Raw genomic sequence first — 287829 nt, forward strand, 5'->3', positions numbered from 1 at the left:
CAAGGCAAAAGGGCAAACCAAGACAATGCAAAGCAAGGCAAATGTGCAAAGCAAGGCAAGGTAAGGCAAGGCAAAAGGTCAAAGCAAGGCAATGCAAAAGGATAAAGCAATGCAAGACAAGGCAAGGCAAGGCAAATGGCAGAGCAAGGCAAGGCAAGGCAAAAGGGCAAAGCAACGCAAGGCAAAAGGGCAAAGGAAGGCAAGGCAAAAGGACAAAGCAAGGAAAGGTAAGGCAAAAGGTCAGAGCAAGGCAAGGCAAGGCAAGGTAAAAGAGCAAAGCAAGGGAAGGAAAGTCAAGGCAAAAGGGCACAGCAGGGCAACGCAAGGCAAGGCATAAGGGCAAAGCAAGGCAAGGCAAGTCAAGACAAAAGGGCAAAGCAAGGCAAGGCAAGCTAAAAGTGCAAAGCAACGCAAGGCAATGCAAGGAAAAACTGCAAAGCAAGGCAAGGCAAGTCAAGACAAAAGGGCAAAGCAAGTCAAGGCAAGACAAGCTAAAAGGGCAAAGCAAGGTAATGCAAAAGGGCAAAGCAAGGCAAGGCAAGGCAAAAGTGCAAAGCAAGGCAAGGCAATGCAAGGCAAAAGGGTGAAGCAAGGCAAGGCAAGCCAAGGAAAAGGCTAAAGCAAGGCAAAGCAAGACAAAAGGGCAAAGGAAGCCATGGCAAGGCAAGGTAAAAGTGCAAAGCTTGCAAGGTAAGGCAAGGCAAAAAGGCAAAGCAAGGCAGGGCAAGAGAAGGGGAGGGAAAAGTGCAAAGCAAGGCAAGGCAAGGCAAAAGGGCAAAGCAAGGCAAGTCAAAAGGGCAAAGCAAGGCAAGGCAAAAAGGCAAAGCAAGGCAAGGCAAGGCAAGGTAAAAGGGCAAAGCAAGGCAAGGCAAGGCAAAAGGTCACTCCAAGGCAATGCAAAAGTGCAAGGCAAGGCAAAAGGGCAGGGCAAGGCAAGATGGCAAAGGAAGGCAAGGCAATGCAAGACAATAGGGAAAGGAAGGCAAGGCAAGGCAAAAGGGCAAAGCCGTGAAAGGCAAGGCAAGGCAAAAGGTCAAAGCAAGGCAATTGAAAAGGGCAAAGCAATGCAAGGCAAAAGGGCAAAGGAAGGCAAGGCAAAAGGACAAAGCAAGGAAAGGCAAGGCAAAAGGTCAGAGCAAGGCAAGGCAAGGCAAGGTAAAAGGGCAAAGCAAGGGAAGGAAAGTCAAGGCAAAAGGGCACAGCAGGGCAACGCAAGGCAAGGCAAAAGGGCAAAGCAAGGCAAAGCAAGTCAAGGCAAGAGGGAAAGCAAGGCAAGGCAAAATGGCAAAGAAGAGGCAAGGTAAGGCAAAAGGGCAAAGCAAGACAAGGCAATGCAAGGCAAAAGTGCAAGGCAAAACTGCAAAGCAAGGCAAGGTGAGGCAAGGTAAGGCAAAAGGGCAAAGCAAGACAAGGCAATGCAAGGCAAAAGTGCAAGGCAAAACTGCAAAGCAAGGCAAGGTAAGGCAAGACAATAGGCAAAGTAAGGCAATGCAAGGCAAGGCAAAAGGGCAAAGTAAGGCAAGGCAAGTCAAAATCGCAAAGCAAGGCAAGGCAAGGCAATGCAATACGGCAAAGCAAGGCAAGGCAAAAGGACAAAGCAAGGCATGGTAAACGGGCAAAGCAAGGCAAGGCAAAAGGGCAAAGCAGGGGAAGGTAAGGCAAGGCAAAAGGGCAAAGCAATGCAAGGCAATGCAAAGGGCAAAGCAAGGCAAGGCAAAGTGGCAAAGCAAGGCAAGGTAAGGCAAGACAAAAGGGCAAGGCAAGGCAAGGCAAGGCAAAAAGGTAAAGCAAGGAAAGGCAAAATGGCAAAGCAAGTTAAGGCAAGGCAAGGCAAAAGGGCAAAGCAAGGCTAGGCAAGGCAAGGCAAGGCAAAAGGGCGAAGCAAGGCAAGGCAATGCAAGGAAATAGGGGAAAGCAAGGCAACGCAAGTCAAGACAACAGGGCAAAGCAAGGCAAGGCAAGGCAAGCTAGAAGGGCAAAGCAAGGCAATGCAAAAGGGCAAAGCAAGGCAAGGTATGGCAAGGCAAAAGGGCAAAGTAAGGCAAGGAAAGGCAAGGCAAAAGGGCAAAGCAAGGCAAGGCAAAAGGGCAAAGCAAGGCAAGGCAAAAGGGCAAAGGAAGGCAAGGAAGGGCAAGGCAAAAGGGTAAGGGAAGGCAAAAAGGCAAAGTAAGGCAAAGTAAGTCAAGGTCAAGGGGCAAAGCAAGGCAAGTTAAGGCAGCCTTTCAGGGACTCTGTCTCCACACGCTGGGTTAAGTCTGCAGCTATCCTGGACATTGACAGTCGTGCCAACACACTGAACTATGCCAAAATAGCAAAAATGCTTACAGGAACGACACTTGCTCTCACACAAGCACACAAGTGTTTGCCTTCCTCTCTGTATCAGCAACAAGCTTGCGAAGAGGTGCTCTGCGGTTCTTACTTGGTATGGCGTTTACTCTCTCGTTTCTCTGGTAGAGGGATTGTTAAGCGTCTTTCCTTGCTCCACTGTGAAGCATTCGTTATGGGAGAGAAGTACCATGGCGCAGCGTTCAGTTCTCCCTACGTCTGTCTCTGATCCTTTGCTAGCAGAGCTCTCTTGCATCTGTCCTCATGAGAAACGCGTGACTGTGCAACTAGATAGACGCGGAACCTTTCCAACAAACAGCACGCTGGGTACGCTCACTCAAGCTTAAACATGAATGCAGCCCGCATCAAAGCACACGCATGTGGACAGGGAAGCATTTACAAGCGCAACTGCATCCACGCACAGCATCGTCCAAGAATAGGCACATATCTGCAGGTACCCTGGAAATGGGTGTTCTCGACTGATGTCTTTAGCCTCAATCATGAAAGTGCACTTCACGTACTTCTTTCCATAAAGAGATGTGAGAGGAGGTGCTTGCGGAAGTGTGCGTGTGTGTGGCCACACTTTTGCTTAGATATCAGTGTGTGGAAAGCTATGTGCTCTTCTGTCGTGGCGTATGCATGCATGTGGTGGTGGGTGCACATACGTGAATGCTTGTGGAAAGGCTTCTGCGCATTTTACGGTGAGGAATCCCATGTGTGCACATGGACAGAGAGAAGGGATAGCAGCTAGTTTCCAACACTGACGAAGGCAGAAGGCATACTTTATGACGCTTTTTGCCTATATGCCATTGTCTGGACACGCACACTCCATCGTTTACCAAAACAGAGGCAGACGCGTTTTAACAGGTAGCTTTGGATGCACACAGGCTGTCGCTGTTTGTAAGCGACAACAAAATGGCGTGTGCATGCACATAGCAAAGCGCTCCACTTCGCCTCTGTGTGAACACGCCAATTCATACGCAGACGTCTATACGCTCACAGGCACACAAACTTCCATCAATGCACTCACATCACCACCAGCTTTTGAAGATAGGCTCTACCGGTCTCAGAACTTCTCAGGCACACTTCTGAAAGCCGGACACTCAGGATTCTGTATATCTACAACTACTTGCACCCATGTGCGAGATTATTAACTTACCTGGACGGACTTGTGCTTTTGCATCTTTCTTCTGCTCACAGAGTGTTCCACTCTGTATCACGGGTAGGTGTGTCAACATCCACTGTGCTGTTCTTCCTGTGTATGGCACATTTTGTGTATTTTCTCTTGCAGATCGAAAGTTTAGCAGTTTTCTTTGTACTACTAGGTGTGCCAAGAGGAACAGTTTGCATAGGAAAACTTGCAGTCTGTCTTCATCAGTGTTGGAGCCTGCTGCTCACCATTTTCTTTGTCCACATGCACACATAGGATTCCTCACCGAAACACCAGCAGAAGTGCTTCCACAAGCACACAGATATGCGCAAAATCTACCACCTGCAGGAATACGCAGCTTCAGAAAGGCACCTACCTTTTAAAAACAGCAATATTTCTAAATGGGTCATTTAGCCAAAGAAGAGCGCAGCCTGACATCAGACAAAAGTCATATCTGAAAGAACTTGGGCTACTTCCTGCCAGCAAGGAAAAGCTTCCATCCTCAGTACCTCTTCTTCCTCTTTACTTCTGCTTTAGACCGCACTCTCTTCGCTATTCTGTCCTTTACAGTCCCCTAGAATGTGCCTGGCTCCCCTCCCTTCCAAGCCCTCTCATCAGCACTTCTGGGACATGGTTGGAAGGAGCTCTGCACGCACACAGTACATGTTGGCCTCCACACACAGAGTTCTTATAATGCTCCCAGCAGAGAGAATACTGCAGCAGCGTGGAGCAGTTCCGATATTCATGCATGTGTGACCAGCATAGCTGAAGTGCGGAAAGGATCAGGATGCTGTGAATGGCGTGTCCATGCATTCTCTTCTTGGAGTAAGGAAGGCTATTGAAGACAGCCATACAAGGGCTCTTAGCCTGCCCTATGTTTTGCGCTTCTTGATCTGAGGTTAGGAGTTGCATTGGGTAGGGAGTGGTGTGTGCATATGTGCACTGGACAGGTCTGTGTGACTATGGGATTTTGTGTAGGAAATTCTATGTGTATAATAGTGTATGATCACAACTGTGCATGTGTATTCAAGAACTGTATTCAGCTTGATTTATGATTGCAAGTATGGAATGAGTGTGTATGAAACTGTATAAGCATACGGGAATAAGTATAGTATGTACAGGCATGAGCGTCATGGTGTGTGTCTTTCAAGACCATTACAGGGCTTGAAAGAGACCAATAGGGCCTGACAGAGCATGACAGAGCCTGACACAGCTTGACATAACCTTACAGGTCTCAACAGAACCTGACAGAGCCTGACAGGGCCCAACAAAGCTTGAAAGAGCCCAATACTGCCCAATGGAACCTGACAGAGCTCAGCAATACCCAACAGAGCCTGACCAAATCCAGCAGCATGCATGTGCAATGATGATAGTACATAGACATCCATGCATGAGCTTTCAAGTGTGAACGTCTTTCCTTTTTCCCCTCATCCCCAAACATGGTTTTCCAGCTAATTCTTTCCCTCTCACAGACCAGCTGCAGAAAGTGTTTTCAACAGGTTCAGAGCAGACATTCACTTCTCTGGAGACCTGGAATCCTGGGGTTTTGAAAGGAACAGGTGAGGGAGATGTTGTTGCTTAAATGGGGGTCCATTCCCCATGTGCATCAAACCAGTTTTAGCAACGGAGATGAGCTATATTTAATTTCAGAGTCGCGCGAGTCACGATTGAGCAGTCATGACTGTTCATTTACACAGAGGCACAGCCAACACACACAGTGTCAAGCCAACAGACACAGTTCATCAACAGACATCATTGAGCTCAAGACCAGTGCAGATGCACATACGCGACAAAAGTAACAGCCAGATAAATCATGACAGAGACCGAAAGACCATTACAGGGCTTGAAAGAGACCAATAGGGCCTGACAGAGCATGACAGGGCCTGACACAGCTTGACATAGCCTTACAGGTCTCAACAGAACCTGACAGAGCCTGACAGAGCCCAACAAAGCTTGAAAGAGCCCAATACTGCCCAATGGAGCCTGACAGAGCTTGGCAATACCCAACAGAGCCTGACAAAATCCAGCAGAACTCTTCAAATCCTGACATGGCCTGTCAAAGCCTGAGAGATCCTGAGAAAGGCTGACAGACTCCAACAAAGCCTGAATAAGGGCAAGAAAACCTGACAAGTCCTGACAAAGCCTGACAGGGCATGACAGGGATCAAAAGAGCCTGACAAAACCTGACAGAGGCAGACAGAGTCTGACAAGGCCTGACAGAGCATGACAGGGCTTTACAGAGCCTGAAAAAGCCTGCTAGGGCAGAAAGAGCCCAAAGGTGCTTGACAGAGCCCAACAGAGTCTGACAGAGCCTGAGAGAGACCCACAGACCTTGACAAAGACACACAGAGACCGACAGGGCCTGAAAGAGCCTGACAAAACCTGACAGGGATTGACAGAGTCCTACAGAGACCGACAGAGCCCGACAAATCCTGACATGGCCTGACAGACCCCGATAGACCCCAAGAAAGCCCAAGAGAGCCCGCCAGATTGCAAGTATGCAATGGATGTGTATGACACTTGAGGAGATTGAAGTTAGCTATTTCACGGTCTTTGCTGCCATCTAGCGTCGTTTTCAGGAGTTGCGGTCTCTTTCCGCCATGTTTCTGAGGTTCTTTTCATGTGTTGGCTGATCGATCTCTCCACGTTGGCAATTCTCCTCAAAAGCACAACTACTACACACCTAAGTTACTAATTAGTTTCTTACGTAAAATAAATTTATTAATTTCTAGTAAAACATAAGCTAAGCACCCTGCTTCTATACAACTTCATCTTCTGTCTCCAATTTGTCATGCTGGAGGACCTAATATTTGAAAAATATCTCTTCGTTTTGCAGGTGGTTAGAAAGCATTTTTCATGTCATTAGTTAGTAATGGGTAAGTCCTCTCTAGCTTAATCACAGTTTACATAAATTTAGCTGTCTTCCCTAGCCCTCCTTACTCCAAGAAGAGAATGCATGGACAAGACACTGATGAGGGCAGATGGCGTAATTTCCTGTGCTTTCTTTCTCTTGCCGTATACCTGGTTGTACAAAGAAAACCGCTAAGCCTGTGATCGGAAAGAGAAATACAAGAGGACACGCCACATAGAGAAATCGAACAGTAGAGCTGCTGCTGTTCACAACCTTGTTTCTGATGAATGCTTAATGCAAACACGTTGGTGCTGTTGTGAGACTGAACATGTCCGTCTGGATTTATGATTGAACACACTGCTGCAAGTGGTTGTACATCCATTCAGACCTTGTGTGCGAGGTTTTCAGGAGTGTGTCTGTAGGCACGTCTGCCTATATGCCACTGTCTGAACACGCACACTCCATTGTTTACGAAAACAGAGGCAGATGCGTTTTAACACGTAGCTTTGGATGCACACAGGTTGTTGCTGTTTAGAAGGGACAACAAAATGGCGTGTGCACGCATGTAGCAAAGTGGTCCACTTTGCCTTTGTGTGAACATGCCAATTCATGCGCAGACGTCTATACACCCACAAGCACACGAACTTGCATCTATGCACTTACATAACCACCAGCTTTTGAAGACCGGCTCTACCGGTCTCAGAACTTTTCAGGCATACCTCGGAAAGCTGCGCACTCATGATTCTGTATATCTACAACCGCTTGCACCCATGTGCGATGTCACTGACTTACCCAGATGGACTTGTGCTTTTCCTTTTGCTTTTGCTCACAGTATGTTCCACTCCATATCGCGTGTAGACATGTCAACATATACACTGTGCTGTTCTACCTGTGTATGGCATGTTTTGTTGATTTTCTCTTGCAAAAGGTCGGACTGTGCAACCAAGCATATGTAGTACTTTTTCAAACAGCAGCACAGTTTTGCCCTCACACCAGCATAAGGAGCAACAGAGCATGGAATGTGGCTGTGCTTCCCCTCCCTTCCAATCTGTCCTATCAGCACTTCTGGGATAGGGTTGGAAGGAGCCCTGCACACTTACAGTACATGTTCTCCCACACAGACAGAGCCCTGATATGCGTCCCAGTACAGAGAATAGTGCATCAACGTGGAGCAATTCCAGTACAAACACGAGTGTGTGACCAGCCTGGCTGGATTGTGGCAAAGTTCAGAATGCTGAGAATCTCTTGTCTGTGCTGTCTCTACTTGGATTAAAGAGGGCTAGAGAACAGAGCCATAGAATGGGATAATAGCCTATGTTATTTCTTATGCTTAGGGTAGGAGTTGCTATGGATAGGTTTTGGTTTATTGTTCATGTGCATGCATGTGCACACTAGACAGGTCTGGTGGGGCCATGGGATTTTATGGCTGTGTCTGTATGTGTAGGAAATGGTATGTGTATAGTGGTGTGTGATCACAACTGTGTGTGTTCAGTCTGATCTATGAGTGTAAATATGGAAAGAGTGCTTATGAAACCTTGTGAGTCTACAGGTGTATGTATGTCTGTGTGCATCATGATGTGTAACCAACAGTGTACATGCACAATGATGTAAGTACATAGACATCCACACATGAGTTTTCATGTGCATCCATCTTTTTCCCCTCAATCCCCAATCATGGTTTCACAGTTACTCTCTTCCTTTTGCAGACCTGCTGCAGGAAGTCAAATGCTGGGGTCCTCTTCCCATCTGTAGGGAGATTCCAGGACTTAGAGAAACAGAAGTGAGGGAATGAGGGAGGGAGCAACGCAGGTGACCAGTATTAAATCCCTTTCTGTGAGTAACTGAAAGTCTTGCTTTTGTGATAATTGTGCCTGTCTTACAGGTGTGGAGGGTGTTTTGCTGACATCCAAATATGCACCCTGGTGAAACAAAGGTGTGAACTTAATAGCAAGGTCAATATTCTTAAGTATTTTTGTTTGTTTGTTTGTTTGTTTGTTTGTTTAACAGCACTGGGGTAGCAAAGGGTATTACCTTCCATAAGTGCTGCAAAGACTGGACACTTTTGCATTGCTTATTTTCACACAATTATTACATGTTTATTACATTTTTTTAACATGCAATACATCTATACTAAGAAGTAATTCCACAATCCTAGGGTAAGACTGAAGTTAGCTCTTTCACGGTCTTTGCTGCCTTCTAGCGCCTGTTTACAATGCATGCAAGTCTGCTTCAGCGGGGCTTCTGAAGGTCTTTTCATGTGTCCACTGATCGACCTCTCCACCTTGGCCGCTCCTCTAGGGAGTGCAACTAGTACACACTTACATAAGTAATTGATTTGTTTCTTACTTACAATACATCTATTAATTTCTAGTCAAGTATCAGCTCAGCACCCCTCTTCTAGAGAACTTAATCTTCTGTCTCCAGTTTGCCATGCAGGAAGATCTAAAACTTGAAAAATATCCCCTCGTTTTGGAGGTGGTCAGAAAGAATTTACAGTGTCATTGGTTAATTATGGCTAAGTCCTTTGTAACTTAATCACAGTCTACATAATTTAGCAACTTCACTGGGACAGAGTTCCCTGTTCTGGACATAGCCTTGGTCCTGTCTTGCCAAGGATGAGCACTTAACATCCAGGAACGAAAACTCTCCACACAAAAGCTGAAGACAAGACCCAGTCATCTGGCTTCTCAGTATCTGCTTTCCTTTCTGCGTGTTGCTGTGGTTATCTCTTTCATGCTCAGAGTCAGAAGGAATCCAGAGGTTGGAGCTTCTGTTTCTTTTATGCCCAACCACAATACTTCTTTCCCGATGAGAAGCAATGCACTCTGTTTGGGGTGGAGTGCAGGCAACTTTCCCATGTAACGTTTATTTGTCCCGTAAAAATCAGCCCCACGTTCTCTTACGTGCAGTTGGACTTGTGCAGTTAAGATTTTGACCACGAGGTGACACCGCTAGCTGCTAAATGGAACTTCTAGAAAGCGCATGACTGCCGCTCTGTCTGTGTCACATCGCCGATCTGCCCCCAGCTCCTCCACAGCGTAAAAAGGGGCTTTCAGCCCTGGCTCAGCAGGCATCCACCGCCTCATGGATATTCAGCACCCCACTGAGATGCTCTGAAAGCTGAGTCCTAGATGCAGTGCCCCCCCTCCCTCCCAGCAACTCCCCCAGCAGTTGTGCCTGGTTATACATTAACCCCCAAGGTTGTGAAACCCTCTGCTCCCCCTTGCCTAACATAAGCTTTCCCAGCAAAGAGGAGGGTGTTTGCTCACTTGCCGGCTATATACTACTGGTTAATCAAAACAGCCCCCCTGACCCTTTAACCTAAAGTGAATGTGCGAGGTTTTTCCTCCATCTGTCTGTAAACTTTCTCCTCTTCTTCAGCATGCTCTGCTCTAATTCTCCAAACCCACTTCCCTCCAAGCAAAACCAAGTGTCTGCATCAGTACCCTTAGTTCCACAGTGCCCGACAGAACCGGTGAGAGTCCAACAAAGCACGATGGTGGCTGACAAAGGTGGAGAGAGGCCCACGTTGCCCGAGAGGGCCTGACAGAGCCGGACAAAGCCCAGCAGAGACCAAAAGGGCTTGGCAGAGCCTAACAAAGCCAGACAGGGTGAGACAAGGATAGACAGATCCTGACAGTCATGCTTTCTTCCCTTTTTCAGGCTTTGTCGGGCTCTGTCAGGATTTCTTGGGCTCTGTAAGACAATGTCAGGATGTGTATGGCTCTGTAAGGTTTTGTCGAGCTCTGTCAGGCTTTGTCAGATCCTGTGAGACTGTGTCAAGCTCTGTCAGACTTTCTCAGGTTCTGCTGGGCTCTGTCAAACTTTGTCGAGATCTGTCAGGCTTTATCAGGCTCTGTCTTGCCGTGGCGGGCTCTCTCAGTTTCTGGTAGGCTCTATTAGGCCCTGTGAGACTGTGTCTGTCTCTGTCAGGCTTTCTCAGGTTCTCTTGGGCTCTGTCAAGCTTTGTTGGCCTTTGTTGTGCTCTGTCATGCCCTGGCAAACTCTGTAGGGCTCTGTCAGGATTTGTCTGGCTCTGTTGGGCCCTGTTGAGTTTTGTCAGGCACTGTCAGGCTCAGTCAGGCTCTGTCAATACCTGTTGGGCTGTGGTGGGCTTTTGGGGGCTTATTTGGGCTCTGTTGGGCTTTCTCAGGCTTATTCTGTCCCTGTCGGGTTCTGTGGGCTTTGACGAGCCTTGTCAGACACTGTTGCACTCTGTTGCATGTGGCAGGCCCTGTCATACTCTGTCAAGACCTGTTGGGTTCTGTCAATATTTGTCGAGCTCTGTTGGGCTTGGTCAAGATTTCTCAGGCTTTGTCAGGACCTGGCTGGCTCTGTCAGGTTCTGTTTGGCTCTTCTGGGCTTTGTTGGTCTCTTTTGATCTCTGTCGGGTTCTGTCAGGTTTGTTGGTCTCTGTCGGGCTTTCTTGCTCTTATTCTGTCGGGATTTGTTGGGCTCTGTTCGGTATTCTTGAGCTCTGTCAGGGTTCATTGAGTGCTGTTGGGCTCTTTTAATCTTTGTTGGGTTCTGTCAGGATCTGTAAGGCTCTGTCAAGCTGTGTCAGGCCATGTCATTCTCTCTTTATGATTTGTTGAGCTCTTTCAGTCTCTGTCGTGCTTTGTCAGCCTCTGTCAAACCCTTGCCAGACTCTATAGTTACCTGTCAGGCACTGTCAGGATTTGTCAGGCCCTGTCGAATCCTCTTGGCCTCTGTCAGGCCCCTTTGGGCTCTCTTGGGCCATATGAGCCTGTGTCGGGCTCTGTCAGGCCTTCTCAGGTTCTGTTGGGCTCTGTCAAGCTTTGCTGAGGCCTGTCAGGCTCTGTCACGCCCTCGTGGGCTCTGTCAAGCCATAGCAGGCTCTCTCAGTTTTTGGTGGGCTCTGTTAGGCCCTGTCGTGTTCTGTCAGGCCTATCGGGATCTTTCAGGCCTTGTTATGCTCTTTCAGGTTCTGTCATTCTTTGGCATGCTTTATCTGGCTCTGTTGGGCCTTGTCAAGCTTTGTCGGGCATTGTCAAGCTTAGCTGGGCTCTGTCAATTCCTGTCAAGTTCTGTTGAGTGCTTTCAAGCTCTGGCAGGCCCTATCGTGCTCTGTCAGGCTCTGGTGGGCTCTGTCAAGCTTTGTCAAGCTCTGTTGCACTCTGTCAGGCTCTGTCAGTCCCTGGCTGGTTCTGATGTGCTTTGTTGGGCCCTGTCGTACTCTGTCAAACTGTCACATTCTGTTGGTTTCGTCTGCCTCTGTATGGCTTTGTGGAGATCTGTCGGTCTGTTTTGGGCTCTGTCAGGATTTGTCTGGCTCTCTCAGGCCCTGTTGAGCTTTGTCAGGCACTGTTGGGCTTTTTCAGGCTCTGTCCTGCTCTGTCAGTCCTTGTTGGGTCCTATTAAGTACTGTCAGGCTTTTATGAGCCATGTTGGTATCTGTCTATCTGTGTCAGGCTCTGTAGGGCTTTGTCAGGTTTGTTGAAAATTGTCAAGCTTTGGCAATCCCTGTCAGGATTGCTGGGCTCTGTCAGATTTTGTTAGGCTCCGTCTGGCTCGGTCAGGCTTTGTCTGACTCTGTACAGCTCGCTCAGGACCTGCCGTGCTCTGTCAGGCTCTGTTTGGTTATGTGGGACTCTGTCTGACTTTGTCGTGCTCTGTCAGACCCTGTCATGCTCTGTTGGGTTCTGCTCCCAAGGAACAACTGACAGCGTAAGACGAAACAGCCTTAAGTCGTTCCAGGGGAGGTTTAGGTTGGATTTTGGGAAGAATTTATTTTCAGAAAAGGTTGTCAGACATTGGAACAGGCTGCCCAGGGCAGTGGCGAAGTCACCATCCCTGGAGGGGTTTAACAGGGTGCGGAGATGAAGTTCTTAGGGACATGGGTTAGTGCCAGAGTTGGGTAACAGTTGACTCAATGATCTTGAGGGTCTTTTCTAACCAAAATGATTCTGTGATTCTATGATTTCTTTCACAGGGTGTGCTGGGTTGGTTAGAGCAAAATAACCAATCCCAAAAGCTAGTTAGACTGTTGTGACATATCAGGCAAATACTCATTGCCTCACCTTTTCACTATCTGCAACAAGAGCCACCTTCAGAACCTTGAACAGACGTGCCAGGACAGATATCTGGGCTAAGTTACTGTGAAAATGCTTCTGGAGACCAGAGCCTGCTTTGGGGTGTGCCAGCAGTGCCTTACTGGTAGCAAATAAGGGGCAAACCCATCCTAAATCTCCATCCCTACACTGCAAATTTACTTGAAGGGGATCAGAGAGAGCAGGCCCATGGAAATCTGCCAGAGGATGGCAAGAAACAGACCTCTGATGCTGGCAAGCAAGAAATGTGGATTAAAGCCAGGACGACTTGACCCCAAGGCAGGAAGTGACAAGGTATAATTGTGTCCCCGGGAGCAACAGGGAGAATCCCAGGAAGTGGGGTGTAAATTATCTTGTTTCCTCTGCTGGGGTCTGGCCAAGGATTAACACCCCTGTATGCTTAGAAGAGGTCCTGTGGTGCTTTTAATATTTGCAAGGGCCCACATACTGCTGCTGTCTCGTGCAAATGCACTGAAAGAGCACTTCTAAACAAGCATCATGAACGAACCCCAGCCCAGGCTGTGCAGGAAAAAATAATGGCCAGCCCTCCAGCCGTTACTGAGGGTCTCTTTGTAATTTATGGTGACCTAGGGGAATGCTTCATGAGGAATTGCGATCTCCTCCCTGTGTTTAAGGTTACAGGCTGCAAGCCATTTTTAGAACTGGCCAGAAGCTTATCCTGTGCCAGCACAGGAAGAACACGTTCTGGCAAAACTGAAGCCTTGGTCGTGGTCTCTGCTACAGGTATATTAGCTGCTCCTGATGAGCAAATGGAGGGAGTTTCCTTGCAGGATTATTTTTAGCACAACCCTGGAGTTGCTACCACTGAGTTAGCCCTTGCATTTCTAACTTCACCACCTTGCAGATGAATTCATCATGGGGGATGCAGGGGGACACAGTTACCTTTTGCTATTCTGACACACCTAGGATTCACCATCAAAACCAGAGCAGTGGCACTTTCCTTGCTCCCCTCCCAAGACACTAGCCTCACTGTTTATGCCCTACCTGCCACCCCCATCAGAGGTCTATCCTTTGAACGATGATGTTTTAAAAAGTTATTATCTTAGATGGAAAGGTTGACCTGATATAACCATACGACAAGGAAGACCCCTTCCTGATGCTCCGGTATTCACTGCAGCTAAACCCTACCAGAAAGTATTCACTTCAGGGGGCCCCACATGGTCAGCCTGGGACTGTAAGAGATTTTGCTGTGTGTGCAAGTCACTGAGCCCAAATTCACAAATGTTGTCAGGAAGGACGAAGGAGTTAGAGGTTGAGAGAAAGAAGTCCTTATTAACAGAGTGTCTTGGGGTGTGCTAAGTGCACAGAGACAGAAAACTTCTCCTTTGCCAGATAGGTCCTGGAAAGCAATCATATGGCTGATGTGAAAGTAACATGACAATGCAAAGACTTGAGGCACAGCAGATGCAGCAAGGCCACTGAATTGGGGTGCACAGCAGTCACAGGGTAAAAAAGATGGTGAACAGGTGCTGGTGTGACAGGTTTTGTGACATGCAGAAAAACTCTTGCACCCTAATCCCAAAATGCAGGATGGGTATAATAGAATCATAGAATGTCCTGAGTTAGAAGGCACCCACAAGGATTATCAAGTCCAAATCCTGTCCCTGCATAGAACAACACCCAAATTCACACCATGTATCTGAGGCTATGCCCTGGTTTTGTTAAAAACCAAGTTTCTCTTTTCGTGAATTTGCCTGTCAGCTAAAGCCTTCATATTAGCTGCATTTTCTTGGAGAACCAGATACAAGTTTTGGTAAACATAGCAATGGAATGCAAAGTTATTGATAACAAGTGGATACAGTGCTTGTAAGAGGGGAAACAAGGAACAGGTGACCAAAAAACTGACCAACGAAGTATAATATCCCATTCACATGAATAGTTCATACAAAAGTGAGAGATCACAAGGATCTCGTCCTGTTTTTCCCTTTTTTCCCTTTTGTATATGGCCAACATTAGGAGAGGATCTTGCTAGTTATCCCTGTAAACCAAGGCCTAGTGAGAGACTGAATCCAGCTCTGGTTGGCTGCAGAGTCCAATCCAGGACTTTGGGTGCCAGCTCTGCAGTTGCTGAAACTTTCAAGATCGGTTTTGTATACTTTGTATTATTTTCTCTATTCTTATTAGTAGGATTAGTAAAACATTTTTAATTTTCTCAACTCTCTTCTTTCTGTCCTTCTTTTCCTCCTGATCGCCTGTCCTTAGTGAGAAGAGGGGAGGGGGTAAGAGGAGGATAATAATACATCTGCCACGGTTTTATCATCATCCCACAATCAAAACCCTCAACAGGGTATTTTCCAGTCTCTTTTTGAGACAAATAATGGGCACCCAATGTGGGGCTGAGAAAGGGTTGAAGTTTGGCCAGAGAAAGGTGTAAATTTGGAGATCTTTTGCTTAGCTACCGCTCTGATATACCTTTCAATTTTCTTGGCACAGTGCCAACTTATAGAGTTGTGATACTTGCACGTCTGTTTGCTTTGGACATTATTTAGTGGTATTAAGGCAAAGTGAATTACATTGATTTAAAGATGTTATGGCATAAGTTGTATCAGTTATTTTCCACATTGTGCTCTGTGATACCATATCCATGTTAGGCCTTCTTTCTGAATTGAAGTATTCATTATATAACAACAAGAAACTGGACAATGGTTATGATGATACCGTGTGGTTTGGCACTGGTTTATTTCATTATACTGAAGGTGCTAATGAATTTCTACTCGTTTCTGCTTTACCTTGAAAAGCCTCCGGGAGAGATAAGAAAGCAAAATGGCTATGTGTTTGCTAATTGGTCAAGCGAATCTTTAGAAAGGCTGACTAACAATACATTCATTTTTTCGCTAGGATTGTTTGCAGATGTTTTAGAGAGCTTTGAATATCCTTGGAGCTTTGATAGAACTGTGATGGTGTTATCTGGTTTGCTGAATGTGTGTCAGTTTGTGTTACTGTTAAGAGAAATGAGGTTCAATAGGAGGTTTGCATCTCTTTTTAGTCCTGAGATTTGTGATGCGTCTTCAGAAGCTTTAGCAAAAAGCACTCCTAGCTGCTCAAGAAAAAGCAAAACAGCGGAAGCTGCCACTGCACCCCCCAACTGCAGCTTCACAGGCTGAAGCCACAGCTCCTCCGCAGAGCTCCTCTGCCAAGGTCACTGCAGATAATGTAACAGAAGGCGTTTCCAATCTCAAAAGAGAGGACAGAGGCAGCCCACAAAAAGAGGTTCACTGTGGTTCTTCCTAAGTGAGGAGGGAGAAAACATGAATAAGTGGCATGGAAGACCTACCTCAGAACTTCGGGAACAAGTACGTGAGATAAAAGGAAAAACTCCTAGGAAACTGGCTGCTCCAGTTTACAAAAGGGGCAGAAGAGATTCTGATGCTCTTGAAGGAACCTCTAATTCACACCCAGAGACTGTGCAAAACAGAAATTAGAGGTGTCCTGCCTCCAACCAGGTGGAGGAAAGGGATAACAGAGTATATTGGACTGTACAAATACGATGGCCTGGTACAACACACCCCCAGGAGTACAAAGCTTTAGTGGACACTAGCGCTCAATTCCTTCTATTTATAAAGGAACGCAATCCATCAATATTGTTGGAGTGACTGGGGGATCCCAGGAACTGACTGTTGCAGAGGCTGAAATGAGGCTAACTGGAAAAAACTGGCAAAAGCATCCCATTGTGACTGGTCCAGATGCTCCGTGCATTCTTGGCATAGACTACCTCAGGAGAGGGTATTTTAAGGACCCAAAAGGGTATAGGTGGGCATTTGGTATAGCAGCTGTGGACACTGAAAAAACTGAACACGTCTGATTTGCCTGGTCCTTCAGATGACCCTTCTGTTGTAGGACTGCTGATGGTTGATGATCAGCAGGTGCCAATTTCTACCATGACAGTGCATCGCCGGCAATATTGCACCAATCAAGACTCTCTGATTCTTATCCAGAAGTTGATCTGTCAATTGGAAAGCCGGGGTGTGATCAGTAAGACTTGCTCACCTTTTAACAGCCCAATTTGGCCAGTGTGTAAGTCTAGTGATGAGTGGAGACTAACTGTAGACTATTGTGGCCTGAATGAAGTTACGCCACCACTGAGTGCTGCTGTGCCTGACATGCTAGAACTGCAATTTGAACTGGAGTCAAAGGCAGCTAAGTGGTATGCTACAATTGACATTGCTAATGCATTTTTCTCTATTTCTCTATTTTTCTCTATTTCTTTAGCAGTAGAATGCAGGCCGCAGTTTGCTTTCACCTGGAGAGGCATCCAGTACACGTGGAATCGCTTGCCCCAGGGGTGGAAGCACAGTCCTACCATCTGCCATGGACTGATCCAAACCACGCTGGAGCAAGGTAAAGCTCCAGAATACTTGCAATATATTGACGACATCATCGTATGGGGTGACACAGCAAAAGAAGTCTTCGAAAAAGGTGAGAGTATAATTCAGATTCTTTTGGATGCCGGTTTTGCCAAAAAACTAAGCAAGGTCAAGGGACCTGTACGAGAGATCCAGTTTTTAGGAATAAAATGGCAAGATGGCCGTCGTCAGATCCCAATGGATGTGATCAACAAAGTTTCAGCTATGTCTCCACCTACTAATAAAAAGGAGACACAGACTTTCTTTGATGTTGTAGGTTTTTGGAGAATGCATATTCCTGACTACAGCCAGATTGTGAGCCCTCTCTATTGAGTGACTAGTAAAAAGAACTAATCTAAATGGTGCCCGGAACAATGACAAGCCTTTGAACAAATTAAGTGTGAGATAACTCATGTGGTGGCCCTTGGACCAGTTCAGACTGGACTAGATGTTAAAAATGTGCTCTACACCGCAGCTGGAGATAATGGACTTACCTGGAGCCTCTGGCAGAAAGCATCAGGAGAAACCTGAGGTCGACCCTTAGGTTTTTGGAGTCGAGGATACAAAGGATCTGAGGCCAACTATACTCCAACTGAAAAAGATATACTAGCAGCATATGAAGGAGTCTGAGCTGCTTCAGAAGTGATCGGTACTGAATGAAGCACAGCTCCTCCTAGCACCTAGACTGTCAGTGCTGAGCTGGATGTTCAAATTGATGGTTCCCTCTACTCATCATGCAACTGATGTTATGTGGAGTAAATGGATTGCATTAATCACGCAATGAGCTCAAATTGGAAGTCCCAATCACCCAGGAATCTTAGAAGTGATTACAGACTGGCCAGAAAGCAAAGACTATGGGATGTCTTCAGATGAGGAGGAAGTAACATGTGCTGAAGAAGCACCACTGTATAATACACTTTCAGAGACTGATAAGCAGTATACACTGTTCACAGATAGATCCTGTTGTCTTGTAGGAAAACATCAAAGGTGGAAAGCTGCTGTGTGGAGTCCCACATGACAAGTTACAGAAGCCACTGAAGTACAAGGTGAATCTAGTCAATTTGCAGAAGTGAAAGCCATCCAGCTGGCTTTGGACATTGCTGAATGAGAAATTTATCTCTTTACTGACTCATGGATGGTAGCAAATGCCTTGTGGGGGTGGCTACAGCAATGGAAGAAAAGCAACTGGCAGCGCAGAGGTAAACCCATTTGGGCTGCCACACTGTGGCAAGACATTTCTGCTTGGCTAGAGAGCCTGCCTGTAAAGGTTCATCATGTAGATGCTCATGTGCCTAAAAGTCGAACTACTGAGGAACATTGAAACAACCAACAAGCGGATCAAGCTGCTAAGATTAAAGTAGCTGAGGTGGACTTGGACTGGCAACATAAAGGTGAAGTTGTCCTAGCTCACTGGGCCCGTGATGCTTCAGGGCATCAAGACAGAGATGCAACATATAAATGGGCTCATGATCGAGGAGTGGACTTAACTACGGACACTATTTCACAGGTTATTCATGAATGTGAAACTTGCACTGAAATCAAACAAGCTAAACAGTTAAAGCCTGTATGGTATGGGTGGCGATGTTAAAGTAGAAGTATGGAGAAGCTTGACAGATTGATTATATTACACTTCCACAAACACGTCAAGGTAAGCGTTATGTATTGGTGGAAACAACCACTGGATGGTTGGAAACATATGCCGTACCTCATGCTACAGCCCGAAATACTATCTTGGGCCTTGGAAAGCAAGTCCTTTGGCGACACGGTACACCAGAAAGAATTGAATCAGACAACGGTACTCATTTCAAAAACAATATTACAGACAATTGGGCCAAAGAACATGGTATTGAGTGGGTATATCATATTCCATATCATGCACCAGCCTCTGAGAAAATTCAAAGGTTCAAAGGTACAAAGGTTTGTTAAAAACTATACTGAAGGCATTAGGTGGTGGAACCTCTAAAAACCTGGGATTCACATTTAGCAAAAACCACTTGTTTGGTCAACACTAGGGGATCAAGCAATCAAGACGGGCCTGTCCAATCAGAAATTCTTCATACTGTAGAAGGAGATAGAAGTCCCTGTAGTACACAAGAAAAACATGTTAGGAAAGGCAGTCTGGGCTACTCCTGCCTCAGGCAAAGGCAAGCCCATTCGTGGGATTGTTTTTGCCCAGGGACCTGGCAGCACCTGGTGGGTGATGCTTAAGGATGGAGAAGTCTGGTGTGTACCTCAAGGGGATTTGATTCTAGGTGAAAATACTCAATACTGAACTGCATGATGTGAATTGCCATACTAACAGTGCTTAATAAGTGTCTTTCAGACCAAGACAGTGATGATGAAACCAGAGCTAGCTTCCTTGAGAGGTGCCTGACAACTTCTTTGAATTTGATGTCTTTAATCCACAAACAGTGGTCATGAGATGCACCAAATGTACAATTTTTCCTGCCCTGGGAGACTGTTGTAACAAAATGAACTTAATGAGTTTTTCAAAGGATGGTCCACTGATAAGATACTCTTGTGTATATATGTACATATGTGTATATATACATATATATATAGTAGTGATTAATTAGATTGTATTGATAAGGTTTAAGTATACCATGAATGGCATATTATAAGGGGTGGAACATCAAGTTTTTTTTAAAACCCAAGTTTCTCTTTTCGCGAATTTGCCTGTCAGCTAAAGCCTTCATATTAGCTGCATTTTCTTGGAGAACCAGATACAAGTTTTGGTAAACATAGCAATGGAATGCAAAGTTATTGATAACGAATGGATACAGTGCTTGTAAGAGGGGAAACAAGGAACAGGTGACCAAGAAACTGACCAACGAAGTATAATATCCCATTCACATGAATAGTTCATACAAAAGTGAGAGATCACAAGGATCTCGTCCTGTTTTTCCCTTTTTTCCCTTTTGCATATGGCCAACATTAGGAGAGGACCTTGTTAGTCGTTCCTGTAAACTGAGGCCTAGTGAGAGACTGAATCCAGCTCTGGTTGGCTGCAGAGTCCAATCCAGGACTTTGGGTGCCAGCTCTGCAGTTGCTGAGACTTTCAAGATCGGTTTTGTATACTTTGTATTATTTTCTCTATTCTTATTAGTAGGATTAGTAAAACATTTTTAATTTTCCCAACTCTCTTCTCTCTGTCCTTCTTTTCCTCCTGATCACCTGTCCTTAGTGGGAAGTGGGGAGGGGGGAAGAGGAGGTTAATAATACATCTGCCACGGTTTTATCATCATCCCACAATCAAAACCCTCAACAGGGTATTTTCCAGTTTCTTCTTGAACACTGTCAGGCTTGAGGCTGTGACTGCCTCCCTGGGGAACCTATTCCAGTGTTCCACCACTCTCTGAGTGAAGAACCTTTTCCTAATGTCCAACCCAAACCTCCCCGGCAGATATTCCTGCCATTCCCTCTGGTTCTGTCATTGGTCACCAGAGAGAAGAGATCAGCACCTGCCCTTCCTCCTCTCCTTTGTGATGAAACTGTAGGCTGCCATGAGGTCTTTCTTTAGAGTCCAGAACTCCTAGATCCCTCTCCACAGAGCCGCTTTCCAGCATCTCATTCACCAGTCTGTATGTGCAGCCATGGTTGCCAGGACCCAGGTGGAAAATCTGTTTCTTGCCCTTGTTAAACTTCAAGTGGGTGGTGATTGCCCCATCCTCCAATTAGTCTAGATGCCTCTGCAGGGTGTCTTGACCCTCAAGAGTGCCAACAACTCCTTCCAATTTTGTGTCATCAGCTAACTAACTTCATATTCCCTCAAGTCCTGCATTCAAGTCATTTATGAAGACATTGAAGAGTACTGGCCCTAAGATGGATCCTCATGGAATCCCACTCGTGACTGGTCATCAGCTCAACATAACTCCATTTATTGGAATCCTTTGAGCCTGACCTGTCAGTCAAATGTTCATCCATTGCATTATCTGTTTATTCAGTTGTATGCTGGACATTTTGTCCAGGAGGATAGTGTGAGAGACAGTATTAAAGGCTTATTGAAATCCCAAAAGATCATATCATCTGGTTCTCTGGGTAACCTTGTCATAGAAAGAAATCAAGTTGGTCAAGCAAGATTTTCCCCTCATGGATCCAAGCTGGCTGGGACCAATGACAGCGTTGTCATTCAGGTGTTTTTCAGTAACTCCCAGAATAATCTGTTCCATAATTTTTCCAGGAACAGGAGTGAGACTGACAGGCCTGTAGTTGCCAGAATCACCCCCATTTCCCTTCTTGAAGACTCGGACAACTTTTACCAGCTTCCAGTCAACTGGAACCTCTCCAGATTCCCAGGAGTATTGAAAAATCACAGAGAGAGGATTTGCTATGACATTGTACAGCTCTTTAAGGACCCTTGGATGAATCCTTTCAGGCCCCATTGACTCATAGGGATCTAGCTGGAGTAGCAAATCCTGCACAAGTTCAGGATTGATTGGGAGTTTATAGTTCTCACAGCTTTGGTTCCTTTGGTTCTCTAGCCCAGAGCCCATTTTCAGTGTTGAAGACTGAGGCAAAGAAAGCATTAAATGTCTTGGCTTTGTCTGTGTACCTGTTTATGAAGTGACCATGTTCATCAACAGGCCAATGTTTTTTCTGGCTTGCCTTTTGACATTAACATATTTTAAAAAGCCCTTTTTATTGTCACTCACTGTACTGGCCAGCTGCAACTCTAATGGAGCTTTGGTTGCATGAATTTCCTCCCTACAGTGGCAAGCAGCGTCTCTGTAGTCCTCCCATGACACCTGGCCTAGCTTCTACTGATCATATACTTTCTTTTTTTTGCCATAGTTCTAGAAGAAGATCCCTGCTTAACCAAGCTGGATTTTTGCCTTGCCTGCTTGACTTTTGACATTTTGGAACTGCCTGCTCCTGCACTTTTAGGAGGCGGCACCTAAAAAGTGACCAAAACCAATGGACCCCAGCACCTTCAAAAACTTTTTCCCAGGGGACCTTACGAAGTGTTTCTCTGAGCAACCTGAAGTCTGCTCTCCTCATTTTCAGAGCTGAGGTCTTGCTGGCAGTCTTCCTCCTATTAACATAGATTTTAAACCTGACTGCTTCGTGGTAACTGTGTCCAAGGCAACCAGCAATCGCCACTTTACCCATGAGACCCTCTTTGTTTGTAAGCAGCAAATCTAGGAAGGCACCTTCCGTGGTCGGTTCCTTTAGTACCTGTACCAAGAAGTTATTGTCCAGATGGTTTAGGAATCATCTGGACCTGTTTGTATCAGCTGTATGATATGCCCCTTTCCTCATCAGGAATGGAAATTCTGCTAGGGTGCATCTGCCTGGATTCTTATCCAGGCAAAAGCCATATACAGGCTGGAGAAGGGGACCATATGTCTTTTAGAGGCACAGCTTTGCAGTAGAGGTAATGAAAATGTTGTTCAGTTTTAATCAACTGTTAACAGTCAAACATTTGGAGAAATGATGCAACCTCTTCCTGCCCTCACTTCCCTATTTATCTGATATTCTGACTTGAGAAGGACCAGGACATATCCTACAAGACTTGGTATTCAGCTGAAAATACTTTATTAAGTTTTAGACAGTTGGGTAATTTTGCCTGTACATAGGTATGCACTTGGGCTGCAATCCTGTGCAGTCTGAGTCAGGAAAGTAGCTCTGACCCTTTGTGTGTGGTTTCAAGAAAGCAAAGGAGATAAGCCTGTGGATGGGCTTCTGTCACTGTTAAAGCCAACCCTCTGGCCTGGGAAGAATAATGGAGCAGCAGCTAGCTCAGCTGCTTCTCAGCTCTGGAGATGCAGAGGCCTAAGAGATTCATGGAAGCACTGCATTGGACCTTCTTTCGTTCTCCAGTTATGGGATAGTTGTCCCTGTCTGGCTGAGGGGAGGCTAGATGAGGTCTACAGGTACTCCTGCTTCATATGTTTGAATTAGGCTTTTCCATCCAGAATCTTACCATGAAGTGTGAAAGTTCATGGCTTATTCTAGCAAATGCCCCTGAGGTTTGAAAAATGAGGCTTTGGTTTAAAACAGTTGCAGATAGTCATGGCAACTAGGTAGGAGCCCCGTCCACCATTGCAAGGCAAAGAAACAGGGTGGAGTATCTCCAGTGCATGGACCTAGGGTCTAGGGAGGAATGAGCTGGCTTGCTAATGGTTTATACCAGGTCCTGCCATGTGTGGTACAGATGGCATCTCCACAAGATGCAGTGACATCCCTGGGGAGAACTGTATCCCCAGAACTTCTCTCCTAAATAGGTTTACATGTATTTGGTATTAACCGCAAACAGCAATGGAGGGTTCCGCTTCCTTTGATTGTTCTGGTTTGGGTTTATTTTCTGCACAACAGAGTGTTTGATGAAATCAGCTGTAGTACTCTCCATCTGCTTCAAGTTAAGCCTGCATTCAAGAACCCTTCTGATCTGGAGCTTGGACATGCTCCTACTGCTTTAATGTGCCTGGCAACTCATTTGAAAGACATCACAATGATGAAAACATTTTTTTAATGTCATCATAGTGGGCACAGAGGAGGTTACGTGACCTCTGTTTGTAGCACACCTTTCATACAGTATTTAGGGAGTAATCCTATGGTCACTGAAGCTCTGCGCAGAGCTCTCAGTGGAGAGAGGACAAATCGGATTCAGACTGGCTAAGAAAATTACACAGTATTATCAGCAGAAATTATCCCCCTACCCAATAAGGGTTGAACATTCTTCCAGCTCCTTGAGATTACCTGTTCTGCAAAGCTTCGTGTAACAGCCATAACTAGAGGGCAGTTGTTAGCCATCCTCCACACCCCAAACGCTGTTTCAGCAAATACATTCAGCATTAGAAATTGTCAAGTTAGAGTTGTGCAAGTTAGAGTTGTTTCTTGTAACAAGTAGAAAGTGCATTTATTGGCTTTGTTGTTGTTGTTGTTGTTGTTGTTTTTCAATTGTGATGAGAAACGGAAGTGTTTCTCCTCAATATCTAGTGGAGAGAAACAAAGCTACCAGTTGACTGAAAGCAAAGCAAGTACTGACTAAAAGAAATTTACCAAATGAAACAGCTAGAATAGAATGGAATAGAATAGAAACTTAATTTCAGCTCTGCTGCTCTGATGGGCTGACAAGAAAGAAGAATCTGTCCAGTCAAGTAAAACATAATCACTGACAGGCTTGTATCCAGCTATGTAGTCTCCTGAGAGAGCTCAGGATAATCCAAAATTGTATGAAACATTTTCAGTATGCTCTTTCTTTAATTTTCCTTGGACATTTTGCAATCTGTGAGGCAAACAGTCTATGTAAATGTTTGCAGGATCTGAGCTTTAAATGTCTTGAGGCAGGGATGGTCATTTGTTGTGCATGTCTGTATGGCAAATAACTCAGCAGGATCTTCAATGGCTTCCTGCCATGCAAGGACACATTCAAGTGCTTCTTAGACATCAGGTCTGAGTGGGTTGGCACATGCATGGCAATTCTGTGGCACCACAAATTCTTGACCTGAGCTTCACCACCCCGAGGAAAAAACCCACCCCACAGAACTCAGTATCACAACTATTCAGTTTCCCTTGTGCTGGAGCTTCACTTCCATGATGCGCTCTGTGGGTCTGTTTCTGCCTTTGTAACTGTACATAGGGGGCTGTTTATGATATATTAATCTGTTCCTACAAAAAAACCTACCTATGTAAACTGAAGGTTTTGCACATTGTGGATCTCTCCCGGGAGGCTCAGACTTGCCAGCTACTTCCCGGATGGACATGTTTGTGCACACAATCAGAATCCACCTGGGTTTCCAGGACTGTTCTTGCATCTTTCCTCCAGCCTAGTGAAAGGTCTGAGAAAAAAGTGAGAAGAAGGGTCGTTGCATTCCTAAGCAGCTGTTTTTCAGTCAGCAGTGCTGAAGGCCATGAATATGTTAGCAATGAGGTTACAGTTTTCAGAGAGAGAGATGAAACAGCCTTCCAGGACCCACATTTCCCTCCCAGCCCTGCAGAGCAGGTTTGGCCAATGTGCTTACTGTCCAGCATGCCATTTCATGATGCAGCCATGCTCAGTGCAGATGAGCACCAAAGCATGAGGTAGGAGGTAAGCCATGGGCTGATCGGGATGCAGCATCCCTTTTGGTGGAGCTGTGGTCTGTTTCTGCTTCTCCAGTTGCAGTATGATGACAGTGCAACTCAACCACCTCTTTAAAACACATTAAGATATAGTGTACTTTCTATTTGCATGAGATATGGAGTCCCTATTTACTGGATTTATTAAAATGATGCATTAATATTTCCTTTGCATTTTTTCCTCCTAACATTGTGAATTAATAGCTGAATAATTCACACAATTTTCACTATTTTGTTAGCATTATATTCTCACCTTTTAAACAGTTTGGGTTTTGATTATAGTGTTGTAAAGGATACTTTCAGATTGGGGAAATGGTTTGTAAGCTGTGCTCTTTCAAGCCTGGCTTCTAACGACCCTCTTCTTTCTTTCTAATGTTCTGGGGCCTAGCACAGTTTGGAGCTCCCTGTTCTAGACATCTACTTTGTCTTCACCTCTTTTCAATGGCCAACAGACTTATTTTTGTTTAGCTTTGTCCATTCAAATTGAGATTATTATTACTAAGACTTGTTGAGAGAACAGAATTCCACTCTTCACTCTTTATTTTTGGCTTCTGGTTGACTGTGCTTAATAATTACATACAACCCGTCCAGACTGTAGTATATTCCCCGTATTTCCCTTCCAGCTGACCTGACATTTTCATACAGTAACATACTACAAAGTTCACTAACCCTTTTTATGTTAAGGTATAAATGGGGGGCTGTGTTCCTGAATCTCTGAAGTTCACATCAGTCCTTCCAAGCAAACTTCCTTTCAAATGCAGATAGACTACTTTTCCTCAAATTGATGAAGAAAGATCATTTTCCTTCTTTATTATCTGTTTTATGATATCTGTTTCATAATTTTAAATGGTGAGAAATCCTCATGCCCAGTTTTCATGGTGTTTGAAATCTATGTTAATTCAAAACCAGCTGAATCATGCTTGATCGTAGATGAATCACAGCTGACCTGCCTGTAACTGTAGTGTGAACAGAATTGTCCTGAAGTCTGTGCAGACCTCTTTTGTGGCAGCTTCTTTCACTCAAGGCTTACTGTGTTTGGCTGTAAGAGGTGGCTTTCATTCCAGTTGCAGGCTAATTTTGGCTAGCAAAGGCACATGCACAAGCTGGAGAGTCTTCATGTGCACTGTCCACACACTGTGCTGCATGTGCACAGGGAAGCATGATACCCAAATTAGCATTTGCAGGACTTCTAGACTGATCCTCTGCAGATCTGTCAGCAGTTAACACCCATTTGAGGAGACTTACACCTCTGATAGCCTCTCAGCAATTTCCATATAGCTGCTCCTATGGTCTGGAAAACTGGCTCAAGTTAATATATTGGTTGACAAAAAAATGTAGCTACTATTTACACGCAGCCCAGGTCACTCATTGGCCACACCGGTTGGCATGCCTAAAACCATGGGACACGTGAGCAACTGCCTGTGCATGACACCTGCTTAAACTGCTGTTTTAAGAGACATGTCTGTGGAGCCTACCCTTTCATTTACCTTGAATTAACTACCAACAAGACAATTCAGGTGACAGACTTTCTGTGATCTAAGGCCCTGATTCAGAAAAGCATTTAAGTGTGTGCCTCAGTTTACCCTTTCTGTATGACGTACACAAGCACATGCTGTAGTCCTATTGAAATAATTTTGCAAGGGACTGGGATAAAAAATCCCAGCCATTCTACAGGCAGAACTTATTTAATAAAAAGATTTTTTTTATCTCTTAGGTTTCTGTTAATATGTCTAGGTTATTGCTTTCTACTGAAATGTTGCAGTGAAAGCATAACTTACTTCAAAAGTCTTTATGAAACATTCTCTTTGCCCTTACTTGTTCCCTATTTTCCATTAGCAATTCACCATTTCCCAACAATTAAAAAATAAAGCCAAACAACATCTCAATCTGCATTGCCTGCATACCTGCAAATGGCACGTTTCAGAAAGTCTTGTTAGGTATTTTGCTGCTTTAGAACCAAAAGCAACTAAAAATGCTCTCAGAAGGTGCTCAGTCAGTTTGGCAGCACATCTCTATGCCATGAAAGATTTATTCCTACTCTTTGTAGCTTAATCTAGGTATTGTATGAATGCTATCTGGTTTCCATGACCAGAAATACCTATGACCAAATGTCAGTCTGGCTTAATGTATTCCAGTGCAGAAAAATGTTAATGCTTTATTTTACACCTGGCTGGTAAGAGTGATGTTTGTTTGGAAAAACTGCTTAACTGTCTCTGACTGGTGAGCAAACTTCTTATTTGAACCCCTCATGTTGAATCATGGATTTTTTTATTTTAGAGGAAAATGAAGGAAGATGTCACATCCTCAATTCTTGCTCTGATAGGCATAGGAATATCTGTAGCATTGGCAAATTGCAGGTAGTATTTTACCCTGCTGTAAAAAAATGAATAATAATTAAAATAGTTAGGGATTATAACTGTCAGATTTTTTGTCAGATGCTTTTTGTTCTAAATGGTTGGCATGACCTAACAAAAGAAGACACATTTCATATATTACCAGCATCATTCTGCTTATCAAAATCCACGATTTTTGATATGAATATGATAAGAGCTGTGAAAGTTCTTTCTTTCAGTTCACACTGGACTACTGGCAAATTTTTGACTTTGTGATTATTAGCAGCATGTACTTTTGTGAAGTTTCAAATACCAGTCTCCTCAGAACACACGGCTGAATTTTACAAATAAAGATGGTTATACGTTCTTTGTGCATTTTTGATCTTAAACAGATCACACCACTTGTGCACACTGGACAATTTCGGCACAGGTATTCTGAAACAAGACAACAAGAATAAGTCAAAATAGTTCCTCAATCTCAAACTGACGGACAACAAAGACTTGGGAATAATCACAATATTCAATTTCATATTAACTTCAGGAGAGCTGCAGGGTGGGCAGAGACCGGCACGTAGGGCAAGGGGAAGGCAGGAGCACAAAAGAAGCGACAGGCAGGGTACAGCATGGCAGCGTTCGAGTGGGAACGGCAAAGCCTGGCAAGGTGGAGTGCAGGCGGGATAAGGCAGGGAACGGGCAGGGTCGGCGCACTGCACTCCCCGCGGCCCCGGGCGCGCCAGGGGCTGCCGGTACGAGGGTCGCAGGGGCCCCAGACCCTGGAGCCAGCTCGGGTTCTCCCTGCTACGCACGGCACTTCCCGGCCTCGCCTCCAGCTACCTCTGCCAGGAGTCTGGGCCGGAGTGGGCGCCCCCGCCGCCGCCCCATCGCCCGTACCCTGTGCAGTGCGCCTCGCACCCTCCTCTTCCCCTCCCCCCCGCCCGCCCCCGCTCGGCACGGAACCCTTTAAGAGGAGGGGGCAGCGGCTGAAAGGCTTGACTAAGGGACGGGGTCGCTTCTGTCGGGACTTTAAGGTTGGGTCGACCGGCAAACACAAACACGAGGGTGAAGAAAAAAATAGGCAAAAGATTGAGCATTAAGAGAAAGGAAAAAGCAAAAGAGAAAAAAAAAAAAAGGAGGTGTGGAATAGGGAGAAGAGGTGGAAAACAAAAAAGGGAAGCCGTCCCCTACTTAAGCCAAGTCTGAGAGCGCGCAGGGATAGAGCGTTCAGAGATGGTGCACCCCCGATGGCTTTGGCTGTTGCAGGGCTCCCTCCTCCTGCTGGCCAGAGCGCGGCAGAGCGGCGGCTCCGCCGGCCCCTGCCCCGCCCGCGGAAAGGTAAGCACAGAGGGCTCTGCCGCCCACCAGCAGCGTGGGGCCAGCAGCGTGGGGCTGCCGCAGCCTTGCGGGAGCTCGGGGGAAACGGAGTGGCTGACACGGTGGAGCGGTCTCTTTCCTTCGGAGGGCGGTGGTGAGAGCATAGGGGTGCGCGGGGCAGCGGCTCGGCCCGGTCTGCGGATGGCACGGGGTGCCCGCCCCGACGCGAGTGGCTGGTGGGAGCGGGGCAAGAGAGCGGAATAGTTTTGCGGAGCTGTGCGCCACGTGGAACGACCACCAGCGGGTGCTGACAGAGGAGGGAGACCCTGGCATGAGCCCCAGCAATACACTTTTCCTGTGCCGTGTGTGACGACCTACCCTGCTCTCAACAGGACAGAATCGCCTGGAGTGGCTTGTTGCCAGCATCCCTCGCAGGGGCGTAGTCTGTCTTGCTACTGAACACCGAGCCTGGAAGAGCAGGTTGGGAACAGCAAATGACCATGCCCCTCAAGTGGAAATATAGTTACAACTTTTGTTATGTTTTACTCGTCCTCTAACGTCATCAGCAGCACTGTCATAACCTGAGTGGCATGGTATGACCTGACTCCACTGGGTGGTAAACGTAGGTGAGGGGCTGGGTTGCAAGTTAGGGGTGATGTTCTGGCTGGTGCGAAGCTTGCAAGCAGGGTGTCATTTACATTAAAAATCAGACAGTGAAAAAAAGCAATTCTTACTGAATTTTCTGATATAAAAGTACCGAAAATCATATAGGAAAAAGCCTTTCTGAACTTTATGTTAATCTGTCTGTTACCATTAACAGACCATCTGTGCTGTCTGTTGGCATCTGCATAGGCCTGGAAGCACCTGACTGGAGGAGGTGCTGTGCACCCAAGATGCTCCTGGGACATGTGTCTTGCCATTTGTGTTCATCTCCTGCCCCAGGCAGTATTGTTTCCTCCAGCACAACTGTTAAGGGAAATGGAAGCCCTTAGTAAGTGCAGACCTGCTGCAGTGAGGATGTGCCAAAGCCCAGTCTTAGTAAGGGTAGGTGTGAGAAAGCTTTGCAACTAGGAAGGAGGTCTGTTCTGTAACCTTTCTTCACTCTCTTACCTGCACATGCACCTACATGTAGACCCTGGTCTAGAGGCCATGCTGCCCCCAGCTGAGCATGGGCTCCCTGCAGCCATAAAGGCTGAAATGTCCCTTCCTAGGATTTACTACGGCACTGCTGATTCAACCACATGCCTCACTGTAGGTGAGGTGATTCAACTACATGTGCCTCACTGTAGGTGTGTGCCTGAGGCTGGGTTAGACAGAGCTTAACCCTGCCTTGGGGGAGGGTGCATTACTAATTTGCTTGTGCCTGGAGCCAGTTTGTCAACTGGATTTATAGGTGACCAGCCGTGACACTACCATAAACCAGGTCAAGCGTCTGGAGTAGGTGCCTCCTTCATCTTGAGGGCTTGAAGTGCAAAAGCTGTGGGCTGGCATGAATCTACTGCAAGAAGCCAATAAGAGCATGAAGAAGGAGGGCAACAGTCCTTGGGAGCCTGAGCACCAGAAGTTGTACTTGTGGAAATGTGACTAACTGATTTGGTGGGACACACAGGGAGTTTTCCTCAGGAGCCACTGACTGGACTTCTGCCAGTTACCAGCAAAACTGGACATGAAATGTGTTAATGGTATCTCATTACCTGCTGATTACTCTGTCTTTAAAATGTGAGACCACCTGTAGTTCTGCTATTGACAGGCTGTTTCCTAGAACAGTGGTGGAAACCATTGTTTAGGAATGGCAGCCTGCCTTATTTGCAAAGCTTTTGAGTGTATCCTTATGAGTATTTACACTAAACCATTGGGGAAAAAAACCTCCCCTTGTCCCTTCATCGTCAGGGAAGGCTTTTTTCTTTTTTTTTTTTCTTTTTTTTTTTTTTTTTTTAAATTCTTTATGGGATTTCTTTTTTTACCTCTCTAGATTACAGGTATATGTTTCTTCTCTTTGTCAGGTTGCCTAAAGCTTCTGTAATGAAAGAAATACGTGCATCAATTCCTGAAAGAGAGAAGCTGCTATTTTAAGGAGTGAACATACAATACTTCAGAGGGCTTTCTCATCATCACTCCAAATTATAGTTAAAGCTGCAACCAATTAAGTGCCCCATCATTCTTTTTAATAGGAAAAAAGGCTTCAAAACCTAAAATAAAGTATGCTGGAATGCTTTGGGTTATATTCCAGTTACTAATTATTGTGGTCTGGTACTGCTTTCTTTTTGCTTAACTTTGGAGTGTACTGGTAAATTTAAAGACAGAATCCAGGGATTAACAGCAGAATAATGTGGCTGTAGCTAGTTAGTATTTTATGATGTGTTGTTCCTGAGTGTGAGCAAATTACTTTCAATGGCTGCCTTTCCCCACATATGTACTTCAGCAGAGCAAGTCATCTGTCTGCTCTCTATTCTTGGCATTTTAGTTAAAAATTTAATTTTTATTTTTCATTTCTGGCAAATGGAGACTGAATGTGTGTTCTTTTAATAAATGTAGCCAGTGAAGCGCTTATCTCCAGGCAAGTTCTGCTTACAGTCTTAAGCTGAGTTTTAGAGTTTCAGTAGTTCATGTGGGCAATAGCTCAAGACAGTGACTTTTAAAAATGTGCCTAGCATTTTGTGTGCATTACTGTAGATGCATGGGGCTTTTTATGTGGTGAGTAAAGGCACAATCTTTACCTCAATTAGGTATAAATGTGCATGACAAGATATGATACCAGCAAAGGTAAGAGGGAGAAAGCCATATAGGGGGGTTGTAGGGCTGCCTGCCTGGGTGAAATATTGCATGGCACATGCTCCGGCTTCTGTAGCGAGCAAAAGAAGTTGAGAGTATTGTGGATTGAGAAACAGTGCGATCCTGGGCTGAGGTTTGGAAGATGTGGCTTTAGGGCACAGTGATGAGTATGAGGGTTAAGGGTCCTGAAAGACAAGTTATACAGTTTGTGCTGGAAAATGTGTAGTCTACATAGATGAGACAGACAGAAGACGGAAGGAAGCTGAAGTGATGTACAAGGAAGAAGACCAGTTGTAGGTTTCCCATGTCTGGAGTTCTGATCCAGTTCCTCAGTCTTTGGACGGCAATTTTCTTTCCCCTTTGAGCCTCTGTTCCCACAGAGGGAACAGAGGATCACCACAACCTTCCATCTTGATTTTTTTTTTTTTTTTAAACACCCATGCTCTTCTTCTAGAAATTCAGAGTTCTGCCACTAGATACATTCTTTGTTCCTCCTGATTTTGCTGCATCGTTTTCTGGATGTTTACCATAATTTTACTCTTGCCAATCAGTGCATCATTAGGACCAATGCGAGCTAGTTTCTCAGAAGAGAGATGGCACTTTGGCACCACTTTTCCGTCAGAATCATCACTGCTTCACCTGAAATGATGCCTGACAAATGCAGCAGCATTTGTGTATTTGAAGACTACAGGTTGTATACTATAGTAGACCTTGAACCTGTAAATACTGCTGGAAAAGCAAGCTACCAGGGGTAGCTGTTAAAATAAACAGAACCTGAGGGGTGGTTTTTTTTGTTTTTTTTTTTTTTTTTTAAATCATAAAAGGAATCTATTGGAAAGATAATGAAAATACCTCTCAGTCAGAGCCTGTGTTCTGCTGAACTGGATAGAAGGAAGGCAAAAGGTTGTGGGAGTTTCCAGTGCCACTTGTGGACTATCAGCTATCTGATTAGAGGGCAGGTGTTGGGGTACGGGACTAGCATGTTCTGATTTCAGTTACTGATCTGCAATACATCGCCGTACTCTCCCTTTCTTCAAGGCTTTTTGTTCTTGCCTAGACCCTTCCTCAGCTCCTGAAGAAAAACCCTTGGCGTGCACCTTGCTTTTCCAGGACTTCTGCAATGCTTGACACTGTTGCCCCCTCATTTCGGGAGAGCATTGTATGGCCTTATGTGGCCCCATTGCATATGATGGTGGGCAATGGAGTTTGTCCCCCATGTGACCCTGGCAGGAAACAGAGGCTTTCGCAGTCTCCCGGTAGTGAGTGGATCCTATAGTCCCAGTGTGTTGTCTCTGTGACAGTCAGCTTGAGCAACTCCTTTTCTTTCTCCCTCATTCTGCTGTAGGCTGAGGAAAAGCCTTTCTCTTCTTTTTTGTTTCAAGCAATTTTTTGGCTGAACTGGTACCCTGAATCAGTTCACAGCCAGCTGTTTTTCACCTGGAGGGGTGAGGTAGGGGAGAAGGCATTGTTCCATAGTGCTGAGCATCTGACATACCTTCCTCTGGTACTACATAGTGCGAGATTAAACTTGATACACAGAGGAGGGGTGGTATGGCTAGTGTGATGCTGCCTCACATCTTGGCGTAGCAGCTATGTGGGAGATCTGTGTTCTCATGCGAGACTGCCACTCTCTTCCTTAGGCTGTCCCTGCATTTCTTCCCCTTGCTCCTATTTATTTTCCCATAATGAGTAATGCATTGAGTACCACCCATAAATTGGAGAGTGGAGACAAAAATATGCAACTTGATCCATAAGTGAACCTGACTTTGAGTTATGCTGCTGGAAGTGAAATTTTTAGAGCTATACAACCCAGCTCTTAAGCCTCCAGGAGACTTCCTGGACTGTACTTTATGCTGGTTTTAAAGCACCCCTTTCTTATGTAACAGCTGTGAAAGATCCTACTGCAGAGGAAAATTGGATTGTAGCACCTTTACCTTCTGCACGATCTCAGGGAGGTGAGAGGCTGTCGGGGACAGTGTATACTGTGATGCTGAACTTGGCACTGCTGCTGTGCTATCTCACAGCCACCCAGAGTGTTTTTTAATGGCTCCCTTTGTATGGTCTTGGGGAGAGATAACACCCTTGCTTTTCACTCTCTGAAGGTGCAATGAAACATGCACAAGCTCCAGGAGGGGCACAGGGATTGTGAGAGTGCCAGAAGGCAGAGCAAGGGAAGCACAGACCTGCACACCATAGACTTAGCCCCATCCCATCTGATGCAAAGCAGTAGTGGGCTGTTTGCAGGGGTCTGACACTGGGGCAGAGCAGTGCTGGGACTCCAGTCTCCAGCTCCTGAAGGTAAAGGAGATGCCAAAGGAGTGTGAGTCACTAGTGTGTCCTGAGCAGCTGTAAGGCTGCCTTTCGGACACAAAATGAGTTTTGTGAGCTTCCGTTGTATTATAACATCACCTGGTGATGATACCCAAATGCTGGTGCCTGGAAGCTGGCTCTGCAGGGTCTGGGGAGGTTTCCTGTCAATGGTGGGAAACTGAGGCCTGTTCTCCAGCACCTAAAACTGGCTCCAAGCAGTTCTGAGACGGGAGGGTTGAATGGTACTTGAGGTGGCTTGCCAAGTCCATGACTTCTCCTGTTGGCATGGCAGTGCCAGCAAGAGCAACCAGCCACTCTTCTTTCCAAGGTCTTAGTCTCTAGGACTGTGAGGTATGCTTTGCTAGATTTCAACCTGCTTTCTTCTTCCTGTGATGCAGGCTCTGTAAAATAAGACTTCATTTACTCTATGCCTGATAGCCTGTGTGATTTTTGTCAGTGGTACCACTCACAGCTGACAATACTACTCTGGTTTCAATATCCAGTTGTGAAAGCAGAGGGGATTTGCAGAATGAAAAAAAAGTGAGAGTGCAATGCCAAACACCCTTCTAGGTGGGCTGTGTGCAGTAGTCCAGAACAGTGCTGATGGTCCACACTAAAGCCTGGTACCATCCTTCTGGTCTTGGTCCCTCTAGCTGGGTTTATTCAGGAGCTGAATTGAAGTGTTACGCTCGCTGATGAGCATTTTTTTCCTTATTGGTTTCTTGAAGTTGTGGTTGATCTTCTGCACTGCCATGTACATGATCAGACTTGTGCAAAGTGAAGGAGTGTTGACCTCATGACCTTTCATGACCATGGCCTTTCCCAGGTGTCTTGTCTGTCTTTTCACTTGCTTATAGAGAGAAATGAGCATTTCTGGTCCTTTCTCTTTTCTAACTGATGACTACTTCCAGTTAATTCTCATTACAGTGGTGTGTCCTTCCATTTTTCCCTCCTGACTAATGACAGGAGAGAACCCTGCCTCATTTGGCCCTCTGGTTTTACTTTGCATATTCATCTTCCCATGTTCTTTCTGGCTCTCTGTCAGACTCATACTAACCTGTGGCCCTGTATCTTCTTTATGTCTCTGTGCTGTGTCATGTTTGGTCTCCCTTCTTCCCATAATCTTCACGAGAGTTTTTATGGTCTGTAATTCTGGAATGTATTCCAGGAGTTTCTATAGGCTCTGGAGTTTTAGCGTGGTATTATGAGGTCTGAGGCATCCTTCACATGCGACGTGCTGCAGAAGTGTCTGAAAATCTTATTGGACCATACTCAGTTTATTGGTCCATGCTGGCAAGATGGGCTGGTAGTAGTACTTTGCTGAAGTGTTACCTGATCTGCGGCCTGGATTTGACGTAGAGAGCTGCTGGAGAGCGTTGCCTGGGATGAACTGTTGTAGAGCAGTCTTTAAGATAACATTTCTGACCCTGGGTCTTTAAGCATCAGAAATTTATAGGCACTTCTAATAAATTCCTTCAAGCAGTCTGTTCTATATTTGGCAGTCAGGCAGACTGCTTAGATCAGCAGACGTGCACACTTAACTCTAACCTCAGCTCTGAGGCTATCTGCTGGCTAAAGGCAGACCAAATGTTTGAGTGCATCTGGAAGCCTGTTCTCTTAGACATGCAAAGGCTACCTCTTACTGTCTGTGCAGAGAGATGGAAACTGTTTGTGTCTATTGCTCCAGTAAGGACTACTGCACCAGTGGCACGCATGCTGTAAGTGACAGAGGTCGTGCCTCCTGCTGGTGTAAAGTGACTTCGCAGGATCCAAGCAGGATCCATTTTGCCCCATCTGCTCTCCTGTCCTGCAGGGTTTAGAGCTTGAGCACAGCTTTGTACTTTAGTCTTCCTGAGGATTCTGCAAGGCATATTTTGCAGCAGAACAAACTTAAAAGTCTTGATTATGACTTCCTGGTGGCTCTGGTTTCTGGGAGATTCTAAAAGCTAATCTAAAGAAAGAGCTTTTTCCTCCTTCATGTTTAAAAGAGTATGCCCTCAAACCATAGGCTGTGTTTGGCCTGTGGAATTTCTTCCTTTATTTTCCAAGGTATTTCATGTGCTTCTCTGCTTAAGAAAGAGGAGCACTGGGCTGTGAGACATCTTGACTGTGTTTGTCTGCCATCTGCTACATCCCTGTCAAACCATATTTCTGCCTGTTCCAGCTGTGTTTTGTATTACTTGTTTGTTTGGTGTCTTGCTCAGAATGGAAAGTTCTCCTCAGATACTGTTTCATCCTAAGTGTTACAGCAGTTTCTTTGATGAAAAATGCCTTGCTGTGCTGAAGTGAGATACATTAAGATGAATGTGATTGAAACCTGCTGTCCTTCTCTGCTTCAGCAAAGTGTTGCCAGCTTTTGACTCAATAAAAGGTGAAAGCTGGATAAGTGTCTTTCTTGCCTGGAGCATGGCCTGCTGGGGCTGTGCTCTGCTGATGGTTTTGGTAGATAAACAGGTGATGAGCTGGGTGGCTTTGCTGTTAAAAAGACCCAGTGTTGCCTTTCAGAAGGAGAAAGCTAAGGCAAACCTGATTGTGTTTTTAATGAATAAAAATTGAATTTTGACCTCAAGACCTGATAAAAAGGCTGGTCAAAGAGGACTCTGTGTGAGCAAAGCTGCTTTAGGAGAAATCCATGCTGGCAAGCTGCTGAGCCAAGTCACCTGGCTTGGCACCATGTTTTCCTTAAACGCTGTACTGCAGTGGCCTAGTGTAAATGTCTGTACTTATTCAGCTGTGTCTCCCTCTCCCCCAGCAAAGTGAGCTGAACTCCTTCCTGTGGACTATCAAGAGAGATCCCCCATCTTACTTCTTTGGCACTATCCATGTCCCATACACACGTGTCTGGGATTTAATTCCAGACAACTCCAAGAAGGCCTTCCAGCAGAGCCACATCGTGTACTTTGAGCTGGACCTCACTGATCCTTATACCATCTCGGCTCTCACCAGCTGCCAGCTCCTTCCACATGGGGAGAACCTCCAGGATGTGCTGCCCCGTGACATCTACCGCCGGCTCAAGCAGCACCTGGAGTACATCAAACTCATGATGCCATCCTGGCTGACCCCAGACCAGCGGGGCAAAGGACTGTATGCAGACTACCTCTTCAATGCCATTGCTGGTAACTGGGAGCGGAAGAGGCCTGTGTGGGTGATGCTGATGGTGAACTCTCTGACAGAGGTAGACATCAAGTCACGAGGCATACCCGTCCTGGATCTGTACCTGGCCCAGGAAGCGGAGCGGCTGAGTAAACAAACGGGTGCTGTGGAGAAAGTGGAGGAGCAGTGCCACCCGCTCAATGGGCTGAACTTCTCTCAGGTGAGATGGAGTGTTGTGCAGGGTGCCAGGCTGGCTGCCTGGGTGGATATCCCAGCAACAAGTACATGGGCTGGGGTATGGGGTAAGTGCTTTCTCCCAGAGACTTGCATTTGCTTCCTGCAGCCTGTGCCTTTGTCTGTGCCCTCAGGAGAGTTTGGTAGCTGTAGGAGTTCAGACCGTGTCCTAAATTCATTTAGACCTGGCCTGGGGAGACTGCTCTCCTCTTCCCTGGGCAGCCTTGGGCAGGCTCTAGCCCAAGTGGCAATGGACCTTTGGATATCTGCTCTCTGACCCTGGCTGGGCTGCCCTGCAGGAGGCCAGGGAAGGCTGGGGCTCAGTGTCTAAACTTGCTTTTGTAATAGCTAGTTAGTTAAGAACTTCACTTGGGGGAAGCAGGGATACTGTGAGTAAAGCTGAGAAATAAGTGCTGATTGGAAAAGTATCCTAGTGGACCTTTCAGTGCCCCCAGATATAGGGGCCCATCCTCTGCATTGGGAAAAGTGCATCTTGTTTTGTTATTCCCCTTTTCTCCTTTTCTTTGAGACCTGGTGAGGGTCAGCACAGCACAGCTTCCTGCAGGGACCTCCACAGGCTAGTGCAGGCCTATGTGCAAGTGCCTTTGTGTTTGCAAACCATCTGGAGTTTAGCAATGTTGTTCATGCAGTGTCACACAAGGCAAGTAGAATGACCTCTGTGTTGTCCGTGTGTTGGATGTGGTGGTCATGGGCTCTAATCTCTGAACTAAATACAACAAGGAGCAGCGTCTGTCACTGACTGACTGCCCAGTGGGATCACAAACAGGCATAAGCTTGCTCTCTGACCTCGGGTACTTTTGCTCCAATGGTGTGTTAGTTTGGGAAGAGGAAGTGGCATTCAAAAAGGGCGAGAAGGATGACCTGGGAAACTACAGGCCAGTCAGCCTTATCTCTGTCTCTGGAAGTGTGATGTAACAACTCATTTGGGATGCCATCTCCAAGCATGTGGAGGAAAAGAAGGTTATCAGGAGTAGTCAACATGGATTCACCAAGGGGAAATCATGTCTGAACAACCTGATAGCCTTATATGATAATGTGACTGTCTGGGTAGACAAAGGGAGAGCAGTGGATGTTGTCTACCTTGACTTCAGCAACGCTTTTGAAAATGTGTCCCACAACATCCTCATAGGTAAGCTCAGGAAGTGTGGGTTGGATGAGTGGACAGTGAGATGGACTGAGAACTGGCAGAGCTCAGAGGGTTGTGATCCACGGTGCAGAGTCCAGTTGGAGGCCTGTAGCTAATGGTGTTCCCCAGAAGACAGTACTGGATCCAGTCTTGTTCAACATCAATGACCTGGATGAAGAGACTGAGTGCACCCTCAGCAGGTTTCCTGATGATACAAAACTGGGAGGAGTGGTTGATACAGCAGAAGGCTGTGCTGCTATTCAGTGTGATCAGGACAGGCTGGAGGACCGGACAGAGAAGAACCAAATGGAATTCAGCAAAGGCAAGTGTAAGGTCCTGTACCTGGGGAGGAACAACCTCATGGACCAGTACAGGTTAGGGGCTGACCTGCTGGAAAGCAACATTGCGGAGAAGGACCTGGGAGTCCTGGTCCGTGAGCCAGCATTGGGCCCATGTTTTCAAGAAGGCCAGTTGTTTCCTGGGGTGCGTTATGAACAATATGGCCAGCAAGTTGACAGAGGTTATCCTCCTCTTCTACTCTCTCCTGATGAGGCTGCACCTGGAGTACTGTGTCAAGTTCTGGGCTCCCCAGTTTAAGAAGGACAAGGAATTATGCGACTGAGTCCAGCAAAGGGCTACAAAGATGATTAGGGGTCTAGGGTGTGTTTCTTACGAGGAAAGACTGAGAGAATTTGGTCTGTACATCCTGAAGAAGAGAAGGCTGAGAAGGGATCATATTTATGCTTGTAAATACCTCAAAGGTGGGTGTCAAGAGGACTAGACTCTTTTCAGTGGTGCCCAACCATAGGATGAGGGTAATGGACATAGACTGAAACACAGGAAATTCCATCTGGATATGAGGAGAAACTTTTTTACTGTGAGGGTGCCAGAGCACTTGGAACAGGCTTCTCAGAGAGGTTGTGGAGTCTCCTTCTCTGGAGACATTCAAAACACACCTGGACTGCATTCCTGTGAAATCTGCTCTAGGTAAACCTGCTTTAGCAGGTGGGTTGGACTAGATGATCTCCAGAGGTCCCTTCCAACCCCAACCATTCTGTTATTCTGTGATTCTGTTTACTTAAGAATAGGTGAGACCTGCTCTGGCAGCATGCCTTGGAAGCCCAAGGCAAGAAGAACCTTGGTCATGGGGCTGGGTGGTTTCGACTGATAGCTGTTGCTCTCCCTGTCATCCTGAAACCTGTCCCATCAGTGTAGTGTGGTTTCCCGTGCTGGAAAGGAAAGAGCAGAAGGGGAGGTGCAGCCCAGCGAGAGCATGGCCAGCATTTGGAGACAGATGTCAGAAATGCTGCTATCCAGATCAATCTTGGCAGGAGACCATGGTGTGTGAAATAACACAGCAGCCCAGGGTGCATCGCTTGTGAAGTCCTTAACTGCAGGCAGGGCATCTGTGCCCTTGTCTTCCCTTGTCTGGACCTGGACAACCTCATTGGCATCTCCAGACTTTTGCTTAACTGTGCTCTGAATCCTTGTGCTGTCACTGCTCGCAGCCACCCTAGAAATGAGCTGGAAAGTTGCATCTCCTCTAACTCTTATCTGGTTGAGGCTTTATTAACATTATTGCCAGTGGTTTTCTTTTGCTGATACTGTCCCTCTGATTTAGCATGATAGAAACTTGGGGGCTCAGGCATGTGCTTTCTCCACAGTGGTAAGGAAGCTAAGAAATACAGCTTGCAAATCAAGTCACTATTAAGCTCGTGCAACTGTTGACACTTGCTTTATGGCCTTCACACAGCTGTGTTCAAAGATTGGCTGTTGCTGTGATGTTTTTCAAGTGGAATAAATAAATACCACATGAGCTGGGAAGCTGTATGGGGTGAGGACACACCTCTGGGCTGCAACACCTGGAGTTGCCCAACCTGGTGACATTTATTGTGAAAGCCCTGTTAAGGGTGTCAGGATGACCAGAAAGGCAGGAGAAACTTACCTCTAGTTGGGAAAGTCACAGCCTGTAATTACCCCATGATGAGTGAAAATGCACGTGTGCATCATGTGAGCTGTGGCTCCTCCCACGCCTGCTCATTTGCATGGGGAAGGAGCAAGCAGTTGCTTGTGGGAGCAGGTCTGGAGCCGCTACTGCACTGCAAATTCACACCCTCACTTCTGCCTGCTACTGGATTTCCAGTACAGGCATGTTGAGGAAAAGGAGAAGCAGTAGGAGATTATTTTGATGTTTCTAGGCCAATTTCGTGTTTGTTTCAGAATCTGACTTGTGAACTCTCACTGTTGGCAATTCTGTAAATCTTTTATTTCAGAGCTTTATCCTCAGTTTGTTCAGACAGTTGAGTTAATTATGTGTTTAATATAAACCAAAGAAAGACTTGAAATAGGCTATTTCCAAATGATTTCCTCTGATATTGTGCTGCTCTCTGGGAACCCCCAGTATCAGACCACTTCTGTGGGCTTTTCAAGAGAGTGGACACACACAGACAACTTATGAACTTCTGCTGGGGAAAATGGGGACACAAACCCATAAGGAATGGTCTAATTCTGTGCAAGAAATGCCTTTTTTTGGTTGCAGCAGAGTCACAGAGAGATTATTTACTTGGCAGGGAGGCAAGTTTAGTGCTCTTAGTTTGTTTCTGCATTGAGTTTGCCCTTTCATTTACGACATGGTTGTACTAGCTTATGAGGAGGACTCCTAGGTAACTTAAAAGCAATACATTTTTATTAGCTAGGTTTCTCCTTTGATCCATACTATTGGACAAGGTCTGGTTGGCATGGATACATTATTGCAGGTAAAGGTCTGGAACAGTTTATAATTGATTGTCTTGCTGGGGTCGCACAATGCTCAGTAACTGCGAAGTGCAAACAAAGCCAAACTAGAGACTTCCTTCATCTTGCAAAGAGAGGAAAAGAATAAAACCTCCCACACATACAATTGCTAACATTGCCTGTCAGTCTCTTTTTCTTTGGCTCTATTTATTCAACTTTCCTCTTCTGTTTTATGACTCTCTTATTTTACCTGCCAAATTTCTCTGTTCTTGCTCAACTCGGGCTGGCTGACTAAATAGCCAGGCCATAAAAATATCGTTTCTATATGGTATGCAATGCTGTGTACACAATCTGTGAAATACTTTACTGCCTTCTCAATCCCCCTCTCTTGTTCCAAGATCTATGCAACTTCAGGGAGTATGGAAGGATTGGCCTGTCTCCATGCCAGGGCCATGGTGTTTACTTTCCTGTTTCATACTGTTTCCAAGCTAGTTTTTCTTAAAGACTATTTTTCTCCCATCCCACCTTCTTCCATGGGTAGTGCCTCCCTTGTTGCAATACCATATAAGAATGGAGGTCTCATTCCTAGCAGCATCTGGCCTTCCAGAAGATTAAAGGCTTTGTAGCCATGTATTAGCTGCCACTTCTGACATCAAGCACTGGAGTCAGTCTCTCAGACCTCCCAGCTGTTCCTTTCAAGTTATGCATGTACTTACATGTTTGCTGAATTGGAGGCATTAGTGCTTCACCCTAAATCCTGTGTAGCTTTGCTGTTGGCTCCAGCTGTAGTGTCATGAATGTCGGTTTGGTATGGGCTCAGAAAATGAACTGGCCTTGGCCTGTGCCGTGCCATGCATTTTTAAGCAGGCTGTGCTTTGGCACACTCAGGCTGTGTCCAGGTTGTGTTTCTCACAAACTGGTTTGAGCTTGAATACAGGAAGTTTGGACTTGTATCTGCTGTCTGTTCCTCTCTCCCAAAGGTAAAAACTAAGGTGCTGGCAGCCTTTGCTAGGTATGTCTGGTGGTGAGATATCCTCACAGTGGCCACTTGCAATAGTTGTAGTGAGACACCCCACTGAGATGTGTGGCTCATGGGGAGCACATCATGCCTTGTTGCTGTCTTGAGAGTGCCCAAAGTATGGCCATTCCCTTTTGCTTTTCAGAGGTGGCACTTGTTGGCGTATGGGGCTGTCACACAGGATGAGCCATCCTACCCCCACCAAGGAAATGGGTTTCAGGATGTGCTCCACTTGGCTGAGCAAGGAGTCCACTCTGAAAGTGGCTCCAGCCTGTTTTCACTCATGCTTGGGGCAAGACAGCAAGGACCTATATCACTACAGCTCCCTGACTTTCCTTTTCTAGCACCTTGTGGCATTTTGAAAAGCTTTGTGCAAGCTCAGAGGAAGTGTTTGGACTTTTTGTGGGAACCAATTATATAAGTAACACCAGAAACTCTGAACTAGCAGGAGAACTGCAGCACTGCAGTGATGTGTTGCTGGAAGTATCCCAGTGCAGGGTGTTTTTGAGGACCCTGCTACTGATGCTGCAGCCCTGCATTCCTCTCATTCAGTGTAGACCAGATTTTCAGTTGTTTCAAGTAAAAGCATTACCTTTGCTGAGGTCCTGGATTAATTGCTGAAAGATTTTAACTGGTGAGAAACTTTGAATTTTCATCTATACATTATAATAAGAATTTTACTGCCTCTCCACCTGCAGACCTGTAGTCAGACTATTGAGTCCTGGCTCCTTGATACCCCTGAAGAAACATGGTGAAAAGCAAGGTTTTGTTATTGCTCAAGCTTCTCTTAGACTTGTTTTACATGGAGGACCTCGCTAAATCACTCAGGTGGTCAAAATCCACTGATCTCTTCACAAAGTTTTACTCCTCTGCTGTGCACCCAGAAGGACAGTAAAGAAGACTAAAGCAGCTTAGCTTTCCACAGTTGCACAAAACTAACTCTCTGAGGTCTTTCACTTGGTTGTGCAGCTTTGAGTGGGCTTGACGCTGTGGTTGCTGGCCCAATTGACCATGGCTGTCCTGGTAGGGAAGACATACCCTTAGCCAGTGCTAGACATACAGAGGTTTGCTGCTGATGCTCTTGAACTCAGTTTTGAAGCTCTTACCTGATTCTGGCTGAAGCAAACCATTCTGCAGGGAATGTGTAGCAGTTTGACCACCTGTGTCAATTTATAAAACATGTTTATTAAGATAAATAGACTGTTGGTACAGCTGGAGTCTGGTGGAATGAATTGCGTATTTGGAATGTTTATAAATAAAGTAGCTACAGCCATGCTTTCTAGGAAGAATGAAATGGAGAAAGAAAAGAGGGTGACACCCCATATGTCTTTATTTGCTATGAAGCTGTTTGTAAGTCAAAAGAAGACATCAAGCTCAAGGTTGTAGCTAATCAACACCACCACAGGGGACAGAAGTACTTACTATCAGTATTGCACAATGCCTGGGTGAGCAGCTCATTGAAAGGCTGACAGAAGAGAAGAAATACACTTCCATTTAGGAATTTCAGGTGTGTTTTTGCAGCACTGGAAGAAACCTATTGCCTGAAACACATATATGAATAACACTCTATCTAGAAGTTATCACAGCTGGCTTGGAGCAACGTAATTTCAGACCTCATCCAGGTTAATAAAAATGAATTAATCACTGAACTGAAAAGAATGTTTGCTTAGGTATAAATAATTGTGTCCAAACTTAATTTGCTATGTTAAAAGCGAATATATAGTCCCAACCAATAATGTGTATGATTGGTGCTTTAAGAGGGTCCAGTTTCCCCAAACTGAAAATAATTATAGGCCAAATAAAGTGGGAGGAAGAACTTGAGCATAAAAAAAGTGAATGATAATTGGGAGTTGTTCAAGAATGCTATATGAGGTCCTTGAGAAATCACAATTCTGCGTTTGCGAAGATGAATTATTTAGTTAAAAAAAGCTGTTTCGCTTAGCAGAGGAGATGAAACCAGCAATAAACCCCCAAAACAATTAATGGAAATATAGAGGAAGTGATTTGGACAAGTAATCTGGAAAGAAATGTAAACAACTGATGAGAAAACTGAAGGGTACTGATGAAGAGCCTTTGGGCAGCAGGTTTGGAATAATAAGAAAAGATTCTTTAAATGTAGCAGGGATTCATGAAATCCTAGCAGTGGTACAGGCTCTATACTGAACAGGGTTGCAAAATTGTTTCTCATGAAACAGAAAAGGCAGAAACAACCAGTAACTATTTCTTGGTGTTTGGAAAGGAGGACTCTGTATTCAAAGCTTGGTCATAAGGGCCAAGTAAGGCTCCAGTAAGAAATTACTTCCATAAGTCAGGAAAAATGTTACATGTCAGTGTTTTTAAATGTACAAAACATTAACAATGGTTAACTTACAGTCCAGAATATTTAGAGACTAAGCCAAGGAAGTCTTTCAATCACTAATATAGGTACTCGAAAAACTTCCAAGGGAGTGGAAAAATCCTACTGTATCAGCATTATTCTGGGACAAGGAGTTGGGTAGCTTGTCAGGCTACCCAAACTTTAGTTTGCTCAAAGCTTAAAAAGGCTGATGGGCTCTGCAGCTAGTAAAAAGCTAAGAGAAGGCAGGATGATGCTAGCCCGTTTTCTTCAATGGGAAACTGGCCTTGTCAGACAAATACAATCCCCCAGTTCTTGATAAGAGTGTGATTTTTGCTGATAAAAATTGTGTCAACGTAATTATACGTAGATTTGGAGGCTTCTGACTTTGTTTCTAGTGATATAGGAGTACATACTAGACAAAATCAAAGTGGCTTATTGTAGACAGCTCAGGGGAAGTGATCATTCTCATAAAATGGCTGTAGATGGAGAGTCATCCTTCACTAAGGAAGAGGGAAGCTAAGAAGATGCTTATAAAGAAGTACAAAAGGTATCTGTTCCTGGCCCTGCATTACCCAGTGGCTTTGTCAGTGATGTAAATACCAAATAATTGTTTGCAGAAACATGGAGATTCTGCAGATGGAGAGGAGGTAAACGACAAGTCAGTTGTGGGAGCAGAGCTGAGTCACCTGAAAGCTGGTCTTGTCTAGTGCTGTTAAATGTAAGGCTGTACATCTAGGAGCAAAGCATGGAGGCAAGCAAGGTTGGAGACCTTATCTGGAATACATTGATGGTGCAAAGAACTTGGAAGATAACTAGCTAACATGACTGCCAAGCCAAATACTGCAGCTTGAGAGGGAAGCTGCAGTCCTCAGGTGAGTGGTGGGAGCAGGGGAGAAATGTGCTGGGGAGGCCACTGCAGGAACACTGTTTAGTCCAGTGTCAGTGCTTCAGAGAGCATTGAAGAATTGGAACAAGGCCAGAAAAGAGCTACACAATTAATCTGAGAGCTGAAGACCATGCCTGTAGAACAGGAGAGTAAGAAATCTGATCTACCAAGTTGTTTGTAGAGAAACTGACAAGTCATTTCATGAGTATGTTTGGTTATCTGTCTGAGGAAGAGGGACAACACAACAAAAGCCCCCAGTTCAGTGGCCTAGCTTCTGAGGACGCACACTATCAGAATCAATATAATTGGTTTCTAGTGAAGTCAATTAGCTAGTTGAAAAAATCACCTTAGAATCTGGTAGAATTGTCATCGTTCAGGCTTTAAATTGCCAAATAGCTCTCTGAAAAAAAAAAAAAAAAAAAAAGATTGCTGGGTAGTATTCAAGGGCAGCTGATTCATGCATGGAATCAATGTACATTTTGTTCTGTCTTATAAAAATTTGGAACGTTGAGACATTTGCAGTTAACCCTAGACAAGCAGTTTCAAGCAACTTCCATTTTTTTTTTATAGATGTTTTCTGTAGATTAAATTGAAGCTTCCTAAGTTTGTTGTCAGTGCCAATGTGACTTTCTTTATGCTAATAGGAAACCAGACTTCTTTTTTTTTTTTTTTTTTGACAGTGAGACATAGGACAAGGAGTTATTCTAAACCTTTAGACTTCAGGACTGGGGCAGGGAGGAGCTGGGGGAGCAGATACAGGACTGTATGCTGGCATAAAGCAGGTTCACAGGCAATGTAATGAACTGATGGTGGTGACTCGAGGACATCTGCCAAGTCTACACAGCTGTGATCCATGTGCCACACACTTTTTTGTCCTTGCTCTTAGGGTAGGTGAAGGAGATCGCGTGAGAGACTGTTTGCTCCCATCTGTAGAAAATTATGAAGTGGTTGTAGAGCTGCTGCATGGTGCCAAGTCTTCCTAAATAAAAAGGTTTGCCATGTGATGTGCTGGATCCAGAATGTGTCCTGCAAAACCAGAATAGGCTTGGCTTAGCAAAGACTGTGAAAAAGGAGTCCTGCAGCTCTCAGGCAGTCCTTGGGGGGTTCTCAGTAGCCAGTAGAAAGTGAGCTGCTTCAGATATAATCTAAGTCTTGCAGAGAAACATCCCTAGCCTGTGGTGCTGTTCTGCTTTTCCACCTCTGTGATTAGCCTTGGTGAAGCTCAGCCTGGCAAAGAGCTCCCTCTGCATGCAGACCAAGTTGGCCAAGGGCGAAGCAGGTTGACAGTGGAAATAGGAGAGGGCCTGATAGTCTTAATGAATTTTGTGAAAAAGCAGCTGATGTTTCTTGATGCAAAGCTTGTGTAAATAAGGAAAGGATCTCCTGCAGAGACCAGTGGATTTTTGCAGCAGTCTCTTAGGAAGAAATGGGTAAAGTCCTAGGAATATATTCTTATGTTAAATCTCAGCTGTAGTTTAGCCCCAGCCCAACCAGTCAGCAGCTAAAACCACGTGTCTCTCTCTCACCCCTGCCCCACCCTGGTGGGATAGGGAGGAGAATCAGAAAACAAAAGCAAAACTCGTGGGTTGTGATAAGAACAGTTTAAGGAGACAGTGAAGGAAAGGGAAAAAAAAATGGTCAAGGATTAACAACAACAACAAGAGAACCTACAGAAGCACACAGTGCTTCCCCAGCCCCGGAGTGGTACACGGGTCCTGCCGCAGCTTGCGCTCAAAGGCTCTCCTTGACCTGGACATAGCTCCTGCCAAGAAACTGCCCCCGGCCCTTAGCCGCAGCTCGTGGCTGAAATACAAAGGTGTTACTCCAAACTGCGTGGCTGATGAGGAAGCCACCGCACCCAGACCGCCCAGCTCCTGGCTGCACCTGCAGAATGGACACCACCCGCTGGCTCTTTGCCTTTATAACTGAGGGTGACCTCATATGGTATTGAATACTCAGATGTCCTGGCAGTGTAGAAATTAACCCCATCTCGATCAACCCAGCACATTCCACCCCTTATTCTATACCATTTATGCATGCTCAGGTCTTGCATTTACCCACACACTTCAACTAATTACTACCACCTTAAATACATGTCCATATATATATACACACAGATACTTTCTTCTTTAGTTCATGGCGTAGTCTCATTCCTTTGAAATGTTCATTGGGTCCATTTTCATTTTGGACTCTATCAGGACAGGCAGGAAAGATGGAGTGTCATGTTGGAGTGTCGTATTACTGCATGCTGCATCTGGAACACATAGCTTGTGCTCACAGTTTGCAGGTCAAAAGCATCAACCTCAAGGAGGTGGCTTGATGCCAGTTGTTGGAGCCAGGTCAGGTTCCATCACTGCCGCACTTCATTGAGTTTTTTTGAAGTTCATGCTTCATTAACCTGAAAGATATTTACTGAATATTGTTAGTCTGGTATATAGTATTATGCAGCAATTATCATCATACAATTCACATCATGGGAGTATTCTCAAACAGAATCAAATCCCCTGGAGGTACACATCGAATTCGTCCATCTTTCAGCATTACCCACCAAGTGCACCCATGGATGGGTTTGCCTTTGCTCAAGGCAGGAGTAACCCAGGCTGTTTTCCCCAACACAGTCTTCAGGTGCACCACCGGGACCCTTCTGCGATTTGTGGAAGCTTAGACTGGGCAGGGCCAGCTCAGTTGGTAGATCCCCTGGTGTCAACCAACCAGGTGGCCTTTGCTAGATTTGAATCCCAATTTCTCAAAGTTCCACCACCTGCTGCTCTTAGTGTAGTCTTTAATAGTTCATTTTTCTGACAATACTCTGAAATCCTTACCCTCTGACCTGTCTGTGATCACTTCTAGATCCCTGGGTGATCAAGATTCCCCATTCAAGCCTGTTGTGTGATAATTGGACCCACTTACTCTATGTGGCATCAGTTGCATGATGAGTAGAAGAGACCTTCCTTTTGAACATCCAGCCCAACACCAGCAGTCAAGGTGCCTGGGGGAGCTGCACTTCAGGACCAACCACTTCAGAAGCAGCTCAAACCCCTTGATATGCTGCCAATATCTCCTTTTCAGTTGGGATGTAGTGGGCCTCAGATCTTCTGTATCCCTGACTCCAAAACCCCAGGTGAGACCTCGAGTCTCCCCTGGTGCTTTCTGCCACAGGCTCCAGGTAGGCCCATTCTTCCCAGCTGCTGCGTAGAGCACATTTTAAACATCTTGTTGTGCCTGGCCTGGCTCAAAAGCCATGACCCAGCGTATCTCCTGCTTAATTTGTTCAAAAGTTTGCTGTTGCTTAGGGCCCCCTCAAAATCATTCTTCTTCTGGGTCACTTGGTAAAGAGGGCTCACAATCTGACCATAGCTTAGAATGTGTGTTCTTCAAGAACCCACAACCCCCAAGAAAGTCTCGTTTCCTTTTTATTAGTTGGGTCAGACATAGCTGCTATTTTGTTGACCACATCTATTGGAATTTGGCGATGTTCATCCTGCCATCTTACTCCTAAAACCAGGATTTCTTGTGCAGGTTCCTTGACCTTTCTTTATTTTTTAGCAAAACTGTTTTGCAGAAAAATCTGGATTATCCTTTCACCTTTCTCGAGAAATTCTTCTGCTGTGTTGCTCGACATGATGACGTTGTCAATGTACTGCAGGTGTTCTGGAGCTTTGCCCTGCTCCAGTGCAGTCTGGATCAGTTCATGGCAAACAGTGGAGCTGTGTTTCCACCCCTGAGACAATTGATTCCAGGTGTACTGGATGCCCCTCCAGGTGAAAGCAAACTGTGTCCTGCACTCTACTGCCAAAGGAATAGAGAAAAATACATTAGCAATGTCAGTTGTTGCATACCACTTGGATTCTTTTGACTCCAGTTCATATTGCAGCTTTAGCATGTCTGGCATGGCAGCACTTAACGGTGGTGTGACTTCATTCAGGTTGCGATAGCCTACTGTTAGTGACCATTCTCCACTGGGCTTCCTCACTGGCCGTATGGGACTGTTAAAGGGGGAGTGAGTCTTACTGATCACTCCTTGCCTCTCCAGTTGATGAATCACCTTACATATGAGAATCAAAGAGTCTCGGTTTGTGCTTTATTGCCATTGATCCACTGTCATCGTAGCAAGTGGCACCTGCTGGTCTTTGACCCTCAGCAGTCCTACAACAGAAGGGTCCTCTGAGAGACTGGGCAAGGTAGACAGCTGGTTAATGCCCTCTGTCTCCATGGCTGCTATGTCAAAAGCCCACCGGTACCGGTTGGGGTCCTTAAAATACCCTCTCCTGAGGTAGTTATACCAAGGATGCACAGAGCATCTGGGCCAGTCACAATGGGGTGCTTTTGCCAGTCAGACTCACCTCAGTGTCTAATACAGTGAACTGTCGGTATCCCCCAGTCACTCCAGAAATGCTGATGGGCTCTGCCCCTTCATAGTTTGACAGAATTAGAGTACATTGGACCCTAGTGTTCACTAGAGCCTTGTGCTCTTGTGGATCTGACATTCCAGGTCATCAAATCCAGAGAGTTCAATAAACCTAGTTATCCCTCTCCTTCATCTGGCTGGAGGCAGGGCCACTCTAGTCCTGGTCATAGTATTTTTTGCTGCCTTTTTGCAAGAATGAATCAGAACCCTGTTCAAGAGGGTCAGAATAAGATCAACTCTTCTACTCTGTCTGGGGAACTGCCTATTGGAAACTGGAGCAACATTTTTCTGGCAGAATCCCCTCTTGTGTTTCTCTTCCCTTGCAACTCATGTACCTCTGCCTCTAGGACTGAGGTAGATTTCCCATTCCACCTACTCATGGTCATGCAGGGAAAAACACAGGGTGGCCCATTTTGTATACCTTCTGTATTCTCTCTCTTGATTGGAGACATGCTCACTCCAAGTAGCTGAGACCCTAGGCCATACAGGTAGGAGTGGAACTTGTCTTTGAAATGCTCAAACTCTTGGGATAATTTTTCAGCTAACATGTCTGGCAGTTTCTCCACAGCCAAGACATGGGTCTGCAGGGAAGAAGAGAGATTTACCTTGTATCGCCAGGAGCTGAGCAGATCCCATGCCTGTCCAACTGCCTGTCTCCCACGACCCTGTAACACACTACATGGAAAATGCCCTCTGGACAGGAGTGGTTCCTGGCCTGGTCAATACATCTGCATACTCTGCAGGTTGCACAGCCAGAGCTGCAGGGTGGCAGAGCATCTGGGGAAGGGTGAGGTAAGGTTCAGATTTCCACTCAGTGACAGCCCCTTGGGAGGTAAAAAGGAATGCTCTTTCCTCTAGCTGGGAAACGGAGGACAGAGCATGAGCTGGTGAAACAATTTCACCAGGGCATGTGCTGTCCATATAGACATTGCGATGCCATGGCACAGAGGGTAAAAGAGCTTCCCAGGGTCTGCAGTGGTGGGATCTGCACAGACACTTATCAGCTTCTACCCGATAGAAGCAGCAAAAATGTAGCTTGTTGCAATGCTGGGAACAACGCAGTTGCTGTGGTGCTGCTGCGTTTGCTCCCCAGAGAAGGTGGTTCTTGGTTTCTGTGCTCACCTTCCTTTCTCAAGGACCTTCGCAATGAGCCAGAGGTTGTCCACAGTGCTTCTGTTCAGAGCCTTCTCTCTTTCTTTCTCTCTTTCTCTCTTTCTCTCTTTCTCTCTTTCTCTCTCTCGCTTTCTCTCTTTCTCTCTTTCTCTCTTTCTCTCTTTCTCTCTTTCTCTCTTTCTCTCTTTCTCTCTTTCTCTCTTTCTCTCTCTTCTCTCTTTCTCTCTTTCTCTCTTTCTTTCTCTCTCTCTTTCCCTCCCTTCCTTCCTTTCTTCCTTCCTTCCTTCCTCCCTCCCTCCCTCCCTCCCTCCCTCCTTCCCTCCCTTCTTCCCTTCCCTCCCTTCCTTTCTTCCCTTCCCTCCCTTCCTTCCGTTCCCTCCCTTCCTTCCCTCTCTCTCTCTCTCCCTCCTTCCCTCTATCACTTCTGATTAAGCAATATCTTCTTCAGCCCTAGTATCTCTGTTTGTAACTGCTTGCCTCTACACTGCCAGAGCATGAATGTGGCTTTGGCACTGCTGTTCTACTTGAATACTGGTTTGTTTTTTGGTCCCACTGCTTCTTAGTCCAGCCTAGCTCCCCTAGAAACTAGCCAATTTATCACACAGCGTCTAGCCACAGATAGTGTAATGGAAACCTGGAGACTCACCAATGAATGATTCTTCACCTTAGGTATTCTAAGTATTATGCAGGGCTTTCAAACATCCTGTAGATAACTTGCTCTGTAATTGCATTTGGCCTGGCCAAGATGTTTTCCTCCATCCACTTCAATCCCTAGAGGAGAGTAATTGCATATTAGTTAGAAGATAATAAGAACTTTATCTTGACCACAGAAGGTTCCAGCAGAGGGTATTATTGATGGGCTTTCATAGCTGAGAGTTAGAGCTGTTCAGAAAGCATCTCTCTAGAGGCTGTGCTGCATTTACTTTTAATGAGGGCTGAAACTGTACTTCCTCGGACTGATTTGAGTAGAAGCAATTGTCCCTTATCTCTGCTGTGATTTCTAATAAGAATGGCAGGGGGTAGTTAAGGTCCTATCTTGTTGCTAAGACTAACAAATAAAAACTGGGTAAAATCTCTAGGTCTCAGATTGTGGTATCCGAAGCCAATCCATTTGTCAGCCTTACCTCTGTCGAGGGTTAAGATTGCGGGGTGACAATAAAACCCTGGCAGATGTATTGTTAACCCCCTCTCCCCCTCCCACACTTCCCCCTCCCTCTTCCCCCTTTTCACTAAGGAGAGGCGATTGGGAGGAAAAGAAGCACAGAGTGAAGAGAGTTGGAAAAAATTAAAGATGTTTTACTAATGCTACTAATAAGAATAGAGAAAACAATACAAAATATACAAAACCAATCTTGAAAGTCTCAGCAACTGCAGAGCCGGCAACCAAAGTCCTGGATTAGACTCTGCAGCCAATCGGAGCTGGATTCAGTCTCTCACTAGGCCTCAGTTCGCAGGGACGACTAGCAAGGTCCTCTTCTAATGTCGGCCATAAGCAGAAGGGAAAAGGGCAAAAGGGAAAAGCAAACGAGATCCTCGTGATCTCCCACTTTTATATGAAGTATTCACGTGAATGGAATGTTATACACAGTTGGTCAGTTTCTTGGTCTCTTTCTTCTCGTCGCCCCTCTCGCGAGATGTCCATCCGTGCTTATCAGTAAGTTTGCATTCCATTGCTAGGTTTACCAAAACATGTGTCTGGTTCTCCAGGAAAATGCAGTTAATACGAAGGCTTTAGCTGACAGGCAAATTCACTAAAAGAGAAACTTGTTTTTAACAAAACCATGACATTCCACCCCTTATAATATGCCATTCACTGAATGGTTAAACCTTATCAATACAATCTATCAATACAATCTAATTGATCACTACTACTATATATATATACACGTATGTACATATATACACAGGAGTAATTAATCAGCGGACCATCCTTTAAAAAGTTCATTAAGTTCATTTTGTCCCGACAGTCTCCCAGGGCAGGAAAAATGGTACAAGTGCATCTCATGACCACTGTTTGTGGGTTAAGGATATCAACTTCGAAGAAGTTGTCAGGCGCCACTCGAAGAAGCTAGCTCTGGTTTCATCATCACTGTCTTGATCTGGAAGACACTTATTAAACACTGTTAGCATGGCAATTCACATCATGCAGTTCAGTATTGAATATTTTCACCTAAACTCAAATCCCCTTGGGGTACACACCGAACTTGTCCATCCTTAAGCATCACCCACCAGGTGCTCCCAGGTCCCTGGGCAAAAACAATCCCACGAATGGGCTTGCCTTTGCCAGAGGCAGAAGTAACCCAGACTGCCTTTCCTAACATGTCTAACATGTTTTTCATGTGTACTACAGGGACTTTATCTCCTTCTACAGTCCGTAGAATTTCTGATTGGGCAGGCCCAGCTCGATTGGTTGATCCCCTGGTGTTGACCAACCAAATGGCTTTTGCTAAATGTGAATCCCAGTTTTTAAAGGTTCCACCACCAAGTGCCTTTAGTGTAGTTTTTAGCAAACCATTGTACCTTTCAATTTTCCCAGAGGCTGGTGCATGATATGGAATATGATATACCCACTCAATACCATGTTCTTTGGCCCAATTGTCTATAAGACTGTTTTTGAAATGAGTACCGTTGTCTGATTCAATTCTTTCTGGCGTACCGTGTCGCCAAAGGACTTGCTTTCCAAGGCCCAAGATAGTATTTCGGGCTGTAGCATGAGGTACGGCATATGTTTCCAACCATCCAGTGGTTGCTTCCACCATTGTAAGTACATAACGCTTACCTTGACGTGTTTGTGGAAGTGTAATATAATCAATCTGCCAAGCTTCTCCATACTTCTACTTTAACCATCGCCCCCCATACCATACAGGCTTTAACCGTTTCGCTTGTTTGATTTCGGCGCAAGTCTCACATTCATGAAAAACCTATGAAATAGTGTCCATAGTTAAATCCACCCCTCGATCGCGAGCCCATTTGTACGTTGCATCTCTATCTTGATGCCCTGAAGCATCACGGGCCCAGTGAGCTAGGAAGAGTTCACCTTTATGTTGCCAGTCCAAGTCCACCTCAGCTACTTTAATCTTAGCAGCTTGATCTGCTTGTTGGTTGTTTAGATGTTCCTCGGTGGCTCGACTTTTAGGCACATGAGCATCTACATGCCGAACTTTCACAGGCAGGCTCTCTAGCCGAGCAGCAATGTCTTGCCACAGTGTGGCATCCCAAATGGGTTTACCTCTGCGCTGCCAGGTGCTTTTCTTCCATTGCTGTAGCCACCCCCACAAGGCATTTGCTACCATCCATGAGTCAGTGTAGAGATAAAGTATTGGCCACTTCTCTCGTCCAGCAATGTCCAAAGCCAGCTGGATGGCTTTCACTTCTGCAAATTGACTAGATTCACCTTGTCCTTCAGTGGCTTCTGTAACTTGTCGTGTGGGACTCCACACAGCAGCTTTCCACCTTCGATGTTTTCCTACAAGACGACAGGATCCATCTGTGAACAGTGCATACTGCTTATCAGTCTCTGAAAGAGTATTATACGGTGGTGCTTCTTCAGCACGTTTTACTTCCTCATCTGGAGACATCCAAAAGTCTTTGCTTTCTGGCCAGTCTGTAATCACTTCTAAGATCCCTGGGCGGTTGGGATTTCCAATTCAAGCTCGTTGCGTGATCAATGCAATCCATTTACTCCACATAACTTCAGTTGCATGATGCGGAGAGGGAGCCGTCCCATTGAACATCCAGCTCAGCACAGGCAGTCGAGGTGCCAGGAGGAGCTGTGCTTCAGTACCAATCACTTCTGAAGCAGCTCGAACTGTTTCGTATGCTGCTAGTATCTCTTTTTCAGTTGGAGTATAGTTGGCCTCAGATCCTTTGTATCCTCGACTCCAAAAACCTAAGGGTTGACCTTGGGTTTCTCCTGGTGCTTTCTGCCAGAGGCTCCAGGTAAGTCCATTATCTCCAGCTGCAGTGTAGAGCACATTTTTAACATCTAGTCCAGTCCGAACTGGTCCAAGGGCCACTGCATGAGTTATCTCACGCTTAATTTGTTCAAAGGCTTGTCGTTGTTCAGGACCCCACTCAAACTGGTTCTTTTTACGAGTCACTCGATAGAGAGGGCTCACAATCTGGCTGTAGTCAGGAATATGCATTCTCCAAAAACCTACAACACCCAAGAAAGTCTGTGTCTCCTTTTTATTAGTAGGTGGAGACATTGCTGCAATTTTGTTGATCACATCCATTGGGATCTGACGACGGCCATCTTGCCATTTTATTCCTAAAAATTGTATCTCTTGTACAGGTCCCTTGACCTTGCTTCGTTTTATGGCAAAACCAGCATCCAAAAGAATCTGAATTATTCTCTCACCTTTTTCGAAGACTTCTTTCGCTGTGTCACCCCATACAATGATGTCATCAATATATTGCAAGTGTTCTGGAGCTTTACCTTGCTCCAGCGTGGTCTGGATCAGTCCATGGCAGATGGTAGGACTGTGTTTCCACCCCTGGGCAAGCGATTCCACGTGTACTGGATGCCTCTCCAGGTGAAAGCAAACTGCGGCCTGCACTCTGCTGCTACAGGAATAGAGAAAAATGCATTAGCAATGTCAATTGTAGCATACCACTTAGCTGCCTTTGACTCCAGTTCAAATTGCAGTTCTAGCATGTCAGGCACAGCAGCACTCAGTGGTGGTGTAACTTCATTCAGGCCACAATAGTCTACAGTTAGTCTCCACTCGTCACTAGACTTACGCACTGGCCAGATTGGGCTGTTAAAAGGTGAGCAAGTCTTACTGATCACACCCTGGCTTTCCAATTGACGGATCAACTTCTGGATAGGAATCAAAGAGTCTCGGTTGGTGCGATATTGCCAGCGATGTACTGTTGTGGTAGCAATTGGCACCTGCTGATCATCAACCATCAGCAGTCCTACAACAGAAGGATCATCTGAAAGACCAGGCAAATCAGACAGCTGTTCAGTTTTTTCAGTGTCCACAGCTGCTATACCAAATGCCCACCTATACCCTTTTGGGTCCTTAAAATACCCTCTCCTGAGGTAGTCTATGCCAAGGATGCACTGAGCATCTGGACCAGTCACAATGGGATGCTTTTGCCAGCTTTTTCCAGTTAGGCTGATTTCAGCCTCTACAACAGTCAGTTCCTGGGATCCCCCAGTCACTCCAACAATATTGATAGATTGCGTTCCTTTATAATTGGAAGGAATTATTGTGCACTGAGCACCAGTGTCCACTAAAGCTTTGTACTCCTGGGGGTGTGTTGTACCAGGCCATCGTATTTGTACAGTCCAATAAACTCTGTTATCCCTTTCCTCCACCTGGTTGGAGGCAGGGCACCTCTAATTTCTGTTTTACACAGTCTCTGGGTGTGAATTAGAGGTTCCTTCAAGAGCATCAGAATCTCTTCTGCTCCTTTTGTAAACTGGAGCAGCCACCTTCCTAGGAGTTTTTCCTTTTATCTCACGTACTCGTTCTTGAAGTTCTGAGGTAGGTCTTCCATGCCACTTATTCATGTTTTCTCCCTGCTCATGTAGGAAGAACCACAGTGAACCTCTTTTTGTGGGCTGCCTCTGTCCTCTCTCTCGAGATTGGAAACGCCTTTTCCTAATAGCTGAAACATAGGTTTGTGCAGGTCGTGAATGGTATGTGTCTTCTCTGAGTTCTTTGATTTCTTGCAACAGCTTTTCAAACCAGCCATCAGATTTTTCACACAGTTTATCCACAGCAGAGACACAAGCCCGTAGAGAACCAGCAAGGCTGTCCTCAAAGTTCCGGAGCTGCTCAATCACTTCATTAATCTCTTGTAGACCTCTAGCTGACCAGACCATTCCTGCCAATGACTTAGCATATGCAGGGGGTGCACTTTGTACAAATCTGCGCCACAGAGGTCGTGTACAATTGATTCTATCTGGGTCTGTCCCCTCTTGGTTGTCTGATCCAAAATAGATGATCTCTCGCACAGCTAATTCTCTCAGGAACTGAATACCTCTCTCCATAGTATTCCATTTCCCTAATGTGCATATACAATCTTCCTTGTAGGGAAATCTTACTTTCATAGCTGCCAGGAGTTGGGTCCAGAGAGTAGTGGCATTAGACTCTCTTTAAATTGCCCTATCAATGGTGGAATCTCTTGACAGAGATCCCAGCTGCCTGGCTTCACCACCTTCCATTTCAATTGTTTCTGCCCCATTGTCCCAGCATCGGAGCAGCCAGGTTAAAATATTCTCGCCTTCACGACGACTAAAGTCTTTTCTCATATCTCTCAGCTCACCTGGAGAAAAGGACCGAGTGGTGGTCACTTCATCTCCTCCCTGTCCTGATGATGCCCCTTGGGTTGATGTTGGCCCTGTGCCATCATCTGCTGCACGGGTAGTCTTTCTAGTGACTTTCTTACAACCAGCAACTGATGCTGATATGGGTTCACCATCATTTGATTTATTTCCAGAGTCTGAATGACTGTCACAGTGGTTACAGCAGCAACAGTGCCCAGTGTGTGAAGAAGGGGGGGCTGTCTTGTTAGCCTTTGAGGCTGGAGAAGTAATGTTATCTGCAGCGACCTTGGCAGAGGAACTCTACAGAGGAGCTGTAGCTTCAGCCTGCGAAGCCGCCGTTGGGGGGGCAGTGGCTGCAGCGGCAGCTTTTGCTGTTTTGCTCTTTCTCGAGTGGCTAGGAGTGCTTTTTGCTAAAGCTTCCAAAGACGCACCACAAATCTCAGGACTAAAAAGAGATGCAAACCTCCTGTTGAACGCCATTTCTCTTAACAGAAGCACAAACTGACACACATTCAGCAAACCAGATAACACCATCACAGTTCTATCAAAACTCCAAGGATATTCAAAGCTCTCTAAAACATTTGCGAACTGTCCTAGCGAAAAAACGAAAGTAATGTTAGTCAGCCTTTCTAAAGATTCGCTTGACCAATTAGCAAACACAGAGCTGTACTGCTCCTTAATCTCTCCTGGAGGCTTTTCAAGGTAAAGCAGAAGAGTAAAAATTCATTAGCGGTTGCAGTATAATGAAATAAACCAGTGACAAACCACACAGTATCATCATGATCATTGTCCAGTTCCTTGTTGTTATATAATGAATACTTCGATTTAAGAAGAAAGCCCAACACAGATATGGAATCAGTGAGCACAATGTAGAAAATAACTGATATAACTTATGCCATAACATCTTTAAATCAGTGTAATTCACTTTGCCTTAATACAACTAAATAATATCCAAAGCAAATGGACACGCGAGTATCACAACTCTATGAGTTGACACCTTGCCAAGAAAACTGAAAGGTACGTCAGAGCAGTAGAAAAGCCAAAAATCTTCAAATTTACCCCTTTCTCTTGCCCCACATTGGGCGCCAAATATCTGTCGAGGGTTAAGATTGCGGGGTGACAATAAAACCCTGGCAGATGTATTGTTAACCCCCTCTCCCCCTCCCACACTTCCCCCTCCCTCTTCCCCCTTTTCACTAAGGAGAGGCGATTGGGAGGAAAAGAAGCACAGAGTGAAGAGAGTTGGAAAAAATTAAAGATGTTTTACTAATGCTACTAATAAGAATAGAGAAAACAATACAAAATATACAAAACCAATCTTGAAAGTCTCAGCAACTGCAGAGCCGGCAACCAAAGTCCTGGATTAGACTCTGCAGCCAATCGGAGCTGGATTCAGTCTCTCACTAGGCCTCAGTTCGCAGGGACGACTAGCAAGGTTCTCTTCTAATGTCGGCCATAAGCAGAAGGGAAAAGGGCAAAAGGGAAAAGCAAACGAGATCCTCGTGATCTCCCACTTTTATATGAAGTATTCACGTGAATGGAATGTTATACACAGTTGGTCAGTTTCTTGGTCTCTTTCTTCTCGTCGCCCCTCTCGCGAGATGTCCATCCGTGCTTATCAGTAAGTTTGCATTCCATTGCTAGGTTTACCAAAACATGTGTCTGGTTCTCCAGGAAAATGCAGTTAATACGAAGGCTTTAGCTGACAGGCAAATTTACTAAAAGAGAAACTTGTTTTTAACAAAACCAGGACACCTCCTACCAGAAAGATGATCTTACTTTCACATGCTGTCTCATTTATTGAGGAGTGTGATAGGAAAGAGCTCTGTCCCAGCATTAGTCAAACAGCAAGGGGGTCCCCAGGTTAGGTTTTAAACCTGCACAGCATGAGCAGCCATGGGAAGATGGGTTGTGAAATGGTTGGTGCAGGAGTGGAGAAGGCTAAAGTCAAATCTCTCAAGGACAGAGACTACTAAGACATAGGAGTTTTACAAACTCATCAAGTAAGTGAGGGAGTGTACAGAGAAAAGAGCAGAAGAGATCCTCTGCTAGTTTTGACATCACTGCTTTCCTCTCTGCCTCTGCAGGCTATACCAGTGGCAGTCACATAGCATGTCCTGTAGAGGTCTGGTTGTTCTTCAGTGTTTACATTTCATACATATCTGCTCATACTGTTTTCATCTGATTTTCAAACAGTGTGTAACGTTGCAGAATTTGGCTCCAAGGCTTTTCAAGGTGATTGATCTTGACTTACACCAGGCTCTGTCACTGAAATGTGGTAGAGTCGAGTCACTTGTGCTGTACATCATCTGGCAAATGGAGCAGCAACTAGAGAAGGCAATGCTTAACTGCAGAATTAAAGACATGGGGTACAACTTACGAAATGGGTGCTTGGTGTTGTCCATCACTCTTCATATATCCCTTAAGGTTTCACATGTCTGTGTCTTTCCAGGGCCCTTGAGGAGAGCCTCACAACTTGTCCTAGTGAGACAGTGAGGACATCATGTGGCTTTGCTAGCCACTGTCTGATTTGTGCTATTTTGCAGATAGGCAGATCTTTGTAGACTCAGTGCATCAAGAGAGGTGTGTATTGGCAAGAAGCAGTGCAGTTGCAGTGTTGAGAGTCAGGGATGGGGCATACAGCAGAAACAGACATGGGAGTGACCCATTACGGTTTGTATTTGAGTGCACGCTCATAATGCTGTACAGCAAGGTGGCTGGAGAAGCATGCAAAAGATTGCCCCACATTGCATCAGTAATTTTGAGTGGTGTGTTCAATTACAGCAGAGAGACTTCTTTCTTCATAACTGGTGAAAGTCTTTGTCACCTTTTTGTTTTCTTGTTTTGCGCTTGAACAACTTGTCCAGCTGTCCCTGATTTACAGCCTGTTACTGTGGGAACTCTGCTGAATTTAATGTGCAGTTCTGTGCCTCAGATGTGGCATGGGAGGTTCCTGTTCCACTTTATCAGTTCTCTCCTGAGTAAGGAGTGTTTACATCTCCAAATTGTGCAACAAGACAAAATTTATTCACTTATGTTCTTTCTAGTGAGCAGTGAAACGTAAAATTCCTGGGCAAAGAGTAAACATAGCAGTACCCACTGTCTCAGCTCAGCCTGGCTTTTTAATAAGAGCTTTGCGTTCACTGCTTAACTATAAAAATTAGGAGTCATGGTTTCAGCTAGATTTCACCTGTATGGTACTTAGAGAATGAGCATAAGAAACACAACATACATAAATTTATTTTGCTCTGCTTGATCTCCCACTTTCTGGTTATCAGACATAGGGAGTTCCTGAACTAGAGGTGCATTATTGCTGAGGGATGGTGAATGCGTTACAGCTGTTCTGCTGAACTTTGCTAGCACTGAGAAAATGCTGACCAGGCAGGCACAGAGATGTAGGAGTTGCTTTGTTTCACTGCCTTATAATAAGAATTAGAGGAAGATAAGCTACATTAGCAAGGCAGGAATAGATAACATTTCTGGACCCATGTATCAAAAGCACTCTGGGCTTGGACATACAAAATGTGTACTGGAGTTTTTAGCTGGAGAACTCCCAACAGGAGGTCATAGACAGGAGACAGTATGTGGGCACAGTGGAAAACAATGGATGCAGCATACCACTGGGTTGCAGGGTAGTCTAGTAGTCATGGCCCTGAAGTCCTTGCTGCCTTGTCATTCCCAAATCTAGGGATTGCATTACTCAGAAAACTTTGCAATCATCCAACCCTGTTGCTGCTTGTGTAAAGAGCAGTGGTTTACAAACCAGACAAGGGTCCAGTGGTGACAGAGTGGTGGAAATTTCCATGGTGGAAGTGCCAGATACACTCTTATCAGTGGTGTACTGTTAAAATGGATTATCATATCTTCTATAGGAGAATGAGTTATGTAACAGACTGAGTCCTTCATTAATCTCTTGATCTGGGAAACTTCACTAGAAATGAGAAACCAGCCCAGAAAAAGGGTCTGGTTTGGGACTACATCTACAAGAAAAGAGATTCCATTCAACCATGTTCCTTGTAATGTGATTTTTGTGGCTGCTGATCTGGACCTGCTGATAAAGAGTGTTACCTGTTCAAACAGATTGAAACATGTGAATTAGGTCAGCTGGATTAAGTAAGTGTTGGCCTTTTCTTAGATATCTTCTAGGTTTAGTATCCTCAGTGGTCACTGTACTCTAGATTTTACTTTGCTGCCGGCAAGCAGTGTAGCATTTCACTAGGCAGCTGGGATGCAATGTAGTTGCACAAGAGCAGTAAGTAGGCTTTGAACTCCCAGCAGCAGGAGAGCTGGTAGCATAACTGGTGCACCCAGCCAAGACTTGGCTAGATGGAAGGGGAAGTTGAACGAGATGCAGTACCGTAAAGGAGTGAATCATAATGTAACAATGCTATTGGGTAATTAGCTAGCTGTAATAGTTTCAGAGGAACAGCCTGCTGACATACCCACTTTAACTGTTTATGCACAATCTAAACTGGCCTGGGCCCCACACTGCAGTGTAGCATATTTTGCAAGTGCCCTACCTGTGCTCTTCTAGGACTGGGGTATGTGAAGTGGGAGAGGAGGAATTGGATGCTCCAAACATATACGCTAGGTGTCAGAACGCAAGGGCGAAAATCACGGACTCCACACAATCCAATGTGAATTCAAGCAAAGCCATTTATTGCTTGTTACAACTCCCCTTAAGTATCTTTTTGACCTGTCCACGCATCTAAAGGCTGCATGTAACTGGACAATAGCTACTGTTCATGTGCCGCAAACTAACAAGTGATTGGATTTTACATATCTGCACGAGTTCTGGTATTAAGCAAAATGTATCTGTTTTATTGCTGATTTGCTGACTCTTGTGCTGGCTTTACTGATATTTTGGTTGCCCACACTAGTGGAAATACAGCATGCAAAATTTCCTCGGAGATTTGTCGCTTGCAGTAAGGAGATCTGCACCTTCCAAGCATCTTTTTATGGGACATGCAACTGAACAAAATTCTCAGAAAACGTTATTTGAACTTGCAATTTACTTAACAAATCTTAACCCAAGAGAGGTATAGGGCTTTCTGACAAATATGAGAATTCATCTGTTAAAACTTTGTTCCAAATTTGGCATTCTATTGGTTTCAAAAAATGGCCTTTCTTTCTTTCCCACAATCTCAAAAACTATCACGGTGAATTTACTAAGAAGTTTTTTACAAATAGTTACCATGGAATAAGTCTATTACATTTTTTTTGGTTTAATTTCTCAGCTTCATTAGAACTGTGGATCCTCTGGAGATGCCTTTAAATTTTACCCTTAGGCTGCCATATTCAGTATTACAACATTGCTGCAGTGGGCGGGGGGAAACCCCCCTTTTCGTCACTTTAGAAGCAGGCAGCTAGTCTTGCTGCAGTTTAGACACAGACAAGGCCACACAGGTGGTGGGATTGCTGGTGCTAAGTGGTAATTGCCTGGCCCTGGCAAACTACTTGGTTACAATTAGCTAAGTTTACTATGCAGCTTGACACAGGCCTGAAATTTATATTCATGCTGTACAGCACAGGCTTGGGACATTTTGCTTTTTTGTTTTCCCCTTTCATTCCAAACGTAATACACTTTATATGCAATTCCAATTAGCTCAGCAATAGCTACATTCCTCAGCTTCATTTACCTTTTGCAAACAGCATATTGACCATCAGTCTATTACTTTTATTTTCCTAGATCCAAATGAGTTCATATTCTAGCAACTTTTAAATACAACCTCTTTCAAGTTCACATCCATCATAGCATTTAGTTTAATTTCTCATACTTCCAATTAGCACATAAATTCAATACGAATCAGAGTTTAATTACTTCAATTCTTTTCTGTTTTCAAAATTGTTAGATAACAATAAGAGCAAATTAACTTACACTATTATACTTCATCCCATTTTTTCCAAAATTCTGTAGAACAACATTGATTACAATATAGCACTAAAACTCAGAATTCTACATTTAAACTACACTCGAGTACACCACCACCTCAAGATAGAAGGAAACTTGAAATGATATTGCATTTGAAGATGGGCTGAGTGATTTCTTTTATCAGAATATTTCCCCCAAAAGTTACTCTAATATATAAGGATGCACCCTAAGGGGGAGCAAGGTAGTACTTTAGTATTGGAACCGTTTCCCATTTTGTAATTATCTCCCCAAACAAAATTCTTTTGGTACCAAATATAAGTGTGAAAATTAAAATACTGAGCTCAGATATGAAAACCAGATACCAAATTCAAATATGCAAGTGGATCACAGTTACACTTATTCAAAACAATATCTCAATTATAGCATTGCACCTTTGAACCTCTTACTGCTCAGCCAGGTGGAGGTACCTCTGGGTCTCCCTGACAAAAAGGTCAGTGCACGCTGGAGCCCAACTGGCACCTGCCCCCCCGCTGCTCTAGCAAGCTGGACTGGGCAACGCTTTTCTTAGTGTTTCATCTGGCATGCTGCAACTGTTATCCCAAAACAGGATTCTTTACTTGGTGTGCATACAAAAAAGTCAAATTTAGTACACCGAGATGAGATACTGACTATCACAGAGTTGTGCAAGTCTGCATGTTGGAATAAAGCTAGCATGCTGGAAAGAAAAGTAACAGCTATTACACACAAAATCTTACCATCACGTTCACACAGTATAGAAGTAAATTATTCCCTATCTTATGTATAATCACAAAATGTACATCTTGAGTCAACAGATTTTCATGATTCTGTGAACTTACTGTACTATATAACAGGCAAAGACTTATTAAACTGTAATATGCTTAAACAGATACCTACAAAGAAAACAGGTTAATAAGGAAAACATCTTGCAGACCCCAGCAAGCCCCCCAAGACCCATGTGCCTTCAGCCAATTCTCCCCCAGCCTGTCGAAGCCCAAATCATTCCACCCGCAAAACTGTCCATAATGATTTAATGATCTTCTGCAGAGCCACACTTTGTCCTGCTATTCTCACTCCAAAACCAACATTATTTGCAACAAAGTGTTATACTTCAAGGTTCTATTCTTCAGCCACTTTTCCCCTTCATCTAACTTACACAGCAGCCACCACTGATTATAATATTTCACAAGATCTTCCTTCCTCATATTTCCAAATGCTTTCCTAAGTTCTAAAACACCTCCCAATACTGACTTCTTAGGAACATGAGTGAAAAAAGTCATTCCCGACCCCATCTCGTAAGTAAAAACCATCAGAAGCCTTACAGTGCACTTACACACACAATAATTCAAAAAAACTGTAACAAAAACCAGTAAAACAGTTAATTCACATTCCTGACAAGCTGCTTGATTGCCTCCCACAATGCATTTCCCATTTTTTCCCCAGGTTTCTATTTGAAAAACTCCTGATGGATTGGCAGGAAACCCATTATCCCTGCACCATATCAATAGTTTTTTGAGAGTATTTTCTTCTTATTTCACCCCTCTCCTAGGGAGGATATGCAAGAGGAGCTGCACTATTGCTTCTTCTTCATTAGATGTATTTTGCCCCATCTCCTCTCACCCCTGGCTGCTCACCTCTTTGGGTATCCGTTGCAATGATATCGGATCCTCTATTTCTCGCTCATTGCTACTGCAGCGAACGGGAGGCATGCAGCCTGCAGACTGCATCCCGGTCACGGTCCAGCCATGCTGACTCCAGCCAGGGCTTGTTCCTCACAGCAGTCGTCCCCTTGCCGTCAGTTCTCCTTGTGGATCACGTCGGGGTCACCACTTGCGAGGACAAAAATCATGCACTCCACACAATCCAATGTGAATTCAAGCAAAGCCATTTATTGCTTGTTACAGCTCTCCTGAAGTATCTTTTTGACCTGTCCACGTGCTTCCACGCATCTAAAGGCTGCACGTAACTGGACAATAGCTACTGCTAATGCCCCGCAAACTAACAAGTGATTGGATTTTACATATCTGCACGAGGTCTAGTATTAAGCAAAATGTATCTATTTTATTGCTGACTTACTGACTCTTCTTCACGGAACACTCCTTCTTTAGTTTTCGCTCAAGGCTGCACAAAGTCACTCAAGGCATGTAGGCTGCTCGACTCTTGCTTTCCTGCTGGACACATAGGCCTCAGAGGCCTGTTCAATTCAGTTCCATATTTTCAAGAAAATCCCTCAAATCTCCCACATCAGGACCTCTGGTTGCATGGTCTTTCCTCCTTTACCTCTTTGTTTGTCTCCTCTGAGTCATTAGTTCTGAAACATGCCAGAGAGTTGTCAGCAGATAAAAATGAAAGGAGGCTGAGCCCAGAGGACATGTATAAGGACATCAAGGAGAGCTTGCAAGACAAGGTCGAGAGTAGAGGCAGGCTTTGGTAACCAGGACAAGGAGACAGAGGGCCTTACTGGCAAATGGTGGCTGGAGGCAAGTTTCCGCAAACAGGTGCTGTGGGCTAGAGGGGAAGCAGATGCTACTTCTGCTGCTGGCTTTCCAAAAATGAATATAGTCTGTCCACATGCTTTACTCTAGATTCAGGTTTTTTTATGAACTCCTGAGAAGTTGATAATTTCCTAACTTGAGAATTCAGTTTCCTGAGTAGCAACAAGCCATTTAATTAGGCTTTTGGAGAGCTGGAACTGGGGTTGTTCCTGCAAAGCACGCTGAAGAGAGATGTATGAGGTAGTGAGACTGCTTTGAATGAACGTGGATTTAGCCCATCAATAAGTGTAGACTTTTCACATGCAATGGGGTTATGTTAATAAAATAGATTTCAAATGTTTTATTTAAGTGCAAAGAATGTCTTTTTGGAATGGCAAAAAGTAGAAAACTTGCATCAGAATCACATCAGATGTGTTTCTGTGGATGGATACAAAATCTATTCTGTAAGCAATAACCAAATAATTGCCTAGGAGAAAAGGAAATACAAGATTAGGGTTGTTTTCCTTGTTTTCTGTACTACTCTGTTAATGTGTTTGCTAACATTTGGTGGTACTGCTGTTGTTTGTGATATTTTCTATTTTAAAATATGTTTTCCCAGTAAATGATTTAGTGAAGGTGGATTTTGTTAATTCATATTTGTTTAATTTTAGCACGGATTTTTATTTTTAATTACATCAGAGTATGGTGCTGCACCAAAGTGACTTTCCACATACTTCCGGGCAGGGAAGTGTGGGTAAGTTATATCTCAGGATTTCTTCTATTTTCAGGGCTCTTGTCAGTGTAAATTGCATTATTTTGGAGACTGGAACAGTATTTCACATTTTTGTCACAAATGGGCAGGTTGAAAAACAGCTGGAGGGTAAGTCCCTTCAGATTAGGGGGTGTTCTGGCTCCTATATGGCCTCAGCCAGAGTGCTTTGTATTCCATGGTTTAATGAGTGATACTGGGTCATGTTAACTTTTAGTTCAAGCATATGTATCACGTTGGTGGGCTTGTGCTTAGCGCGTGGAGTGAATGCCCGATTACTGCTGCACTGTAGCAGATACAAAGTTGAAGAGAGGAGCATTTGCCCCTGTGTGCTGAACACCACTGTCAGTTAAGTGCAGGAAGCACCTGAGAAGTAACTTGAAAGTGTTTCCAAAATTCCTCAGTATTTTCCTATAGACTTCCTGTAGTGTGAAGGCAGAACACACGCTTTGCTCCTGGATGTAATGTTTGCCACCTAAGTTAATACATTTTGGCTAAAGCAGATTTTGAAAAGTGCTAAGTGGATTAGAAGAACAAGCCCTATTAGTCTCAATGGGACTTGGACTCCCTTGTCCTCTGTCTGCATCTGAAAATCTTTGCTCATTAGGGCTGTCTGGGATAGACCAAAATCTATATCTTATAGTACTGGATTTTGAAGGAGCTATTTAAAGCACCCTTGTTCTTTTCAGTGACACAGTTTGTGAGAGGGTGTTAAGTCTGAATCTTCTGAAAGTTACTTTGCCTGTGTTGTGACAGCCCCATCATCAGTGTTGCTGCAGAAGGATCTGTGAACAAGTAATTTTTCCACCTGTTAGGAAAGTGCAATATATCTCCTCAGATTTCTAGGGGCAAGAAGACTCTTTGGTTATTGTTGGGGGCCTTGTTGCTGTGTTGCTATGTTACAAGGATGCAAAGGAAGAGAATCAGTGCTTTTTGGCTTAGAGCAGAGGCGAAGACTGTTGCTTCCTTTCCAAGTGCTCTGCTGAGCATCTTCTCCATGGATTATGCTTACAGTAGAGAAAGCAGACAGTTTCCAAGATGAAATGATTCTGTCATGTAAGGAACTGAAACCTTTCAGATATTGTGTGTTTACTGAGTTTAATGAATTTACCAAAAAAAAGTATGCTTTTCTATAACCTGTCTTCTCAGAAATTAATATTTGGGAAGATTATTGTATTATTTTGGACACTGACTTTCTCTATGCATACATTTATATTCCACATACGAGATGGCTCTTATTTCATTATTGTGCATATAATATTCTGTTGTTTAGCCAATTTCAGTTTCATATTACAGCACCATCTGGAACTTTTTAAATAGAGAGACACAAATATACAAAAAAACTTCTTCTCAGTGAGCATGCCAGAGCACTGGAACAGGCTGCCCAAGGAGATTGTGGAGTCTCCTTCTCTGGAGGTATTCAAAACCCGCCTGGACACATTTCCTGTGTAACCTAGTCTAGGTGTTCCTGCTCTAGTGGGGAGATTGGACTAGATGATCTTTCGAGGTCCCTAACATTCTGTGATTCTGTGAAATATATCCTTGACCCAATGCACTGAGGGTTGCTCCAGTGGCTTTTGAGTATTATGAGGTCATTCAAGATAAAAGATTGTGGTGACATAACTTTGATGTCCTCTGGAGCAGAATTATGTGGTCACTGAGGAAACTGAAAACATGGGGCTGGATCAACTGAACCATAATAAAATTGTTTGTATATTCCTTCGTGGATACAAAATAAAGGTGCTAATAGTATTTTTAAGGGCCTCTGCAGAGGGGTGCTACAGTCCCAGCAGAGGCTGGATATTTTTAAGAAACAGGCTTAAAAGGGAATTATTATTTGAATTGACATTTGATTATCTTCCCTGCAAAAAATGAGCTTGGGAGAAATCTCATGTCCCAGAGCTGGGGTGGCTTGTCAGTTTCCATAGCCAAGGATAGAGAATGAGGGAGTTATTTGCCAGGGTGTACAGCCTTCATGTTTTGTTTTATGTGGTTTGAAACGTTTAGGAGTCTATATGAAATTGGACATATTAGCGGTAAGCCTGGTCTAGGGCTCAGGTTTGCACCTCTTAACCAGTGGTACTGCTATGTTTATGTTTGTAAATTCATACTTTTCTGGTGTGCGCATATTAGACAAGCAGGACACTTTTCAGGTAGCAGTGCTGTCTGCTTCATCTGAAAGGTCTTCTGGAAGGGGTTGTACAAGGGGGTTGCAGTAGAGACTGTGAAGGATGGTGCTTCTGGGTCTAGTACTAAGCTTTGATGCTGACCAGAGGACATACCAAAGGAGTGAGTTGTCTTCCTTGGATCTCACTCTCACCATTTAAGGATGGATGTGGAAAAGCTTCCCATCTTCAATGCTTCTCGTCACCTGGCAGAGCATCAGTACTATCAAGTTAGAAGAATCTGATACATCACCATTGAAACTTGAATTTGATACTGAAACATTGATACCTATTGCCATTGAGTCTGGGAGGTACAGCCAGCCTGATTAGAAGAAGCAAGTGTGACAGCAGTTAGTATATGAGTTTGAGCACGGAGCATTTGACCATCAGGAATGGACCCTACTGCCATTCTTCCTCCCCACCTTCATAGCAGCAACAAATGGGAAACTTTTAATTGACTGAGTTCTGGCTGAGCTTAACACATCTCCAGCCCACCAAGTACACTTTCATTGATTCTGGGGCTTATTTGGATAGCCACACAATGTTGAATGCCAGCAGGTCACATACAAACATGCAGAAGGACTAGTCTGAAAGACGGGGCTTTTTAATGGTTAAAGGAGGGGAATTTATGTAGAGTTCAGGTTTGTGCAGTAGGAAGAAGGGCTTCAACCAATCTATCAGAACCCTGAGTTCAATGTGCTCATATAGTGTGAAATCCTGTTTCTGAGTGCAAGAAGAGTAGAAACAATCAAGTGAGATGCTAGCAAGAGTATTACACTTAATTTGCAGCATTGCTCAGCTAGAAGACTGTAGACTGAATTTTCTGGACAGTGATGTGCATGCACATGACAAAAGGTTTTAATGTACTCTTTCTTTGGAATTCAGGTGTATACTCACAGTACTTTGTAGATCTCCGCTGGGCTCAATGCAATTAGAGTGGGCTTGATGTGCAAAACTTCCAAGGGACTTCTGAAACCTTTTGGGAAACTTTAATTTACTTCTTACATTAATTCCATATTGCTCAGCAGGTTCGCAAGGTTTATCCCCATTTCATTTTATTGGATTTACACGAGAGTTTGAAATGCTTTTCTGAGGGATGGTGATTTCGTTCCTTGTCACATCTGTCACAGATGTTTTTCTATGTAAGGTTCCCTAACAAAATATATGTTTGATGTGAATGTACTTTTCAACACCAAATGTGTTTAATAACATAATGCATGCAACCTATTCTGAACAGGAAATCTCTGCTTGCCCTGGTAGCTTTGTATTTAGTTGTATTTATTAATATTAATCAATGTGTTTATTAATAATAGGTATATTTATTAATAATCATAAACAGTGTAGAGCCTGAAAAACTGGCATCGGTGAGAGCAACTCATGTCTGATATTGGTTGATGAGTGTTTTTAAATTAGTGTTTCTTAGGGCAATGCCTAGGAAGATTCCTACACCAACAGGGCTCTTGTGGACTTTTCTTCCAAGCTAAAATACTGCCATGTCTGAAAAAATAAGGGAAGAGGTGATATTGGTATTTCTCTGTCTTCAGTAACTTCACTGTCCTGCTTATGTGTAAGGAGGCAAAAAAAATCCCAAAGATGAGCTTGAGTGAAAAAACGAGCTTACAGCCCTGGGAAAAGAGTAAAAAGGAGGGGGAGGTTTGGAGCCTGGGCTGCTTCGAAGGACAAATGAGCACCAGTTTGGTTTCTGTCACAGTTTTAGCAGATATTCATCAAGCAACTGCTGTTGTACAATGTTGTTTGTTTCTTATTTCCAAAACTCAATTTGGAGAATGATTATTTACTTCCCATTATGCCTTTAAAATCTTCTGCACAGTTCTGAGTGCACCAGGACTTTTTGCTTTGGTGCTGAAAGTTACAGACCTTAAGCCAATACATTATTGCATTTTTCCATAGTTGGAGTTGCTAGTTAAGTTGCTACCAGTTGTACTGCAACTTTACCACATAGCCTGAAAAAGCATTGCCCTTCCTAGCCCAGGAAGAAGTGTTTCCTTCCAAGGCTGAAGTATAACATACCCATGAGATAAATCTTGCCATGCTTGGTTCTTGTTTTACCACAACGTTTCTCCACACCCCAGAGCCTTCCTGCTTTTCTTAGGCCATTTTGCTCTTAACAGTCAGACTTTTGTAATACTGGTGACTTTGTGAAGATGATGAGCTCTTGGCAGATACCTCCACTTTTCTCAGGGGTCCTTGAGCAAATGTTTATTCACAACACTCTGACAGTGAGTGTGTGTAACCATGTGCTGGAACTGTGGTAGGAAAGGTGACATTAGCTGGCCTTTAACAAAATTATTTGTCTGTCTAGGGCTCAAAATTGCTGAAGAAGGCTGGGTTAGCTCATTGTTGGACTGCTGGCTATTCTGTTCACTGAGGTGGTGAAGCTGTCTGTTCAGTTGGTCTGAAGGGTATAAGGCTTACAAAATCTTCAGATGACTTTTCTCTGATGCATTTTGTTCTGATCCATTCCAAGTGGTGCTGTTGATAGATGCCTGTTAGAAAATTTTGTTAGTTATTCTTCTTGGAAAGCTTTTGCACTGAGAACTTCCAGCCTCTGATCTGCATGAAACCAGCTAGGGACTATTTCAGCAGTTCTTGTTTGAGGGGTTTTTTTGGCAAGTCTACCACTAATATAAACTCTCCTTTTCAGTCCTGTACTTTGCAAAGGTCATCTTACTCTCCTGTGCTCTATTTGGAAGCCAGAAGCTTCTCTTAAACATGTTCCAAGTTGCTTTTAATGTAAACACTGGTTCAAAACTGTTCTGTTTGGAACAGCAGCCAGAGTCCTGGCCTAACTGTTCTGGTGAGTGGAAAAATGTTTCATCAATGCTGAGTGTTTTATGAGTAATGTGCTTCCTCAGCTTGCAGAACTTTGAGAAAATCCAAAGTATCTCATTGCATGGTCACCAGAAGGCATAGGACAACTGTCTGAGCTTGTTCATTACATTGCAAGGCTAGATTATTTACTCTATTAACTTTAACATCTTGATTTGCTCATGCTTACATGAATTATGAAAGTAGTATACATTGATTTTACAGAAAAAGGGGAAAGCACTCTAGCTAATGAAAAGCTCATTTTCTGAATTATTCCATTCCACAAAAAAAGATGCAGAAGAACTGGTTAGAGTTATTTTAAAGTTCAGTATTCTGCATTTCTAAGACATGCTATTGCTATCAATCTTCCAAACTTCTGTCGAGTTTAGTCCTAAACTATGCGTGGCCTGTGGTGGAGAGGACAAGTGAAAAATTAATCAAGAAAGGCAAGAGAGGACTTGTAAACTTTTCCTTCATCTAGCAATACTCCAAAGAGTATCTGTGGATAAGTGAAAGAAAGCTGGAGGCCAAATCACAGGTCATCAATACCAAGTTTGTTTAGTTTCAGTGACTGCATTTTTGGAAGATTAAAAAGTACTGCTATATGATGTCCTTGAACCTGTGCAGATGACTTGGGCTTTGGCTGTGTTACTAGTGTACTCCTCACAGACACAGTGATGTCTTAATAATTTTTTACACTTCTTTTTCACATAATTTCTACAGTTTGGAAAGCCAAACTGTTTCCTTGCTAAGGGAATTTTCCTGTACAGTTGATTAAAAGTTTGGGTTTTTTTGTTAAAAAAAGAACAGTCTAATTTCTTAACCTCAGTTTTTTAATTTTTCTTCCACTAAATTTAAGATTATCCAGTGAAAAAGAAGGAAGAGGAAGTAGACTAAAGCAACTCCCATTTTAGTAGAAAACAAAATCAAAACAATAACAACAAAACAGAAGTAAAACATTAATTGCAGGTGCTGAATTTTAAATATATAGCAAATCTCAGCCCAAGAAACCCTAGTTGCAGATTTTTTGCTTTGGCACTCTATATTTCTTTTAATACAATTTTGAGGTGGCTGTGGTAAGTGTCTTGTTAAATAAGTAATTATGCAGAAGAATTAAACCCTTACTACTAGCATACTGGTTAGGCAGTCCTCTAAATTGGAAAGCTGGCATACCCTAAGAAAAATCTGGATTGCTAGTAATTCTTTTTCATTTGGTTAATTGTTCCCAAGTATGATCTTGACATGACTTTTGGAGCTACATGGCAATGCTAATCCAAAACAAGCTGAGCATTGCTAACTGAAAAAATGCTGAGCAGGAGACAGGCAGGAGTTCTAAGTTTGAACTTTGTTTCAGGACTACAAAGGGCTAGTCCCTAGTTCTGTTTGATGGGGTAAAAATGAATCTAATGAAGGTATGATTTGTGAGGGTTTTTAAAAACAAACTTTCCTAATGTTTACACAATCCTGCACAAAGAGGAGGATGATAAATTCGTTTGCTACTTCAGAAGTGCCTCATAAATTATTGGAAGTCCCATGTTTTTGTAGCTTTCAGTTGGAGAAGGGTTCGCTTGTATATTCACTTATAAATCTCTGATAACAACCTAAAACTTTAGAGTGTCTTTTTGTTTGATTCTGGAAAGGCACACTGCAAGAATCTGGTACTGTATGTGCCAGAGTGAGTTTGTTGTCAGCAGACCAAAAATCAAGTTCACTGCTGTTACCTCTGCCAGCATCTTTGTGTCTGATTTGAGGCAAACAGAGTGTCATCGAAGTGCCATGGATAATTGTGGTAGAGAAGGGGCTCTCCCTCTATTTGCCATGCTGGCTTTTGAGAACAAAAGACATAAATAAAACCAAGCACTCGGGAAACTTATAGCTTATAGAATGGTTTCAATTTCCTTTTGTATCAGTGACTTGTACTGTTTGTGTCTTGTTCTTTGGGTACGTCTCTGGATAACCTATCTCTTCTGGTCACCTGAATGCAATTTTTCTCACAAAAGTGTTCCAAGTTTGGGAATTTGTTTCCTTTTATTTCTCTTTACAAAAGCTTGTTACAGGGGTCACATCTTGTACCACATCTTATCTGGTACAATGGCCCTGAAAGTAACTTAAGGTCCTCTTAAGGCTTCACATTGTGGGCTACATTTCCTATTGGTATCCTCAGCCCCTGCCATAATCAGACTCCTCCTGCCTGTGTGTGCAGGCAGATGTTTGCATTTCTCCTCGTGATTCCCGACTTTCTGCCTTGAAAGCAGCTGAGGTGTGGGCACCAGACATAATGAGCTGCATCACATGGGAATGAGGAGTCCCAGTTTCTTCTTAGCACTTGGCCTGCTGGACCATTAACATGACAAAGGGGGTTACTGACGTCCATAGTCACAATGCCTTTGATTTGGTCTCTGGCCTAGAGAAGCAATAGTCTCCTCCAGGTGAAGAACAAGGAGAGAATCACACTTTGGAGAAAGGAGGAAGAGGGAAAGACTTGGCTGAAGGTGCTGAATGGAAGCTGTAATGGATGCAGTTAATCACTGGGAAGGGCTCAGAAGCAGCCAATGATTCATTAAGACAATTAAAAGCAAATTGTCCAGCTGAGCGGTCCTAGAGCAAGAAAGATGCTTCCCCAGACTATAATTCAAGGGGCTGAATGGCCCTCAAAAACTGAGCTGAGAGAGAAAAGAAAACAAAGATGAGGCAAATGATGGAACGGATGTGAATGCTTTTGTTGGAAAGACTTGGAAGCCAGCAGGATGGCGATAGTCTAATTTGAGGTGCATAATGCCAGGTTCCTTTCATATGCAGAATAGCACTTTGATCCAGTGTGGATCAAAGTGCTGAAAAGTGGAGAGGATGGCAGGGGGTCTTTTTTCTTTGACAAAAAAGGCATCTGCCAGGTTCTGACCCCTTTTTCCCCACCCCCATAGCCTAGCAGGCCACTCCAACAATGCTAGCAAAGGGGACAAATGTCTCCTGACAGCTGAAGAAATCTCCAGGCGGAGAATGAGTCTTGCAGCAACATGTATACCAGAGAGCTTAACTGATTTTTTTTTTTTCCATGGTACAAAAAGGGAAATGGTTGGGGAAATACAGAGAGATGACAGTGGAAATGGGAGGTGGGAGGAAGAAATCCTTTTCTAATAAACTTGTTACTTTTGTTCTCCAAATATGTCTTTTCAGGAAATGCTTTGATGCTAGTATGAATATACTTAATGGAGCAGAGTAGGGTAGAGTTGCTGAGAGCGAGGGGGAGATGTGACATAAAGAAGAATAGTTTTGCAAGGAAGGTGAATGTGGAGTAATTTCTGCATATTCCAACACTGGAAATATTTTAGAATTAGTATTAACAGTGCAATGCATGAGATAACTGGAAGACAGATGGATACTTTCTATACCACCTGTTGGAGGAGCTCAACTCAGCACAAATTCTTGTTTTCGATTGAAAATTTTGCTTCAACCTTTCCTTCTTTTCTGTTGTCTTCTTAATTTCTTGGACTTAACAGAAATGAAGGGACTTCAGGATTGAATGGGGAGCTAGGAAAGCAAGAAGTATTTGTCCAAAGCAAATACAGCAGTTTTAGATCAGTTGTTGATCTGGTTCCTGCTTCTCATGCTCTGTTGACTTTCTTCAGCTTTTCACATCTGGTAAACAAGACAGGGATTCGATCCACAGAGTTTGATGGCTGTGGTCTTCCTGAAGTGTCACTTTGCACCTAGTCTAATGTTTCTTTGAGAAACAAGGACAGATAAGAGGTATCAACCTCTGAGAAAGACCCATCTCAGCAAATTAAATCCTTTAAGGAAAGTAGGTTCAGGAATTTTCCTTCTCTTGATATCCTGACTTTTTAACCATTTACTGTTTACTGAAGATAACCTTCTCACCAGAGCACAGCTTTAAGTGACATCTGATACTGCAAGCAGCTCCTCCCTCTTTACGCCAGACCCTGTCTCTTTCAGCAGGGGAGTTAAAATTGCCCCAAGAAGGTGTAAGTGATACAGAAATGGAGAGAAGCTATCACATTTCTTTGAGAGACTCTACACACACACTGATGCCAAATCCTAATGCTGTGCAGTTGTTCAGTATGTCTGCCATGCTCCTCCTCCAGCAGATGCCACTATTCTGTTCAGTCCAGCTGATGTGAAGAGTACTTTTGGCAATAGCATCTCCTGCCCTCCAATGGTGCAAAGCCTGATGACATGAGTTACTGTAACTTGTTAGCGAAGGCTAATTGTCAAGGACTCTGATGCTCTTTGGATTTCCACCCATTTGTTGTATCTTGGCTCTTCTTACTCCCAGGGCTTGGGCTGTGGTTGAGAATGGTACAAAGGGACTTGAGCTGCTACTGCTGTCATAAAAGGATCTGAGACCACCTCTGTTCCTCAACATCAGAGTGAAAGTCTCCTCTCTGGGTGGGCTTCAGATGGTTCTTGTGTGACTTCTCTCTCAGGTGCTATGCACAGTGGTACAAGGTGTAGATCCACGTGGGAAAATACGTTGCTCATCGGGAACAGCCCTCTGTAGACCTCCCATGACAAAGAAAATCAGCCCATGTAATGCCACACAAACCCACCATCCATGCTATGGGGTCCATGACAGCCTGCTGGATGCTCTGTCCCCTGGCAGTCATGGTTGGAATGGGATGTAGGACTCTTGGGCAGTGCACTTGTACGCTTTGGTTTTTGAGGTGAAACATGAGCCACCTCATTGTGAAAGGTCTTTTGTGCTTCCCCAGCTGGGCAGGCAAGTGCTTTGGCTGCTGCCATCCTGAGATCTCTTCATGTGTCCAGTAACAACTCTCCCATCTCCATACCAGAAAGATGTACCCTTAACAAAGGGCACAGAGCTGCTAAAGCTGCCTCACCATGACAACTTTGTGTTATGCCAGCAGTAAGTTTAGAAGGTAGTTAGGTATGAAGGTAAGTGGGGTAAATTGCCTCTCTTCCTGTGTAAATGTGTGTGGTAATCCTCTATAACTGCAGGTAGTCATTGTGGTTTTACCCCGTGCTCTTGAGACATTTATTTACTTCTTTGCAGTTTACTGTTTGCTAGTTTCTTATGGGCATGTGGAAGGAAGATGCCTGTGTGGCTTGATCTCGCTATTACAGTCCAGGCCATGTCTGTTTGAAGAAGGGACTGAATCTTCTTTGCCTGAAGCACACTGCAAAGGAAAAGAGGAGATATATGCATGGAGAGTAGGTGACAGCAGTAGTGCAGGCTGTGGGAGTACAGCAGAGAGAGGAAGATTTGCTTTGTTGTCATGTCTCACCCAGCAGGCTGGTGTTTCCTCCACAGAAGCTGCTTACCCTCCACTGTTTGTGTTCGGATGAAAATCAAACAGTAAACATTTAAAAGCCTCTTTGATGTGCTTACTCTACTTTGAGGCAGGGCTACCTGACCAGCTCAAGAGACCCTCACAGGTCTTATTCCTGCTTTATGGATGGGGACTGTCTGGACATTGTTTCAGAGGTTGCAAAGTCTAGAAAGGGCCATATTATTTTAATGGTAAACTGTCCAAGCAGATGGTGCAATGGTAGTCAAATAACTTGCAAAATAAGCCATACCCATGGAAGTGCATTTGGCTTGACTGATTATACATATGATATTTTCCTGGCATGGCCTAGCAGTCCTGGATGTAGAGACCCCACATTTTCAGCATGGATTTGGCTTGTCTCAGTGAATCTTGGCTTGTCTCAGTGAATCTTGGCTTGTCATTAACATCCATTAGGGCTTCTCTGTGTGGGAAGCGAAGCTAAACAAATGGAAAATGATGGCTTCAGAGTGCAATAAACCCCACACCGCATACAAAATTTGTTCAGACATAAAGTGGTTTCAACTTGTTTTTGTTTAATTTACTTCCAAATTAAGCAGAAGTCCTTTGCAATATGGCCACTGGTTAGATTGATGTAACTTTCCTGAGTGCCTACCTTCAGGTATTCTTTTAATCAGGTGCAGTTTGTGCTAATGAAGTGAGTTCTTGCCCTTTTTAAAAACATGAGATGGGAGTGAATGTCGCTATTCATGAACACCCTTCCAGAACTGAGGCTAAGTTATACACTTTCATACTCAGTTAGATGCACAGTGGCCTAGATCCAGATGGGCAGCTCTAGCTCTAGTGGGAACAGTGTAGACCTGCACCTTTCTGAGGGAGATGGATTGTTGTGCTGGGAAAGGGCAAATTGTACCTGTTCATTCCAACATCTGCCCTGTCATGTACTCCAAAAATTTGGTTCACATAATCTCAGTACATTAAGAGTATGCTTACTCATATGTGAGTTTCATGGTGTTGGTGAATACCTCCAGTTCCAGAGTGCTTTTGCTGGAGGTAAATATCCAGGAGGAGTTAATTACACAGAGCCCTCATCAGGCTGCAGAGAGCCACCAGAGCCTGGAAAATGACCTTCTCAAGAGTAACTTTCGAAATGTATTTCAAGACCCCAACAATATATCTCAATTTACTTCCTTTAGAAATAAAAAAAAATAAGCCAGTAGGTAGTAGAGGCTTATAACAATTGTCTAGTCTTGGTGTGCAAACCAGTGGTAGCTTTAGTACATGCTGTGTTCAGGGGAAATGGCAGTGTTTTACGTGCCTCATGCTGATAGTGAGCTGCTGCCTGCATGGGCAAATAGCCAGCTCCGCACCACACCAGTATGCCTGCTAGCATCCTATGCTCAGCCTGGGGAGTTTCCACTCGAAGTCCTCACTGACTTCCCAGGGCTTGGTGGCTGGTTACTGCAGTGGCCGGAGCAGTGAGGGAGAGGTATGGAAGTGCTGCATTGTCTCTTTGGTGTCCCTCTCAAAGTGTTGCTCCAAACTGCTCTCTTGTGCTGCACCTTGAATACTGTGTTCTGTTTTGGGCTCCTCATCATAAGAAAGACATTGAAATACCAGGGAGAGCAGAGGAGTGTGACAAAGCTGGTGAGGGGCCTGGAGCACAAGTCTGAGGAGTGGTTGAGGGAGCTTGGTCTGTTTAGCCTGGAGAAAAGGAGGCTGAGGGGAGACCTTATTGCTGTCTACAATTATCTGAAAGGAGGTTGTAGCATAGAGGGTGTTGGTCTCTTCTTCCAAGTAGCAAGACATGGGACAAGGGGAAATGGCCTCAAGTTGCACCATGGGAGGTTTAGATTGGATATTAGGAAAAAATTCTCTATGGAAAGAGTTGTCAGGCATTGGAACAGGCTGCCCAGAGAAGTGGTGGAGTCACTATCCCTGGAAGTGTTTAAAAGGCGTGTAGATGAGTTTCTTAGGGACATGGGGCTTAGTGCTAGAGTTAGGTTAGGTTATGGTTGGACTTGATGATCCTGAGGGCCTCTTCCAACTAAAATGATTCTAAATGGTGGTCATCTTCATTGTACGAGCTGGGAGGCAGTGGGAGCAGCAGCTGTCTGGGTCAGGCCCCGAGGCACTACCACCCTAGGAGAGCCATGCTGTGCTGCAGGTTGGGAAGCAGCAACACCTGGAGAAGACCTCTGCTGATCTTCTCCCTTTTCGGTCAAGGGAAGAGGCTGCCTGGGGGCAGGAGCTATGGCAGCCATGCTGGTACAGCTTGAGCTAAAAGGAATGTGAGCGCTGGCATTCCCGGGTGAATGCTAAGAAGGAAGAGGAGGGATGGTGGCAGTGGCTGCTGCCCTCAGACTCACTTGTGAGGATGGTGGCTGTCCTGCATCCCCAGGCAGCTGCCATACTTCACCAGCCTTCTCCAGAGAGCCATTCCTGCCTGAAATAAATGGGGTGTGTGGCAGAAGAAGACAGGAAACGAGAAACAACAGTGTAAATGTTCCGTGTGGATGAGGAAGGGAGGGCAAACAGGAGAGTTATGTTTAATTTAGGTAGGTGGCTGAGAAACTGTGGGATTAGGAGTCCGTCAGGCCCTAGGGCTTTATGGTGGCTGGGCAAACTGTCACCTAAGGGAGCAAGATTGCCCCAATTTCATTCTGCGCCTTTGTATCTTGTATATTAATCACATCATGGGCAAAACCTCCTGGAGTTGTGTTGTGAGTCATTTCCCTGTGAGAAGGCATGTGAGACCTGAGGTGTGAGTATCTACAGACCTGGAGGAGGTGTAGGTTGGCGACATGTCAGCTGGTGCACTCAGAGTGGGAGCAGCTTCCGAGGCCCCTCAGCAGGCAGCTACATGTCTGACCTTCTCAAGGGACAAAACAAGAACTCACCAGGAACTCTCTTTTCCTCCCTCTCCCCCTCCCTCAGGTGGTCTTTGCTTTGAATCAGACTCTCTTGCAGCAGGAGAGCCTCCGAGCAGGCAGTTTCCAGATCCCCTATACGACAGAAGACCTTGTCAAGCATTACAGCTGTGGGGACCTCAGCTCCATCATCTTCAACCATGACACTTCTCAAGTGAGTCTTGCCACTGCAGCCCTTGTATTACACAGATGTCCCCATGGCACTAACCCCTGTCCCACTCACACTTGTCTCTCCTCAGGCAAGCCCTTTGCAGGTAAGGGCCAAAGGCACATTGCTGGCTCCCTGGCACATCTGCTTCCCTGCTCCTCTCATCCCAGGAATCTGCACCAACTCATCCCTGTCTTGCTGCATGCAAGCAGTGAAGGTGCACCTGGCCTTCATTTTTAGATGTGTGCCGTGTTTGCTTTAGTATGAAGCTCTATGAGTTAATCCTTTATTTTCTTAAAGATCCTGTGGAATTATGCTATCTTAGGTATGAATGTACTTTGCACCAACAGAGAGCAGTGGCAGGCTCTTTTGTGCAAATAGTGACAGAAAAATGCACTCATGATGTGGATGCTTGTGTAAGGCTGGGCAAGTTGCAAGCTTTTTAATGTCCCCGATCAGTATGATTGCATACTGTGGGCAAGACCCGAAGAAGAGAAATACAGTGAAACAAAGAAAAGACAGATTTACACTGAATGTTGAGGGAAAATAAAACCTTCTGAGGCCTCACAGACTTGGTTTATGGAGACGGTTTCCTAAGCAGTGCAGTGGAATGCAGTGCTCTGATCTTTACACCACAAGAAAATGCCCAGCAGGGACCAATTTGGCCTGTTCAGGCTGTTAGATTATCTAACCTCAGACCAAGACATCAGGCCTCTCTATTCTTGTGCAATTCATGCACATCAATGAGAAATTAGGCTCTAGCCTCACAGTACTGGACAAGTGCGTGTTGGTACCTGACCTTTTCCTGCTGAGTATCCATTTTCCTATGGGCTTCTGATATATGCGGTGCAGTATTGTGGAGCTGGAAATACTGTCAAACTAACCCTTGCTTCTCCAGCACTGAGCCTTGTGCATGTGTTGTTATCTTCCTGTCCTTCACATCCCTCAGCCTGCAATTTCAGGCAACCTGGCTGTTAACACTACTTAGGTCTTACACAGTGCATTTCTCAAAGGGCTTCTCAAAGGAGGCCAGCACTGTCAGGGCATACAAATGCTGCATCACTATTCTGCTGAGACGATATAGACTGCAGACAGCTGGTGTTGCCTCGAGGTCCTTGGAGAGAACATCTCTTGCTGAGACATGCATGCCTCTGAGGGAGCAACTGCCGCTTATTTACATGAGAGGCTCCACTGATGGGCCGTCTCCCTCACAGGAGAGATGACTAGTAATAGTCTGCAACACTAACAGTTTGTTTTTAAGCAGAACTTCTCTATAAATTGTATTTGACCCCATGCTTGCTCACTGTCCTCTCACTGTGGGATAACAACCCTTTGGAAACCATCACTCCAAAGATTCTTCAGCTGCTTCAGCCTTGCAAGTGAATGCACCTGGCTCAGTGGTTCTGCTCCCCAGATACCACCACTTGTAGGGTCTAGTCTTAGCAGTCCCCATATCTGCAATGTCCAAAGCTTGTTGAGAAGCCAGGATGGTTGAAGCTCCAGACCCATGTTTCTCTCCACTAGCAAGAGGTCAGAGTAGTGTACAGCCACAGCTGCCCTGGGGCCCTAAGGGAGACAGCCAGTATTTTAAAAGATTCCTTGAGGACAGGGGAACTGGAGGTGATAATACTTTCTTTCCTGACAAAATCCGGCCCTTTTTCATTCAGAAAGTTTGGGGATTTTTTTCTTAACAAAAAAAAAAAGTTCAAATTGCATGGTTCTTCTTTGACAGCCTGAGGACTCTGATACCAATCAAACTCTTAGAAGAGCATAATTACCATTATAGTTATGTCATACTTAAGGTAATTTAAAGAAGAGGTATGTAGCTAAAGACAGCCAGGAGCAAATATTTACTTTCTTCAGCCAAGTAATTGGCATTTGGAATCTATAGTGTGGCAAACAGAGTATTTGTTGACTTTGCATAAAAAAAAAAATCAGCTGGCTGGTTTATGAAACCAGAGAGAAATGTGTTGAGAGAAATGAAGCACTATGCATTGTCAGAAATTTGAGTCATTTTCTAGCTTTCTTTGGGTTTTGTCCCACTGGATGTGGCTTGAGGGACAAAGTGATTGCCACATTCAATGATGGAACAAAATGCCTGTGTATGACAGCTGCTTGGGAAATAAATGCCCCTTTAAGACTTTTTTTTTCCCTACCATAGGTTCCAAATTTCATTAATGCTACACTTCCAGCCCCTGAACGTGTTACTGCCCAAGAGATAAACACCTACTTCCGCCAGGAGCTCGTCTACAAGCGAAACGAACGAATGGGCAGGAGGGTGAAGGACCTGCTGGAAGAGTACCCAGACAAGACATTCTTCTTTGCATTTGGAGCTGGTATGTGATTGAAGTGCCCTTCAACCTAAACAAATTCTTCCCACATCCATTTGAAGCTTTTTAAAAATGCTTGCCTCAGGCCAAAAAAGGTCAGTACTTTTACTATGGTGGGCACAGAACACAGCTTTGCCCTGATAGTTGTACACTAGTAGGAAAACTTTCTCAGTGTAGGAGACTGTTTTTCTTCAGTATGCAAGAAGCCCACAGTATATGTATTGATTGTAATATTTATTAGTTACACACTGATATGCACAGCCAAAGATACTGAACCAACTAGACCAGCTCTTAAACATAGTGTTTATGGTCTGGGCACCAAGGCAGAAGGATAGGAGAAATAGGGAGCTGATATGAAAGGAAGCAAGTTGGAGATCACAACAGTGCTTGAATAAACCTTTCAAGAACACATCCAAAAGAATAGCATGCCAGATTGTGTGAACCTAAGGGGCCTAATAAATGCAATTGGGGAGGGAAGGCACACTTTCGTCTTTCTTTTCCTGCTGCAGCTTCTTACCTCTTTCACTGTACTTCCACAACTATGAAGAAATTGTGTCTGCCACCATTTTGGAGCAGAGCATTTGGCCCAGTTGGGGAAAACCTACTCAGTTTTCTGCCTCTTAGCAACCAGGAGGAATCTATAGGCATATCCAGCAGCATATCGAACTCAGTGAGGTTAACACCCACAGTCAGACTAGGGCTGGGTGGAGAAAGTAGACAGGATTGGTTTGCCATGACTCCCATCCTTTGTTGTAGCTCCAGGGAAGGGAAGAACTGATATTTGAAAAGACAGACACTAATTCCCAGAGAAGTATTGCATCCCCTCCACCTTGAACCATATGAGCTTTGAGAAAGGAGGGGAACCAAAACTAGTGTCAAGAATCCCTCTGAGGTTTTCCAGTCTCAGTGGCTACTGCTTATGTGAGGATGGAAGAGAGAGACAAGATGAGGAAAATATTTACTTAAACACTCTGGTATTCAAAGTCTGTGAGAACAAACTTATCACAACAAGGATCCTGTGTGCGAGGACAGGGAGGTAATGTAAGATGGCTGATAATGTCCCTTCAGGCATGTATGAAGATTGTGATGTGCTATCTTCCTGCAACATCACTGCTCTGTGCAGCTCCCTGTCATGAAGGACAGTGACGCAGGTGCAAGTTATGTAAATTTTGGTCATGTCATGTAAACTGAGACCAGACCATTGCTGCACTCCACTCCTGATGTTGTTCTGATTGCAGTTTTTGCTGCTAGACTGTTCTTGACTAGCGTGTATGTCAGCCAGTGGCATCAGTTGCGGGTAACTAGTCTTATGTCAAGAAGCTAGTTACAGATGTTGGGGCTCCAGTAACTGGGTCACAACTGAGCAATTAGTAGCCTGTGTAAATGGATGGATGTGGATGCGAGTGTCATTCTGAGTCTGCCCTATCCCAGAAGCAGGATCCTCTGAGAGAAGAGAGCTTCTTCCACTGCTTGCACACATACCTGCATCCCAGCAGCTGCACTGGTGAATTCCTGTGTCTTTGAGATGCTTTTGTATTATTTATCTCCCATCCATTTCCTTCTACTCCCACTCTTCTGCCCCACACTATCTTCATTGTCGTTCGTGTGCACAGCTCTGCCCCAGAACCCAGAGCACTGCAGGAGCAGGACACACCTCTGTCCTTCCCAATCTCTCTTTTTCTCAATGTCAGTCCTAAAGACCTTCCCAGGCTTTCTAGATTCTTGCTTTCCTCCTTCCTCTTATTTTCCTTTTCTCAGTTGTCCCCTTGTTCCCTGATTGCCTCTTCCAGTACAGCAGAGTTAGGATTCACCCAACAGTCCTATCCTACAGCACTGCCTGGAGCCTCAGGTGCATAAGAACACCCTTGATCTCTGGCTTATATGGAAATGGCTTGATCTCCAAATACAAAATGTGCTTTTCAGTCATACTTTTGAAACCAGACGGGTTCTCTGTCTTCTTTGGGGACTCTACATTGACTTTGAAATCTTTAATTATACTCTGGCTCTTATACCAGTCTGGCCTCTGCTCTCATCTGCTCTTCCAAATAGCTCTGCTCAAATGACAGTGCACCAGCCTCCTATTTTTAGCAGCACAATTCCTCATTATTCCCTTGTTTGACTTTTGACTGCATGTTTTTTTGGTTTGTTTTGGTGGTGTTTTGTTTGTTTGTTTCATATTAATTGTCTAAATGAGAAGTAACATCACAGGATATAAAACAGAAAACAAATCAATTTCTACACAGTTCTGAGGTTTTCTGAGTGCCCATTAGAAATATAAGTGCAGGCTTTTATTTTCAAGCAAGGTAACTCAGCCTTTTGTGGTATGTGATAGATAATTATGTGGAAGATTTATTTTATGCAGGCAAGCAGTGAAGATGAAGAAATGCCCTGTGTTCAGTTTTGCACATTGCTTGAGTATTGTACTGCTCTAATTATTGGCAGAGGGTTCTGGAAAAGTGTTCACACAAGACAGGTTAGAATGAGCTATAGAGGAAGAAGAGAAAAAGACAGGCTATAGAAATGGAACTAAATCATCACTGTATTGTGTTTTTCGTTCTTCTGGCCACCAGTGAAAAAAAGTGAAAATTCAGCAGTGGCTGATAAACTGCAAGATGAGGCTGTGTTTAAATGGTAGTAGGATATCAAAGGGTCTGCTGGTTAGAAGATGGAGAAGACTTTTAGTTGTTTCTTTCCATATTTTTTTCACCCTGTGTTGTTTATTTTTAAAAGGGTTATGCTTTTTGTAAGGAAAATTCAGTTAACCAAACACAATTGAGAAAACATTTTTATAATTATATCTGAATGAGGTTGTGATTTGTAGGTGATTGCAATATTACAAATACATAGTCTTGTTATTTAAAGTACCTTTTGTATTTTTATTTTAGATGTGGGAAAATCAGAAAAGATTGTTTTATTTTATATTCCAAGTGGAGTGATATGTAATACATTATGCAGAAGAGAGCACCCTGTCTCTTTCCAGGTCTTAAGCTACTCTTTCAGGTAGCTTACAGAGCTATGTGGTTGTAGATGTTAGTTTCTTACATGGAATTATATGTGGTAATTTGGACTGTAATAGATGTGATCATTAGATCCAGCATATTATATATGTTTTATATATATATGTTTTTACTGCATTTTAACAAATCAAACAAGCTCCCTGTATATTCCACTGAAAACTTTTCACAGTCAGAACGCGTTTCTAGAACTGTTTTTGTTTGGAAGTAATTTAAGCTTGCACAAAAGTAGAGAGCTAAAAAATAACAGATTTTGGTGACACCATCCAAAACCTTTGTTTCTGACCGAAGTGCGAACATGGAAAATTTCAAGCTAAAATAGGTCTGTTTGAGGGAATTAGAGGGAAGTATGGGAATAGAAAGATGGTAATGCCAGTAGTGTTCCAGTAGATTCAATAAGAATTATCTTAATTGTGGATAGGCCTTTTTGTATGGCAGCACTACAGTTACAAGCGGAACTTTCTGTTGCCTGTGGAAGAACTTGTGAAGCAAAGCCAGATGTAATTTTTCACAAGCCCTCTTCCCTCTATAGGCATTTTTAATTTCTCTGATCTGTAAGTGGAATGTTCAGGATCTGAATGCTAAGCTGAAGTAGATGATGGCACATGTGATTCTGTGGTCATCCAGCTAGAAAACACTAGGTTTCCTGTTTGTCTAAGAGGTGCACATTGACATACAGAGGGTTGCATTGTCTTCCTGTGCTGTGGAGTTTTACCACTTTTATAGATCTCACAAAGCTGCTGCCTTCTGGCTAAACATTCACAGAATTATAGGATAGTTGAGTCTGGAGATCATCTGGTCCATCCCCTGGTCAGAACAGGATCATATAGAGCATTTCTGTTAGGACTTAGTCTGGCCAGGTTCTGCATATCTGCAAGGATGGAGACTTGAAAACCTCTCTGGATAATCTGTTCTAGTGTTTAACCACTCTCACAGTAAAGAAGCTGCTTCTTAAATGAAATTTCCTGTATATCAATTTGTGTTTAACCCCAGTCAGCAACTTAAGAGCACCCAGCCACTCACTCCCTCTGCCCCTTGGTCAGATGGGGGACAGAATCAGTAGACTGAGGAAACTCGTGGAATGAGATAAAGAAGTTTAGAATCACAGAATGTCCTGAGTTGAAAGTGACCCACAAGGATCATCAAGTCCAACTCCTATCCCTGTATAGGACAACCCCACAGTTCACACCACGTGTCTGAGGATGTTGTCTGGTCTCCTCTTGAATACTGACAAGTTGGGGCTGTGACTGCCCCCCTGGGGAGACTGTTCTAGTGCTCTACCACCCTCTAGGTGAAGAACGTAGAGCCTCCAATCTAAGCCTCCTGGGCACATCTTTCTGCCATTCCCTCAGGTTCTGTCATTGGGCACCAGAGAGAAGAGATCAGTGCCTACCCTTCCTCCTCCCCTTGTGAAGAAGCTGCAGCCTGAGGTGTCCTCTCAGCCTCCTCTTCTCCAGGCTAAACAAACCAAGTGACTTTAGCCGCTCCTCATCCGGCTTCCCCTCCAAACCCTTCACCAACTTTGTGGCACTTTTACGGACACTCTCCAGTAGCTTAATATCCTTTTTATCCTGTGGCACCCAGAACTACACAGTGCTTCTGGTGAGGCCTCACCAGTGCAGAGCAGAACGGGACAATCACCTCCCTCACCTGGCTGGCAATGCTGTGCTTGTTGCACCCCAGGACACGGGTGGCCCTCTTGTCTGCCAGGGCACACTGTTGGCTCATGTTCAACTTGCCGTCAACCAGAACCCCCAGATCCCTCTCTGCAGAGCTGCATTCCAGCATCTTGTCCCCCAGTCTGTATGTACAGCCAGGGCTGCTGTGTCCCAGGTGCAAAATCTGGCACTTGCCCTTGTTAAATTTAGTGCGGCTGGTGATTTCCCAGTTCTCCAATTTGTCTAGATGCCTGTGCGGGGCCTCTCTGCCCTCAAGAGTGTCAACAGCTCCTCCCAATTCTGTGTCATCAGCAAACTTACTTAGTATTCCCTCAAGTCCTGTGTCTACGTCATTTATAAAGACATTGAAGAGTGCTGCCCCTAAGGTGGATTCCTGCGGAACCCTGTTAGTGACTGGTCACCAGCCTGACACAACCGCATTTACTAGAACCCTTTAAGCCCAGCTCGTCAGCTGATTGCTCACCCACTGCATTGTGTGTTTATCCAGCTCTATGCTGTACATCTTGTCCAGGAGGATGCTGTGAGAGACAGTATCAAAGGCTTTACTGAAATCCAGAAAGATCACATCAACAGGCTTCCCTTGGTCAGCTCCCCTGTGAGCCTTTTCTTCTTTAGGCTGAACAGTCCCAGCCCTCTTAGCCTCTCCTTGCATGCTCTAATTGTTCATGTTCTTTATGGCCCTTTGCTGGACTATCTCCAGCGTGTCCACATCTCTTTTGAACTGGGGATCTCAGAGCTAGACACTGGACCCAAATATATGTCACCAGGGTAGAGGAGGAGGGAAGGATCACCTCCCTCAGTCTGCTGGCAATGCTTCTCCCAGAGCAGCCCAGGAGGCCAGTGGCCTCTTTGCCACAAAGTCACATTGTTGATCAAGGTCAACTTAATCAGTTTTTGGTTCCCCGGATGCTTCTTTGTGCACTTCTTGAAGATAGGAGTGATACATGCTTTCTTCCAGGACCTTCCCCAATTGCCACAGCCTTTTAAAGATGATGAAGCGTGGCTTCACAGTGACATTGGCAAGCTCCCACAGTTCCTCTGGTTCTATCCTAATGGAACTTGTACATGTCTGATCTCTTTGGATACTCCTTATTCTGATCCTACTCCACTCATGGTGAACTTTCTTGGCCCTTGACTTTCCCTTTAGTCATAGGAACCTGAGATTCCTGAAGGCTGATTTTACCAGTAAAGAAGGTGACAATGGCACTGAGTACCTTGGCCTTTTCCATATCCTTTGCCATCAGGTCTTCTGCCCACTTCAGCACTGGGTGACATTTGTCTAGTCTACATTTTACTGCTGAGGTATCAGTAGAAGCATTCCTTTTTTATCTTGATGTTTCTCACAACAGATTCAACTCTAGATGGGCTTCCTTCTGCATGGTCACTTTTATTCCAGCATAAGGCAAACAAGCCATACTTAGCTTGATTATGGTTTCTGTTGAAGAGTCTAAAGAATAAGAGAGAAGAAAAAATACCACAGTGGTGGGGTTTGTGTTTGTTTTTTGTTTTGGGGTTTGTGTTTGTTTTTTGTTTTGCTTTTCCCCATTATGCAGGAGGAAGTATACTTAGTCACAAGAGATCCTGACTTTATTATGACAGGCAAAGCCTCATCTGACTTCACTGAGAGACACTGGCTGATGACACAACTTCAGAAGATGGTCCTTTTAATCATGTAAACATGGGCAAATTCCTTTTTCTCTCAAAGCTCTTTTTTCTTTCCTTCTCCTGAAAAAAGCATCATTCTGAGTCTTTAAAGTATAATGGATACAGGCAAGTCACCACTAACACTAAGAGAAGAAAAATGATGGTGAAAACTTCTTCAGCTACTATTTCTTGTAACTCCTAAAGGAAATAATGAATGTGTTTACTTACTCAGACTGAATGGATTCAAACCTCTAGGGACTGGCTGTTTTGGTGTTTGTTAGGTGTGGGTTTTTTGTGTGTGTGTGTGTTGTTGTTTTTTTTTTCCCCTCCCATGCTTTACTCACCTCCCCACCCTGCAAGACCTCCCAGAAAGAAGAATTGTTATGACCAGGCTGATGAACCAATACCCAGATTAGCAATCCAGCTAAGAGCTCCAGACCTTAATTGTCTTCTTCCTACCAGCTAAACTAAAATTCACTCTCAGATCATGTGATCTAACAACATGATGAAGGATTTGCATGTCATTGTAGAAGCATAATTGACCCTGTCTGACCTTAGAATGGGTGTGTCCTAGCCACCCGGACAAGGGAAATAGAGAACATGCTACCACGTACCTTAGAGTCTGCCATAGTCCACCAAATGGCTTCCTCCAACTCCTCTATGTTTTGAGGAAGTCCTTGAGATGTGGGGCACTGCTCAGTTTTGTGTCAGCCTTAGGTGCCAAGTGTATTAGATCCACTGGCATATCTGATGCCTTTTTCCCTTGCCTCGTCCATCATTAAAAAAACAAACAAACAAACAAACAAAAAGACAAACCAACCCAAACCCAATGAACCAAGCAAAAAAAAACCACCAAATAAACAGCCAAACAAAAAAACAAAGAGATTTCCAGAAGAAACTGGAATTGTGCTGAGTCTCTGTCCTAAATGGTGTGTTAGGTAGTGCTGCTTCCATGCAGAGCAAGAGAAACAGATTAAATGATTTAATGAGTCTTGTGGGACAAGACTCCCTGGGCACTGAGGGATTGCTGACTGCTTACTTGTTTCTTCTGTCTCTGGAATGCAACATCATTTTAGCCTCTTTGGGTGGGAGGAGGGCTGAGTCCCTGAAGGTGTGCCTGTACCTCTGTAATCTGAGAATGCCAGATACAACCCAGCAGCTTTGAGACTGTTTATCTTAGTAGCCTCTTTGAGTTTGCGGAATGCTAATGACAGGGTTTATTAGAACAACCACCCCCAAAGGGGATAGATTATGTTGTGTGGAGGCAGGACACACTTCCAAAGCCCCAGGGTTCACATTAAGGGCATTCCTCCTGACATCTCTGACATATGAAATGAGGAAAGTTTTGCATTTGGGCATTAGAGGAAGAAATCTCTGTTCCAACATATGTGTGCAAAAGTCAAAATCAGCAAGGCCAAACAATTGTGTGTTCTTTCTGTTCAGGTACTGACAGCCTGGTGACCATCAGCTTCTTATTGATGCTGGGATTTACCCATTACCCACTAACTTTACTGGGCAGCTACAGGAGGAAAACTTTCATCTTGTAATGTATGTTTTAAGCTAGTGGGATTTGAAATCCTTAATACCTTTCTTTTGGAAAGCAAGAAGTGGTGTGGAACGGGAGTGGGCCCAGCAGCAGAGGTGGCTGTAAATACTATAGCTCACACATAGCACTGGTATTTCCTTCCCTTACTGGTAATACAATGCTGACTGCTGACATAATCACCTGAATGAGAGTCTCCTTGCCTAATGAACCTCAGGATTCAACGGTGGAAAACTCTCAGTGCAGACAGGGCCCCGGCGGCTAAGGCTCCCTGAACAGAAGCTATTTCTTGTAACTCTGTTTTTACAAAATAAGGATATGGGGTTGTAAATATTTTCCTTATGTTAACTTTGCTATAACTGTGGCCTTATAATCAGTGGAAAAGCTTTTTCTAATTTCAATTCGTGAAGTTATCAGGAGGTTTTACTTGGTGCAAAGGTAAAAATGGGAATCCCCAGGAGCAAAAATACTCATGTCATACATTTAAGAGACATAGGTTTTGTCAGAACCTGGTAGATAAGAGTATCTTATTGTCTTTCACAAGAAAAACACTTCAACTTTGGCTTATGCAAATTGTAATTTCATATGGTTCTTTTCTGTGGTACTATACTAGGTAATTTTTCCCATGTTCTGCAAGGCCTTCGTCATCAACTATTTTGAGAAGGATTTCATGATTCTGTTACAAACAAATGTGGAAAATAAATAATTTTATTCCATATATGTGAGTTAATTAGCAAGGCACACACGGCTGAGGAAAAACATGCAGGCCTACTCAATGTGAGTGATAAAGCATGATTCAACTTCATTGCCCGAGATAGCGTGTATTTATACCAAATACCATAATTATGCATACTTGTCTCTATCTAATAGGCTAAGCACTAAAAGGTTACATTTACTTACTCCACCTACTCAGGTTTAGCTAGCTATGTGCATCCCACATTCTTCTGACTCTTATCTCTTCAAGGATATCCTGACCCCGCCTTAGTCAGTAGTTTTCCATTCCCCCCCTTTCCCATGGCCTAATAGACAAGCTAACTAAGGCCTACTTATGTCAACTAAAATGGGCTCTGCTCGCACAGTTGCTCGGTGGACTCATGTCCATGCTCCTTGACAATCCCTGACAGGCACATAGCTTTCAAATAAATGGAAGGTTATTTTTTGTTTCCTTTGGAGTTAATGTAGGTCTGAGGCACTGTCATTGAGTCTATCCATGTCTAGTGAAATTATTTAGTTGGGCGTAGAGAATGCCACTGTTCCACAGTCCTGCTACCACATTTTCCCCTTTGATTTGAGAATGGTGTAATATGATCTGCTAACACTTTATATTAAAAAAGAAAGATTTGAAGGAAATAATGTTTTTTGAAGACAAACACTTGTCCTGACTTCCGTGAAATAAAACCTCAAGTTCAATGTTTATGGAATAATATTTCATTAATATTTCATCTTAACAGTTAATCACGGGAAGAAGTACATTTGGAAGTCAGCAGTCTCAAAACAACTGGAAGGCATAGGAGGGCTGCTTGCAGGGGATTTGGCCTGCTTGCAGGTAGAAGCTTTGTAATGCAACATCCTTATACTCCTGCACTTGATGTGAATTTGGGGGATCTTTAAATGGACTTATAATACCCCTAGGGCCACCTTCATCCCCTTCAATGTTTGTCCTTTCCTTCTACTAGTAGCATTAATTTTGTGAGAATACTATGCTCTTGGTCCTTTGGTTTATGTTCTGGTACCTGAGCTTTCCCTGACTTGGAAATACTTTTAGAAAAAAGAAGATTTTATTAGATTTAGTATTACATGTTTTCTGTTTGAGAAACTTTTAGCTCAGGTGGCAGATTGTGAATCTCAACTACTTCATCAATGACCCATGTTTTCCATATGTTGTTTGGATCATCTAGTATAACTCCACAGGACTTCCTCCCTCTGATTCTGTGAGAAGTGAAGTGTGATCTCACCTCACCTGGGTGCACAGTGTTCATGCTTGAAAGCATAGAATCACAGAATGATTTGTGTTGGAAGGGACCTTAGAGAAAATCTGTTACCAACACCCCTGCTCATCAAAGGATACTTTCCACTAGACCAGGTTGCTCAAAACCCCATCCAGCCTGGCCTTGAACACTTCTAGGGATGGAGCATCCACAACTTCTCTGGGCAGCCTATTCCATGGTCTCACCACCCTCGTAGTGAAGAATGTCTTCCTCATACCTAATCCAAATCTATCCTCTTTGTTTCAAGCCACTACCCCTTGTCCTAGCACTGCATGCCCTTGTAAAATGTCCCTTTCCAGCTTTCTTGTAGGCCCCCTTAGGTACTGGAAGGTTGCTATAAAGTCTCTCTGGAGCCTTCTCTGGGCTGAAAAACTCCTGCTCTCTCAGCCTGTCTTCACAGGAGAGGTGCTCCAGCCCTTTGATCCTTTCCTGGTCCCCCTCTGGAGTTGCTCCAACAGCTCCATGTCCTTTTTATTTTGAGGGCTTCAGAGCTGAAGGCAGTACTCTAGGTGGGGTAGTGTCTTCCTCTTGAACAGAAAGCGTGCATCTAAAGGAAACTAATCTGTAACTTAGTTGATTGCATCACCCACTTTCCCTCTTTTGCTCTGGATAATATTAGATATTTTGTCTAGCTTTTTTTCCTCCATAATTTTACTAAATGGATTGAAATGACTCCATGTTCTGCATCCCAATATCTACTTAAAAATATAAATGTGTGTATGCATGAGACAAAGTCATGACATTTGCCCTTGCATTTCTGAGCACCAAGTACAGGTTTTTTCAATGCTGCTCAGCTGGAAATATTTGTAACTGCTGCTGTTGTCAGCAGTCCCTTGCAGTTTTTGCACAGGACCTTTTGCAAACAAATAATAGGTAGTAACTTGGTTACATGAAGCTGGGAGCCGAATTTGTGCTTGCTACGATATAACTGCCTCCAATACGGCTTGCTTAGCTCTGCCCATAAGACATGGTTAGGGTTATCTTTCTCCGCTCACCAAATGTCATTTTTTGGTATGTGTGACTTTGCCTGTCACTCACAGAGCATGAGCTGTCCCTTGTTGTTGTGCCAAAATGTTAAACTAAGTAGATATTTGGGGATAGGGAAGAGCATCCTTTTCTTTCCACAGGTTTGCTTCTGTTTCACCCATTTCAGGTCTTTTCAGGGAGTAACAGACCATGCAGTGGGATGAAGAGAATTCTTCTGTAAAGGTTCTTGCCTGTGGGACGCTGTGATTGGGGGTACAAGATGAGTACTTTCTGTGGCTCCATTCTTAGCCATTATGTCCTAAGATCTGTGTTTTCTGGGAACTCATTTTAACTTTGCCAGGTACCTGGTGTCAATAAGAATCACTTTGTCCACTTCATGGGCTGATGGACGCTAAAGTAATCAGGCCTACTATGTCATTGGCTGGATCTGCCACACACTGAAGATACCTGTGGGACTGACTTGTTCCATGCATGTCCCTGCTGTCCAGGCCATCAGGAGTTCTCCTTTGCTTGTGTTTGCATCCTTTGAGGGAGCATTGGCTCACAGACTGCTACTGGAGAATACTTTGATTACTAAAGAGTAGGAGAAGAACCCTGCCATGAGAGGCAGATAGAGAGGGATGAGCCGTCCTTTGTGCCTTCTAGTTAAGTGATAATTTTTGCTGAAGTTTTTCTTTTTTTTTTTTTTGTTTGCGAGTAGCATAGTCAGCAGCCTCCTGTCATACCTTTTTTAGAGGCCAGTAACTCTAACCCAGTCACCTACAGGGGTCCCATTATATGGGACACATTATATGAATTTATCTCTATAATTCTTGAAAGCAATCTAAGAAGAATGATAGCAGATAATCACTGCCATGGGCAGTTCCAGGAAGTTTTAAAATAATTGTAAGATCTGTACCACTAAAACATACTTGAAAATATTGGTTTCAGTGACCCATACATAGAGTCGAATGCATCAAAAACCCATCTGAGCACTCCTGGCCCAGTAAGAGATAAACATCCTTCTTTATGCTGTCCACAGTGGTTAGAACAGTTTGTGCTGTTTTGTGGCTGCACTGTTATGATCATGTGCTGTACCTGTTCCCAGGTCAGCAGTCCAGATCAGCCTTCCTAACAAACAGTTTTGTTTCTTTACATGTACATCCATTGTCTTAGGATATCTGTAGATGGTGAGGTCCTGGCATGTTTCTAGGGTAGATGGGAAGTGCCATCTTTCTACTAAGGAAAACACAACAGACATAAAGAGTAGTGGAGGCTAGGGGTGTTCTTTTTACATTTCTCTAAGAGAAAGTCAGGGAAATTTGTGTATCAGCTTGGAATAATGAGTTTTGTTGAAATTCAGAGAGTAACATAATTTTCTTTAGTCCTACAATCTTGCTTTATGTGAAAAATAAAAATTCAGGTACAGAAACAGAACTTCTGTTGTGCAGTATTTCCTTGTTCATTTTGCTAGATGCAGAAAATGTGTAGCCTTGCAATGGCTCAAGTTTGGGTTCAGGAGCCTCTGCTGAAACCCGCAGTCCTAGCAGAGTGAAAACACCTCTGCATATGACAGTGGTGAAAGCTGCAAGCAGGAAACATGGATTTCAAGGCAATAGTAGTAGCCTGTGTTCTGCAAGGTTGGATATTGCTACTGGGGAAGGTCAGCAGTGCTAAATGCATGTCTGGGTGCATGGACTAGTCTGCATGTGCACATTTATCTAGCAGCATTGTTGTTTGAGCACATCACCTTTTGTGGTTTCTGCATGCCATCTCCTTTCTGTTCAGGTGAAAGGCTTGGGTCTTACTTACTCTCCAATAGAGTGCATGGTTGGTCTGGCTGCTGCATACAGCAGCTTCTCAGTCCCTCTTTGAACTCCAACACAGAAGAGTAGAGATTCATGGCTCCCTTGCTGCTGCCAGAGTAAACTGACCTTTCAGAGGCATCTCTTCACCTAGTGGTGTGATGATAATGCAGGGCTATGTACAGAAAGAAAAGAGCAGTCTTTCTGGTGGGACAGGGCTTGGGGCTTTTCTTCTGGGGAGCATTCAAGTGTGTTACACTAAAATAGAAAACAGGTGATAGAAGCCTGCTCCCTGTCATGTGACTTTGGGCAAAGTCTCCTTTGCAGCATAGCTGTTTGATGTTAAACCTTGGAGAGTAAATCTTTCCCATGTTTTTTACAGTTGCTTTTTGTCTTTAGGTCTCTTACATACCAGCAAGCTCCTTCTGTGACAGTTCCTAGAAAAGAGGCAGAAGTGCTGACTTAGAGAGGCTCCTGGGGAGGTCCTGTACCTCAAGCCCTCACAAGTCTTTTATTTTGCACCTAGCTCAGGTTGAGCCTGTATGTCCTCTGGACCTCAGACCAGATTCACCTCATGGAACCTGAGTGGCCCACCTCTTGGATAGCAAACATTGACATCTCCTAGTCTTTTTATGTACCTAGCCTAAGCAGCTCCTGATTGATTGTGTCTTGTGAACAATCTAGTATCACATGCCTATTTGTATAATATTTGTATGTATCTGTTTTACACATAACTATTCATTTGGTCTGCTCTGTTTTGCATAATATTAGCACATTTTTCTTCCACATGCAGATGTAACTCATTGCATCTGGTGACAATGACCAAAGGCTCCCTATGAAGGCCTGTACACATGACTGTGATATAAATTATATTCTTACCACTCCATCAAATTAAAAAGAAGATTAAGACAGCTTCAGGAAATCACTTAAGCAGATTGACTGATTGAAATGGGATTTGTCCATGTGCTACGGTAATTTCCCACATACCAGCCTAAATCACTGCTCTGAGTAAGGGTAACTGAAAATCAATGGGAGGTAGCACGTTTGATGGTGTGATGTGAGCAGCTTATTTAGTAGCTCACTCTGGAAATGTGTGATGCTGTAAGCTCCTAAACTGGCACAAGGAAAATTATTTTAACAGTATAGATCACCTTAGAGATTGTTTATTTTTATGTCTTGTTTCTTTCCTCTTAAAGGACTTGGATTAGGAAAGTATGCTTTGACCACCTTGGCACTTCTTTTCATTGCTGAGGATGGGACACAGCTCATCCAACACTGTCCACATGAGATGGATACTTAGTCTGAACTTGCTATAGACACTGCTCCGTCCCTTCCAACCCAAACTGTTCTATAATTCTGTAATCTCTTATTGCCCCAAGAAATCTGCAGTGGCCTGATAATGTGACAACCTGCAGGACCAGAGTGATTTCAGTCACATCTGCATTCTAGAAAGGCAGAATGTGGTAACTGAAGTGACCTTGGGCAAGTTAATTCATTACACATCCTGTGTTTATAGTGCATGCTGGTGGGGAGTGATAAAGCACTGCCAACTCTGGGTGTGGAACACCTCATGTGATAAGGAAAGACTTTGTTGTTGTTCTCTCTCTTTCCCTGTGCTCATGGAGTTCTGATGTCATTTTTCTCTCAATTGCAGGTCACTTCATGGGTAACAACACAGTGATTGACGTTTTGAGGAGAGAAGGGTACAAGGTAGAACACACTCCAGCTGGACAAGCCATCAACAAGTAATGCATGCTTATATCTAGCTGAGCAGCCATTGAGAGGGTGGGTTTGTAAACAATCATGAAGAGGTAGCGGCTGCTGAAACTATACCTAACAGTAAGCTGAACTCCCTCTCTCCTCCCCAGCAGTTTGCTTTTCTCTTCCATGAGCCAGTTTGGAAACAGCATTTTATTTGGTTTGGGTTTGGTTTTTTGGTGTTTTGTTTGGGGATTTTTTAAAAATAAAATAAAAATTATCCTCCCTCCCCCCATAAGTGTCTATTTCTTAAACTAACAGTCATAAACTATGCATGCGTGGTTTATCAAATCTAAATGCTGTCTCTGGAAGCCACATAGGATTCGAGCCTCCTCTTTCCTCCCTTCTAAGTGTTTGACTGCCCTGCCTTTTAATACTCTCTTTCTCTTACATGGCTGTTTCTGATTCTCTGTAATTATTCTCTCTCAGCCTGGGATCTGACTGTCCAGAGTCCAACCAGCCTCTTTGCAAGCTTGTCCTCATTACTCGTTGCTGTCATGTCCCCTGCCCTCTTCTGCATTTTTAAGCCAAGGTACTTGCTGTTCTGATTATCTTGCATATCCTTGGGATATATCTTTACTGCCTCCTTTATCTCTCAGTGGGGTCCTTTATGCACCTCCATGGTTTCAGTAACAACAGAATGCTAAATAATCTCTTCCTCCACACTCTACTGAAAATTACATGTGCTCTTGACTCACCTCTTCCTGGACTTCTTGCCACCAGCTTAGGGTCTGCAATCTTTGTCTCCCCTTCTCCAGACTCTTGCAGAACATGTGCTCTTGTGTCTCTGAACTATCCCCACACTTCCTTATAGTCACTGCTAAAAGACCACAATGGAAAAAAGGTTTGATCCCAATTATGGTACTGTTCCTCTTTATCCTCTGTGTCATGCATGCTGTCCTTCACTTCTTTCATCTCTGTCCCCCCCCAGCATTTTTGATACAGAGCTCTCAGGCAGGACAGTCACCTTCGTGCAGGGGGTACGGTGCAGAGTCTTGATCTGTGCCAGGGGCTCCCCAGTGTGGTGCAATATAATACTACTAGATGTTTTCCTTGTATTCTGGTTGCTTCACATTTCTCTTTGCCACCACTTTGCTGTGTTCAGACCGTGAGATTCAAACTCAGGCAGGTCATATTTTTGCTGTGATTCTTGACATGGTCCTACATCATTAACTCTACATACACTGAAACAAACTGAGCCAAGACTCATCCCTGTAAGTACATGAATGCAAACCCCTAATTGCCAGCAATGGGCAGGTAGTCTGACCTGGAAAAGCGCAGCCTGCTGTTTCCTGTGCTCTGGCTAAACAGGAGGTCCCTTCTGAGGTATATTGTAGACGTCTGTGTGTAGGAACACAGAAAGACCCAGGGTCATTACGCATGTTTTCTTTTAATAGGCAAACTGCTGGGTGCTGCCAGAAGTTAGACAATTTCAGCTGCAGACAGGGCTTCCTGACGTGGCCTGCCCATCTGCAGGGGGAAGGGGATGAATGCCCATAGTGGAGTGTGGAGGCAAAGCAAGGAAGGCAAAAGTGGTGCTCTACCCATGCAGGAGTGTGAAGAACAGTTTATAAACTGTGCCATAAGTTCATTCAGTCCCGACTGTCTTATTTGGGGCTTTAACTGTTGTTCCTCATTTTAGAATGCGTATATATGTATCTATATATAAAATATATATTCATCACCTAATCACAGCTGTAATTGAGATGCTTCCTGACTCCTGCCTTAGCTGCTGTGCTGGGAGAGGGAACTGACCTTGGGGAAGACAGATGTGCTTTTGCATCTGTGTCCCTTTTCTTGTAGTTGCTCAGTCTGTCCCTGGAAGAATTATCTGCATGAAGTGTTGCAAAGGGGTTTGTGTGTATGAGTGTCTGTTGTTAATAGTGTTCTGACACTGCAGATATCAGAATAAATGGCTGGCCATGCAGGATGGAGGTCGCTCTGGCTGTGCTCGTAGCAATGCTGAGTTCCAGAGTGGTATGGTCATTAGTTTGGTAGAGGAGGCTGCAGGCAGCAAGGCACTTTAATCTTCAGGGAAGGCCTGGTGCCCACTCTGTGACTTGCATAATTAAGGAGCAGACAAAGTAAAGAGAAACTGGGGGAAAGGGAAGCATAAGAAGAGATCAAATCAGGTCACTGGAGACAACTTGGGGGATTACTCTGTAAGGTGGATTTAGAGTGAGCTGAAGATGCTGTGGAGGAGAGCCATGACACTTCAGAGGTAATAAGGGATTTTGAAAGAGATTGATAGCCTAAGACCCATTCTGTGCCAGTCTCTGTCACATAAAGTTCACCACATTCAGTTTGTGATTTTTCTTACAGGAAATAAGACCAAATTACCTTTATTTCCCATCTACTCTCTCCCTCATGTTCCAGTCCACAAATTCATTTCTCCTTCTCTAGGGTGCAGCTTCTTTATTCTCAATCAAAGAGATGTGCTCATGGTGATGGGCTGGCTTGAAAACTGCAGCCATGCTAAAACACATCTCCTTCTGGACCCCTTCCTTTTGATGTGATTGCAAGGCAGAAAGGAAACAAACTGTGGTTCTGGGAAGGTTTCACTGATTGAAGCCAGCTTTCTTCACAGTGGTCTGTTGTCATCTGTTACTTTTCTGAATTTCAGCCCAAGCCAGTCTCTGATATTGTTGTGTTACAGAAGACTGCTGCATCTCTTCTCTTTATGAAATAGCCATGAAGATCAGTCAGGTATCTCTGATGTGCTCTGTGTATCCACAGAGTGGACTGAGTTTGTGAGTTTGCCAAGATGCTCATGAACAAGTAAAAAAGGGGGAATTGCTTTGTTTTAAGCAATTGGAAAGCTGTGCGCAAGCAAAGCCATGAGTGGATAGGAGACCGCAGACTGCCTGCCTTGGAGTATAGATGGGGAGGTGTTGCTTGCTCTAAATATAAAGAAACAGCGCTTGAGTAATCAGAGTGGAGCTGATTGATTGTTTCTTCAATGTATCACCTTTGCATGAAGCTAGGTCAGCGTAGCACTAGAGTTTTTTCTGAGAGCTCGACTGAGAGATCCTTTGGGCTTCCAGGATTTGCCTTGTGAGTGAGTTTGTGCATGTACATAGTCTTACTGCAGTGTCTCACTTACTGGAGCTGTTTTGAGATTCCAGATAATGCTACTAGCCTACTACAGGATCTGTGCAGCCAGAAAGCAGATGAGAAGGCCCAAAGTATTGCTTAATGGTATATTGAGCTAGTCCCTTAAAGATGCTAATTTGCGAGATGTATTTCTGAAGCCATGACCACAGTCTGTGGACTAGTTTATTACTTACCTTCTCCACCAGTGAGAACTGTTGATCTAGGACTGGCTCCTTCAGCTAGAGTACCTTAGTCATCCTGTCCCTGTCCCATCCCCCTGCCCCTCATGTTGGCTTTGGGCAGGAATTGCTGAAGGAAATAATCTGATCTGTGTTCTGGAGTGCATCAGGCTGGAGGAGTGTGGTGTGACTTCCTCTGACTTTGAGGGTAATTCCTTTTTTGTCTCTTTCTAGATAGACAAGGTTTTTCATACCCTGAATTATTCCACCCTGAGCCAAACTGTGTTCTTTCCTCAGTTCCAAATTACCTCTTTTCTGAAGCTTTTTTTTATTAAAGAGAACTATTTTGATCAGAATATTGTCTTAAGAAAGAGAGCGTAGGAACACCAGGCAGAGAAATAAGCATCCCGCCAATATGTCAGGGAGAAACACCTGTTTTATATGTGCCTTAATGGGATCTGTACAAGGATTTTGCCTCAAAGCCTTTTCAAATATTATCTGTGTTCCCTCCTTCTTCCAACAGAAACCACACCCAAACCTTATTAGCCTTTTCATCATCATCACCAGCACATGGCCCCTATGTCACATCTCAGGAGCTCACACTGCCGTTGCACCCTGAGGAGACAGAGGAGGAAGAAAGCTTCCCACCTCGCCTGCTGCTCCCTGACAACACTGACATGCTGGAGAAGGTAGACAGGAAGTACAAAAAAAAGAAGCATCAGAAGAAGCAAAGACCACGACAGTTCAACGAACTCTGGGTTCGCCTTGAAGAAAGGTAGCCGATGGCTGGGGAGGGAGGAGGGTTTGTTTTGCAAACTGGACTTTAACTTAGACTGATTAATCCATTACAACAGGCTTCTGCAGGGGCTAGACACATGCTGAGTGCATGATCTGACCTCCTCCCTCACCATGAGTCTTGCTGAAACATGTACTCAAGGCTGCTTGTGCTTTCAGTGCCAAAATAGCTTCTTCTGCTTGTTGGGTTTGTGGAAAATCAAGCATAATACAAGTGAAAGCATTATCTAGACATTTTGCATTTAGGCTTGAGGGATTGTGAGGACATGGTAGTCCTTTTTATCACAAAAAGCTGGATCCAGTAGTAAATGGTACAGACTAAAGCCTTGCAGCTTTATCCAAGAGCTGCTGCATATGTGGAAACTGCTATATCTGGCATATATGCTCCTCACATTTAGACAATATTTATGCAGTGTTTCTAGTCTCTGTATTCTTCCAGTCTTAAAAAGCACTTGAGCCCTATGGCATTACTGGGCATGTGGAAAGGTGGGTGACAACCTTATGGATGATGGAGATCTGGAAAAGTGGGTGACAATGTAATGGATGATGGAGTTCATATAAAAAAAGGAGCGTGTTATGGGGCAAAGGTTCACATATACTCCCTAGTGTTCATCCAGAAAAGATTATTCACCTACAAGAACTGCAGCAGCCTGCAAAAAAATGACCAACTTCTCCCTCACTAGCTGTACTTAGGCTTCTGGCTGAATGTATACTATGTTTCCCTCTTGTCAGATAATATACAGAGCTGAGTCTGCTCTCTTCTGCATTTTGTGTCTCTGTTTGTATCTCTGCCATACTCAGGTTGAAAGCATTTTATTTTTGTGGTGCTGTAAATATCCAGACAGGTCTGGATGATGGAGAAAAGCTTTCAGTTCTTGAAATGAAACCTCTATATTATTATTTCTTCCTGCTCCCCAAGGTACTGAGTATATCAGGGTTCTCCTATGCCTCTACTGTCACATCTGTTGGTCCAGCTTTATCACTGCTTCAAGTAATACGTTGCTCAGGCTGGCTGCGAGCAGGTGCAGCAGCTATTGTTCTGTTCTAATGATTCAGCCATTGTTAAACCTTAGAGACCAGACTCCTTTTCCTCTTTTCTAGAGTAGTTTTGCATCCTCTCTCTGCTCCACCTTCCAGCCTTAAGTGTGAGTAGTTTGGAAAGAAAGGGAAACAAATGCAAATGGAGATTTGGGTGTCCACTGACAGACCTACACAAAGTCCAAGATTCACCAGTGCAACAAATCCTTGCATTGATCATATTTGATTTTGCCTTTTAGTGTATCATTTACTTTCTATTAATGTAGTTGTTACCAGCTGTTTGTCGGATGGGTTTTTGTAGCTTCTGTTGACATTCTGTTTAGCTGAAGCACTAAAGAATGGTTTGGAGTCTTTATGATCGCAAACTTCACGCTGCCTGCACTCTGACATGTTCAGTTTTACACACACAGTTGTTCCCATAAAGCTTAGGGAAGTCTCTGGGTGCCTCTGATGTGAGATATACAAGAACTTACAGCATCAGTTCCTTCAGAAGAAGAGGGAAGATGGGAGCATGTGCTACTGTGACTAAATTGGAGGTACATTAGGGCTACATACTGGATTGCAGGGAACTATTTAGCAAACTACTGCATAAGTATGGGAGCAGTAAATGCTTTCTTTCCTTTTCTTCTTTTGTAAATATTTCCTTTCTTCCCCTATTAATTAAGTTATGCTAGAAATTTACCCAGGTGCTAGGTGACAAATTCTTTTTAGGGGCGAGTCCTTAGTAGCAGAGAGCTGGAAAATCTGCAGATGGAGCTGTTGCATGACAGCACTGGTAAAGAAAAAGCATGCTTAGTGCTGCCTGGAAGATTGTTGCACCCTCCACTGCAGAGGTAAAGCAGCGAATGTCAGAGAGGCAGCTGCCATTCATGCACAGCCCCCACCTGTGCTTTGGGTTGTCTTTGTAAAGCAAGGGGAACCACCACCTTCTCTGTCACAATACCCACACCGTGCCGCTGCGGGCTGCCTGGACAGCCATGGGCTGATCTGACGGCCCCACCTTGTGGCACAGACGAGATGTGTGCCCAGGGAAATCCAGCCTTCCTGGGCTTAAGCTCACAGGTGTGCACGGCATGTCTCAGTCATGTGGTTTAACCCCAGTCAGCACCTAAGAGCACCCAGCCACTCACTCCCCCTGCCCCTTGGTGGGATGGGGGAAAGAATCAGTAGACTGAGGAAACTCATGGAGTGAGATAAAGAAAGCTTAGAACCATAGAATGTCCTGAGTTGGAAGGGATCCACAAGGATCATCAAGTCCAACTCCTGTCCCTGCATAGGACAACCTCAAAATTCACACCATGTGTCTGAGGGTGTTGTATAGTCTCCTCTTGAATGTTGACATGCTTTGGCCATGACTGACTCCTTGGGGAGACTGTTCCAGTGCTCCACCACCCTCTGGGTGAAGAACCTTTTCCTAAAGTCCAATCTAAACCTTCCCTGGCACATCTTTCTGACATTCCCTCGGCTTCTGTCATTGGGCACCAGAGAGGAGAGATCAGCACCTGCCCCTACTCCTCCCCTTGTGAGGAAACTGTACACCACAATGAGGTCTCCCCTCAGTCTCCTCTTCTCCAGGCTGAACAAACCAAGTGACTTTAGCTGCTCCTCATCCAGCTTCCCCTCCAAACCCTTCACCAACTTTGTGGCCCTCTTACGGACACTCTCCAGTATCTTAATATCCTTTTTATCCTGTGGTGCCCAGAACTGCACACAGTGCTCCTGGTGAGGCTGCACCAGTGCAGAGCAAAGCGATACAATCACCTCCCTCACCTGGCTGGCAATGCTGTGCTTGTTGCACCCCAGGACACGGGTGGCCCTCTTGTCTGCCAGGGCACACTGTTGGCTCATGTTCAACTTGCCGTCAACCAGAACCCCCAGATCCCTCTCTGCAGAGCTGCATTCCAGCATCTTGTCCCCCAGTCAGGACACAGCCAGGGTTGCTGTGTCCCAGGTGAAAAATCTGGCACTTGCCCTTGTCGAACTTTATATGGTTGGCGATTGCCCGGTTCTCCAATTTTTCCAGATCCCTCTGCAGGGCCTCTCTGCCCTCGAGAGTGTCAACAGCTCTTCCCAATTTAGTGTCATTGTTGAAGTTACTTAGTATTCCCTCAAATCCTGTGTCCAAATCATTTATAAAGACATTGAAGAGTACTGGCCATAAGATGGATCCCTGCGAAAGCCTGCTAGTGTCTGGATAGTTATTCAGAGTGAGCTCTTACTGAGTTATGAGTTATTTTGCACTCATTTAGGTAGCTGTAAGTCAAAAGCAATGCTATGGAAATTAATAGATCTTAGAACTTGGAGCCCCGGAGGAGAGCTTGAACAAGTGACATTTCCTTTTCTAGTCTGGAAGTGGAGACAAGGAAATAACTGCCACTAACCAACTGCAGGCAGTAGTTTCACAGTTCAGGGCATTTATAAATAATACAGTAAGAAACATAATCCTTATTCCTTCATATGGTTGATGACTGCCCAGTTCTCCAATTTGTCCAGATCCCTCTGCAGGGCCTCTTTGCCCTTGAGAGTGTCAACAGCTCCTCCCAATTTTACATCATCAGCAAACTTACTCAATATTCCCTCAAGTCCTGTGTCCAAGTAATTTATGAAGACATTGAAGAGTATTGACACTATGATGGATCCCTGCGGAACCCTGCTGGTTTAATATGTAAAGCAAAAGCTGTGCATGCAAGCAAAGTTGAATAAGGAATTCATTCACTACTTGCCATCAGCAGGCAAGTTTTAAGCCACCTCCAGGAAATCAGGGCTCCCTCATACATTAAAGTTACTTGGGAAGACAATTGCCATGACTCCAAACGTCCTACCCATCCTTCTTTTTCCCCCAGCTTTATATGCTGAGCCTGGTGTTACATAGTATGGAATATCCTTTTGACCTTTGGGGTCAGCTGTCCCTGTTGTGCCCTGTCCCCACCTCACTCTGTGTCACCAGCCTACTTGCTGGTGGACTGGTGTGAGAAGCAGGAAAGGCGTTGACGCTGTGAAAGGCACTGCTCAGCAATAATTAAAACATCCCTGTATTATTAACAGTTTTCAGCACAAATCCAGAACATACACATATAGTAGCTGCTATGATGAAAAACTAAATCTATTCAAGCCCAAAATGGCACATTCTCCACCTCTTATTCCATGTACCGTTCACATCATACTATCCACTCTAGTAGGATAGTAGGTCTCACACTATCCAATACATTGTCATTACCCACCACCACCCTTCCCATCCTTTGATAGAATATAGAATACACAAATATCATTCCCTTGGTTTATGGACCACTCCGGTGAAATGAATCATAGAATCATTTTGGTTGGAAGAGATCCTCGGGATCATCAAGTCCAACCATAACCTAAGCTAACTCTAGCACTAAACCATGTCCCTAAGAACTTCGTCTAAATGCCTTTTAAACACCTCCAGGAATGGTGACTCTACCACTTCCCTGGGCAGCCTGTTCCAATGCCTGACAACCCTTTCCATGGAGAATTTTTTTCCTCATATCAAATCTAAACCTCCCATAGCACAACTTGAGGATGTTTTCTCCTGTCCTATCACTTGCTACTTGGAAGAAGAGACCAACACCTACCCATTCCAGATAGTTGTAGAGGGTGCTAAGGTCTCCCCTGAGCTTGCTTTTCTCCAGGCTAAACAGCCTCAGTTCCTTCCACCAGCTTCATCACCCTTCTCTGAACTCACTCCAGTATCTCAATGTCTTTCTTCTAGTGAGGTGCCCAAATCTGAGCACAGGATTCGAGGTGCAGTCTCACCAGTGCCAAGTCCTGCTGGCCACACTATTTCTGACACAAGCCAGGATCCTGTTGGCCTTTTTGGCCACCTGGGCACACTGCTGGCTCATGTTCAGCTGGTTGTCAACCAACAACCCAAGATCCCTTTCTGCCAGGCAGCTTTTCAGCCACTCTTCCCTGAGCTTGTAGCACGGCCTGGGGTTGTTACGACCCAAGTGGAGGACCTGGCACTTGGCCTTGTTAAACCTCATACAGTTGGCCTCAGCCCATCGATCCAGCCAGTCCAGATCCCTCTGTATGGCATTCCTACCACTGAGCAGATCAACACTCCCACCCAATTTGGTGTAATCTGCAAACTTAATAAGGGTACACTTGATCCCCTCATCCAGATAATTGATAAAGAGCTTAAACAGAACTCACCCCAATACTGAGCCCTGGGAACACCCCTCATGACTGGCCGCCCACTGGATTTGGCTTCGTTCAACACAACTCTTTGGCCCCGGCCCTCCAGCTAGTTCTTTATCCATTGCAGAGTACACCCTCCAGGCCATGAGCTGCAAGCTTCTCCAGGAGAATGCTATTGGATATGGTGTCAAAGGCCGTACTGAACTCTAAGTACACAGCATCCACAACCTTTCCCTCATCTACTGGTTGAGTCACCTTGTCATAGAAGGAGATTGGGTTGGTCAAACAGAACCTGCCTTTCATAAACCCATGTTGACTTGGCCTCATCATATGGTTCTCTTGTCAGAGCTTGTGAATGTCTGTAAAATGCCCATAAGTGTCCACAAAAGGCACAGCTGAGGTGATTTAATATGGTCTTGTAGTGAACTTCGCAGACCTGCTTTGGTTTGTGCTCCTGTATGCATTAGCTGTAAGCTGTATTTCTTTGATGTGCTGGCACCTGGTTTCTCTCCAGTTACTGTTCAAACCTCCTGTGGAGTCCTTTGGGTACAGAAAGTTAAGTGCTTTAAGGAAGGATACTAATTCCCTTCACTATTCAAGAGTGTTAATATAGCTGGCCAAAATAAGGCAAGAATGGTGCACAGCAGCTGGGGAGGGGGTGTAGGAGAAATGACTCTGGTTTTGTATTTGGCAGGTAGACTTGCTTTTAATTTTGTCTGGATTTGTGTTCTGGTTCCACACAGCACTGTGAAGTCCTGGGGGTGTAAGTCAGCCTTACAGCTGTGGGGTCAAGCATGGCTTTCAATCCACTGCCAAAGAGAAGAACATATGTATAGTATTTTACCATCCTGATTCTTGACTTGCTATGATGTGGAAACTCCCCCAATTCAGGGCAGTTGGTATTAGCAGTCTGGAGCACACAAATTTCTCTCCTCCATCACATGTTGCCATAATGGAAGTTCAGCATCATTAAGGCTCTAATTCAGTTCTGGTTCATCACCACATTGGAGTCCTTGTTACCACTGGGAGATACTGTGGGATATGGACATCTTTTTGCAGTGGCTCTAGAATGCATTTCTGGAAGTGGCTTTTCCTCTTCTTAAAGCATGTCATGTAAAGTAATTCCTATGTAATTCCTGACCTGTGGAAGGGAACATGCAGTATAGGAACAAGTTTGGTCCATGCTAACATACACGTACAGAAGCAAGACTGGAGAAGATGGATTAAGCTGAAATCAGGTGCCTCACTCCTGCTGTGCTCAGCAAGTCTCACTGCAGTGGCACTTCTCTCCAACAAAGCTTGTTTTGTTCTTCTTGCGTATTTTCTGCTTAGCTGAAAGGTGCTAGAAACGTGGTTTTCTTACCCATCTGACTGCATGTGAGCAATGGGCAGGCTGGCTACATAGACCTGAGTACAGAGCAGGTGTTTTAGTGTTCCTGTTCCCCTTCGAGACTGCTTCACAGTTTAGCTGGGCATCACTCTTGTCCATGTGGGCTGGTGTGTGAGGTACCCACACCTGTGAGGAAGGGACAAGGCAGCACTCTCCTGTGAGGAGATACAGGCCTTTGGTGAGCACGGAACCAGTATGAGCAACCATTGCCAGGAGTCCAGAAGACTGACAATGGGGCAGAGGCTGACTACCTCCTGCTCTGTGGGCATCAGGCAGTTCTGGGCTGCATCTGGACTGACATTCTCCTTTTGCCTTGCAGTGCTACTGACCCTCCTCCCCGGATCCGCATAATTAATGGCTACATCACTGTTGAACCCCAGCCCTGGGGCCCCAGATGGTCAAGTCACACTCACACACATACCGACAGTGCTCACCAGCTTTCCTGTTCTCTCTTCCTTCCGCTACTGACTTTGACTTTGCATATGATAAGGCTGCATTGAAACACAGAGGGAGCTGAGTTGCAGGCTTTAAAAAGCAAAAATGAAACTTATGTGAAAAAAAAAAAAAAATGGAAGACACCTATTATTTTGTGTGTTCTTAAACTGCCTCCTTTTCCTGAAGCTGGATCACTGACACTATTAACTGTGTTGCCCAATACGGGAGAAGGTATTTTAATCAAAGTGTTACTTATTCTTCACTTGCGAAAGAATGATTTCATGTAAACCCATAATACTTTGGGGAGATTATAAGTCACTATGACATAGCTGTTGTTTAGCTGTATGAGGCCAACTAAATTACATTTTTTTCACCTTCAGTGCCTTTTAAGAAGATTTACACACCACTAGCTTGTTTATTAGAACAGAATATTTTGGTCATATGAGGACAGCTGAGAAAGAGAGGTTGGTACTGATAATGTTTTTAGTTTTTCCTGTTTGGGGTCCAGATTACATATAAGGTTAATGACAACATCTGCTACAGTGGAATAAAACAGTAAAGACTTGTGAACAGAATGTGTCTGCTGCCTGTTTGATTCTGTTGTAAGGATACACCTGAATGTTCAATGGCCTCAGGTTGCACCAGGGAAGATTCAGATTGGACATTAGGAAACACTTCTTTATGGGAAGGGTTGTGAAGCACTGGAATAGGCTGCCCAGGGAAGTCGTGAAGTCACCATCCCTGGAGGTGTTTAAAAGAGGTGTAGATGAGGTTCTTAGGAATATGGTTTAAGTGCTAGATTATGGTAGATTATGCTTGGACTTGATGATTTTAAGGGTCTCTTACAACCAAAATGATTCTATGATTTTAAGTCTCATAAGCATTTAGGAAATTTAAGTCTCATGTACATTTAGGAAAAAAAAATGCCCAGAGACCTTCACAATCGTACTGCTGGATGCTTTCAAAATTCCCAATAAGTGATTTGAGAAGTGCAGATGCAGGTTTCTTCTCTCTTTCTAAATTACTAATATATTGTTATTTTATGGCTAGATTCACTTTTGGGGAGGAACGGCTTTCTATTCTGCACAGCTAGACTTCAGTCTAGGAAATCCTTGAAAGTTTTCTTACTTAAGTCCTTTTCTGTGTGCTTAAAATGAATATGCTTTTGACTGTTGGATGTAGGAAGCTTGCAACTCATGCTGGTTTTCTTTGCTTGTACAGGGCATCCTCTTGTGATGACACAGACTCATTTTGTGAGAAATACATCCTTCCCTCCTTCTAGAAGGATTTTATTGCCTGGGATGGTCTCATAAGATTCATCCATGGGAGAGCTTGGAGCCAATGTGCTGAGCCTGATACCTTGGAAACACAGTAGTCACTTGACCCAGTGAGGCAACAAAACCTCAGGTTTCCAATGTATACACATGTGCTTTGCTACTTTTTTCATTGCTTATAAAAAGTACCTATTTTTCTCATCCTTCCAGTGCACATTGGAGGAGGAGCAAATGGTTCTGCGTTTCCTAACAGGCTTTTCGTCTCTTGATCTCAAGTTTCAGTCCTGCTTCAGAAGCACTGAACCTGAGCATAGCCTCAGTTTGCTGAGGAAAACAAGGAATGAGAGGCTAAATATTGCAGTTTGGACCATCACTGTGGGGAATGAAATATACCTGAGCTGGGGTGGAAGATGGCACCATCTCATTGTGTATTCCTTCCTATAGAGAATACTACAGGACCTCAGGGTCCTGGATGCATTCTGGCTTTACATGGCAGCCAGGCTGGTGATGTGCTCTCCCTTTCAGTGCCTGGATTTTGTAAAGGATATTATGGATTAGTTACTAGTTGCCATTTACCTTTTGTAATCTATTTGGGAACTGTTCCTTCTTTTAAAATGATGTAATAACTTGACAGACACCTTAAGATGTTGCCATGAAGAGCTGTGAATCAATATATACAGATGATGCATCAATCTTTCCAAGTGTACTGTAGCTCTCAGAAAAATCTTAAATACATTTGCACTTTAATCTGTAATGATCTGTATGTACAATGACCATTTTTCTGTGCTATGCTATACTTTGTCATTCCACAAATTTTCTGGTAACAGTGTTATTACCTTCCAAAAGGCCAAGTGACCACTGGATATCAAAAGGATCTGCCTTACTTTGTCATCTGGAAAAGTAAGCAGCAAGCAGTTTCAGTCCACTGTAAGCATTTGTAAAGTTGAGTTTTAGGACATTTCTAAGAGACAATCCAGCCCTGGCAATCTTAACTGTATAAGGTAGTAATTGGCACATTTAATTTTTTATTTGCACCAGCTTTTATAAAATAAAAAAACTGATTGAAATTAATTTTATGCTGTTGTTTTCAGATAGTTTTCATCAGCTTGCTGATCTTAAGATGTATGCATCAAGTTAAAATACTCTTATGCAACAACTCTGTGTTTCATGTAAGGAAACATGCTTCACATTAGGATTCTACGTTAGTGTGACTATATGCTTTAACATTAGCTTTTATCTTTTTATCATGTCACTCGAGAGTACTTTCAAAAATAGAGGTTTTCAAGCAAAAATATTAGTGGTCCTTGAAAAAGTGTTCTAAAGGTCACTTAGCATCCCACATCATAAGCTGCAGAAGTAGTTGGATATTGCAGCAATGAGAATGATTCATACAGACACAGACAGAGATGCATAGGCACAGAGTTCTTGTTAGAAGCAATAGCAGAGCCAGGCAGAGCTGAGCTCTCTTTCATTAACAGTTCTCAATGTATAGGTTTACAGATACATTGCTGGACCAAGAGGTTAGACAGTTTTTTCAAAAAATGTTATTCTAAACAGACCACATGTTGTGATTGTTTTCAGTCACGTTCCCATGCATATCTTGTGGGTGGCATTCCAACCCACTCATTCACATGCCCAGGCCCAACATTCACACTCCATACATATGGGGGCGGTTTTCCGATCCAGGATATCATTCTTACTGGCCTGGGCTATCACTTTTTACACTTATAAAAAACATACTTCTGTATAATCTGTCCAAGGCCCTTTAGCTGGAACTAACATCCTGCTGTTCCCACAAATACAGATTTTTTATCTATTGATTGTCTCCATAACAAAAGCAACAAATCAAAATGAACATTTCAGCTGCTTTCCATAAGTAGAGCCTGATATCTCTAATCCAACGCTCTGGACCAGTTCTGCTGTTCAGTTAGGTATTTCTCTCAGGCAAACAGCTCCTGAGTTTCATTCTGTACGTGGGCAAGGCCAGTTTTTTAAGTAGAAGCAGCAAAACAGGTAAGAGAAAGAAGTGGAGATCATGGGAGTTTTCTCCTGGAGGCTCAGAAAGAGCTATTTAGAGCACTCCTGTGAAGGAAAACAAGATCTCTCTGAAATATGAATTGAACTGTCAGTAGAGGCTTTTACTTTAAGCCACAGTTACCCCTAAGAGCTGCAACCAGAACTAAAGAAACCACAAGAAGTGCAAAAGCTGAGTGAAACACAAAGCAGGTCACTGTAGTCAGGACCTCCAAGAGCTTTTAGGTGCTTTCTTCAACGTAATTCCAAGCCGTGTGATATATACATTGGTGTGATTATCTGATCTTACAGCTACAGAGGTAACATTCATTACAGTGAAGTCACTACTTGAAGGGAGCCATCACTACTGAACAATGAGCAATAATGTAAAAGCTCAAGCACCTTATGCTAAAAGAAATAGTTGCATAATCCTTTAGTCTCTAGAACTGCCACCTTCACCATCACCTTTTAGATGGAAATTATTTTTGTTGAGTAATAGCGCCATGATCATCTTTCTCTCCAGCAGTGATGGTGGGAAGGATCTATCACCCATATATGGGAAATGTTAATTTTGGTACAATAACAATGGGAGAACAGGAAGCTGGAAGTGAACCAGAGAAGATCACAGAAACATTTTGGTTGGAAGAGACCCTCAAGATCTTCGAGTCCAATAATTAACTTGATTCTGACACTAAACCATGTCCTTAAGTACTTCATCTATGTATCTTTTAAACACCTCCAGGGATGGTGACTCTACCACTTCCCTGGGCAACCTGTTCCCGTGCTTGATAACCCTTTCTGTAAAGAAATTTTTCCTCATACATATCTAAAACTCCCCTGGAGCAACTTGAGGTCATTTCCTTTCCTATCACTTTTCCTGTCACTTGCTACTTGGGAGGAGAGACCAACACCTGCCCATTTCAGGTAGCTGGTGATAAGTTCTCCCCTGAATTTGCTTTTCTCCAGGTTAAACAGCCTCAGTTCCTTCAGGTGTTCCTCACAAGGCTCTAGATCCTCTAGATCCTTCACCAGCTTTATCACCCTTCTCTGAACTCAATCCAGTATCTCAATGTCTTTCTTGTAGTGAGGTGCCCCAAACTGAGCATAGGAATCAAGGTGTGGCCTCACCAGTGCCAAGTACAGAGGGACATTGACTTTCCTGGTCCTGCTGGCCACACTATTCCTGATACAAGTCAGGATGTTGTTGGTCCTTTTGACCACCTGGGCACATTGCCAGCTCATGTTCAGCTGGTTGTCAACCAGCAATCCAGATCCAGGCAGCTTTCCAGCTACTCTTCCCCAAGCCTATGGCACTGCCTGGGATTGTTGTGACCCAAGTGCAGGACCCAGCACTTGGCCTTGTTTACCACCATACAATTTGCCTCTGTGCAATGATCCAGCTGGTCCAGATCCTTCTGTAGAGCCTTCCTACCCTTAACACTCCCACCCAAGTTGGTGTCATCTGCAAACTGGCTGAGGGTATACTCAATCCCCTCATCCACATAATTCATAAAGGTATTAAGCAGAACTGACCCTATTACTGAGTCCTGGGAAACACCACTCATGACTGGCTGCCAACTGGATTTGACTCCATTCACCAGAATTCTTTGGACCCATCCATTCATCCAGTTTTTTACTCAGCGAAGAGTACACCCATCCAGTCCATTAACTGTCGATTTCTCCTTGTGAATGCTGTGGGAAACACTATCAAGGGTTTTGCTGAAGTCTAAGTACAGAACATCTACAGCCTTTCCCTCATCCACTAAAAGGTGGTGGTGTGGATCAAACCGGGTGACCTGCAGACCAGCATCCCATGGCCTGGCAACACATCTAATACAATCCTCACAGATAATAAGTTGTTGTTTTCTTTCAGTGAACATTCAGATAAGTGCTATGTTAGCCCAAATAGCAAAGGTGTGTCTATCAGGCCAAGTCATTTTGTAGCTCTGCTGTGATCGGTAGGCAAAAAAATATATTATTCTGACAGAGGTGTCATCCCGTTCACAGTAGTGAGAAGAAAGAAGCTGGTATTAAGAATAGTGGTATACTATACTAATAGAATTTTCAAAAAATACTACTTCAGTGTAGTCTAAACATGAAATCTGAGCCAAATTAATCAGTGGCAAATTTCACACAGGTTATATAAGGCAAAGATTTTTGCCCTTATTAAACAAAGTTAGTATTAGGTTGGCAACTGTGTCCCAAGAGATCAGAGATATTTCAAATGAAGTAGAGTTTCAAGATGACAGCAATAGCTGAGCAGGGGGACAGCTAAGAAGGCAGTGTTAATGACACATGTGACTGGCTGCATGGAGAACGAATATTTTTTTCGACCTTGAAACCACCATTTCCTAATGAAAAAAAAGGAAAAAAAAAAAAAAAGGTAATGTTCTGGGAAAAATACATTCTGTTAACATATTTACTGAGGAAACACTCCAGTCACTGCACTAGTAAGACCCAGCATGATCATACTTTATTTTTGTGGATACACCACACAGCATCATAAGGCTGTGGAGATACATCTGTCAAATCTGAGAAGTGAATGTCAGAGCCACACCAAACAAAAATGATAAAACACAAATACACTGGAAACAACAAAACATTGTGAAGCCATCAATGATCATTTAAATTATTAACAATATCTAAAAGTACACAAATTCATAGTAACACATTGATACTCATCTTAATTTGTAATAATATTGTAGATCTGAAATCTTATCTATCATTCTTCACAGATCATGACAAAATTACACATGGCACTAGTCTATGAAGTAAGTAACAGAGCTCAATATGTTTACTATTCAGTAACTACAATCACCAACATCAGGAATAATTACCTCCTGAAATTATTTTCATCCCCTTCTGTGTATGCTAGCACATATAAGTACACTTCTCGAGTTAAACTACATAGAAAAATAACTGGTAAAATTAACTTCTAAATTATCATGCTCATCTTTGAAATCCTTATGCAAAATCCTTTGAAACAGCTTCTATAAAATTTGGAGCAGACATCAGTATTGTAAATGTGCAAATGATGGCAAAAAGGGTAAATGCAACCAGGCATAATCGGTCTATGACAGCAGCTGCAAACTTCCACTCACTGCAGACGTCTTCATCCTCATCTTGTTTCCTGAAGTGCTTTGCTATGAACCGAACTTCCTCCAGGATATTAATAATCACTGGAATAGTATCCATCAAAGCTTCAATATCTTCTGGTAAGGGGAAAGTAGTCTTTCCACTCTTGCTACCCAGATCGTTCTTCTGGGGGCAGCATGGATTATTCATTGCATGGTAGCTATAGATCGTGTTGCAATTGCCGGACTGGTGCCCAGGTAGGACATTCGTCTCTGTGCTGCTTATGCTCAAATGGTGCTTTGGATACTTATATTTGCAAGAGAGGGGCTTTATATTTTCCCCGGGTTTTTTCATTCGTAAAACCCAAGCACACCAATTCAGGAGGATGGCACGGACCTGAAAGAGAGTTATCATTATAGAAATAAAGGGAACTTTTCTGCATTTTAAAGGGTTTTTGTGACTGTTATTATTAGTCTGTATGGTCCTTTAGAAAGACCAACTGCTTTCTGTGTTCTCCAGGTATCTGCTTTCAAATTAGTCTTTTGGGGGGTCTGGCTTCTTCCCAAGAATGACCTTTTTTCAGACATGTATTGATTATAGAGGTGTTCAATGCCCACTTAGCTTAAAAGGTAAAAGAGACTAAAAAATCTCACTTTACAAGATGATTCTTGAAGTTCTATTTTTAGCTAACAAACCCAGATATCCGTAACTGAGCAGAGGGCAGAAAATTGGCTGCAAGGTTTTCAACCATTTCTCACATAGTATGGAAAGAGATACACTTAAATATTTGGGGTGTGGGGGGAAGGCCAAAGTTTAGATTCTGCTGAAAAAAAAAACACTCTATGCACCAGACTAACAGCTGTTTTTAGCACATGCCCCATCACCATCTCAATTGTTTAAGTCTAACTAAATGGCCTTGGCTGTTTTTTGTTTGTTTATTTGTTTGTTTTTAATTATTTGAAAGCCATTTTAATACTCCTTTGAAGAGTTCAGCCACATAATACAGCAAGGCTTTTTTCAAAAGAAAAATATATCAATTATGCTGGGCAGTTCAAAGTCTGAATGCTGTTATTAGCTGCTGTAATTCCGCTATGTTCTGGTGCAAAACTGCACTGACACATTGTGGGAGTGCTCTACCATGCACATGGCATGTTGTACCCTATATATTTCTTGTCAAAGTAATCAAATGAGCTAACTCCAGACAGTGCATCCAGTGTTTTTTTCCCAGCGAACTGATCTTCAGATGTCTTGTCTGAAATCTGAGCTTGTAGTGATTCCTTTTGTAAACTTTCCTGTGAAGGGCAATAAAAAGGCTGTGAAATCAGTAATATCTTGTGCAAAGGGTAGGAAACTAAATCAGTAAAATATTGTAATTATGAAGTCCTTCAGGTGTTGTGTGTACAAAATGAACAGTTGCAATGTGCTTGTGAGAGTCCCTTCAGGAAGACAGGTGGGCCTCTTTAATGAGAATAAACATGATCTCTGGTTAACTTCTGAGCTTTGGCTTTGGCCTCCCCATGGGATCCTGCTTCAGTCAATTCAGCCATGTTTGACTCAGGACCACACTTTGCCTCCAAGGTTGTTTTAGATGCAGGATGAATTGTCACCTGTGTTTGCACAATATAGACGCAGGAATGGGGAAATTATACTTAGTAATTTGAGTTGCTGCTCTAATGACAAGCATAGTGTCAAAAAGGAGGAGGTACTAATTACCACAAGAGGGATTAATAACAGTAAAAGCCAAAAATCTATGACCAGTGGAGGATGATTATACAATTTTTAAACTCTGTGACCCATGCCATTTTCTGTGAGCTTTTCTGCTTCTCTCCCACTAGTGAATCTTTTATCTTTCACCCTGAGAAACTATTTTCCTGTGATTCATATTATTCTGCTTTCATTGAGCCTTTAAATATTCTGTTATTTCCTCCATGGTCACCACAGACAAATAGAAAACTATAACGCAGCAACTTAAACAATCAATCCTACATTTAATTTAACCAAATTACAATGTCCTCTGATTGCATAAGGACACATGGAACAAAACCAAGGTCTTAATTACTAGGAATATTCCAACAGTGGCAGTGGCAAAGGGAAAAGAAAAATTAGTCCTCCAGTAATGTGAAATTCCAAAATACTGAGACAGACAAACTTTCTTATTAGAAAATGTTAATAGGCCTGCCTTAGCTCTGGAATGAGATGTTAGGTGAAAAAGCTCTGTTCTACAGGAATGCTACTTTTTATTTCAAGACAAAGTATTTACTTCTTGGGGAAACTGCACTTAGAATGAAACCCATTTCCCTTGAAAAATAAATACACAGATGACAGTGACAATTCCCTGTTTCCAAATGCCCTGTTTCCTTGAAAACACAAACACTAAGGCATCAGTCTGCAGCAGCAGCAGCTGCAGCATATGAGTTGCTGGAAAACAGCCCAGTCATGACGGTATGAATGTATGTTCTTACCTGCATTATCATATCTGGGTTTCCATGAAGAAAGAACACAGGTAACAGCTGCCTGCAGAGTTCAACAACTTAACACTGCTGTGACCCTCTCCATCAAGGTCCTCTGCTAACCATAGTACAGCTGTACTCCTAGCTCACCTACACCTGCCTGGCCTAGTCCCAAGGAGAGAGTCCCCAATTAAAGATGTCCTGATAAAGTGCATCAACACCTGAGCAAATCTGTGCACATTCAAGTTTTAAATATCAAAAGAAAAGCCTTGAAACCTAACAAACCTGGTTTAGACACAGCAAAGAGCCAGAATGCTTTTGCCTTTTCCCATAAAACTCTTCTTTCTCTCTGCTTGGTCTTCCCTGTCCCTCTCCTATGCCACACTCTTGGTTGTCAGCAGACGCAGGTTGACCTTATCCACTCTCAAACTCCACAGCTGGACCTTCCGTATTTCTCTTTTCCAAGCTAGCACAGCAGACATTATCAAAAGTGTCAAGTGGCCAGCAGCTATCACTCCTCAATGGAGTAGCCAACAACTTTCCTGACTGAACACCTCAAATTTAAACCCCTGTCTTGGAAAAAAGTCAGCTCTAGTAAGTCATCAAAGATTAGTGGAAAGGAAGGAACAATTCTCAGCAGTGGCGTAAGGCAAGAAGTGAGCACCTACACAGAGGCTAAATACTAACATTCCTTCTTCTTGTTCAAAGGTCAAGCACAGCATCCTTAAGAGACAGCCATGGAAAACAATATGCTTAACTGCAAACAGTTAAGAAAGCGAGTGTCTGGACAATGTGTTCAGTTATCTTCTAGGTCTGGTGGTGCTCCCACAGAAGCCCAATGCCTTCCCCTACAACTTACTCCAGCAGCTAATTCCATTTAAGCAGGAGGTGAGAACAATCCTGTAACAATAACCAATTAATCATGGTTAGAACTTTGCAATAAACTGGTGTCTGGCTCTGCCAGGATGAGAGACTAGAAATGCAGAGAACAAATTTCAGAGAAGCAATCTCCTTTTTTTCTGCAGATGGCTATCTTAAATTCCTTGTTTTTATTGAAAAAATCTTTCAGAGTGTCTCTATAATAAACATCTGACATAGGTGAGCCACACTCATTCCTTGCAGAGATGCCAATGCCAATTTTTGTAGAGTCAACCTCTTTCCTATACACTTGGCATTCACCTTTTTTCTCTTAAGGTGTCAGCCCTGTCAGCTTGCCTGGTCTACAGATTTCAGTGTCTGTCATCTGTGCTTCCCAGTAATGCCTTCCAGTCTTTGCTTTCTGATGGCATTTTTTTACTCTATACCAGTTCAGCTGTCAGGCCATTGAACAAGCTTCCTCAACAGTGAAAATTCATTGCATGTTGTGTTTCCAGACAAGAGAACAAGACACTGTTAGAGAGAAAGAACTGACATGCAGAGTGTGTGAGTAAATTTAACGTGAGCCATTGTGTCCAAGCTCCTCAAGAAAGCAGACAAAACAATAAAATTGTCCATGGGGGCTGTTATGCTGCTTGCAGACCCTGTCCACATAGACCTCTGAAGCATGTTAACCCAGACACATGCCCTCAGATCTTGCTTACATGCAGTATACAGGTTCATCCAGAATTCGCATGCTCTACTGTCTTGAAATTAAGATGATTTTAAATGATACAGCACTTAAAGAAATAATGGTTAGTATGCCTAATTGCTACTGAACTTTTTTAAATGTTATTTTTAATTATTTTCTTTCAATTTTGCATTGATGTTGTGGTTTATTTTCAGAGAGGCTAAATTAGAAAGCCATTCTGTACTTAGGCTGACATTGGTAACCATGTGACATTTAACATCATGTCTGGATAATTGTCTAGCATGACAAATGCAGTGAATGAAATACCAGGAAATTCTGTACCATCAGGCTTCTGTGGAACCAGGGTGGATAGTTGTCTGTGACTATTTGTATCTGCTTCTGCTTTCATTCTTTTTCTAAGGCATACCTTGCTTATTTTAAAATCTGTTCTTGGGAAAAGGAGACAGAAAAAAAGCCTACAATTTTCTTTTAACTTGAAAATCTAAAGGAAACAAATTCCTCCTGAAAGCCAGCTGGTGTTGGTGCCAGACCTCACTGGGCTAATAGAGTCTGCTGCTGTAGAGAAAAGAAGATCCACATGCTCATGCATTGAGAACTGATCAGGTGGCAGCACACAAAATTGTTTTTTCATAAAGACAAGTGGATGAGCCTTCAGCAGAAGGCAGATTTCCATGCCAGGGAAGTCCAGGCATCTCCTCATTACAGTCAGACTGAGCCCAACAGCATTTCCTTTCTGTTTCTTCTGGTAGTGCAGTAACAGGGAGCTCCAAGCTGTGAGAAGCATAGCTGGTTGGTTTCAGTATTCAACACCCTTACTACACTAAGGTATTGGGTTCCTAATCTTCCAGCAACTCAGGGAGACAGCTCATAACTGGAACAATTTCAAGACAGAAGTAAATTGGCCTCACCTCCTGTCTTTGTTTTGGGAGGTTACAGCTCTGTCACCATGTGCAGTGGGAACCTTTGTAAGGAACAAAGCAGACGAACTGCCCAGCAGAGACCAGTGTTTGTTCAGAACTTTGAAATGTTATATTTTATCAGTAGAGGCGTCTGCTGGAAAAAATACCAAAGGTGTTGTCCATGGGGTTAGCACTTTGAAAGCTGGTTCTGGGAAAGATAACTCTGCAATGGCTAAACCACCTCATTGTAAGTTTAAATAGAAAAACCAAATAACAGATACTAGTTTTAACAGAAACCCAAATTTAGTATGTTTGTTCCTTCCCTCCAATAGCAAACTTAACTGTCAAACGTACTGTCTGTATCTGACTCTTCGGATTAATGGAGAACAACTTCTGCCCTCATCTATAAATAGTTTACTATAGCTTTTAGATATTTTTTTCTTTTAGTAGGCTGTTGAATATTTCCCACAGAAGTTACTTACTTACCCATTTGGGCATCTTTCCTGCTTGTGGGTCATGATGGTGAAACTGCAGCACCAGCACTGTTACCACCACAGACAGACCAACAATTACCATGATGCTAGCAAAATACTGAGCTGCAAGTAAAACAAGCAGTACCTTAGGAGGGGAAAAAATCAAGCAAAATCAAATAATATTCCTTGGCCATTTCTCAATATATAAATTTGAGAAGCACTGCTTCTCATGTAAGCATCCTTTTCTCTGATCTTCCACACTGGAGCATCTGAAGCCTTGAAAGTTTTCAGTATATCTGCTCTGCTCCCTCCAGCAAGGGAAGCACTTAGACCCAGTGAAGGGCAATAACTGCTTGTTTTTTGTTCCCAGAGAGGAATGTAGGGCCACCTGCTAAGGACCTGTTTCCTGCCTTCTGTCAAAACAGTGAGAAGCTGAGCTGACCAGACCCACTGAACACCAGCATTTCCAGTTCTGGGCTGCCCTACGCTACCAGCAGAGATGATGGAGAGAAGTGTTGTCCTCATGATGTCAATGGACCCCCTCAGAAAGTGTCACTAGACATCCTCCATTGCCCCACCATTGCTCACACAGGGTTAGGCATATTTTTCAGCACCCTCCTCAGCCTTCAAGACGTTTGATTCCTATGAAAGCAAGCTAAACCCTGAGTGCTAAATTTCAGCCCACCGTACAGGAAAGAAATCAACATCTTGAAAGTCAAACCTGGAACTCAAAATCATATCTCTTAAGTGGCAGTCCAGCTTCCTCATGCCAGGAGTGAGGCTGATGCACTGGAGTATAAAGAGGAATTACCTACAGGGCTAGTGACACTCAGTGGCTGCCATGACAAAATAGCAGGGAGCATAACTGTTGGGTGATATGATGGGGTGATGTGGGAAAGAATGTAACACTGATTCAGATGGCAGCACCTTCCCACCCCCAGCCCTCCCTCCTGCAGCTTGCAAGAAAAGTCAAAAATTCAACATAAACTCTGAAGCAAGTTTTGTTCCATCTCCTTTTCTTACTGCCAATTTTCACTGCATCAGCAGCAAAAAGTTTGTTCATAATAATGAATTTCTCAGTGTTAAAGAAATCTTCTTGACCCTAGTTTTCCATAGCATAGAATAAAGTGAAAGGGACAGCAAAGAAACAGTCCACCCTTGAGACCAAAGAGGCTTGGGCTTTTAAACCCTGACAATCTATGCATCTGCTCTTCACACATCCTTCAAATGCTGTCCACGTGTCTTTTTGTCCAATAGTAATTCTATGTCTGAGGGCTTTCTATTTGGATACTCTTTTTCCGCCATCACAGTATCACAGTATGTTTGGGATTGGAAGGGACCTCAAAAGATCATCTAGTCCAATCCCCCTGCTGGAGCGGGAAGGCCTAGGTGAGGTCACACAGGAACATGTCCAGGTGGGTTTTGAATGTCTCCAGAGAAGGAGACTCCACAACCTCCCTGGGCAGCCTGTTCCAGTGCTCTGTCACCTTTACTGAGAATTTTTTTCTCAAATTTAAGCGGAACCTCTTGTGTTCCAGCTTGATCCCATTACCCCTTGTCCTATCATTGTTTGCCACCGAGAAGAGCCTGGCTCCATCCTCATGGCACTCACCCTTTATATATTTATAAACATTAATAAGGTCACCCCTCAGTCTCCTCCAAACTAAGGAGACCCAGCTCCCTCAGCCTTTCTTCATAAGGGAGGTGCTCCACTCCCTTAATCATCTTCGTTGCCCTACGCTGGATCCTCTCCAGCAGTTCCCTGTCCTTCTGGAACTGAGGGGCCCAGAACCGGACACAATATTCCAGATGTGGTCTCACCAGGGCGGAGTAGAGGGGAAGGAGGACCTCTCTCGATCTACTAATCACTCCCCTTGTAATACACCCAGGGATGCCATTGGCCTTCCTGGCCACAAGGGCACAGTGCTGGCTCATGGTCATCCTGTTGTCCACCAGGACCCCCAGGTCCCTTTCCCCTACACTGCCCTCTAATATGTAATTTCCCAAACTATACTGGAACATGGGATTGTTCCTGCCCAGATGCAGGAATCTACACTTTCCGTTGTTAAATTTAATTAGATTATTCCCCGCCCAACTCTCCAGCCTGTCCAGGTCCCGCTGGATGGCAGCACAGCCTTCTGGCGTGTCAGCCACCCCTCCCAGCTTAGTGTCATCAGCAAACTTGCTGATAGTACACTCTATTCCCTCGTCTAAATCGTTAATGAATATATTGAATAATATTGGCCCCAGTACGGACCCCTGAGGCACTCCACTAGATACTGGCCTCCAACTAGACTCCGCACCATTGACTACCACTCTCCGGCTTCTCTCCTTAAACCAGTTTGCAACCCACCTCACTACTCTATTGTCCAGACCACACCTCCTCAACTTAGCTGTGAGGATGCTGTGGGAGACTGTGTCAAAGGCTTTACTGAAGTCAAGGTATACCACATCCACCGCTCTGCCATCATCCATCCACCTTGTTACATTCTCATAAAAGGCTATGAGGTTGGTCAAGCATGACTTACCCTTGGTAAAGCCACGCTGACTGCCCCTAATAACCCTCTTGTCCTTGATATGCCTTGAGATGGCATCAAGGATAAGCTGTTCCATTACTTTCCCAGGGACAGAGGTGAGGCTGACCGGTTTATAATTACCCGGGTCCTCCTTTTTGCCCTTTTTGAAGACTGCAGTGACATTTGCTTTCCTCCAATCCTCGGGCACCTCTCCCGTTTCCCAAGACTTGGCAAAGATGATGGAGAGCGGTCCAGCAATGACTTCAGCCAGCTCCCTCAGCACCCGTGGATGCATCCTGTCTGGACCCATGGATTTATGGATGTCCAGACTATTTAATTACTCCCTAACCCAGTCCTCATCAACTAAAGCAAACTCCTCCATTGACCTGGCTTCATCCGGGGTCTCAGGGGTACAGGGCTCCCCAGGACAGCCTCCGGCAGAGTAGACAGAGACAAAGAAGGCATTCAGTAATTCTGCCTTCTCTGTATCTTCTGCCACCAGGGCATCCACCCCGTTCATCAGTGGGCCTACATTGCCTCTGGTATTAGTTTTATCTGCCATGTATTTGAAAAAGTTCTTTTTGCTGTCCTTGACCCCTCTTGCCAGCTGTAATTCTAAGGAGGCCTTGGCTATCCTAGCTGCCTTCCTACATCCTCTAACAGCAGCCTTATATTCTTCCCAAGTGGCCAGCCCCTGCTTCCATGACCTGTAAACTCTCCTCTTCTGCTTGAGCATACCCAACAGATCCCTATTCAACCACGCAGGCCTCCTGGCTCCCTTCCTTGACTATCCATCCAAGCAGCTCTTTTATCCTTCTCATCTAGATGGTCTCCAGCATCTGTTGACAGTGTTTTCTGCAGTCCTGGTCTTCGGGGCCCCCGTAACCAAGCAATCATGACTCACAATATGTGGCTCATGCTAAGTTTGGCTACTCATGGTGAAATAGGTTATTCAAACAAAAGAATAGCATACAATTAAAAAGTTAGTTTGATTAAACTTATTCTGCAACATCAAGCCTTCCTGAGGCCAATGCTTTAATTGCTTCAAGAGGTGGGCATGGCTTTCTGTGCCAAATGACTTATGCAGCTGGATTAGAAGAATAGTCCCAAGGTTCAGGTGAATCAAAACATCTGTGTTGCACTTACTCGTGAGAGAGTAGAGGCAACAGCCAGGCTTTTAGGGTTTGAGGGAATTTGTTGTGCAGTATGCCCCATGTAACAGAAACACAGCAGTGTTGATACTGCTGCTTTCATTAGTACCAGAAGTCACTAATTAACTTCTGTAAATTCTATGCCTTTTGATGCCACCAGACTTCAAAGGCCTGAAGTAGTCCATTTAAAATGGATTTGGCACAGATTTTTCACAGACCCTTGGAAAATTCATCACCTGGTTAAATTTGGGAACAACTTAGTATTACCTGACTCAAGATCAGAGACAACGATTAGCAGATGTGTTCACACTCCCAGTTTTTTATGCTGTATACCCAGGAATGGAGATCAGGAAAATGCAATGCAGACCTGCTAGTAAACAGGGAAAACAGTTTTCTCAGGAACAAACTAGGAACTGTAGGGGACTTGTGGACCCATAAAGAAAGAAGTTTTATGTTTTTGCCTGGTCATGGGTAGGGAAGATTGGCTGGATGTGCATTATCTGCATTTTAGGAGGGGGCCATTCTGTTTAAGGTAAAGTGAAGTTGGAAAGTAAGGATGGAGGAAATAGGCTATGGTACTTTAACTGTATTACCAGTGTCAGGCAATCACATATTGCAAGATATTTGTGACAGGTAGACTTATGCAGCCCAGGTAGGTGCAGATGCTGTATTCATTTCAGGGAGAGAAAGTTCTAAAGCCTCCAAGCAGCCCAGAGCCAGGGCAGGTGCTTGGCAGACATTGCTGCAGTGTACAACAGGTAATGGCAGAGTTTCTCAGAGACTAGAAAAACTAAAAGGTAGAGAGGAGAGATTCCATTGCTGGCTGATTTACTGTTACACACAGACAGCAAAGAAACACAGTAGGTAGGTAAAAAATTTCCACTGTTGTCAAGATTTGCTGTAGCTGAGACATGTTGTGCCATCCATTAGCTCTCATTGATAGTAGTAAACAAAGACCATCCTCTCAGTCCAGCTGGTCCCTCTTAAACATGAAAAGTTTTAAAAGAGTGAGAGGCTTCAGGTTTTGACTGTGTTTACCTTCTGGTTATGGTACTTGTAGAGAGCACAAGAGCAGAGGTTTTTTGTCAGTGCTTTCAAATTTTTCTCCCACATGCTTTTGAAGGATAGAACTGTGTGTTTGAAAATTAAAACTGTTCTCTCTCTGTCTGTTTTACACGGTGATTAGTGCACTCAGACCAATAAGTTAAGGTGCATAATACATCTGGAGTTCTCTGCATTTCCCTGTATCTTTTCATCAAGCAATTAACTCCAGCAGTCTACGTACATAGATTCTTGATAGAAGTATTTTTAAAGAGAGAGTTAAAAGTAAGTCAAATCACAAGTGCAGTCAGACACACTTCCTGGGAAGCATGAATAGGTTATACTCAGAAGGGTAAGGTTAGGACACAGCTGCTGCTCTATAATAGTGGTTTGAAAGCCTTCTAGGAGCTACACTAGAGATTTTAAGTTCCGGGAGGGACCTCAAGGACCCTGTAGTGAAACAAGCCTTGTTCATATAGTTGATTTGTGCTGAGTTCTGACCGAGCTGTTTTATTTCTACACGTGATGGGACTTTAAAACTTTTGATCCAAATGACTGAGCAGGTTTATGTTGTTATGGCTGATTGATGTTTTAAACAGAAACAGGGGCATCTTTGCCCTAGTTCCCAGACTTCTTCTTTCTTTGTCATCATGCATGAGTTTACAGAAGGGCAGGATTCAGCTTTTGAAACATTGCAGTACCTTGGTTTGCATGTGTGCATACTGCTGAAAACTGTCTTTGGATATATCTTGTTCTCCCAAAAAGGGAGGCTCTCCTGAAGAAGGGCAGGAATAGGCATACTGCTGGGCAAGTAGCTAGTTACTGATGTGAATGGAAGCCTCAAGAAAGATGATTGAGAGCAGGGGGCAAATGCAGAGCATTTGCAAATGCAAATACACAGCCTGTCCAACTGGAACGTTTCTTGGCATGCAAAAGGACTGGCTCACTGTGGAAAGGAAAGCTCTACCAGTCACTCTGCGGTGTAGAGGAGCAGCATGGTCCTGGTGTTCAAAGGTGCTGAAAAACGTGTTGATGACTTCGAGGCCAAGTTTCATCACTTGCTCTTTTACAGAAATAACTTGGGTTGTTTTTTAACATGTATTAACACAACAGTCAGTAGGCTACATATAAATGGGTGTCCATCATGTGAAGGAGTTGCATGTGCAAAATAACAGAGTCTGTGCTCTGGGCAGCTTTATAAGCAGACAGAGAACACAGATGACATACCAAGGAAGTAGGGAACGACTTTTAAGAGAGGAAGAAAAAACTAAGTGTCTTGCCCCACCTGCTTGCTTGTGATTATTTAGGCTGAGATGTGTTTGTAAATGTAAGTTGAGGTAAAGGGAGAGTGGCCTCAACTAAATAAAATTGGGATATCCTTTCCACTTTTCTTTTCAAATATGCCCAATCTCAGAATTTAGTTCTTTTCTTAGTGTCATATTAGACCACATTTCCGTTTCTACCTCAGCAAAGACACTCCAAACTACAGCTGTGAGAATTTCCCATGTTATTATAGTTAAGTACTTAAAGCTGAGGTCTGAAGGCATAGAAATTTAAGAGGTACAGCATGTCAGGTGCTAGTGTTTTCATACTAGTGAAGTCTGGGAGAGTTCATTCAGGCCTAGATAGGTAGGGATGCATGTTTGTTTTTAAAAACCTAAACCCTAAGTATGTTTTTATCATACATCATTATTTTATGGAGCTTTTTAAAGTGTGTGTGGGGTCACATTTTCAGAGCATCTCTGCTCCCACATGCAGGAAGACAGGTGACAGTGGCTTTTTTGCAGACCAGCAATGGATCTTTCTACTTCAAGACTGAATTACTTACATCCTTCTCAAGCCACATACTTTAGAAGGTTTGTTTATTCCTGTAATGTGGTGCTAGGCTTGCAGATTCTTCACAAAATCAAACAAGTTGTCCAAGTGTCCTCCTTTTCCACACATACATGTTTTTCAACTGGACCAGAGATCACACTGAAGAACTGTCATCATGATCTGATATATCCAGTTCAGCAGCTAAAATATCCCATTTGGGATCACCTGTAAGATCACTGTGGAGATGTGTTACTCTGTTAGAGTATGGATAAGGTTTTAAGAGCTCAAGATCTTGTGAATTCACACAGCCTAGCTTTGAACACTTGCTGAACAAGGGCTGCCTGAGTGCAGAAGCCAGTCTTACATTGCGAATTTGGAGTTGAGCAAGGAGACAGGAGCAGAGCTTTTAACTTGGAATACTGTGGAAGGAAGATTAGAACCCAAATTTATATGGTGAAACAGTGGACAAGAGTGGAAAGAAAATGGTGCTGGGTGGCCAGAGCACGAAAGACCTCAGGAATGCTGAAACACGTGGAGGGTCATGCCTCCAGAGTGAGAAAATGCATGAAATCTGGTAAATATGCAGGAGCAACAAGAACTCTGTATGTGGTCATGAAACCATAACATTGCTTGGACAGCTGATATGTAGAGGGACATCTCTCACTCCCAGAATGCTCTGATGCATAGGTAAAAGCTCTTCTTCCATGCTTATGACATGGAAGTTGGACTAGATGACCTTTGAAAGTCTGTTCCAATCTAAAGTATTCTATGATTCTACGATTCAGTGAAAATTACATGAAGACTGGTCCAAGATGCCTTGTGTCTCCTCCCTACACACGAAGTTCCTCTTATAATTGTAACTGCCTCTGTGGAATCTCAGGTATATGTTCTGAGTAAATGCTCTTTTGTTGTATTCATGATATAACTCGTACAAGGCTTTAATTATACAATGGTGAGGTGTACCTTCCCTCAGAACCTAGATATATTGTTGAATATTCTGTATTTTTTGTATTTTCTGTAATGTGTAGTTTACCTGTTTGCAAACATAAACCTTAGCTCAGGAGCTGATAATTAAACAGGTTCTGAGTTTTCCTACAGTGTTCATACTTCATTTTGTGAACCAAGTACAGGTTTATTTTCTCTGTCCTGCTATAAAGTCAGTGGATAATGTTTTCTCCAGTTCACAGAAACTAAGGCCACATGCAAGGTAAATGGATGGTCCTATGAAAACAGAGGATGTAACAAAACCTGTCTGGCCCACATTCCCAAGGTGAAAATCTGTCGCATAGTTTTCAGTACATGTTTAGAAGCATTCCAGTGATAGATTTGAATTTTGAAGAAAGACAAGAAAGGGGAGGGGAGGGGAAGGGAGAGGAGAAATGCATAACAGCAGGGAGGGCAGGTGATGTGGAAGAAGATGAATTTTGTCCAGCCGGCAGCACTGAGATCTTCTAAAGATCACACAGCACACAGCTTCATCCAAAGTGCTGTTGAAGGGACTTTGTGGACAGACTCAATGAAACTAAAGCCAGGGCTGAGTAAAATTCCAGTATCCCACTCATGCCTGTGCACTTGTGTACTCCAGCTTTGTGCTTTGCCTACCCAAACCTCCATATTGTGTGTTGTCTCTGTGTCCCCTCAATCCTTGCAGTTACCAGTTTATCTGATATTTCCAGAGCCTTTTCGTAGTCCTCATGTATGCTCTTTTCATACATGCGAACAGGAAAGCCCGGTCAGAGATATACTCCTGACATTGCTGAAATTAACAAAACCGGTCAGTCCTCAAATAGTCTTTGAAAGACTATTGAGAAGCATCATTCCTTGTGCAGAGAGCAGAGAAAATCAACTTACCTATTAGAGGGACTGAGTCAGAAGTTGCAGGCATGATCTCAGCCACAAGCAGCATGAATACAGTCAGCGAAAGTAGGACAGTGATACCTGCAGGGAGTGAACATGGAGGAGAAGAATGAGGAACATGTACTCTGCAGCTGCTCCTCTGATGTCTTTGCAGTTAAATATAACCTTGTCCTGATCTGTGGCTGAGCCAAGCCTATGACTTCATGTTTTTCAATGTAGATGAGAACTTCCACAAAGTGAGAGCATTTCTGGCTGCAATTTTATCTGATATATTTTCACTTTTCTCAATTACACCTGAATTCTTGCTTTTCTTAAATTATTGGAGAAATCTTGCCTCTCAAGTGAAATGAAGCTTGCAGAACTGGTAAACAACATTGCTTTTCTAAAACATACTGCAAACAAAACCCAGATGGTAATAAGGGAGAAACTTTCACAGACATGCGTCAAGGTTTTGGCTATTGCATATTTTACAACACTCTCCAAAGGGCTGCAGCCTGTTTCAAAATAAGCTCTTTGTCTGGGAATGTGGTTGCTAAACCTAACTGCCCTGGTACTGAGAAATCACAACATCAGTGCAAGAACTTTATCTCCTGTTTTTGTGTCAACATTGTATTTCAGCTCAAATAACTCTTTTTCTTATCTCCATCTGATCGTTAATAGACAGTAATTGCAACTCCCAATGACTGTGTTTTACTTCTTGTAACAAAGTCTCCTCGGATCACTGATTTTTCTGCTAACACTAAGGGTGCTTCATGTGTTTGTAAAGCACTCTATCCTGACTGGAGTTGTGCACAATTTACTCTTAGGGTCTTGCCTAGACCCGTCCTGTGTATTTCCAGCTTTGTCCTCTCATATGTTGGAAGCAGCCCTGCTGTCTTTATCAACACACATAACACAAAATCTCATTTAGCCTTTCCTTGGCTGTCACTGCTTTGCATTCATGGGGCACTCATGGCTTGGTTGTTTGAGAACTGAACATGGAAGCTGAAAATCCAGTGTCCAGTTGCTGCTGCTCACAAAATTTCATTCTATGTCTTAGTACGTCCTATCTGAAAAACAGAGTTAGTCAGCTGTGAAATGCATTGAGACATACTATTGAACAGAAAAACAGGGATGACAGAGTACTATCACTGCTGCCTTTGCCAGTGACGATTTCTGCCTCATCCCAAGGTAAACTCCAAAAGATTTTAGAAGTGTTTCATGCAGGATGTGTGAATGACATACAGAAAGCTGTTGGCCTCGTTAATGCAACCAAACAAGTGCTGTTGCTCCTACAGAGAAATCTTTATTCATCAAGCACCATGAGGTATTTATTTTCCATTTTATGGGAAGGGCACATTAAAAAAATGAATTCTTTAGCACTTACCTAAAGAAATTTTCTCCCCTGAATCAGCTGGCAAAAGGAAAACAAGCAGTGCTAAGCCAGATATGAGAACACAGGGAATTAGTAGGTTCAAGCCATAGTAGAGGGTGCGTCGGCGCATGGTTATGGTGTACGTCACATCTGGGTATGGTTCTTTACAGCATTCATAGTACTTCTCATTCCTCTTTCCTGGGACACCTATAGAGAGGGAGATCAGAGAAGCAGGGAGAGATACGGGAATCCTGCCCCTTGTATGGGCTAGGAACAAGTTGTTTACAGTCCAACATGTGGCACCCACCACACATTGTCCATTGAAGAGTGCTTCAAAGAGTTCTCTGGCAATTTGTCAGGGAGAAAAGACATCCCCAAATCAGTTACCAGGCAAAAATAATTATCTAATCCTTGTGGTCAATGATGCACGCATGAACAAACAGACTGAAGGGGACAAATTATAATGTGCCTCTGTTCAGTGTCATTTGAAAGCTGAAATACATCACTCCAGGGTTAAATGAGCGAAAGTCACTTTTAGTGTGTCAGTGTCTTCAGCAACATCTGAAGCAACAGTGTAAAATGTCTACTGTTCCTAACACCCTTCTGTGTTTTCTAGGGTTTGTTTTCATGTCTTCTGAGTCATTAGAACCTGGCTAAATTAAGAAAGCTCATCTGGGCCAGATCAAAACAATTCTGAGCATACCAACCTCAACAAGGAAAGATTTGCTAGCAGCGGCCAAAGATTTACCCAGTAAAATGTGCATTCTGCCTTCCTGCCTATAGAAAACAGTGACAAACAGCTGATGTCACATTCACTAGCCCACACAGCAGATTTTCTGGTTCCTATCTTTCTGTCAATCTCTTATACACATTCGGTTTTTTTTTTTTCAGGAAAAACAATGAGGACACGGCTTAATTTTCAAAAGGAGTGTCAAATTAAGCTTCAAGTCTGTCATATCTGAAAGTTAAGAGACATAGCTGTCCAATATATCTGTATTTCAGGGCTGGTCATGGTGACCAAGCTGCAACAGACTGAGATGCTGCATGGCTGGGACTGCAGGAGCACAACATAAGTCAGAGGAGCAGGAAGAACTCAGCACCTTGTATCTTTCATGCCACCATTGCTCACCACTTTTTTTTTTTTTTTCTGTGCACATGACAGAAGACACGACAACGCGTACATTTTGGCAGGAGCGTGGCAAAGTCACCGTAAAGGATATGGCCATGGTTTTTCTGAGGTACCACTTAATGCTTTTGCTGTGTGAGCTAGATAAGGGCCTGTCACGGTTGAAGACAGTTAAACCACAGGCCCGTCTCTTAATCAGGTATGCAAAGTTTTTGGACAGAAATAACTGCAACAAAGGGGCACTGAAATGGATGGACTTGAGGAAGACTTCACAATGGAGTCCATCTTCTCATGAAACTGAATAAGGATTATCTTTCTTACTGTATTATTTCTCAGAACTCCAGAGAATGGCAGGATGATGGGTCAGGAGAGGTTTAAGTTGGACATTAGGAAAAGGTTCTTCACCCAGAGGGTGGTGGAGCACTGGAACAGACTCCCTAGGGAGGTAGCCACAGCCCCAAGCCTGTCAGTATTCAAGAAGAGGCTGGACAACACCCCAGACATTTTCTGTGAACTATGCAGTTGTCGTATGCAGGGACAGGAGCTGGACTCGATGATCCTTGTGGGTCCCTTCCAACGCAGGACATCCTATAATTCTATAATAGTTCTGGGCATAGATTCCTCTTTTTAAAATAAAGATATCTCCAAAAGCATAGAAGGGAAGAGAGACATACTGATCTGCATTTATTTGCAGTTTTTATGAACTGGTAGACACTTTGATGGTTTTCGTGGTGAGAGAGATTAATTTCTGTAAAAGCTCATTCCATTTTAGCCAAAACAGTGGTGTTTAGACCAATCGATTTTTTGCTGACATGTTAGAGTAGATCTGACAGTAGTGTTCCATGCACCTACATGAGACACATCCAAGTTTGGTACTTGCCAAACTGCTTAGATGCATCAGGTCTTGTAGATATCATTTATGTACTCAGTTGCAGGGAATTACTTCAGAACACAGTCTTTTCAGACTTTGTTTAATGATTGAAGCTGAAAGATTGTCTCTGATCTGTGATTTTTTTTTTTTATGTTTTTTTTTTTTGCCTCTTAACATAGAAACTTTTAGTATCTGTATTTTATGCCCCATTAGAATTTATTATTCTGTGTATGTTTGGAATTTGACTTTGAAAATTAGACTACTGAAAAATATAGGCCAGCTTGTTTACCCACTAAATCCCATTCTCCATTTGAGATGTAGTTGGAAATATCAGCCTCAAGCATCTGGAGGTCAATCAACCAGCCGCTGTGAGTCCAGGAGCCAAATTTTAAATCACACTTCTGCACATCAAAGGGGAACCAGCGGACATCAATGTAACATGTGCTCTTCAAAATGCCTGTGGATAGAAATCAGTCAGAATCAAGTGTGTGCAGGGTGCAATTCATTTCTACTCTTATCTGTTTGTGAGCAACTTTCTTCTCCAAAAGTCTGTGTGACATAGCCATGGAGGATCTGACGGGAGCAAAGACTGCATAAATACCTACACAGTGTGACTGAATTTACTGTGACAAGCTTTTTGAAAGGAGTTCCTTGTCAGGCCCTCAAATAGGAACACTGGTCCTTGAAAATACATTGTTATGCTAAAGCTTGCTTGAGGCTGGGCTTTGGTTTTTAAACTGGGCCTTGAATTTCACTCTGGACATGTCTAGTCCACTATGATTATTTCATGTGACCTTTTAAGCAGCTTAGGAGATTAATACTTTTACAAGTTTTGTTTTTTAAACTGGGCCTTGGATTTTACTCCAAATGTGTCTAGTCCACTATCATTATTTTATGTGACCTTTTAAGCAGCTTAGAAGATTAATGCTTGTATATTATTGCAATCCTAATTTTTTTTTGTTTATTCAGCTGAGAGAGAAAGAAAAAGAAAGCCACCACCAACAACAAAACCACCACCACCACATGGATGTTCTAAACCTAATTCTTAGGGCTGTGGGACTTCCCCAACTGTCCAGCAGCATGCAGGGCTTGAAGAGTGGGGAAGACGATCTGCACAGACTGCATCACTTGTAGCTGGTGGCAAAGCATAGAGGTCATCCCTGCAAACCCTCACACCTTTGGGCTGCACTTTGCAGCCTTCACCTTCCCTCACCAGCTCAGTGCATGCTGGCCAGTTTAGATGCACCATGTGAAGGAGGGGTAGTTTCTACTTCATTGGAAAATTATCTCCAGTGCTGCACTTAGACAACCTATTTGCAGTAATTGTTTCTGTGTACTCCCCAAAACACCCACTAATGTGAATTCCAGGTCTGAGTCACCTAACTGAGCAGAATTTGGTGTTTTGCCCTAAGTTCTTGAGCCTTTTGAAGATAAAAATCCCCCAAACAGATATCCTTAATAACTATGTTTGTCTGCTGCTGCAAATGCTGGGGGCATGGGGGCATAACCATATGTGCAAAACCATGTGCCTACGTAAACATTGCTGCTCTGGGGTGGCTGAGTTCCCTTCATTTGTCACTTTACATTCTGGGATGTCTGGCTCCCACCATCATGGCCATTTTTGGCTCCCTGGAGAGCAAACTTACCGAGGCTTACTCTGTCCCAGTGAAACTGTAGGGAGGCTTTAAGGTGTCTCAGAGGTAGAGATCAACAGAGGACCAGCTATCAGTGAGGACCTATTTTTCCCTGGTTGGCCCTCTGGACGTGCTTGGTGTCAGTCTGCCGCCAGCTGTGGCACAAAGTTTGGGCGTTTCTTGACTGACAGAGCAAGTAACTGTGGGAATAGCCATTTTCTGGTAGGCTCTGGATGTTGGACACTACGGGCACTGAATCAGCAATACAGATGGAAAGCAGGCTGAGACTCGAGCCTGCTTGGCTGAGACCAGTCTCAGTTTGTCTTTTCAGCTGAAGTTGTAGCCTCAGCCTAGCAAGGACTTAATTGCAGAGGGAGTGCTGCTCTCAGGGTCTCCTGTGATCACGCCTGTCCACTCTCAAGAAAGAGAGGCCTGCATTTGAAAACATGATGTGAGGGTGCATACCACCTTGCTTTAGACCACACCTCAGTTAGGTCTCTGAATGTTCTAAGACAACTGCTCAGGAGAGTGATTTATTGATTTGTGAAGTGGAAATACACCACTAATAATGGACTTAAAATATTTCAGTGGCTCAGTCCCATAATTACACAGCTTGTGAAATTTCCAGAGACTACTTCTAAACATCTTGGTTTCATTCATGAAGGAAAACTGCTTGTACTTATTCAAAGCTACACATTGACTTAAAGTAAACAAATGCTTTCTGTACCCTACCTGGAGGGATATATTGACAGGATCCAGAGTAATTCACCAGCACATTTGTGTGAAATGTTGCATCAAATCTTTCATCCGCACTATGACACAGTATTAAAAAAAAAAAAAAAAAAAAAAAAAAAAAAAAAAAGAAAAAACAAGCTGATATTTAAGTTAAGTTGTGGTGTTTGTTGAAACAAAAATTATCTTTTGGCTGAATTTAATATACAGATGTCTGAATTAATGTCCTACACTTGGATGAAGATTTTACTCCCGATCTTTATCTCGGCTTTTCATAGACACTGTTGGCTTGCACATGTTGTTTGAAGGCTGCAATGTTTTCAAAGAAGTGAGAAGCAGAGCTGCTGGATGTCTCAAAGAAAAGACAGAAGTGACATGAGCAAAAGTGTCACAGTAGCGGTATGCAAAGATGGGACAGTGGCAATGATGAGGCTTCTCTGGGGCTGCTGTCAGAATCAAGGAGCTCACAGTGTCAATCAAGTTATCTGTCAGCCATATACCTATTTTAAGAGTAATGATGGCCTCAGTGAAACAATTCTGCAATCTCATTATGATGCAGAGGGTCCAAGGGTTTGCTTAAAGCTATGGAGGAAGGAACTGGGGAGAAGTTGTTTCAGTTTTGAGGCTTGTAGGAGGAGATTCATTGAGAGTCCAAAAGCAGAAACTAGGTGAAAGGGACCCAAAGAAGATAAATTCTTTAGGATTCCATCAATTCTGAGAATAATAATGGAATAAAAAGCCAGGTAAGGACAAGAATTCTTCAAGGGAGCAGGCCTGTGGGCTTGCACCAGAGGGTCTCTTGGGAAGAAATTAACTAGGAAAGGTTCCTCTGGCTGATGCTGTAGAGCCTTGCTTGTCTTACAACCTGATGTGGAAAACTCAGATTCTCCATTCCTCCTGTGGTCTGCTTTTTATTAATGTCTGAGTCCTTGTTCTTCAGTATTGTCTCCAGTACAAAACAAAGAAGGGGATAAAATTGAAAAGACTAAGTGCAGAATGAGTGATAAATAGGGAGAAACATAAAAGGTTTTTATAAATGCAAATGTCTTGATTTTGGTTGGAGTAGAGTTAATTTTCTTCCTAGTAGCTGTCATAGCTATGTGTTTTAGATTTAGCATGAGAAGAGTGTTGGTAATACACTGATGTTTTGTTGTTGTTGTTTCTAAGCAGTGTATCAAGTCAAGGACATTTCAATGAGGAGGCTGGAGATGCACAAGAAGCTGAGAGGGGGCACAGCCAGGACAGCTGACCCCAACTGACCAAAGGGATCTTCCATACCATATGACATCATGCTCAGTATATAAAACTGGGGGAATAAGAAGGGAGGGTGGAACATTTGTAATGATGGCGTTTATCATTTCAAGTAACTGTTAAGCGTGATGGAGCCCAGCTTTCCTGGAGATGGCTGAACAGCTGTCTGCTGATGGGAAGCAGTGAATAAATCCTTGTTTTGCTTTTCTTGTGTGCATGACTTTTGATTTACTTATTAAACTGCCTTTATCTCAACCCATAAGTTTTCTCACTTTTACTCTTTTGATTTTCTCTCCCCAATTTCATCACAGGGGAGTGAGCATGTGGCTGTGTGGTCCTTAGTTGCCAGCTGGGGTTAAACCACAAAAGCAAGGAGACAAGGAAAAGAAAAAAGACAATATATATCCATTACTTGCTGGAGAAAGAAAGAAAAGGAAACACAGGATAAAGAAAGCTGCAATATCCTGCACTGTCTGTGCTTCACTCTGCATGAACTATGGCTCATGACATTTCTAGCACAGTGGCAGAAGTCCAATGCGGAACAGGGGAGGAACAGGTTAAAGAAGTGTAAATAAAACAGATTCTAGTTGGTAGGGCTAAAATATCTGTTGAGAGATCTTCCACTCCATTCAAGACTGCAGAATTGCTGGCTAGAGAGCTGGACTCAGCTCTGGAGGAGGCAAAGCAGATAAGAGAGTGTTCAGAGGAAAGAGCAATGCTGGATAGATTTGCAAAATATGTGTGATGAGGAAAGTGAGAAGAAGATCTGTTTGTTTAGATCAGGAAGGAAAAACTATGGTGGAGACAATAATTTTTGAGAACTGCCATGGTAATAATAAGGAGAATATGGATTGTTTTCTCTCTGCATTCACTGGCAATAGGTAAAGAAGGCATCTGCAGAACTACAGCAAAGAAAACTTGCTTGTTTGCTTTTATTGTTACTGTTCAAAAGTCAGAGCTAAATCCCCAGATGGCAAAAGCTCCAGAATATCAGTGAAGCATTGCTGATTTCCAGTCTATAATGCTCTAGTTCTAGGTTCCCACTGGCAGCTGGCAGAAATGATGGCTTACCTGTTATACAGAAGAATGTCTGGAACCCAAATCTGGTCAACTGGAAATCGTAAGTTCTGTACCCCTGGGTATTCATACTGATCCCACGACAAGTAAACATCGACCCAGTACTGTTGGTAAATACATACATCAGATTATATGAGCTGATAAAATCTTCTAAAGTGTCTGCAGTATCATGGGAACAGAATGGATTTTGCCAGTAGCAACAGCAGTAGTAGGATAGTAAATACTTGGCTTTATTTATTAAGAAATACTGGCATATATACTGAGGAATCCATAGTCTGATGACTGAATGCTGTGAGCTGTATTTTAATCTAGTGTCTAACCTCTTCACCATGTGGCCTGAAGCCAGGCATCCCAAACCTTTTCTGGTGGGCTGGCAGAAACACTGGCGGTAGGCACCTCTCTGAGGCATGCTGATTCAGAGCTGAGGTGGTTTGAATGACCTGGGTATCATTACTGGTGTGTGGACCGTGGTCTGATAGTCCCTATTTGGTGGAAATAATTTAATCTGTTACAAAGGTTGAGTGATACTTTTAATAACCGCTTTTCTATGAGGGGTAGACAAGTGAACCCAATGGGTTGTTTCTGGAGCCCTCTCCTCCACCCCAACAAAAACAGTTACTTCAGGAAAGGTGTGGGCACAGCTTTTGTGCTGGACATTGTGACTTACACCAAAGCTCTGTGGAAGGGCTGTGAGAGGAACAGTTATTCATGCTGTAACTGAAGAACACCTCTGCAAAGGACAGGACACCCACAGGCTCTGTTCTAACAATCCTATAGTCCTATAGGTTGGTCCAGGTTATTTTTTGCAATAGAAAACAACTCATTTCTGCTGCAAATCTGAGCAGGAAGCTGAGGAAGAAACAGCCTGTTCAGTTGCACCCATCAGCATGTGATAGTGTTTGAATGCTTTTCCCTCCAGACTTGCATCTTTACTGAGGGCAAGCCATTAAGGAGATAGTTTTACGGGGCCATAAGAAAAGATCATATCTCCCACCATGGGCAGCCAGCAGCAGACCTGACAGGGAAACACCTTCCCCCAAAATCCTCAGGGAAGATCAGTTTTGTTTATCCTGCATGACTGGTGCAGGTAACTCCTCCACTGGAGCAGGTTGCAGAAAATGGAGGAAGAATGGTTATGGATGGGGTTTGTAAAGCACAAGGTAAGGCAGTTTTCCCACTGATATTCCCTGGGGTCTGCCAGCAAAATTGCAGCATGGGGCTGCTTGTGGTCACTGGCCACCCCACCACCCATCCCAAGTGGTCTCCACACAGTCCAGCATGGCTCCATCATATGTGTTCAGGGACAAGTGCTAGGGATCTTTGTGCACTGCACTCCCTAACTTTGGGATCTTTGTTCCTAGGTCACTACATCCACTGGTCTAACAATGTGGTTGGTTTCACATTCAAAAGCTCAACAGGTTTGCCCAAAGGATTAATGCATTCTCCTGAATTTCATTTTCAGTGCTGAAGGAGCACTAGAGGAATTTCAAAAGACTCGAAATGCCTGCTTGTTTCACATTACAGACGAGTTAAAAGAGGGTGATATAGCTTTTCAGCTAAGAAATCACATTTGGTGGTTTGCTATTAGAAAGGGTTTTCTTTATTGATACAGGTTACTCACCATTTGCAGCCAAGCATTTGTGATCAACACCTGATTCTTCTCATCCTTTGAACAAAGGAGGGACAGAGAGGAGGAGAGGAGAGGAGAGGAGAGGAGAGGAGAGGAGAGGAGAGGAGAGGAGAGGAGAGGAGAGGAGAGGAGAGGAGAGGAGAGGAGAGGAGAGGAGAGGAGAGGAGAGGAGAGGAGAGGAGAGGAGAGGAGAGGAGAGGAGAGGAGAGGAGAGGAGAGGAGAGGAGAGGAGAGGAGAGGAGAGGAGAGGAGAGGAGAGGAGAGGAGAGGAGAGGAGAGGAGAGGAGAGGAGAGGAGAGGAGAGGAGAGGAGAGGAGAGGAGAGGAGAGGAGAGGAGAGGAGAGGAGAGGAGAGGAGAGGAGAGGAGAGGAGAGGAGAGGAGAGGAGAGGAGAGGAGAGGAGAGGAGAGGGGAAGGGAGAGGAGAGGGGAAGGGAGAGGAGGGGAGGGGAAGGGAGGGGAGGGGAGGGGAGAGGGAGGGAGGGGAGAGGGAGGGGAAGGGAGGGGAGGAGGGGAGGGGAGGGGAGGGGAGGGGAGGGGAGGGAGGGGAGGGGAGGGGAGGGGAGGGGAGGGGAGGGGAGGGGAGGGGAGGGGAGGGGAGGGGAGGGGAGGGGAGGAAAAGGGATGAACCTTCATGAGCAATTTGGTTACAGATAGAAGAGTTTCTGTTTCTTTTAGGAAACCCAGACTCTTGAGGTAAATAAACACAAACTTTCTGGAGTAGATTGTGAGCTCAGTGGAAAATCACTGAACTTCATTCTATGGCCCAGACAATAGTGGTTGTTTTCTGTCTTTTAGACTTACAGACCTTCTTCATTCATCATAAATGATCAATAACAGCAGTGAAAAAATAATGAATCACTCCTACTGCTGGGAACAGTTAGACTGCTGCTTACCAAAAACACTCCTTCCTTCTAGCTATTTGTTTCAAACAAGATGATTTCCAATACCACACACTATGCAGTAGTTGGAGAGATTTTATGTTGTATTTGCTACCACCACAAAACAATGGTGAAACAAGGCTGTAAGTGCTATTCCTCTGGAGTATCAGTTCAGGCTGTTAAGAAGGGCTGGCTTTGGGCAAAAGGGTAGCACATTGCAAAAGGATATAAATGCTGCCTGCGAGCAAGCTCACACGTTGCCTGCAAAGAGCTTGAGTCTGTAAGTTCAGACACCTGCATGCATTTGTCATGGGGAAGCAGCTGTGACACAACAGAAACAAAGAAACCCTACTCAGCTGGCCTCCAAGGGCTTTGGGGAGCCACAGGGTGCCCAGCTTGCTGCAGTTATCCTGTAGGTGCAGGACTCTGGGGTGATACTGCTGCAGTGGGGTTGGAGAAGCAGGACTGCAGAGTGACTGTGATGCGGATACCCAGATCCACACCCCTGACTGGCACAGCTGCAAATACCACCACAGGAATGCCCTGTACTTCCCATGAGCTGATGCTTCAGTACTCAGTGGGGCTTTATGACTGGATACCCAGTTTTCTCCACATCAGGGAGAGCTGTTTCCTCCCCCTCAGAGCATCACCTGTTTGCAAGCCTTACCTCTCCAGAGAAAACTCCAGCTTTTACTGGGATGCATCCTGAAGCCCTTTCACCTTTCTGCTGCTACCCAAATTGTGGCAGCAAATACATGCCTCTGTGCAAACCACAACCCTCCTCCAGAGGCCCTGTCCATCTGCAACTCCCTTTGTCCCCTTGGTTGTAACTCCTGAAGAGACTGTAAGAAAGTCCGCAGTAAAATAAGAAAAGAAATATCACACACATGATATGTTTTTTGGACGCTGAGGATTCAAAGGGATAAACACAAACTTGGAAAAGTATAAAATCCTAGAATAAACCAAACCAAACAACAGAGTGGGTAGCTGATGGGGTCATCAGAGTTATCTGTGTCAACTGACGTGGGAAATGAAAGCAACACAGAGGCTGTGTCCCAGGGATCCTCACAAGCCAGCCTTCCTGTCCAGCAATGATTCCTCATGTGTCTTCTAGGGATGGCCAGCATGATGCTCACTTGAGTTGCTCGTTAAATACTAGCACTATTTTGTGTTTCTAGCTGATCAATAATTGCTTTATAGTTCTATGCTGCACATGTTCTTCTTGCAAAGTGTTTCTGTGTACTTCTAAAGAAACCTGAACATGATGATCAAAAAGATGGGCTGCAATTGTTAGACAATTCCTCTCCTGTGTGAGATGAAGGATTTTTCCTGTCTCCATTTCACTCTGTAGAGAAGGGGAGGAGGGGATCTTCTTTTTGTTGGCTACCTGAGAGCCCCAGGGAGATTAAGGTGCAATGTAGATCTGGGAGAACTATGGATTTCTTGCATGTGGAGATCCCTCTTGTCAGGAGCCTTTCGTGTATGGCTTTGAATTTACAAGGAAATTCCCTTTTGCCTCACACAGTAAGCTTATGTTCAACAAACTGTGAAGAAGGACATGTAGGGCTTTTGTATTTCACAAAACTGTTTGTTGCCCTTAACTGCTCCTTTGTCACACCTCTGTGAACTCCTTGTTCATAGATAGGTGCTAATGGCCTTGGAAATCAGCCATGTATTTCAGTTAGCATTAAATTTATTATCTTGGGTATGATTTGCCTCCTTTTCACAGGACTACTGCATTCACCACGTTTGTCCTACTTCTCAGATTTGTAGTCAAAGGAAATCTTGTATAGTAGAGTTCCTACAGGTCTACCTACAGCGTGACCATGCCCTGCATGGTCTTACTCCTCTTGCCTTTTGACAACAGCAGTAAGCAAGAACACTAAGTCTAACCAGGGCTTTGGGCTACTTAAGTCTCTCTCAGCCTGGGGGAAAAAAATGTCATTTCAGGATGTTATCATGGCTATTCTGAGTCTATTATCATCCTTGCCTTCAGGCTGCTGAGCTTTCAAATGGTGTTTGGCTTTATGGACAGCAAAACACAGAAATTGTTCATACTCAGCACTGATCAACAGATGCATCCTGATGGGTCCCTATCACAGAATGGAACAGAAAGTTTTCCAGACAAGGGTCTGAGTTTGCAGAAGCGGCAAAGTTCCCTTTGCCATGGGCAGGCATTTGTCCAGGTATAGATCTCTTGCTAAGCCCTTTCTAGACAAGGACCCTGAGGAGCCTGGTCAGGGGAAGAGTGCCTGCTGGGTTCCCAGGAGGTGAGGGCTGTGGGAATCTAGAGTCTGAATCCATCTTCTGTTTAGAGAAAGAGACTTTTAAGGGCAGAGGTGTTTCTGGAGCTTTCCGTCTTTGCAGGTGTGATCATTTACTGGGCCATGTAGCTTTGCACCTGTAAGGAAGTACAGGATATGTCAAAAAGATGGACCCAATTGAGAGGTGTTAGCTATCGTCTTGATGTCTGTACAGCAGGTAAAGGGAACACGGAGCATTTATAAAAAGGTTACTAAAACTTGATAATTCATTAAACAGTTTATAAATTTTTGTGTAATTGTGAAATATACTGTTTTGAAATTGTGTCCATCTTTTTGAAACATCCTGTAGTTTGGCCTTTGGAGTAGGCTGGTTGCCTCACATTTCCAGAGCTGCAGAATTATAGCTCCTACTGTCTTCATCATGACCTGTGGCCTGGGTACTTCTCTGAGATATCTGGTCACAAGAGCAACTGTATTTGTCTTTTACAAAAGATAGTTACAGGCAATTATGAGAGTGTGTGTGCCTTACTCTGTCCCAAGAGGTCACTGACCAGTACTGGCTGAAAGACCTGGGGTTGTTCAGCCTGGAGAAGAGAAGGCTCCACGAGACCTTACTGTGGCATCTCAGTACTTAAAATGGGCCTATAAGAAAGATAGGCACAGACTTTTTAGCATGGTTCATTGTGATACAAGAAAAGGTAATGGTTTTAAATTGAAGGAGAGAAGATTCAGGCTAAATGTGAGGAAGAAATTTTTCACAGTGAAGGTGGTGAAACACTGGAACAGGTTTCCCAGGGAGGTGGTAGGTGCCCCATTCCTGGAAACATTCAAGGCCATACTGGATGGGGCTCTCAGCAACGGATCTAGCAGAAGATGTCCCTGCTCATTGCAGGGAGTTGGACTGGATGACCTTTGAAGGTGATCTGTGATTCCATGGTTCTACGATTCTACTGCTTTCTCTAAGTAAAAGCTATTGCTTGAGCTTGGGAAGTGCTGAAGGCAGTTTACTCATTGTGTATCATTGGTTTGTGTAGAGACATCTAAGTTTAGTTGTGAGGATGTCTTTCCTCCCAGAAGAAAACTTGAATAACCCATCACACTCCTTTGCCTGTGCGAGGTTTCTGTCTCACCTGGCACTGTCAGCCTTGGGGATGACCTTCCCTTCGTGTTGTACAGGCTCTTAGCTCCCAGCTCTCCCTGCAGTAAATCAGAGAATGTCCTGAATTGGAAGGGACCCATGAAGATCGTTGAATCCAACTCCTGTCCCTATATAGGACAACCCCAAAATTTACACCATGTGTCTGGGGGCATTGTCCAAATGCTTCTTGAATACTATCATGCTTGGGGCCATGACTACCAAACCATTTTCTCACCAAAAGCTTCCTAAAAAAAAAACAAAACCGAACACACCACCACCACCACCACCACAAACCCAAACCCAAACAAACAAAAAAAACGCCAAAACTAAACCAAAACACACACACACACACACCACACACACACACAAAAAGACTCATGCCCTTCAGGGATGCAGTCTCTATTTCAGGGGAAAACCAGTGCAAGCTACACCTTGACCCCCACAGTTTGATAAGTTCCTGGTAGAGATGATAAAAGTTGCTGTGCTACTAAGTTAGTATGTTGCTCATAGTGGTAATAACTGCATCTGAGCAGTAAGAGAAAGTATGTGCAGATCTTTTCCATTGGTTTCCCTGTACAGCAAGGCACAGACTCAGTTTTCAGGAGAAAATCTGAATCTTCGTTCTTTGTTGCCCCACTACACTTTTCTGTTACCTTGTCTTGCTGCTCTCCAAACATGTCAAGAGCTTGGACACACTCCAGCAACAAAATCTGCAGTTCAGGTGAGATTGTAAGAATGTGATCAGGTTTGGAATCATCCTGCAGTCTCTAGCATGTACAATCGTTCTACATACTGTTTGATTAAATCGAAATAGTAATGACTAAATTTTCCAGATACAGCATTTGTTTTGTGTTTGTAGATCAAAATACAGTAAAATGATATATTTTTTGCTTCTAGAAGTGCAAAAAGACTCATAGGTGGTTGAGGGTTTTTGAAGTATTTTTGTGGCTTCCACTGAGCACTTTTGGCCCCTTTTTCTAGTAATTATGCCCTCTGAAAAAGGAGGAAATTTCCACAGCACCTGAACAACCATGTGTGGGGCAGCATGCAAGCTGCTGTGAAGGTTTGCTGGGTCAATATCAGATGGAAGGGTGAACAAGGAGGAAAAAAGTACCACGAAACTTCATCGTATGCAGTGAGTTGAACAGCCAGACCCTTGGAGTGACTCTGCAAAGGACAACATTGGCAGGGAAAGCATGATGGCTAGGCCCTCCTTCTTGCATGAGGTTAATGAGTGTGCTTAGCAATGTACAGCCTCTGAAAGGCAACAATGCAGTATTTACTGGAAACCTCAGAAGTATGTTTGCTTTTGGAAGGAGACTTTGAGGCATTTCTTATCTCTGTAGCATCATGCAGCCACCTTGTAGCACTCTTCTTAAAATACAGGCTTTTTATTTAGAGGGTTTCTTAAATACATTTGACACATTCTTGGTCTGGTTGTGGTTTTCTTCTTCATACTTTTCTGCTGGTTTACTGCTTGGTTTCTTTTTTTGTGGGTACATTTAAACTTGCAGGTTGAGGAAGCATGCAGTATGATGCCAGTTCTCTTTAATATCTTTACCAACTATCTGGATGAGGGGATCACGTGCACCCTCAGTCAGTTTGCAAATGACACCAAGTTGGTTGGGAGGGTTGATCTGCTTGAGGGTAGAAAGGCTCTACAGAGAAATCTGGACAGGCTGAATTGATGTGCTGAGGCCACTTGTCATGAGCTTCAACACTTGGGTCATGAAAACCCAATGCAGTGCTACAGGCTTGGAAAAGAGTGGCTGGAAAGCTGCCTGGCAGAAAAGGACCTGGAGGTGTTGGTTGACAGCCAACTGAATACAAGCCAGCAGCACGGCTCCAGGTGGCCAATAAGGCCAAGAGCATCCTGGCTTGTATCAGAAATAGTGTGGTCAGCAGGACTAAGGAAGTGATTATCCCCCTGTACCTGGCACTGATGAGGCCACACCATGAATAATGTGTTCAGTTTTGGGCCCATCACTGCAAGAAAGATACTGAGGTAATGGAGAGGGTTCAGACAAGGGCAATGAAGCTGGTGAAGAGTCTAGGTCTTCTGAGGAGCGGCTGAGGGAACTGAGGTTGTGTAGTCTGGAGAAAAGGAGGCTGAGGGGAGACAGCATTGCCGAAAAGAGGTTGCAATGAGGAAGTAACAGGTAACAAGTGGTAGGGTGAGAGGATATGGCCTCAAGTTGCACCAGGGGATGTTCAGATTGGATATTAGGAAAAACTTTTCCACTGAAAGTGCTGTCAGCCATTGGAACAGGCTGCATGGGCAGGATGGTAAACACCATCCATGTAGGTGTTTAAAAGAGGTATAGATGAGGTTCTTAGGGACACGATTTAGGGGTGAACTTGACTACACTAGGTTAATGGTTGGACTTGATGATCTTAAAGGTCTTTTCCAAACAAAACATTTCTATGAGTCTATGATACTGTGCAGCCTAGAAAGCAAATAAAACAAACTTTTCCTGTGGGCAACCAAGTGCAGTGAGGCTATTGTTGCATCGGTACTGGTACACTGACCCAGAGATAATGGTAAATCATATTGTTGTCATTACCAGTTAAAAAATGAATCCTGTCTGCAATTGCTGCTGTGAATACATAGAATTCTGGAAAAAGTACTAACTCTAATGATAAGAGGCCCTTCACTTGTATTTGTCTACCACAACCATGACAAGCAGAGAACATGTTCTTCACAGCTTTGAATAGGGTGCCTGGCTTTGAGTGCTAAAAAGCACAAGGATCCTGTGCAGTTAGATATATGGTGGTAGGTGCAGAAAACCTAATCCAGAGTAGTCATGCTTTGAAATTTTCTTGGATGGATGTGGGAAAAAGAGGTGAGATTTTATGTAAAGTCACTTGTCACTACTATTTGGCAAAGCACAGGGGCCTCAGAGCTGTCTTACTATGTAGCAAAGCAAATCTAGGTTGTCATTGATGTCATTCTCAGCAGGATGGCTGCAGAAGATTAATTTAGATCTTATTATGCTATAATACAGTATGTGTAGAAAACAGACTTATGGATGCACGTCATGGAACCTGTACCAGGTAGAAGTGCATCAGATGTGATGCCAGGTCTTGGCAAGAATAAGAGTGATTTTCTGTGAGTATCAGTGGCAAACCCCTTCTTCCTTATATGCAACGGTTAAACAGGAGGTTTGTTTTCTTCTTCTTTATATTGCTTCCTTCCACACGGAAACCAGTCCAGGGCCCACTGCCTCATGTCCATTGCAATGACCACTTGCAAAGCATCCTAGTGAGTCCTGGAGTACTGTTGTATGCATTGACACACCATATTCCCCTGAGCACAAGAGTCCTTGTTTGCACTCCAGAGTGCGTGGTGCGTGAAGTCCTTCAGGCTGGGACCTTGCCTGGCTCCCTGCTCTGTTATGGTAATGAAGCATGCTGGACACATAAATCCACAGAAGGAGCAGCTTTGTGCTTTGTTAGTGCATACACCATTGCCAAGACTGTGACGTTGTCTACACTCCTCCCTGACCGAGAACTACTGGTGGACCGGTTGCTTTGTCTTGTGCAGGCAAGGCAGCTGAGGAGGCAGAGTCTGCTCACCCTGGCCTTCCATCTGAGTGAACAGAGAGACACCCACTTGGTATGCCTCACGGTGTGTCAGCTAACAGAGGTTACATGCTCCTTTTGAAATGACATTTTCTTCAGCAGCTGGAGCATCCAGGTGCTGCAGTCTGTCCAACAAGATGTGGAGGCTGAGGTGTTGTGTCCATGCTCATGACTTGCTTGCTGGGGGCATATTTACACATTGCTTCTTGATTTAGGAACCCAAGGGAGCAGTGTTTTGTGGACTTTCAGGCCGTTTGATTTAGCTACTTCTTGAGGCCATAGTGACCCTTCTACTACAGGGACTTGACTGGCAAGGAATTTTCTGTCCGTCCCCAAAGGAGGTGGATAAGCCCTTCAGATGGTTCTAGATGTTTTTTTTAAAAACACCATGGGTGCATTTTGCAAGACCATGAGCCTGGGAGAAGTCATCAATGTTCTGAGCTGATTAACTTCCCGTATCTGTAGTGTGTGCAGAGATGGAGACAAGCAAGGCTTTGTTTCTGGTATGTATAAGCATTTAGGTTACGTATCTCTTGTTGTAGACTATCAAAATAGAAGACTGGAATTAAATTTGTTGTAATGGACATTGACATAATGTAACTAAAGTGCTTGAAGAAATGCTGGTTTCCTGAAAGGATGGGTTTCACATGTCAATGTGAAGCCTGACTGAAAAATTTAAATATAACTCCTCTCAACTTTGCAAATGTACAGTCACAGCCTGAAGGATAAAAGGCCCACTTTACCACCCCCAACCTTCAAATTACTGCAAGAAAATATCATCAGAAAAAAAGAATGTCTGGAGCAAGATCTTTGGAGCTAAGATTCCCCTGCTAAACCTGGAATTGCTTGATGAAAAGTACTTGAAATTAGCTGAAGGATTTTATAGAATCATAGGAGGTCCTGAGGGCGCACAATAATCATCAAGTCCAACTCCTGTTCCTGCATAGGACAACTCCAAAATTCACACCATGTGTCTGAGGGCACTGTCCAAATGCTTATTGAATATTGTCAGGCTTGGGGCTGTGACTGCCTCCCTGGGGAGCCTGTTCCAGTGCTCTAACACTCTCTAGTGAAGAGATATTTTCCTAATGTCCAACCTAAATCTCCCCTGGCAGATCTTCCTGCCATTCCCTCAGGTCCTATCACTGTTCACCAGAAAGAAGAGATCAGCACCTACCCTCCTCACTCCCTTGTGAGAAAGCTGTACACCACAGTGAGGTCTCTGCCAGGATGAAAAGAACAAGTGACATTATCCACTCCTCTGCTTTTTCTCTGCTTTTTAATTTATGAAGACTACTGTGAGTTCCTGATGTGAATGAGTGACTTTAGTTCAGAGTAATTATGCCCTTTATCTTCCAGATCAATGCAGTTGCTAGCGCTTCGAAACAGAAAGCTGCTTAACCTGCCTGAGTGGCTGCTGCTTGCCTCCAGGAGCACCACAACTGTCTGGATCTGTCAGTTGTATGGCACAATGCTGGGGGCCTAGACTTTCATGGCATGTTCAGGGAGAGCACCTAGTGCACTACACATTTTCAGAAAGATTGTGAGAACTTCAAAAACTTTAAATATTTGAGGCCTCTGTCAAATTTGTTTTCAACTGCTCAAAGGTTTGCACATCTCTTTGTCTATCCCTTGTTCCCTCCATAATAGTCATGGTGCATTGGAAACCAGCCCATAATAATGACTACAGAAAGGGTAGGATGAGGAAAGGAGCACTAACATGCTCAGCTCTTCATTGTGTCGACAGGATGAAGGTGGTCAAAATTGTTCTCCTCCTTCATTTTTTCCAGGTAAATGAAAGAAATCCTCTCTGTACATCAAGGTTTATCATATAGACAGAATCCTCTTCATGGTGAAGAAAGAGATTTGCAGTATTATTTTAATTTTCTTCCCTGGGTCAAAAAGTGTCTACGCTCCCAGGTTTTGCTTTCATATATTTCTAACCTCAGGGCAGGCTCCTTCAACGGCAGTGCATGATAAAGACATAATGGGAGAACAAGGCATTGCCATTATAATGTATAATGAAAAAGTCCAAAGTGCAGTGATGTCAGCTTTGAACACTGCACATGGTCTTCAGTTATTGCATCCCACATAACTCTGAGAAGAACGTATCATTAATAATTCGTAGTAACACATGGCTTCTAATTTATAGAATCCTTTCTTTCTGTTTAAAGCAAATGGAAAAAAAAAACCCTAAATAATTAATCTCCTTGCCAGCTCCTGTTGTGTCAGAGGTGTCTATGCTTTTAGCAGGATATTCACTTGTCCTAAGTGCCAAAGCATGTATTTCAGCATTTAGGGAGGACGCTTAACCCAAGACAGTTTACTTTCATTTCTGATAGCCTGATTAAGAGGAAAAGCATGGTCGATACACAAGAGATCAGATTTCGCATGCTGAATGAGTGCCATAGCAAACAGGAAGTAACTTACCACATCAATTATCTGTAGCAAAGAAAGCTGCAGCTCTACTACAAGGGGCTGGGAGTCATTCACTACTGGTCGTTCAAGACGATTGTAGTTTTTCAGCAGTTCTCTGTACAAGCGTCTCTGGCTTTCACCCTGCTGAGAGACTAGGGGAAAAGAAATAAGCCATCTGTAATTTGGGCTGGTCACACTGTCTCCATTGTTTGCCTGCTTTGTTGAAATCCCCCTCTTAACAGGTTTGTAATTTGAAAGAAGTTAGCAAAAACATCCCCAAAATTCTGCACATGGGAGTGACAGACATAGTTTTTCTGCATACATGGCTGGTGAGCTCTACTACTATCACTCTAACACATTACTAACAGCTAGAAACTACTGAACAGCCTTTGATGCTCTAAGTAAACATCCCATTCCTTTGGTGCCCCTCTTTGCTGATAGTGAATATGTGGCTTCAAAACCACCAAACAGCTTCCTGGAAGGAAGTCAGAGTGCTTTTGTTTGCTTGTTCTTATTTCCTAGAGACTGGCTGCTGTAAGCCAACACTAGTATTATTTGCACATATTGTGTGTTTACCCAGCATGAGTAACAGGTATCCTTATTTCTTGGCACTCAAGTGTCAGTCCCTTTTCTGTGCTCAGAAAACAGTAACAAGCCTTCTTCTTACCCTCTTCAGTTTTGTGTGGCAGTCTTTCCAGGCTTTGAGTTACTTCCCTGCCTTTTTTCCTTCTGATGGCAGCACACTTTTTAAATACCTAATGAAGTGGTGGTATGAAGGCTAGACTGTGGACAGGTATGTATAATGATACTGAATTTCTGGTGTTATATGCTTAATTCAGCTTCCACTGGCAATAGCCTCAATACAGAAGCTGTCGTGGAAACACATGAGCATGTTAAAGATCAGCAGAATTTCAGTCTGTGCTTTAATTGCAAAGTGTCCCTGTTCCCCATCTTAGGGGTGGGTGTGGAGAGCATCCATCTAACTTGGGTGACCAGGTTTCCTTGCCACAATAACAGTGGACAAGGCAGGGTAGCAGTGATGGATTTGGTCACTTCCCATAGGAAGGTGAGCACTTTGCTTGGACACAATACTCAGGAGCCTGGGTCCCCCAAACAGTGTGGGTGTTGGTGCTCTGGCCAGTGGCAGCCTGAGGTCTACCTAAGAGCTGCATCTAACAGTGAGGGTAAGGAGCTGTAGGTTCTCTGAGGCTAAACCGGTCCTGTCAGCATGAGTGCATATTCCCTGAACTGTAGAAATCCAGTCCCTGGCAGGGAATCTGCACTCTAAATTACTATTACTTTGGACTGAAGCATTTTTTATCCACTGCAGCTCCCAGTCTCTGTGTGTGACTTTTTTTAGCTCTTGAGCAGAGCTCTGCACATTGAGACCAGGACTCCTTTCATGGTTCTGATGAACATCTTTTTGACAATGCAAACAAACCAGAACAACCAGTTCTGCCTTCCTCAGTCTCTTACTGTGCCCAGCAAAGCAGCCATGCCTTTTAAAGCTAATAGCAAACATAGTTTACAGTTAATAAGTCTGTTAAACTAATGTTTTCTTCAGTTTTCCAGATACCAAAGGCAGTGATTTAGGTCCTCTGTTATGGCTTAGTACTTGATTTCCAGTGCCTCAGCAGACTATGACGCCCTTGTAAGATCCTTCTGTGGAAAGGAAACCAGTGAGAACCACTACACATTATTCTATGGAAAGAGGCTCTGTATTTTGAGCAAATTTATTGTTCTTTCATTCACCTCCCTCTCCCCCGCCCCCCATATTCCTGTGCTTTCAGAAAGAAATGACTGCCTGCACTATTGCTCTCATCTTGGGTACTTATGTAATATTTGCCTTTAACGTTCCTTTTAAACTGGCTGTCTCATCTTTTACAAGGGAAAAGTGCCCTTCACCAGTCCCTGGAAGTCAGCTGGGCTGCTAGAGTGTCCTGGTATCATCGCTGTCGTGGTGCATTAAAGCAGCCCCCACCAACGGAGGTCTGACTTGGAAAGATCTGAACATAACCCTTTGCTGTTTGCTTCGGAAGATGTCTTTGTACTGTGTGTCCCAACCATGCTGAAGCCGGGCCCCTTTCCCTGTTCAACTTTGTGAGCTGAAGTAGTCCAGTACTGCAACTTTGCACCTGGTTTTCCAATGTTTCCTCAACTATGCCCTCTGCAATGTGGGCCTGTTACTTTGTGACCTCCTGTGTCTTGCAGCTGTAGCTGATCTATTCTTAACCTGCTGAATTGGTATTGGTGAACATAAGTTTGTGTGCTGCATGGTTTTGCTTACAAAATTACCTAGATGCAGAAGCAGTGGAGACTTTGAGGTGTCCTGGCAAATAGCCAATGCAGCTATTGATACCACAAAGATGTGGCTAGTCTAATCACATTGCCGTCTCACTGCTACAGCTGCTTTGAAGAACGAACTGAGGCGAGTGACAAGTCAGAGTTGTATTTTCATAGACTACTTCTGTTTTAAATTGTGATCTTCAAATACTTAATGTTTCATATTCCAGAGATTCCTGCTTTTTCCCCATAATGCATTGTGACACTACATCCTTGTGTGCTAAATATAGTGTTTGGGGGGAATGGGGACTCACAGGAGTAGTGGCAGAATAAACTTTACTACTACCAACCTTTCAGTCACAGAAAATTAACAAAAAAACAGTGTAACTATTTCATCTTTTAAACTAGGCTGGAAATTGGACATCAATATTTAAGGTTGCCAGGTCAGTCTCCCAAAAGCAATGCCAGACTTGCTTGCCTATGTATGTTACAGGAAAAGTACAATTAACTGGAAAAGGTCATGCTTTCCAGGTAAAGGAGCTTTGAGCAACAAAGAGTTTCTATGTCTTACATCCTCAGACAGTGTCCCTCTTCTTTCTCGATTACCTTTAAAGCAGTAGGAAAACATACAAACTCATTAAAATTTGAAAGTATGATGTATATCTCAAGTTTAGCAAGACTTTTGACACCATCTCTGGGAACATCCTCGTAGATATTTATCTACGCCTCATAGGCTAGATAAGTGAACAGTGAGGTGGAGTGAAAAGTGACTGAACTGTCAAGCCCAGAGAATTGTAATTAGCAGCACAAAATCCAAGGGCTAGCCAATGGTGGAGTACTCCAGGGGTGGATAATGGGGCCAATGCTGTTTAACATCGTTATGAATGATGGGACAGAGTGCACCCTCAGCAAGTTTTCAGATGGTACACAATCGGAAGCAGTGACTGATCCAGCACATGGTTTTGCTGCCATTGAGCGAGACCTCAAAAAACGGAGAAATGGCAGACAGGAACCTCATGAAGTTCAGTGAAAGGATGTTCAAAGTCTTGCACCTGAGGAGGAGTAACCCCAGGCACCAGGATAGATTGGGGGCCCACCAGCTAGAAAGCAGGTTGGCAGAAGGGACCTGGGAGTCCTTACAAATACCAAGTTGACCACACGGTGGTAATGCACATTGCAGCAAAGGCCACCAGCATCCCGAGCTGCATTAGGCAGAGCCTCACCACTAGGTCAAGAGAGGTGATCCCTCTCTCTACCTGGCAGTCATGAGACACAGCTGGAGTCCTGGTTCCAGTTTTGGGCTCCTCAGTACAAAGGAGACATGGACTTACTAGACCAAGGACTAGGTTTTCCCATAAGCTTTAGTCTCTGTACAATCTGAAATTGTTCTCTAACCTGTCTCTGACATTTGCAGGGAATTGGGTGGCACAAGTTAATAACTGCATCCATGTATTTGAACAAAGTGTGGGTTGATTGCTAGAGGAAGAGAGAAAACTCTGATGAGACTTGCACAGATATTTCTTATACTAACTGTGAGACTTCATGGTATCAATAAAGGAGTTTGAACTCTGAGACACTGCAATTAAATTAGATCAAGCTGGTACTGGCTGATGTTAACTGTAAATCAGCAGCTGTACATGCCCAAGGTCAAGCTCAGACTGAAGCCAGTAATGGCAAGGAGAGCTGCCTCAATTGGCCTCTGTGTTTTCTTGTGACCTATGAGATGCTGATCATTGCATTACTCACATATCTAGTCTGTCTAAAAATAAAATAAATATGCCAAACATTTTGGTAGGAAAAAGAAATGAAAAAGAAAGAGATAATCAAACAAACAGATCTACAAATAATAGAAAAATAAAAATAAGAAGGAAAAGGAAGGGGAAGGGGAGAAAAAAGGGAAAGGGAAAGGGAAAGGGAAAGGGAAAGGGAAAGGGAAAGGGAAAGGGAAAGGGAAAGGGAAAGGGAAAGGGAAAGGGAAAGGGAAAAAACTGACTAAAACTGGCAAAGCCCTTCCTCCTTTCTTCTGTGCTGCATATGGTTTAATTGGTTGCATTGGCTTATTCCTTTACAATTTTACTTGGCCTGTGTAGGAGTTACAGTACCCTAGGCACATAGCTGCAGGCTGGCAATAAACCTATTTCACTTTTTATGTCCAGGTGGGATCCTCTGGGCATGTATTGCCTCTTCCGTGCTTGAGTGTGATCCCGTGCTCCTCACTATGCCACTACTCCTTGTTTCTTCTGTGGGTTTGGGTTCAGATCTGAGGAAGTACTTGTTTGGACTGAAGGTTATTCAGTGTTGTCTGGTAGCAATGGCTGTCAAAATTGCAACTAGCTCTGGCGAGACCACCCATATGCTATCCCCAGAAAGGCCTGTTTCCTAGGACCCATGCTGTTATGTCTGGTCTTGTCTGGTCAATCCTCCTGCTCTGCTTTGCATGCAAAGCTCCCTGAGCTACAAGGCAGGAGTCCAGCCCTTCTCAGTTCTCCACATTTGCCTCTAAAGTAGTCATCTCCTTGACTGAGCATCCCTGGTATGTGTCACATAATGGTTTGCTGTGAACAGTAAAGAATAAATAAAAAAAATATTAACAAGGGGGTAGGTAGAAGGGCATGGATTTCCACAAGGTTTTCAGCCACAGTACCTGTATTTATTGACCAATCCACCTTTGGTTCCTAGCATTCACTGGTTTTATTTTCATAATCTTTGAACTTTTGGGGGGCCAGCTGCTAGCTGAATGTTTTCTAACTGCTACTCATTTATTTTGGCAGAGGCCTGAGCCTTACACACAAGTTATTACTTTATTCACACAAGATTATGGGTGTTATTGGCACCTAAAAGATCAATGGTTTTCAGGCCAAATATTGTATTCTTCCCACATAACTTTATATTCATACATATGCATTCTAACATGTCTCTGAACTACAAAACATGCACTCTTTTCTTTCCTTTCTCAAAAACAGTTTCTAGAATTGTTTGCATATACAAGTGCTTTGTAGAGAACAGTAAGCTAAAATCAGCATGTTCCTGGTCCATCACATTGTTGCTTTTAAATATGTTATCCTCTGTTACTTCACAAAATGTCCTAAATTGTAGCAATATTGTGGTATTTTTTAACTCTCCTTGTACCTTCTGCAGGTATTTCATCCCATCTATGTCATTTATATATATATATATATATATATATATATATATATAGTTACTTTGCCATGTTCTTTCTGTTCTGGCTGATTCGTTTATTAGTTTATTTGTTTGTTAGATTATTTTTTGTTTTCTGTCTCCTAAAAGAAACTGAGTGGATTTCTGGCCTTTTTTAAAAAAAAAAAAAAAACACAGTGTAAGTATACTGAGGGGTCTCTTTAGTTTGGAGAAGAGGAGACTAAGGGGGGACCTCATTAATGTTTATAAATATATAAAGGGTGAGTGCCATGAGGATGGAGCCAGGCTCTTCTCGGTGGCAAAAAATGATAGGACAAGGGGTAATGGGATCAAGCTGGAACACAAGAGGTTCCGCTTAAATTTGAGAAAAAACTTCTTCTCAGTAAGGATGACAGAGCACTGGAACAGGCTGCCCAGGGAGGTTGTGGAGTCTCCTTCTCTGGAGACATTCAAAACCCACCTGGACATGTTCCTGTGCGACCTCACCTAGGCGTTCCTGCTCCAGCAGGGGGATTGGACTAGATGATCTTTTGAGGTCCCTTCCAATCCCAAACATACTGTGATACTGTGATACTGTGATCTTCTTGTGTAATAATTGTATACAGTCTTATTATAATTGAAACATTTACAGAGAAAAAAATTGTAATGAAAAACTCTAAGTATTTTCCTGACAACCTGCAGAATTTTCTGCCATAGCTCCTCTTCTATTATTTATTTTCTTTTTACTTCATCACTGTACTCTTACAGGGATTTTCAGCTATTTCTTTAGGAGTACAAATAAAATCATCACAGGAAGACTCAACAAACACACACACTGTGTGCAATTATGAATTATGGGTGTAGTAACAGGAGTAATATCAAAATAAAAGCAACTGTTTTCAGAGGTAACTTCATTGGCATAAAGAATTGGAATGACAGCAGCACTTTAAAAATGTGACATGTTCTAACACCCACCTTATTTTGCATATTTTGCAGATTTCTGAGAATGTAGAGCACGTCACTGCCATATGTCACTTAATCCCCAGAAACACAGATGTGTCCCATCTGCTTTTATTCTTATGTGCAGTGTTGTTGCCTTTATCTGTGGCTGAAAATGCATTCTTTCTTTCAATGTCCTTTGATTTTAAATGCTTGCCATCACATCTTCAGGGAAGAGTACTCACACACTGAAATCACATTAGCTGCCTCAACCCCGTGTGTGCATGTTTGTCTTTGCATGTTGTGTATTTGAATACCTCTCTCATTTAAAACCTCTTTTTAATCTACTTCCTTTGTGGGTAATCTTTGGCTCTAATCTTTGGCTTTAGCTATGCAGATTGTTTCTGCATCTTACACGCAAAACTCATTAGATACCCGGAGGAATGTGGGAAATGCTCTGTTTTCCTAGGCAAAAAGGACCTAATCTTTCTGATATTGGTCATTTCTGTTCTTTCATAGCAGATAAAGAGCTCCCAGCAGAGATGGGTATTAAAGGGTGTACTAGGAAAGGTTCAATCTCAAAGACTTCAGGCATAGGACAACATGCTAAAAAGAGAATATAGGCCATTACATAATGAAAGGGTGAGTTTAAATTTTTGGTCCTGCTGGCTTGGTGCAGATGTTTTAAAGGCCGAGAGAAGTGTGTAAGGTGAGCAGGCACACATTAAGATATTAACAGTGGGATACTTCTCAAATCTGTGATAGTTATCTAAACTGCCTCATTGCTCCAGGTCAGAAACAACTGGCTACAGGCAGAAGTGGAAAAACCCCTGTATTTTTAGTGTAATGCTAGTTTACTGTAGTTCCATGCAATATGTGGAGGGAGCACAGGAGAAGGGAGTTGGAGAAGTGGTGAAGAAGGAAACTCCACTTGCTAGAGATATTACAGAGAGCTGTGGCCGTCTGAAGGCAACTTTAGCTAGCCATCTGGGATTTGTAGGGAGGAGCAGTAATGGAAGCCAATGGAAAGAAACTAAATCATATGATAAATGTAAAATACCGGTGATATAGAATGATAGAATAATAAAATCACTTAGTTTGGAGAAGACTCCCAAGATCAGAAAGTCAAACTGTTAACCTCACACCAGCACTCAACCATCTCCCTAAGAACCTCACCTATGTGTCTTTTAAACATCTCCAGGGATGGTGACTCAACCACCTCCCTGGGCAGCTTGTTCCAGTGCTTGATAACTCTTTCTGTGAAGAAAGTTTTCCTCACATCCAATCTAAACCCCCCCTTTGGCAACTTGAGGCCATTTCCTTTCATCCTATCACTTGCTACTTGGGAGAAGAGACCAACACCCTCCATGCTACAACCACCTTCAGGCTCTCATAGCAAGCAGTAAGTCTCCTTTTCTCCAGACTGAACAACCCCAGTTCCCTCAGCCTCTCCTCATAAGACTTGTGCTCCAGACCCTTCACCGGCTTCCTTGGTGTTCTCCGAACTCACTCCAGCACCTCAATGTCTTTCTTATAGTGAGGGGCCCAAAATTGAACACAATATTCAAGATGGGGCCTTACCAGTGCCAAGTACAAGGGAACAATCACTTTCCTAGTGCTGCTGGTTACACTGTTTCTGATACAAGCCATGATGGCCTTCTTAGCTACTTGGGCACACTGTTGGCTCCTATTTAGCTGGCTGTTGATGACCACTCCTAGGTCCTTTTCCTCCAGGCAGCTAAGGTCATCAGTGTACTGAAGTGGATTTCTGGACTCCCTGCTCCCACTGGCTTGCAGAGCAGCTTGTCACATCCATTCACCCCTACATGTTTCAGCACTCAAAACAGTAAACCAAGGGTAAGTCCTTCTTGATAAAGCACTATGAACTTCACCAACCAAGTGCTGTCATTGAAGTAGCCGTGACAATCTGCACAGCATTCACAGACATGTCTGAAAAGGATCACAGGGAATCTGCACCTCCCTATCCGAAGTCCACTCAACACCATACCAAGCACATATGGAGAGCTCAGATCTGGGAAAGCCGTAGGTGAACAGACAGCTATAATAATGTTTTCAGTGGAGCAGATATACAGGTCTGGTTAGGGCTGAGAAGTTGATAGGTAGGAAGAGGTTTTTTTTTTTCCTAAACCCAGTGCAGATAACAGCAGTGACAGAGGCTGCAATTAAATCTTCAATTTACTGTGCAACACAATTCTTCAGGCTGCTCTTCCCACTCTGAAAATCTTACAATATAATTAGAAAGAAGCCCACACCAGGGTCAGCAGGATCCTGGAAGAGAAGGAAGATAAGTTAACTTCCCAAGAAGAGATAAGTCATTTTGTCCCCAAGACATGAAGAGAGCAAAGACAAAAAAAACAAACTTAGTTCTCCCAAGCACTATTCCTTAGCCACAGACATGTCTTTACTAGGCAGAGAAGGCTTGTTCCTTTTTCATAGTTAAGAGGTGAGGGATTTTGTTTCAGAACCATTGCCTCAGTGTGTTGTTACTTAAGCAGCAGTGTGATATTAACTTCTCTGGGCAATGCAGAGGACAGGTTGGAGTGGAAATGTTACAGAGAGTAATACTGTGGAAATGAACAACCCAGTGTGCCCGAAGATATTGCAGTGATTCTTTCCCCTTCTCCTTCTACAGTGCCAGTCAGTGGCAATGGTTATGAACCCAGGAATGGCTAGTTTCCTGCCTTGCCAGCCTGCCAGCCAGTACTTTCATAGCAATGCTAAGCAGCAAAGGTCCTGAGGATGCAATAGGCAAGGGCAGTGATGGTTCCTCCTGCCTTTTTCCCACATTACTCAAGTCTCAGCTGTTGCCTTTGAGCAAAGTGAGAGCTGCACTCGTTGCAAAGCACAAATGTCCAAAATTAACATGGATCTGGGAATGCAGAGGAAGTTGCAAGCTTCTCTGTCCAATATCAGAAAATCAAATCATGATGTGAAACATGGTGTCAGAGTCCTGTGAAAGGGATGTGGGCTAACTTGATGGAAATTTTGGCTGGATCTTGAATGGCTGCTTATTTGTCCTCCTATTCAGGGCTTAGTACCTTAACTGGGAAATATGAAGATACATTTTCCCAAATCTGAAACAGTTTCCTATTTGGGAAGCAAAACCTACATAAAACCTTTATAGATGAGACTCAAGCTCTGTTTTGAGAAGCACTGCTGAGCTTTCACTAGGCCAGGCAAAACTTACTGCCTGTCTATGCAAAAGATGCTGTGTTGCTATGTGGGTGGTGATAATTTGGAGGCTTTGGAAGCTGAAGTGTCTGCTATCATGGGATTTTTTCCAAGGGAAAGACCTCTGAGGTGGTCCAGGCATTCAAAGTTAGGATTTGTTAAAAGAGACATTAAATTTCTCAGCAGAGAGTCTGAATTTATTCCTCAATGAAAACAAAAGCTGTTTCTAATACTGTCTTGATGAGGTAAATGACCGGCTCTGAGCAAATTAGACTCATGGCCAATCAAAGAAGGTCTGTGAAGAGCTGACTTAGGATGCCTGAAATGGTAAGAAGTGCTTTGCTTTGGCTGATTGCTTATGTGCATATGAAGTGGCTGAGCATGATCTGTATCATGAAGGTTACAGCTGTTTTTTTTCCTAGACTTTGAATGTCACAAGGTCTCAGTGACAGCTGGCCATTGGTTAGCCTTGATCTGTCTATTTCCAGAATGCTACATGCTATTGTCTTTTCCTCTGTTACAGGCCTCAAGTCCTGGTTTTGTTGGGATCAGTAGGAATATGAAGTATATGTCTCTCCTTGCTGCACTCTGCCAGCCTAACCTGCATTGGCTGAGTCACTGATCCTAAGAGCAGAAATGAATTACAGTGAAAATGAGATACTTTCAGACAATTATGATCTGGGGAGCCTGATTTTGTCCTAGCATTACTCTTTTGAACTAAAACTTTTGTAACTTCCATCTAATGCTCCTGAACTATGTCAGTGCAAACAAAACAAAACAGAATTGGTGCGCCACATGTCCAGGTGGTGTATGACTGTCATCTTGTGATACAATGGCAATGCCTGCAGATGTGGGATGCTTGGTCTCTGAGAGAGACCAGAACTAACCTGAAGAGCAGAAAGTGACCCTGTGCTGTCTGGCCTGACCTCTTGTATTCCCCAGCATACAGACTTCCTGAGTCTGCTAAGAGCATTTTGACCTAAAGAAGAAATGATTTGTCCACTTGGGAAGAGGCCTCCTCTGGAGAAGCATGTCTCCTTTTCTTACCCACAGATCTATTCCCATTGGAACTATTCTTTCTTTATCATTCTGCTCTCCTGTTGTTATTGCCAGGTAATGTTTAAGTAGACCCAACAATAGCAAGGAGATACCAGTGGGCTGAGGTAGCAATGCAACAAATTTGAATTATGAAGTAAATGAAAACTGGGGACCCTGATATCTTTGGCAACTACATTATAAGGCTTAGACCTTGAATGAAACACTGCTGCAGAGGGTATGCTGCAGGATAGCTGTTTGGCTATATTAGAAAGGCAAGTCTTTTGCTTAGAGCTCTTGAAGCTGTCCAGTTGTCTTTTATGAATTGTGTGTAAAGCGTGAACAAGAATGGGTACAATTCAAAGTTGTTGTCCATTTGCTGCTTGAAACACTGACAACTGCAAACTATCTAAGAACTATTTATTAAATTTTTTATCTCTTCTTCCTATTGTTACAACTGCTTAAGCTAGATTTCAGTTTGCTGATTACTTTTGTAAAATGACACAATATTCATGGGGATGTAGTCCATTATTTGTCATGACCTGCTCTGACCCTTTCATACTCAAGATGAGAAATTTCTTGAAAAACAACACAAGATGGCTGAGAACTGTGTAGTGTATTTTCTGCATTATTATATGACCTCCTACTTTTGTGTGTGTGTTTTTCGTTGGTTTGGTGGGTTTTTTTTGTTTGTTTGTTTGGTTTGGTTTGGTTTGTTTGTTTGTTTGTTTTCCAAACCTACTGACTCAGAGGTGATGAATACACTAAATGGCAGTAGCCTCTACAGCTAGCCTGTATTCAACATCAGAGAGACTGAACTGCATGACACACAGTTAGCACTGTGCCTAATAAAGCCTCCCTAGGGCAGCACAAGACATACACTGACCCTGTGGAGTGAGTTGAGTGGAGACCACTCGGACGATGGGCCATTGGAGCACAAAATGTCCAATGAGAGGTGAAAAGACATGCCTTTGATCAGCTTGTGTATGAGAATGCAAGGAGAAGCTCTTTTGGCTGCCTTAGCTGTCATGAAGTACGGCTATATGATGAAGGAGCCAGACTCTTCTGGGAGGTGCACAGGGACAGCACTAATCAGATATGAGTTGCACCATGGGGCATTGCCATGGTATCATAGCAGGCTTTTTCTTTCTGAAGGGTATCCACATAGGAGAGATCACCCTTCTTGTAGATCTTCCCAGCTTGAGTACCCAGGAAGTAACCTAATAGAACTGTTACTGCTTTGAGAAGAAGGGTTAGTCTGGGCAACCTCTGGAGGTCCTTTCCAGTCAAATTATTCTACCAGCCTATGAATGTATCCCTCAAATCTTCTCTCGCCTCAGCTTCCACAGACATATATTTTCCAATCTGCAACTTGATTTTCTCTCTTAGAATGGTGGAGATCTAACTGACCAAAGATTCTTTTCCACGTAGCCACAGCTGAGCTTCATAGCTACAGCTGAGCTTCAGGGAACACAGCATGCAGTCTTGTCAACCCAGGCTTTAGGTTGTTTGAGTTCTCAATGCAAAATGACATCTCCTCAAGCCTATACTTTCCCTCTAAGTCCTGTTTTTTGTCCAAATCTACGTTGCATTAAAACCAGAAATGACTGTGGCTTTCTCTGCAACATTCTGGAAGTTATTCATTTCTGGAAGGTGATAAGAATTGCAGACATCCATGCCAGTGTGCTGCTAACCACAACTTCTTTAACTGAGAAAAGCCAATAGAAAGCAAGGCAGGACAGAGTTACCTGCATCTCATGGTTGACACTCCTAAGTACTCATGCTGCCTAGAAGTTTTAGCCAATATGGAAGAAAAGACCTGCTGTACAAGCAAAGGTTGTCTTTATATATTTTCTATTTTAAACTTGCATCAGCTACATTGTTACCTTTGAGGCTGTGTATCACACAGTGAGGTGACACAACTCAGAGCACCAACGTAGACAATGTGGAGAACTGAGGTGAATGTGACCTTCAGACCTCAAATTAAGAGTATGAAAGATACTAAGTGATCTTACATTAACATATAGTTCTAGTCTAGTAACATTTATGAGATCTAAAGGTGGAGCTCAATCACGAACCACATAAATTACCAATGGCATTACATTGTACTCCCCACATCAATATGTCTCCTTGAAGTAAACCAGTTTGATTAGCACAGCTCACTGCATTTCCATCAGTCCTACCCAGCTGGAGCCTGAATTTAGACTCCATATATAGGCATTTATAGGTATTTATAGGCAGATTTTTGCCTATTTGCCTATTCAGAAGCCTAGTTCCAAGTATACCCTGGGACACAATGCTTAAAAACAAGGGGGCCCAGGAGGGCTGGACATGCTTCAAGCAGGAGGTTTTGAGTGCACAGGAACAGGCTATACCAGTGTGCCAAAAGGCTAGCCAGCAGGGAAGACAACCAGCTTGGCTAAACAGGGAGATTCTCAAGGAAATCAGAAATAAAAGGAGAGTTTACCAACTATGGAAAAAAAAGGGCTGGCTACTTATGAAGAATTTATTAAAATAGTTAGATTGTGCAGAAAAAAAATCAGGGAAACAAAAGCGCAATTTGAAGTTAATTTGGCCAATTCTGTTACGGATAATAAAAAGTCCTTCTTAAATATGTTAATAGCAAAAGGAGGGGCAAGGAAAACCTCCATTCTCTGTTGGACTTTGAGGGAAATATAGTTAACAAAGATGAGGAGAAAGCTGAGGTACTTAATACCTACTTTGCCTCAGTTTTTACAAGCAAGACAGGTGGCCCTCAGGACAACTGGCCTCTGGAGGTGGTTGTCAGAGATAGGTAGCCAAATAGTTCCCTTGTATTCCAGAAGGAAATAGTTGGTGACTTACTGAGCCATCTGGATCCTCACAAGTCTATGGGACCAGATGGGATCCATCCTAGGGTGATGAGAGAGCTAGCAGAAGAGCTTGCCAAGCCACTCTCCATCATCTTCCAACAGTTCTGGCTCACTGGGGAGGTACCATATGATTGGAAATTGGTGAATATTACCCCAATCCACAAAAAGGGCTGCAAAGCTGACCCTGGCAACTACAGGCCTGTCAGCCTGACCTTGGTGTCTGACAGGGTTATGGAGCAGATCATCTTGAATGCAATCACACAGCACCTTCAGGATGGACAAGGGATCAGACCCAGCCAGCATGGGTTTAGGAAGGGCAGGTCCTGTCTGACCAACCTGATCTCCTTTTATGATCAGGTGACCCACCTGGTGGATGAGGAGAAAGCTGTAGACGTGGTCTATCTAGACTTCAGCAAAGCCTTTGACACTGTCTCCCATAATATACTCCTGCAAAAGCTGGTAACCCATGGCTTGGACAAGTGCACTTTCTGCTGGGTTAAGAACTGGCTGGAGGGCCAGGCCCAGAGGGTGCTGGTGAACGGGGCTGCATCTAGCTGGCGGCCAGTCACTAGTGGTGTCCCCCAGGGGTCAGTGTTGGGTCCAGTCCTGTTTAACATCTTTATTGATTATTTAGATGAGGGGATTAAGACCATCATCAGGAAATTTGCTGAAGACACGAAGTTGGGAGGGAGTGTCGGCCTGCTGGAAGGCAGGAGGGCTCTACAGGGGGATCTGGATAGACTGGAAAAATGGTCTGATTCCAATGGGATGAAGTTCAACAAGGCCAAGTGCTGGGTCCTGCACTTTGGCCACAAGAACCCCCTGCAGCGCTACAGGATGGGCACAGAGTGGCTGGAGAGCAGTCAGGCAGAAAGGGACCTGGGGGTACTAACTGACAGGAAGCTCAACATGAGCCAACAGTGCTCCCAGGTGGCCAAGAAGGCCAATAGTATCCTGTCCTGTATCAAAAATAGCATGGTCAGCAGGACAAGGGAAGTGATCCTTCCCCTGTACTCTGCATTGGTGAGACCACACCTGGAGTATTGTCTTCAGTTCTGGGCCCCTCCGGTCAGGAAAGATATTGAAGTGCTGGAGTGGGTCCAGAGAAGAGCAACACGACTGGTGAAGGGACTTGAGCACAAGACCTATGGGGAGAGGCTGAGGGAGCTGGGGTTGTTTAGTCTAGAGAAGAGGAGGCTTAAAGATGACCTCATCACTCTCTATAACTACCTGAAGGGAAGTTAGAGCCAGGTGGGGATTGGTCTCTTCTCCCAGGAAGTTAGCAATAGGACAAGGGGGCATGGGCTTCAACTCTGCCAGGGGAACTTTAGGCTGGATATTAGAAAGAAATTCTTTACGGAGAGAGTGATCAAGCATTGGAATGGCCTGCCTGTCGGGGATTGGCTCAAGGAGCACGGACATGAGTCCACCAAGCAACTGTACCAGCAGAGCCCATTTTAGTTGACATAAGTAGGCCTTAGTTAGCTTGTCTATTAGGCCATGGGAAAGGGGGGAACGGAAAAGTACTAACTAAGGCAGGGTCAGGATATCCTTGAAGAGATAAGAGTCAGAAGAATGCGGGATGCGCATAGCTAGCTAAACCCAAGTAGGTGGAGTAAGTAAATGTAACCTTTTAGTGCTTAGCCTATTAGATAGAGACAAGTATGCATAATTATGGTATTTGGTATAAATGCACGCTATCTCGGGCAATAAAGTTGAAGTATGCTTTATCTACTCATATTGAGTCGGCTGCATTTCTTCCTCCATCCGCTCAGGTCTGGAACTCTGATGGGATTTCTTCCCGCAATTGGCGCCCGAACAAGGGACCTGAAGTGGCGGACAGGAGCAAAAGGCGCCGGGAGAGCAGCGACCGATGGGCAAGAGCGACCGAACACTGTGCTGCGGTGTGTCGACTCCGAAGCCTGAACCGACTGAAGTTCGCCAGTGCTGGGCTACAGGAAACAAGGTCTGCAAGAGGTCTCTTAATTTAGCAAGAGGTACCGTACTATAGTGATGAATAACGGAGAAATGGATTTAGACTTAGCCCTAGATTTATTACAAAGCTTTTTAGAAAAGCGGGGGGTTGATCATAGTTGTGTTAAACAGCTAGCTGGTCTAGTAGCAACGGGGAAAACTAAGGGGTGTTTTCAGGATCCTGATTTATTGTTTGATGAAGGAGAGTGGAGGAAATTGGGGGATGTGTTGTGGGATATGGTCATAGACGAGGATAAAACAGCTAAGAAACTGATGAAACCGTGGAGGGAAGTAATTAATAATATTAAGCGTCATAAAGTGGAAAAGAATTTAGCCGCGCTAGCTTCACAGAAACTCGGCAAAATGGAGCCTTCCGCTCCGCCGATGGAAACGGGCATATCTGCGTTATCAGCGAAGAACCTTAAAAGACTATTAACTTGGTGCAGAGGCAATAGGTATCCTGCTGACCTGTCAGGAGTTTTTCAAATAGAGACTTGGAAAAAGATGGGAACTGTGTTGTGGAAGGCAATTAGTCACCGCGAAAAATATATTCTCGGCCTTGTAACCATCTGGAAACTGATAAATACTACAGTGAAGCAATTAAAACCTGAAAAGACTGTTACGAGCATTAGTGACTAAAAACTTGAACTTTGGGACAGTATAGAGCAGAAATTATGGGATAAAGTCAGCAATGGAGATACAGAAGCTAAATCATTAGTGACTACATGGAAGCTTGAACGGTCTGCTGCTGCTGGAATTTTTGCAGCGTTGCAGCCTGATAAGTATCCTGAAAGTTGCGGTGAAGTCCACCCGGTTTGTGTCTGTGATACCCTCCCTATTCCTTTGTTAGGCTTTTCAAAGCCACATGACCAGACTATGACCCTGATATCTGGCTGAACAGAGCAAACAAATTAAGAGGACTGACTCTGCTCTGTGTGGCATGTGTGGCACTTCGGTGACCTCATTTAAAAAAAAAGACACAAAAGCACGGCAATAGGAATGCATGGGTCGACTGGAAACTATCAAAATGCATGTTTAACTTTGCTGGTTGTTCAAAGTCAGAATGTGCCTATGTACTGAGCTGAAAGTAACCCTCCTCAGAGAGGCTAGGTGCCTACGTGGTCGCTAGGACATGTGTCTCAGGAGGATAATTCCCTTGCAGGGTGATCTGCCCTCCAGTTCCCATACTGTGCCATGCTCAGAGAAAGGAGCAGGAGTGGGTCTGATCCCTCCCTTCTTATCTCTCCCTGCAGCAAGGTTTTCAAGCTGCTTCACCTAAGGTTCTTATGTAGCTGCTGGGACTCACAGGGTCCTTCCATACTCTGGATGCTCCTTCATGAATTGCATCTGGCCTGGAAGGGTTTTTTTGGCTCTGAGAGATTTCGTCTGTGATCCATGGAGGCTGAGAACCAGGTCCCATAACCCAGGAAAGCATCACTAGCTCCAGGCATTCCGGGAAGGAGGTCTGTAATTACCTCACATGCCTGACATTCTTATCAGGGCTCCTAGCAGTAAGCAGGCAGAGTCAAGTTGAAGCAAAAAGTTGTGGAAGGGACCAGAAAAAATTACTGACTCCTTCATGGTTTTTGTTTTTTTGTTGTTAGGGGTTTCTTTTGTTTATTTGTTTGTTTGTATGTTTGTTTGGTTTTGTTTATATATTTGTTTTGTTTTTACCTAGTTGTCACAACTTTCCTGTCAAGCAGCCCTACAGGAGTTTTCAGTAGTTGAGAAATTTTTATACATTCTGTTGAAATAATTCAGCACTATGTAAGAGTGACGTTCATGATGATGGTCTTGCTGTGACTTCCATGTGGGTGCACTGAGGAATCCTGAGGCAGTTTATTTGGAGCTTACTGTTAAAAGACTGTGCTAATGATAACATGCTAAGATTAGTTTGAGATTTTTCCCTTCTGCAGCAACTGTACAATATGGTGGTTTGTTTTTCCTTCCCCTTCCCTTCCCTTCCCTTCCCTTCCCTTCCCTTCCCTTCCCTTCCCTTCCCTTCCCTTCCCTTCCCTTCCCTTCCCTTCCCTTCCCTTCCCTTCCCTTCCCTTCCCTTCCCTTCCCTTCCCTTCCCTTCCCTTCCCTTCCCTTCCCTTCCCTTCCCTTCCCTTCCCTTCCCTTCCCTTCCACAATAAATAAACACAAAGCAGAGGTCAAACACAGACCACCTTAATCAGAGGTTCATCTTATTCTCCATCAGCAATTGTCTGTAAAACTGCATACTTCTAAACTGATGGTAAAAGCACCTAACAAAAAATCCTCTGAACTATTTATAGAGGCAGTTTGTGTCTTCGTGTGCTGCTCAGAGAAACTAAGCATCTCCCCTGAAGAATTAGTGATTACTCAGTATTTAAAAGGCAGTATTTACAGGGTATACAACTACTCATGAGGGGACTTCACACAAAGTGAGTTATATAATAATGAGCTGCCACCACCTGCCTGTTAGTTCAGCTCCTGAAGCAGCAAAAAAATGTCTTACAAACAAAGATAGAAAGGTTCTTAATTTAGCAAGGTGGGTAAATATTTTTCTGCAATACCACTGCTACATTAGGCAACTGAAATGCAGAGCTGTAGTACTGAAACGTATGGATGTTTTGCAGACTCAGATAAAATAATGAGGAATTCTCTCCGTGGCAACAATAGTCCAGTGCAACAACACATACATAAGTTTCCTATGCCCCTGCACTTCTGAAACAGGGGGGTCACTTTCTCTTCTTTAAAAAGACAATCATCCTTTCTCTATGCATAAATCATGAGTAACATGACATGGTCCCTCACACCTGGAATATGCTGCGTTTTTAATATCTAGTTGCAGTTTAGTTTCAGTTATTAGGGAACAATAAAAGCCCATTTTGTGTAGAATCCTGAACACCTTTCTGGACTGTGGCCATTTCAACCTCCCTTCTCATTTAAAAGTTCTTTATTTTCAGACTTGCAATCCTCCATGTTTCGGAACAATCACACAGTTCCTACTTTTGTTTGTAACATGCTGAAACTTCAGAAGACAATTTGGTCACAGGTGACACCTTAGACTACAGAAGCCCATTATTATTGATATTAGATGTTTCCAACTTACACCTGTCACTATCTGGAAGGACTTTTGTTATGCATACTGAAAGGTGGAAGCAAAAAAAACAAATCAAGAAATAGTAAATCTAGGTATTTATGCAAATATGAATGTTCCCAAATTCCCATTAAAAATGTTAAGAATTTTCTTCTGGTCATTTTTCTTTGTAGAACACCATTTCGCTAACACACCTACAGGACTCTCACAGTGATCCTGTCCAGCTTGGAGTTATAATTTGCCATTCCCCCAAAAAACACAGGTTAAATTTTTAAAGGAGAGCAAGAACACTTCCCTTTTGAAACACAATCATTTCAATTCATTTCTGAAAGTGGAAAAGACTCACTTTTCATTAAAACAAAACAAAACACACCATATCCTTTGCTAAAAAAAAAAAAAAAAGGTAGGATGTGACAGGCGTTTAGGAAAAAAAAAGAAGGAAACCAAACCACCACCACAAACAAAACAACCTGGATAACAACAGATGAACTTACCTTCAAAGAAAGACAGGAACAAGGGTGCCCAGAGACATAGTCCAGAATAAACAAATCCCAAAGACTTTTCTGTAAGCATTGTCAAAATAGGCTGGCTATCCTTCCTGAGCAGAGGATGAAAGTGGATGAAGTCTTAAAGACAGCCTGCAATGACTGATGGATTTGGCAATTACAGTAACAAAGCATCAAACCAGCTTCCCACCAGGAAAGAGAAGTGCGTTTGCTTGTGTGCTTCTCCAGTTCCCAGGAGCCAAATCAGCTCAGTCCTGGGTTAGTAAATCCAAACACAAAGAGGCTGGTTACTTTGCTTGAGGCTCACATTCCCAGGCACTCTGAGTCTTTTCTCGGTCCAAAGCAAATACCAGCGATCCCCACACACAGCTGAGAGTGTACAGCGAGGAGGGGGAGCATAATGCCTGGGAGATGCTTTTCACATCCCCACAGATTGTACCTAACTCGAGACAGCATGTCTGCAGTGCTTCCATTGCTTGCACTCTGGTGCCTCTAGAGCTGTTTTCCAGAAAAAAAAAAAAAAAAAGAAAAAGAAAAAGAGTTTGTGTTCCTCTCTGCTCTATCTCAGCTGCCAGTGAAACCTGTAGCAAGCACCTGTTACATGGTCCTTCTGTCATGTACCTGCGCTTTCTCTCAGCAGAAGTGACTGGTGAGATTCAATAGTGCAGAAGCTGGGGAAGGTGAAACTAGCCAGGAGACCCCATTCTTTTTGATGCACCCCTTCCTGCAATCACTTCCACCAGAGGCAGGGAACTGCCCTGAGTGCCCTCTTCCCCAGCTGCCCACTGCTGCTGGTTCCCCACTGTGGAATTTTGCTTGGCTCCCCCGGGACAGCTCCTGTCCCTGCCCACTCCATATTATTCACCAGCCAGGCAAAGGTGAAGACAAAGCAAAGACTTGAACATATTTCATGACATTCATCATTTGAGCCTGTTTTTACTCTTTTTGCCTCTTCTGAACACTCACCCACTTCTGTTTCAATGAAAATGGGTGCAAGACTTCACACTTCCCCCTGATGAACTTCTTGGGTCTCCTGACTTGGCATGGTACAACCCTAGGCTGACGCAGAGAGCAGCACCAAATTGTAACTTTACACAGGAGGGATCTGGGTGCTGCCACAGTGAGGCTGCACCGAGCAGTGCAGGCTGGTAGGAGAGCAGAGCCCCAGGATGGGGGGCAGAGGGTGCAGTGAGGAGGAGGAGATGGGGTGATGAGCAGTGAGGCATGGGTTGTCCTTGGAGACACCCTGGCTGGAAACGTCTGCCCAATTGCAGAAATGCAGATCTGGAGCTGGGCAGCACTTGACTTTGGGGAGGTACAATAAAATAGTACTTGGCACAGGTAGAAGGACTTATCAACAACGAAGTCTCAACTCAGAACCAAAGGCTGCACTGCTGCAAACCCTCTCCAGCCAGGCTGATCCCAGCAACTGTAGGGTGCAGCAGACATGTGAGGAAACAGTGACTGTAGCTCCAGAAAAAGAGAGGAAAAGCAGCACAGGTGGGGATAGCAATACCAACAGGATTGATGATAATACTTTTTTCTGCAGTTTTCATGCTTTAATTTTCTTTTATTAAATGCTAAATAGATCTGGGGGGCCAGGACCACAAGGGGCTGGTGTGTACCCCAGCTGTAGCCCAGCCCTGGACTAGCCATTCCCTCAGGTACCCTCCCAATGTCAAGGATGACAGGGTAGCTTCCTAGGGGGCTGGGAAGGGTTCTTGGAGCTTGCTGGCCATTCTCTTAGGGGTCACTGGGCTATCCAGGTGAACGTTCGCTGTCCTGGTTGTGTGGAGGGCCCTGGCACAGCCTCCTCTGGCTCTTCTTACTCCCTGTGGATGGGAATGGGGTCAGAGGGGAAGCTGCTGGGACCCCCACAAAGGGCTGAGCTGGTGGCAGAAGACCCTCCTTGGGAGGCAGCCTGGCCAGGGGCAGCCATGGGACTGTCCTCCCACTTTCCAGCAGCACAGCCATACCCCAGGCCCATGCAAAGCTGAGCCTCCCCGTTGCACCTGTGCACAACAGTGTCAATCAGCTGGTGGACAAAGCTCCTCGTGTACCTGCCCAGGGAGGCCCGAAGCAGCTGGATCAGAGCCTCCTCACTCAGGCTGAAGTACCACAGGCTGGATGTGATAAGGCTGTGCGCTGCCGCTGTTTCCTTGGCATCCTCAAAGACCTGTCCCAGCTCCTGATACAGCCAGGGCAGCAGGGAATGGAGGACAGAGGGGTAGATGTGGAAGAAGAATGCCCAGATGTAGGCATGGAAGCCACCCACTGGAGCCACGGGCAGCTGCGGCTGCCTAGGGTTTTGGAGGGTGATAGAGGCAGTGGATGGCTGGGTGACTGGGAGATCCTCCTGTCAGGTGGACGACAAGTGATGGTGCCACAGGTGAAAGGATTACATGATCCTTAAAGCCATTGTACCCCTGCACGGAGTGCAAGATAGAGCTCACCCTCCTTTTACAGAAAGGGCACTTGGGCTTGCTCTCAGCCCCCTGCAGGATACATATGTAAAAGCATTAGTGGAGGCATGTCACCATGCAGCTGGCCTCCTCCCAGCTGTCCAGGCATACTGGACAGCAGTTGTCCAGCTCTGTGGCCATGCTCTCCTTGTGGGCTGGGGGAAGCTGGGGATGACAAGTTGGTCTGTTACATTGCTGCAGCAGCAGCAGCAGAAGGAATCATGCTGAAAAAGGAAGGAAAGCCAAATTATTTTCTCCAGATTTAAGGGATATTCCCTTAGAAAACCCAGACTGGGAGCTGTATACAGATGGAAGCAGTGTGGGTCAGAAGCTTGGCCTGAAGATATGTATGGGCGCTGTGGCAGGTGCAGATCCGTGGCACTTTCCCATGCCACAAAGTGCCTCTCAGTGGCAGGGAATGAGAGGATCCCCATCGGGGCTAGTGCCAAGCAAAGCATCTCCTGCGAGCATCCTAGTGGACAGCTGCAGTCAAAGTGGGGATGGGACACCAGCACTGCTGTCTCTGCATGCATTTGCAGATGCAGGCAAACTGGGTGTCAGATCAGGTATTATGCCATTTGAATGTCTGCAGGAGGTAGCAATCCTTTCTTTTTTTTTCAGGTGGGAGCAGCGTGATCTCCTTTCCCCTGCTGCATTCTCTCCTGCCTTTGGCGAGAGCTGCTTTGCTCACAGCTGTGAGAAGGGCTTTTGCAGGCTGTCAGGTCTTCTCAATCAGACAGCTACAACCTGCCTGCATGTCAATGGAGCAGGCGGTGATCAAGCCCCTTGTCTTGCTGGGCTTCTGAGGCAGGCAGCTGGGTCAGATGCCTGGCACTCTCAACACACCGTGAATATCAACTTTGATTGCCTATTTCTAGATGTGTTTCAGGACCCGTGTCCCCACTGGTCTTCTGTCGGGGATTGGCTCAAGGAGCACAGACATGAGTCCACCAAGCAACTGTACGAGCAGAGCCCATTTTAGTTGACATAAGTAGGCCTTAGTTAGCTTGTCTATTAGGCCGTGGGAAAGGGGGGAACGGAAAAGTACTAACTAAGGCAGGGTCAGGATATTTTTGAAGAGATAAGAGTCAGAAGAATGTGGGATGCGCATAGCTAGCTAAACCCAAGTAGGTGGAGTAAGTAAATGTGCTTAGCCTATTAGATAGAGACAAGTATGCATAATTATGGTATTTGGTATAAATGCACGCTATCTCGGGCAATAAAGTTGAAGTATGCTTTATCACTCATATTGGGTCGGCCGCATTTCTTCCTCCGTCCGCTCGGGTCTGGAACACTGATGGGATTTTTCTCTGCAATTGGCACCCGAACCGGGGATCCGAAGCGGCGGATAGAAGCAAAAGGCGCCGGGAGAGCAGCGACCGGCGGGCAAGAGCGACCGAACACTGTGCTGCGGTGTGTCGACTCCGAAGCCTGAACCGACTGAAGTTCGCCAGTGCTGGGCTACAGGAAACAAGGTCTGCAAGAGGTCTCTTAATTTAGCAAGAGGTACCGTACTATAATGATGAATAACGGAGAAATAGATAACAGAGAAACGGATTAAAAGTGATAGATAACAGAGAAACGGATTAAAAGTGATGAATAACGAAGAAACGGATTAAAATGATGAATAACAGAGAAATGGATTTAGAAGTAGCCCTAGATTTATTACAAAGCTTTTTAGAAAAGCGAGGGGTTGATTATAGTTGCATTAAACAGCTAGCTGGTCTAGTAGCAACGGGGAAAACTAAGGGGTGTTTTCAGGATCCTGATTTATTGTTTGAGAGAGTGGAGGAAATTGGGGGATGTGTTGTGGGATATGGTCATAGACGAGGATAAAACAGCTAAGAAACTGATGAAACCGTGGAGGGAAGTAATTAATAATATTAAGCGTCATAAAGTGAAAAAGAATTTAGCCACGGTAGCTTCACAGAAACTCGGCAAAATGGAGCCTTCCGCTCCGCCGATGGAAACGGGCATATCTGCGTTATCAGCGAAGAACCTTAAAAGACTATTAACTTGGTGCAGAGGCAATAGGTATCCTGCTGACCTGTCAGGAGTTTTTCAAATAGAGACTTGGAAAAAGATGGGAACTGTGTTGTGGAAGGCAATTAGTCACCGCGAAAAATATATTCTCGGCCTTGTAACCATCTGGAAACTGATAAATACTACAGTGAAGCAATTAAAACCTGAAAAGACTGTTACGAGCATTAGTGACTCAAAACTTGAACTTTGGGTGAGAACAGCAAGTCCAGAGGATCGGTGTCAGACAACTTACTCAAAGAACCTGTGAAAGCTGAGAATGCTAAAGTCGTAAACAAGTGTACTATCAGTCCTTTTACCAATTTTACCAATCTGCTTATCCTGCATTTTAACCCTCTGTCCTGGTTTTGTTAAAAACAAGTTTTTCTTTCAGTGAATTTGCCTGTCAGCTAAAGCCTTCATATTAACTGCATTTTCCTGGAGCACCAGACACATGTTTTGGTAAACCTAGCAATGGAATGCAAACTTAATGATAAGCACAGATGGACATCTCGCGAGAGGGGCGACGAGAAAAAAGAGACCAAGAAACTGACCAACTGGGTATAACATTCCATTCACGTGAATACTTCATATATAAGTGGGAGATCACGAGGATCTCGTGCTGCTTTTCCCTTTTCCCTGCTGCTTATGGCCGACCTTAGGAGAGGACCTTGCTAGTCATCCCTGCGAACTGAGGCCTAGTGAGAGACTGAATCCAGCTCCGGTTGGCTGCAGAGTCTAATCCAGGACTTTGGGTGCCAGCTCTGCAGTTGCTGAGACTTTCAAGATTGGTTTTGTATATTTTGTATTATTTTCTCTATTCTTATTAGTAGCATTAGTAAAACATCTTTAATTTTTTCCAACTCTCTTCACTCTGTGCTTCTTTTCCTTCCAATCGCCTCTCCTTAGTGAAAAGGGGGAGAGGGAGGGGGAAGTGTGGGGGGTAGAGGGGGCTAACAATACATCTGCCAGGGTTTTATTGTCACCCCGCAATCTTAACCCTCGACACCCTCTAACTTCCACAAGAGAAGAAGTCACTGAAAATAGAACTGCATAACAGAACTGTGTGACAGATTAGATCAGCTAACAGCAAGTGAATCTGACAGTCGGCAATGTGGTCATGATAATCGTGACGGGAAAGGGGGTGCTCCTGGGGACTCAGGGTATAAAACTTAGAAGTTAAGGAAGCACTGGTTTTGGAATTGGCAGTAGAGAATGCTAAAGTTTGCTATCAACATGTTATTTGCGAGTTTTACAGTGCATATTATGTGCTGCTGTTTATTGCCTCTCTGAAAGTCAAGCAGCTTGTCAGGAATGTGAGTTAATTGTTTTACTGGTTGTTGTTAGAATTGTTTCTTTGTGGTATAAGTGCACCGTAAAACTTTCTCTCCACTTTTCCCACTCACGCTGCAAGCAGCCCTGTTCTTTTCCATGGGGTCAGAAATTACTGTTTTCAGTCGTGTTCATAAAAAATCGGTATTGGGAGGTGTTTTAAAACATAGGGAAGCACTTGGAAATATGAGGAAAGAAGATCTTGTAAAATATTGTAATTAATGGTGGCTGCTGTATAAGTTAAATGATTGGGAAAAGTGTCCGGGGAATAGAATCTTGAAGTATAACACCTTATTGCAATTAATGTTGTTTTTAGGGCGAGAAGAGTAAGACAAAATAAATCCTTACCAGAGATCATTAAATCATTTCAGACAGCTGAGAGAGAGTTAACTGATAACACACAGGTCACAGTAAACTTGCCGAAGTCTGCACAGTGTTTTCCTTATTAGCCTGTTTTCTTTGTGGGTATCTGTTTAAGCATGTTGCAATTTTGGTAGGTCTTTGTTATATGGTAGAGTAAGTTCACAGACTGTTAAATCATGAGAATCGGTTGACTCAAAAGGTGCGTTTTGTGATAGTACAAAAGATCATGAGTAATTTAGTTCCTTACTGCGTGAACGTGATGTTAAGATTTTATGTGTAGTAGCTGTTATATTTTTTTTTTTTTTTCTAGCATACTAGCTTTATTCCAATATCCAGACTTGCGCAACCCTGTGACAGGCTGTCTCTCATCTCGGTGCGCTAAATTTGGCCTTTTTGTATGCACATCAAGTAAAGAATCCTGGTTTTAGAATAACAGTTGTAGCGCACCAGATGAGACACTATAAAAAAAAAAAATTAAAAGGCCTTGCCCAGTCCAGCTTGCTGCGGGGGGGGGCGATGCCAAATGGGCCTCCAGCGCGCACTGACCCATTTTGTCAGGGAGACCCAGAGGTATCTCCACCTGGCTGAGCAGTAAGCGGTTCAAGGTGCAATGCAAAAAATTGAGATATTGTCTTAAATTGGTGTAAATGTGATCCATCTGCTTATTTGAACTTGGTATATGGTTTTTGTATCTGAGCTCAGTATTTTAGTTTGCATATTCATATTCGGTACCAAAAGAATCTTGTTTGGGGAGATAATTACAATGGGAACCGGTTCCACTGCTAAAATTCCACCTTGCTCCCCCTTAGGATGCATCCTTACACATTAAAGTAATCGCTTATATTGTTAGAAAAGCATTTAAATTGTTAAAATACTATGATAGATGTGAACTTGGGGTATTGTATGAAGTTATGAAGTTGTATTTAAAGGTTGCTGGAATGTGAACTGATTTGGATCTAGGAAAATAGAATAATGGATTTATGTTTATTATACTGGTTTATACTCTAAATTGTAAAAGGTAAATGAAGCTAAGGAATGTGACTATTGCTGAGCTACTTGAAATTGCATATAAAGTGTATTATGGCTGGAATGAAATGGGAAAACAAAAGAGCAAAATATCCCAGGCCTGTGTGCAGCTCATTGTAACTGAGAAGTTTCCCAGAGCCTCCTACTTCGTACCAGCCAGTGTGCCAGCTGCGTGACCTTGGTTATATCTACACTGCACAGAAAGAAAAAACAACTGGAAAAACCTGGCTGCCCGCTTTTAAAGCAGTGAAAGGGGGGTTCTCTCTCCCCCCCACTGCAGCGATGTAATACTGAATGGAGCAGTCCGAGGGTGAAGTTTAAAGGCATCCTGAGCAGACCCATAGTTCTAATGAAACTGGGAAATTAAACCAAAAATTTGTTGATAGACTTATCCTATGGTAATTAATTGTACGAGACTTCTTAGTAAATTCACCATGCTAGTTTTGAGGGCATGGGAGACAACGAAAGAAAGGCCATTTTTTGAGACAAACGGAATGCCAGATTTGGAACAAAGTTTTAATACGTGAATTCTTGTATTTGCCTAAAAGTCCTATACCTCTCTTGGGTCAGGATTTGTTAAGTAAATTGTAAGCTCAAATAACGTTTTCTGAGAATTCTGTTTAGTTGCATATCCTACAAGAAGGTGCTTGGATGGTGCAGATCTGCTTGTGCAAGTGAGAAATCTTCAAGGAACTTTTGAATGCTGTATTTCCACTAGTATTAACAGCCAATGTTTTTGATAAAGCAAATACTACACTGAGAAATCTGAAACAGGACTTCAATCCGGTAAGGGAAAACAATATCCAATAAATATGACAGCCAAAATGGAGTTAGAAACTTTGAGGGATGAATTTATGACAACTTTACAGGATGACTGCATTTGATTGGACTTACAGATTTGTCTATGAAACACTTTGTAACTATGACCCAAAACCATGCTAAATCAGAAAGAACCTGCATTAGTTATGGTCAAATCACTAGTTAACGTTCAATGGAAAAGGCCACACCAATTGATAACCTGGGGGAGAGGTTATGCTTATGTTTTTACAGATCAAGAGCTGCAATGGTTGCCAGCACGAAACGTGAAACCTGTGTTATCTTCCTGACAATGATTGTTGCAGCTGCTGTGTTTTGGATGCCTGCACAGACAAAGACTAACATGTGGATTACTTTAGCCAACATGACTGACCATCTATATGCCTAACTACGATGTCTCTGGAAAAAACGTTCCACACATGCTTGGTTGGTGTCTTCCTTGATGACTACAGCAGCATCACACGACTGTTTCAAATAGTGGTTGATGCAGAGGCATTGCAACGAACTGTAATAATACTAACACGGCACTTTGGATTAATTGCCACCTGGAAGCAGACATCGAACCACAGGAACTGGAATTGATGGCATCTATGCCCATGGACACTTGTATCCAGCCGGTTTGTGAAAAGTGTCAGAACAGTATACAAGAACATGAACGGACAAAACTACAAAATGTTAATGCTACCCTTGGTGACTACAGAAATGAAACTCGACGGTGTAATGCTTCACAGAAGAATGCAAGGGATGTCATTGACAGTGACCCTAAAACCTCCTGTATGGTGTATTCTTGATCTGTGAAGATAGAGCCTGACCAGGAATTTCTTCTAATGCTGTTGGAGGACTGTGTATTTTGGGACTATTAACTCTCTTAACGCCCAATGTATCTATGATAATAGATCACAGAAGAGCAAGACGAGAAAAACACTTTTTGCGTGTATATGAGTCAAAATGTGATGATAATGTAGATTATTGAGGATCAGGGTTAAGGGTTTTAGGATCTCTTGTATCTAGTGTTGGCACAACTAAAGCTTTAAATACTTTAGAAAAATTAGGATGCTGGCTAGTTAAGCAAATAAACAGAACTTCTAAGGCTTTAAGTGGACTTTTGTTAGATGTAGATTCTGTAAGACATGCTACACTGCAGAATACAGTCACAGGAGACTTTTGTTATTAGCCCATGGCCATGGATGTGAGGAATTTGATGGAATGTGCTGTATGGATTTACAGAATAAGTCGAGATCCATCCACGAGGAGATTAAACAACTTACGGACCATTCACAGAAGATCAGAGAGGATGTGGGCCTCTTTGGCTTAGAGGGCCTCATGAACTGGTTTGGACTAGGAGGATGGGTAAAAGGGCTTTTGCAGAGTGCTCTGGCTATCTTAATCATAGTAGTAGTTGCATTAATATGCTTGAGTTGTGCTATATCATGTATTAAGAAGATTTTAGAGCAGACACTTGGGCAGGCTCTGCTCATTAATAAAAGAAAAGGGGGGAGATGTCGGGGATTGGCTCAAGGAGCACAGACATGAGTCCACCAAGCAACTGTACGAGCAGAGCCCATTTTAGTTGACATAAGTAGGCCTTAGTTAGCTTGTCTATTAGGCCGTGGGAAAGGGGGGAACGGAAAAGTACTAACTAAGGCAGGGTCAGGATATTTTTGAAGAGATAAGAGTCAGAAGAATGTGGGATGCGCATAGCTAGCTAAACCCAAGTAGGTGGAGTAAGTAAATGTGCTTAGCCTATTAGATAGAGATGCATAATTATGGTATTTGGTATAAATGCACGCCATCTCGGGCAATAAAGTTGAAGTATGCTTTATCACTCATATTGGGTCGGCCGCATTTCTTCCTCCGTCCGCTCGGGTCTGGAACTCTGATGGGATTTTTCTCTGCAGTCTTCTGATTAACTTCTGAAGTGCTGAGATCCTGGGGGCCGTAAAGCAAAAAACTGTTCCTTGTGTTAGTTCTGCTTCTCCTTCCCCCCTCACCAGTGGTCTCTGCCAGGGCCATGAGCCTCCTGAGTACTGGGCATGGCTCACGGCATTACTTCTGTGTCTGTGGCCAAGATGTGCATGACATTCATGAGGTCCTTGGGCTTGTGAAGGAAGGTGAAGTAATCCTCTAAGCCACCTCCTGGGAGCACTGTGAGTAGCACCGGCTCAGGACCAAGCATCTTGAAGACAGAAGATTTGTGAAAGGAGGTGGATGGGATGGCCTCTAGAGCCATTCAGAGGAGCTGGATCTGGCCAAGAAGGAGGGAGGTGTTGGAAGACTGAGGAGCTGAATGTGGGGACAGTTGTAGCTGTGAAAGAGAACAGACAGCTGAAGCTCTTGTCCTTCCATCTCAGGTGTAGCTGTGGGCTGAGCTTGCTTGGTTTGAGGGGTCAGGAGACACTGGAAGGCTTTTGGCCCCACCAGCAATGTCCTCTGTGGGTCTTGGAGCTGTTGTTGACAGCTGGGGGATGCTTGGATGGTGACTGCCCAGCTCTGGTGCTTCTGAGGAAGCACTTCTGTTCCATCCAGTCAGGTAGGCTTATTCTCCCCTTTTCTGGGCAGTGACGGTGGAGGGCAGGCTGTGTCCCCTGGGACCCCTGGCAACGCCAGTGTCAGTGCTTTTATTCTGTGTGTCTTCAGGTTACAGGCATGGAACAGATGTCTTGGTCTGAACGCAAAGACACTTTACACAAGCTTGCAGCAAGGCTAACAAGCCACCACTTGGAAAGGCAAGGTGAGTGTCAGCTTCACCTTGTTGTGTGATTGCCCCAAGACATGGGCCCTGGTTGCTTCAGAGGCCAGAGCGGAACCAACTCCACCTTCTTTCACCTTTGAGTTAGCACTCATGCTTTTAGCCCTCCTGAGCATCAGCTGGGGCAGTTGCTGCTGCTGCTGCCTCCTCCTTCCAGCTCTGCCCTGAGCCCTTGGAGGTGGAAACAGGAGTAACTGCAGAAGCCTCTTTCTCCTCTCTTTCCAGTGCCAGCTCTTGCTTTCCAACACCCTGTACTCCCATCCTCCCAGTGACCACCTGCATTTTCTCTCCCCAGATACCACGAGTCCTGTTCAATTCTTGCTCAGTTATCCTGATGTGAAGATGCTTGGGATGTACATACCAGCAGCTGCTCTCAGGATGATACGGCCAGGTCACCACTGCTAGGGGCTGCATTTCTGGAGGGCACAAGAAGCAGTGCATTGCAGAGACAGAGTACTCATGAGAACACACAAATGAAAGACAATGCACATTGAGAAGACAACAGAGGAAAACTTGAGCCAAGGGTCTCCAGTGCTACACTGTTGTATGCCTTGTCCTCAGAGAGACATGGGTGGTGGGAGGCAGACTTCGGTCTTCCTGTTTTACCATGAATGTGGGTCTGGATGTGATGTGGACATTATGGTGGGATAGAAGGGAGATTCTACTGAAGTCCCCAGAGCATCCCTGGGGGTGTCCCCTCACACTGATACCCATACCAAGATGGGATGTTACCAGAGGACCTTTCTCTCCTTGGTCATTTGAGTTATGGTTGGGTGTCTGCCGGCCGCAGGCTGTGCAGTCTGCCCAACATCTGCACGGAGAGGAGGTTTTGTCCTTCTGTGGTAGTACCTGCGACTGACAGTGTCCCTGCTCTCTCTCTGTATCTGATGTGGGCAGTAAGCCCCCAGGAGAGCAGGGTGGTGAAGCTGCCATGTTCTTGTCTTCCAGCTTGATGACAGAGTGCCGCTGGTCCTCTTCTCTGAGCTATAGCCAGTCAGCAGCCTCTTGGTACATCTGATGTATCTTGGACATTTCATGTCAGTGCATTTCCAAGAGATGCTCCATGATACCACCAGGATAACACTAGAAGTCCTGTATCCACGTAACAGTGAACTCAACAAAGTCGTCCTGTTTGATAAAGTGAGTGTGGGGGAGCAATTGCCTCCCCCGACCGTGAGAGGGTGGGCAGTGAGCAAGAGGGAGAGACTCCTTCCTAGGCATTGCAGCAAGATATGCTGCATCTGTCCTTGGCAGGGCTGCACCTTCCTCTGCGTGTTTGGACTCACTGGAGAAAAGCTGCACCACAAGAATACTCATGCCTTGCAGAGTGCTATTCAGATCTTCCAGTCATGCTCCACCATGCTCAAGGATGTAGAGTGAGTGTGTGACGGGGTGGGGGATGCATGCTGCCTGGGATGGCACAAGGGGGCTTACCAGCAAGAGATGTGCCTTCTAGCTTGACCTCAATTGTCTCTGGTAGGTGCTCTGAGAGGTGGTGGCATGTGGCCCTGGGCTTAGCCCACAGCAGCCAGAGTCCCTCCAAGCACACCCTGCCAGCCATTGTGCTGGCACCAGCAGCTGAGGGAACTGGGGCTGTTTAACTTTGTGAAACAGAGGCAGAGGGGAGACTTTCTCACTCTGTACAGCTACCTGAAAGGTGGTTGTAGCATGGAAGCTGTTGCTCCCTTCTACCAAGAAGTGAACAATAAGACAAGAGGTTGCATCAGGGGAGGTTTAGATTGGATACCAGGAAAAATTTCTTCACAGAAAGTGCTGTCTGGCATTGGAACAGGCTGCCCTGGGGAGTAGTTGAGTCACCATCCCCAGGTGTGTTTAAAAGACACATAAATGAGGTTCTTAAGGAGACAGCGTAGGGGTGCACTTGGCAGTGTTGGGTTAGTGGTTTGACTTGATATCTTAAAGGTCTTTTCCAACCAAAATGGTTCTGTGATACTAAAGGCAAGAGGCTCTTGGTGCCAGGGGCAGGCCTTTCTGGGCAACTGGCCCATGAATGGGGATGGAGCACAGCCACCTGAACTCAAGTAGCTGCCATCACAAGTGGTGACATCGTGGGCACTTTCTTTCCTTCCTCTTTGCTCACCAGAAGGCTGTGGCCTTCTGCAGGTGGCAGCTCGGGGAATGTGGCCTCAGAGGAAGTTTCCAAAACTACTTGCATGCACTTCACTCCTGTCCCTTGCACCCCTGAGCAAGGAGGTGACTTGCTCATGCCCCCGTGACCCGCACTGTCAGAGCAGGATGGCAGGTGGCCCAGGCTGGTGCTGAGAGGAGGTGCAGGAAGGGATGAAGCCGGGTGGGCAGGACAGCTGCTCAAGCCACACTCTTTCTGTGTGTGCCAGGGAAGTGTCTGTTGCAGTTATCAATGTTGCAGTTACTCCAACATTCTGTGGAGACATTGGCCACCCAGAGAGGCATGAATACACAGGTACAAGGCATGTGTCTGAGGTGCAGGAGGCTGGCATGGGAGAGAACCTGCCCAGCAGCTGGTCAGGTATGGCCCAGGGGTGTGAAAATGGGCTCCGTGGCCAGTTGTTCCCCTGGGTTCTGCTGGCCCCACTGTATGGGTGGCCTAGAAGTGTCCTGTGGGGCTGGTGGCACAGGTACATCAATGCACGAGCTCTCCCTCTCTCTGGCAGTCCTTGGCCAGAGGGTGAATCTGGCAGCCTGGATGATGATGAACCACTCTGGGCTGGTGAGCTGAGATGCAGTGACATACACTGCCTCTTGCCTGTCCACTTACTACTTCAAGAAGCTTCCAGAGAAAAATATTAAAGGCTTTAGCCAAACTGGCACTGTCTATGAATATGTGAGGATTACCAAGAAGTGGTGAGAGAGAGAGAACTGGATGAGGAAGACAGCGGCACCAATGGCACAGCCTTGTCCAGCAAAGATGAGTTCTGTAGAGAAAGACCAGGCTGGTCTCCCCTGTGGCTGAGACAGCTGGAAACCCTGGCATGAGAGGCTTCTTGCCTCTCTACCCTGCTGACTCCTGCTGCTGAGGGAGCAGGAGTGAAGCCATAGGGATGGGGAAGGTTTGCTAGACACATCTTTCTAGACACAACCAGGCCTTGCAGGCTCTGTCTAAATGGCTTTTGACTGTGCTTTCCACCCTCTGCTTGCTCCACCACATAGCCTGGTAACGCTAACCCAAGGAGGTTTTGTCCCAGCTGCTTCTGAGCAGGAAGCTTTGCTCCAGTCTGGTTCCCATGGGGAAATAGGGACCACTGGGACACTCTTCCTCATGTCTTCCTGCTGAAATCTCAGTTCTCCCACTGGGCCAGGATTTGAACTTCTCTTTGGATGATGGTTTGAATGTTAACATTGCCATCTCTTGGAAACTACAGGAGGACTTAAAACATTATGGTGCCAGGTGCTTGGCATCCCAGCCCTTTCAGTAAAATAAGTCCTTCTTTCCAAAAACCTCTTTTTCTTGGCCAGTGTGGTAGAGTGTTTTGCTAGCCAACAGCACACACAGCCTTCTTTCACCTCTCTCAGATTTCTATGGGTTTGGCCTCTGGTGATGGATGCTTGATATGTCCTCTTGTCTTTCTGAGGCTGTTTGGCGTCTTTATGCTTGAAGGCTGTCCTAGTGTGTCAGCTTGGATTATGGCTGGGGGAGTGTGCAGGGGAATAGCAGGTATGTGAGGAGCACACCCTGCCCCTCCATGCCAGACTGAGTCTCTACATCTCCTGTCTTCTCACCAACTCACCTTCTCACCAACTAATGGGCTTGGGCCTTCTTTTCCCCTTCTTCTAGCATATTTGGCATATTACTTCTTTTTTTCCAAGAAGAGGTCAGAGTACGACCCCTTTATGGGTAGGTGGAGAACATCTTGCTCTTCTCAACCCCAGTTTCTTCCCCCTGGTAACTTTTAGTGTCACACTGGGAAAGGAGAAACTTTTGGCTGGACAGCTCTTTGTTTTTCAGCTCGCCCCCTGCACTTGCATCTCTGAATTACTAGGGAGAACTGAACTGCAATTCTGGCTTGATTCATACTCTGCATTCCTGGTTTCCAGTTTCAGCCCACTGCAGCATTTGGACAACTGAGTCAAGAATACAACTGTGTTTCCACTGATTACAACGGTAGTAGAAGCTGCTTTCTCAAAGTCCAACCTCATTTTTTTAATGCAAGGTACTATCTGCAGACATTAAAGGATATAATCAAGCCCTCATAACCTAAACCAAAACAACAAACCCCAAAGCCAAAACAAAAAAAAATGTATTTAGAAATAAGAAATAAATAAAAAACTTAGAGAATTTTATAAGATCTAAAAATTATATACGGTACCTTTACTTCTTTTTTTCTTTTCTGTTTCAATGGTAAAACAACTAATACATCCCAAGGAAAGAACAATAATAAAATCACAAGTGGTGCTATTTTTTAATATGTCATTCCATGTTGAAGTTCGTATTTGGCTTTGACGAGAAATCACGCCATGCTGGAAAATTAGAGGATGCACAGCACAATGATTAGAGGGACAGTGAAAGACTTGGGAGATGTGTCCTTTCCCTTACCTGTATTGCCAGTGTGTGCCTGGGCCTTTAGCTTTTCTGGTAATATTGTCATGTTGTCTCAGCTGTGAAAACAACCTCATGGGTTACCCATAGCACTTATTGCACAGGTTGCTCTCTGCTTGCAGTGCAGAACATGCTGCCAGAGCCAGATGTCTGGTGTCCTGCTCAGACAGGGGCTGCAGGAGATAATCTGAAGCCCACTGGCAGTGCCGTGAGCTTGTATCTCCATTCACAGCAGTGGCAGCCTCAGCCCCAGCTGAACAGCACCAGCCCTACAAGTGCTGAGGTTGTGGATGATCATTCCTGACCAAGATGCTTGCTTTGTCAGCTGCCAACAACACAGAGACAGATGAAGGGGAGAGCGAAAACCTGAGCCTGAATTCTCAGAACAGGGTCACCGTTTCCAGGCAAACACTGATGGTGTGGGGTATCCAAGATGGCAACTGCTCTGCCTTGTCAGGGGCACTCAGGAGGAGCAGTGCAAGGTCCATGGGCAGACAAAATGGAAAGTAAGATGAAACACTATGTTCCTGTGCTGAAAGGGATGAGTAGCACCAAAAAGATGGACAAAGAGTGAAAATTCAAAGAAAAAAGCCTTTCCCTTCCCCCAACAATTTCCACATTTAAAGAAAAATAATTGCAATGCATGGTTAGTGATGGCATTTGGGCTGGTGCTGACTCAGAAACAAAGACAATTTACAGCCCTACAGTGCTCCATGTAATAGTGTGAGGAAACGCGCAAGTGTCTTCAGTGGATAACGGCTCTGGATTTTCCTATCCTTTGAATTTCACCATTGCAAATATTCTGGCTCCTAGATCCTTTTAAAAAAAGTAACTGGATGCATTATCTGACTACTAGTAATTGACTTAAATGTTTTCTTCCTTGTCCCCCCACAGGAAAGTACTACAAGAAGGGGTAGAGGCATTCTGTCCATGAAGTTTTAGAGAAGATATTGAACATTTTTTGACTGGAAGCTTGGGATTTTGAGATATATGTTCAGACCGAAGGCATTCCATATCACTAATAGCAGATAGGAACTGGAAGCACACAACTTAATTTGTAAAAATCATTATTAATTAATTAATTAACAGAGCTTGAAGCAATGCAAATCTGAAATGTTGCCTACAGGACTTAAGTCATGCTTGAACACTGGAAAAGTATGCTAGGAGATGTATCATCATGACCACTCTTGGAAATTTTTAAAAAACTCTGCTGGACCAGCCCTAGCACAAACTGGAACGGCTTTAAAGTTAGCTCTCTTCTAAGCAGAGGATCAGACTACATAACCAACATCTAACCTAAATTTTTCTATGATTGCATTTTACTAATATTTTAATTATTATATATTTATGCATAGAACCAGGACAGGAAGCCAAACCAACAGATCTTTTTTTCCCAGAATAAATCTTTTCTTCACATCATAATAACAGAAAGAAGAAACACATTTATGTGAGGTATACAGTGGTGTCAAACATTTATGCTGCCAAATGAATGATGATTGATAAGCACTGAAAAACACATCAAGGATCATGTATTAATTCATACACAATCATGTAAATATATGGCATTATCAGCATTTACACAAATGATACAGAATATTACACTAACATAATTTGTTTTGTACTACTTTGCATTATCCTGAAAATGACAATAAAACAAAACAACAGAGGTAAACTCACCTCTGCCCTCGTTCTCCCTCCCTAATTTTACACAGTGGTGCAGTTTCTCTGACACTCAAAAAGGTGATTTCTGGTTTACAGTTGAATGAAAAGATTGAAAATCAAGTTTATCTTGGACAACTGAAAGAAATTGTCTTCAAGAATATGACATAATATAAAAAGCTGAATGCAAAATATTGAACGTAGCCATGAATAAACGACTATGCAGTTACAGAAAATGAGGGACTGACGGCACGGACTCCTGATGCAGGTGAACCAAGAGACCATTTTTTTCCGCAAGGCACTTACATTTATAGTTAGTAGCTGTTGTACATGTGTTTAACTTTCTGTTTTAATTGGCTTATGCTAGCTGTTTACGTGCTTAAAGTTATCTTGTGATTGGTTTACTTAATCTAGCATTCGCTCTGGCAGTTTGGCTAGCACATGGTAAACATATTTTCTTGTACAAAAACATTCTGGTTTCTCATTCTATTTTGGTCAAGGTTGTTCAAGTAAGTCAAGATGGCTGTCTGTAAGATACTCCACAAGAAAACACAGGTTCAGCACCGTGGGGTGAGGGGGAAGAAAAAGATACAACTAAAAAAAAATATAGTATGTGTTAAAATAACATTCTGGGACGTATAAATAGAGTCAAATCCACATGACACATGAAGCAATCCTTTTGCTTAATTTGGTATTGGTAAGGCCTCTTTTGGTAGGCTATGCAGACTACATAAAACAATGAAAATAGTATAAAGTCTAGAAAATATGACCCCTGAGAAAGATCAAATGAATAGGGGTTGTTCAGATGGACAGAAATAGATTGAGAATGGTAACTGGTATTTAGTTGTCCTTTTATTGGCATAATTATGATAATTGGTTCACAATAGCTAAAGAAATTTCTGAATGTTTTCCTCAAACTTCTCAATAGTCTATTATGTTTTGCACATCTAATCTAGGTAATTAATAGAGGGCTTTTAAGGATTATGGCCATCTGTATACACAGAAAAACTGTTTGAAGGAGATCTAAGATTATTCAGCTGTAATGAGATAATGTTTTTTAAGTTTGTTTTTTAAAATTTTTTTTTAATAAGCTCATACAATGTTTTACAAGGAGAGAGTGAAATTGGCAAGCTCATGGGCTGCATCTCAATATTTTTTTCTCCATTTTCCTGAGGAAAAAGACTTCTAGTTTTGACTTTCTTTGCTGTGAGTCTAATTCACTCCAAGCTCAGTATTACCCAGCAGCAGTAGATAACAGTGAAGGTAGGTGACTGACAGTGAAGGGCTTTAATCCAGAAGACCTACAGCCTGTCTGCACATTGACAAGTAATGTGGAGAAAAATGTAAATAAAAGCAGAGCAAGAAGTGGGACTTTTCCCCAAAATATCTTCTTACTATATAATAAGCCTTGTTGGCGGTCTGGAATAGACAGAAGTGATAACATATTTTGTTATAAAACTGAAAAATGCCTGTGTCATGCTGCCTTCCACAGCCATGTCATGTAAGGGAGTCCTTACATGACATTAGAGCTTTTGCTTCCTGACAGTGGCAGGACACTGACCTGGAGCTGGATCATGTTTTGTCTCTGGCCAGTGTTTTAACCTTGTGACTTAATTGTAAAATTTTGAATCCAGCTGCAGCAAAAATATGGAAATGTAATTGAATGTGTCCAGGTGGTGCTTGTCTGTTCAATATTCAAAGTATGGAGTCAGCTTTAGACTTTTCATTTTATTGGCATAATATTTTCCCTTACATCCTTGCTAATTATTAGTGATCTTCAAGTTCCCCACCATGTGTTTCCCTGTAACTCCAGCTAAATCACACTAGGGATGAATCAAGAATGTGGAGTGCCCATGACAACAGGCTGTGGTGGTTTTGCTGTATGAGGTGACAATTAAGAAAATCCAAGGATTTGTTTCCTTATGTGTGTGCATGCTGAGGTGCTGGGCAGTTTTTCATTTTCACCTCAAGGGAACATAAAAGGAGAAAAAACAATGTGGTTTCCCAACTCTTTGTAGCTGTGGAACTGGAGTAGCTGGTGCAGCAGGATGGGAAGTGAAAGATGGCTCCCAAAATATGCAAATACCTGGTTACTGGCTCATCCCCTTTTCCCACCTCGAGGGTACTGACCCAAATGGCAGTTTTCCATGTGATGAGTAGAAAGAAAAGGGCAGGGAAAGGGAACTGAGCTGGTGAGGAAGATGACAGAGAGATGTGACTGCTGCAGGAATTCACAGGAGTATTTTTATTGCAAGTTGTTTGGTAGTGAGGAGGGAAAGTTTCCGACTGGCGGTGTTCATGCTTAAATGTGCTGCTTTACAAACAGCATTTGTACACAGATAAACTTATTCTTAGGAATCAAAATAATCTTATAGCATTCATATATGAACCTCTTGTTGAGGTGATTCCCTTTGCCCCCCCAGACACACACACTTCTTTCACTCTGCAGCAGGTGAGGCTGTTCAAGGTTTTACAGTGCAGCAAACAGACCCTGAAACAGACAATTGATAAGAGGTTGCCTGGGAAACTGCTGCATTATGCACTTGTAGGTGCTATTATTTACAATTTAAAAAAATTCCTCCTGTGGAACCAGTGAAGTGATGGAGAAATGACATTATATTCTCCAGAGACTCTGATTCTAGTTTCTAATTTGATTTTTCATATTGTGTACCAGGAGGGGGGTGATGGAATGCTGTGCTTGGTTGGCTGGTTAGCTGGTTGGTTTGTTGGTTGGTTGGTTGGTTTAGTTTGTGAGGCAGGGGGGGAAATACTTGCAGCAATAGAAATTCTGCTTGAGAAAGCAGTATGGAAATACATTCATGAATGCTTTAAATGAAGCCCATGTATGATGTTGTCTCCCTGCCAGTGCAATAACCCCAACAGCTCTAAAGAGAGCCCTGCTCTGATCAGTCTGAGTAGATTATTCATTCAGCTTTAATAATCCAAACTCCCTGTCTGCTTTAAAGGGAATTTTTCTCTCACCTGGAAGACACATGATGCTGACTGGGGTGATCCTCAGTCTGCTGCTCATGTTTTTAATGATAAGTTTACTCTTAAAACTATCTTCTCAAGGGAAAAATAAAAAATAATTTAAAAAAATATTTTATCTTTATTTTTTCTTTTTAACAAGAAAATCCATAGGGGAACTAAAAGATATATGTGGACTTCCACTCTTCAGTTGCTTGGGATTTTTTTCCTCAAGTAAGAGAAAAAAAATAGGTTTGGCTATTTAGCTTGTTCTAACTGTAAAAATTTAACCAAAATCCTTATTAGCCTGTTCCACCTAACTTGGTACCCTGAGTTTCCTTACACTCATTGTGTGCCCAAAGTATTTTCTTGATATAATATTTGGTAGTAGAGCATTTAAAAACAAACAAATGAAAACCCAGCTCCATGTCCTGCATATTCTCTGTGCAATTTCCCAAGTTGTGTCTGTATGTGTCTCTGTGGTGATGGGAATATTTTGCTGAGTTCCATGCTGCAGAGTTTCAGCTCTTACAATCCAAGCATGAACGGTGAAATCTGGGCAAGCCCTGCAGTCCGTCAGCAGCCTCTGTCCTTCTTGTGTCAGGATGGGGCTCCACAGTAGGTGCCTGATCTGGAACCAGCCTGGCTATACTGGGGAAGGTCAGCCAATGTGTCGGTGACAAGCAAGTGCTACTCACGGCCACAGCAACCTTCCTCCTAGATGAGAATTAAATCTGTGCCACAATTAGGACCAAAGTAGGAAAAAAGGTGATGCCAGTGGTAGCCCTCCAGTCAGTCTGACTCTGGTGGGTCAGTGCACTGCTGGGACAGCACAGAGAGGAGAAGATTTCCCATGGCTTGAGTGCTAAAAACACTGATTTCCTTTGCCTCCCTGGCTCATGGAGCATCAGCAGAGCAGCCAAGCCTGCAAAGCAGCCTCAGGCAGTAGGTCAGGGAAACTGGGCAAGCTGACACTGGAGCACTGGAACAGGTCTGACCACTTTGATCACATGGAGGGAAAGGATTGCAGTCAGAAGGAACACAACCAGCACCTTAATATTTCACAACCAAACTACAAATCCAACAGTCTCAGTCTCCTGGTTTACAGCATATAAAGCTGTACTTCTCCAAAGTAGTAACCAACAGGACGAGAGGAAATGGCCTCAAAGTTGCACCAGGGGGTGCTCAGAACACATATCAAGAAAAATTTCTTCACAGAAAGGGTTGTGAAGCACTGAAACAGGCTGCCCAGGAAAGTGGTGGAGTCACCAGCCCTGGAGGTGTTTAAAAGACATAAAGGTGAGATTCTTAGGGACTCGATTTAAGTGCTAGAGTGAGGTTATGATTGGACTCCATGATCTTGAGGGTCTCTTCCAGCCTAAGTGACTCTATATTTTTAAGACAGATACCAATCCCTTCCTCTGATTTGAATATTAGAGCTAATGCATTTCAGCAAAATCATAGGGAAAAGTTATCACTCTCAGTCCTCACTTCAGGAGGAAGATCCTCCTCACCATATTTCTGCAGTCAGATGCAGATAAAAATCACAAGTTATCCAAGATAAAGAAGTGATGGAGATAAATCACCTGTTAACACAAATTACAGTAACAGCACAGTCTTTTTCAAAACAAATGCCAAAAAACATTCTCTATATGTGCTGTTTCTCTCCCGTGCCAATTCAGGGAATGAGGAGGCTTCTGAAATGTCAGTCAAAAACAGCTCCAGAGCCTCCCCTCCTACCCAGTGCCTAGCATGGTTTTTCTTAATTACTGTTCCACAGATGTCACTTTGTGGTTTTTCCTGATGGTAGGGTTCATTATTCAACTTCCTTTTTTTTTTGAAAAAAAAAAAAAAGAAAAGGGGAAATCTTTGAAATCTTTGGAGGGTCAAGCTGCTTCTGCCCTCAGAGATGACAGGTGACAGATAGTGTCATTTTGAATATTTGTCAAAGCCAAAAGTGATTGCATTTTCAGTGAAGTGGCAAAACAAGTGATGGAGGTCAAGGCTTCTGAGTCTTCAGAAGCAACAGGGAAAGAGGGTAAATCAGGAGTCTTCAACAGAGATTTCAGTTGTCATTTCCCTTTATCATGTAGTAGCTGCTTTTTCACCTGCAGAGAAAGGCTTGGATACTAGGAAGTGTCTGTTTTGTGAACACATGCACAACCAAAGCCCGGCAACAGAGAAAGGCTGGACCTTTCTGAGCTTTCACAATTCATGGGAAGATTCTACAGCTGGAAAACAAAACTTCCAATAATTTCATAAAATGCACACTGTCAGGTGTTCTCTCTGGCTCACATTAAACATAGTCCAAGTGTGAGTCAAAATAATGAAGAGCTTATGAGCAGTCCTGGCGAGACTATGGCAGTTGAGAATGCATATATCTTCATTTGTGCACAAAGTTCAGATGTATTTGACATAAGTGGCAAAAAATGGGTTCACTAATTTCCTGTATATTTTTTAAAAATAAATTAATCACATTCTCTTTTGCACCTTCATATGCTAAAAACAAATTAAAATATTATGTAGTTAGTACTTACTGCAAAATCTGGGGTAAGAATAGTAAGTCAGGTAACTAACTTGGTTATTTTGTTTTTCTGTTTCCTACAAACATTTTGTACACATCCAATTATTTTATTTTTTTTCTTTTTTAACCTGCTATGTTGGAGTTTTCTACCAAGCAAAGATATTCTTTTCCCCTTCTTGATCTGGGGGCTCTTCTGTTAATTGCTCATTCTCATTAGATTCTCCTCATTTTTTACTTCCATCATTCTCAAAAACTAACACTCTGTTAAAGAAAACTGACAGAAAATAATCCCACTGAGAGAGTCAGTTTTCATGTGGCCGATTTCAAGAGAGAAAAGTTGCCGTGCAGCTAAAAACTGCTTTTGACTTTCCAGCTGTCTGCTGTCTCAACCAGAGGTTGAGGTTTTTTCTCTAACACATTACCATTAGCATGGCCTACCAACCGAGTTAATTTAAAAATAAATGAACATTATCATAAGAGGAAAGCACTGAAGACAAACAACAGAAACAAGAACTAGTTTATTTTTTCTAACCCAATTTCTGCTTTGACTCTCAATACCTAGATTGTAAGTGGTATGACAGTCTAATCACAATTTCCCTAAATCATTCAGAAAAATATCTGTACTAATACTCTTCTAAGATGGATAAGTCAAAAGAAACATCCACAGAGCAGAACCTGTAGGGCACAGCTTCTTCTTTGGGAGGCCTGTTTCTGAAAGGATTGCACCTTGATTGGCAGAGAGAAGTACTAACATGCCAAGAATTTGACTGTTTTCCAAGTACAGGGTTCTTGTAGGTTATCTTCACCACTTTTATACAAATTAGATAGGGTGCTAAAGTAGTTACAAATCTATCCTAAGGAAAAGAAATAGGAAACAAGGATGGATTTTAAACAGCACTACTTGGTGCAAATGAGTATTCAGTTCTGGATTCAAGAATAAAACATGTATACTTTTTTTTTTTCTTTTCCCCCCTTTACTGCTTAAAGCATCTTTTTCTGATCCAGTGAGCCATTCATATCCTTGGTAGCCTTTTTAGTGACTGCACCAGGTCCTGCAGTAGCCTGTTTCAGGTCTAACCTAACTTTCAGACGATGCTGTGCCAGAGTTAAATTCCAAAAAGAAATATCCAGTGGCATTGATCTGGAAATGTTAGCATGGTGCACTTTTTTTGTTGTTCTTATTTGAATGCTACTGCAAATAGCACCAGTGCATGCTATTGCAAAGGCTCAAGCAAGTACAAGACTACAGAACTTTGTCATTTCTCTTCTGTCTGTTCATAGCAATAACTGAAGACAGAAATGCAGACACTTTTCTAATGCACAGAGAACTGCTCTTACCTCTTCTTTAAAATCTGGTTAATAACTCCTTACATGAGTAGCACAAAAAAAGAGAAGAAAGAACATAATAGAATATCTTGAGTTGGAAGTGACCTGTAAAGATCATTGAGTCAAACTCCCTGCTCCTCACAGGACTATCTAAAACTAAGCCATATGACTAAGAGCATCATCCAGATGCTCCTTGAACCCTGACAGGCTTGGTGCTGTGACCACTTTCTTGGAGAGCCTGTTCCAGTGACTGACCACCCTTTTAGTGAAGGACATTTTCCTAATGTCCAGTCTGAACTTCCTCTGATGCAGCTTCGTTCAATTTTCTCATGTCCTATTGCTGGTCACTAGAGAGAGAGGAGATCAGCACCTCCCCCTCCACTGCCCTCTGTGAGGAAGTAGACTGTAATGAGCTCACCCCTCAGCCTTCTATTCTCCAAGCTGAACAAACCAAGTGACCTCAACTGCCCTTTGTAAGTCTTGCCCTCGAGGCCTTTCACCATCTTGGTCACCCTCCTCTGGACACCCTCCCATAGTTTGCTGTCTTTCTTATATCAAGGTGCCCAAAACTGCACATAGTGCTCAAGGTGGGGCCACACCATGGCCATGGAGAGTGGGACAACCACCGCCCATAACGATTTAGCTATGCTAGAGTAACAGTGTTGCTCTGATTAAAGACGATACACAGAATCATAGAATACCCTGAGGGGGAAGGGACCCACAAGGATCATCGAGTCCAACTCCTGTTCCTGCATAGGACAACCCCAAAATTCACACCATGTGTCTCAGGGTCTTGTCTAATTACTTCTTGAATACTGTCAGGCTTGGGGCTCTGACCACCTACCTGGGAAGCCTGTTCCAGTGCTCCACCACCCTCTGGGTGAAGATGATTTTTCTAATGTCCAACCTCAGTCTCTCCTGGCACATCTTCCTGCCATTCGCTTGGGTTTTATCATTCGTTGCCAGAGAGAAGAGATCAGTGCCTGCCCCTCCTCCTCCCCTTGTGAGGAAGCTGTAGACCACAATGAGGTCTCCCCTCAGTCTCCTCCAGGCTGAACAAACCAAGTGACTTTAGCTGTTCCTCATGTGCTTTCCCTCTAAATCCTTCACCAAATTTGTAGCTCTCTTCTGGACACTTTCCAGTAGCTTTACACCCTTATTATACTGTGGTGCCCAGAACTGCACACAGTACTCCAGGTGAGGCCGCACAAGTGCAGAGCAGAGCAGAGCAGGACAATCGCCTCCCTCACCTGGCTGGCAATGCTGTGCTTGATGCACCCTAGGACATGGGTGGCCCTCTTGTTTGCCAGGGCACACTGTTGGCTCATGTTTAACTTGCCATCAACCCAACTCCCCAGATCTCTTTCTGTGGGGCTGCTCTCCTGCCTCTTGTCCCCCAGTTTTTACATATAACCTGGATTACCCTGTCCCAGGTAGAGGATCTGGCACCCGCTCTTGTTAAATTTCATGATGTTGGTGACTGCCCACCTCTCTAGTCTATCCAGATCTCTCTCTATGGCCTCACTACCTTCAAGGGAGTCCACAGCTTCTCCTAGTTTAGTGTCATCAGCAAACTTACTAACTTTCTTAATGTACATTCAGTTCCTGCATCCAGATCTTTTATAAAACAATAAAAAGCACTGGCCCTAAAACTGAGCCCTGTGGAACCTTGCTAGTGACTGGTGTAACTCCATTTACTATAACTTTTTGAGCCCATCTGTCAGCCAATTGCTCTCCCATCATATGATGGACTTCTCTAGCTGTATGCCGGACATTTTGTCCAGAAGGATACTGTGAGAGATCGTATGAAAAGCTTTGCTAAAACAAAAAAAAAAAGAAAACCACAACACATCCACTGTCTTCCCTTGGTCAACTAGATGGCTGACCTTGTCATAAAAGGAAATTAAGTGGGTTAAGCAGTTGAACCCATGTTGACTATGACCAATGACTGTACTGTCTCTCAAGTGTTTTTCAATAGCTCCCAAAGTAAGTTTCTCCAGAATTTTACCAATCACTGCAATGAGACTGATCAGTCTGTAATTACCAGGGTTTTCTGTCGGGGATTGGCTCAAGGAGCACAGACATGAGTCCACCAAGCAACTGTACGAGCAGAGCCCATTTTAGTTGACATAAGTAGGCCTTAGTTAGCTTGTCTATTAGGCCGTGGGAAAGGGGGGAACGGAAAAGTACTAACTAAGGCAGGGTCAGGATATTTTTGAAGAGATAAGAGTCAGAAGAATGTGGGATGCGCATAGCTAGCTAAACCCAAGTAGGTGGAGTAAGTAAATGTGCTTAGCCTATTAGATAGAGACAAGTATGCATAATTATGGTATTTGGTATAAATGCACGCCATCTCGGGCAATAAAGTTGAAGTATGCTTTATCACTCATATTGGGTCGGCCGCATTTCTTCCTCCGTCCGCTCGGGTCTGGAACTCTGATGGGACTTTTCTCTGCAGTTTTCCTTCTTACCTTTCTTGAAAATCGAGACAATCTTTGCCAGCTTCCAGTCCACTGCGACCCCTCCAGATTTCCAAGATAATTGAAAAGTAATGGAGAGAGGTCCTGCAAAAGCATCAGCCAGCCCTTTCAGTACCCTGAGATTAATTCAATCAGGCCCCATGGATGTATGTACAGCCAGCTAGAACAACAGGTCCTGCACAACTTCAGGCTTGGCTGGGAGTTTATCATGCCCCTGGTGCAATATTCCAACACAGGGCCCCAGGGCTCCCAGAGCCCATAATCCATGTTAAAGCCAGAGGTGAAGAAGGCATTAAACATCTCTGCTTTGTCTACATCCTTATTTGTGAAGTGACTGACCTCATCAAGCAATGCACCAATATTATCTCTGATCCTCCTTTTGCTGTTAACATATTTTAAAAAGCCCTTTTTATTGTCCTTCAGAGTGCTGGCCAGCATGAACTCTGATCGAGATTTGACCACACACATTTTCTATTTACAGTGGTAAACAGCATCTCTGTAGTACTCCCATGTTACGTGTCCTTGTTTTCAACATCCATGCACTTTCCTTTTCCACCTTACTTCTAGAAGAAGATCTCAGCGCAGCCAGCCTTCTGCCCCACGTGCTTGACTTCTGACATTTGCAATTGCCTGTTTCTGTGCTTTGAAGGGACAGCTCTTCAGTTTATGGCTCAAGTAGAGTAAAACAAAATTGCTTTAGAAAAATTCTGTTGCTAGCAATCTAGGACAACAGATACAGCAAGGAGCAGACTGAGAGTACTATGAAGAAGCCTACCGATATCTGCATCTCAGCTGGGTGAGGAATTGCATTTTCCAAATGCTGAAGGAGCAAGAGGTAATTATAAAACCTTAAACTATTTTTATACACAATATTTCAGCAAGAGGCACTTCACAAGCATTCTCTAGAAAGCTCCTGACAAACAACGCAGATAAACACCTCACTAAGAGGCTGAGAAGTTATAAGCAAGTTAAACATATTATTAAGTTGCAAAAGATTCTGGAGAGGAGCCACACCAGGGCTGGCATCTGGATGCTGAGCCCTGTCTTTAGCTGACATTTTGACTTAGAAAAAATATCCTCATGTCCATCATTTCTTGCAGGTAAGTAGTGTTCCACAGAAGTAATGTTTACACAATACAAGTATTATTTAAAACCTTTAATAACTAACATATCCTTATTGCGCTGGTCTCAAACTGTCTGCTTTCTACAGGAGGGGGTACAGAGGGGAAGTACTTAAAAAACAACTTTTAAGACATATTGTTTAAAACCTACCTGCAGCCTAGTACCTCTTGCCCTCTTCCTCTTTAGAGAAGTGAAAACTCATGGATGAGTATGACAGATATAAAGCAACAGGCTAGTATACAAATTCCTTAGTTTAATTCACTGCTTTTCCTGGGGAGATTCCATTTCATTTGCACCTGCTAATAAATCTAGGGTTTGGTTTAAAACTGTCCCCAGCAAACAAGAGCTCGTACACTAGCCAGCTGCACTGCCTAGCTTCACTCTGAAGGATCTTCAGAGTCCTATTTTTTATTACACCTGTGGTTATTTTCCTTCAAGGTGAATGTTCCTTCCAGTATCACCCCTACTCATCTGGTGTTTCACCACTGATATTACAAACAATTCAAGAGCTTTGACACAGAGTTCAAGAAACATCTCACCTAGAAACAACATGTAGGAGTGTAACAGAGCTACTTTATTTGCCCTTCCATTCTTCTACTTTACGCAAACTGGTGTGACCTTTCAGTTCACAGACATTTTCTATAACTCTTGCATGCACCTTACCTAATGTGTTGGTTTGATTCATTACTGCATGGAGCACCATTGGTCGAAACAACCCTGAGTACACATGAGCTCTACCACTTACTGATTCTGTATCTGGGAAGTTAAAGGCTCCCTTGGGCCCATTTCCAGCAGTATTTTCTTTTCTAGGAGTGTTAAAACAGGGTGTCTGTGATCTCTGACTTCAGTCAAAATTGTCTGGACTTTTAAACGAAAACTGGTAGGTTCCCACTAAGTTTAAATTCTGACAAAAGCACATTTTCTGCAGTTTTTTGAGCACTGGGAAACAGAACAGCAGACCCTGGGTACCTCCCTCAGGTAAATGCACAACAGCACAAATTACTTTCTGACCTCATCCAGCTTCAGTTCTCTAAAGAAGAATGGAAACAGAGCAGAGCATCTAATCTATCCCTCAACATCAGACTGAAGAACAACACAAATATGGCTACTGCATCTCTACTCTGATGTCCAAGCTGGGCCACAGTCCCTCATAACATATTTGCACAGTGTCTCTGAAGACAAGACCTAGAGAAATTCACACATGAAATCTTCACCACATAATCCATTCAGTTCAACCAATGTAGGTAACCAGGAAAATTACCTAGAACACCAATTCATTAATCTCCCGAAAGGTTTGCAGCCTGTTTGTAAGGTGTCCTGTGGCCCTTCTTTTCTCTTTCCTTTCTCTCCTAGATAGGTACTTCTTGCCAAGTCCCTAGGCCCATCCTAGAATAAAAGGTATATCTCTATTTCATATAAAACCTGTAGATACAGCACATTTAATTCTGTTACAGTGATGCCACCTCATTTAATATGGTTTTAGGGCACATTAAAATTTAGCAGTGTCTAAGCTGCTGAAAGTGGCTAAGCTCCTGGAATCTTCCATTGTATTTGGAGATATCTATTCTCAATTTAAGTAAACTGCAGGATTAATTACACTGATTTCTCTCATATTTTACTCTGTTGAGAAAGCTTTAAATATAAACGGTATGTTTAAACTGCTGTGCTCTTTCAAATCCACAAACAACTTGTATGTGGTCCATTGTTTCAAACTCATTTAAAAGCATGGCTAAGTTCAACATTATCAACTGCATACTACTGTAAAAAACTAATTTGGTCAAAAGCAGGCTGATGAACAATGTTACAACAATTTCTAAGGAAAGGAAATACTAAAATTAACATCATTCCCTCTTATTTTTCTGCTGCTATCTGCACAGCATCACTAACAATTTCAGCAGCTTGTTGCACTACCTTCTTTCTCATCTTTAAACTGTAGGCATGCTGCTGATTCTAGTGGTTACAGCAGATGTTTCAACATCTACCAAAAAAAAAAAAAATCAACAGGAAGATAACAAGTGTACCTGTTCTTCCTCAAATGACATAGGAAAGACAGTACTATAATGATACATCACCTATAGATAGCTTTTCCTCTATAACAAAAACAGCAAATAAATGAAATAACTACCTCCATCACATTACCTGACATGCTCAATCAGTTGAGATTTTTCCTGACAAAGGAATACAGTCCCAAAGCTGGGGAAAACACCTCTCCAACTTGTGGTTCTACCTCCTAGAAATGAGTAGGAAATTAGAGAAATTATTTGCACTACTACTATAGAACATATAGAAACCATTTATAACAGAACCGTTAGATGAAGTTACTGGTGATTGCTTTCAGTCTTTCTGAAGGAGTTTATTCCTTTTGCTATTGAGACACACATTAGAACTCCCCACATGGGAAGATTTTTTCACTAGGTCTCAGGAGGAGATAAAATCTTTCCTAAGCAACCTTGGCCTACAGGCTGCCCGGGGTTTTTTCATTTTCATCAAGGTGTCAGTTCTTAAGAAGAGAATTCTGAGTAAACACACCACCACCACATACAAGAACATACGCACCATACTTTGTACTTTCCACAAGCCACTTATTAACTGAAGTGTGGAGGAGAACGTGGACAGGCAGGTCACAGGTAATACAGTGGCTCTTGGTGAAATCACAGATATTAATATAAATCAGGAAACATATCTCACACCGAAAGCCAGTGCCATGCGGAACAATCAGGCACTTTCAGTTACATCAGCTGCTCCCCAGCCACACTTCCCCACCCAGCATCTGCACCATGCCCAGAATGAATGTGTACTAGTCTGTTCCAAATGAAGGAAGGAAAGTTATACCAGTGAACACTATTCTTCTTACAATTTGTATACACTTGACACCAAAACTACATTAATTTTTTTTTTCCAGGCTCTTTAGCTGATGCTTTAAGCTGGCCATACAACTGTGTTCTCATTTCTACGATGATTTCCATAGTGGCTTTAGACAGAAAGTTCATTTCACAGAAGGCTCTCTCCTAGTCACCACTGCATGCCTTCTGCCATGCCTGTAAAGAATATTTTTTCCATTTGCCTATTAATTAGATTAGCTAAAAATTACTCATTTTAGTTTTCATTTTACTTTCATAAAAAATAACATTTACATCAGAAACCATTCTGAAAGAAATGTATCAAACCAGATTTTTTTCTTCTGGTTAAGTACAATCGTTATGATAAATCATTGTAATATTGTTATATTAACTTATTAGAAAGATAATTATATTAAGATCATTAAGTTATCAGTGTAGCAGGATATAAAGTGGGACCTTGTTGGAACACTCAGAATTTAACCAGGTTTGAAAATACAAACAAAACGATCTGACAAAAAGTGTTCCTTCACAAATGTGTAAGCCCAGTATAAACAGGAAAGACACTAGGCGAAAATAAAGTTTCTTCTCTAAGGACTTCATCATAGTCTATTGTTCTACATCCAAGCTGACTGGTACACCATTTACTTTGATATGTGGTCTCTTGTGACTAGTACTCTATCTGAAAATGAAATACCTGGAAAGCCTTGAGAAGCACCATATGGTCACTAAATGTTCCTGCAGTCAAACGTTTTCTACACAGCATGGCTGCATGCTTTTGAGAGGCCCGTGTAGGTAGGACAAAAGGGTCTGGATGTACAAGAGTGCAAGCAATGGTAAGAATAGGATCCAGGCACCTCAAAATAACAGCACACAACACCATTTTACCAAGGTGTGGTTTTACTGGTAATTTGGTGAGATGATAACCAACTTCAGTGAGATCCTCCCAAGGATCCATGGCGTCTGTTGTTTAAAAAAAAAAAAAAAAAAAAATTAAAAAGGGAAGGACGGGGAAGTAGACAAAATTAATTTACAATAAAAGCAGAAAGTACCTGAATACTGAACATTAACTAGACTTGTTTCCGAATGCTGAAAAAGCAAGTCAAACTCTTTTAAAAGTTTGAGATGAGACTTTTAAGCACTCTCTTCCCTTAGCATGGAAAAATACATACACACACACAAAAAGAAAATAGAAAACACAGAAAAACTCAAAGCATCCTTAAGTAACTAAACAACAGTCTCAATACAAGCAAAACACAGCGAGATATATTGCCACACCATAAATATAGAATCATATGCAATTCCCATCTAAATCTGTTCCTCTGCTAGCCTTAAGCACTTGCACAGCATTTCTCACAATTAAAGTTGGTGGCAGATCAGGAGCTTTCATAAGAAAGTCAACAACTGGACAGTTAGCTGGAGCCAGAAGTTTTGTGTGTAAACAAAGCTCCTGCAAGTTAAAAAAAAAAGAAAAAAGGCTGTTAAAATGTGGGGTGAGGGGGAGAGCGGGGAGAGGGCAGGCGGGGAGCAGGTAGAAATTACTTTTTTGGAATAATAGTATGCTTTCACGAGAATACATTTTTTTAGAAGTTATAACTTCTGACCAAACATGCACCTGAAGTGGCATTCTTAGAAGTTCTGGAGTCTGAAATTCCAAGATATTCTGAAATCAGAGCCTACAGAAGAGATGAAAACAGACAGTTCAAGGGCTGACAGTGCCCAGCCCTTGAAAATAAAATGCAGGAAGATGTTGAAAATTAGAATTTCTTAAAATAAAATACAATAAACACACACACACAAACTTAGAATGGAAATGCAGAAGCAGCAGGCCTAAAAAAAGATAATTTTGTCATTCAGTGTAAGTCACACATATGAGGTGAGAGTTTTACAGGACATTAATTATTCTCAGTAGTACAAACAATTTGTTATTATCATTTTACCTCAACACTGAACGATCTGCAGAAACAAAATATAGCCTATCTAAAAATAAAGCAATGTGTTTTTTTTGCTAACCTAAGATCCATCCATCAACTGTACTTTGTTGTAAGTAATCTAAGTAATTTTTTCCTCTTCGCCTCCCCCAAATGGTTCAAGTCACACTTGGAGTAAAAGGCAGAATGAAGACCAAACAACTCATTATTGAGGGGACAGAGACAGCAAAAGCTCACATTCCGGCAGCTTAATGTCAATATCATATTATCAAACACAGGCATTTGTTGCTTTTAATATATATCCTCTTAGGCCTCACCCAGTGTGGAGAAGAATCTGATAAAAGGCCTGTTAAGTCATGAATAGTCATGAGAACGTAAATAAGGTATTGCTGCTCAATGTTTCTTCTAATATAGGGATGAAGAGGTATCAGTTAAAAGCTTAACAACAGGCAGCTCTTGGCCCACAGATCAGTTGAGAAACACCTTACTGGACACTGTGGCTGCTGGTGCTACATGGGAGAAAGAGGAAGGAGAAGAAGTTCATGGAGGGACAACAATTAGACCTGTTGTAAGCTTTGGGAAATTCCTGGATGCTGCTTTTCTACAACTTGGGAAATGACATCAAGAAAATACATGCTGACCCTTACCGTTTTGCAGAGAATTAGCATTGGCCATTGTTCCACACTGGATTAGCTTAGTAACCCCCCACACTGTGGCTGCTGTTATGCTGTGTACTTCATCCTTAACATACGGGACTGTACATGTTTGCAAAACAAAATACAGTATGAAGCATTTATTACCTGCCTATTCTATGGATAGCACTGGCTTTTGAAATCCACATAATTTTTAGCATCATAACACAACTCAGTGCATCAAAAGACTTCTATAAAAGTAGAGCAAGGAACATAAAACCAAGATTGAATAGGGTACATGAAATAAGAGTTACTAATGATTTAGATCATCAGCAGAAGTTCTCTTAAAAATAACAATAAGCACCAGCATCTTCTGGCACAAAGGTGTGTTCTAAAGTACTTGGTTTCAAGTGAATTTATGCTACGATATCTTTGTGCTACACAGTTTTCAAAATTCAAGTTTTCCAGTCAATAAGTAATTGTAAGTCAATAAAAGTGTCAAGGTTTAATTGCAAGGCAACAATAAACCGTGGCAGGTGCCCTCTGTTAATCCCCCCTGCACCCTCTCCTTTGGTAGGAAAAAGTGATAAGGATAAGGAAGAGAGACTTCAAGTTGGAAAGGTTTTAAAGGCTTTACTGATGCTACTAATAAATACAGAAAATGTATAAAATACACAAAACCAATCTTGAATATCCTAGGGTAGCATCTTTGCCCCATATGAAGTTGGCGTGACTCCAGCAGGTGTAGGGCAGCCACCCGGAAGGCCTGGGTGGGACTCCACAGCAAACCAGAACTGGATTCAGGGTTGCAGGGTCTCAGGCCTTGGATTGCAGGCACGACAGGTGGCGTCCTCTTCAGATGCCAGCCATAGTTGAAGAGAGCGAGACCCTCGTGATCTCCCTCTTTCATAGGGTGTATGACATGGATGGGATGCAATACTTGGTCAGTTTTTTTAGTCACTTGTTTTGTCCACCCCTTCTTGCAAATACACCCCTTTCAATTATGGGATGTTATCAGAATTCTTAGTTGTTAGAGCAATAAATCTAAACGTGAGTGTCTCCTGCATTCCATTGGTCATCTTATCAGTCCAGAGGGAACAGCATCTCAAAAAACGCAGCTAAATTCAGAAAAGTGCAGCTATTTAGAAGGTACTTCCAAGTACTTAGCTGAAAGGAAAATTCACTAAAAGAGAACTAGTCTTTTTTTTCAACAAAACCAGGACAAAAATACATGGATTATGTCTTATATTCAAGTTTTCCTCTTTGCCTCACTTGGAAATTTTGTCCTTATTTTCTTACATTTGATGCAAAATTACAAATTAAAAAAAAAGGTATTACCATGAGAACTTCAGAAATTTGGTGTGCCTATCTCCTATGAAATCCAGTTCTATTTTCTAAGTTGGCTATCTAACTGCCTGATTATGCCTCTCTTTTTCTTGAACAAATAATTAGGAAATGGACATTCAACACATGAAAAACAGTGCTTAAAAACGTAATGGCTTAGACTTGGGCTGCATATAATAGTAGGACAAAGAAAACTCCCAGTGTTTTCTAAGTCTCAGGAAGACAGTGGTCTGAAATGACAGACTTGTTTTTTTTAAAAAAAATAAAACAGATATACTAATGTAAAAAAAAAAAAAAAAAAGTAGACCTATCGACAGATCAATTTGCAATAGCTTTAACAGGGTTTTTAAACAGCTAACTATTTACAGTACTTTTCATAAAACAAATGGATGTCAAAATTTCTCAGTGAGTTTTGTTGTTTGACATGCACTAGCTCTCGGCCTACTATCGAAAAAATAGATCTCCAACATATATGGATGATATATTTTAAAATAACAATAGGAAGTTTACTTCCCAAAGAAAGCTTAAGCTCATCGTACCTCTTTCATTTTGCCATAGTCAATAACAAATCCAACATAATTGACTGTTATGCTGGTTTCTGCAGTATTAGCAGAAAGAATCTTCAATTTAAAAACAAACAAAAAACCCCACAACAATAGTAACTGTAAAAGCAAAGACAAAATAGACCAATACAAAATTTGAAAAAATCCTCTGATAACTTGCCATTTTGCAGATGCCAGGTGGTGGACTTTTAAGCACCTTCTTCTGATCCAAAGGCTGCATATTTGAATGAAGCATGAAAACCTGGTATCTAATGCAAGACAAAGAATGCTTTTTAAGGATCTGTAAAGTAACTCAAGACAGCCACAGAAACGATAGGTTTTACATGTGAGCATTATCAGCAAATCTCTTGTCATCAAAAAGAATATGTTCCCTCAGGCTAACTATCTCATCATATCAGGAAGAAATATTAAAATCGCTCCTGAAAATGAAGTTGGTTCACAGAGTTAAACAGAAAATTCACTTCAAATATATGTCAGTACTGCATATACTAGCAGAAGGTTTTACCTATTTTGCATTATTGAAAAAAATGCGTAATTCATCAGAAGCTGAATCCACAACAATTTATTGGCAGTGTGTATTGGCAGTGTACCAGCATCATAAGTATGGCAGATGTTACAAAGTAAGTGCATAATCAGGTCCAAAAATCATGATGATAAGCTTTCAAGAGTTCTCTGACTTCTGCACTAAGGTCACTACCAGTAGTTTGGACCAGGGAACTTTCATCCAGTTTTCCAAATTCCACTGAAGTTTGACCAGATCGCTCAAACGAACATCCAGCCTGGCCTTGAACACTTCCAGGGATGGGGCATCCACATCTTCTCTAGTCAGCTTGTTCCAGGGTCTCACCACCCTCATGATGAAGAACTTCTTCCTTCTATCTAAGAGAGTAGCCTCTCTCACATTAAGAAGTTACTTTCTAAAAATAAGAATTGTCAAATATTTGGGGTCTAATTCTATCAACTCAGTAAGAAAGGTTATGTTTTTAATTCTTACCAGTATGTTAAATCAGGCTTATTGAAACCAAGAGTGTATATCCCATATTCAAGTCTGTTCAATTAAAAATTCAATTTAGAATTTACAGAAAGCAATGTGATTAACAGAATTTAGAAATGGTTTAGATTGTCAAAACCTGTTAGTGCTTACAGCAGTCTGATAAATTAGTAGATTAGTTTAAATGTTACAGAAATGTCTTTCTCATTTTTATATTGATAAATCAATCTATGTTTCAGTTTATCTGTTTGGTTTTACCAGCCATTGTATGATTTCAAGTAGATACTTGCTGCCATACTGATCAGTTGTTCTACTTGACTCAGAAAGCCTCTCCAGGAAGTGATAATTAGTGCAGTTGCACTGGTTTTATTATGCCTATAATCAACCGAGGAGTATAGGAAAAAAAAATCAGCACACCCACTATAAACATCGTTATTTTCTCATCTAAATGTAGTATGAATATGACCTCTAAAATCCAGCCCAAAGATAACTTGTTTTCTCACTTCATCCCACTAGTCACTTTGTGTGAATTTAACGCTGTCTTAGAAACATAAGATCTCTTAATACTTCAAAGCAAGTACAGCATAATAAATAAATACAAAACTCATTAATTCTGCTAACTCCATTTTTTCAACAGGCATCAGAATTCAAAGGTAACAACATTTGAAACTGGGGATAAAGTAGCCACAGAAATTCTAGTCATTTTGAGGGTGGTTTTTCTTATGCAATAAGATGAGTAACTTACCACTGACATTCAGTTAAAATGAGATGGAACACCTAAGCAAGGGAAACAACATCTTTATGCAAGCAGATATCAGAAAGACAAGAATCTGTTTCTTTCATTAGCCATGGTTCAAGGCAATTCACATCTTATTCAGTCTGAAGAGAAAAAACAGTATTGAAAGATTAATCTCTTCAAAAAGTTGTCTTTACTCTCACGTATTAGAGACGAAGTCTTGGAAAAGTTTTTCAAGCGTTCAGGTATCAGTTAAGGCATTTACTGGATCATATGCAAGTACTTTAAAGAATAGCAGTCTAGCCATTTGCTATAAAAAAAAAAAATTTACGTGCAACCATCATAACTGAAAAGCACACCTTATCTAGAGTAGATCATGCTAATAAAAAAAGGTTTAAAATAAATTAATATCCTTCTAGAAATTCTACAGGAATAATATCTTTAGAAAACAGTTTTTAAATGGGTAGTACTAATATAATATAGATTTAAACATGTCTTCCAACAAAAGGAAAAACTAACTAGTTGATTAAATACTGTGTCACCACCATCATCCAAAAAAATATACTCTTCAATCGCATTTGGGATGGATCTTTGTCTCTGAGATTCCAGTTTGCTATATTTTTCTTGAGCAGAACACCACTCATTAAGAGCACTTTACTATTTTTCTTCTAGAATTCACAAAGTAGTACTAAAAAAAGTTTTACAGTCATCTTAATTGATAAAAAAATAGTTATATCAAGTCACAAAGTTTTACCTATTCAATCTCTTTTATTTAATCTAGAATGCTATTACCAGCCCAACATAAATTCCGTGATCAATGGCACACAAAGTGCACAATTGCAAACATCTGCTACAGAAATAAAGTTAAAAAAATACAATTTGAGTGCTTAATCCCTTTTGGCCTCCAGTATTCCAACTTACTGCATTCAAATGAGCTTTCTAAGTATTTTCTACACAATTCTCAGTCCAGATCTTTCTCCAGAAGTGAAATACCACAATTATATAGCTCCTGCATGTAAGAACTCGTTTTTGCATACAGTACAAGCAAAAGAAGAGTGCCTTAATTGAACTTTTCTATCCACAGTGATCAGAGCTGAGCACCATGATAAACATACAGTTAGAATCATATGCTATAGCTTTGCTTTTATCCCACTATAAAACAAAACCAAACACAACTATACTAAGTTGTTAATGCTTCTGTGCTATACGTAATAAATACATCTATGCCTGAAGAACGCAGTGAAAAATGTTACTAATGGCAACCACTTTTCTACAAGATATACAAAATCCAGCCCTCTTCAACAGCTGCGCTTTAGTTTGCACTCAAAAGTAACACATAGTATCTTCTCCTTCTATAGTTTTCATGTGGGTAAGGTCCACAGTTATATGCAAATCTCCTCTATAAAAGTTAAGGAAAACATAATATTTGTCAATTGAAGGCAAAGATAATGCAACCATTGAAAGAAAGTGCCGTTTGGTTTTGTTTGTTTCGTTTTGGTTGGTTGGTTTTAAGTTACACAATCTACTTCAATAATGTAAACACCAAGAACTTAAAGACACTTGTGTCACCTAGTCATGTCAATTAGTATTCTGACTCTGGAATTTTAACAGCCACTTGTACTGTTTAGTTGTTCAGTCAATCAATGAAACTCATTCTTAACCCTAACAATTAAGAAGTCCACCAACATTGCTGTTTCTTTTTTTCATACTTTACCAGTTTACCATCTCTTTGTTTGTACACCCAGTGCCCTGTAAAATGTCCTCCAAAAACATCTCTTTAACTTCAAAAGAGTGTCAGAATTTCCTGAATAAATACATTGATCTAAATGAACAGGAAGCTACAAGATGAGCAAACTGCAAAGCCATGTAACAACTATGACTGAGGTTTCCCCTCTCCAAAAAAATATTTTGCAAAACACTGAAATCACTTGTAAATTCCAGATTTCTGTCTTCAACAAGTTGGAAGTCTCATTTTAATAGCCATAAATTCAGAATTGGGAACTGAAAATAAACACTTCTATCTGGGGAAAAAACAAACAAACAAACAAGCTTTTCTTCAGGAACATTCACTGGAATAAACTGATGATTTGTAGAGAAAATTCTAAATAAAGTGATCTTACCCATGTCCTGGGACTGCTGAGCTTCTTAAAGAATGGCTGATGTAGTCTACTTGATTGTTTTGAAAATACAGTATTTCTCTCAAAGGCATCTTTTAAAAACTTATACTGACACTGTTGTTGAAAAAGGAAGAGGACTGCAAGGTGCCAGTGAAGAACACCCATGCAGAAAACTGTCAGGTCTGGAGAGTGAAGAGAAGAACAGCATCTCCCGCACATCTATGTTTTATGTCTACTAAAGATCAGTCAAATGAAATCAGCAATAATGGTAACTTCTCTTTGTATGTGAATGTAATCTAACTGCAGATCACTGACTGTGAACATAAATTAACATAAATTGTCAAGTCTTTTCTCAATGTTTACCTTGATTAACAGCTAATAAGTTTCCTTTAAAATAAAGAATCATGTGATTAAAGCAGGAAAACCCAATGTGTCTAGGACTGCCTTTCTGAAGTGACAAGGTGCAGTTATCTATGTTTGCTCCAGTAACTTGTAGCAATCTCTGTCAGGCCAAGAGAAACAGAATGTACTAAAATGAATTAATCTATATGACACTTCGTAAATCCTAGGGCATATATCACCATTGACATCAGCACTTTAAGAATCTTTTCCTGCTACTAGAACTGAACATGTCAGGGGCCAGGGCAGTTCTGCACTTACAGAACTCCCTGTGATTAAAACACTGCACTCTGAAGTGGGTGCAAATTGTTATGAAATGACAAAGAACAAAGAACAAGTATTGCTTGTATTGCTTGTGTATTTAGCATGTTCTGTAACTCAGAATCATTTGCTACAGCTTAATAAGATCTATAAGTCCTAGGGCAGGCATCCTCAGATTGCAAAGTCTACACAAATACTTACTGTGTATTACTGGACAACTTCCAAAATACCTAATAAAGAGATCTACATCTAGAGCACCACTAGAAAGAATTAGTTTCAAGTTAGTTTGTTTTTGCAATACATATCTCAGTTTTATTAACAAGAAGTCACTGAACCTACCCCTCTCATGTACTTAATCCTGTAAGAGAAGGGGAAAAAAAAACAACAGCAAAAGATAAATATCCAAAATTGTAACTTTTCACAAATATGGACTCTTTTAAAAACTAAAATATATCATTTGCTGCTACATTATAGATTCTTTAAAATGTGTAAGTCTAGATTAAGTACAGATTTGTTTAAAAGCAATCCAAAAGTAAAAAAAAAAAAAAAAAAAAAAAAAACCAACTTAAAAGTTTTATGAAGAGATCAGAGCAGACTGCTCTGTTAATGCATTAGAAGTGGAGAACTTAATCTTGCAATAAGTACTCTGGTCCCACTGACTTATCAAACTCCACAATAGGAATATTCATATAATCATAAACAAACACAAATAATTTGCTGAAAATTACACTACTTATTATATTGAAAACATCTGGGCAAACAAATGGACTCCAAACCTGATATTGCTAAAACAAGTACATAATACAACAGATTCTGACACATCCACATTGAATCATATCTACAGAAGCCTCCCTAAGGGTTTTCTGCATTCTGACAGAGGAAGTCTGGAAAAATTTAGAGCTCTGTCCTCCATAACTGCATCATAATTCCATGCTCTACAGAGCAGGCTGATCCAGTAGCAAGGAAACAGTAAATGCTGTCTCTTCTGGCAGGCAGAGCTCTCTGCTGCCCAGGGCTGTGCTCTCCAACACTCATTTGGCATTCAATGCTGAGGAGGGTACAGAGACAGTGTTTTAGCACCAGTTCTGTAAAGAGATTTCACTTGGCATTAGGCGCTGAGGAATTGTAGGTATTGGTGTATTGTTCATTGCATTTGCTCTGGACACAGGTTTGTACAGCAATAAACATTCAGTGGCACTGGCACAAGCTTAGAAACTTCCCTTCTCTGCAGGGATGCTATTCACTCATTCATCCCCCAGTCTGTGTTGACAGTGGGAATTGCCCCCAGGTGCAGGACCTTGCACTTTGTCTTGTTGAAATTAATGAGGTTCACGTTGGCCCACTCCTGCAGCCTGTCAAGGTCCCTCTGAATGGCATCTGTCCCTCAAGCCTATTAACTGCTACACTCAGCTTGGTGTCATCCACAACCTTGCTGAGGGTGTACTCAATCCCACCATCTATGCTATTAAGAGATATATTGAACAGTACCAGTCCCAGTGCAGACTGCTGAGGGACACCTCTTGTTACTGAATTCCATTTGGACACTGCGCCATTGACTGCAACTCATTGGATGCAGTAATCCTGTTAATTCCTTATGCATCACAGTATCACAGTATCACAGTATGTTTGGGATTGGAAGGGACCTCAAAAGATCATCTAGTCCAATCCCCCTGCTGGAGCAGGAACGCCTAGGTGATGTCGCACAGGAACATGTCCAGGTGGGTTTTGAATGTCTCCAGAGAAGGAGACTCCACAACCTCCCTGGGCAGCCTGTTCCAGTGCTCCATCACCCTTACTGAGAAGAAGTTTTTTCTCAAATTTAAGTGGAACCTCTTGTGTTCCAGCTTGATCCCATTGCCCCTTGTCCCATCATTGTTTGCCACCGAGAAGAGCCTGGCTTCATCCTCATGGCACTCACCCTTTATATATTTATAAACATTAATAAGGTCCCCCCTTAGTCTCCTCTTCTCCAAACTGAAGAGACCCAGCTCCCTCAGCCTTTCTTCATAAGGGAGGTGCTCCACTCCCTTAATCATCTTCGTTGCCCTACGCTGGATCCTCTCCAGCAGTTTCCTGTCCTTCTGGAACTGAGGGTCCCAGAACTGGACACAATATTCCAGATGTGGTCTCACCAGGGCGGAGTAGAGGGGAAGGAGGACCTCTCTCAATCGACTAATCACCCCCCTTCTAATACACCCCAGGATGCCATTGGCCTTCCTGGCCACAAGGGCACAGTGCTGGCTCATGGTCATCCTGTTGTCCACCAGGACCCCCAGGTCCCTTTCCCCTACACTGCTCTGTAATATGTAATTTCCCAACCTATACCGGAACCTGGGGTTGTTCCTGCCCAGATGCAGGACTCTACACTTTCCCTTGTTAAATTTCATTAGGTTATTCCCCGCCCAGCTCTCCAGCCTGTCCAGGGGGCATTTTGTATCTGGAGACAGAGCCCTGATGCATGCCTGGTGGCAGTAAAGACTTCTTGTGCACCATAGCTAGGTACTTGGTGTTTGCAAGCATGAGAGTTTTTATGTAAATCACATTCCATTCCTGTTTGCCACACTCCCACCCACCCCCAAATAAATATTTGCTATGCTGAGGCTGTGCAGTGACCATCCTTTCTACCCCCTGCACTCTGCTGTTGCAAGGTGTTCCTCCTGTTGTTGTGGCCAATGGTTTCTGTACTTCACCTGGAAGAGTTTGTGGTCCTTCATACTGCTGCACTGCACAGAGCCTTTGCTGCCTGAAGGTTCCCCCTTGCTTTTAGTAGTTTTCCTTATATGAAGAACAGGAGCCATTGCTAAACCTTTGTTCCTATGCTTTGAGCCTTTCATCCCATATGACTTTTGCACGGTACCTCCAGAACAGGATTGTCCACTACTGGTGACAGGGCTGAAAACTACTCTTCCTCTCCCAGAGTCAGGAAGCCCTACTTTGAAGCTGACTTACTAGGGGCTGGGCTGAAGGGATGGTTGGTCCTGCAAGAATGGCAAATCTACCAATGTTATAGCTCCCTGCAGGCAGGAGACCTGGTTCTACATTTTCCCACTTTAAGCCTGCAAATGCAGTCAGCTGGCATCCTGGGGCTTTGCAGTCCAGGAGCTGTCTGCAGTTCTCAGTTCTTAGTTGCATTTCAAAATTAGGCTGCAATTGGAAATATTCCAAAATTAGGCTATAATTGGAAATGCCTGTGTTGCTTTGTGCCACAGCCATTTAACCATGCCAGGGGGCAGAAATAAGTATGTCTTACTACCAAATACACACCCTGGAGCCTAGAAAATCATACTGAAAAATCATCCTTTCTGACTCTGGTCCTGGGAGGCAGTGGTGGACAAGTACCTGTAGATGCTTTTTGTATCACATGCTTGGGGAGAGTGAGGCTGGGAGCCAGTCCTGGTGCCATGGAGTTGGGCTGTGAGCAGTGACGGCTAGCTTCTGCACAGGGATCCTGGTAGGCCAGGTAGCTGGCACCTCAGGATAAACCTTAAACAAGTTTTCTTCTTTGAAAATCATGAGTAGACACTGTTGCTGCAAGGCAGAGCACATAACTTATTGCACTCTCAACCTGGAGGCTGGGTCCTTGTCACAAGGCTTAGTCATCAGTGCAGAGGCCTGGAGGTGCAGTTACCTGCCTACAGGCTCCTGACAAGGAAAGAAACAGCAAGAGCTAGCTCATTGTGCTAGTCTGTGTTTCTCCTCCTCTCTCCTGTTCATCTGAACTGTGCTGTCACTGCAAAAAGCTTTGCAAGAGATGATAACACAAGGATATTCTGGTTGAGATTGCTCAGGAAGGATGCATACCTGGCCCTCAGCTCTGGCTATGTTTATTGCTCGGCTTCCCTCTGCTATAGAAGAAGATGAAATGAATATAGAAACCAAGAGTTTCCATCAAAGAGCTGTGAGATAAACATTTTCTTTCTCTGTCACTTCCCGCTATGAAAAACTGGGATAGATCACTGCAGAAACCTCAGGAAATTCAGCACTGGGCATCCCTCCTCTACAGACAGGTGTGCCTGCAGATGGGCCAGCTCTGCTTCTTCCACCACCCCTCCCAAAGCTCACTGCTGAGTTTCCCCAATCAGCCCTTTCAGCACTGGCTTGACTTCCAAGCCAAACACCAGTACCTGAGGCTGGCAGTCAACACAGATAAGGGAGGGTCAGCCACAGTCATAGTTAATAGCAGACCAAGGAGAGAGGATGAAGAAAGCAATTGTACTAAAGGCAGTGATATCAAGTGCAGCTGCTGGCTTTTGTCAGCTACTGCAGGCTCCAGGAAAAAGCGGAAGTACAAGACCCTCTGCTTTGATTCCCTGGAAAAGACACAGGACTGTCTTGAATGTTCAGGAGAGCTTTCAATTTCCATAAAGCTGTTTTTCCCTGGGAGTAGTTTGGGTGTGTTATGAGTGGCTTTGGGAACTCTGGCAAAGGTGTTAAGTGCTGTTGTGGATGTGCACTGCAGTGCATTGGTCATTAGTAACATTGTCAGGGTTTGCCCATGCATGCCAAGCTGCTCAGCCTACACATTGGGTTCAGCTCCTCTCCAAGGAAGGCAAATGGCAGGGCTGTGCTGAGGTCCCTCTGACACAACCAGGCAGGCACATGCAGGCTGAGTGGCCTTGCTGGTGAGACTGGGGATTGTGGAGGACAGAAAGGCACCGCAGCATGCAAACGCCTGGCTGATGGAGCAAGGATCTGGCTGAGGTGACCTGAGTGGTGTTGAGACACGGTAGGCTGGGGAAGTGTGCAATGAGGGACCTCAGTGCTGGTGTGAAAGAAGGCAGATGGTCATGGAAGGGACTGCATGAACTGGGGATCTCATGGTTCTCCTTTCCTGCAGGTGAGAGGCTCCAGTGCATGACCAAGGTGGCAGTGGAGCTGCTGCCTGAGCTCTGCAAACGCACATGGAACAGAGCTACATGACAAAAGCTAGGAGCAAGGAACTCCAGCAGTGCTAGGCAGGTGTGCAGCGGCACCTCATCCCTGGGGGATGAGGCTCTGAGACTTCATTCCTGCTCTGTTCTTTAGCCCCGCAGTGGGAAGAGAAGCAAGAGGTGCAGGCCACTACATCAGAGCCTGGCTGGGAGGTTGAGGTCCCCTCCCCAGCCCATGTACATTGGCCAGGGCAGTGACTGGAGCTCACCCACGTCTCCCACCCTACCTCCCAGAGCCACAACCTGGCCCAGCAGTACCAGAGCAGGCACCACGAGCTCTGGAAGCTAGAGGAGCTGCTGCCACAGCTACAGGTGGAGAGAAGCACCTGTCTTATGCCCAGGGGTCCTTCTTCCTGTCCCCAGTGCCTGCAGAGCTGGCTGGGAGAGAAGACCCAACTGTGAGGGCAATGCCCAAAAGGATGCATGAGGAGAAACCTCAGGATCTCTTCCCAGGTAGAGGTCTCATGGGAATGTCACCTCTTTCTCCTCCACCTCCCCATGCCCTGTTTGGTGCTCTTATTGCCTCCCTCTCCTGTAGAAGCACTTGCAGGCAGTGAAGGAGGGAGCCACTAGGCTGAAAAAGCTGGACGAGGTACAAGGGTGAAGTGCATGCATGCCAGCAGTGCAGGGGATAGGATCTCAGTGGAGCCATGCACCCCAGCACCCCCAGCCAGCAGCATAGCAGAGGATGACATCAGTCCCAGGGTCCATCACTTCCCTTCCCTGTGCCTTTTGAGTCACCACTAGGTGTCCCTGAGCCATGGATCAGAGGGGTAAATAGTAAATTAGCACAATGCTAGGTTTGAAGAGCATTGGGTGTCCCTAGGTTCCAGCCTGTATGGTCACTGCTTTGCACAAGAAATAGTGCTCATTCCAGCTGGAGGAGCAAGAGAAGTGGAGAAGGGCCACACCAATGGGCCAAGGGCATGGGGAGGTGCACAATGACATGGAGGTTTTGGAGGATGGCTGTGGTGGCCACATGGATTTCAACTCTTTTCTTTCCCAGACACATCATCATGAACTAGCCCGCCTGTGAGACAAGGTGAAAGAACTGAAAAAGCGCAGTGAGTGTGGATGGGGTACCTCTTGCCCAACACAGCTAGCCAAGGCAGCTGTACTGCATGGGTCCAGGTAGTGTTTGTAGCAGTATGAATCCCCCCCTGGCGATGGAGGCAATCATCCAACCAAGCCCTGTAGACCGTGGCAAGCAGCAGAGCAGGAGGTGAGTAGCTAGAGTCTGCGCCACTCTGGATAGTAGAAACACAGCTGGTGAGGAGGCACTGCTGGTCCCTGGTCCAGCTGGCAGGGGCTTACGGGGGATAAGGGGTCTGTGTACTGCCTGGCCAACATGGGGCCAGTGCTGTGCAGTGTAGGGGGCAGAGGCCCTGTCCTGGAGTCAGTCCTGGCTGTCCTGCCCACATGGCAGGGCCCAAAAAACATCCCTGCTTTCTGTTGACCTCTGGGAGAGGAATGTATCCAAGATGTAGCATCACTTTCTGAGTGGCCATGCTGTCCCCAGGCTTCATCACTCCCCCCTGTCCTCACCTGCCAAGGGTAGCTGGAGGGACAGCTTCCCTTGATGACTGTGTCAGGTGGTCATGAGGGAAAGGAGGCCTTTCCCTGGTTTGGAGGGGTTGGTGAGCCCCAGTGATAAGAGTCATAAAAGCCTTTTAGAAACCAAACTAGGCCTAATATAAGAAGACTAGCCATAATGTAACAGAAACTTAATAGAGAAACAATAGCTATATAGAGACTGGACATGAGGCAAAGCGGGATATGCTTGTTTTACAAGCTGGACAAGCAGGATGTTCCACCAGATAAAGAGCGAGCTATGTGACTTTTGCTGTGTAGTAGTACAAAATGACAACACACATGCTCAAGAAACCAGGTCAAGGAGTAGACCCTTGTAATCCAAGGGGTACTAGGCTGCAAAGACCACCATGGGCCACTAGAGACCCCAGATGAAGACCCTCAAATATCAAAAAAGGACTTCTGACAAAGAGCATGTTTATGTAAAAAAAAAAAAAAAAAAAATCTATGTTTAATGCATGAACTAAGCAGTGGAAATGAATGAATATGCCATTGGTGTGTGCAATAAATACCAAAAAGTGTGCACCATGCACACGCTTTGTAACAAGTAGTTCCGAGAAATGTTTGTTCATTAAAGCTCCTGGAGATGTTTGTTTGAGGTCTGAGAAGTGTTTGTATGCTTACTTGCTTTGTCCTGCTTGATGTATTTACCTAACAAGGAGATGTTTGTTTTAGTTCTTACTTGCTTTGTTCTGCTTGAGGTATTTACCTCAAAAGTAACCAAAGTAAGGCGATCAAAACTGGCTACGCAGTAGTCAACCTCACATGATGCAAGGCACACCGTGAGAGCCTTCAGCATGAGTGAAAAGTTACACCCGGAAGCTGTGGACCAGAGATGGAGTATAAGAACCAGAGAACTGAATCAGCTGTGTGCGCGTGCCGCAAGGGAGACTGAGGTCTCTAGGCCGCACCCAGCGCTGTCTTTGCTTATTGCTTGATTAAAAATAAAACTTTTGTTACTTACAAGACTAAGTCGAAATTTATTACACGCTTGATTAGAGGAAAGATCCTCCCTGCATCAGGCTTGCTGAAAAGAATTGCCTGCTTTTTAACACTTCCAAGACAGTGTTAAGGAGTCTTTTTGCTGACTTTTCGGTATCATTAAGACACAGTCCAGGAACATGTGCTCTAGACGGACCCCAGGACTGGGGATCTCCTCTTCTTATCTGTCTTGTTCTCCATCTCTACACTTCTTTCCCTATCTCAGTGTCCATCTCCCTCTTTCCCTCTGTTCCTCTTTCTGGCTCTCCATCTCCCTTCTTCTCTGTCTCTGATCCCTTTTATTCTCTGTCTCTGATCCCTTTTATTCTCTGTCTCTGATCCCTTTTTTTCTCTGTCTCTGTCATACTCTGTGGTTTTCACACGCTGTGAAATGCTGTTTCTCTGTTCTGGTCACATCCCAATTATCCTTTCCTCCTCTCCTTCTGCCAGGCCCTCAGAGTACTTGATTCTTTATCCTTTTGTTCAGCTCTACTCTCCTCACTGACTTCTCCATTCTTTGTCGCTATTTCATTCTGCCTATCCTGCTTGTCTCACCGCCTCTTTTTCTCTTTTGGTCCCTCCCTTCCACTCCTGATCCCAGCGTCCTCACTCCGCCCACATTTCCAACTACTCAGGATCCTCCGCACCCAGAGGCGTCGATGCGCATGCGCACTGGTCCCCCCTTGTGGGCGGCTTTGCAGACACGGCCCAGCCGCATGCGCGGTCCTCCTGCCCTCAGCAACGAGTAATGCGGGAACAGCCCCGCGCATGCGCGGAACGGGAGGCTAACCCTGCGCGCGTCTGTCCCCGTCTATTTGACGGGCAGCGGTGTCACTTGGTTCTCTCGGCGGGGCGACTGACACCGAAAAGTTGGCAAAAAGACTCCTTAACGCTGCTTTGAAAGTGTTAAAAAGCAGGTACTTTTATTGCAGCCCTCCGGACGGTCGGAGGATTGTTCAATCGAGTGCACGCATGACTCACGCTTTTTGGTGTTTATTACCCATTTTCTACTGCTTAGTTCATGCATTACACGTGAGTTATTTACATAATCCCACCCTTTGCCGGAAGTCCATCTTTGGTATTCGAGGCTCTCCAGTGGCCCCCGGTGGTCTTTGCAGCGTGGTGCCCCCAGAGTTGGTTTCTTGACCGTACATATTGTCATTTTGTGCTACTACTCAGTAGAAGTCACATAGCTCTTTTTTCATTTAGTGGAACATTCCACTTTCCCAGCTTGCAAACCAAGGTCATCCCGCTTTGCCTCATGCCAAGTCTATAATAGGGCTATTTTTTCTCTATTAAGTTCCTGTTACATTAGGCCTGGTCTTGTTACATTATGCCTAGGGGTTTCTAAAATAATTTTGCTCCTCTTAGCACTACCCACAGTGTAGCAGCCAGACTGTCACGTGTGCTCACAGTGTGTTCGCTGCTTCCGCGTGCCTTGGTAACTGTGCATACCTGAAGGCCGTTCCTGCATGGCATCGGGGACTGTGACAGCACGCACGGTGGCAGGAGAAGCTTGGGTACAGGGTCAGAGGGCGAGGCAGGGTTGAGGCGCTGAGACAGGTTTGAGGCACTGGTGCAGGCATCTTGATGTCTTCAGCCTGTGGAGGCAGCCGCCACCAGGAGCACAGGGGTGGGAGAGGCAGCCCCAGAATGTGTCCCAAAAGCACGGAACCAGCCCATTGCAGTACTTTATCTCAACCTCAAAAGACTCCCACACCTGCCTCAGGGTACTTGGTGGTCCCTGAATGCACCTAAACCAGTCCCTTTCCCCCAGAAAAACCCCAACCAGCCCCAGGGCCCCAAATACACAAACCTCAGCTTGCATTCATCAAAGATTCACCTTCAGGGTCTCAAATCCATACCTAACTAACCTCAGAGACCCCAGTGTTGCTGCAGGTCTCCAAAACACCTCCAACTCTACTTCAATGCCTTCACCCTGTCCAAATCTTCCCAAAAAACTGGTTCCACACCCTACCTAAATGCTCCTAGACACACCCATCGCTATGCCAGAAGCCAAAAACACCCCAAACCCTGCTGCAGGATCCCCTCATTTACCCTATCCTACTTGAGTATTCCTAGTGTTCTCCAATTCTGCCACAGTACACTCCCAAAACCTGTTTCAAGGCCTCCAAATAGCTCTGAACACTCCTCAGAGAACGTCATGCAGATACGATGAATACCTTCAAACCCTACCCAAGTGCCCCCAAAGTTCCTCAAACCTGCACCAGAGCCCCAAAATATCCCAATTCTTGTTTCTGAGACCCTGAAAGTCCTCCTCCAAATACCTACAGATCCCAATTTCCCACAAAGACCAAATAAACCTTTCTTCTAGGCCACAAAACACCCACAGGTCACTCCCTGGAGCCACCAAACAACCCCAAACTTGTACTAGGATGCCCAAAGTCCTGCCTTCAGGTCCCCAAAGACTTCCTCCAAACATCCTGAAACTTTAATCTTGGGCCAGCAAATCAAATCCAAAGGCCTCCAAAGACCCACCTGAAATGACCCAAGTAGCCCCAAGTACCCTAAACCCTGCTTCCAAGCTTCTCAGACATCTCCCAGGCTATGCTAAAGGGTCCAAACACTGTCCTGAAGCTTCTATCAAACCCCAAATATGCTATAGTTTTTGCTGTCTCCAAAAGACCCTGTACCTTGTCTAATTTTCCTCAAAACCCAAAATTTGCCCCAGGACCCCAAGAAAATCTTCAAGACGCTCAGAAATCTCCCCCAAACCTCCCCTAGTAGACCACAGGACCCCAAACACTGCCAAAATATCTCTCAGCAATGCTGAAAGCCCCCCTCCCCAAGTGACCTTAAAGACTCCAAACCTACCTCATGCTCTCAAAATGTGCCCCAGGAACCTAAAAATACCTTCAGTTGACCCTCCTCAAACCCATCTCCAGGTCTACTGGAGACCCTCAAACCCTGACCAATAGTCCCCAAAGATCTCCAAAAGTGTGCTAGGGCCCCCAAACACCCCAAAGCCTGCTTCAGGTCTTCCAAAGATGTTTTCCAGCCCCGAATCATGTTCCAGGTTTCCCCAAAGCTTGCCAAAATGTCTTGAATACCCTAAAACCTGGCCCAGGGCTGGAAAAAACAAACAAACAAACAAAACCAAAACCAAACCACAACAATTATAACAAAAAACAAAATGAACAAACAAAACAAAAAAACCCACAACCAAACCAAACCAACAAACAAACAAACAAACCCCAACAGTTTTACCGGCTCCTAAGGTCTCTTCCAAACACCCCTGAATCTTGTCTCAGCATTCCCATTCCCCACTAAACTCTGTGCAAGTTCTCCCAAAGACCCCTGGCACCCTGCTTCAGGGCACCATAGTGCTTCCCCAAAACTCTACCAAAGTGTGCTTCAAGTACCACATTTGCAGCACACAGTGCCCCAATATTCTCAGTGTCTGACAGTCCTGCCCAAGGGCTCCAAAGCACCACCAAAACCTGCTTCAGTACCCTTAAAGATCCAAAGCCCTATCTCAAAGCTGTCGTCATACCATGAACAATCCCAAATCCTGAGTACATGCCCACACAATTCTCAAAAATCTACTCCTAGGCCACAAAACAAACCCTGCTTCTAACTTTTCCCACATCAAAGATACACAGGCTCTGTCCCAGAGCCACAAAACCCCCACAAACCTGCCCCAAGTGCACCAAATACCTCTAGAACCTAGGTCCCCCAAAGCCCTCCTGGAACTCAACCCACACCCTACCCAGGGCTCTCCAAGGCCTCCCCACACCCTGCACAAGTACTTGCAACCCCTCACAGCATGGCATCAGGGTCCTGAAACATGCCAATAACTTGCTTCAGGACCCTAAAGTCATGAATCCCTAGACTCTGCCCAGCTGCAACCAATGAGGTCCAAACTCTGCCGCAGAGCAACCCAAACACAAATCCCTAATCTATCCCAAGTGGCCCCTGCTGCTAGATCCTGCCCCAGGGCCCCCAAACACTGGCAAACCCTTCCCAAGAGACACCAAACACTCCCAAACTTGCCCCAAAGCCCAGAACACCCAACTTTGTGGCCCTTAGAGACTTTTCACAAAGCAGGGTTCTGTGGAACCTTTCTGTAATTTGATATACGATCACACCTCCCTGCAGGGGAGACCACTTGGGCAGAGCCAAGTGGGCCACAGCAAGGATGCCTGATCCTGCAGCCAATTGTATGACTGGGGAGCAGCACCTTCTCCTCCTCTTTTCCTCCTCCTCTGCTCCCCTCACTTCCCCACAGTAGTAAAACATAGACCGTAGTTTTGGCCATATTTTTCTGGTTTAGGTTTGGAGTTTTTTTTATAATTTCTTTAATAAAGAAGGCATTCACCGGTGGGCACAGCTTCAGAGATATTGCAGTTCAGAGAGCTGTATTCACCTTCAGCCATTGGAGGCAGCTGTCCTCCTGCTTTCTGTCTGGCGATAGGCATGCCCTTGACTTAATAAAAGCACTGTCTTGCCCACAGGAAATGCAGCTACTACAGGATATTGAAATTACTTGCTCTATTTTATTTAAGTCTTCATCCTCCAAAGCAAGGTGTCATGGCACTCATTTTGGGGGAGGCTGGGAAATGAGCTTCCTAAACTGCACAGCATCTACCATCCCTGCTATATGTGGAGGATCAATGGAATTGTGCAGGGGGTGCACAATCTATGTTCTTGGTGCAGACAAGAGGCATCACATCAGAATAGGTAGGAAGTGCTGCCTGCCCTTACTGAGGGCAAGCATGGGCCATAGGGATGAAGACTGCTGGTCAGGGAGGGGAAGGAGAAGCAGAGAAGATGCAAGGACAGTCCATCTGAACAGAAGGGCTGCTGCTTTGGCCATAGGAGTGGCCTACACCATGATAGAATGAGGAAGCCCAGGAAAGCCTGGGGACTGTCAGTAGAGGAACAGCTTTTGATTGCCTTCTCTGCTCCTTTACAGGCTTGCTGGTGGGACTGCTCAGGAAGCCAAAGTCCTCAAAGACCTTCAGTACACTAACCTGTAAGCTCCCACACCCCTGTGAGGCCACCACTTCAGGGAGGAAGGTCTGTTTGGGGAGCAGAGACCCAGGTAAAGGCTCTGCCCTGCTGCGGGAGAAGAGGTCACCTCTTCCTGGGTGACACTGGGAGGTTGAGGCCTGCCTCTTTCATGATGTCCAGGCAACATAAGCAAGCCCCAGCCTGATTGCCTTTGGCTTGTCAGTGCTGACACCAAGCACTGCTCATTGGCAGCTCTTCTTCTGCCACTCCATGTCTGTCCCTTGCATACCACATGCTCCCAGAAACAACAGCCCCTGGGAGGGACCACCACCTTTACCCTCAGAACTTGCTTGGCAAGTAGGCCAAGGTGAGGCTGTATAGCGGGCACAACAGAACCTCTCACAGTTTCTTTTCCTCTGTGTTTCCTCAGTGCCAGAGAAAACCCATTGAAGGCTGTCAGGTTTCCCACACTTTCCTGAGAACATGTCCTGGAGCAACCTCCCAAGGGAAGAGGCATGTAAACCTGTCAAGGAAGGTGAGAAGTCAACCAACCAAACCAAAGCAGGATTGATAGCTGGATATGTGTGTATTTATCTGTCAGTTGAGGAACTGAAGATCTATTCCTTAACAACACAGTTCTTGCTAATGATTAATTCTTAGACAATATTGGTCATCCTCCATTTCTCACCTGTGGGTCTGTAGCTCTGTGCTCTTTAAGCTGTGAGTACCATTAAATCTGATGCCATCTTTTTAGCATGGCTGCCTGCAGTCCTGAGTGGCTTCTTGTCACAGAGGGAAAGGTGATGAGGCTCCAGAGCTCTTAAGGAGAGGTCAGGACTTAAAGGAGCTGGCCTTGTCTCTTCTGATTTTCCTCCAGCATGCCTGATGTTTTTACGTTATTGCTTCCTTCCTCAAGCTGCGTGGAGGGCTCCTCTATTCCTTACAGTTGCAGTTCCTTGTGCTTATCTTCTGGCAACATTTAGCTCGTTGAAAACATTCCTGCTGCACCTGCACCCATCTTTGACCCTTTGCTGATTACATGGTTCACATTACTTCTACACAAAATGTGTCCAGCTATGCCATCACAGTGTTACAAAGTTCTTGGATACTGTCTGTGTTACAGTAGTTGAGTATGCATGCATTTAAGAAAAGCTAATATTATTTATATCCTGATTAGCATATTTATATTTCATGGGTAACACAAACCTTTCCTTTGGTTACACAGCTCCCTAACTGTGTTACAGATCTCTGAATGGGGAGATGCCAAGCAGGATGTGAGACACAAAGTCTCTTGCAGGATGCGACTGGACCCAAAAGTACCCAGACCCTGACCCAACTTAAGATGTCCTAGAGAGTTCATACCTCATGGTGGGGCAGGCGCAACCAGACACCCTCCATAGGACATGTGGCATGTCTGCTGCTAGAACTGTTCGGCATCATTTGCAAGCTGCAAAGAGGGATCCTGGAAGTCTGGGTCTCTTGCTGCTTGAGTTACTTAGAGTCAATCACACACTTGTTTTCTGCAGCTGCGTCCCATGCAGGAAAGTAGAATCACAGATGTGCTGCTGACAGAGCACCTTCAGTCCAGCCTCCTTCTCACAGCCGGGCCATCCCCAGCAATAGGTCTGGACATCATGCCTTTGCCAAGGCCAAAGCAGTTGTTCCTTGGCTGTGATTGAACCAGCCTGGCTAAGGAAGAAAAGGAAGAAGAAAAAAAGAAAAAGGAAGATAAAATATATCTAAAGAGGGGTACAGAGGGGAGTATTAGTGATAGTGGTGGTAGTAGGAGTGGCAGTAACGTTAAAGTGGAGCTTTGGTGATTGGAAGTGGTTCTTCCTAGATTTTTCCATACAAGGAAGCATGTGAAAGAGGTGAAAGGAGCTTTTAGCTCAAAAGAGAAGCTAAAAGAGAATAGGCAGAATGGACAGGATGAAGCAGATCCGAGGTTCTACAGAGTTTCTTCCTCCAGGCATACTGTGTTATTTGCTCTGTCTCCAGGGAGATCCACTTGATTAAATCACTCTCTTCTATTAAAGGAACCTGATACAGCAAAATAAATAATGTCAGTACAGTCAATCATATGTTAATAAAGCCCAGAGTTCCTGAAGCAGGATCACAGAGGGAAACATATCCAGGCAGAAAGAACTATAATAGAAGCTTCAGCTAGTTAGTATTTTTCCTACCACTCTTCTGAGGTCCTTTTCCATAAAACCTCCCAAGAAATATAGTTTTATTTGCAGCACATGTGGTTCTGATATATATTGTCTTCCACCCTATAGCACCATCTGACTTAAGCCAAAGTTATTGAGGGAGCTGTCTGCAAACCAGGCACACAGGTGAACGCATTGCAACTGAGAGTAGGCCCACTTGTTTTAAACATCTGATAAAAATTCCCTGGGGAGTTTTAAAGCACTAGTTGCTTTTGTTGTTTATTTTATTTGAGTTTTAAAGCACTAATTGCTATTGGTGTTTATTTTATTTAGATTGTGTAGTACCAAGCAGGACTTGGACATACTAGCTGCTGCTTTATGCTCCTCTGAGGAGCTCTAGCCTCACAGAGCTCCAGAAAGCTAAATTACAGTTTGCTATCACTGGTAGGTCATTATATCCTTGTGACAAACTTGATTCAAAAAGAGGTGTAGATGAAGGTGAGAAATGCACAACAGGTCTTGGGGCTCTGGGGGCTGGAAGAAAAAATAATCTTAAATTCAGAAAGGCATGAGGCACAATAAGGTTTCCTGTAGCCCCAAAATATAATTTCTTTTGACTTTCAAATTCCAGCTGTCCTGCTTACTGAGTCTTTTTGCCCAGGGCTAAAAATATTTGAGTACAATGGTCCCAAAAATGGGAAATAGCATCTGATAGAACGTCTACTCCAGCCATTTTCATAATTTGTTTGTTTGGTTTTTATGATGTGTTCCTTCCACTGCCAGCTCAAATCACTGCAATATTTTTATATCTATATGTTTTTTACACAGGTTTCGTTGGTTGGTTGGGGATTTTTTTTGTTTGGGTTTGGTTTTGGTTGGTTTTTTTTGTTGGTTGGTTGGTTTGGATTTTTGGTTGGTTGTTTTTTTGTTTGGTTGGTTGTTTTTTTGTGAGTTTGTTTTTTTCCTACAGTATTTTCTTTATTTTGAAGGAAAAAAATAATTTAAAAAAAGGGTATCTCTGTCTTAAAGTTTCCCCCATTTTTTTCTTTAACATTTTGATGACAAATCTGCTTATATGTACTTTAAAAGGTAGCAGCAATGTTAGTTTCATTTGGTTTGGGGGGAATTACAGTGTATATGACCTCCACCCTAAATCCAAACAGGGTAACCCAATTCTGTAGAGACAGTCCTTCCTGTGCTCTTGTGCAAATACCTGTGGAGGCAATGCAGACTTTGCTTTATATGTCCACCACTCCTTGTGAGAGGTGCAGCATAGGAGTCCTGGACACTGACAACTCTTCCCATGGCAGCACAAAGGATGTCACCTGAGCCTCTCTACAGGTCTTTAATGAGGCACCTGTACTCACATGAGGACCTTTGGGTGTACTTTTCTCCCTTGCTCCTTTTGCCTTCCTGTCACTTACACACAAGTCTGGTAAGTAACAGGACAGAGAAGGTATGCTTGGTCATCAGACTGCAGCATATCTCACTTCCAGGCTCATGTGAACTTGACCCTCCTCTGCCAGCACCATGCATTCCCCAGGGAGGCTGCAGAAAGAGGGCAGAGTTGGCTCTTCTGAGAGGCTGCAGGAAGCCTGTAGGAGTATCTCATGAAGCAGAGTTGCTCTAGAGGCAGGCAGTGACAGTGTCCTGTAGAAAGCGTTTGGACTGAGCTGCTCCAGGGGACTCAAGACTGTCTGCTTTGCAAGAGGAACATTTCTTGCAACAGAAGTGTTGTCTTGGACCCAGCTGTGCACAGGGTGTCAGAGGGTTTCTCTAGAATCCATAGCTGTGATGGGGGCAGTTGGCTGACCATTATGTTCCTCTTCTTTAGCTTTACAAAATCAGGTGGCCTCTAGTGAGATCAGACCACATCCAGAACCATTCACCTTTGCAGGAGGCTTTTTGCAGTACCAGTTTTCCAGTGACCGCTACAGACCTGTGGCAGAAGCCTCTGCTGGGGTTACTGAGGTCACAGGCAGCTTTTTAAGAAAGCCAGACCACTGTTTTGGCAGGGAGAGTACATGGGTCCACCCCACAACACAGCAGGCCTTAACATTAAAATCCCTCTGTCCTGCTAAGACTTCAGCTCTATGCTTTCCATAGGCTTTCCAGAGAAGTGTACATCTTGAGTGTGAGCTGCAAGAGAGATGAACTATGCAGTCTTGAGAACTGTGTACAGCAAGTAAGCCGACTTCAGCTATGGTGATAATTACAGACTAGCACAGAAATTTGCATCTCTCTTGTTCTAAAGACAAAATGTGAAGTTAACCAGCCAAAACAACTGATGGTGCAAAGTAGATATTTGTGCAAGCTACCTGGCCTCACTGTTAGCAGTGCCATAATGCCTCTATGGCATACTGCCAGGGTACAAGAAACTGTATAATGGAGGAACAACCTGCTCTACTACACATGATGAATTGAGAATTAGCCTCACACACCTATATGTCTGATGCATTAGTAGAGAGAAAAATGTTCCCTTTCAAATCTCTTTTATATGGTTGGATAAAGATAAAAGTGTCTTAGCTGATGCAAAGCAGACTCTGACCAGGGCAAGAACAGATTTTGGAGACATTTGCTAGCAGTGTTTCCTCACTTCTTTAACCTATCCTTCAAAATAGAGCTAAGTTTAACCTACAACTAGTTTAACCTACAGGTAATTTCACACTGTCATTTTAAAGATCTGAGATACCACTTTGTGTCATCATTTTGAGGATAACAATGCACATCTGGCAATATGGAGACCTTTGGTTTGTGCTATGTGGCAGATCTGATTCACCCTTCTATCTTTAAAATACTTTCAAAAGTTTGATGTAGTGAGAAGAGATTATTCTTTCCTTAAACAACTCTTTATTAGAAAGTGTAAACATTTGTAAATATATAAAATTATGAAGTATCAAGTGCTTCTTGCTTCCCAGTACAGTAGGACTCAGAAGTGACAGGTAAATTTGTTGTTAATCTATTTGGTTTATTAGGTCCAGGGCTGCAGAACTGACCAGCTAGTTTTGCAAAGGACAGCTAATCTCATTTCTCTGACAGGTCAAAACTGATATTGTCTCACCTCAGTTTCAGACTTCCTTCCTGCTCCTTTTGACAAACACCAGTGCTTACTGGTGAGAGCAAAGCAGGAGCTATAGGAACTAGCAGGCTCCCTAGAAGGATGTAGCTAGGCATTTTACAAAGGGAGAGATTTCCATGTGCTAATGTGGAAGAGAATTCAGGTATTGAGAGAGCTCCTCTGTACAGTGTTCCTCGGGGAAGATGCATACTTGGCTTTGGGATCATCCTCTAGCTGGACTGGACAAAGCCAGTCACAGGTCCAATTTGCATCAAATTCCCTTAATCAGCAAGTACTCACGTTCCTTGCATGATGCATGGTAAGAAATATCACCAAGTCCCATCTATCTCACTTTTTTGTCACTGAAATGTTAGGGGGCAAAATGTTCTCAGGTTGCACATCTAGACCTGAACCCCAAAGCAGGACACTGGACTGCTGTGGATGTACTGTAAAATGAAAAATCCATCCATTGCAATTGCTAGGGTAACTGAACTCCAACTGGGATATTCTGTGTCACTAACCATGTCTTCTAACATTCAATAATAGCTGTGAGTTGCAGAGATAATTGCAAGATGTTCGTTGATGTTGTTTCTTACTTGGTCTTCCCCAAAAATCCCATGTCATCTACAGAAACTTATAACAGGTCCCTGTGTTCTCTAAGTCAGGGGTGTCAAACTAATTTTCATGGGGGGCCACTTCAGCGTCACAGTTGCAAGTCCTAAAATTACATTCAGCCCTTTGAAGGCAACCGTGAGGCTGACGTGACTCCCATGAAAATTAGTTTGACACCCCTGCTCTAAGTGGTCCCCTTTGCCAATTCTCTGGCCTGTGCAGGCTACACTACCCTAATCTTACAGCAGCAGGTTCGTTTTCTTGTGGAAAACTTAAACCACTGGAATTGCAGGAGAAGTGGAGAAACAACAGAAGCCCAAGTAAAACAAGCTTATCCTGCATGTCTCAGCAGCTGACAGGGGACCAGAAGGGTGAGGAATACTGCTGTATTTAACTTCTGCTTCTTAATATTTTCTTTCACAGGCAGCACTGCAGGTAGGGCTTTTCCTGTTTGTAGGAGAGAACAAAGTGGCTCATTGTGACAGATTTGCATTACAGATCACATACCTGCACTTCCCTGCTGTAATGGGAGGATGCACCAGCTCCTACTGTGCTTTACCTAAGAGGCACAATTAGCTCCAGCCTTAGAGTGGAAGAGTTGTTACGCCATACAGGAAGCACAGCTCTTAAACAGAAGTTTTCCACTAGATTTGTGACAGGCACAGCTTCTACCTCTCTGAAAGCTTCACCCCTGATCCAAGAACATGAATGAAAAAAATGGTTGAAATACGATGCTCCTCTCCTCTGCAACATTTCTTTAGCTTGAATCAAGTCACCTAAAAATCCCTGTTACCTGCAGAGTTCTCCAGTCCCATTTTGACCTTCCTGGCAGCACAGCCTTTCTTACAGCCAAGACTCACAAATAAATACAAGATTGAGGTAAGCACAGCAAAAGTGCTGCAGTGACTCTGCTCTAGCCCTGTTTTGTTCTACAACAGGATATGTTGTGCAACACTGGATATCCCAGTGTGCCAGCTGAGCATTTGCAGTCATAGTCCCTGTCCACAGGCCTAAGTCCTTCCCTTACTGGGTCCCTGGCATCCCCTGGTTAGGCTTCAGGAACATCTGCTATTGCAGCATCTTCTGCGTTGACCAAATCGCCACTATTTGTCTCAGCATGGAGCCGCTTGTAGTCAGTGTGGAAGAAGATGACGTAGAAACAAGCCACAGCGCTGCAGAGGCCTGCCAGGACCAGTACAGGATCTGCAAGGAATATACACTTTTAGATAGTGAATTCACTACTCCTCATGAGTGCAGAAGTCTAGAGGTCCACTCCACAGCAGCTGCACAGCCTGGGTGATCTCCTCCCAAGGGCGAACCCTGAGGACAGTGTGCAGCTCACAGTGGGGCAATGCCAGTTTGGTAGCAGCCAAACCTCATCTCACCTAATGCTAGCATAGAAAGAGGATTTGGGTGAAATGTGGAAGGTTTCCAGGACTCTTGTCCTGCATGATCCCGCAGGTTGGACGTCTTACACTGGTGCACATAGTGTGTTTGTGGGAGAGTGTGTTTCTGTGTATGTGTACACCTTTGTGTGTTGGGGGGTTGTGAAGAAAGTTACAAGAAAAGTCTGAATCAAAACACTTGAGCTTCATAAGAGAGCAGGTCCACACAGGTTCTTCTTATATCATCCAAGAGCAAAGTGTAGGAAAGGTTCACAATGAATAAACTTTGATTAAAGAAAAATTTGTGTTAAAATAAACATTTTCTGGAAAAAAAAAGAAAAGGTAAATAGGGCAATCTAAAAGGCTATGCAACAAGGCCTGGAAGTAGTTACATTTTTATTCCAGCAGTGTCTCAAATAGGCACCTGCATGCCTTTCTCCACAGATTCTCCTTCATGTATTAATCAGACCACAAAGTGAGTAGGAGTGGGTACCTAATCAGGAGATCCAGCTATGATCTGATAAGGAGGAGACTTGTGGGCTTTCAAACATGAAACACTCAAATTACTTTTGGTGGGCAGTTATTGTGAAGCCTTGTTCCTCGCCAGCTACAGGAAATCATTCTGGGGAGTTTCAGCTTAGCCAAGCAGGTTTGTGTTGTGGTGTGTACCGAGGACTTTGTGTCAGCATTACATAAATATGAACCAGCTGAGAGGATCAAGACCAGGGTTTAGCCTGCAGTGAAAACACATTTGTGCTCCTGTTCATCTCAGTTGCTCTCTCTTCTCCTGACTGACTTGGAAATGTGTAATAAGTCAGAACAATGCTGTACCATCATGTTAGAAACCCAGGCAGCTGTGTGTGCAGAAGCAAGGGAAGCAACTTTCAGCAAATGCACTTACAGTCTTGGCCTCCCACACTGAAACGCAGCACAGGCTGTACCACATAGACTGTGTCATCCTCTCAGAACAGCTACTTTCTAGCTTGTTGAAGCTCATGTCTCTCCGGGGTGGCTATAAGGGAAAATTTAATCCGGAGCCAGCAGCAACATTCATGCCATTTTAGAGGTTTTCTTGTTTCAATCTTGCAGGTCTGGTTTAGCAGGAGCAGCAAGGAAGTGCACTATCAGGTTAGGAAATGTGGCTAAGAAATATGCTACGATAAGAATCAGTCTTGCAAGCTCCCTCCCAGTGAGACCTGGAGAGGGGTGTACATCGGGTGCAATCAAGTGCCCAGCATAATGTCCAAAGGACATACTTACTTGTCCAGTCCAGGGCTCCATCCTGGTCAAGGGCACAGGTGGAGGATGTATCCTCAGAAACATGCACAGTGAGGGCTTGTAGCAGAATCATTAAAATCACGCCTTCAATCTGGCTGTGGGGAGAAGCCAATATGCAGTCATGGCACCTGCCTGATTCATCAGTGCTGCAGATAAGCTCAGATTCCCCAGTAGGAAGAAAGTGATACCCCTCTCTGGGGCAGAGTCCTGACAGAAAAAGCTACTGTCAGCTTCCTCTGCCCCAGGTGCTTGGTTAACTGGCCCTGGCTCACAGGGTACCCAGGTCAGCCTTTCAGTACATCCCCAGACATGGGGCCAGCATGGTAGGACCACTATTTACTCCCTCTGGAGGTGGGTGGGTGTTAACTACAGCTGCCAAGGAGCTGAGGCCTAGTCAGAGATTTGGGCAGAGACTTGGAAATACCTCTCACTGCAGGACTGCAGATGGGAGAAAGTCAGGCTATGACTTCAGCTTCCTCCTTATTGTTGGCTGGCAGCAGCAACAAAGTCCACAACCAGTGTAAGACAACAGCCTTCAAAGGCAGTGCCCGTCTTTTGACTTATGTTTCTTGCTGCTTCAGCTTCACCTGACACACACACATGGCACCAGGCCATATGTATCACTACTTAGGACTGCTTAGGACTCCAACAAGGCATTTCTGCAGCAGTCCAGTTCCAGCCCTAGGCATGTACATTGATCATTGGAAGGACTGTCACTGACCCATCTGTTGTGACCATCTTCCCTGTGAGTGATCAGCCCTATCTCTCTCAGTAGAGCACTGAGACCTGATAAGTCCCTGGACTGATGTGGGAATTGGTGCCCTTCTCAGGCACCTCTCAGGCCCCTCTCAGCCCCCATCTGCTTCAAAAGTAGGTGATGCTGGGCATGATTAAATTCTGCTTTGTGCCTAACAAGGGAGACTTTCATCTTCCTTCTTGTTTTTCTTGCACCAACCCCCCCTACTTGTCCTTGCTTTAAAACCTTTAGCTTTAGCCAGCCAGCTTCCTCCTGGCCATGGTCATGTTCACGGACACCAGGACGAAGTTCAGCAGGATGGCTAGCAGTGAGTGATGTCCACACTCTTCTTTATCTGCAGCCGTGTGTGTGTGTGTACCCAAGCTCAGTTGTCAATTTAACCTCCTTACCTTGCAACAAAAATCAGACCTGTAGATGTGCCCTCTCCCACAGGGTAGGAGCACTCCACAGCCAGCTCCATGGCAATGGGGTAGATGGCAAAACCGAAGAAACCAAAGAGCGAGCTGGTGACAGCCAGCGTGACAGCCTGGTGTCTGAATCGTGAAGTCTGCAGGCAGAAAACCAAACCAAACCAAAGAAAACCAAAACCAAAGTCTCAGTGTCAGCTGTACAGAAAGTCTCTGAACCCATAACCTCCAGGAAGTCCCAAGGGGTCACGGTTCTCACCAATGCCTTCACTACCTGTTCCTGAAACCTCTCTTTTTACCTCCAACCCTTTAGAGTCAACAAATGGCTACATGATTTATATTTTGAATTTAAGGAAGGGGAGAGAGGATCAGCAGAATTACCTGAAAAGCATTGGTGTGGTCATATTACTGTGACCTGACTTCCTGGTCAGTAACTTACCAGGAGTATGCTCAGCATATCTCCAGCACCAAGTGAAACACACACTTTTCTCCCAATGCAAGCTAACATTTCAGAAGTGGTTGTTTGCATTGGGTTACATATGAGAATTCACTGGGCTGCTGCAGCTCGCGGATAAAGAGAACTACTCCTTAGGTGCTGCAGATCAGTAATAAGAAATACAATTCCACACCATGTCAGACTCATGTTTGTAACACCGGGGCTTTACAACAAAAAAAATCCCAAACAAGAAGAAGAATAATTAAAACAAACAAACAAGCAAACAAACACACACACAAAACCAACCAACCAAACAAAAAAAACCAACCCAAAACATAACAAACAAAAAAACACTTGAAACATTCAGAAACCCTGGACATTAGTTTAGTGCCGAGAACAGCCTTGTCCCTAATTGTGGAGGAAAGAGCATGGCCTTGTCCAGCCAATGCTATTAAAGTCAAGGGCATAAATCCTGCAGCCACAATGCTGGTACCTTCTTCTGAACCATGTAATAAATTCCCACAGAGTAGCATGAGATGTCTGTCCTGGCATGGCTGTAGCAGGCCTGGCCCAGCTAAACTGGTAAAGTCAAAGAAAACTCTGGTGTCTAGAATCCAAGTTTAAAGCATCATGGCATCAAGCAGGTTTGAATGGATGTGTGTCAGTTTACTACTTTGAAGTACTATTTCATCTGTATGGGGTGAAGGGAACAGAGGGAATGGGAGGATGGAAAGCTTTGCTCGTTGCTCCTGACAGAGTCTCTTGCCTGTTCTGTGCTTTACCTGATCCCAGTCATGCTGACTTGTATTCAGAGCATCCCCCGAACAAATGTCAGAGTATTAAAGGGGGAAATGTAAGGTCTGCTTTAGGCACATTGTCTTACACTGAGAAAGGCATTGCATTTGTCTCATTATGGTGGAGCTAACATCACTGGGATCTTGGCCAACAGGGAGGTGTGATCACACTGTATTTAAAGTTTGGATTTTTCAACATAGAGGAGAAATGCACAGCACAAGCCTGTTGGTAAAGCAGAGGAGAAATGCACAGCACAAGCCTGTTGGTAAAGCAGAGACCTGCACCAGTCTGGGTCCTCTGCAGTGCTAGGAGTCCTGTGCCTCATGCTCAGATTCCTGCTGGGAGATGGCTCTCACTGGCAAATGACTAAGCTTGAGTGCAGTACTTGCACTCCAGCCCCATGGCTGTTAAGTCTCCAGGTTCTGTGTTCCTCTCCTGGCTTTATTCCAGTGTCCCCCTTTTCTGATTCTCCCTTACCTTGTCTTCCTTGAGTAATACTGCAGAACTATTAACAGGTCCTTTCTGCTAATCTTCCATTCCTGGCAGCCACCACAGTTAAAGGCAGGTGTTGGGAACACTATGACATTCTTGTTTATTTTTGCAAGATGGACATTTAGCAATTCCATTTCTTTTTGGAAAGCATGATCTCAGGGCCAGCAAACAAACAATGGTGATTCAATGTAAGGAAGTAAAATTATGCCAATTTACTTATATCCTGAAACAGTCTGCCTTAGGCTTCACAATGATTGTGAAATCCTCAGTAAAGGGTTTTTCTTTAAGATTTTCCTAGCCCAAGAGATAATCCCAAAGCACAACACGTGCCTTAATAAATACTATGACATCAAATGACCTTGGTTTGAATTGATGATTTATCGAATGGGAACAGAACTAAGCACACAGGTATGGTGCGATGCACGGGAGAACTCACCACTGCAAACATGATGCTGGCAAGTGCACTCAGACAGAAACAAATCTTGGTGGACTCTATGAACTTCCTTGTCCGGTCGACATACAGGCCTAACAGGAAAGCACCCAACAAACCACACACTGTAAACAGTGCACCGTTCAGGCCAGCAAATTCCTGGAGGGCAGAAGAACAAGTAACTGAGCAAACAGAGCAGTTAGGAAAGAGGTTTTAATGTCACTGATGAATCTGCCTGCTGCTAGTGTGTCACTTGCTGAGGTAGGAAAAGCTTCCCTGCCCGTTGCAATAGCTGAGGCCAGCACGGGGCTCTGAGTAGCAAATAACAGGGCCCAGATGCTGCTACAAGTGCATAGGGACAGCAGGGTCACAGCACTCCCAAGGTCTCAGTGGACAACAAATCTTTGCACATCTGGCAAGGGAGGCTGGTGTGCAGGGAGGCAGCAGCTGTTCCCTGGCATTGAATGCTCCAGTCCAGCCATGAGGCTGTTCTTGGCTCCTCCAGGGGCAATCAAGTGCCTTGTCCACACTGCTGGTAACAGGTTCAACTGCCTTGAGATCTGCTTCTGTTTACAATCATGCTTCTGCCCTCTTACCAGGAACCTGCACTGTCAGAATGCCTTCCACAAGGCTGGCAGCCCCAAAGTGTGTTAGATGAGACAGCATCACCTGGCTGTAGCAAGGGGGTCTCAGTAAGGCAGTGAGCAGTAGTTAGGATAGGGTATCTGCTCTGTTGCCTGCAGTGGCTATCTTTGCTTGTCCTGCTTCTTCAGCTCCATAAGAATTCAAATGCAGACACAGATCCTGAGAGCAGGGAAGCTCTAACAAATTTGGGTAAACATTTTTGAGAGCCTCAGGGGCAGAGTGAAGGAAAGATTATCTGAAATAGCTTCTGTGGACTAAAGGGCCATGGCAAGCCAGTCACACAAAGACAAAAACATCATGATGCCCAGAAAGCAAGGATGCAAAGTTTAAAATGTTTCCGGTTAAATGCCAAAGGAGTGTGCAAATATGAGCTGGCTATGGAGTACTGAGCCAGATATCAGACCTGGGAGTTGAGAGGGAGTGGACAGAGACCAGACATGTAGATGTGCATACAGAACAGCTGGAGAGGTGTTTTATGGGGACCTCCATGGCGATACAAGCAGCAGGACTGAAGTTCTGCCAGCCTGAGGGAAAATGCAGGAACCAGGGCGGCCCCATGCTATTGCCAGGAAAGAGAGCAGGAGGAACCAGCTGGGTACACACTGCTCAGCTGGAAAAGCAGCACGTGTCTGAGGTCCTGGGAAAGATGGGGAAACAGCTGTCACAGTACCTATGACTTCCTCTGCTGCCCTGGCTTCATGTAAGACTGTGTAAAGAGGAAAAGGTGGCTGCATCAGCCTGCCTTCAGCTTCAATCTAGGGCCTGCCTGGGCCCCATCCTGTTCTGGAGAAGGTGTCAGAAGGCTGCACAGACATCACTGCTCTGGAGTGGCTTATCAAAAACACTTATTTTTCCCAAAGAGTACTTCAGGAGGAAAGTATTTTAATTGACAAATGGGAGGCTGGCCATGGGCAGTAACAAAAATGCAGACCATCCATTATACTGAGAGATTGACTGTGTTCTAGATTAATGCACTGCTTAAGCTATATTAGATAATGTGAGCAAATAAGATATGAGACAGTACAGCATATTCAACTATCTTCATTTTGCTCTGAGTCTTTTATCAGGGAAAATAATTTTGATTGTATCATACATGATGTGGACAACGGGGAGGAAAGGAAGAAGACTCACATTTGAATATTCCTTTTCACAAAGGATCTGTTCTAGCAGAGCTGAAAAGCAGGTGAACATCCCAATTCCTCCTCCAAAACACAATGCCAGGATGAGGTATGGCTTGTTTCTCAGGAGCTAGAGAAAGAAATTAATGTGTCATTTAAACAAGAGGAGGGGGAAAAAAGGCCTGGCCGTGACAGTAGGCTTCAGGGTCAGAAGCTCTGACTCCTCAGTTGGAAATGGTGACGGTGCAACCCTGTGATCATTAGAGGAGTTTGACTTCCTCCTGTCAGTTCAGCCAGAGGACAAGTTAAAATCGGTACCATGTAAGGAGGATCTCTTCAGTGTCCAAATACCTCCTTCATTTTGCTATATGCTATCCTACCTGTTACCACATCTGCTCAGAAGGCTTAGGTTGTGTGGTCCTCTTGGAGGAGCCCAGGTGTGCCTGTCTGAGCTAGCCAACCTGCAGACAACCCACAGCTGAATGCTCAGATAACTCCAACAGCTTTGCTGTGAGGAGCTTCCAAACCCCAAGGAAGGAAGGAAACCTAGTCTACTTCAGGAGGAGAGTTTAGTGGAGTTCAGAGTCTGCTTTGTCAAGAGATTTCCCAGCATATCCCTGTCTGCCAGGGCTGCACCACTCACTCCAGCACTGGTCTGTCTCTGTGCTGCAGCACTTACCATTTTGAGCCCTGTAAGGAATGGCTGGGAAGTCGAGTTAGTGGCACTGACTGAAGGAGGCGTTGGAGGAACCTTCTCATGAATCCCCACAGTTGCTAGAGCACAGGCTGTTACGGATGGGATGGCATAAACACCCAGCTACACAACACAAAGTAAAGACATGTTACCAGTATTTCCAGATCAACTGCCTCAATATAAATAAATCAGCTGGACCCCAACTGGCCCAGCTGGCTGATAAAGTAATTTTCATTTACCATCAATGGGATGTGTTTTCCTTCAGGAACTAGTGCAGGTGACAGCACGTTTGCTATAAGAATACCCAAGGGATTGGCTGGAAGGAAACAAACAGAGAGACAATTTTTTCGGGCAAGCAGTCAGAATCGTGTGTCCACCCCTAGTGCCAGTCAACACCAGAGATGAAGTGTGCAGCTGAGCAATCAGTAAGGGCAGAACAATGCATATATAGGGAGAAACAGGCAGGGGAATATTTGGAGAAGTTGACCGTGGTGTCTTACTGCTGCCACATCTGTTCCCTCACCCCCATGAAGTCCATTCTATAAACCTGTTTCCCTATAATCCCTAACTCCTGTAAACTGCTTTTTGTCTATGAATTCCAGTGTTGTCACCCTCACAACACTGCCTCAGTAAATGCTGAGGGGACAAAACGAAGATGGAGGAATCCATGTCGTCTGTCCTGATGTTACATATCAGCAGTAACAAATAGAGGTACTTTCCCTTCTTTACTCCCTCTTGAGGGATGCACCAAGAGGCATGTATACATATGGATAAGATCCCCCTGAGCCCTCTTGACAGTGAATGATCCTAGCTCTCTCAGCCTTGACTGGCATGACAGATGCTCCATTCTCTTAACTGTCTTAGTGGCTCTTAACTGGACTTAAACTAACATGTCCATGTCCTTCTTGTACTGAGGAGTTTAGAACTGGACACAGCTCTTCAGATGTGCACAAGGGACCTCCCTCAAGCTGCTGGCAACGCTTTTCCCAGTGGTCACCAGGATGCCATTGGTCTTCTTTGCCAAAAGGGCATAAAAAGCTGGAAAGCCCTTTGACAGCTCTCTAAAGTGACATTATGTAATTCACAGCACCTTTCAAGCCAACAGAGTTCCTCAGCAAAGGCCAAGCTGATATACAAGCTGATCTCTCCTACCAACCACAAAAATCATATGGCAGAAGAGAATTCTGGACACTTGTCTGTACTGGAGTAGGGAGTTACATTCTTAAGGGGCTGGAGCTGAGCAGCATCTGAACTAGCACTTCCAGGACTCAGCTTGCAAACGTCCAAAATTGCAGGAGACAATTTTTTATCTTTAAGGCAATGTTCTGCAAACAGTTGAACAAGTGAAGTTGTTTTTCCGCTAGTATGCATGGATGAAGTTAGGAAAGCCAAAGCCAACCCGGAAATGAGATGGGTGAAAGATGTTAGTGGCAAAGGGAAGGTTAGAGAAAATGTGGGCCTGTTGCTGGATGTATCAGAAGACATGGTGACAAAGGACATGGAAAAGGCCAAGGTATTCAATGCCTTCTTCATCTCAATCTTTACTAGTAAGACTGGCCTTCAGCCCTGAAACCAGAGGTGAAGCCTGGAGCAAGGAAGATTTACCGTCAGCTGAGGTAGAGAACGTTAGAGAACATTAAATAGACCAGACATACACAAGCCCATGAGACTGATAGGATGCACTGATGAGTGCTGAGTGAGCAGGCTATTTTCATTGCAAGGTCATTCTTGATTTTCTTTAAAAGGCTATGCCAATATCAAGAGGCTCCTTTGGTCTGGAAGACAGCAAACATCACTCCCATCTTCAAGAAATGCAAGAAGGAGAATCCAAAGAACTCCAGGCCCTCCAGTCTCACTTTGATTCCTAAGAAGGTAATGGAACAACTAATCTGGGACACCATTTCCAGGCACATGAAGGACAACAAGATGAACAGGAGCAGACAGCAAAGGAGAAACATTAATAACTTTGTACAGTGAGATGACTGGCTGGGGAGATGAGGGGAGAACAGTGGATGTTTTTAATCTCAGTTTTACTAAGGCTGTTGACACTGTCTCCTATAACATCCTTGCAGGCAAGCTGATGAAGTGGTGGCTAGATAAGTAGACAGTGAGACAAACTGAAATTTAACTGAACAGCTGGGCCCAGAGGATTACCATCACTGACATGAAGTTCAGTGGGAGGCCGGTCCCTAGTGGTGCATCCCAGGGGCTGATACTGACACAAATACAGTTTAACCTTAACAAAAAACCTGGACAATGAGGCAGAGGACACCCACAGGCAGTTTGCAGATGATGTAACACTGGGAGGAGTGGCAGGCTGGAGAAATGGGCAGAGTGAACTTCACAAGGAGTAGGAACAACAATAGGAAACGTAAAATCCTACACCTGGAGATGAATAACCACATCCACCAGTAAACACTGGAGCTGACCAACTGGAAAGCAACTTCACAGGGAAGGGCCTGGTGTGGAAGGTAGGGGTCCGGGTGGACACCAACCTGACCATAAGCCAGCAACACAATCTCATGATAAAGAAGGCTACAAGCATCCTGGGCTACTGCCTAAGCAGCGTGTTGTCAGCAGAAGATGATCCTTCCCCTCTACTCAGTGCTACTGAGGCCATATATGCAGTATTGTGTTCAGTTCTGGGCTCCCCATTATGAGTGAGACATGGACTCCCTGGTTGAGCAAAGGGCCAAAAAGATGATTAAGGGACTGGAGCTTCTGTTATGTGAGGAGAAACTGACAGAACTGGGACTGATCCATCCGGAGAAGCTGCTGGAAAGCATTTTGCAGGGAGGGATATGGGGTCTTGGTGGCCTGCAAGTTGACTGTGAGCCAGTAATGCACCATTGCAGAAAGGTGTCCTACAGAATCCTGGGCTGCATTAGAAAGGGCATTGCCAGCAGGTGGCAAGCAGTGATCCTTCTCCTCTACTCAGCCCTAGTGAGAAACATCTGGAGTGCTGAGTCCAGTCCTGGGCTCCTCAATACAAGAAAGATACAGTTAATGGAGCAACTTCACTCAAGGGTCAAATAAATGATTAAGGGACCTGAGCATCTCTCATACCGAAAGAGGCTGGGAGAGCTGAGAGTGTTCAGCCTGGAGAAAAGAACCTTGATCAGATAACGTAAAGAGGGAACCAGACTTTTCTCAGTGGTGTCCAGTGGCAAGATAGGAGGCAATGGACACAAACTGTAACACAGAAAACTCTGTCTGAATAGAAACTTTTTTACTGTGACAGTCCTTGAACACTGAAACAAGTTGCCCAAATAAGTTGCAACATCTCCATCCTCGGAGACAGTCAAAGCCTGACTATACATGACCCTGGGCAACCTGGTCTAGCCAAAACCCTGACTGAGCAGGTGGTTGGATGAGACAATCCCAAGAGATGCCTTCCAACCTTGTCTATTCTAGGATCCTGCTGACGCATTATTAATAGTGATATAGCACACCACAACGGTAGCATTTCTGCTAGTACTTGAGGAAGTACTAGCTTATGACTCTGGTGAAACATTACCTTTTTCTAAGCACATGGACATAATTAAACAACCGCTTCAGCCTTGGGGTAAAAAGCATCCAGGCATTGTAGCAGACTGACGGAAAACTGCTGTCAGGTGTTTCCATGAAATATGAGTATGCTGAAGCAGTTCCAGAAAGTATAGGTGAGGGGCTCAATTGGGCTAAATTTGAAAAGACGAAGTGAGACTATCTGAGTAATTACAGGTTTTCAGCTGCCTTTGCTTCCTAGGCTCATATCCCTTCTCTTCTTATGCTAAGAATGGAAAGTCCACTGGAGTTAATTAATTGTACATTTTGGTCCAGAGGTCCTGGTGGATTAGCTTGCAGTACTCTGCAGCTGGGCTGCGTGTTTTGTGGACAGTGATGCCGATGCACTAAAACTCTGCAGGGTGCAAAAAATTACATGTTGGCGGACCACAGTAAATGAAGAATCCCATGGATGAAGCAGAGGCCACTTCAGTGGACTCAAAGAAGATGCCCTCCTCCTGACACAGGAAAATTTCTCATGGTCTTCAAACAGGATCAGTCCTTGGCTCTGCACTGCTCCTCTGTAAGTCTCTACAAGTGATGGGAGGACGAAGATATGATACTCCAGAGCACAGCTGGAGCCATAGTGATTTCAGCTGCTCAGCAGTATCCTGGGTGCAAAGTCCATTTTTGTCTGCACACAAGAACAGAGAAGCCTACCCAGAGGCACTAACAGGAGCTGTGAGGATACTGACGGGAGCCTGTAGGACCAGTTTCTGTGTGCAGCACTGATACAAACACTACTGCAATGTTGAGTGCTGCTCTGGCATTAACACAGGAAATGGGTATTGATAAACTGGAACAAGTTGAGAGAAAAAGTTCATTTGAGCAATAAGCATACATGGAGACACATGGAAAGAGGCAAGGGGAAATGTGCTTGTAAAGTAACTGCATTGGAACTGTTCAGTCTTTCTAGACAAAGGAGAGGTCACCCTGTCCATAACTACCAGACAAACAGGTGCAACAAGACTAAACAGCTCAGGTATAAGGAGCAAGACAAGCAGTAAACATGTAGACATTTGCCAATGAGGTAATTAACCACTGCAGTAAATGACCAGGCCTGTGGCAGATGCTCCTTCTAGGCAACATGTAAATTTTCTTGAAATGAAATCCTGATTTTATACAGAAGACAGTAATGGATGTAACCAAATATTAATGGAAGCCCTCTACAGAGTAATATGCAGGTGTTGTAGCAGGTAATAATCACAGTCCATTCAGTCCTCACAGTGATTTTTCAACATGCCACAGACTGAATGGCTTCAGATCTTGGGTTTCCACTGTTCCTTGCTATTCAGTTTTATTCTTTCCCATACTTAGATCCATTTGGTTCTGTAAGAACTGAGGACACTATGTGAAAGAAATGCTTTTTGGCTGTTCTGGCTGCTCTCTCACTTAAAAAGAATAAGTTGTCTGCAGGCTGGGGTCCTTCAGGGCAGTGAAGAACCAAGTACCCTTGGCCCCTGATAAGTGTTTGTATTTCACCATACTGACAACAGACCTCCATCTCCAGCAAGGAAGGTGAAGGTCTATCTCAGCCCTGGGAAAAAAGATGAGCTGTCAGATCCACCTTATTCTAGGGAAGGCACTGCAAAAAAAATGCATTTGTTCTGACACCATAAATCCATTTTTGCTGAGCAAGAGTGCCCATGATCTGGGTTTGCAGCAGCATTGGGAAAGCTGTATAGGGGTGCTCCTATACTGCCATTTTCCCCACAACTCCAAGGCATTTAGCATCCCCAAACATGTTTGTGTGAACAGCTGAGTATATTTTACCTGTCTGTGTACACATACGAACTGACAATACATGCTCAGCCTTGCTACTGGATGACCTAGTGGACAAAACTGCTGCAGTACTCTCACCTCTATCCACATACAGAATTTGGCAACTGTGATGACTGGCATCACATGCGATTTAGACAGCTCCCTAATAAGCTGCAGAATTAAGGCCACTCTAGACTTTAGATCCAATAACGCTGAGGGCTGTCTTCAGCCTCTATGATATTTAGGCAAAGACAATCACCTTTCATGGTAGAGAGGAAGAAGGTTGGGAGCTTTGGTGGCTTACCTCAAATCTTGCACCTTGTTCCTAAGGCCCACTGCTTGCTCCTCAGCATGGAAATGCCTGCCTATCTTGCCTTGAAGGTACTAGTTTATTGCACATGGCCATGAGACTCTTGGGAAGAGCTGTGTTTGCAGAGCCAAATGGCTGTAGTACAGAGGGTTTCCTCTGCCTGCTGCCTCTGAAAGGCAAACAAAGACTAGCAAGTTCTGGGAGGCAGCAATATTACTTTGCAGCTATCACTTACACATTGATGCGATCATATTTGCTGTTGCTCTCTGGTGGTCTGGGAACCATAGTGCTGCCAGTTTTGTTGGTGAAAAGATGACAAGGGGCTGTGCCAGTGCACAGAAGCATTGCCCAATAAATAGGTACCAGTAATTCTGGGAACCCAAGCTCAGGAAGTTCAGGACGCTGAATATCCGGATGATGCTGCCTGTCATGTTCAGCCATGCGCTCAGGATCACCTGCAACAAGCAGAAACAGCCAGGGTTTGTGTGCTGAAATCCGAAGGGCAGAACTTAATGCAACAGAGTAGCATGAGCAGGGTCTCAGATGTACTACAGGAGACACTGGATGTCAGTAATCACTGCATCGAAAGTTGTCTGCAGATCACACCCACCCCTTCAGGCCACTGCAAGATGCTCCTGATCCAACAGTGAGTGAGTTTACCAGTCTTCTTAGAGAGCAAGGTGCAAGGTGGCACTCCTGGCCCCAAATAAGAACTATACCACAGGAAGCTTATGCGAGACAGCAGATGGAATTGATGAGAAATCCAAAGTTCACTAATTACACTCTATTTGCAAGTTTGTGTCACTGTCATATTTTGCTATCACAATCCAAAGATCATGGAAATGAATCATCCAGCATATGGATGCTCGTCTATACCACTAGCATGCTAGTGTTTCAGTGTCACATTCCACAACACTCATCCTTCTAGGAATACTGTGTAGATATCCCAAGCTGCACAAACCAAGCTCTGAGCTGACAGGAGTCCATTGCTTGTACCCTGCCCTGCTGCTCCTTAAACTGTCCCTGCATACAAAATAGCTTTTCCATACCAAACCCCAAATTGAAGCAAGCTTTTCACAGAGTCAGCTCAGAGGATCTGTCTCTGCCAGATGGCTAAGACAACAACAACTGAAGCAGGAAAAGGCAAGTAAGGATGCAACATTGTTCTGACTTCTCTCACTGCTTCCCACCTCAAGAGGTGATGTGACAGCTATTACTCAATTAGGACAGAGCTTATAACATGCTCCTCCTCTGCAACACTTGGCAAGACTCCCATTCACAGTATGCATTTTAGTGCTTGGTGCACTGCTATTTCTAGGTGAAACACCCTCAGCAAAATAATACAGTTCAACTCACAGAACATCTGAGCCCCACGCTGTCGAGAACCCATGTTGCCACCAGACCAAATGGGATCGAGACGAGGAGGTACACAATTGAGAGCCAGTTGACCATCTCCAGGGAAATGTGGAAGTAGGCAGCTGTCTTATCAGCCACTGGAGCAAATGTCAGCCATTGCTGCAGAGCAGAGAGCAAAGACAGGTAGGCATGAACATCTCCACATCTCCAAATTCAGCATCCCCTCAGACTGCCTTAACTAAGTTGTGAAGGGGCTCACTATCTTAATCTCTGCTTGAAATTAAGATGTCTGGTAATAAAAATCCAAACCTCCGGTGTCTGCAGTTACTCATGCTAGGATTATTTTGCCACTGATTTCATCATTATCTTGGCCTAGAGCTCCCATTCATTTCACTGCCTCATCCCCAGTTCACTAGTCTTGCTGCTGGAAGCTGGCAGAAGCAGAGGTCAGTAACTTTTTCCTTCCCCAGTTTGAACATGTTGGCCTCGATACACTTACTTACCTGACATAAACCACAAGCAATCTTTCTACATAAGTATAAACAAAACAGAGGCTGCCATCTCCTCTCTGCAACTAAGAGTCTCCTAATCTCAGACTGGTATTTAAGGTTGCATTGGTACCCCTGGATGTGGCTTTTTAAGAACAACTTTGCTACATGTCAGCCAAGACAGACAGAAATCTGCGTTATTCAATATATTCAAAACATATAACAGGGAAACATAGATATACTTTAATAAGTACCTATATTTTCCTTCCAGTGCCACATATTAAAGTACTTATTTAAACCTTCTTTTAGGCGCTCATTTCATAAGGCTGCTGTCTGTTTCTGTCTTGCTAAAATCTGGTCCTGAAATCATGCTCACAAGAAAGAAATGAGGGTTCTGCCCCAAGGTGAGGGATATTTCTGTGGATCCTTTGAGAAGATTCCCTCTCTGGCGCTTTTCAGAAAGAGTATCCTAACCTGAGAATAGGTGTCAATAATGTAGATGTAAGCAACTGCACCATTAGAGATGATCTTGCAGCTGCTGAATACTCAAGATAATAAAAGTTTGCAGAAATGTGAACAAAAACTTCATATATAGCTTACTAGCCACTATCTCTTTCCAGGTACCCCTCTCTGCCATCACAAGCTTCCTCTTCACAGACTGCATCCTGCAGACAGCATGAGCTGCAGCGCTCATGTGTAACTGAAAGAGGGCTCCAGTAACCTCAGAGGAGGGTATGTTCCTACACTTCGCTATTTGTTATTTCCAGTGTTCCTGTTTACTTCACACATGTCAGAAACCATAAAAACTACCACATTAAATGAAAGCAGAAGGCAGGATGCACTTTCCTTCTTAGCATCATTGTGTGAGAATAGCCACATGCAAATCATTGTTTAGCTAAGCTTTTCTCCCAGTAAGCATGCAATGAATAAATGGCAGTTACAGAGAAGTTTTGAATGCATTATTAGTGTCCTAGCAAGGACTCCTAGCATCAGCCCTTTTCTCCTCTCTGAAAGGACCTGACATGCCAGATCTCCTGCATTCAACACAAAGCTCACATCACCATGCTGGGTTCAGACACATCCAGGTGGAATCAGTGGATCAGTAAAAGGTCTGGCAGGGGGTGAATCTGGTTTACTCAGCTTCTGCAATCAGGTGGATGAAGATGCTGGGTGCTGAAGGAAATTATACTCTTGTTAGACAACAAGGATGCTATTCTAGACCACTGAGAGACTTGCAGTAGACTTCTAATAAAATGACCTTTTTATAATAACAATTCCTTTAAATAATACAATATAGTGGAATGATGTTATCATCTTGTCTCAGGAAGAAATTTCACCCACCTTTGTATTTCCAGAATTGATTTCCATCAGGTTGGGGTGGGAATTGAAATGTTTAATGCTAATCTAATTATCTGAATGTTACCAGCATCACTAAGGCATTAGATTGATTATCGGATGCTAAATCGATGCTAAACAAAACCCAGCTGTGTATTTCCAGCAACAGCAATTATCAGTTCCTCACTGCCTTCCAGGTAGGGGTGGTGGTGATGAAACACTCTACCAGGAAACAGTGTAATTAAAGAGATGACACATTTTGTAAGCCAGCTTCAGGTAAATTTTCACCCCCCTGACCCACCACACAAGAAGCTCATGCATGCAAGACATAATTAGGAGAATGATGCCACAAGCCAGAGTATGGGATTTTGTGTTCAGTGGCTGTAAACATTAAGCACTCCAGCATACTTCCATTAGACCTGCTAAAACCAAGCATCTGGGTTGCCCTGTATTTCTACCCTGAGCAAGAGTTCCAGTTCTAGCATATATGCGTGAGAGCACAGAAGGTGGGAATTTGCAGCCTGAGTTTGTTCTTCAGAATAGGAAGTGGGTTTCTTCATGGGTCTGGAGAGAAGCAACATGTTTCTGCCTCCATTCTGGCAGGATTTGTTTACCATGTGTTGCTCTAACAGAAAAATTAAGAACTGGGCAATGGAGCTCGAGCTGTACCTCTGGTCTATGTGGCTGCCAAATGCCACTGCAACAAAGAGATGGCACTTTGAGATTTCACTAACACAGGGAAATTGCCATGTTAAGCAAGTCAGTATGCCACCTTTTGCTTTTGTTTTTTCCCAGCTATCATGACTTCACCCACAGTAGTTAGCAAGCTCTTCTGCTGGGAGCTAAAGCCCTTATCCTACATGTTGTTTCTGAAACTCTGCACTGCCAAGGCTGGTATTTATGCAGGGACTGCCATGATACACGCCCCCTCAGGCAGAAGGTGATGAGGATGATGCCATCCTTCCCTGGTGAGGTATAAGCCCTGTAACCTCTGAAGACACAAAATGGAGACTGAGAGAGGCTTCCCTCTCTTTCACTCCCCAGGGGCCATCGTCTTAACTCAGGTTTTGCACCCCAATGTCAGTAACAAAGCTCCCCACTGTAGCTCATGGTGAGAGATACAGGGAGGGGAGGAGAGGTAATGTGCAGGGTTATAGCACGTCAAAAAAGGTGGCTGCCCCTGGGATAGATAAAGGAAACAGACAGACACCTCTGTCCTTGCAGGGTTGTCTACCCACTTGTTCAGTCCCTGCACAAGTCTCACTCTGTGGAAATATACCATTGTGGTCTGATCAAGCTGCACTCAGCTCCACTGGCTGTGTAGCCACACAGATCTAGAGCCTTAGTGTATGGCGCAGAAGGCATCAACGGGACTGTTACACATTGCATTGCTATGTTCATGTTCACATGTGCTCCTCTGGATGCTCAATGGATGTCACAACAGCAGAACTGAGAGAGTACAGCCCCTTGTCAACATCTCTTTCTGACTTGACTAGGTCAGGCAACGTGGGAGGACTCAGAGATGCTGCTTGCCATCGTAGGGAGGAAATGCATGCAGCCAAAGCTCAACTAGAATTGAAGCTGGCCAGTACTGTGAAGGACAATAAAAAAGGATTTTAAAAATACATTAATGGCAAAAGGCAAGCTAGAAATAACATTGGCTCATTAACTGATGAACATGGTCACCTTATTAACAGGGACATAGACAAAGCTGAGATGTTTAATGTGTTCTTCACCTCGGTGTTCAACACCGATGAGGGACTTGGGGGCCCCCATAACCCAGGCTTAGAACACCATGGCTGCGAGAATAATAAACTCCCAATCAATCCAGAACTTGTATGGGATCTGCTACTCCAGCTAGATCCCTAAAAGTCAACGGGGCCTGATGGGATTTTTTAACACTCTTGGGAATCTGGAGAGGTCCTGGAAGACTGGAAGCTGGCAGATGTTGGCCCAGTCTACAAGAAAGGCAACAAGGATGAGCCCAGCAACTACAGGCCTGTTGGTCTCACTACTGCTCCTGGCAAAATCATGGAGAAGATTGTTCTGGGAGTTTTCGAAAAACATCCGAATGACAACACAGTCATTGGTCTCAGCCAGCACAGGTTCATGAGGGGAAAGTCTTGCCTGACCAACTTAATTCCATTCTACAACAAGGTTACCCACCTAGTCAACCAAGTCCTGTCGACATGATCTTTTTGGATTTCAGTAAAGCCTTTGATACTGTCTCTCACAGTATCCTCCTGGACAAGATGTCCAGCATACCACTGGATTAAGACACAATACAGTGGGTGAGCAATTGGCTGACAGGCCAGGCTCAAAGGGTTATAGTAAATGGGGTTAAGTCAGGCTGGTGAGCAGCGACTAGTGGGGTTCTGCAGGAATCCATCTTAGGGCCAGTACTTTCAATGTCTTTATGAATGACTTAGACAAAGGACTTAAGGGACTGGTTAGCAAGTTTGCTGATGACACAAAATTGGGAGCAGCTGTTGACACTCTCGAGGGCAGAGAGGCCCTGCAGAGGGATCTAGACAAACTGAAGAGCTGGGCAGTCACCAACCACATGAAGATCAACAAGAGCAAGCACTGGATTTTGCAGCTGGGACATCGCAAGCCTGGTTCTACATACAGACCGGGGGATGAGATGCTGGAAAGCAGCTCCACAGAGAGGGATCTGGGAATTCTGGTCAACGGTAAGTTCAATATGAGCCAATGGTGTGCCCTGGCAGGCAAGAAGGCCAACCACGTCCTGGGTGCATCAAGCACAGCATTGCCAGCCGGGTGAGAGAGGTGACTTTCCTGCTCTGCTCTGCAGTGGTGCGGCCTCACCTGGAGCACTGTGTGCAGTTCTGGGTACCACAGGATAAAAAGGATATAAAGCTATCGGAGAGTGTCCAGAAGAGGGCTACAAAGTTGGTGAAGGGTTTGGAGAGGAAACTGTATGAGGAGCGGCTAAAGTCACTTGGTTTGTTCAGCCTGGAGAAGGGCGAGGGTAGACCTCATTGTGGTCTACAGCTTCCTCACGAGGGCAGGAGGAAGGGTAGGCACCGAACTATTCTCTTTAGTGACCAATGACAGAACCCAAGTGAATGGCAGGAAGATGTTCCAGGGGAGGTTTAGGTTGGATATTAGGAAAAGGTTCTTCACCCAGAGGGTGGTGGAGCACTGGAACAGGCTCCCCAAGGAGGTGTCCCAGTCCCAAGCCTGACAGTGTTCAAGAAGAGACTGGACAATGCCCTCAGACAAAAGCTGTGAACTGTGGAGTTGTCATATGCAGGGACAGGAGTCGGACTCGATGACCCCTGTAGGTGCCTTTCAACTGAGGACATTGTATGATTCTATTATTCTATAAGCAATTTCCATTCACCCACTATGGCCTGTGTCCCTCCTGATCCTTGTCAGAGCTACAATAAACCAAAGCCTTTTAGCAAACTTTGACCAAATTCCCAGCTTGAAACCCCACAGTTCAGGAATGCCTTGTCTCTAAGGCTTCAAATGCACCCAGCTCAGAGACCCACATCCTGACTGCTCAACAGTCACCTTGTGCAGTCCCCACAGCAGAATACAGCTGGGCTGCTTGGAGTAGATGCTGCTGGAGGTCAGCAGGAGTCCACTCTTTGGGCCATGGCATAGTTAGGTCAAGTCATTTACACAGAAGCCCATGCAGAGCCACTCAAGCACAGGGATTCTTGCATTTGAACACCAAATGACCCCAATGGCTTTGTGATCCCAAACCCCTCATACATGGCAAAACTCACCTCCCAGCATTACCTCACAGATTTTGCATTATTTGTTCTCAAATGACAGATTCCACTGCAGTATAATCCAGTATCATTGGCCATGGTCACTTATGTTGTAGACCATAGTATTTGACCCTTCAGCATTTGGGATGGACTTTTCCCTCCCTTCAGATATGCATCTAGCAAGATGTTGAAATATCTGCTGTAATAACATACACCATTTCTTCTCCAAATGCAGGAACTGTAGTTCCCACACTCCTGAGCTAAAGCCTTAGAGGTATGTTCATCTCATTGTGATTTCTGAGTTTAGAGATAGCAAAAGCTCCAGCGCAGGAAGTTATACCTCAGTACGCCTTGTTCACTGTAAAAACTTGTGCTCTACACAGTCAGCATAGCAACTGATGAAGACACAGTCAGCATAGCAACTGATGAAGAGGACAGAAGGTCTCCTGAAGGCCCACAAGCCTCTTCTGGCTTGCACTGGAGTACAGCTGCAGGTCCTACTGCTTTCAGCAAGCAGCTGACTGATTGGGTAGCTATGTCCCATCATTAGAAGAAAAGGACAGAAATACTTTCCACACAAAGCCCTCAATTACAGGAAAGCCCCCTCCATTCCTCCTTTAATAATGGAGCATGTGGGACCACCAGTGAAAGCAAGTGCACTGAAAGGCAAACCATCTGACTAGTACTGATGTTGGAAGAGTACTGGCTCCACATTCAGCTCTCCCTCCTTTTGCTTCAACTTTCTCTAGCTGACATTTTTGTTTCTCTTCTCCACCACCTCCCAGAGACTGTCTGCTCCCTTCCCTATTAATTGCGCACCTGCTTGGGCATTCCTGTAACCACTAACAGGTTACAGCAGTTCTCATGTTGCCCCAATTTCTAAGCTTATTTGTTGCTCTGCCTGATACCTTGTAACCCCTTAAGGTATTCTCAGACATGGATCCAGCCCTCTTCCATATAGAATGAGCCCTAACCCTCTACTTTTCCTCCTGCTCTCATTCCCCTTCTATCTCCATTTACTCGGAGTTCAGCTCCTCCACCCTACTGTCTTTACTGTTTTCACTCCCACACAGACTCTCCAGGATCTATTTCACTTTCACCTGCAGGACTGTTTCGCTCCACCCATTCCAAGAGAGCCCAAATGTCAGAAGCGGTAGCAAAAATGTTGTTTTTCTTGAAAGGCAAGCTGTTAAACCAATGTCTACCCTCCTCACCAACAAATTGAGGTTTTAAAAGTGAAAAGTAAAATCATTTGCAGAATGGCAAGGGCATGCAATCAGGCAGGGTGGAAATCAGGCCACTTGCCATGTCAGTGGTGGTATCAGCTAGCAAAGGCTGCCAAATGGAGTGTTCTTCACTGTCTGGCTTACTGCATAGCTGTGCATAGTGTAGCAATACCCCTGTAATACCTCGTATGTACAGCTTAAAAAGGAGCCAAGGAGGAATACTTAGTTGAAACATAACCTTCTGCTTCACACAGGCAGCAGCTCTCCCAGTCCCAGCATGCACTCAAACACTGCTTTGAAGGTCATGTACAATGTGTTTCAAAGATGCACAGGCTGCCTCTGCCTCCCCTGAGCCCCAGCTAATGAAGCCTTTAAACAGACTCCTCATCTTCAACGTCAAAAGGGCCACACAGTCTGGAAGCAAACAGCCCTTGGCCTCAACTGAAAAGACTTATGCTGGCGCAGCAGCCTAGGAAGTAAGGACAGAGGTGTGATCTTCAGTAAGGTCAGATCCTTGCCTAGATGTCACTTCTAGCCTCTACAGCTCTCAGGAGGGCAAGCAGGACACAACAGCCAGGCAGCAGCAGCAGCTGTATCGAAGCAGCAGACAGGTGTGGACAAGGAGCCTGTGCACCCAGCCCTAGAACATCCCAGTCTCCACTTGTGCAGCTCTTCCTACTTTCCCAAGTACACTAAAGAGTGGTGGAAGTCTGCTCATGAGTCAGGAACCACCTGGCCAAGTATGAGCGAGCTCTAACCCTCTGCTCCCCTCTTCTCCAGCTTGCTTACATGGACAAGCACAGAATAGCACAGGAAACATTATCCACTTTCATTCTTCCGTGTATTTCTCTGTCCCCAGCACTAAGGCAAGAAGAAGTTCCTCCTGTGAAAGACAAAGTTCCCACCTGTTCACCTTCACAGGAAGAAGGCAATGAGGAAGGAGGTATTTGACTGAGTAGTTTTCTTCTATGGCAGCTGTCAGCATGCCATGAATACTCTTAAAACACTCAGACTTCAGATTAAGAAAACAACACACTCAAACACACAGCATTAGTTCGACAAAACAAATCTGGGTAGCTACTGCAGGCATAGTTATTTCACCCCTCACCAATAGTGCTACAAGAGAGAGCTGCTTGGGACTTCAGGGAGCAAGTAAATTGTACTCTGGCTATTTATGGCCTTAAGATAATGCAAGGGTTTCTTAGACTACATTGTCAGCTAGGAATTTCCAGAATAGCCATATTTAGGAAATGTGAGCCAACCCCTGGTAAGACAGCACCCACTTCATACAGCAGGGAGAGATAAAGGCTTTTAAGCCCAGGTCAGTGACAGAGATTCAAGTAAGGGGCTATTTATTGTTGGCATAAAAGCGTCCCTTATATCATACTTACCCCACTGTGTTCTGGTTAAAGAAGCGATTTCACATGATGATGTGGAGCAGGAGGAAGTAGGGAAGACTGCCCCTTTCATCACTAAATGGTCTGGCCTGGCTTTTTTTTTTTTTTTTTTTTTCCTCCTCATTCACAATCTTAAACCAGACTGAACTAAGAAATACTCCTTTCTCATCATGCCCTTGCTGCATGACCAAGTGTGGTTCCTGGAGTTAAGTTGCTTCTAACTTGTGATCCTGACACTGACAGTCTCTCCCTTTCAGGATTGTCTCTTGTCTTGCCACTTTTAGTGTCACTGAAGGCTGCTAATAGAAAACTGCATGAGTGCATAGATAGGAGTGGGGAATACAAGGCATCATCCTGGAAGCCTGGTCCAGCATATGAGGTAATCTGTTCTTTCCAAGTCAAACAATTCAAAAGTTACGTGTCCTCTCTATGTGCATTTTGCAGATAGCCTGACAGAGGAACACATAGAATGAAGTGTTGCACACAACATCTGCACAGGAATTGAGGACACAACTTACCAGGCAATTTTCACATCACAGAACTGGTAAATTAATCTTTCCATCTGGAACTTTTAAACAGCAACCAATAACTTTGATTTCATGGCCTCTCAAACACCCCCTCCATTTTAATGTGATTTTTATCAGGAGCATTTAGGAAAAAAATTAGCATCAGGAAATGTTTGGTTACAACTTTATATGTCAGCATACTTGCCATTCCAGACCTTTACTTTGGCTTAGAAACAATATGTCCACTCTTGGATATTTATTAAGCAACCAGTTTTGAAGTGATGAATTTCTACCTCAAGTTCATACTGTGAGAAAGTAATACTGTGGAAAGTCAGGAACTTGGCAAGAGACCAAGCAGACAGAAAACAGTACAAACCTTCAGGGCTAAAATGTATTCAGCAACATGACTCAGGACACAGTTATACTTGCAGATGCATTGAAAGGACATCCAGTTTCAGTGCTAATGTTTCAGCAAAGTGAAAATCTGACAAGACATACTGGAAAGGTTTTGTACAGCTTCCTTTACCTGTGCTGTTACTGTCCACTTATAGCAGGGTGGTTTTTTTTTCTTGCTACCTAATGTTCTTGTACTGTGCCAATGTGACTACACACAAGCAATGAGTCTTCACACTGCCTTTCTGCAGAACGCCTTGGGAAGGCACGCTCATTTTTTTTTCCATATACAGCCAAACTCTCATTATGTTTTTCCATTTGTTTACTCCAGCATGCCTGTAAAATGGAATACCTATTCTTCCTTACCGGCTTAAATGTTTGCAGGTTGCAGTGTCTGATCTTGGATGCCAGACAGTCCGCCTTCTCAGAATAGTAATGAATAATTTACATTAATAATTCTACGTCAGTCTGATAGTTATCAACAATGTCCTCAATGACTTGGTGAGCAAGGATTTGGGCTTTCATCTTGCATATTAGGACTTGGTAAGGATAAACATTATGTGTTTATCTCAATAATTACTGAACTTAGTTTTAATCTGTTCAATAGGTGGGTTGTGATCTGGTATCTCCTTTTTTCAGGTCTTTCAGAATAAAGTACCTGTAGGCAACAAGAAGTTCACATACCATTATGTTTAGAGCAGAATCACTCCAATACTGTTCTGTAGGTGCAAAAGACCCTAGAAGGAAACCCACCTGCTCCTTTTTCTTACCAGATATATCTGCTGTCATAGGCCAGCAATAAAGCAGAGATAACTCCTGCTCTTCTACCACAGGATTTCTTAGATTTGAAACATGTCACCCTAACAGACACTGAATACTTTCTATTCCTCCCCATGGCTTATCAAGTGGAGTTAGCAGCAATTTCAGCTCTGCTCCATCCCAGCCTGGCTTGACACTGTAGTACTTCCTTTTGTGCTCTTCTAGATCGCACACACTCTCCTGCCTTTCCTGCATCACCACCCATCTGTGCCCTGGATCCCACCAGTCAGAATGGGAGGTGTGCAGGCTGAAGTCATAACCAGGGAAACAAAGTTCAAAAGGAAGAGTTGCTGATTCAGTCCCTAAGGCAGGGCCAAGCTGAGGATTCTCTGCAGTGTGCCAAGTGAGTCCTAGTGCTTCAAGGATCATAGAATTATAGAATCATTTTGGTTGGATGAGACTCTCAAGATCATTGAGTCCAACCATAACATAACTCTAGCACTAAACTGTGTCCCTAAGAACCTTGTCTATACACCTTTTAAACACCTCCAGGGATGGTGATGCCACCACTTCCCTGGGCAGCCTGCTCCACTGCTTCACAACTCTCTCCGTGAAGATTTTTTTCCTAATATCCAGTCTGAACCTTCCCTGGTGCAACATGCGGCCATTTCCTCTTGTCCTGTCACTTATTTGGGAGAACAACACCCTCCCTGCTACAACCTCCTTTCAGGTAGTGGTAGACAGCAATAAGGGGGTGGATCTGAGACAGGGAACTGGGGTAGAGTTCTGAAGGTTGCCTGGCTACTTCTAGGATGAGAATGGAGGTATGTATCATTCTGGTGAGCCCTGTCACCTCATCCTCTCTCAGCAGCAGCAGTTAAAGTTGCTCTCTCAGGCACAAGCAGGCACGAGAGAGGGCAAGCGCCCTACCTGCAGTGCGCCGCACCTCGCCTCCTCCTGCGCTCACGGCTGCTGGGACACCCCGGGGCTGCTGGCGGCTGTCCTTTCCCCCACGGCTCGGGGCCGCCCTTGGCCCGCCTGAAGAGCGTCCTTGCTGCCCTGTCGCGGCCCGCGCCGCGGTCTCCAGGCTGTGGGGGCTCCGCGAGCCGCGCAGTGGGAGCGTCTCGCCGCGGCGGGGAAGGCTGGCGGCCGACGGGCCTCGGCCAGGCCGGTGCCGCCTCCGCGCCGCACTCACCATGGCGTTGGAGCAGTTCAGCAGGCACACGACAGCCAGCAGGAACCACCGCCGCCGGTAGGTCTTGAACTGGGCCAGTTGCCCCTGGCCACGCTCCCCCAACAAGCTCGCTACCTCGGCGCCGTCCATCTCGGCGCGACTCGGTTCGACACGGCCACCGCGCTCCGCGCCCCCCCACTCTCTCCGCGCCCCCTCTGCGCCCCGCCCCCCCGCGCTCCGCCCCTCCCCCCCCCCCCGCGCTCCACCGCCCCTCCGCGCTCCGCCCCCTCGAGACGCCGTCTGCCACCCGGCACGGGCAGCGTGCGGCAGCGGTGTGGGCGCGCACTGCAGAGCCGCCCCAAGACGTGAGACAGTCATTCCCCGCTGTTGCTGGGCCCGGCGCGGAGCTGGCTGCCCGTGCCCGGGACCCGTTGTGCTCTGTCAGGCTTGGCAAAGGGAGAAGTCTGGTGCTCCGAAACGGGACTGCTAAGGCGCTCGGAGCAGAAAGCTCTCGTTTCCCGTCTGTCGTTAAAACAACAGCAGTAAAAACATTGCTAACTCCCGCTTGCTAGCTCTACCTTGTCGTAAGAGTCACTGTTAACTCTTGCCAGAGCCAGAGCGGCTGCTCCAGTGGCTGAGGGTACCGGTGGCAGTAGGAGGAAGAAGCCCTGTGGGAGCAGACCTGTCCGAGGGTGATCACTCACTAGAGTAGAAAATGGATTAGAGGAGGATAAAGCAATGCTATCAAGACCCACATGGCTTTCGGCAGCCGTGGGATGTACAGTTTGGTGCTGGTTTTATATGACCGATTATGGTGCAGCGGTGTGGGCGCCCTGCAGAGCCGCCCCAAGAGAACAGTATTTCTTCCCTCAATGCAGAGACACCCACACTCTTATCTCCTCAAAAACACAGCAAGGGAAAAAGCCAAGGGTATAAAGCAAGTCCTCCTCAACTCCTAAACAAGATGTTTGACTTCAGGGTGGTTGGACATTGATAGTGCCTGGATGTCTTTCTCCCAAACCTGAGATTTGAGCACTACAGTAAAAATTACAGGATCATTCAGGTTGGAAGAGATCTCAGGAGGTCTCTAGTCCAACTTTCTGTTCAAAGCAGAGTCGTTGAAGTCAGATCAGTTTGCTTAGGGATCAGCCTGGTCCTGAAAACCTCCAACAGTGGAGACTGCACAACCTCTCTGGGCAAGCCATTCTACTGTTGGACCAGTCCTAGGATAAGTGCCACAGTACAGCCTTCAGATAGAGTACAATTCATTAACCACAACCCTCTGACCCAATCTAGCCAGTACTTTTCCCATCCAGTTGGCTACCCTATCCAGACTCTAATGCCCTAACTTAGATACAAGAACACTGTGGGAGGTGGTGTTGAACATGTTGCTAAACTAATGGTAGATGACATCCTCTCCCATCCATAGATTCTTTTACCAAAAAAAAGGCTATCAGGCAACTTCACCAGCTATGATTTACCGTCAGTGAAACCAGGCTGATTATTCCCCATTGCCTACTTCTCCTTTGCATGTCCAGAAATACCATGCAAGATAATTTGATTAATCTTTTTTCCATGGACTGAAGTGAGACTGGACAACATGCAGTTTTCTGAGCTGTTCTTTGAGTGCTTTTTGAATATAGGTGCAACATTTCTCCAGTTGGTAGGCGTATCCATGGCCTCTCAAAAATGATAGAAAGTGGCCTTGCTGTGGTATCTGTCATCTCTTCCAGCATCCTTGGACACAGCCCTTCTGGTTCCATGGACTTGCTTGTATAAGTCAAGTTTTCCTGAGCAATCTCTGACTCATCCACTAATGGTCACCCTTACCCCTCCCATGAATCCCAGGCCTTGAGGCCTGGGAGACCTTGCTGGTAAAGATTAGGGTAAAGAAGGCAATGAGTTCCTCAGGCTTGTCTATGTTCACTCTCAACCATCTTATTCAGTAACTGTCTCCCATTTCCCTTGTTCAGCATTTTACCACAAATTTAGCAGTTGAAGCACTTCTTACTACCCTTGACACGCAAGCTGAAACTCCAGTTGAGCTTTGGCTTTCCTGACACCATTCCTACATGCCCAGGCAATGTTTCTAAACTCCACCTTTGTAGCCCATCCCTGCTTCCACCTCCTATATGCTCTTCTTTTGCATTGGAGTTCTGCCATGATTTCCTGCTTACCCAAGCTGGGCTGCTGCTCTATCTCCTTTTTAGCTGAATACTGAATGGCCTGTTTTTGCACTTGGTTGAAGCTTCAGAGACTTTGTCACTAGTGGAGACAGTGCTAGCATGAAAGGCTGATTTTTCCCCTGCTATGCACTAAAAGAGGCAGCTAAAAAGATGTCCTGAGATGCAGAATGAAGAAGCTAGGTATCTTATGGGTGCATCTTTTGGTTGACTAGCATCTAGTAAGTTGCAAACTTTCATCATGGTTGGGGCATTAGTAATATCTCCCTTCTGTATGGATTATCTGCTTGCTGCTGACACCATAGGTTTCTGTGCTGGAGTGTCAATAGATTGTCTCTCTTCAGACACAGATTTTCATGAATCTGTAGGAACTTTACTGGTTTTGAGAGGCTGTCCCTCTGCCAAGTTCCATTAAACTTGCTAACATGACCAAAAAAAAAAAAATAAGGGGGTGAGAAGGAAGGGAATAGGCAGATGTACCAGTTTAGTTCACTCTTTACTACCTAAGGAGCCCAGGTTAAAATGGTACCTGAAAGTATAATTAAGGACCGTGCAGGCTCTTTAGGTAAAGAATATGGGGTGAAGGTGGAATTAGGGTTGCTCAAACAATTTTTATTCTGACATTTCCTACCGTTTTAATTAGCAAGCCTTGATTAATTTTAATTCCACATAAATATACTGAAAAGTGCTGTTGTTACATAAATGGATCCACCATCCACTGCTGTTCTGTCTTAGCCTGGTATTAGAAGCATAAGAAGACTTTCCCAGGGAACACTGGATTTTGGTTAATGTGTACCTTTTAATGTTAATTGAAGTGTGTATTTGTATGGTTTGTGGCAGAGAGGGCTTGAAGACTCATTTTGCATACATGGAGACGAGCATCCTGTTTGTTTCCACAGTGCTCACTGGAAGGTGAATTGGAAGAAACCGGTAAAATCTTAATTTGCAAGACTGTCACAATGCAAGTCTAGGGCCCTTAATGAAGCAGATCATACATTTAAAAAAAAAAAAATGGGTAGCAATAATTAAGAACACAGAGCAAAACAGTGCAAAGGAACTCCCAGACTGCAAAAGACTATTGCATTACTAGCAGGTACAAAGAGGAAACAGGAATGCAGAATTCACTGCACTGGCATGTTTGCAGACTGCTGAACCAGACACTTTTCTCCCAACGTAAAGATTAGTACCTTGCTTGGCAAAACAGAGCAAAACAGGTCAGCTGAATCAGAAAATATCTTAAGAGACACCAAAATGCATGTCCAACACTTTGGGTGGGAAGCCGGTAGTCCAGGAACTGAATCTCTTCACAGTGATGCAGGTCCAGAAAATGGTTCCTCTAGCAGTTGTGAGCCTGGAAAACAAAAATGCTCCCTATGAGAACCGCTAGCAGCTGACAGAAGTGCAGGGAGCTAACAGTGCCACCTCTGCCACTCTGAACACCAGCAAAGGACTTAGTCCATTGTAAAGTCTTATAATTTAATATTTTTCTGCAGAAAACAGTTTTAAAGACTTGTCTACACTTTTGCTTGCTTCTCCTTGTGAGGATGTTCCTTTTCCCAAGGCAAAGTACAGATTTGTCATCACAGCTGTAACCATTCCTGCAAATGGGTGGACCCAACCTGAAATTGGACTTCTCTGGCTAAAATAAACTATGTGCCTTAGAAAGTTCTGCTTGTGGACTCTATGAATGTGAAGTAAAACACATTCCTGATTGCTGTATCTCTCCTGCCAATCTTCTCTGAAGCCAAAGATAACTCAATGAAAGGCTTAAGACATTACCTGTTTCTTATTTGGGAATTTAGTCATCCTTGAGCCAGGTTTTTTCCCATTTACATCTATACCAAACTTGCCTCGCCCCACCCCGCCCCGCCCCGCCCCGCCTCGCCTCGCCTCGCCTCCCTCCTCCCTCTTCCCTCTTCCCTCTTCATAAACATGAGTAACTTCAGCTGTTTTAGAATTGTCATATGGAGCATATAGAATCATTATATGGAGCATATTTCATGCTCCGTTTAAAATAAGCAAGTGCAAAATCCAAACAAAGTCAGTGTCGTTTACATTTGAAAGCAAAAGGTCGTTTTAACGATTAGCTCTCCTGATACAGCATTGTCTTTATTCTTATTTTAAAAATATTTCTTCTCCACCACAAGCGTGGCTTATTTGGTCAGCAGCGTCGCCTGTGGCTGTGGCTGGTCCTTGTCCCCTCGTGTGTGGACCTCTCCTGATGAAGGCTGGTCACACCCCACGCTGGTCTGCCCACTACAGCTGCCGCATGGAGCCATTCGGGGGGCGCCCAGAAGGGGGAGCATTGACAGCACGACAAGGTTTACCTCAGTTTTATCACAGCATTGGTGGGGTATTTGCGCTGTGTCCCCACTAGCTTGTGACCAGTGTGCTGGAGCAGCAGCAACCTCCAGAGAGGTTTTAGCTAGCAAGAAAGCATGAAACAGGTGTGACACAGACAGTGACAGGCACCAGTGCAGCATGCTTCTCCACTGCCATGCAGTTGACTTTGCTCTGTACTACGAAACTCTGTTGCTAAGTCATTCTAACCACAAAGCTTTTCCGGCTTCCTCCCTTTTTTTTTTTTTTTTTTTTTTGTTCTATTGTAAGCATTTTAAAACATTTTGCCCTTAGACATTAGCAATGTTTAATCAAGCGTTACTGTATTTTCACAGTCCTGGCTCACTGTTATTTACTATGCTGGTGTATAGTCACATCTAACCAGTACAACACTGAGTTGTCTTTGCTTTATCTCCCATACAATAGTGGTGTCCCATTTCAAAGTCATCAAGATGTTCTCAGCACCCAACCAGCTGCTGTTTTATTGCAGGCACAGTGCTAATGAGACAAGCAAACACAGTCTTTTTCTCAAAAACATTCCCAGATACATCCTTTTTTCTCTGCACAAAGAAATGTGTTATGTGGGAGCTAAAGAATGGAATAAGAAACCACATATTGTAAATAAGGTTGGATGCCTGCTGCTCCCAGAAGTCAACTGCTGTAAATGCAGGTGCAGTGCAGCCAAGATGAAGATGAGAAGAGATGCTCAGTGCTGCAAGTGAGCTATCCAGGTAGAGCACATTAGAGACTTTGATAAATCTGCTTTGCAGGGATGTTGTGCAAGGGCCATGTGGTTTCTACATATAAAAACCCATTATTATTCACATTCCTAGGAATCAGTGATGACTGTGGACAGAGGCTCCCTGTTCTGCCTCTCTCTTCTGTCTCTCCCTTTCCTCTCTTGCCCTTCTTTCTGAAGGACAAAAAAAAAAAGTGCTGGATGATTTATCTGTGCCTCTCCTGCACGTTTGGGCATCTTAGTTCAATTTCTGGTGTTTGGAAGACTTGTTTTGTGGTAATTGCAATTTCTCTTCAGTGCGATTTACCATGTGATTGGATGCTCTGGTTCATACTCTTTAAGCTGGACATTTACCTAGTTTCTCAAACACTATTTAAAACACCAAAGAGAATGTTGCCGTTTGTGGTTGCTAGTAACTAAAGAGAAGCCCCCACCCCCAACCCCTTTTTCTTTTTTTCCTTTCAGTAGTCACTTTCACTAGTGTATTCCTTCTGCTTTATACCACTTTGCAGCTGTAGAGAGCACTTACAATATACAGGCTCAGTGAGGAGTATATAGGCTGACAGAGGACTTTAGACAACTCTGTGCAAAGGACCATAAGCACATTTCCCTTCCATTTTGCCTTTATCTCTGTACATTCTCCAGCATGGGACTTCTTAATCCCTCAACAGGAGAACACACAGGACAGAGTATATCTGCACACCACCAAAACATAGAGGCATGTGTGTTTTCTTTACTCCTGGCCTTCTGCTGTCAGTTTGTGTAATTGCAGAAGCACAGTTCAATATTTTTATTATATAGTGGCTGCAGAAAGTGACACATGAAAACTTCAGAGAAGTCCAGAAGTAATTATCCTATTTAAGATTAGTTCCTTCTTTTGTTTCTGAAATAACTGTTGACCAGAAATGACCAGTAAACATAAAAGGAAGCAACTGGGCCCTAAACCAGCTGTGAAGAATAAGAAATGGCATGGTGACTGCATTTGTCATGCATACATTCAACACTACTGAAAATGAGAGCTAGCAACCATTTAGGAAAGAAGCACACTGCTGCATTACAAGACCCTACCCCTTTGCCGAGGGAAAAATCTGTCATCTATATGAATAACCCTTGCACAGCCATTTACTGGTAACTATCAGAGTACACAACCAGGACCAGCAAAGAGGGAGCCAAACAGAACACTTGGGACAAAAATGTACTTCTTAAGGCACTGGGTTGCAGAATGAAGTTGAACTCAGGTTATATTTTTTCACTGCAGAATTATTAGAAAGTCTTTCTACAGGAAATGTAGGGAGGTATTGAGGGAAAAGCTGCACTCTATTTTGCAAACTTTGTGCACTCTTGTTGTAGTGAAATTTCCTATTCTGGATTTAGTATTTCCTTAATACAAGATTATTCAGAGGAAAGAATCATTCAAGGTTCTCCTCTTGTTCCCCACCCCACACCCTCCCCCAACTTATTTCCTAGTTGGGTTTGTTTGTTTGTTGTTTTGTTGTGGTTTTTTTTAAATACTACAACATCTTCCTCCTACCCCTATACTCCTTTTTTTTTTTTCCCCATCAGGGACAGGTATTTTTTAGTGCTGACTGTAAGACACAAGGAGCTACAGTTCTGCTTAGCTGGAAGTTGCATGTTTTGAGTATGGGCTGTTCATTGTAAAGTGTTCTGTTGATGTTGGTTGGTTGGTTGTTTCTTAATCATGTGAGGCTTTACTGCATATTAGACTCTGCTTTTTATTTTTTCTTTTCTTTCAATTGCTAGAATGATCTCTTCAGCATTTTAATATTCTGGTATGAGAGGCTGTTTTGAGCCTTTTTAGAACAGTTTGCTTGGGAAAAGGGGGTTATGCATTCATGCTCTCAGCATGTATCCATAGTCTTAGTCCCTCTCTGATGACTTTAATATCTGCTGTCCAGGTTTACTCATGCTGAATGGAAGGACGGAAATCCAAATGACTTTGATGTCTTATACATTTTGTAAAACTTTGTGTCTAGGAATACAAACCACTGGTACTGTTTTTAAGGGAAGGCAGAAGGAGGTCATGGATCTTGGTTTCTTGCCAGGTCCCCTAAAGCTCAGAAGCAGGGGTAAGCTGGGCATTTGTCACCCTGACTCCTGTTCCAAGCCAGCCATAGCACATACTCTATCTTGACACCCTGTCCCCTTGATCAAAAAGAGCTTAGGTTCATGAGGGGCACTCTAGGTGTTAGAGGGAGATGTGGCAGAGTGGTTATGGGACAGAAACCCATGTAAAATATATCTTCGGTAGAAAGGAAAATTTGTTTGCATTTTTGTTACATCAGACCAGAAAGTAAAACGAGCTGGTTAAAAAATATGCCTATTTTCTGGGTGCTTTTCTCAGTCTTAATGATTCTTGTTTCACAGGATCACACAGCTGCTAAGAAAATGTGTGGGATATAGTTTAGGTCTTGCTTTAGGTCTATTAGACTAGTATTGTATTTCACAAAGTACTGGTTTTGTATTCTCGTGCTAAACTTCACAGTTACTTTCCACCTTGACCAAACACCCAGTTCTTGTTTCAATGCATAATTAACAGATCTGAGTACATAATTATTTTATAGAGATCCCACTTATTATGATTTGAAATTCCCTTTATGTGCTGCAGAATCAGTGAAGTTTCTCTTGATGTTGTAGAGCTAAACTCACATCAGAAATTAACCACCCAAAGGCTGATTTGTTTTCTATTCCATGCTGTCACACATGCTAGTATAGCTGAAAATACAACCACACCATATAGATGCTCTTAATAGCACAAGTTTTAAAGATCAGTATTGTCATAGACAATTTTGAGTATGTTTAGGGAATAATTAACATCTGTATAAATGATGGATTTTTTACATTCTGTGTCTTCAGACTAGGAAGCTGGAATAATAATTTGACTTAGAAAACTGGATAGACTACATAGACTGCATAGACTGCAAAACTTGTAAGTGATAGACCTGGATGCATTTTTGATTCCAGCAGAAATCTCATTCAGATGTAACTGTCATAGTATCTACGCATACTCAGGAGATACATTGCAGTGTTACACAGAGACAATATAAGGAGATGTTCATACAAATGGCATGGGATAAACTTCATAGAGGCCAGTAAAGATAATCCAAGTAGAACTGATTGCTCGTAAAACAAATGTAAAATGTGACAGCAAAGCCAATGCAGCCAGCTATTCTGGCTGATGTTGCAATATATGATGCTGACTTACTACTAATGCAAAAAAAAAAACAACATGAAAATCATTTACTAAAAGTTTGCTACATTAATGCTCTAAAATCCAGCTGTGTATTTCTGCATGTAGCACACCATCAACTGCATTTTTAGATGGGTTCCCTTGCTGACTGAAAGGTTTCCAGTAAGATCCTGTCTTTTTAATGTAAATGGGCAAGTGTACACACCCATTTCACTTTTCACTTACTCGCTTAGAAAATGAATAAAACTGCTGGGAAAAAAATATTCCCCAACCTTTCTCATGTCAGAAAGAACTACTGCAAATTACAGCAGAGGGTCCTGTTGCCTCCTGAGACCCCAAATTCTCACATTGGAAGAGGCAGCTTCCTGCTGACAATAAATCAAGCTGTTCTCCTCTGCTTTGTCTCCAAGTACAGTCAGTAAAACTGTTTAGTCTGGCCAGTGACTGAACAGTCACCAGGCCACAAGGAATTTTGTTTGTCAAGATAAGCTTTGAATTTGACACTGAAATCTAGAAAGAGACCCAACAATAAAACCTGAGTGTAGAAGCATGCACCTGAAAATACACTTTCTCCTCCATTAGTCCTTTTATTTCTTGCGCCTCAGCTAGGGCAGAGATGATGTCTGCAATGGCTGTAAACTGTTGTTTTCTACAGGACTCTTAGAGACTCCTGGTGACTTGTTCTTCACCACAGAGTGCTCATAAGCTTTCCTTTCAGTCCGCTGTTTTATGCTCATCACTTCTGATGTCATTGGCACAATTTATTTAGATACCAGGGCTGGGGTTCAGACCCTAGTTTCTGATATCTATTTTTTTTTAAATACATGTAGGCCAGGTTTTCTCCCCTGAACTCTGCTCTGTCTATAGCAATCTGCATGCATTAATGTAAAAGCAAAGGCTGTCCAATAATAAGGCTTCCCTCTACACTAAAATAAATATTTCAAATACCTTTGAGAACAGAAAAAACTATCTCTCTGCAACTTAGCTCTACAAACTACCTTCCATATTTTCATTTTTCTAAAAGAAGGTATCTTGTATAAGACTTGTTCATATTCTTAAAGCCAAAGGCATTCTTATATTTAAACTTAACTAATTTTCTCGTTTGGCCTCTGGCTATTTTACAGCAGTTGGCAACTTGGAAGGTAGACCTGTTATGCTCATTCTATAGTAAAAGCCAAATTAACTTTCCTACCTTTATTTAGGTTCAACATCTAGGCTCATTTAGATAAAAGACTTCAGAGTAAATCAATCACTGAAGCTCTCAGGGAATTTTCAAGCATATGTTAATGTCCTATGTTAATAGTTCATGTTGGTTTTTAAAATCTGATTCTAATTTGGCAGACCAGCACAATTTCAAGTAACAGCATGTTAACTAATTAGGAAAATAAAAGACTAAGTAGAATAATACCAGTGAACAGCAACTGTGCTAGATAATGTTCAATGTTTAAACTAGAGTAATTTGAAATTAATAGTGAACAAGCCATGAATGGAGATACTTATTATGACAAATCCCATTGACAGGAGAAGGTAGATATAACAGCATGGACTGCCACTTGCTGGGAACATACACATGGCATGAACAACAAGCACTGCTCAATCCAAAGCTTCTCATGGTCTGTGATGTTTGGTATGCTTTGCCTTTGCTGTGAATTGTTCTGGATCCCAGGATCAAATGCACTAATTGCTTGCCTTGGAAATATGATTGAACAGCTGCAGAATAAGAGTCAGTCACATACTGGCAGTCAATTCCCCTTTGACTTGTTGTTCTAAGGCACATCAGAAATACTGTAATTTAACTAATCTCACTAATAACACAGGAAAATACACACCACACAGTGGAGGGCACCTGCTAGGCTAAAACTCATTTGCATGAAATTGTAGGAGTTTTTCCATAGCACCAGTGTGAAAAAACTACTATTTTAGCATGTTTATCACAGGTTGCTGATGTTAAGTGTCTAAAAAAAAAATGGTGGAATCTGCCCAGTTATCAAGATGCAAATGTCTGATACAGGTGTGCCAGTTTCAATTAAGCCATAGAAGGTTCTGATGGGAAGTTGCTTTCCTCTTTGCTAAAGTATTTTCCATTTATTCATGTGAACATTGGGAACTCAGGTTTTTAGCCTGCTGCAGGGTTACTGCTTCTGAAATGGAGACAAAAGCTTCCCAAATCTACTCCTGCATCTCCTCTACAGAGCATGCAGAAAGGTCTGCTTGTATTTAAAACCAGGAGCAAAACCACACATTAATCCTTTTGTACAGCAAAGCATCAAATCCTCATAAAAAAAGTCTTCTAACAAGATAATTTACAGGCCTGGCAGTCAAATGAACAAGAACCATAAGATGAAAAACGTCTATTTTAAAATTCCTCTCTGTCCTGAGCAAATTGGGAAAAGAGCAACTTTCAGACAATGGCACATTTGGTATGACAGCACGGTTCATAATGTTTTTCATGCAATGCAACAATAGCAAAACACTAACAGGCTTTTGGTCTAGTTGTCAGGCCTACATTTGCCTACCAAAGCACCCACAAATAAAGAAAAGTTAACCCCTACTCTGGCCCATTTTCCCCAGTGCTACCCAGATAGTAAACCACTAATTTAAGAGAAAAAACATTAACTTTATAATTGCCTTCTGGTCTCCAAGCTTTTAGGATCCCCTCCTTTGATTACCAAATTATTTCCAGAAGACTGGGATTTTACTTCTGCGTTTTGAGAGGTCTTACTAGTGAAAATTTACGTTCACATACAGTAATTTAGTGCCATGAGAACTTGATCTCATTGCAGAGACAGCTGGACTGCAACAGGGTATGCAAACCCCAATCCCTGTTTGCAGCAGTCTCTGCCTTGTTCAGTATGTTTTCCCTTGTGGGTCCTCCTACACGGACTCAAGCTCATCATAAAACTTGACAATGTGTTGTTGCCCTACTTACACCTCTAAATTACCCTAGGTTCAGGAATTTTGTCTCTTGCTTCTGTTTAAATCTGAGTCAGCAGCTGAATCATATGTGTTCAATTTATGTCCAGCAAAAATGACTTGTTAGGTTAATATTTTTTTTAAGCATCTTTTTCAACACGGTTTGGATAGAAGGCAGAATCCCAAGATCTTTTTGTTGCAGGAACGTTAAAGAAGATAGCAAATTACATCAGCCATTTTCAGGTCATTTTTGCATATTATCTACAACATCTGCTTTCAAAGTAACTTCAGAGCAGGAATGTATGTGTTCATATTAACAATGTCATAAGGCGTATGGAAGATGAACTGAGACTCATGTCAGCTCCTTCTATGCCAAACTGAATGTTCCGCATCTGATCTGCAGCCTGTTTTTCCTGCTGGTGGTTTGTTTTGGGTAGGTATGGAAGAATATTTGGAGTGTGGTAGTGTTATTACAAAGGCAAGTCAGGGCTCCCGAAGTCAGGGCTCCCAAAGACTGTGATGTATGGGAGGGTTTCTCATATTTACTACACTGGTTGCACTTGTGCCTCCTGTCCAATAGTCCTGCCAGGACACTGCAGCTGTGGGCCTTGCATCATGCATGGGCGTTTATTTTCTCTGACTCGCTAACATGTCCCATGTCCTGACCATAGCTAATTCACTGAGACCAGCTGAAGGCTTAATCTGTGCAAAGGGCTTTCTCCCATATGCAGTGACAGCAAGCAACAAGTCCTTCAAGAGCTGCTTCTTCAGCATCATAGTTTTTCTTGTTCCATAAGTATAAAGGTTCCCCCATTGCCAGCACAAGCCACCACAGAAGTGGCCTGTGTCACCTGAAAGACACTTCTATTCCATCTCAGATGAGACCCTGCATTTTCTGGGCTTCCAAGCTTTGGGGTCTCCTTGATCCTCAAGGTTAGGTCAGGAAACGCATGGGGCTTCAGCTGCGGTGGTGCAGTTCTTCTCTGCAGTGCTGTGCCCCATGCTGAGGTGAGCACTGCAGCATTTTCATACCCTCTTCAGCTTTCTTCTCAGCACTAACTCCTACCAAGTCTGGTAGGAAATTATTCATCTTCTTCCCCTCAGCCTGTGCTTGCAGCTGGTAGGGTCTAGATGAGCTCTGGTGTAGAGCAGGGGCAGGAGTAAGGAGCTGAGACATCTTTACCTGTGGTTCGACTGGTGACCTGTCTTGTGCAGGGAGGCGGGGTGCCTCCGGGTGACTGAGACCAAAGGAACCCCTTCGTCCCCAGAATGGATTCTTGACCCAGGAAGAGAGACCCAGAGAAGCCATTGGATCTCCACTCCTGTGGATCTTCCCAGCTCTACTGGACAAGGCCTGGGGCAGCTTGATTCAGCTGGCACTCCTTTAAGCTCCATGGGTGGTCATGGGCCAAGTGATGGATCACTGACTGACAGAGGTCCCTTGGGAACAAAATTATTCTACAATACTCTCTCACATCTTCCTGAACATTGCTTCAGCTCTGCTCATTTTCCTGAAATATTCTCTGTAACATGTGGGTATTCCAGAGGTAACAGGTCTAGTACTTGGTGTGCTGGCTGAATCATCACCTTGGAGGACAAATACAGGCAAGAGGAGATAATTTGTTGTCAGGCTTCTTCACTCTGAAGCTGTAGTATTGCTGACAACTGCCCTGGCCTTAGGTCACCCAATATATTTCTACTGCCTGTTCTTCATTAAACTATGATCCCCAAATTTATCCCGATTTTAGAAGCTAGTAGTGTTTTAAAAAAGAGACTTTTAATGTGTCATGTTACATCCAGGCATATTAGGTGGGATTCGTACAGGTATCAAGCTTTAAGAAAACCTTACAGGAGGAAAAGGAGTCTGGGGCCTCTATATGTAAACCTAGATGATGCCTTGGCTACTGGAGAGTGGTAAGAAAAGTTGACGGCAGAAACTGTAGTAGCAGTACCAGGTACAAGTAATTAAAAAGGGCTAATGTTCTACTCCAGGGAGAAAATTATGCAAGAATATGTTGATGAAGGTGTTACTTGAGAAAACAAAACAAACAAACAAACAAACAAAAAAAACAAACAAAACCCCACACTTTTCAAAGAAAGGAACAGAATTGGCATCTAAGATGGGTGTTTGCTTTGGATTTGTCAAAATAAGGGGAATGCTGTCAGCTTGGCTTGCTCAGAACATGAAGATTTTTCAGAGGAAACCATCACAGAGCTAAGGGATGTGTTTCCCATTACACTGTGTAGGTTATATCTAGATATGGACTTTGGAATTATTTTCTCTTTCTTGGATCTGAGCCTGTCCTGTTTTTGTTAAAAACAAGACCGGTTCTCTTTTAGTGATTTTTCTTTCAGCTAAATTCTTCTAGGTGGCTGTACTTTCCTGAGTTTTAGCCTGCATACTTTTCCTAGGATGCTGTACTCGATGCTGATAAGACCAACAGAATGCTGAAGAAGCTCATGTTTAGATTTATTACTATGGTAGCCAAAGAAAGACTGATAAGTTTTCCCACATTTTGTTGTGAGAGGAGCATGTTTGAGGAGGGGTGGATGGAACAGGTGACTTAAATTGACCAATTCCACCCCATAATCATCATACCCCTTATATAAGAGGGTGATCACTCTCTCTTTGACTATGGCTGGCATTTAGAAAGGACCCTGTCTGTCTGCGATCTACAGGCCTCAGGCCCTGCAACCAGGTTCCAGTTTGCTGTGAAGTCCCACCCATGTCTTCTGGGGGCCTGACCTGCGCCTGCTGGAGCCACCCCAGCTCCCCACACCCAGCCCTGCTGCCGCTGAAGTGACACCAACTCCACATTGAGCATTCAAGATTGGTTTTGTATATTTTGTATATATATTCTCTATTTATTAGTAGCATTAGTAAAAGCCTTTAGAACCTTCCAACTTGAAGTCTAAGTCTTTCTTCCTTCCTCCTTATCTTTCCTATCATCTTTCCAATCTACAGGAAAGAGGTGGTGGGAGGTAGAGGGTTAACAGGGAGTGTCTCCCCTGGTTTATTGCCGGCTTGACTTAAACCCTAACAGAGCCTCATGTCCAATGGTTTGCTTTGGCTTCCTTAGTAACAAAACCTCAATGTGCATGCTGTAAAAATGAACTGTGGTTTTTTCCTAATGAGAATCTGAAATTACAGCCTTTGTATTCGTCTGTTATCCAGCTTCAAAAATGTGCCAATTGTTTCTGCTTGTTTTCTGCCTGTTGCACTAGAAACCCTGAAAAACAGTGTTGTTATTCATGGAGTTATACTTGGGAATCCAAGAACCCTCACACCTCAGCTTCAAATTTCTACATGGCTGGGACAGTCTGTCTATATTTTTTCTTTGAAACATCTTCTTGCTCCTTTTAAAGAGTACTGAGCTTCTCTAAAGAAGCTTCAGGAGCTTCTGTGCTTCATGAGCCGGGATTTCACCATTAACATCTCTTATTTCTATAGTCTAAATATGATGCTGCACTGGTCACCATAAAAATACCCTGTCACTGTGAGTCTTTCATGGATTTCTCATCATGCAAAATCACATCTCAATTTTCTTTTTTTAAATCTTAACTGCAGTAAGCTAACCCACAAATCTCTTGGTGTGATCATGCTGTTAATTGTCATTGTCTTGCAGGAGCCTGGGATCTTGATTTATCCTGGGTTTGCAGTTTGCTTCTTGATACTGAGGCTAATTTGGGAAGAAGGAAGACAGAAATGTGGGACAGCACCTTCCCTGCCCTCAAACCCTTGCCCATGCAGGGCTGCAAAAGCTTTTGTTAAGTCTTATGCCCCTGAAATAATACTGTAGCCTGCAGATCCTCCCCCATGTGCTTGGAAATGCTGCACAGATGGAGCTGTGCTGTCGATGGGGATTACACACTGGGGGAGGATGGCTATATACAAGAACCCTGTCAGTGTTTAAACCCATCTGCTGGAGGCTCATGGGGTGAGTGGGTGGAAGAGAACATGTTGAAGAGCCATGACATCCCAGCTCTGGCCTGGGTCCTGTCCCAGACAGGGAAGCACAGTTTGAAAGGCTGTCTTCTGACTGCAGACAGAGGAATGCTCCCACAGAGGAAATGGATTTCTTAGCCCTTCTGGAGAGGCCATAAATGGAGCTGAAATGCTGATTTTTAATGAGAAACACAGTCAGGAATATAAGTCAAACTGTGTAGGTTTTCTGCCTGCGCAGAGTGCAAGTTGTAGGTACCCATCCAGGGACCCAAAAGAAACAGATCAGGTCAAACGAAAGTAACTTCCATCTTTCCCTGCTGGTCCCTGCAGAGCTCTTTCTTCATGGCTCTTATTTTCAGGGTGCAGTAGCTCCCGCATGCTGCACCACTTCAGGGCTACGCATGCTACCAAATCAGGATGTAACAAAATCTTTGTGAAAGATTTTCTCTTCCTCAAAGGAGAATCATGCACTGTATTCAGGAGACATTCAGGGTTTTCACTGTCCATCTGATGTTAGACATGGGGCTAATGAGAAGGAGTTACTTTTGAGGCCACTTAGTTAAGTGCAGGTCCCTTAGCTCTTGCAGAACTTTTTTGTTGCTATGTTCTTTTAACTATGGTTGAGCACTATATGTATTTCAGATAATACAGTAATCGAGCTGATATTATTGGCCAAATAGACTAACGAAGTGCTGGATGACTGCTCAATATTCAAATGCTGTAAGTGACACTGAGCTCTAAAAAGAGAAAAGTACCCATATGGGAACTCTGTGTTGTAGCATGAAACAAATCTTTAAATTAGCCAGTGTTACATGAGCCAAGCTGAATGTCTAAATAAATGTGTATAGATTAACCATTAGAAATTTATCTTCAATAGTAGATTCAATTCTAACCTGCAGCATTCAACAGAATTCTCTTTGCCAGAGATTTGGGCTGCACAGTAGGACCTGTTCCCACCCTCACACATACCCTCCTATAGGAACCTGCTGTGGGTTGGGTTGGGCATGTCTAAATGAGGGTGCTAGAACAGCTGCAGTCCAGTGCTTGGGTGGTCCCAACACTTTCCTCAGTCCATGCAACAGCCCATTAAGCAGATCTCCTACTTCAGCAGATAAGGTAAGTGTGAAGATTTGACTCTCTCTTTACATATAATGGAGAATTCATTTAAATGTCTTAAGCATGAATTTAAGCACAAAAGTCTGTATTCACAAACTTACTTAGGTTGACATTGGTGGTTGAGCCTAATTTCACAGAGTGTTTGATAAAGGAGCCATGTAATTGGTGTTAACACTTTAACTACTTGCCTTTCCCAAGTCCTTTACTGTCAGCCTGTTCTTCCTTCATGTTAACTGTGAAGACTAACTCCAAAAAGATCAAAATGGTGCTAATAAGATAGCATTTGAGGTACAAAGAGGGCAGAAAGATGCTGGGGAAAAATCCAGGACTTCAAAGCAGGCTAGCACAATGGATGGTACTTCAGAATGGCTTGCAGTTTTATTCAAGTGGCCTAAGCAATCTTCTTTATTCTCAGAAAAAAACAACACTCATTCAAGTCAAAAACTCCAGGGGTTTAAGAATGGAAGGAGGTTGCAGAGTTAATTTTGCTTCTCATTTGACCAAAAAAAAAAAAAGGAACTAGAGGTATCAATTTCAGAAACCAAAGCCAGATGCCTGACTTTCAGAGTGAGCATGCAATATTTCCTGTACTGCATCTCTTCAAAACACCAAAATCATTCATCATTGGCGAATAATATCATCTTTAGAATTCACAGAAGGGATAAATATCCATGACTGAGGACCTCAGCAGACTAAGATTAATTTATCAGCACTGCCTTTCCCTCAAAGAAAATAACAGCACTTCTAAATTTTATCTGTAGTTTTCATAATGTGTGGGTGATTTGTCTGATTCTCCCTCAGAGCAGATTGTTAATCAGTGGATGACTGCTATGTGTTCCACAAAGCTACGATTCAGATTTGCTCCTTTATGGGAATTTCCAATTGAAATAAATTGCATGTCTTCAATTAAGCTGTAGTCTTCTCATTTTGACCCTTATTTTCCTAAGAAACATGGCTTATGTAAACAGTCCCTCACTTCTATCTGCCTTCCCAAAACCTTTGCTTTCCTTTGCTAATCTCCAAAGAATTAATCAATAAAGTAGTGACCTCAGTCTCTAGTAGTCACAAGGTTTCTGGTAACAGGTGACTGGGTCAAGAGACACCACATTAATGTAGCCATCTTGAGAGAAAGAAGAATAGAATCATAGAATCACTTTGGTTGGAAGAGACCCTCAAGATCATTGAGTCCAACCATATCCTAACTCTGACACTAAACCATGTCCCTAAGCAACTCATGTATATGTCTTCTAAACACCTCCAGGGATGGTGACTCAACCACTTCCCTGGACAGCCTGTTCCAATGCCTGACAAAGTTTTCTGTGAATAAATTTTTCCTAATATCCAATTTGAATGTCCCCCAGCACAGACTGAGGCCATTCTACTACATCTGACTGGAAGAAGGGGCATGAGAGCCAGGGCTTCATTTCCCCTGTTACATCCAGTGAGTGCATGACAGCAGCAGGCAGGTTCTCCTCCTGAATACTTTTGTGGCCACTACAGACGAGTTTTTAGATATACAACTACAAATCTCCAGAGGAATTACTTGCATTTTTTCCACTCAGGCCGTTGACTTATTTCTGGGTTTGGTTTTGAGGTAAATAGTTCTTCTACATCCCAGTTTGCAGTTACAGAACGGGACAGAGGCAGGCGTGAAGGGGACTAAGAGGATGCAGAAATCCCTCAAGTTTATAGTGGCTGGCTTTTATAGGAAGGTCCACATGCTGCAGTGTCCTTTCAAATCTGGATGTAAATTCATGGCTTCAGCTGTACCTTAGTGCGGCAATTAGAAACAACGCATACCAGGATGCAGACAGAAACTCACGCAGAGGCAGAGATCTTGTTCAGGAAGGAACGCAGAGCCTGGCCAAGCAGAGACCTGACCTAGGCCTAGGCTGCCTTCTTTATTCAACATTGACAATTTATAGGATTTACAGGTGCGGGCCTGTACTAAGAAGTTTACAAAAGGGTGCTTTTCCACTAATTGTTATTAAGAACACACTAAACTCGTGTGATGTTTGTCTCACTTGTTTTTCCACTCATCCACAAACCAGGCCCAAGGACATTCACACATCCCATGCACTTGGGGGTGGTTATCCGGCCCGAGATACCATTCTCACGAGTCTGGGCTATAACTTTTTACAATTACGAGAAACGTACTTCAAAGTAATCTGTCCAAGGCCCTTTATATATTATTATGTTAGTATTATGTCTTTGACCATCCAGATGGTCATGTTAGTATTGATCTTCCTTTATCATCCAGGTGGCTGGAACTGCCCATCTTGCTTTCCCACATTTTATTTTCCAACAACTTAGTGCAGTATACATTGGTTGGAAAGTAAAAGAAACAGTGCACTAGTGTCAGTTTGGAAACAATCCAAATCCAACAAGCCAGGTGGCTTTAGGACATGGTGAGGCGCAGAATGACCTTACAACCCTTGAGGTTATAAAGAAGGTATGTATTTATTTACAACACCGGGCACACGGGGAATCATTTCACCTAATACTTGTGTAAAATCACAGTAGCTGTGAGCTTGATTAAATGCAGTAAAGTGTTACATATTCATGAAAGTTTTAGGAACGCCTATACACATTCATAACCTGTCCCTGAGAAGGCGGTTCTTGTTACAATGAGTTCCGGGAGACCATTTCCATAGTCTGCACCTCTGGCTCCTCCTGTTTGCAGCTGTGCAGTGATCATGAACCTGGGTCCTCTTTCTCTGTACACGGTCACCTTTGGTCCAGTGTGATGAGTTGGTTAGGTCTCAGACTGCTGAGTTGGTTAAAACTGGCCTATCTCCTGTCCTGTGCCCAAGTTTCTGTAATCTAGTTCACCCACAGATGCATCAAGGATGCACCCAAGGATTATTATCTTTGCAAGGCGTCAGTGAAGTGCTGTTTTTTGTACAATAAGTCTTTAGTGATTTGGGGTAGGGTTAGTTCCTTAAGTGTCAAGTGATAGTTTTTGAAGTGTTAATTAGTTGTCAATTCCCTGTATCAATGGTGCACAACCTTGTGCCATTGCCACATGCCTTCCAGGCTCAGTCACAGGTTGCAAGCCAAGCAGAAAGGGAATCACCTATTTCATTTTGTCTACAAGTGCTTTCAAGCTGCATGCAAGAAAGGCCTGTGTTTACGGTATGAATACCTGAAAGTGATAGATAGGGAATCAGCTTTTATGTGTAGGTACTATCTCCCGGCCTCTCTTCCCTTCTCTCACATAGCCCATTGATTTGTTCATGGCCACTCCTCATTATGGCCCGTGGCTATGGGCCCATTAATTTGCCACTCCTCCATCTCTCTGCCTCCTTGCAGTTCTTATTGTTTGCTCCTTCGTAGAATCACAGAATCACAAGATGTCTGGGGTTGGAAGGGACCTCTGGAGAACATCTAGTTCAAGCCACCTACTAAAGCAAGTTCACCTAGAGCAGATCGCACAGGAATGCATCCAGATGGGTCTTGAACATCTCTGGGCAGCCTGCTCCTCTGCTCTGTCACCCTCAAAGTAAAGAAGTTTCTTCTCATATTCAGATGGAACCTCCTTTGTTTCAGTCTGTGCCTGCTGTTCCTCATTCTATAGTTAGGCACCACTGAAAAGAGTCTGGCCCCATCCTCTGGATACCCACCCTTGAGATATTTATAAGCATAAATAAGGCTCCCTCTCAGCCTTCTCTTTTCCAGGCTGAACAGACCCCACTCTCTCAGTCTTTCCTCATAAGAATGATGCTGCAGACCCCTAATCACCTTTGGAGCCCTCTGCTGGACTCCCTCCAGTAATTTCTTGTCCTTCTTAAACTGTGAAGCTTAGAACTGGACACAGTATGCCAGATGTGGCCTCACCAGGGCAGAGCAGAGGGGAAGGATAATTTGGAGGAATCTTGGCCACAAGGGCACAATACTGGCTCATGGTCACCCTGTTTTCCACCAGGACTTGTGGGTACTTCTCTGCAAGGCTGATTTCCAGCAGGTCAACCCCTAACCTGTACAGGTGTGTGAGGTTGTTCCTCCCTAGGTGCAGGTCCCTACACTTGACTTTGTTGAATATCACTACCTTATTCTCTGCCCAGTACTCCAGCCTGTCTAGATCTCACTGAATGGCAGCACAGCCTTCTGCTGTATCAACCACTCCTCCCAGTTTTGTACCATTAGCAAAGCTTCTGAAGGTACACTCAGTCCCTTCATCCAGGCCATTGATGAAGAGATTGAACTAGATTGGACCCAGTACTGACCCCTGGGAAACACCACTAGCTACAGGCCTCCAACTGGACTCTGCACTGTCAATCACAGCCCTCTGAGGTCTGCCATGCTGCCAGCTCTCAATCTCTCTCACTGTCCACTCATCCAGCCCTCTCTTCTTGAGCTTGCCTATGAGGATCTTTTGGGACACAAAGTCAAAAGCTGCGCTGAAGTAAAGGTAGACAACAACCTTTGTTCTCCCCTCATTTACCCAGCCAGTCATGTCATCATGACTCCTTCCTCCATTTCTCCTTGGTCTTCTGTGGTCTGGCTCACTTCTTTCCTTCTGTCTTGTTTGCCATCAGTGGCTGAGGCTCCTGACCTCTCTCCAGCTTTCCTCCCTTCTCTCTAGTTAGCAAGTGCTCCTTATCTACACAATCAGTGGAGTTTTTCACTTGTATTTGGTTTATGTGACAATGTTCAGAAGCAGAGGGGTTGTAGGAGGGGCTTTTTGAGGAGAGGCCAGGGCTGCTCTGTGCCAGACCAACCACAGGGCACAGTTGAGACCCTCTGCCAAGACGGTGGCATCTTGGGGAGGAAGTACTTAAGAAAGAGCAAAAACACCACAAAGGCAAAGAAGGAAAGGAAAAAAAAACTGTGAGAAACAGCCATGCAGACACTAATGTCAGTGAAGGAGCAAGAGCAGGTGCTCCAGATGCTGGAGCAGAGATTCCCTTACAGCCTGTGGAGAAGATCATGGTGGAGCAGGTTGAGTCTGTTTTGCATGTGATAGTAACTGGCAAGCAAATTCTCTGCCCTTATCTCAATCCACAAGCTTTTCCATCTTATTTTATCACCTTGTCCTGTTGGTGGGGGAGAGTAAGAGAATAGCTGGGTGGGAGCCTGGCAGCCAGCTGAGGTCCATCCCAATCATCATTCTTCACTGAGTATCTTCCCTTGCCGAGTCCCTTTAACTGGACTGTAAGCCCCGTGCACTCCTGTTTTTTTCTTCACCAGAGCTGTCCTCTACAATTCTCTGTCCCCAGCACTTTCTTGCACTTCACTCCTTAACTACTGATTTGCCTGTTGGCTGTGGGACCCCATCACTGTCCCATTCTGACATTGCACTGCAACTCTAACCATGTGGGTATGTTCATGGGTATGCCTGTCTCTCACTGTTAGTTCTCTGCCCTAGCACATCCAGGAAACATCTGCCTTCTAAAATCTGATCTGAAATTCAGCTTGGCGTCTACTTTCCCTTCCTCAATGTAACAAATTTCCCCATCACAATGCTCGCTCACTATAATCTCATGTCTACACCTGTTGCCTAGCTTTCTCCTGCTACTCTGGGTGGTGGATGCCTTATTCTGCCCTTAGACACTAACAGCCTACCACAGAGGTAAAGGCATCGCAGCAGCTTCTTCTGGCCACTACACCAGGTGACATCTATGGACAGTCCTGCTTGTTGCAGACTGCTCTGTCTGGAGAAAGCAATCATAAGCAAATTGAAGCCAGTCTGTGAAGACAATCTCATTCTGGTCATTACTAGGTTGGATTACCTTAGGGAAATGGATGAAGATATTAACCACCTTCTGCCTTTTCCATACCATATATATATATTCAGGTGGTCTTTAGCATCAATGAGGTGAAAGACCTAGCTTTACCTCAGCCTTCTGGGCAAAGAATGATCATAGCACATCCACATTAGAAATAAGGGCAGTAATTCTCTTAGGCAAAGATAAACTTAGTTTGCTCATCCCTGAAAATAGCTTACTGCTTTGAACTCCTGCCTAGTGAGTACTATTAATAGAAATACGTTAGCTTGGCTGGTCCTTTCAGGCCAATGCAGGACACAAATAAAGCATTTTAAGACATGGTTTCTATTCCCTCCTGACCTTCTGGTGGTTTAACAGCCGGTTCTGTAGGATTTTAACCTTTCCCCATGGCTTCTAGCTAGGTCTGTCCCTTTGTGGTCTTAGCAATTTATCTTCTCAAGTAAGTCCTTACATCGTCAGGGGACAAACTGAGGTTTGTCTCCATAGTAAGTAACAAATTGTCAAGTCTTGTGGTCATGACAGCTTGTCCTGGTTGCCTATGGTGGGCACTGGATGGTTCTGGCTAATTTCATTGGTAGCTTGAAGGTTTGGGGAGGTGTGCATTAGCAGGTACACCTCCCTGCTCATCAGTCCCAGGTCTCTATACCATTTGGGGAAGTGGTTTTTGTTCTCCTACATTATCTAAAAGCTCACACAGAGTTGAGGCTGTCCTGGTTTTAGTAAAAACAAGACCGGTTCTCTTTTAGTGATTTTTCTTTCATTTAAGTTCTTCTAGGTGGCTGTACTTTTCTGAGTTTTAGCCTGCATACTTTTCCTAGGATGCTGTACTCAGTGCTGATAAGAGACCAACAGAATGCTGAAGAAGCTCGTGTTTGGATTTATTGCTATGGTAGCCAAGAAAGACTGATAAGTTTTCCCACATCCTGTTGTGAGAGGGGAGTGTTTGAGGAGGGGTGGATGGAACAGGTGACTAGAACTGACCAATGGAAGTATTCCATCTCATAATCATCATACCCCCTATATAAAAGTGTGATCATGACGGTCACTCTCTCTTTGACCATGGCCGGCTTCTAGAGAGGACCCTGTCTGTCTGCCTATGATCTACAGGCCTCAGGCCCTGCACCCCTGCAACCAGGTTCCGGTTTGCTGTGAAGTCCTGCTCATGACTTCCGGGGGCCTGACCTGCACCTGCTGGAGCCACGCCAGCTCCACACACCCAGCTCCACCACTGCTGGAGTGACGCCAGCTCCACATCGAGCACTTGAGATTGGTTTTGTATATTTTTTATATATATTCTCTATTTATTAGTAGCATTAATAAAAACCTTTAAAACTCTCCAACTTGAAATCTAAGTCTCTCTTCCTTTCCTCTTATCTTTCCTATCATCTTTCCGATCTAAAGGAAAGGGGTGGTGGGAAGTGAGGGGATAACACAGAGTGTCTGCCATGGTTCATTGCTGCCTTGCCTTAAACCTTGACAGAAGCCTTACAAATGATTTTGTCTCCTTATCCTAAGGGTAATAAACCCTAGGAAAGTGAGGGAAGTCTACCTACAGCCTCCAAAGATAATCCCTTTCTCCTCAAACCCTTTTCTGTTTGCAGAACTACAAAGCCTGATCTGAGGTCTTGGAGCACATAAACTTACAAAAGGAAACCTGTTATTTCAACCCGAAATATTTTCATTGAAACAGAGCTATCCTTAAAAGACAATGAGGCTGAAAAACTTCAGCTTGTGTTCTGTAAAGGATATTTCAAAAGCATTTTGTGTTGAAGCAAATAATTTATCTAGCATCTGACCTGTGACCTTTTTATGTCCACTGACAATTGTGCTCCTACTGAAAAAGACCAGCAAATGCTGACTCTGCAAAACTGCTTTCAAGGCTGAAGCATCCTAGAGGAACTGTTGGATATACTACCTGTTGGTGTGGTGGCAAGGAGACTCACTGAAGGTCTGGCTGCAACCAAAGAATTAAATAAACATAAACTTCCCTTTGTCTCAAGCTGTTGTATATGTGCTGACAAAAACAGAGTGGTGTGTAAACCTTCCCCAAAGCAGAATTTAACCACGAGGAACATAGGTAAGAGCCAGGAAGGTGAAATGTTTGAAAGAAGCTTTTAGAGGAAGAGTAGGTGTGGCATTGGTTTTGTGTGGTGATGAGGAACGATTCATACAGACGCAGACAGACACACACACACAAAGTTCTTATTAGCAGTGAGAGCAGAGCCAGGCAGAGCTGAGCCAGGCTGAGCTGACTTTTATCAACAGTTCTCAATTTATAGGTTTACAGATACAGACCTGGACTAAGAGGTTATACAGGGTATTTTTTCAATAATTGTTATTCCAAACACACCACACTCATGTTGTGACTGTTTTCAGTTATGTTCCCATGCATATCTTGTGGGCAGCATTCTGATGCACTCATTCGCATGCCCAGACCCAACATTCACACATCATACATATAAGGGTGGTTTTCTGACCTGGCCTAGGCTATCACTCCTTACACTCAGAAAAAACATACTTCTGTATAACCTGTTCAAGGTCCTTTAGCTGGAACTGCATAACCTGCTGTTCCTACAGTTTTGAGGTGTGCATTACTTAACAAGATGCTTGGCCTGGTTTATAATCTTGTATATTTGAGTTCAGGGAGTGGATTGTAGGAAATCTATACATGACTTGGGTGTGGGACCTTATTTTTCTAGTGAAGCAGACAGAAAATGTATAACTACTTAGTAATTTAAAGATAAAACCTACAATGCTTTTTGTTGTCTTGAGTAATACTTCTCCCTGCAGGGCTGACATGAGCAAGCAAACAGCACAACTGGTTCTGCCTAGGGCAAGATTCTGCAAGGGGCAGCAAATATAGAGACATCTGGCTGTGAGCATATGCAGATGAAATGGTGGCCAGCCCTGCCTTCCAGCTCTCAACCCTGCTTCTGCAGTAGAGGTTATTTTCCCCTTACCAGGGATGGCTGACTGACATGCCTATTTGTTTCTGGTCTCCAGTTACTAACTTTACTGACCTTAACTAGGAAGCTCTTCAGAAAGTGGGCAATGTGTACTATTCCCATGGGTTGTGAGTAGGTACCAAGATTTAGTACAATTAAAACCCTTTGTTAGGAGAATAACAATTTTTTGAAACTTTTGTATGGTTATGCATAATGAGTTGGGCAGATATAAAAAAAAAAGTAAAATGGTACCAGCTCAAAAATCAGACTACTATACCTCAATTGTATTTAATACTTTCAAAAGTAACTTTTATTCTCTTTTCATCCTTCACTTCTGTTTAATTTTCTTGGTGGATTAGGGGGTAGATGGGATGGTCAATACGTAGTATTCTCTTGTGGCGGTCAGCTGTTTTCGATTTTCCCCTCATTCTTCGTAGAATTAAGCATTTTCGGACTTATAAGAAAATATGGAGTCACTCTCTTGTCTGTAAAATGTTAAGCTGTTGTTATTTCTACCTCTTGCCTGAGCTCAGGAAAAAAAAAAAAATGCTCTGGCCAACCATTTTTCCTCTTAGAAGGGGCAATTATTCTTTGCAATGTTTGCAATGGAATTCTGACTCCTGTTTACCTGCCCTTCCCCACGAACCCTGCAAAACTCCAAGGATGGTCTGACTCTGTGGCCCATATAATTTTAGGTCCTAATAACTGAAGTGTCACCTACGACAAAAAATGGCATGCTAGAGAGTAATACTGATTTGACTGGTAGGGTTCAGGGTGAAGGCAACGTTTAACTGCTAGGCATAAGAATCCAGAATCCCTCCATCTCCCTCTTTCTGAAGTTCAGGTGTTCCCAAATTATGTTGTATGTCCTAATAGAAGTATGCAAACCATTTCACACTAGTATTCTGCCCCAACAGACTGCAGCCTTCTCCCTTATGCTGGCTTAGTAATACCTCAGAAAAGCTTTGAAAGCTTTGATCAGACTGGTGTGGTCTCTTCAGACAGGCTGAATGGAAGATCAGTCTTCCTCCTCCTCATCTAACTGAGAGGTGAAGGCACAGAAGAATGACACAGGAGATCTGTGGAAACATTAAGATCTCAGTTTGGTGCACCTCAACTGCTGATTGACTGTTTCTTTCCTTGGGAAGAATTGTCCTTTCCCTGTTGAGTACATGGCAGCAGGGCTCTACTTGACTCAGCAACCAGAGAACCTTAAACACAAGCTCCCAAGCATGACAGCTGTGCTGAACGCAACTTTATTACTACATTAATGCAATTTTATATGGATCATGGTCCTTCACTGTACTCCAGCAACCAGCAAATACTGTTTCAATCTCAGTGTCTTCAAATGATTCCATCAACTTATACTTGTTGAAAAAAGAACCAAAAAATCTGACAAAAACTTTTTCATCTTTGTATTAACATATGTAGAGCACACAGACATTTTGACAGGTAAATGTAAAATATTATTAGATTATTTACATAATAAAAAAGCTCAAAGTTCCCTAAAATATGTCCATGCAAGAATTCAAATGTCTGTTTTCATCTTGTGCTTATTTTCAAAGGAAAGTATGCAAAATAATTATATTTAAAGCAGAATAAAAACCAGTAACGTGCCAAAAGAATACTCACCTCCAATGTTAAATCCCCTACTTGGTCTGAACATAAATTGCTGTTATTTTTAAAGGTTTTCATATAGGCTGATATTCATACTCTTGTATGCACTTTGTGTCAAAGCAAAAAGGGGTACTCATTCCTTTCACAGATTTTGGAGGACACAAAGATCCAGAAAGCAGAAGGAGGATTGCAAACTTGAAGGGTTTTTTTGGTGTTTGGCAACCTAATTGAGGTTATGAAAGGTGAAACGGATCAAGTAGCTCTCTTGAATGTCACCAATAGTTAAAAAAAAATAAATTCAGGACCTCATTGGCCTAGAAATGGTCCACAATGATGATTAAACTTGGGATGTTTGTAATGTGAACATGGAAAATTAAATTCTTATATTTAATCTATTTTTTCCCTACAGAAATTGCTAAAAATAAAAAACCTCTCTGTAAAAAAACAGTACAGATTGATTCCTGCTTGTGCTCGTGGTGAAGATTTCCTGCCTTCCCTGCCAAGTCTCTGGAGCCCACAAGGGTTCCGGGAAAGCTCAAACTCTGCAGGACCTCACATTAAAAATATATTAATGGGACAACTGGACCTTGTCCTTACTGACCTCTCACTTGTCCCCATGTTTTCAAATAATATATTTTTTTAGGAAAAAGGATAAATACTACAGAGTAGCAGATGATGGGGAGATGAAGGAACCGGGTAAAGACTTATGACTAGGTTCTGTATAAAAGAGAGTAGCGCAGTAGCACGGTCTTAATATCTACAAGACACTTTGCCTTGACCTGATATGTCTAAAATTGCCTTTGGACAATTACTCCACAAAAGTATTGGCTTCAAGGCATCAATATCTCATCCCAAAGAAACAGCTACTTTGGAGACTTCTACTGACCATTAAATATTTCTCTTTGTCTCCAGGCAACATCTCTTCCTCCTTCCCAGGTTAAAGAGTAAGTATGAACTATTCCAAGTAAACACCATAAAAGCAGGACACTTTAGTTCCCCTGTGAGACACAATCATGAAGATCAAACAGAAAAAAAAACCAAAAACAACAACAACAACAAACAACTTACAAAAAAGGAATGCTTTGTCTTCACTGGGGGAAGGTGAGTTATTTTTCACTGGGACACGTTAGTTACCTGGATGTTAAATTATAAAAAGTGTTTCTTAGGTGTAGGTACAGCTCTTGATAAGTCCAGGTCACTAACAAACTGGTTTAAGACTTCCTGTATCCCCTTCATATATAAACATCTGAATCTTTTCCAGTTCTGAGAGCCTCTGCCTGAAGTTGAGTGTCTCACCTTCATGATAAATAGGTGGTGGTATAGGTAGTTTCTGCTTTGAGAAAGACTCTGAGAATCACCTCTTTGATGCAGACACAGTAGTTGCAAGGGATAGCTCAGACTCCATCCTCTGTGTCACTTAGCACAGAAAGATCTCACATGTAATCCCTGTACCCCTTTGGATGCAGTCACAATGAGAAGTGACAGACAATCCCATCTAGAGGTGCTCCATTTGAGGACATGGTTCCCCGTGCCTGCAGGTGAAGCCTATTCTTGCCACACTCAGGTCCAGCCATCTAATGCAGCTTATCATAACATAGTTCTTTTCATAATGAACTACAAGTATTTCTTCAGAGTGAAGTGGCTCTTTGTTGTGCCTGCTGCAGTAAGAATATGCTGGTCTCACAAACAAGTATCATTACGAGTTGAACATAAGAATTCCTGAGGTCTTGATGGTAGTACATGTGTCCTCTTGAGCTTCCTTTTCTCTCTCTCCTGATTCCTAGATCAACAGCATGCTTCACCTCAAAGGCTGCAGCAGCATCTTGAAATATTTGCCTTCTAGTACATCAACAGGAGCTTTTCTGTTAGTGACGCTCATCTGACAAGGTTTAGCATGTCGTTAGGATGTCTCCATATTTTTCTCCTGCCACAATAAAGCTGATCCCAAATTTATTAATTTTGTGGTGGTCTTTGCTGACTATACATCCAGTTTCATGTGGATCAGTTACCTGGTTGAGTATACCTACCAGGGCAGAATGCTTTCTGATAGTATACAGGACATAGTCTAGATACTTCCAAGACAATTTATAAACCTCTTGTGATACCATTGTGCAAAACGCTATAGAAAAAACTTACAGAGAAATGGAAAGCTAAGGTGAGAAAGTCCAAGAAGATGCAGAAAAAAGGCTGAAAAGTCTATCAAATAATCTATTGAGAATCCATAGCCAGGCTGGAGAATGCAGCATGTGTTTTGCCATGGAAAGAAGGATGTGCCACTTAAGTTCACAAGAAAACAGGTGATATAGATCTCTAGTTATTGTAAAGAATATTAATCAAAACTTACGGCTAAAACTCCTGTATTAGTGAGAATAGTATACTAAGTGGCACAAATGGTTTGTGCTGATTGAGCCAATGCAACAAAAGGAAAACAACTGTTTTGATTTTAAAGTTGTGTTTTAAAAGTGTCATGGTTTAATGTGAGATAGCAATACAATCATGATAGCCGCTCGCTCGCTCACTCCCTCCCCACACCCCACCCTCCAACAGGGGAGAGAACCAAAATGGAAGAGAGAAACTTGGAATGAGATAAACAAAATACTAAGACACTACTAGTAAATAAATATGTATATATATAAGAAATAAATATATATTTTATATATTATAAAATTGATATGATATACGATATTATATTATATATATAATATAATATATTATATATATAATAGAAACAAAAGATACTCAAGGCAATTCCTCATGAAGTCTGCCCACAACTGAGCAGCCAGTCCTAACAAGCCACACCTGGTCCCACAGCTGATCCCAGAGAGAGAAAGGAGGAAAAAGGCAGAAAAGCTCAGAGACCTCTGCAGGATGGCAAAACACCGAGCTAAACATCCCAACCAAACCTCCCCTGGCTCGATAGCAAGAGCAACAAGAGAAAGCACAAAGACAAAACCTGAAGTTCCCAACTCTCCTTAAATAATTAGCATGATGCTAAGGGGATGGAATATTCTTATTGATCAGTCTGGATGTCAGTCAAACTCTGCCCCATCTCTGCCTTGCTGCCTCACACCTGTAGGCAGAGCACTCAGAATGTCCTTGGCTCTCAGACCAGAGCAATTAAAAACTTCAGCTCTGTGCTGGGGTGTTATCTGCTTGATCTCAAAATAAGTCCAAATAATAACTGTGCTAGCTATGAAAAAAAACCATTTGTAACTGCATGAAGAAAATTAACCCATTTTCAGTCAAACCAGCACAAAAAGACCTATTAAGAAACCTGAAGCAACTTTGTCTTTAGAAATGGAGACCCACCTAGCAGACTAACAACGCTGTGGAAAGGTATAACTGGAATTAAATAATAGGGGATTTCAGAAAGAGAGACACAAAAATAGTAGGGGGCACTGTACACATTAATCCCTCTACAGTGAAGTGCAAATGAAAGTGAAGTGCAAGGGAAATTCCAGTTAGACCTGATCACAGTAGATGTGAAGCTAAAATTAGGTACTTGAAAAAGCAAATCAGGATGCAAGAATCAAACCTAGCAGTTGTGTATGCAGGAAGAGATGGAAAAGTTGATTGGGAGCTGTCAGAGATGATCCCTGTAAGCTAACAGGTTTGAATTATTCACTGAAGTTACTTCACTGAAGGGCCCAGAAGTGAGGGCCCTTGTCACTCTACCAAATATAGTTTCATATGATTGCTAAACCATTCCTGTCTTGGAGATCTACATAGAAGCAACTGGTGATTATACTAGGTTCTCTTAAGGTGAAGTCTTGATGAAGGCCCTTTTGAAACAGGACAGTTTCCCAGAGGACACACTAGAAGCTAGATTCCTAGAAGTAAAAAATACGTCCTCCACTCCAAGGTAGAACCCTCTGGATTTACAGACATGTTTGTTGCCAGCCTGGTAGGTGCCTATTTGGCGTCCTAGGATAGAGACTACATGCCCAGCCTGCATCTTCAGAGTTGGATGCTGGAAAAATATTTTCATCTGTCTTTGATGTGTCTCCCTCAAACCATTCATATTGTATGCATGCTCCACAAGTCTTTCCTCTCAGGTCATATTTTCTACACCTATTATCCTCATCCGCTTTCTCTCATTTCTTTATCTGAGTATGATACTTAACCAGTAGTACAAGCAATATGGAAAAATTATCACTGACTTACAAGTCATACCCTGTCTACACATGGTGAAATTAGGGTTCTTTTTGTGCATCAACATAATATGGTATCTCCACCTCCAAGATAAGACTCTCCTCTGTAGCTGTAGTCCTGTGAGTGTCCCTTTCATGGGCCCCACAAGACCCTGCTTGTTGACTCTACTGCATCAGTTCCACTTTCAGGACTATGGGCTCTTCTCAGTGTCTTAGGTACTTGACTGGTACTCCCTTCACTGCATATAGTCAAGACACTCTTTAACCTTACAGACAGCTCCAGAGGCTCATCAGGGTTCCTGAGAGGAGACTCAGCCTGAAAGACAGGCAGATCAACATTCCCATATTAGTCACTTGTGTGGACCTGTTCTCCCTCACTCACTCCCTCTCATCTAATTAATTGAGGAAACATGGTTGACCAAAAAAGAAGATACGTATTCAGTAACTTTTTAGATTCTCAAATGACGTTACAGCTGCTGTTCTGCCTGCTTCTTCATTTCTAACTGTTTATTCCAGCCCAAGAATGTTATCTGAGGTGTTCTCTTGTCTACATGACTAGTGAAACGTATTATACACTGCATGACTGTTTGCATTCCACTTGCTCTCTCAAGGTAGACCTGATCAGGATTCCTGGTATTCCATTCTGTGAAACAAGTGTTTTAAAGGGAAGAACTAGGTATCCGAATATGCCTCTTATCTCTTAACTTATACCTTTCTTAGATAACGCAACTCTTTTGTGTATCGACACCTGAAATTTCAGTCAGGACCCATAGAAATGTTAGTGATCAGTGAACAAGAAGTGACTGGTAACTGCACCTGACTGTATATAGTGTACACGGCACTGTGTGAGTAGAGGAATATTTGTTTATCACAATATGAAAATGGTGGAAAAAAATCTAAATCTTAAATATATATGAAGGTGATATACTTGAGTTGAAACACATATGAACCTCCTTCTTTTCCTGGATAATCTTAATACATCTGCTGAAAGATTTTATGCCAGGTAAAAAAAAAAAGAAAAAAAAAAAGTGGCTACTTTCTCCCAGTTTGGAGGAACTGGAGCCAGAACTGATCATATACAGAAAACTGCTTGGAGTAGCAGGTGGACTCTGAGTTACACACTCTCCTATAACCAATATTATGACTTGCAAAACATATGGAGGGCTGAATGTATGTATGTGACAACACAGCAGCAGATAAATGGGATCAGGGTGGAGAGATACAGCTGCATCCACTTGGTTAACTTGGTTTCTAGGCCTGTCAAGTTTATGCACCGGTCTCACAGCAACCTGTTGAAAAGAGAAGTCAGGAATGTGAAGAGCTGTGACCTAAGCACACCTTGTGCAAAGTATGCCTTGGCTCAGCACAATAAATAGGTAGCATTCTGCCATGTTTCATTGTGGTATCAATGCAACTGGCAACTCAGTTTCTTATCAAAGCTGCAACTCAGATTAAAAGCAAAAAATACCCAAGGGAAAGGACATTATGTACTGCATTCTAGTGGCCTGGAGCCTATCTCCTTAAAAAACCCTTAGCCTTGCAATTTAGTAGCAGCACATGCTGTAATTCAAAAATAATTTTTTGAACCCTTTTTCCAAATGTCTGTCACTTCCTCCTGTAGCCTGTTCCTTTTCTTAGCATTTACTCCTGATTTTCATCTCTGCTTTTGATTTTGTACAGGTTGTCTGTAAGTGCATCTGGGATGGAATTGCTGGAATTTAAGTACTGCATTCTAGTGGCCTGGAGCCTATCTCCTTAAAAAACCCTTAGCCTTGCAATTTAGTAGCAGCACATGCTGTAATTCAAAAATAATTTTTTGAACCCTTTTTCCAAATGTCTGTCACTTCCTCCTGTAGCCTGTTCCTTTTCTTAGCATTTACTCCTGATTTTCATCTCTGCTTTTGATTTTGTACAGGTTGTCTGTAAGTGCATCTGGAATGGAATTGCTGGAATTTAAGTAGTGATGTGTTTTCTGCACGTGTAGGCAAGCAAAAATCTCACAAGTTTTCTGTATAAATGCAGTCTGGTATGTTACCAGCCAAACAGCAACTGATGATCATACAGAACTGCACCAGTCATGAAGGTAACTAACTTCCTCCTCAGCTCTATTGCAGTAACTACACCTGACAGTCAAAGAGACAGCACATTGACACAAGCAGTTGTGTAGCAGTTACAACGCAGTAGGTTGCTGACAACTTTCCGCTTACTGGAGCAAGCTCCAATTCTGAGAATGGAACATTCCAGATGCAGAACTCCTGGGAACCGAACATGGGTTTTTGTTTTGCTGCCCCCTGCTCTCAGTGTAAAACTCATAATTTAACAGTAAGAATATAGGTGAGGCTTTTTCTGTTTAAAAAACAAACTCTTGAAGGGATCTAAGCTGTGTTTATATAAGTAGTAAGTGGTAACAAACTGATACTTATTTCCTGAGTCACTACATACCTATTTCCACTTTTCTATCTAACGCTTATCCTTAAAGCACTAAGAGGTCTTCTGGTGAGGAAAACTACATAACCAGACGTTTCTAACGGTTAGTTAAGAGTTGCTGATGTGTTGTGCCAGTAGCCTTAGTCTTTCACTTGACAGTGGGAATATTTTTAAGCCTAGAGTTACATTAAGTAGCTGGTATTTGCTAAAACAGTGTGCTTCATCTTTTCCAAATGATTGCTGAATCTGTTTGTCTTGAATAGTTGAGTTGATTTGGCTAGAGGGCTTAATGAACCTGATTTATTTGAGTTTGACACTAGAGAGAAAACCACAGAATTCTATTGCCGTGGGGAATGGAGGAATTTGAAAGCCAAGTTAACAATGAGTATTGAAGAGCTCAGGTGAGTGGGAATGACTGAGGGTATAGCTAAATACCTATCTTTTGGGCTTAAATCTCTCTGGGGTTTATAGTATCCTTCAATCATTAAAAAAATGGATATTGGCTCTCCGAAACCCAAAGATTAAGGATTTTTGAAATAAATAGAAGTGTCTTACTGCTCTACAGATGAAGGAGGTTGCATAATAGTTACAGAGTGCTGGATTACACTTAAACTAAAGTAAATCTATAACAAAATGTTGATTAATGCTTCAGAATGTCTCTAAGTTTGTGGGGCAGTGAGCCTCCAAGTTGTCTCTGATTTACAGCTCCCCAACGTAAGATTTGTATGATGGACTAGCCTGATCGTTACAGTGTTTCTGGGCAAGTGTGGGTCCCAAGTCAGATTTGTGCCAACAAACTGCATCTCTGGGTTTGTACAAATTAGAGCAAAACATCCAGATGGTGAAAGCAGGTCTTCTTCTTGCTGAGGCAAGGCAAGGTTTCAGTCTGTCTTGGAAAGAAATGACTGGACTTTTGAAGAGGAAGAAAGATCTGTTGGGGCAGATAACTGGGAAAGCTGAAACAGAAACATAGAAGTCTGCAAGCCCAAATGCAGTGAAGGAGTGATTACTTAGTCAAGAGAAAACTGACTGAAGGTTATATCAGATATGTCACAAGCATTTTGCAAAGACAAAGAATATCAACTTCTTTATTTACTAAAATCATAGCAGGAAGAGCAAGGTTAGAAACTGGTAAATACTTTCTAACCATCACACTGAGAAAGCAAGGCTAGGTTGTCAAACCTATTTGAAAGCCTCAGAGTTCAGACACTGTATGACTTCATGAGTCACCTGTCAGAAGCTTACAGAGCACAGATAATATTATCTGTATCCTTTGGCATATCAAATGACTATTCACAGTTCTACCTCATCCTTTTAGCAAATGGTTGGGAAAAAGGGGAGGAAGTGAGCTTCTAAGGCTAGCATTTCTGACAAAGCACATGAAAGATATTTAATGGTTCTACCAGAAAGGCTACTTCATTCTTCATACAGAGCCATCTGGAGCTGCATGAGATGGTATGCTCTGGCTACATGAAATGTATTTTTCATCTGCTTCAGGTGTTTCATTGTTCTTCAGTCAGTTTCTCCAGTTGATTGAATTGTCAACTAGGTGGCTGTTTCCATAAGGGATGCTATTTTATAATTCCTTCTGTAAAGGAAGTTGTAACATACTGGTGGACTTCATGTCTCAAGCATTAAGTTGATAGACATTTGACTCAGTGGAAACCACAGTTCCTACTTCCTGACACATTGTAACAAGGACAAGAATGCACCTGCACAGAAGGGGTGAGGGGGGCACTCCCCACCAGCTGCTCAACACATGCACATGGAGATTATCATACAGTCCTGGCATGGTCAGCAGCAAGTTCCATGAACACTGAGTGTGTATGTGCTGCTGGCTGCTCGATGCCTGCACAGTGAAATAGCGTATCATGGGCAGTACAGATACAACAACAGCTGGAGATCCTCAGGGAGGTGGAGACTATAAAAACCCATGACAGGGGTTTTGCAAGTGGGACTCTCCCCTCCACACCAGTCTCCAGGAGAAGAAAACAACAATCCTGCAAGATTCCAGTCAGCATGTGTTTATGAAATGCAGGTCCTGCTTGACCAGCCTGATCTCCTTCTGCAACAAGGTGGCCCACCTGGTAGATGAGGGAAAGGCTGTGAATGTTGTGTACTTAGATGTCAGTAAAGCCTTTGACACCACATTCCACAGCATTCTACTGGAGAAGCCAGCAGCGCATGGCCTGGATGGGTGTACTCTGCAATGGATAAAGAACTGGATGGAGGGCGAGGCTCAAAGAGTTGTGGTGAAGAGAGTCAAATCCACTTGGCAGTCGGTCATAAGTAGTGTTCCACAGGACTCAGTATTGGGGCCAGTTCTGTTTAATATCTCTCTCTACCCTTGATATGGGGATTGAGTGCACCCTCAGTAAGTTTGCAGATGACACCCAGTTAGGTGGGAGTGTTGACCTGCTCAAGGCTTTACAGAGGTATCTGGACCAGCTGGATCGACAGGCTGAGGACAGTTGTATGAGGTTTAACAAGCCCAAGTGCCAGGCCCTGCGCTTGGGTTGCAACAATCCCATGCAGCGCTACAGCCTTGGGGAAGAGTGGCTGGAAAGCTGCCTGGCAGAAAAGGATCTGGGGGTGTTGACTGACAACCTGCTGAATATGAGCCAGCAGTGTGTCCAGGTGGCCAAAAAAGCCAATAGCATCCTGGCTTGTATCAGAAATAGTGTGGCCAGCAGGACTAGAGAAGTGACCATCCTCTTGTACTTGGCACTGGTGAGGCCCCACCTCTCATACTGTGTTCACTTTTGGGCCCCTCACTATAGGAGAGACATTGAGGTGCTGGAGAGAGTTAAGAGGAGGGCCACAAGGCTGGTGAGGGACCTGGAGCACATATCTTATGAGGGGTGGCTGAGAGAACTGGGGCTGTTTAGCCTGGAGAAAAAGAAGCTTAAGGGAGACCTCATTGCTCTCTACAACTATCTGAAAGGAGGTTATAGCATGGAAGGTGTTGTTCTCTTCTCCCGAGTAGCAAGTGATAAGACAAGAGGAAATGGCCTCAAGTTGTGCCAGGGAATGTTCAGATTGGATATTAAGAAACTTTTATTCATGGAAATGGTTGTGAAGCACTGGAACAGTTTGCCCAAGGAAGTGGTGGAGTCACCATCCCCGGAGGTATTTAAAAGACATGTAGGTGAGGCTCTTAGGGACATGGTTTAGTGCTAGATTTAGGTTACAGTAGAACTTGATGATCTTGAGGTTCTCTTCCAACTACAGTGATTCTATGATTCTAAGATGTCTCTGGATCCATAATGGTGACTTTCTCTCTCTCTCTTTCTCTCTCCTCTTAAACTGAGTTAAATATTATAATAAAGTTTTGGTACTTTCCTGACATTTGGCCTCAGTTGTACCTTAATTCCAGCCTCAGTGATCACCTTAATTGTGGTCTTCCAGATTGTGAAAGAGATCTTGTTTTTAAAGGAGAGGTTCAATAGACTACACCTCTTATGCCAGAATTTACTTGTGGTAAAAGTGACATTCAGAAGATGTTTGGTCCCCAGTGGTTGAAGTTATCATTCAGTCATTAAGATGTTCATGTAGAATCTACTATGTAATAATGGTAATGTTTGATCTTGAGGAAGGAAGCAAGACAGCCTGCTCTACCTGAGCCTCCTTTGGGCAGGGAGGCTGTCCTGGGTGATCTCCAAAGGGTCCTTCCAAGCTCATCCGTTCTGCAATACTATAATAAAATGTTGTGCATCATCTCTTTATTGTTAAGAGACCGCTTGGATTATTAGCAGGAGAATGGAGGCTTATGTGGCTGGAATCACCACAAGGTCAGTGGGGGGACCAGAAACTAACAGGTAAGTATCTGTACTCAGAGTGGCAGTAATTGGTGAGGGCCTGTTGGGAGCTAACAGCAGCTAAGGCAAAAGGTGAAGCATGGAATAAGCAGCCAACAGTTCAATGGTGAAGTTTAGTCACCTAGATCAGCCTATTTAAACTTCATCTAAAAGGTAATGATGTTCTTGAGCAGTTTGAGAAAGCTACAGTCTTCCCAGGAAAATTCAGCCTTTTTAGATACTCTTTCTTCTATCTTCTGTTAATCTAATTTTTCCTGGGTAATTTTGATTTCTCTTCCTGACAACTAATCCCAGAATTACAGAAGCTTTTGGATTGGAGGGGACATCCAGAGGTTTCTAGTACAACCTCTTCCTTAAAGCGGGGTTTTGTCTAGCCTGGTCTTCAAAATCTCCAAAGACAGCTTCTCTGGGAAACTGCTTTCAAGTTTAACTATCCTCATAGTGATTTTTTTTTTTTTTTCCTCTTTCCTTTCTGTCACATAGGAATCTCCCATTATTGACTTTATGACCATTGTCTTTCATGCTCCTGCCGTTTGCCTCACTGAAGAGGTTCTACTTTTTGTAGATGACCCCCGTATAAAAGTTGAAGGCTGCTATTAGTTCACCCTGAAGCTATCCCTTC

General features: G+C 43.7%; 3 protein-coding genes and 1 long non-coding RNA gene across 19 annotated transcripts; 1 reads left to right on the forward strand and 3 right to left on the reverse strand.

The window, feature by feature from the left end:
- The first annotated feature begins 28146 nt into the window (after nucleotides 1-28146).
- On the forward strand, nucleotides 28147-134273 carry LOC102089226 (metalloprotease TIKI1). Of its 6 annotated transcripts, none has more exons than XM_065045511.1 (8): nucleotides 28147-28487; nucleotides 36301-36861; nucleotides 79127-79273; nucleotides 81429-81603; nucleotides 95891-95981; nucleotides 99790-100041; nucleotides 129730-129805; nucleotides 134098-134273. In XM_065045511.1, the coding sequence occupies exons 1-8, from the start codon at nucleotides 28383-28385 to the stop codon at nucleotides 134125-134127; spliced, it is 1437 nt and encodes a 478-aa protein (XP_064901583.1). In that variant the 5' UTR covers nucleotides 28147-28382; the 3' UTR covers nucleotides 134128-134273. The 6 variants fall into 6 exon arrangements, with proteins under 6 accessions (XP_064901583.1, XP_064901584.1, XP_064901586.1 ...); XM_065045512.1 differs by having other exon boundaries at nucleotides 134101-134273; XM_065045514.1 differs by lacking the exons at nucleotides 129730-129805; nucleotides 134098-134273 and adding an exon at nucleotides 129459-129673.
- Nucleotides 43123-51711, reverse strand: LOC110356548 (uncharacterized). The gene is made up of 4 exons (XR_002409783.2): nucleotides 51165-51711; nucleotides 49827-49986; nucleotides 47908-48786; nucleotides 43123-47395 (listed from the first exon to the last, which is right to left on the reverse strand). It is a non-coding gene; the product is annotated as an uncharacterized LOC110356548 (long non-coding RNA).
- On the reverse strand, nucleotides 112821-166640 carry LOC102095407 (neuronal acetylcholine receptor subunit alpha-7). Of its 4 annotated transcripts, XM_005508829.3 has the most exons (10): nucleotides 166144-166506; nucleotides 147182-147321; nucleotides 136880-136924; nucleotides 135253-135362; nucleotides 132931-133010; nucleotides 130854-131021; nucleotides 128580-128774; nucleotides 127208-127294; nucleotides 118847-118956; nucleotides 112821-113840 (listed from the first exon to the last, which is right to left on the reverse strand). In XM_005508829.3, the coding sequence occupies exons 1-10, from the start codon at nucleotides 166220-166222 to the stop codon at nucleotides 113334-113336; spliced, it is 1521 nt and encodes a 506-aa protein (XP_005508886.2). In that variant the 5' UTR covers nucleotides 166223-166506; the 3' UTR covers nucleotides 112821-113333. The 4 variants fall into 4 exon arrangements, with proteins under 4 accessions (XP_005508886.2, XP_021152048.2, XP_064901580.1 ...); XM_021296373.2 differs by lacking the exon at nucleotides 136880-136924 and having other exon boundaries at nucleotides 166144-166640; XM_065045508.1 differs by lacking the exons at nucleotides 132931-133010; nucleotides 136880-136924 and having other exon boundaries at nucleotides 166144-166400.
- Nucleotides 166641-218391: 51751 nt separating this feature from the next.
- SLC49A3 (solute carrier family 49 member 3) lies at nucleotides 218392-250294 on the reverse strand. 8 transcript variants are annotated; one of them, XM_065045517.1, is made up of 10 exons: nucleotides 250097-250290; nucleotides 239055-239213; nucleotides 237934-238153; nucleotides 232321-232397; nucleotides 232067-232204; nucleotides 231401-231517; nucleotides 229631-229783; nucleotides 227454-227611; nucleotides 226290-226402; nucleotides 218392-219513 (listed from the first exon to the last, which is right to left on the reverse strand). In XM_065045517.1, exons 1-10 carry the CDS (start codon nucleotides 250223-250225, stop codon nucleotides 219404-219406), a joined length of 1374 nt encoding a protein of 457 aa, XP_064901589.1. In that variant the 5' UTR covers nucleotides 250226-250290; the 3' UTR covers nucleotides 218392-219403. The 8 variants fall into 8 exon arrangements, with proteins under 8 accessions (XP_064901589.1, XP_064901591.1, XP_064901594.1 ...); XM_065045519.1 differs by having other exon boundaries at nucleotides 218392-219864; XM_065045518.1 differs by having other exon boundaries at nucleotides 219238-219509.
- Between the last annotated feature and the right edge of the window lie 37535 nt (nucleotides 250295-287829).

This window comes from Columba livia, chromosome Z (genome assembly GCF_036013475.1).
Source record: "Columba livia isolate bColLiv1 breed racing homer chromosome Z, bColLiv1.pat.W.v2, whole genome shotgun sequence".
NCBI classification, from domain to species: domain Eukaryota; kingdom Metazoa; phylum Chordata; class Aves; order Columbiformes; family Columbidae; genus Columba; species Columba livia.

What these genes read in the sequence shown, in the direction of transcription:
- SLC49A3 (XM_065045516.1), bottom strand. Translation starts at nt 250,225, where the DNA reads ATGGACGGCGCCGAGGTAGCGAGCTTGTTGGGGGAGCGTGGCCAGGGG. An exon ending in GCGTGGGGCTCAGATGTTCT is followed by an intron (nt 238,154 to 239,054) that starts GTGAGTTGAACT and finishes TGCTTGTTGCAG; the next exon opens with GTGATCCTGAGCGCATGGCT. An exon ending in AAATATGATCGCATCAATGT is followed by an intron (nt 232,398 to 237,933) that starts GTAAGTGATAGC and finishes GTTTCCTTCCAG; the next exon opens with CCAATCCCTTGGGTATTCTT.
- LOC102089226 (XM_065045509.1), top strand. Translation starts at nt 28,383, where the DNA reads ATGGTGCACCCCCGATGGCTTTGGCTGTTGCAGGGCTCCCTCCTCCTG. An exon ending in ATGGGCTGAACTTCTCTCAG is followed by an intron (nt 36,862 to 79,126) that starts GTGAGATGGAGT and finishes CCCCTCCCTCAG; the next exon opens with GTGGTCTTTGCTTTGAATCA. An exon ending in TCAACCATGACACTTCTCAA is followed by an intron (nt 79,274 to 81,428) that starts GTGAGTCTTGCC and finishes TCCCTACCATAG; the next exon opens with GTTCCAAATTTCATTAATGC.
- LOC102095407 (XM_005508829.3), bottom strand. Translation starts at nt 166,222, where the DNA reads ATGCTTACAGAAAAGTCTTTGGGATTTGTTTATTCTGGACTATGTCTC. An exon ending in GTTCCTGTCTTTCTTTGAAG is followed by an intron (nt 147,322 to 166,143) that starts GTAAGTTCATCT and finishes CTTTTCCCCTAG; the next exon opens with TCTCTCAGCAGGGTGAAAGC. An exon ending in TGGAGAATGGGATTTAGTGG is followed by an intron (nt 128,775 to 130,853) that starts GTAAACAAGCTG and finishes CCCTCTCTATAG; the next exon opens with GTGTCCCAGGAAAGAGGAAT.